The 267,903-nt window shown below is 51.9% G+C and overlaps 9 protein-coding genes, 1 long non-coding RNA gene, 1 other non-coding gene and 1 pseudogene across 17 annotated transcripts; 2 read left to right on the top strand and 10 right to left on the bottom strand.

The window, feature by feature from the left end:
- Nucleotides 1-3,771: 3,771 nt before the first annotated feature.
- PKN3 (protein kinase N3) lies at nt 3,772-14,125 on the bottom strand. 3 transcript variants are annotated; one of them, XM_008152551.3, is made up of 22 exons: nt 13,847-14,125; nt 11,794-12,025; nt 11,474-11,619; nt 10,862-10,973; nt 10,650-10,777; nt 10,268-10,451; nt 8,710-8,856; nt 8,513-8,622; nt 8,281-8,424; nt 7,812-7,887; nt 7,559-7,727; nt 7,290-7,392; nt 7,118-7,185; nt 6,783-6,846; nt 6,585-6,676; nt 6,057-6,233; nt 5,397-5,459; nt 5,216-5,292; nt 4,641-4,783; nt 4,445-4,552; nt 4,252-4,332; nt 3,772-4,166 (listed from the first exon to the last, which is right to left on the bottom strand). In XM_008152551.3, exons 1-22 carry the CDS (start codon nt 13,871-13,873, stop codon nt 3,954-3,956), a joined length of 2,664 nt encoding a protein of 887 aa, XP_008150773.2. In that variant the 5' UTR covers nt 13,874-14,125; the 3' UTR covers nt 3,772-3,953. The 3 variants fall into 3 exon arrangements, with proteins under 3 accessions (XP_008150773.2, XP_027983079.2, XP_054583461.1); XM_028127278.2 differs by lacking the exon at nt 13,847-14,125 and adding an exon at nt 12,812-12,844; XM_054727486.1 differs by having other exon boundaries at nt 3,959-4,093.
- Nucleotides 14,126-18,381: 4,256 nt separating this feature from the next.
- SET (SET nuclear proto-oncogene) lies at nt 18,382-24,542 on the bottom strand. Its single transcript, XM_008152553.3, has 8 exons — nt 24,168-24,542; nt 22,596-22,653; nt 21,812-21,954; nt 21,334-21,437; nt 21,126-21,239; nt 20,095-20,265; nt 19,863-20,009; nt 18,382-19,284 (listed from the first exon to the last, which is right to left on the bottom strand). The coding sequence occupies exons 1-8, from the start codon at nt 24,238-24,240 to the stop codon at nt 19,261-19,263; spliced, it is 834 nt and encodes a 277-aa protein (XP_008150775.1). The 5' UTR covers nt 24,241-24,542; the 3' UTR covers nt 18,382-19,260.
- A 30,633-nt stretch (nt 24,543-55,175) lies between these two features.
- Nucleotides 55,176-68,155, top strand: DYNC2I2 (dynein 2 intermediate chain 2). The gene is made up of 9 exons (XM_008152555.3): nt 55,176-55,376; nt 60,483-60,731; nt 64,726-64,835; nt 65,333-65,490; nt 65,987-66,096; nt 66,534-66,701; nt 66,930-67,162; nt 67,460-67,617; nt 67,813-68,155. Exons 1-9 carry the CDS (start codon nt 55,191-55,193, stop codon nt 68,049-68,051), a joined length of 1,611 nt encoding a protein of 536 aa, XP_008150777.2. The 5' UTR covers nt 55,176-55,190; the 3' UTR covers nt 68,052-68,155.
- SPTAN1 (spectrin alpha, non-erythrocytic 1) lies at nt 68,154-128,795 on the bottom strand. The gene is made up of 55 exons (XM_054727433.1): nt 128,677-128,795; nt 117,927-118,166; nt 116,853-116,978; nt 113,123-113,263; nt 112,634-112,780; nt 111,287-111,420; nt 110,991-111,135; nt 110,758-110,912; nt 109,979-110,114; nt 109,457-109,558; nt 108,429-108,566; nt 107,516-107,626; nt 106,867-106,944; nt 106,576-106,731; nt 106,142-106,346; nt 105,247-105,428; nt 104,661-104,904; nt 104,364-104,486; nt 103,521-103,738; nt 102,647-102,739; nt 102,181-102,315; nt 100,849-100,997; nt 98,515-98,713; nt 97,298-97,402; nt 96,813-96,836; nt 96,044-96,079; nt 93,727-93,774; nt 92,685-92,776; nt 92,252-92,396; nt 91,960-92,141; nt 89,962-90,061; nt 89,597-89,794; nt 89,352-89,498; nt 87,698-87,801; nt 87,431-87,593; nt 85,310-85,441; nt 84,967-85,104; nt 83,931-84,035; nt 80,778-80,986; nt 79,383-79,503; nt 79,098-79,219; nt 78,621-78,753; nt 76,953-77,051; nt 75,317-75,476; nt 74,685-74,761; nt 74,076-74,285; nt 73,430-73,726; nt 72,850-72,962; nt 72,461-72,478; nt 70,102-70,156; nt 69,466-69,662; nt 69,288-69,341; nt 69,063-69,209; nt 68,837-68,984; nt 68,154-68,630 (listed from the first exon to the last, which is right to left on the bottom strand). The coding sequence occupies exons 2-55, from the start codon at nt 118,161-118,163 to the stop codon at nt 68,505-68,507; spliced, it is 7,359 nt and encodes a 2,452-aa protein (XP_054583408.1). The 5' UTR covers nt 118,164-118,166; nt 128,677-128,795; the 3' UTR covers nt 68,154-68,504.
- Nucleotides 128,796-137,300: 8,505 nt separating this feature from the next.
- Nucleotides 137,301-155,565, bottom strand: GLE1 (GLE1 RNA export mediator). The gene is made up of 16 exons (XM_008152560.3): nt 155,405-155,565; nt 153,950-154,171; nt 150,814-150,924; nt 150,082-150,230; nt 149,897-149,957; nt 149,401-149,652; nt 147,341-147,557; nt 146,728-146,840; nt 146,512-146,581; nt 143,410-143,552; nt 143,123-143,313; nt 142,496-142,625; nt 140,956-141,060; nt 139,764-139,846; nt 138,754-138,817; nt 137,301-137,600 (listed from the first exon to the last, which is right to left on the bottom strand). The coding sequence occupies exons 1-16, from the start codon at nt 155,501-155,503 to the stop codon at nt 137,532-137,534; spliced, it is 2,079 nt and encodes a 692-aa protein (XP_008150782.2). The 5' UTR covers nt 155,504-155,565; the 3' UTR covers nt 137,301-137,531.
- LOC114226804 (U1 spliceosomal RNA) lies at nt 148,796-148,975 on the bottom strand (annotated as a pseudogene).
- Nucleotides 155,566-158,352: 2,787 nt separating the features above from the next.
- On the bottom strand, nt 158,353-189,248 carry ODF2 (outer dense fiber of sperm tails 2). 3 transcript variants are annotated; one of them, XM_028127296.2, is made up of 20 exons: nt 189,066-189,248; nt 186,331-186,421; nt 184,701-184,826; nt 179,256-179,426; nt 178,313-178,473; nt 177,527-177,656; nt 176,844-176,975; nt 174,893-174,964; nt 172,367-172,438; nt 172,132-172,248; nt 171,293-171,478; nt 170,686-170,795; nt 168,851-168,986; nt 165,295-165,405; nt 165,029-165,133; nt 164,048-164,206; nt 162,638-162,738; nt 161,052-161,214; nt 160,491-160,616; nt 158,353-159,525 (listed from the first exon to the last, which is right to left on the bottom strand). In XM_028127296.2, the coding sequence occupies exons 1-20, from the start codon at nt 189,227-189,229 to the stop codon at nt 159,337-159,339; spliced, it is 2,622 nt and encodes an 873-aa protein (XP_027983097.1). In that variant the 5' UTR covers nt 189,230-189,248; the 3' UTR covers nt 158,353-159,336. The 3 variants fall into 3 exon arrangements, with proteins under 3 accessions (XP_027983097.1, XP_027983102.1, XP_054582912.1); XM_028127301.2 differs by having other exon boundaries at nt 184,758-184,826; XM_054726937.1 differs by lacking the exons at nt 158,353-159,525; nt 160,491-160,616; nt 161,052-161,214; nt 162,638-162,738; nt 189,066-189,248 and adding an exon at nt 188,717-188,787 and having other exon boundaries at nt 163,881-164,206.
- LOC114226783 (uncharacterized) lies at nt 188,477-197,252 on the top strand. The gene is made up of 2 exons (XR_003612891.2): nt 188,477-188,812; nt 195,710-197,252. It is a non-coding gene; the product is annotated as an uncharacterized LOC114226783 (long non-coding RNA).
- Nucleotides 197,253-198,293: 1,041 nt separating this feature from the next.
- Nucleotides 198,294-207,891, bottom strand: CERCAM (cerebral endothelial cell adhesion molecule). The gene is made up of 13 exons (XM_054727587.1): nt 207,672-207,891; nt 206,212-206,322; nt 205,935-206,052; nt 204,688-204,822; nt 204,326-204,530; nt 203,123-203,242; nt 202,728-202,804; nt 202,505-202,611; nt 201,528-201,660; nt 200,009-200,136; nt 199,642-199,845; nt 199,044-199,296; nt 198,294-198,693 (listed from the first exon to the last, which is right to left on the bottom strand). The coding sequence occupies exons 1-12, from the start codon at nt 207,854-207,856 to the stop codon at nt 199,044-199,046; spliced, it is 1,776 nt and encodes a 591-aa protein (XP_054583562.1). The 5' UTR covers nt 207,857-207,891; the 3' UTR covers nt 198,294-198,693.
- Nucleotides 207,892-217,288: 9,397 nt separating this feature from the next.
- Nucleotides 217,289-217,508, bottom strand: LOC114226805 (small nucleolar RNA U3). The gene has a single exon (XR_003612914.2). It is a non-coding gene; the product is annotated as a small nucleolar RNA U3 (small nucleolar RNA).
- A 12,344-nt stretch (nt 217,509-229,852) lies between these two features.
- Nucleotides 229,853-246,419, bottom strand: URM1 (ubiquitin related modifier 1). Of its 2 annotated transcripts, XR_008558237.1 has the most exons (6): nt 246,310-246,419; nt 241,962-242,032; nt 232,737-232,818; nt 231,296-231,344; nt 231,080-231,178; nt 230,874-230,937 (listed from the first exon to the last, which is right to left on the bottom strand). XR_008558237.1 is itself a non-coding variant. In XM_008152575.3 (5 exons), exons 1-5 carry the CDS (start codon nt 246,342-246,344, stop codon nt 230,869-230,871), a joined length of 306 nt encoding a protein of 101 aa, XP_008150797.1. In that variant the 5' UTR covers nt 246,345-246,416; the 3' UTR covers nt 229,853-230,868. The 2 variants fall into 2 exon arrangements, 1 of the variants encoding a protein (XP_008150797.1); XM_008152575.3 differs by lacking the exon at nt 231,080-231,178 and having other exon boundaries at nt 229,853-230,937; nt 246,310-246,416.
- Nucleotides 246,420-252,752: 6,333 nt separating this feature from the next.
- On the bottom strand, nt 252,753-264,808 carry SLC27A4 (solute carrier family 27 member 4). 2 transcript variants are annotated; one of them, XM_054726936.1, is made up of 13 exons: nt 264,543-264,808; nt 263,057-263,223; nt 260,905-261,299; nt 259,507-259,665; nt 258,160-258,229; nt 257,963-258,054; nt 257,048-257,157; nt 256,595-256,804; nt 256,304-256,430; nt 255,558-255,695; nt 255,201-255,365; nt 254,966-255,112; nt 252,753-253,505 (listed from the first exon to the last, which is right to left on the bottom strand). In XM_054726936.1, the coding sequence occupies exons 2-13, from the start codon at nt 263,215-263,217 to the stop codon at nt 253,348-253,350; spliced, it is 1,932 nt and encodes a 643-aa protein (XP_054582911.1). In that variant the 5' UTR covers nt 263,218-263,223; nt 264,543-264,808; the 3' UTR covers nt 252,753-253,347. The 2 variants fall into 2 exon arrangements, with proteins under 2 accessions (XP_054582911.1, XP_008150798.2); XM_008152576.3 differs by having other exon boundaries at nt 264,558-264,808.
- Nucleotides 264,809-267,903: the final 3,095 nt, after the last annotated feature.

The raw sequence follows: 267,903 nt of genomic DNA, 5'->3' as shown, positions 1-267,903 counted from the left end.
AATACAATCATAGTAGGAGACTTTAATACCCCACTATCACCACTGGACAAATCCTCTAAACAAAAAATCAGCAAAGAAACAGCAATCCTAAATGAATCACTAGACCAGATGGAATTAATTGACATCTTTAGAACATTTCACCCCAAAGCCACAGAATATACATTCTTCTCAAGTGCACATGGGTCATTTTCAAAGATAGACCATATGCTGGGTCACAGGCAAAGTCTCTTCAAATTCAAGAAGATAGAAATTATATCAAGCGTCTTCTCAGATCACAGTGGCATTAAACTGGAAATCAACTACAATAAATACAATCCAAAGAAATCAAACACTTGGAGACTAAACAGCATGCTATTAAACCATGACTGGGTCACCAGAGAGATCAAGGAAGAAATAAAAAACATCATGGCAACAAATGACAATGAAAACACAACAATCCAAAATCTTTGGGACACAGCGAAAGCAGTCTTGAGAGGGAAGTTCATAGCTCTACAAGCCTATTGCAAAAAACAAGAATCAATGGTAATAAATTACTTAACCCTACAACTCAAAGAGCTAGAAAAAGAGCAGCAAGAAAAGCCCACTGTAACCAGAAGGAAGGAAATAACAAAGATCAGAGCGGAGATAAATGACATAGAGACCAAAGAAACAATACGAAAGATCAACAAAACCAAGAGCTGGTTCTTTGAAAGGATAAACAAGATTGATGGACCTCTAGCCAGGCTCACCAAGAAGCAAAGAGAGAGGACCCAAATAAACAAAATCAGAAATGAAAGAGGTGAAATAACAACAGACCCCGCTGAGATACAAAGGATTGTTACAAAATACTACGAACAACTCTATTCCAACAAACTGGACAACCTGGAGGAAATGGACATATTCCTAGAAAAATATAACCTTCCTAAAATCAATCAAGAAGAATCTAAAGAGCTCAATAGGCCAATAACTATGGACGAAATTGAAGCAGTCATCAAGAAGCTTCCGGCAAACAAAAGCCCGGGGCCTGATGGCTTCACAGGAGAGTTTTACCAAACATTCAAGGAAGAACTAAAACCTATCCTCCTCAGACTATTTCAAAAAATTCAAGAGGAAGGAACACTTCCAAGCTCCTTCTATGAAGCCAGCATCACCCTAATACCAAAACCAGATAAAGACAACACAATGAAAGAGAATTACAGGCCAATATCCCTCATGAACATAGATGCCAAAATCCTCAACAAAATTCTAGCAAATCGGCTCCAGCAGTACATCAGAAAGATCATACACCATGACCAAGTAGGATTTATCCCAGGAATGCAAGGATGGTATAATATCCGCAAATCAATAAACGTGATATATCACATAAACAAATTGAGAGATAAAAATCACATAGTCATATCAATTGATGCAGAAAAAGCATTTGACAAAATCCAACACCCTTTCTTGATAAAAACTCTCAACAAGGTGGGAATAGAAGGCTCATACCTCAACATAATAAAAGCTATATATGATAAACCCACAGCAAACATCATACTCAATGGACAAAAACTAAAAACATTTCCCCTAAGAACAGGAACAAGACAGGGATGCCCACTCTCACCACTCCTGTTTGACATAGTACTGGAAGTATTAGCCATTGCAATTAGACAAGAAGAAGAAATAAAAGGCATCCAAATTGGAAAAGAACAAGTAAAACTGTCTTTATTTGCAGACGACATGATATTGTACATAAAAAATCCGAAAGACTCCGTCAAAAAACTAATAGACTTAATAAATGAATTTGGCAATGTAGCAGGATACAAAATTAACGCCAAGAAATCTATGGCCTTTCTATACACCAATAGTGAACTTACAGACAGAGAGACTAAAAAGGCAATTCCATTTACCATCGCACCAAAAAAATTAAGATACCTAGGAATAAACTTAACTAAGGAGGTAAAAGACCTATACACGGAAAACTACAGGACACTGAAAAAAGAGATAGAGGAAGACGTAAACAGATGGAAGAACATACCATGTTCATGGATTGGTAGAATCAACATCATTAAAATGTCCATACTACCCAAAGCAATCTATAGATTCAATGCACTCCCCATTAAAATACCAATGGCATATTTCACCGACCTTGAAAGAACTCTCCAAAAATTCATCTGGAATAAAAAAAGACCCCGAATAGCCACAGCAATCCTGCGAAAGAAGAATAAAGTAGGAGGGATCTCAATACCAGATTTCAAGCTGTATTACAAAGCCACTGTTCTCAAAACAGCCTGGTACTGGCACAAGAACAGACATATAGATCAGTGGAACAGAATAGAGAATCCAGATATTGACCCAAACCACTATGCTCAATTAATATTTGACAAAGGAGGCATGAACATACAATGGAGTCAAGACAGTCTCTTCAATAAATGGTGTTGGGAAAATTGGACAGATACATGCAAAAAAATGAAGCTTGATCACCAACTTACGCCATACACAAAAATAAACTCAAAATGGATACAGGACTTAAACATAAGACGGGAAACCATAAAAATACTAGAGGAATCCACAGGTAGCAAAATCTCAGACATATGCCAAAAGAAATTCTTCACTGACACTGCCCCTAGGGCAATGGAAGCTAAAGAGAAAATTAACAAATGGGACTACATCAAAATAAAAAGCTTTTTCACAGCAAAAGAAACCATTAACAAAACAACAAGAAGGCCTACTGCATGGGAGAACATATTTGCAAATGGCATCACTGATAAAGGTTTGATCTCCAACATCTACATGCAGCTTATACAACTTAATAAAAGGAAGATAAATGATCCAATAAAGAAATGGGCAACAGACCTAAATAGAAGCTTTTCAAAAGAAGACAGAAGGAAGGCCAAGAGACACATGAAAACATGCTCAACGTCACTAATTATCCGAGAGATGCAAATCAAAACAACAATGAGGTACCATCTCACACCTGTCAGAATGGCTATCATCAACAAATCAACAAACGACAAGTGTTGGCGAGGATGCGGAGAAAAAGGAACCCTCGTGCACTGCTGGTGGGAATGCAGACTGGTGCAGCCACTGTGGAGAACAGTATGGAGCTTCCTCAAAAAACTGAAAATGGAACTCCCATTTGACCCAGTGATCCCACTCCTGGGAATATATCCGAAGAAACTAGAAACACCAATCAGAAAGGATATATGCACCCCTATGTTCATAGCAGCACAATTCACCATAGCTAAGATTTGGAAACAGCCTAGGTGCCCGTCAGCAGATGACTGGATCAGAAAACTGTGGTACATCTACACAATGGAATACTATGCTGCCATAAAAAAGAAGGAATTCTCATCATTTGCAGCAACCTGGATGGAATTGGAGAACATTATGCTAAGTGAAATAAGCCAGTCAATGAAAGAAAAATACCACATGATCCCACTCATTTAGGGATAGTAAAGATCAGTATAAAGTGATGAACAAAAAGATAGATACAGAGACAGTAAAGCATCAAACAGACTTTCAAATTACAGGGGGAAAGTTAGGGAGAGGTGGGGGAGTTATGAAGTCAAACGAAGGACTTGTATGCATGCATATAAGCATAAACAATGGACGCAAAACTCTGGGGGGAAGGGCATGTGTGGGTGTGGGGTGGGGGGGTAATGGTAAGATATGTACACATATAATACCTCAATAAAAAATATTAAAAAAAAAAAAAAAAAAAAAAAAAAAAAAAAAAAAAAAACCAAACCAAATGACTCCTCACTGGGCCACCCTTTCTGTCCACGTCTGGCTGAGAGCGGGAGGGGTGGGGGGGGGGGGAGGGGGAGGGGAGCACCAGGCCAGAGACTGAGCCAGCCCCCACCTCGGGTCCGAAGGGCTGATAAATACCAGGCAAGGCCTGGGCCTCCAGGGCAGGGCGCAGAGCTGGGCAGACGGGTGGGCAGTGAGGCTCGAAGAGTCCGGGGGACAGGAGACAGGGACACGGGGAAAGGCCCTCAGGGCTCCAGGAATCGCTCTGCCACAAAGTCGAAGTCCCGGAAGGCGGCCTGCTGGCGGGCAGTGAGGGGGCCGCGGGGGTCCGGCGGGGTCAGGGCAGGCGGCAGTCCCGTGAACTCGCCCTCAAAGTAGCGCAGATCTGTGGGCCCGCAGAGGGTGGGTGCGAAGGGGGGCTGGACAGCGCGGGCCAGCAGAGCCTGCCAGTCAGTGGTCTGGGGACAAGGGCAGAGGTGCCTGAGGTGACGGCCATGGCAGCCCACGCGGTCCCTCCCCTCCCACTGCGCCCTGGCCACTCACCCCGAAGAAAGGCTGGGTCTTGATCTCCTCAGCATCCTGCTCGCCTGCCCCCAGGCGCTTCTCCGGGCATTTCTGGAGGAGCTGGGCAAGAGCAGGTGCTCACCAAGGGCACTGGGCCCCAGGCACTGCCGCCGCCCCAGGCCCCCCGAGGGAGCTGGGCCCCGGGCCCAGGGCCCCGAGGATGGGAGGTTACCTTCTGAATGAGCTCGAGTCCTTGCACCGACAGAAAGCGGGGATACGGGGCTTCCGCGTTGACGATGCAGTCAAACACCTCCTCCTCGGTGTCCCCTGGGAACGGGCACTGCGGGGACGGGGGCTCAGTGGGGTGCACGGGCCACGCCCAGCCCACCCCGACCTAGAGGCCCTGGCAGCCCAGGCTCGGCACTCACCTCACCCACCAGCATCTCATACAGCAGCACGCCCAGCCCCCACCAGTCCACGGCCCGTGTGTAGGCCTCCTGGGTCAGCACCTCGGGGGCCAGGAACTCTGGGGTGCCACAGAAGGTGCTGGTCCGATCCCCAAAGCCAATCCCTGCAAATCAACAGCCACACCAGTGCCGGTTCAGTGTGTCTGGTCCACAGTAACCTCTGTGGTTGGAAGAACCAACAGCCAACCCTTATGCCCCCCTGTACCTAACCCGTGCCAAGCCCTGCGCCCTACTCTGGGAGGTGGGAATGGATTTTACGACATCGGCCGGAGGAAGCGAGGCTCAGCCAAGCTCACATGCCGAGGCCACGAAGGACGCAGAACCCAGTGCCCTCTCCCAGCTCCGGAGCACGGGCTCTCCCTTGGGCCAAGGGAAGCCAGGGCTCTTCAGAGCTTGTAGGGTTGGGAAGGAAGCCCAATGTGTCCACTTGGTCCCTGGGATGAGGGGGGGGGGTAGATTTCCCGGGAGATGCCACTGCTGGCCTGGACTGGGTGAGAAGGCTGGAGGACACAGGATCCTGGACAGGAGACACACACCTTCCTTACATAGTCCAAAGTCTGCGATCTTCAGGAAACCCTGGGCATCCAGCAGAAGATTATCCAACTTGAGGTCCCTGGGGGGGGGGGGGGGGCAGAGCAAAGGGCCCTGGAACGGTGCCCAGGAGAGAGACAGCATCCGCTCCCTCGCCACTCCCCCAGCATCTCAGGGACCAGTTACCTGTAAATGATTTTCTTCTCGTGCAAGAACTGCAGTCCCAGGACCACACAGGCCAGGTAGAACCTGGAGGGGTTTCGGGGAAGCTTAGGCCCAGGACTGTGGGGGGAGGGCAGGGAGGCACAGGATGGCCATGGCCTGGGGACCCTTGGATGAGGGCAAGAGGCTGGGACAAGCCTCACGTGGGGGTGGGGCTCCTCCAGACAGCAGCCCAAGGTTGCTGCCAGCTCACAGCCTACTCTTCCCGGGGTCTTAGATCTCCTCGTCCCGCCTCCTCCCGGCAGCCTGCATGCCTGTTTTTCAAATGAGGATCTGAGCCCCCAGGGGAGAGATGTGCCCAGGGTCACAGCTAGCGGCAGAGCTGATATGAGCCCAGACTTCAGGGCGCACTCTGGTGGACAAGAGACAACTTCAGCTGCCAGTCACTGTTCACCATGCTTAAGCCTCTGACACAGTTCTTTCTAACCCGATTCCGAGCTACACAAACTGAGGCTCAAGGTCCCAAATGCTGTGAGAGCTGATAACCAGGATTTGAACCAAGGCCTCCCTGACTCCCTGCTCCTCTGCTGATGGGTGCCCGGAGGAAGCCGGGTGAGGGAGGCCCGGTATAGGGAACCCGGGTCGGCTTGTTGGAAGAGGCAGACAAGAGGAACGGAAACCCACCGGGCCTGGGGCTCAGGGAAAACGTCCTCGTGGATCTGCATCATGAGGTCACCACCGGGCGCGAACTCGGTCACGAAGCAGGCGTGGCTGGAGGTCTGGAAGCAGGCAAGGAGGGACAGCAGGAAGGGATGTCCCGTGCGGCCCACAGCCTGCAGGATCCGCTTCTCGCAGTACAGGCTGCAGGGGAGGGCGTGGGTTTCAGAGGGAAGGAAACCTCCCTGGCTGTGCCCTGCCACCCACAGGACACCAGACAAAGTGCCGGCAGCTCCGTAGAGCTGGTTTCTATGTACCAGGGGCTCATGTGGGTCAGTTAACCTGCACAACCACCACTGTCCCATTTTACAGATGAGGAAACTGAGGTGCAGAGGTAAGAGAGGACCTGCCCAAGGGCCCATCATTAACTGCAGGTGCTAAAAAAAAAAAGAACCCAGGCCTGGCTGGCCCGAGTCACCACTTCAAAGCCCCAGGAGCGTTCGGCTGCCTTCTGGTGCCCGCTGCAGGGCCAGTGCCCGTGGCATCACCACACACCTTTCTATCTCGTCCCGGCTCAGCACCTCCTGCTTCTTCAGCGCTTTGATGGCGTAGTATTTCCCCGTCCCCTTGAACTGCACCAGGAGAACCTGGGACCAGAGAAAGGCTGGGCTCCAGGTGGGCAGTACCGGGATGAGGGTCACAGCGTCCTCCGAGCTAAGGCGCCGAGGGCTGCCCACCCTCCACTGCACCCACCTTCCCGAAGTGTCCCCGGCCCAGCACAGCCAAGCAGCGGAAGTCCTGAAGCCGTGGGGGTTTCCTGTAAGAGAGAGGGCACAGGCAGCCCCCCGGGCCACGGGCTGGGCCCCCACCCACCCCTCATGCCCGATCCTGGCCTGGCCCCGCCTGTGGGGCTGGCGGGCCGGGGGCTCAGGACCGCAGGTGCCTGAGGCTGGCATACAGCTGGGGCCTCAATGATGTCGGTTCAGAGCGAGAACCTGAGAGCGAGCTGTGAACGCGCCCAGGAGCCGCGGGGTGACGACTGAGTGAGTGGATAATGTCTCAAACAAGAAGGTGACCTGACGGGGTACCTGGTCGGGGAGGCTGGCGGAGATGACCCCAGTCGAGTCCTGGGCTCCATGTGGGGGCGTTTGGTGCGCTGTGAGGGCAGAGGGGCTCAGGGCAGAGCAGGGCTTCCTTCCTCCCTCCCTCCAGCTCCGCCACCCCCAGCCCAGCACCCCCAGGGCTACCAGCCCCCCTCACCGGCGTCTCCTCCAGGGCTGGCTCCCGGGGCAGGTAGAGGCGTGGGGGCTTGGGTGGGGGCCTCATCTCTTCTCCCAACGGGGTCTTCTTGGGTGGGAAACCACTGTGGGGAGGGAGCAGACACATGGTGGGGCAGAGGCAGACAGAACAGCTGGGGGATGGACACACAGCCATGCCGAGAGAGAGAGAGAGAGAGAGAGAGAGAGAGAGAGAGAGAGAGAGAGATAGATAGATAGGCCGGGAGTCTGGGGGGTGAGGTGGCTTCTCACCTGGGCGAGGCAGGGCTGGTGGCCCCCCGAGGTGTGGCCGGGGTCCGGGGGCACCCTTTGGGAGGGCTGATCGTGCTTGGGGAGCTGCAGGGGGGCAGCAGGTTCATGACCAAGCGCCCCCAGGCTGCCATGCTGAGGTTCATCTGGGAAGCCCTCAGGAAGTCCTGACCTGGGGCAAAAGGGAGGTTCAGTCCCGGGGCCCCCTGACGCCCCTGCCCTCCTCCCCACGTGCACAGCCCTGTCCTGTCCATACCCCTGCGTTTAGAGAAAATGCGTTTCTGCCTCTGCAGCCGCGGCCTCCTCTCAATGACGGGGTCACAGAAGGTTACCTGCGGGGTCACAGAAGGTTACCTGCGGGGTCACAGGTTACCTGAAGCCCAGTCCCCTCCCACCCCACCTGCCATGGGCACCTCCCCAGCCTCCAGGATCCCGGCCTGAGCCCCCAGTGGCAACGATGCAAGAGCCAGAAGGGCTCCGAGAGACGGAGTCAACATCCTCATTGGTAGCAGTGGGGAAACTGAGGCCCAGAGAAGAGAGGCACTTGTCTAGAGTCACCACGAAGCAGGGCGGTCAGGACAAGGACACAGGCCTAGGGACTCCGCGTGGGCCTCGGAGACGGCCTGGGAACCCCTTCTCGGAGACCTCCTCCCTCTGGGCCTCAATGTCCACTCCTCCGAGGGGGCCAGGATCCCACGTGATCAGAAGGCAGGGGCAGGGGGCACCTGGGCAAACAGCAGCCCCTGGGGCACCAGGCTGAGCGTGAGCTGGTGACAAGCATTGTCCAGGAAGTCCTCCAGCCGCAGGAAGGCCACGGCGCACAGCTGTCGCCAGTCCCGCCAGCGCACCCCGATCTCCAGCTCTCGGGCCTGTAGCGGAAAGGCCGGGTTGAAGATGGGGCTGGCCTTCCACCCGGTGGCCCAACGTCACCCCTGGCCTCACAAGGGCCGGCCTCACCCGCTCCAGGGGGATGACAAAGGTCTGGTCCCAGGACTGCTGGGCTACCGGTCCCCAGCCCGTCTGGCCCACGATGCGATTGTCCACCTTTAGCACGGCCAGCACCTCACCTGCAGGGCCAGAACCAGGGCTCAGGGAAGGCCAGGAGTGGGGGTCCTTGGCTGCTCCCCCATAGCTCCCTGCAGCCCCTTACTCACTGGCCAGCTCGCCTGTGCCACGCTGCTGCCTGGCTCTGCCCCGAAGCCAGCCCTGGGAGGGGCTCCTGGCCAGCGCGGTCACCGGGGACCGGCCGGGCACAGCTGTCAGCAGCTGCTCACAGCCCAGGAGGTGGACCTGCAGTGTCCCTGTGGGGAGCGGGAGGTGGGGGGTTGGGGGGGTGCGGAAAGCATGGTCAGGTGCCATCCTCCCACTGCCACCCCCAGTGGCCCCTGGACCCCAGGAACACTACCTTCTCATAGAGATGCTGAACCCAGAGCCTGCCCACATCAGGCCTTGGCAGCCGTCTGCCACCCTCCAGGCAGACCAGCTGGCTCTCCCTCCTGAGCGCTGTCCATGTGTTGGGGGCAGCAGGGACCCACAGGCAGAGGAGTGACCCTCAAACCTCAGCCAAGCCACATGGAGCCACAGTGCATGACGACATGCTACCCAGGGCTCAGGGCCTGGCTGCCTGTCCTATCCCCCCTCCTCCCTGGGCCTCAGTTTCCCCATCTGTACAGAGGAAAGGAGTCTCAGCTCTGTCCCACCTCCCACGAGGGCTACAAAGCGTGTTTTGCCAACCAAGTGGATTCGTTTTTAGGGTCACTAAACTTTTGTCCCTCAAAGAGGAAGCAGTAGGGCTCGAGTAGTTTTCGAGGAAATAAACTGGGCCAAAGAGCACCATTTAGGGGAGTCCAGGTCTGGGGGTTACACTCCAAAGGACCTTAAAAGAGGGCAGCGGCCTGGGTAGGAACTAAGGTGTTCAGCCAGGACACAGGATTTAGAGCGGCCCCGAGTAGCCCACTTCTAGGCCTTTTAACAAGTCATTTCCCCTGCCTTCCCCAACTCATCCCCTTGGCCAGATCTCATAAGCCCTCTAAGGCTGAGCTCAGACACACCATCTCCTCCAGGAATCACTCCTGATTCTCTGAGGCCAGGTGAGGGGGCCCATCCAGCCGCTGTACCTCCCCTTCTCAGCTCTGCTCACAGTGGGATGTGGCCTGTGTACGCTCCAACCAGCTCTGAGCAGGAAGGCGCTGGGCTCTCTATTGGTACTCTCTCCCGGTGGGAAGCTCAGGGCTACCAAAGTCTGCATCTGAGATTGCTCACTGATTGCAATTCAGCTGCCACTCTAAGGAGACAGATCCAACTTGGGATAAGAAAGAACTCTGGAATAGCCCAAGCTGCCCAGCACTGGCGGCCAAGGCCTCCGGGGCTGAGAGCTCCCTAACACTGGCCCTTTAAACATTACTATGGTTCCTCATTTAAATAACAGCTTCACTGATAGGGTGCTGACTGTGCCCACAGAGTGCTTAGCACTTCACAGGCAACAACCACGCACTGGTTTTCACAGCAGCCCCATGAAGTAGGTGCTGTTATCGTCCCCATTTTACAGCTGGATAAACTGTGGTTTGGAGAAAGGATGTCAATTGTCCAAGGCCTCACAGCTAGGGGGTGGTGGAGCCAGGATTGGAACCCTTCTCCAAAGTTCTTCCCCACGGTATTGCAGTCCTTTCTGGAAGGGAAAGAGAGTTCGGAAGTGGGAGCGGCTCCTGCTACCTGTCATGGCGATGGGCTTTACAAGCGTCCCTGAAGGCTGAGGGTTCCCAGACACAGCAGTCCGCAGCTCCCGGGCCACTCTGCCACGCAGAGGGTGAGCAGGAGGCAGTCTCTCCAGCAGCTGCTCCAAGGCCAGCCGCAGGAGGTCCAGTTTCTGGGAGGACTCCTGGAGCTGGGCCTGAGCCTGCAGAGGGGACACAGGCCCAGGGGGAAAGGGGTGTGGGGGCACTGGCTCAGGCCACCCGTAGACACCCCCTCTGAGGTCTACACCGAATGAGCCCCCACGTGGCCAGTCCATGGTGCCTCCCATCGCTGCCGAGGGGGGAAGGGAACAAGGAGACCCTCAGAGAGGAGTGGCAACGGGAGGGGGCGGCGGCCTGACCTCGGCCAGCGCCTTGCGGTCTTGCATTCGCCGGCCACCCAGCAGCTTCACCACGTTCTTGGCCCCCTCGGCCACGGCAGCCTCAATGCGCAGCCGGTGCCTCAGCTCCTCCGCCAGCAGTTCAGGACCTGGGAGGAGGGGGTCAGCGCTCAGGCCCGTGCCCTGCTCTGCCCCCCCCCCCCCCCCCCCACCCCCGCTTCTCAAGGCCTCACCTGGCTCGGGGGACCCACTGGCCTCCAGGCTGCTGATCTTCATTCGCAGCAGGGCCACCTTCAGCTGGCTGTCCCGCAGCATCTGCTGAGCAGCTGCCAAGAGCTTCCTCCCCTGTGGGGTCGTGACATGTGCTGGCCCAGAGCCTCCCTGGTCAGACCCGGGACTGGCGCGGAGCCTCCCCCGTTCACCAGGACCGAAGCCAAGCCTCCCACAGCCGGCCGGATAAGGAACCGAGTCTCCCTTGTTAGAGGAGGTCCGGGGCACAGCCTCCCCCATGAGACCAGATAAGGGCTGAGGTCAAGCCTCCTCCAGCATATCAGGACTGAGCTCCCACATCACGCTGGGGGCTGGGGCTGGGGCTGGGCCTTCCCTATTAGACTGGGAACTTCAGCGTTGTGCCTTCTCTGTGTGACCAGGGGTTCGAGCCGTGCCTTCCCCACCAAGCTGGGATCTGGGACCACGCCGTCTCCATCAGACTAAGGGTTAGGGCTGTGTCTCCCTCATTGCATCAATGGCTGGGTAGCATTTCCCTTTCAGAATAGAGGCTGGAACAGCACCGACCCTAATAATCCAAGAGCCAAATCTCTCCCGTCAGAGCCCAGGAGCCTCACCTTGGGTGTGCCGCTGGCGTACGTGTGGGTCATGTTCTCAGCCCCCTGCTTCACCTTCAGCTCCACCTGCAGCTGCCTCTGGAGAGCCTCCAGGTGCCGGGCCCTGGGCTGCTCTGCCGGAGGCCGGGGTCCCGGGGCCGCAGGTTCTGTGTGCACCACACGGGGGGCCCATAAACCCCTCACCCACAGCCCAGCTCTCTCCTCCCTCCCCTCCTGGGCAGGGGCGGGTGGGGCAGCTCTGCGAGTGGTCAGGACGGAGGAGCTGGGTTAGTGAGCTGGCACCTGCTGTCCCCAGGGGGCTGCCCAGACGCTTCGCTCACCAGCTGGGGGGCCCGGCAGCAGGATGCGGGCGTGCAGCTCCTGGAGCTCCCCATGCAGCTGCTCCAGGCGGCGGTTGGAGGTCCGGAGGAGCTGCTGCACGTGGCCCAGGTGGCGGCGGTCCGTGGCCGCCCGCCGCAGGTTCTCCACACCCTCCTTGATTTTCAGCTCCTTCTGGATGGCCCGGCGGATCACCTCTCTCTCGTCCTCTGGGGGCCGCCGGCCAGGCCCGGGCTGTGGGGAGCAGAGGAGCAGGCCACTCAGTGCCCGCTGCCGCCAGCCTCAGCCCGCCACACGGTGGGGAGGGAGGCGGGGCTGGCGCCCAGGACCCGCACAGGGTGTGGGCAGCATCCCTGGCGGCAGAGGAGTAGCCCTCGGCCAGGTGGAAACCCCACGGCTACTGTGCAGCCCACGCTCCTGTCCTCGGCATTTGGGGGGAGAGGGGACTGTTCCCATGTACGTGGTGCTTCGGGGTGCCAGGGTCTGTAAGAGCTTTGCGGACGTTCATTTGTCAGTCCTGACAACAACCCCTGAGGTAGGTGCAGTTATGTGCCCATCGTGTAGGTGAGAAAACTGAGGCTCGGAGAGCGGTTAAGTACCCTGCCCAAGGTCACCCCAGAGGAGACACCACCACCTCTGGGCCCCAGCCCAGCCCTTCCCTGCCAGCCACGCTCCACAGGCGGCTGCTCTAAAGCTGGGGTTCAGGCTAAGATTTGAGCCAGAAAAGAGGCTAGGGATTTACTTAAGGTCAGAGGGCAGCTGGAGGCCGGAGTGGGGGCCAGGACTGTTCCCTTGAGGCCTCAGCTGGCAAAGCAGAGGCACACGGAAGGGCTAGGAAGGTCTCCGGGGACCCCCTTCCGGCCCAGCTCCTGGGAGGAAGCAGGTTTTCTCACAGCTTCACCCCAGGTTGGAGCGAGGAAGAGGCAAACCTTCCCAGAGGCCATTTCAAACCGGCGGTGCCAAAGCCGACCTCAGCCCAGGGTCACCCATGACCCCCTCCTCCCAGGGGCTCCTCCTTACCTCTCCGCTCGCCATCTCGGGAGCCCAGTGGAAGGGTGGCCACCCCCGCCTCAGGGACCCCACCCCCAGGCCAGGCCTCGGGGCCTCGCGGGCCAGGCAGGCAGAGGGCAGGGGTGGGGCTCAGGAAATCCTTTGCCGGCTCTAGGCGAAGGCCAGAGCCAAGGGCTCGAGCAAACAAAGCTCCCATGGAGCTGGGGGCCCGGCCACCGGGGTCCTGAGTCACCCAGCTCCGCTGCTGGGCGGAGGTTCACAGGAAATAGGAAAATGTGTACAAGTCGCTGCTGGAACAGGCGGACGGAGCTCCGCAGGAAGGCGGCGGGCGGGGGAGACGCAGCCCTGAGGTTGCTCAGCATCGGGGTGGAGGCCTCCCCCTCTTGAGCGGGGCCCAGACTCCTGTCTGCTCCGGGCTGGACGCCTGCCCCTGCGCACACCCCTCCCGTTGGCTGTGCCCGGGAACTACCCCATCCTCCCCGAGCAGACGTGCGCCCGGCCCGGGCCCGGTGCCCCTGCACCAGCGCCGGCGAGGGCAGGAACCGGCCCCTCCCCTTAGGGCTGGACCCCTACACGCTCGAAGGTTCCCGCCCAGGCACAGGGCTGGGCCCCCTGCCTGGGACCACACTCCGCACAAGCCCTGCGCTCTGGGAGGGTCCCCCCACCCCAAGTGCGCCGGACCGGCCCCTCCCGGCCCCGGGCCCCGGGCCCCGGGCGCACCAATTCTTCTCCCGCAGGGCCGCTCCCCGTGAGCCCGCACGGACCCCCCTTTCCTTTCCCGGCCGACTCCCAGGGCCTCGGCGTCCCGCCGGGAAGAGCCGGTTTTAGGGCACTTGGGGGCCCACCCTCGTGGCTCTGACCCGCTCACAGGCCGGCCTGGCCGGAGCGTCTGGGTCCATTGGGGGGGACTCGGGGACGGTTCCAGGGGGCATGAACGGTTTACCCCCGGGCGCAGTTATGCCCCGCGCAGGGGAAGGGGTGGGGCGGAGCGGGGGACACCGCCGGCGGCTCCCCCGCCCCCCGGCCTCTCCCGGAGCCGTTCACCTGCCGCCGCGCCTCCTCCTCCTCCATGGCGCGCTCCGGCCACGCGGCCTCTCTGCTCACCGGTCCGGCTCCGGAAGCCCCGGCCCCTCCGCCGAGACTTTCAAAACTTGAAACTTCCCGGGAAGCGGCGCCGGGGCGGCGGGATCGGGCGCCCCCTCCCGAGGTCCGCGGGCCTCCGGGACCTGGACTCAGCGCCGCCCCTCGGCCGCGCCAGGTCGGCTCTCGGGGCTCCACTCCCGAACCCGAGGCCACGGCTCCGGCCCCGGCTCCGAGGCTCCGTGGGCTTCCCCCTCTGAGGCCGCAGCTCCCTCTCGGGGACCCTGAGCCCGGTCCCGGGACAGGAGGGCAGGAGGGGGCATCTCCCGGGCTGGAGCTCCCGGGCCGCTCCGCCGCGTGCCGAGAGGGGCGGGTCCGAGCAGCCAGCGCCGCCTGCTGACCGCGGGCGCTGCGGTGTGGCCGGTCCGCTGCGGGCGGGTCACCTCCTCTTCCCGAGATCCCCGCACGGCCTGGCCCCGCCCCTCAGCGTCTTCCTCTCAGAGGTCGTCGGGGTCACGAGGGCTAACCCCAAACCTGTCGCCCCGAGATCTGGGCGCGTCTGGTTACTTGAAGACTGAACGGAGAGAAGCCTCCCCCGAGCGAAGCCGAAGCCAACCTCAGGGCAATGAACCAAAACGGCCCTCGTGCCCCCACCCTTGGCCCACCTGGAGCTTTCCGGTTCGGCCAGAGCCATGGACGCCCTCCCCGCCTTGTCCTGAGAAGCCCACCTGAAGAGAAGACGCCCTGCGGACTAGCCACCATCGCGGGAAGGTAACTAACCGGCCCGCTCTGGACGCCCTGGCGGGGGCTGGCCTGTGGAGGGAATCCAGGTTCCTCGTTGCCCAGCCTGTGGCTGTGCAGCCACTTCCTGGGATCGTCCTCACCTGCACCTTGTGCCAAAGGAGCCATCTCCCAGAAGCGTCAAATACCGAGAAAGTGAAATTGGCAAGCCACGGACAGCCCTGGGCCATTGCCCTGCAAAGGGACATCAACCGAGAAGCATCACCAACTGCAAAGGCAGCTGGGCTCAGTGGGGGACAAGCCTCCTTGTCATCATCAGAGGCAGGTCGGACACTTCCTGGTACGGAGGGAGACATTCACACACAATGGGCTCTTTTAAGTGGGGGCTGTTATCAGGCTGCCCTGAGGTTAATGTCTTGAACCACAATTTGGAAGTCAGGACTATCAGCCTCAGGCTGCAGCTTGTCGGCTAGCGGGAAAACCATGAATTGAACTAGCAGCTCATTTCAGGAGGGGGGTTTCGCTCCCAGCCTGAGGACCACTCCTTCACTCCTGCAGCCAGAAAGCTGAACTATGTCAAAGAACTGCCATCTACTTTCCAAATTTTCCTTGAACTGTTCCACTGCCTCACTTGTCCCTAAGGGAAAAGAGAATCCATCCATCCGTTTTAATGAACCCCAGGCTGGGCAAACCTGATGGGAGTCTGACCGGACAGCTAGCTGTACTGTATGTCTGACAGTGATGGGAATTCATGAAACATTCATTCTTAGCAAAATTGAAGTTTACATTCAACATCCGTCATATAGTTAACTATGTAACTATCAACCTGAAAGGAACCTAAATTCCTAGCAGGGTACGTAAGGAAGCACATTTCCCTTTCTATCCTCTTCATTCTCAGTGTGACAAACATCAATCCATCTACATCACTTAGACTTGCCTCCCTCGGGTAGTATCGGAGTACACCATGTCACCAACTAATCAAGCCAGCACACACCCTCCTTTGAAAAGTCCTCTCTGTTCTTGTTCTAATCACAAAATTTCAGTCTTTCCTTCAGACCTGTTAAAAAAGTAAACTTGTAAGCCAATAAGCACAGGCAGATATTCAAAAGGAAATGGTCACTGCTGGGGTGGGGGATAGACTTTTCAAAATAAGATGTCCTCTTTGTTTTTAAAGGATGTGCTCATTTTTAAATATATATATATATATATTGATTTCTGAGAGGAAGAGGGAGAAACAAACATCAATGATGAAAGAATCATGGATTGCACACCCACCACCGGGGATCGAACCCAAAACTGGGAATCTAAACATGACCTCCTGGTTCACTGGTCGAGGAGCAACACCGGCGAGATGTCCTCTGTAAACAATTGTAGACAAAACAATTTTGTCTCAATCTTCAGGAAATCCCGAGTCTGTCTTCACCCTTTACAACAAAATTCCATTCTTTTATTTTTAAAAAATATATTTTATTGATTTTTTACAGAGGAAGGGAGAGGGATAGAAAGCTAGAAACATACATTGATGTTTCCCTCTCAAAAAAAAAAAAAAAAAAGAAAGCTAGAAACATAGATCAGCTGCCTCCTGCACACCCCCTACTGGGGATGTGCCCGCAACCAAGGTACATGCCCTTGACTGGAATCGAACCTGGGACCTTTCAGTCCGCAGGCTGACGCTCTATCCACTGAGCCAAACCGGTTTCGGCCCAGAATTCCATTCTTGTAATAGCCAAAAAAAATAAATCATAGAATAATGTAACAAAAGAGGCAGAAAAATCAAATGTTTGTTTCTGGGACCAAGAGAAACCATGAAGCCACTTGTGCCATAGAGCAGAATGACAGACTGCCAGATTAATTCAGAAACCCAATTGTCCAGGAATCCTCTAAATGCCCAAAAGGTCATACCTCTTATAGCCAAACAGCTAACACAAGTAAAGCAAATTTGTCAGCTCAACAGGACATCCAGGTACTCTGTGGACCAATTAAACTCTACGTTTTAGAGCCAGAGTTGAGTGAGATAGCGAGGGCCTGTTTACGAAGGTCAGGCAATAATCTTAGAAACCAGGGCATCATTGGAGAAACCAATGTTAACCTCAACTAGAGGGATGTTCTAAAATAGAATACTCAAGGTTTTCAAATTAATGTAAAGACACATTACAAGCTGTTTTCTATGCCCCAATTCATTAGTTAAGTCCCCCTCCTAAACTGAGCATAGCAATTTGGGGAGAAACTAAACAGCTATTTGCTCTTTTGAAATGTCCTTTTACCAAAGCTTTGAGCCATTCATCTAGCACTTCCCAATATATACTGTGTAAGGGCCAACCCAAGAAGTCCCTTTGCAATTGGGCACAAAGCACGCTAGCTCCTCGGCAGCCATTTCCCAGCACCCTGATGCCACTTTTTCGCACAGCCGAACACGCTACAAGATTTGCAGGCATAGGGGAATCTCAATAGAAGGAAAGTGGCCTTTAGTGACTTTTTTATTTTTTAATTCACAAAATATTATAAAATGCAATTTCATGTGACCTATAACCTATCCATACCACAATCTCACCAGTACATAAAAACCAGTTTGGGTAAGGTGTAACTTTATAAAAAACCACAGGCTTCCTTGATGTGTATTATATTAATTAAAGTGACTTCACCCCCCCCCCCCCGGGAACTTGCTATATTCCAAGTTAACAGTCCTTTGTCCATGTGTCTTATACATACCTTTTTATGTAGCTGTTACCTGTGCTATACTTACTGCTTAACTATTTAATTTTCCCCACTTCCTGTCACTATGAACACAAATAAGGCAAAAACTTGCTTATCATCTAAATCCAAATGCAAGAAACATTTCTCTACAAAACAAGGAGAATGACCCCAGTCAAAAAATCTTTATGTTCCTTTATTGGAGCAAGATTCCTGACCAGTATACAGTGATGTATTCACTAAACAGAGACCTGTGCAGAAATTACATACTATCCATCTAGATAGGTTTATTACACTTTGCCTATTGATGGAATAGTTCCACTTATAAAGTTTTATACATCAAATAGCTTTGAATTTGACCAGGCTGTCCATTAATTCGTCTCTGAAAAAATTAACTGGCATTTAATTTCAGCTACTATATTTTACAGCATTAAAAAGCTTAGGCATTAGGTAGCTTCTCAAAATGTTGTTCTATGCACAATGGCATCTAGCAGAGCAGAGTCCATCATCTCACCCAGATTCACACAGACTGATCTCATTTGATAACGTAAGCTACTAAATAGCTGGTACTTGAGACAAAAGTACTCCTAACCTGAGTTTCTGAGCCACCGATACGGACTTCTTCCTCCGCAAGCCCGTCTTCGGGGCCACCTTTAGTGCCAATGAAGACATGCCAGCAATAGCCCCGTGTGGAACTCGGCACTAGAGCACCAGGTCTGTCTGGTGGTGGTGGCAGGCACTGTTATTATATCCAGGTAAATATAGACCCATTTTTAAAATGCCAATTTGATATACAAAATTAAAGGTACAACATACTCAGAACTAAGTTTGAGCAATCTGGTATTCCAAATGATTTGAAAATTTTCAGACACTGACAGCAAACTGTACTCATGATGTTTCCCAGCTATGGAGACATTAATATACTGATTCAAACCCCTTTACTCAGTCCACATAGCCCTGAGATCATCCTGCAAAGTGCGTATCAAAAAATACGGAGTTTAGTTGACAAAGTTTGACAATATGTTATACAAGTCAAACATGAAATCTGTTGAGAGAAAAGCATCAAATCCTTTGTGTACACATTTAGTTTTATTGTAACAAAGCAACTTGTACACTTTTAACGTTTAAAACTGAGCATCATCTTTTCTTTCCAGTGAAACAAAAAGAAAATTTAAAAATAAACAGGAACAAAATTACAATAGAGAAATGTCAATTCCGAATAAGATCCTACAGGTTCTGCTGATTCTCCCATCGAGTGGCAGGGCTCAAGTCATCATTAGGAGAGAATTTATTTTAAAAGTGTCATCTTAGACTGCACGGATGTCCGTTAAACATCACAATTAAACATGCCGAAGGAGAAGCCATGTTGTCAGAATGCCCACTTAACCCACCCAGACATCTCAAACCCACCCTTTGCTCACCTTCTATAACCCCCCCTTTTTTTAAGTTTTTTTTTCTTTTTTTAAACAAGAGAAAGTAGACAGATACATGTTGGTAAATGCTAACTGTCCATATTCACATAGAGACACAGTGTAATCTCTGAGCCCAATATACAGAGAAAGGAGGAAAAAAGCTAGAATTCTATGCACTACTACACAGGGGCCTAGCAACCTCCAGCTCCCAGCAGAGCTAAGGGAGCAGAAGGTTTTTCTTTTTTCCCACAGAGCACGGTGGTGGTGATTCCATTAAGTTTTTCTTGAGACAGGAAGGGATAAAAATGAATTTGGAACAGAAAGGGGCAAAGATTCTTTTCCCACTGTATTCTGCTCAAGGTACATCCCCCCCCAAATAAGGTGAGAACCATGGTGTAAAGGAGAAAAAGAGACCTCAAAAACAGGGCGACTGAGCACAAGAGGGGGGGATAAAAAGAAAAAGGAAAAAAAAGACTGCAACTTGCTCCCAGGGACTGGAGAAAATTAAAAAAGGTTGGAATCCATCAGTGTTCATTAGTCATCTTCTCCTTCATCTTCCTGTAAGGAAAAAAAGTAGGCAATTAATCTTTAGGGTTGATTCTAAAGTCATTTCCCAACATTCATAGGGACCATGATGAACTCTACAGAACATGACACACTATGAAGAATCTAATTTTATGGACCTATATATCAAAACCTATGCTCAAATCTTAGCTGAATGACCCAGTGATTTTATTCCAGATAAATTAATTTTTCAGCACTAACCAAATCACTAGACATCTTTCAGACCAAATAATCCAAACCAAAATACAGTCTGACTGTAAGAATTTTATAGTGAATCTAAAACATGTAAATTTGTTATTTGGGAGATTTCTCCAAATATGACCAGCTGCACTATCCATACCACTTTTATTAAAGTACTGGTTAGGGAAGGACAGGATTGTGTAGTCATAAAAAACAAAAGCAGAACTAGTTAAAAATCACCAATACCACCGCATCAAAATCCCTTCCCATCTTGTACAACAAAATAGCTTATCTCTTCTACAAATCCTCCCATAATTAGTTGAGTCAGTTCCATTTACAACATATATAACCTCTAAAGTAACGTGGTTTAAAGATTATCTTTCTGGACTTACCTCTCCTTCTTCCCCCTCATCATCATCTTCATCTTCTTCACCTTCATCCTCATCCCCTTCTTCATCAATATCTTCCAACCCTTCCTCTTCTTCATCATCATCATCATCTTCTTCTCCTTCCCCTTCTTCATCGTCCATGTCAGGAACCTTAAAAAACCAGGAGTTATGTTAAGAACTCATTTTCAAACAAGTAAGACAAGTGCAACCTTGAATAATAGACCGCTCAACTCACCAAGTAGTACTGTAAAGGATTTGGCCAAATGTCATCTTTGATGACTTCTCCTAACTCATCTGCACCTGCATCAGAATGGTCAGTAAACCAGGTAAAGAAGCTCTCTGGTTCCTCATGCTGTCTCTTCCTGCTGGCTTTATTCTGTGTTTGACTTGAACGTTTCGTCAAATCCTAAATGAAGATGGAAGAACTTATGATGCAGGCTCTCTACAAAAACTAAGTTCCCCATAATTCAAACAGCAAGATTTTAACCCAAAGGAGAACAAAAAATGTACATCAATATATTATCAAGCTATTATTCTTATTTATGAGAAATTATAAAATATAAAGAGAAAAGGCCCTAGAATTCTAGGTCTATAAAGACGGTTGTCAAATTTGTATGACAAGGTTTTCCTGAAAAGGTACCATCATCTAATTTTTGGCTTTTTCATAAAAGTAGTTCCACTTTAACAAACAGTCCAACATAGTGTTATTTTAAAAATATTTTACTAATTAAATGGATTTTGGGAAGTGGCATGCCATTGGAAGAGCTCGATCATAAATTATGAAACAAAAACTAGTCCTTTTCTATAAAATTTGCACTGTACAAGTTATGAGAGCTCCAAACTATTGTATTTGACTTTAACACACTGTAGTTTTTTAATCCTCATCCTAGGACATGCTGGAAGAGAGAAGAGAAGAGAGAGGGGAGAGGGAAGAGGGAAGAAGGGGAGAGAAGAGAAGGGGAGAGATGGGGAAGAGAAAGAGTGCACCTCTCTCTGTCCGTGTGAGGAAGTGATCGGTTACCTCTCAGACATGCCTGCTGGGGGGGTGTTGAACCTGCAACTCAGGTATACACCCTGATGGAGGATCCAACTGCCAACCTTTCAGTGCACAGGCCAATGTTCAACCAACTGAACCACCCCGGCCAGATTGGAATTTTTCTTGTATTTTAAGGATTTGCATAACACACTACCAAAGCACTAAGTATTGTTAAATGATTCAACTAAACCAAAATACACAGAATATTTGCCAAACAATTTCTCAAATACCTTTCCAGATTTCCATTTGATTTCAGTGGACTTTGAAGATGGATCACCACTCTCATTCAGATGAAACTCTTTGGAGAGAACTTTATTTTCGAAGTAAGGATTTTCATCAAAATACTGTAATAGAGGATTAGAAATCAATACAAACAGCTCTTCTAACCAAAGCCCAAGTTAATATCCATAGTGGCAAACCAGAGTTACTGATACTCACAAAATCTATTCTGTAACCTGATTTAATATCTTCAAATTCTGTCACTTCAACTCTTGTCAAATAATGCAGCGCCTCTTCATCCTCTTCCCCAAGCAGTGCAGACACTAGACCAGCAAATTATAAGCCAAATGAATATTAAACAGACAAGCACTAAGTAACTCAAGTGCTTGTTAAAGCACTTTAAAATTTTTCCTAATTTAGTGAGCATCTTGGTTTCATAAATCCATTAACTGAAAACCAAATGGCTCAGAGTGTCAGAGCTAGCACCATCATTTTATCAAGTAATTAAAGGCAAATCCTGAGTTAGAATACAGACTCGTCTAAATAGACAGAAAACATTAATTATAACCCTCCCCTCTCAGTGTTTCAACTTCTCCGTGTAACCAACATGTTGGACCAAGTCCTCAAACCAAGGTTCCTCTACTCCCTAACAAGTGGGCATCCTACACTCTTCAGTAATGCTCTGCTGATAACATACCTTGTGGATGGTTGACAAATGTTGTTACCCAAAAATTTGGGATTTTGGCGATCAGTTCTGACCTCTTCTGAAAAAATGGTTGGCGGAGTTTGTTATATTTCTGTTCTACTTTCAAAATCTCCTCACTGGCTTGTTCATTAAGTCTGAAGCAAATGAAAGGACATGTTGACAATGTATTTGGTATCTGACAAATACAAAAATTGCTAAGACTACAGAATATATACTCTTGTTAGCTTTAGAAAAGGACAAAGTACACATTTATAATAAACTGAATCATCTAGATTTTTGTACCCATATTAAAATCAAGTCAAAACTAAGTTGGCAATTTGATCTGGGTTAGGCACTCAATAATGGGCAGTTGTTTAACTAGGTGCCCAAACCAATCATTTTGGTGACATTGTACATTTACTTCAATTACTACCAGGCTAACTTCAATTCTGTGTCCCTCAGGCAAATCAAGGGAGAATTGGGGGGGGGGCCGCCGCGGGGAAATACTGCTAATCAAGTAGAGCAACACTGATACCATAATGCTAAACTGTCAGAAGTCCATGCACTGCAATTCAGACAACTTGTAGCCTTTGAAAGGAGATCCAATCTTTACAAAGTCAATGTACTTTCATCAAGTTTTTTGACTACAATATTTCACAGAAAAATAACACTGACTTCATGTTTCCACTATCAACCCTCTCCACTTAGCCAGTGGATAGAGATTTGACCAGTTTCAAAGATCACCATACCATAAGATGTATTTCAGAAAACGTCTAGAAATTAAGAAAAGCCTTACCTGTCTATTTCATTTTGTACTTCATCAATATGTTCAATCGCTTCTTGCTGTTCTTTTTCTGTAAGAAAAAGATGCATAAAACTCAATACTAATTAGAAGAAGCATTTATCTAGCTTTCCTGATGTGAACACTGTCTGTGAGTTACATCAATAAAGCTGTTTGTTAAAAAACAAAACACACACACAAAACTGCCTGCACGGCATGCCCTCCACGTGTTCATGCAGGTAGCTGACAAATTCAAAGACAATTCACAAATCATGTATCTGTTTGTTAGGTATTCAAAATGCTTGTAGCACTTTTTAGGAGTTACATTACAAACAGAGACTAATGGTTAAAGTTTCTATTAAGAAAGACAAGGAATAAACCTTATTCAGGAATTCTTAAGCGTTTATTATTTACCACGTTATATACCTGCAATATACTAACATCAGCTGCTAAGGAAACTGTGGAAAGCTACCCATGACAGTAACAAAAATCAGGACACCCCGTATCCAATGGTAGAATCACTCTTTATAGGAAGCTGAAAATACCGCTCAGTACCTACAACTGAAACACACAACCCTACAGAGACAGGGAAGGGCCCCTAGACATGGACCGTCGTAAACACTCGACTTTTCCCCTTTAGAATAGGAACCCCAAGATTCGTATCTGACCTTTCTCACCCCTCCAACCCAATTTCAGGCGGGCTGATCTCAAGATGGCCCAACACTTATAGGGAGTCAGGCATGAAGTCAGAAAACTATGAGCCACAGAAGGAAGAAGAAACGGAGGTGTGCTATGGAAGAGGTGCCCTTTGTCCGGCAAAGACCGCAAAACCTATAAACTAAGTGGGCGTGAAGGGTCCTGAATGCGCGCGGTTCGTTTCCGGTAACCAGCCGGGGTGTGCAGCCCCCTGCCGAGAAACCCTTCACGGAGAAGCAGGAGACTCTGAGCCATTGTAAAACCCTCCAACACCCGGCCCGCCGCGCCAGGCTGCTCAGCGCGCGGCCGCGCCTGGGAGGCCACCCCACGTGGGGAGTGCCCGGGGCGACAGCAGCATCCTCCGAGGCGGCCGGGGCCCAGTGGGCGGCTGGCCGCGTGCTTCCCCGCGCCCCCAACCCGACCCGGCTCGAGGCAGGGGGTCGCGCGGGGGCTGGCCTCCGGGTGGGGGTACGGGGCCGCCGCCGGCGGGCCGGGCGCAAAGAGGGAGCCGCGCGGAGGCCCGGGCGCGGGGCCGCGTCCGGCCGCACCATGTGGCGGCGGTGGCGGCTGATGGGAGCGAGGCATCATGGCGGAGCACAATAAAGAGAGGCTTCTCGGGAGGGAGGGAGGGGGAGGAGAGCGAGGGAGGGGGGAGAGGAAGGGGGGGTCTCCTCCGCCCGCGCCGAACAGGCCGCAGCGCCCCCGCCTCGCAGCGCCGTCCGCCGCCGCCGCGGCGCCACCCCGGCCCCGGCCCCGCGCGCACAAAAAAGGGCGCCGAGGCGCGCGCCGGCCCGTCCGCCCAGCGCCCCCCGGGCCCCACCGGCGGCCTGCGGGCCGGGCGGGCGGCGAAGATGGCGGCGCGGGCCGGCCCCCGCCTCGCCTGCTCCTCACCTGAGGTCTCGTCGGCCCCGTCGTGGTTGGAGTTGAGCTCCTTTTTACTGACTTTGGCCGCCGGCGCCGACATGGTGCTGCTCCGCGGTTGGGGGGGGAGCGGGGAGGGGGAGAGAAGGGAAGGCGAAGGGGGCGGGCAGCGGCTTCCCCTCACGCCACACGCGCGCGGGCGCTCGCTCGGTCCGGCCGCCTCCTCCCGCGCCGCTCGTTCTCCCTCCCCCTGCCTTGCGCGCGCTCCCCTCGCGGCCTGACGACGAGGGAGAGGCTGGGGCAGCGTGCCGGGCCCCGGCCCGGGCTACTGCTTACGGAGGGGAGGCGGCGGCGGGCGGGCAAGCGGCTGGGCTCCTTCACTCACGCTCCGCGATCCAGCTCGCTGCTCGTTCTCCCCGAGTCGCCTCCTCCTCCACCTCCTCCTCTCCGCGAGGGGCGGGCGGCAAGGCGCAGGCGCGCCAGGCCCGCGCGCAAGCCCCACCCCCGGCCGGAGTGGCTCGCGCCGCCCGGCCATTGGCTGGGGCGCCGGGACGAGGGGGCGGAGCCTCGGCGAGGAGACACAGGGCCTGACGAAGAGGCGGGAGGAAGGAACGCGGCGACGTACGGGGCCGGCCCCCCGCGCCGTGCTCCCCTCCCCCGCTTTCCCCTTCTCCAGCCCGACCCGGGACATTTGCGCGCTACGGCGCGCAGCGGTCAGAGGCGGGGCCTTGCCGCGCCGCGCGCAGGCCCCCGGGATGAGCGCATCACGTGGTGGCGAAGCGGCTTCCCTTCTCTGCAGGGCGGAGGGGAGTTCGCAGCCCCCCAAAAGTGCAGGCCTCGTAGTAGCATTGGGACCCAGAAATACATCCACCCCAGGTTCTGCGCCCTGGGACAATGCTAGGGCATCTCTCCATGGGGGAGAGGAGGCAGCACCCCCATCCTACCTTCCAGATGGGGAAACAGCTATTTTTACTCACTCGGGCTTTGCAAAGCCCTAAGCTGTCCAGTTCACTCACAGGGCCTTTTCCTGGCTTTTAGTGCAAGCTCTGCCCAGCAGGCTGTGTGCCCTTGGGCAAGTCACTTCCCCTCTCAACCTGTTCGTTATAAAATGATAAAATGCAAAGAAGGCTGACAAATGGGACGTGGGTCAGTGGTAACATTTAAACAGGGCCGAACTGAAGTGGAAGTCCTCTGAAGGCAGTGAAGTGGGTCCTTTTTGGCCCAACTCTGTGCCTGATGCTTGAAAGAAACCCTACCTAGGGCCCGTCCTGGCCAAGTGCAGTGTGCACTTCATGAAGGCCACACAATTGACCAATGGGGCAGAAAGGTGTTAAATTCATTTCGTCCTGTCCGAGATGATGGGGCCAACAAAGGCCTGCTTTAGAGGCCGGGTCTTGAACCATTAAGTAGGGCCCAGGCATTCCGGTTAAAATAATGCTTTCTAGGTAATGCAAATGCACCTCACTCTACTCCTTCCTCCAGGGCCCCTAGACATGGACCTTAAAAAGCTTCCCTGGGCATTTGTAATCAGAATTTGAGATTGGATCATTTGCCTTCCAGCAAGCACAGTGTCTTTCTTTAGTCCGTGGTGAGTGATCAATAAATGTTAAGTAATTGGCATCCAGTCCATGGGTACAGAATACAAGTATCTTCTGGGGACTTCCCCCAAAACCCAGAAATTCACCTAATCCTTCCCCTCCAAACCTGAATCTCAATCGAGTCCAGCTCAATCCATTGCTATCCCAATTGCACAGGTGTAAAGGAAGAAGTATTATTAAATGTTTGACAACCAGATCCCAGAGGAGAAGAAAACAACACCACCAAAACCCCTGATTTGCAGCATTTGCTGATTTTGGTGGTGTATACATACTCTCACTATGGCCAATTCCCTGCCACCATTGTGATGTTACCGAGTTGGAAAGAAATACCAGGCTCTAGCACATTGCTGAAGCATGGCCCATGGCCCACGGGCTTGTGATAAGCACATACATTTTCTCATTCAATCGTCATGACACACAAGGTAGGTATCAATATCCTCATTGCACAGATAAACTCAATTTTTTTATGCAAGTGGCAGAGCCAAGATTCTAGTTCAGGCTGGTGGACTGCAACCGCCTGCTCTACGACAGTTTTTCCATTTTGGGGCATGACCTACAGTACAGGTACATTTGACATCAAGAACACGGTGCACAAATGCACACAAAACAATGCTTGACCCTTACTAAGTGTGATGTGACCCTTAATCCTCTATTTTTCTTTTCTTTAGATCAGGGTGCGCTCCACTAAAATGATTTCATGACCTACAAATGGGATGAAACATTCTGAAAAACACTGTGCTGAGGGTTGCAGCTACACGAAGCATGTTCAAAGGTAGGTACCAGTGACCCACAGCATCCCCTCAGTGGCTGATCCACCTGTTTCCCAGGCATCTGCAGAGGCTCCACGGAGCCTTCAACAACCCCAGCCCTCAGGAGCACCCTGCTCCTCCTGCTGACCTTTCTCATCACCGCACTCCAGATGCTTGCAAAGCTGAAACGTATAATTTTGCTAACCAGTGTCACCCAAAATTCAATAAAAAGGGAAAAATAAATTTTTTTAATGAATGCAAGATCACACACTAGGAAGTGGAAGAGAAAGCAAAAGGGCAAAAGTTGCAGTAAATAAGGGAGTGGCATTGGACACACCAAGAGATAATTCACCCACTGCGCCATTATTCACTGCGGTCTCTTCCCGGCTCCAGCACGCTCCTTGGCCGCACTCAGAATTCCTCCCTCTCCTCTCCTCCCCAGTTTCTCTGAAGGAGAGCCCCATGGCTTAAGAATTGGAACAGAGATGCTGGTGTTCCCTACAGTGCAGCAGTGTCCCGGGATGAAGAGGAAATCTTAGCTAGGATGGCCTCCAACACACACACACCCGTTTCTGAGCCTCCTTTTTCTGTTCTCCAAAATGGGGTTGTTACCCACCGCTGCTGCTGTTGTGAGGGCTGATGGGTAGAGAAGTGCTTCCGCGGCACAGTGCCTGGCAGATCGGTGCCCAGTGAATGGCATGAGCCGTCACCTGGGTTTGGATAAACCTCAGGACTAGGGTGCACCCCTCGTGGTCCTGTGAATTCTCCCAGAAGCTAAGCGGAAGGAGACCAGGAACCCTTGCCTACACTTGGCTGCTCACGGGAGTGGGGGAAGGAGTTTACCCATCTCAAGAGCCCAGTTTATGTGCCGATCGGGGTCCTAAGTGGTTTACTTCTATTTAAGCCACCTCACAACAAGCCTAAGAAATGGGCAAATGTTGAGCCCATTTTACACAAGAGAAAAGAAACACACCGGTTCTGTCACTTGCCCAACAAGGTCACAGCCAGATACAGCCAGGTTTCAAACCCTGGCCTTCAGCTTTGCCACGCGGGGCCATCAGCTGGGTAGGAGGTCTCTGCATGCCACGGGACCTTGCCCAGGGAAGTCAAGCTTGTCATGTCCCCCAGCACACCCTGGGGACACTGGGATTCGGACTCTTGCTCCTTCCACCTCAGCCAAGTCTGCAAATCAGGCAGATTCACAGACCCCTAGCCCCTCCCCACGGAGCCTGCGGTCACATTTTCCCAGGACAATGCCATCCTGCCTTCCACCTATCCAAACCCGTCCCCCATGAAGGCCCCACCACATCCCCGCTCCAGCAGGGCGGCCTAATCACCAGGACAATCCACTTTGTGCGGGGCTCCAAGCCGAGTGTCTGCAAAACGCAGCAGCCACACCTCCAAGTTAAGGGTTCATGGAGGGGAGGGGGGAAGACATGAAACCCAAATTACAAAGTACTGATGTCAGGGCCACGCAGGGGTGACCCCAGGAGCTGCCAGGGCAAAGGGGAACTCCCAGCCCAGCAGCCGCAGCTCAGCGGAGAATGTGTGCGTGTAAGCAGTGACTTTTGGGCAGGGAGCTGGGCAAGGAGACCCGCACAGGTAAGGAGGGGTCAGTGATGATGCAGAGAACAAGTGGGTGTCAGGGTCCCAGGTGAGAGAACAGAGCCCCAAGAGGTGAACAGAAGGAGACGGTGCAGGAGGGGCAAGAACCTGGAGAGGTCGCGGGTGGGGGGCTGCGGGGTGGGACCCGAGGGGCAGGGCCCTGGAAATCTCAGTCTATACCTCGGGGCAATGGGAAGGCAGGGAAGAGAAAGGGTTTTAAGCCAGGGGTCACGTGATTGGCTTTGCGCGGCTGGAAGGGAGGAGGAAGCTGGAAGCGAGAGGAGGAGGAGGAGGAGGAGGAGGTGTAACCAGAATTGTGGGCAGGCGGCGGCAGAGCAGGAAAGCGAGGTGGTGGGACAGGCGAGATTTTGGAGGTAGGATCACCGGGACTTAAGGATCCCACGTGTCTCCCCCAGGCTCCGTCGGCAGGCGGTGGTGCAAACCAAGACAGGGGGTCCCAGAAGCCTGGGGGCCGGGAGACGAGCTGGGAGTGGGTGCTAGCGTGGGGGCAGGGACGAGCTCGCACGTGCTCCAGGTCTCCCAGTTTCCCGCTTCGGCTTTTTCTGCACAGAAACCTAACCCACTCCTCCCCATGCTTAAAACCCCTCCCCGGGGAATCTGGGATCACATCTCCAAACTACCGAAAGAGACCAGGCAGGGGGGACAAAATCACTTAGAAGTCAAAACTCACTTCGCAAACCCATTACCTCCCCACGAAGCGCAGCGTAGGGACCTACCTCCCTTCGGCACGTCCGGAGGGGTGGGCTTCCTCTCCGGCTTGGGGGCTGGCGCCACTTTCGGTTTCTTGGTCTGCGGTGGGAGCGAGGGCTGGCGTTTGGGGGCCATGCTGCGAGGCAGGTCCGGGGAGCGGATGGCGGGCGGGGAGGTGGCCGGGCTCGAAGGCGCGCTGAGCACTGGGACCGCCCCAGGTGCGGGAGGTTTAAATCGGCCCCGGAGCCGCCCTGCCTGCGGGAGCTATTTACATGACAGTGGGACACACACCTCATTCCCCTCCCCCCGCCCCATCCCTTTCACCCACCCTCCAATCAAGATCAACTTCCCTGAGTCCTCCCAGCACTTCGCCGGGGGCCTCCGGGGCTCGGAGGGGGCGGGGGGCGCATTTCCTCCGGGAAGCCGTCTGCGCGCTCTGGGACCCTCCGGGTCTGGACTTGAGACACCCGCCGCCCGCCCCCCATCCTTTCTGAAGCCCCCTCGGTCGGCAGTGCTGACAACTTCTCCTCTCCTCTTTCCCTTTGGCCTCCAGAAAACTTAAAGGTGACCTGGCCTCACCTCAGCCTGGAATGTTCTCTGGTCCTTCCCCCCCCTACTCCCACCCGCTCTGGCTAACTCATGCCCAACCTCCAGGTCTCAGCCTGGAGGACTAAGTGAATATTGAACTGAAGGATTCCCCACCAAGAATGACAAAGAGGGAAAAGCAGGTACCCTGGCGAACAGCCATTCATTCTCCACTCTTTTCAGAAAAGGAGAGAAGAGTTAGGAGTTCGAAGAAGCTGTGGAAGGCATTGGAGTCGCAAACCCCAACCCCCATGCCTTTTGGGCCCTGTCGGGGAATAACTCGGGGTAAGGCAGGCGAGTGGAGCTGGAGTGGAATTCCCAGTGGTTAGTGGAGGTACGTGGGCACAGTCACCCTGGGAACCTGCCAGCTCCACCAGGGCGGAACTGGATGCTGACTGACTCTCACCCAGCAGTTCGGCCCCGGGCCAGCCCCCAACAGAAATGCATGCCTCCGAGCACCAACACAGGGCGGGGCAAGAGTCGGTTTACCGTTGTGAGTACGGGAAATAGTTTATTCTTGTGTTATTTTCCATACGTATTATTTTTTCCGTAGGAGCAACGGTAAACCGACTCTTGCCCCACCTTGCGTGTGTGATCAGCGTGTGCTAGAACGTGCGTATACGTGCATCTCGGCGAGATTCATAAAGCCAGAATCTGGAAAAAATGCTAATGTCTATCAGTGGTCGGATGAATATTGATACACTAGGACAATGAAACAAATGAACTACAGCTACTTGCCATGATGTGAATGCAGCCTGCAAACCTAATGTTGAGCAAAAGACACAAGACACAAAATAGGACAGGCGGTGTGATTTCCTTTGTTTAAAGTACAAAACCCGGCAAAACTGGCCTATGCTGGCCCTGGCCAGGTAGCTCAGTTGGTTAGAATGTCATCCCCATACCACAAGGTCGCGGGTTAGGTCCCAGTACAAGAATCAACTAATGAAGGCACACATCAATGGAACAACAAATTGACGTGGCTCTCAAGCTCGCTCTCACACTCTAAAACCAATAAATTTTATGCCCTAACTGGTTTGGCTCAATGGATAGAGCATCAGTCCATGGCAGTGGTCGGCAAACGGCGGCTCGCGAGCCACATGCGGCTCTTTGGCCCCTTGAGTGTGGCTCTTCCACAAAATACCACGTGCGGGCGAACACGTACAGTGGGATTGAAACTTCGTGGCCCATGCGCAGAAGTCGGTTTTCGGCTCTCAAAAGACATTTCAATCGTTGTACTGTTGATATTTGGCTCTGTTGACTAATGAGTTTGCCGACCACTGGCCTATGGAATGAAGGGTCCCAGGTTCGATTCCAGACACATGCCTGGGTTGCTGGCTCGATCCCCAGTAGGGGGTCGAGCAGGAGGCAGCCAATCAATGATTCTCTCTCATCATTGATGTTTGTTTGTTTGTTTTTTAAATATATTTTTATTGATTTCAGGGAGGAAGGGAGAGGAAGAGAGAGAAACATCAATCAATCCCTGGTCAGGGCACATACAAGAATCAACCAGTGAATGCATAAATAAGTGAAACAATAAATCGATGAGTCTTTCTCAAATCAATTAATAAATTTAAAAAAAAACATACTTTGTGAATTAAATGAAATATGTAAAAAGGCTACTTTTTTAAAATATATTTTTATTGATTTCAGAGATGGAGAGGGAGAGATAGAAAAATCAATGATGAGCCGAAGCCGGTTTGGCTCAGTGGATAGAGCGTCGGCCTGCGGACTTAAGGGTCCCGGGTTCGATTCCGGTCAAGGGCATGTACCTTGGTTGCGGGCACGTCCCCAGTGGGGGGTGTGCAGGAGGCAGCTGATCGATGTTTCTCTCTCATAGATATTTCTAGCTCTCTGTCCCTCTCTCTTCCTCTCTGTAGAAAATCAATAAAATATATTTAAAAAGAAAAATCAATGATGAGAGAATCATTGATCGGCTGCCTCCTGCACACCCCACACTGGGAATCGAGCCTGCAACCCTGTGCCCTTGACCGGAGTCGAACCTTCAGTCCACAGGCCAGTGCTCTATCCACTGAGCCAAACTGGCTAGAACCCACTTTCTTTTCCTTTTTTTTTTTTTTTTAAATTTCAGAGAGGAAGGGAGAGGGAGCGAGAAATAGAAACATCAATGATGGAGAGAGAATCATCGATCGTCCTGGGCATGTACCCTGACTGGGAATGGAACCTCCTGGTTCATAGGTCCACGTTCAACCACTGAGCCACGCTGGTCGGGCTGGTCAGGCCACTCTCAGCCTATAGCCCATGAGTTTGCAACATCTGAGATAATACAGTGATTTTCCTTTTTTTTTCTTCCCATTAGCTACGCTCTCAACAACATAAATCTCAGCCAGGGCAATGTAGCTCAGCGGTTGAGCGTCGACCCATGGATCAAGATATCAAGAGGTCCCGGGTTCGATTCCCGGTCAGGGAGGGCACATGCCTGGGTTTCTGGCTTGATCCCCAGCAGGGCATGCAGGAGGCAGCCCCCATCAATGTTGATGCATCGATGTTTCTATCTATCTCTCTCCCTTCTCTCTCTCTCTCTCAAAAAAAAATCAATTAAAATAAATAAATAAATACATCTCAGGCATAAGTCAATGATGTCCATCCCGGTAAAAAGCTGAGGTCTCTGGTGGAAGACCCCCCCATGACCTCTTGCTCCCCTCCATCTCTCCCTTTGCCAGCTTCAGAGGAACTTGGGGCTCCTCCTAAGACATTTTGAAAGTCCCAGTGTCTTGGTTTTTACAGGTGGGCAAGCTGAGCCCTGAGAGAAGTGATTTGCCTCAGGTCATGAGGAAAATAACTGAGTTATAGCTGGAACCAGGTCTAGGGGATCACTTTGTCACAGGGATGACCCGCCTAAGTCTCAGTGTTTACATCTGTAAAATGGGTGATAATACTGCCTGCCTTTTTGTTTTAGAATTTTCAATTTGAGGCCAAAAGGGTCATCTTTTCCCTGTTTTCACCCCAGAAATTACCCAAAAACCGTATGGAAAACAAAAAGGAAAATTCTCTTAATGAAACTGGGCGTTAGCCAAACCACAGAATGAATAGGTGACTGGATGGCCAGTGAGAAGGAACAGGAGCCCTGGCTGCTGTGCTCAGTGGTTAGAGCACAGGCCCTCACACTGAAGGGTCATGGGTTTGATTCCTGGTCAAGGGCACTTATCTTGGTTGCAGGTTTGTTCCCGCGCCCCAATCGGGCATGTGTGGGAAGCAACCAATTGATGTGTTTCTCTTACAACAATCGATGCCTCTCTCTCTCTCTCTCTCTTTCTCTCTTTCTTTCTCCCCCCCCCCGCCTCTCTCTCTCTCCCCCTCTCCTCCACCACCCCATCCCTCCCACTCTCTCAAAAAAAAAAAAAATTTAAATCAATGAAAAATATCCTAAAATATATATATATATAAATATATATATATATCCTCAGGTGAGGGTTAACAAAAAGAGAGAAGGAACAGGATGTGTGCAGGAAGAGCATTCTGGGTGTATCAGCAACCCACACCCTGGAAGCAGAGCAACAAACCCAAACCCCAGGCCAGAGCAGAGTGTTCTGACAAGACTCTGCACCAGGCGGCGTGGTTCCTAGAAACAAAGGAGCAAAATGAGCCCAGAGGAGCTTCAAAAAACAAATACAAATCCGAGGTACCTCGAAATACCCTTCTTCTTTTTTTTTTTTTTTTTACCCATCAGGTCCAGAAATTTGGGAACACTACCTGGGAAAGGGTGTGAGGAGAGGTCCCTACAGCTTAAATGGATACAGCCTCTTGCAGCTTTAAATGAATATAATCTTGTTGGGGGCAATCTATCTTCTCTATCTATAAAAGCCTAATATGCAAAGTGTCCCCTCAGGAGTTTGACCAGGAGAGTTTGATCACTCGCTATGACATGTGCTGACCACCAGGGGGTGGCACGGAACGAAGGAAGACCCAGGCCAGCAGACAGAAGGCCCTGATTGGCCCTGATCACAGGCCAGGCCTAGGGACCCTGCCTGTGTATGAATTTCATGTACCGCGCCTCCAGTTTAGCTATAATAATATATATCAAAAGTAGAGCCAAAACCGGTTTGGCTCAGTAGATAGAGAGTTGGCCTGCGGACTGGGGGGTCCCGGGTTTGATTCCGGTCAAGGGCACGTACCTTGGTTGCGGGCACATCCCCAGTGGGGAGTGTGCAGGAGGCAGCTGATCGATGTTTCTCTCTCATCGATGTTTCTGACTCTCTATCCCTCTCCTTTCCTCTCTGCAAAAAAATCAATAAAATATATTAAAAAAAAAAAAGTAGAAAAACACGTTCCTTTGACCCAGAAATTCCCCTTCTAGGAATTTATCCTGCAGATTCATTGCTCCACCGTGAGATGATACCTGTACAAGGCAATTCACTGCAACATCGTGACAGCAAAAGATCGGGAACAACCTCACTTCTTCAGGCTTCTGGAATGCTCTGCAACAAACAACACAAGTAGGAAACTAGAGCTGTGGTGAAGCGAAAAATAAAGTCCTAAGCCAAGCCGTTAGCATGTTAACCATTTGTATAAGAGGGGGAGAGAAAATAACACACCTTCACTTATCTCCCTGTCTATCTAGAACTCAAGGACTTAACAGAAGGACTTTCCTGAAGGTGATAACTCTGCCATCTCTGTGGAGGGGGCTGGGTGATGAGAAATGAGAGGACAGGGATACAGGGAGATGGTTCAGAGATGTTTCATTCTTTGCCCTGCTATACATTTTGAATTTTGAATCTTATGAATATGTTGCACTTAAAAAAAATTTTTATTGATTGATTGACTGATATGAAGAGAGAGGAAAAGAAAGAGAGAGAGAGAGAGAGAAATGCATTCATTGGTTGATTCATGCATGTGCCCTGACCTGGGGTTAAAGCCACAACTTGGACATATCAGGAAGACTCTAACGAACTGACCTACCCGGCGACCAGGGCTACATTTTAAAAAATTACCTGAGTTCCAGTATTTAGACCTACGGACAGACCCACTTGGCATAAGTCAGCTGAAAATGCAAAATACCAGACCCCACCTTTCCTTTCCTCCAAAGCTTCCAAAATGTTAACTTCCTGGATTCCCAGCGGTGTTACTAGGCAACTGTGCAACTCTGCTCCTTTCCAGAACCAGCGCCGGGGAGGTGGAGGCAAGGCAAATGGCCCCCCTCTGCCCACCCAGAAGGTGACAGGCTCTGGATGTTCTGCAGCCGGAGGCCAGGCTCCCTCGGGGAACCAGAGGTGTCCAAGGCAGTTAAAACACGGTACTGTTTAGTTGTCTGTGTGCCCTGTTGGGTAACGGTAACAGCTCCCATTTACTGAGCGTTAGCCCTAGGAGAGGCATTCACTAAGCATCATCGTTTTGAACCCTCACATCAACCATTTCAGAATAGGGTTATGCCCTTATTTTACAGTTGGGAGAATCAAACCAAATGAAGAATCCATACTCTCAGAATCTTGCCCCCAAATCTAAAGGACAGAAGAGTTGCCCAGCCAGCTGGCCAGCGTTGCTCAGTGGTTGAGCATCGACCTGTGAATCAGGAGGTTCTGGTTCAATTCCTGGTCAGGGCACAGGCCCAGGTTACGGGCTCGATCCCCAGTGTGGGTTGTGCAGGAGGCAGCCAATCAATGATTCTCTCTCATCATGAATGTTTCTATCTCTCCCTCTCCGTCTCCCTTCCTCTCTGAAATCAATAAAAACATACATATTTTTAAAAAGGACAGAAGAGTTCAGGATTTGAAACTGAGTCTTTCTGACCCCCTTGCACCACTTTTGGTCTTGATGTGAAACAGAAGGGCTGCTACCCAGAGCCTGAGGGCCAGGTGCGCTCAGAACACAACCAGCACTTTTCTCTGAGGCTGGAACCCCAGGAGATCCTCTCTGGCCAGCTCCTGGTTGGTTTCCTTCCGAACTTACTCTCAGCACCGAGGAGCCACTGGGAATAAGACAACCGTTGTCTTAATTGGGTGTCAGATCCCGGTTAGGTTACTCAGTCCCTTTTTCATTGCCCCACACTGTGCTCTAGTAGTCATTAAAAAGTTATAATAATAGCATTTTTAATTATAATTTAGAAAATCAAAATAAAGCAAACAAGGTTATACAGGCATCCTACCATCAAGAGATAGTAACTACTAATATAATCCAACTACATGGCCTACGTAATATAGGCTGTAAGTCATATAACATGTATTTGTGTACATTTAGAACCTGGGGATTGGCTCTGGCTGAGTAGCTCAGTTGATTAGAGCATCATCTCCACACAACAAGGTTGTGGATTTAATCCTCATTCAGGGAACACACAAGAATCAACCAATCAATGAATAAAGAGGTGAAACAACAAATCTCTCTCTCTCCACTCAAATTTTTTTACAATATATTTTTATTGATTTCAGAGAGGAAGGGAGAGGGAGAGAGAGAGATAGAAACATCAATGATGGGAGAGAATCATTGATCGGCTGCCTCCTTCACGCCCCTGCACTGGGGATCGAGCCCACAGCCCAGGCATGTGCCCTTGACCGGAATGGAACCTGGGACCCTTGAGTCTGCAGGCTAACGCTTTATCCACTGAGCCAAACCGGTTTTCGGCTCAATTTTTATTTTTTTTTAATGGGGATTATAGCACAAAGCTGGTTTTTTAGTTTAAGTTTTCACATTAACAAATTTCCTTCAACATCTTTTCATGCTATTAGATATTCTCCCATGACATTTTTCATTGCTGCACTGTTCTCTGTTGGGTAGATGCGTTATCATTTATTTATACTAAACCTCGACAATGGCAATTTAAGGTTTTCCTACTCTTTTGACCTAAGCAACATTGTGATGGTCATCCTAGCAGCTAAATCTTGGCACACATAGGTGGTGATTTTCCAAGAATACATTTCTTAGGATACAATCAATGAGCTGCAATTGTTGAGTGAAAAACTATGTAGAGTGATAGGGGTTTTGAAGATGTTGCCCAATAGTTCAGGCCCTCTCCTGCAGTGTTTGTGATATTTCACGGAACCCAGCTTCATTCTGGAAACTTCCTACTTGGTAGATGGAAAATTTAATCTTGGAGTTGGTTACTCGGGAGATAAAACAGATTTTCCTCTGCTTCTCCACGGATGGTATTTATTCTCTTGTAAATTGCCCACTTGTGTCAACTTACCCAATTTGTTATGGAGATGCTGCTCTTTGTCAGTTTATAAGTGTATTTTACATGTTAAGCATATAAGCCTTCTCTCTTCTATATTGCAGAATATTTTCCCCTAGGTTGTTATTTGTTTCTCATTGTCTTTTAAGCGATATTTTAATTTTTGGAGAGACTCACTTAGGTGTGTTTTTTTTTTCTTCTTTAATGTAGTCAAGACCCTTGATCTTTTGTTTTCTTTCTTTCTTTCTTTCTTTCTTTTTTTCTTTCTCTCTCTCTCTCTCTCTCTCTCTCTCTTTTTCTCTTCTTTCTTTCTTATAATTCTTTTTTCTGTTGGTGATTCTTAGAACTCCTTCATCCCAAGATGATGTAAATAATCACCTGTGTTTTCTTCTAATATCAGTATATCTTCCTTGTTTTAACATCACAAGTTGTGACCTATCTGAATTCATCTGGAGTATGATGTGAAGCAGGGATATAATTAGACTTTTTTCCAAAAGTAGGGGGCCTGCAGGAGGCAGCCGATCCATGTTTCTCTCTCATGGATGTCTCTATCTCTCTATCCCTCTCCCTTTCTCTCTCTCTAAAACAAAATCAATAAAAACATTTTTTTTAAAGTGATGACAAATGTCAGTGTGGGTGGAACATGAGCCATCTCTCATTGAATAACTGGGGTTCATAAGGTTTAATTTTACCCAAGTAACTTTGCACATCACATGTTTTCTTCAGTAGAACTGGTGCTACAATCCATAATGTTGACAAAAGAAATACTGGAATGGACATAGTTAGAGGAAAATATGCTATTAGAACAAACCATATTTACTCATCCAATCATTCAGTATTTATTGTCTAATAGATGCCAGACAGCAATGATTATGATAAACTAGAGGCCCAGTGCACGAAATTTGTGCATGGAGGGGGGGTCCCTCGGCTCAGCCTGCACCCTCTCGCAATCTGGGACACCTCAGAGGATGTCCGACTGCCAGTTTAGGCCTGATCCCACAGCGGGATCGGGCCTAAACCGGCAGTCGGACATCCCTCTCGAAATCCGGGACCGCTGGCTCCTAACCGCTCACCTGCCTGCCTGATCACCCCTAACCACTCTGCCTGATTGCCCCTAACTGCTTGCCTGCCTGCCTGATCGCCCCTAACCACCTCTGCCTCGGCCCCCAACACCGCAGCTTCATCGGGGAAGGTCTTCTGTAAGGACGTCCAGAAGGTTGTTCAGCTGTCCGGTCTAATTAGCATGTTACGCTTTTATTATTATAGATTCTTTAAAAAAAATGCAGATAACAAGGAAAGGCCTCTCTAATAAGTTGGCATTTGGGCAGAGACCTTAAGGAAGTGGGGAAAGACATTGTGACCATCAGGGGAAGAACATTCTAGACAGAAAAAGAAGAAAGCCAAAGCCCTAAGGCAGGAACCTGTATCAGGAGAAGTAAGATCAGGCTGTTAGAATGGGATAAATGATGGGAGATGAGCTCAGAGAATGTTGGAGGCTCAGGTCTTGTAGGACTCGTGGGCTGCGATAGTGTCTCTAGATTTTTTTACATCGGGCATAGATACAAAATTCAAAGCTGATTAAGACATGCCTGTGTCCTGAATGACATTACATAGTCCATGTCAAAAACTGTAATGGATATAGAGAAAGTTTGATAGGACTAGAGAAAACAGAACAAATACATCTACTGGCAGAAATCAGAGAAGATGAAGTTTAAGCTGGGTCAGTAAGAATGAATGGGTGCTGAAACCGGTTTGGCTCAGTGGATAGAGCGTCGGCCTGCGGACTGGAAGGTCCCAGGTTCGATTCTTGTCAAGGGCATATACCTTGGTTGCAGGCACATCCCCAGTAGGGGGTGTGCAGGAGGCAGCTGGTCGATGTTTCTCTCTCATCGACATTTCTAGCTCTCTATCCCTCTCCCTCCCTCCCTGTAAAAATCAATTTTAAAAAAAAAAGAATGAATGGGTGATATGGGATTTCTTTTCTTTTTTTAAAAAAGAGTTTGTTTATTTGAGCCAAACTGATGACATATGTTGGAGAGCAAGATCTCAAATGCTCCCTGGGATTTCTTATTTTTGTTAATCCTCACCCAAGGATATTTTTTTCATTTATTTTTTTAGAGAGAGTAAAAGGAAGGGAGGGAAGGAGGAGGAGGAGAGGGAGAGAGAGAGAGAAACATCAATGTGAGAGAGCCAGATCAATTGGTTGCCTCTTGTACCAACCCCAACCCAGCAGGGTAGCCTGGGAAAGAACCTGCAACCCAGGTATGTGCCCTAGACCAGGAATTGAATCCGTGACTCTTCAATTCGAGGGCTGATGCTCTAACCGGCCAGGGTGCTTCCTGGGATTTATTTTGAGGGTGATGAAATGTTCTAAAAATTTATTGTGGTGATCATTGCACAATTCTGTGAATATACTAAAAACCATTGAATTATACACTTTAAACAGCTGATTTGTATTGTATATAAAGTATATCTCAATTAAGTAAATGGTTAAAAGAATCCTGACCAGTTTGGCTCAGTGGATAGAGCGTTGGCCTGCAGACTGAAGGGTCCCAGGTTTGATTCCAGTCAAGGGCATGTACCTTGGTTGCGGGCACTTCCCCAGTAGGGAGGTGTGCAGGAGGCAGCTGATCGATGTTTCTCTCTCATCGATGTTTCTAACTCTCTATCCCTCTCCCTTCCTCTCTGTAAAAAATCAATAAAATATATATTTAAAATATATATATATATTTATATATAAATATATATATATGTTTTCATTGATTTTTTTAGAGAGTGAGGAAGCGAGAGCGAGAGAGAGAGAGAGAGAGAGAGAGACATTGATGAGAGAAACATCAGCTGCCTCCTGCATGACCCCTACTGGGGATCGAGCCCACAACCTGGGCCTGTGCCCTGACTGGGAATCAAACCTGTGAACTGGATTCACCAGCGGAATCTCAACCAACCGAGCCACCAGGGGCAGGGCTGGATATACATTTAGATATAAGGAAGTGTTGGTCTGGGGAGAGGATATGCTAGGAATTCTGTCTCTAAGAGAAGAGAATTCCCTGTTTTAAGGCTTTGAAAGTTGTAAAGAATTGACAGCTCAGCCTTTTATGGAATGGACATTACATGGTGCCAGGTGCTGAGGCAGGCTTTGGAGCTGCAAAAATGAGAATGATGTGCCTCTCATTCAAATCTCAGAGACTAGTGGGAGATGAGGACACCACCATTTATGGAGCAATTTAAGTATTTACTTCCACTCTGAGTTGTCACCTTGGACATACGTTAGAACATACACTTAATCTGTTTCTGGACTTGCTCTGCGGTTGAATGGATATCTATGATTATTCCAGTATGAATTCAACATTCTTTATATTATTCTACTAGGACTACCCCTTCTTTTAAAAAATATGTTTTTATCGATTTTTTTAAGTGTCCACAAATAAAGTTTACTGGAATATAGCCACAGCTATTTGTTTGCAAATTGTCTATGGCTGCTTTCAGACTAACAGGAGAGACATGGCGTTTCAACAGGGACCATCAGCCATTTACTCTCTGGCCGTTCCAGAGAAAACTTGCTGACCTCTGATCTAGGATCTTGGATTCCCTTTATAATCTCTGCATAGCTGTTTCTGAACTTTGGAGAGGTCTGTTTCACTAAAGACAGTCTTTTCCACGCTACTTAGCCATTCATTAGAGAGGTGGGGGGCCTGGCCAGGTGGCTCAGTGGTTGAGCGTCGACCTATGAACCAGGAGGAGGTCATGTTTCAATTCCCGTTCAGGGCACATGCCAGGTTGTGGGCTCAGTCCCTGGTGTGGGGCGTGCAGGAGGCAGCTGATCAATGATTCTCTCTCATCATCAACGTTTCCAGGTGATCTCAGGTGGAAACATCTTCAGTGTTTGTGACCTGGCAGAGAAAATGTACAAGCACAGAGGGTGGAGCTAGCGGAAGGGTATTTGAGGCCTTGTGTGTGTGTGTGTGTGTGTGTGTGTGTGTGTGTGCCCTTTTGTGTGGCACTGCTACCCCCTAGGTGTTGGCAGCTGTAGTCTCCATCCCTGCCTCCCCACATCTGGAGCAAGCAACACAGGTGTGGAATCAGGAAGCCACAAGAAGGGATGAGTGTGGGAATAGCACAGGCCTGCCTGCTGGTCGAACTCCTGGTCGAGGGGACAATTTGCATACTAGCCTTTTATTATATAGGATATACATTGAGTGGCCAGATTTCCAAGCCGCAAAAAGCAAGCCTGGAACCCTAGAATGTTCAGGCAGGAAGGGATGGACAGGTGACCAGTTCCCACCCTGCTTGGAACCACTGGGAGCCTGAGACTCAGGCAGGAGTGAACCTGAGTCACGCAGAGAGCGATGGGGTTTAAATTCAGGGCCTGCAACTCCCAGGTCACATGCTCGCTGGGGGTCAGAACTTGCAAGGCCCACAGTCCAGTAACCAGTAACCATAGGGGTCGTTGGGTGCCACTGTCTTCCAGAAGGAAGCCTGGGCCTCAGAGAAGAGGCCACCCCCAATACATCCGGCAGCGGGGCCCCGGAGAAGGACTACATTTCTGCCGCTGGAGTTCCAACAGCCTTGTCTGCACCAGTGCTCAAGGCTGTGGGGCCGCCTCCAGGAGCCCCGTTTTCTGATCACGCAGGGCAGGATGGCACACCTCAGGGGGCAGCCTCACCTGCAGAGCCCTCCGCCTTCCCTTTGCTGGTGGCCATTGGGTGATGTCAGCCTGCGTCCTGGTTGGGGCCCTTCCCTGTAGGCTCTTCGGTTTCCGTGTGTGATGTTTGTGTTTTATTCTGTATTTGTCTCCCATATCTGGCTCTTCCCCTGAAGAAGCCCATCTTTTGCCATCGAATTGAGAACACAGACAATTTTTGCAGAACTGCCTGGCCGGCGCCCATGAGCAATACCTCTCGTTCCGGCAGGACCAAGGGAGCCAGCCTCATGGGTGAGAGTGACTTGTCAGGAGCCCGTTCAACCTCTGGCTCCGAGGCCAAGTGTGCTCACTCAAGGGTCCTGTCCTGTAAGGCAATCTTGGGGAGACGGGGCATCCCCCACGGCCTGCGTCATTTTGTGTTGAATAGACTCCGGACTCTTTCAAAGGCATCTGATCCTTTTGGATGTTTCACAGCCCTAGATAGACTCACTTTTGATGAAAGGGTCTTTGCTCCTGATTCTAGGGACACTATAGGACAGCTATAACTACCTACACTAATAAAAGAGAAAAATGCAAATTGACCATACCTCTGCAACACCCATCAGCCAATCAGGAGTGAGTATGCAAATTAACCCTACAAAGCTGGTGGGTTAATTTGCATACACGGTGCGGAGCGAAGACTGAAGAGGCTTGGCTTCTCCGCTATGGCCTGGGTCCCAGGTGCCGGAGGAAAACCGGTGCCAGCAGCCAGGGGAAGGAAGGCCTATTGCACGAATCTTTGTGCAACGGGCCTCTAGTGTGTTTATAATTCCGTGGAAAGTTGGTGGACACTGGAATGAAACCAGTCCACGGCAGCCCCTGGTGTCTGTGCACTCCCTGATGGAAGTCACAAGGAATGGGGGAGGGGGTTTAGAACGAGTGTCTGTTCCCTGGTGCTCAGACATTTAGACTCATTATACATTGCATTGCCAATACAAGACCAAGCGTGTGACTTGTCAATGTTCAGCATGACGTCATTAAAGACTGGAGCTAGCCCTAGCCGGTTTGGCTCAGTGGATAGAACCTCAGCCTGTGGAGCGTCAAGGGCACATGCCCGGTTGCGGGCTCCATCCCCAGTAGGGGGGCGTGCAGGAGGAAGCCAATCAATGATTCTCTCTCATTATTGATGTTTCTCTCTCTCCCTCTCCTTTCCTATCTGAACTAGGAGGTCACAATTTGATTCCCAGTCAGGGCACGTGTCCAGGTTTTGGGCTGGATCCCCAGTAGGGGGCGTGCAGGAGGCAGCCAATAAATGATTCTCTCTTATCTCTCTCTCCCTCTCCCTTCCTTTCTCTGAAATCAATACGAACATTTTTTTTTTTAAAGTACAGTATAGTAAATACATAAACCAGTAACATAGCAATTTATTTTCACCACCAAGTCGTATGCACTGCACCTAACTGTATGGGCTTTATTTTTACAAGACTGGCAACACGGTAGCTTTGTTTACACTAGCATCACCACACACACACACACACACACACACACACACACACACACACGTGAGCCGTGCACTGCGGGCTATTGTGGACTGAAACGCTGTGATGTGGTGCGTGACTGTATTTGTCTCTGAATAAATCTTGATTCTAAAAATAAAATCCCCCTTACAAACGACAAGTGCCGGCGAGGAGGTGGAGAAAAGAGAACCCTTGTGCACTGTTGGTGGGAATACAGATTGGTGCAGCCACTGTGGAAAACAGTATGGAGGCTCCTCAAAACATAAAAGGTGGGCCCTTTCCAGTGTATCCCAGTGGTTAGAGTATGCGCCCCACGCACTGAAGGGTCTAGGGTTTGATTCCTGCTCAAGGGTATGTATCTGGGTTACGGTTCAATCCCCATCCCCAGTCAAGGGACCGTGGGGGAGGCAACCAATATGTCTCTCTCACATTGATGTTTCTCTCTCTCTCTTACTCACACACATACCCTCTCTCTCCCTCCTCCTCCCCCCTCCCCTCCCTTCCACTCTCTCTCTGAAAAGCAATTCGGGGGGCGGGGGTGGGGGGAGGGGGAGGAAATCCTCCGGAAAGGATTAACAGAAAATAATAATAAATAAAAAAATACATAAAAAGTGGAACTGCCTTATAACCCAGCGATTCCACTTCTGGGAATATATCTGAAAAATTCCAAAGCACCAATTCGAAAGAGGACATGCACCCCTCTGTTCATTGCAGCATTATTGATAAGAGCCAAGCTATGGAGGCACCCCAAGTACTGATCAGTGGACGAGTAGACAAAGGAGAGGTGGTAAATATGTGCAATGGAATGTTAGTCAGCCACAGAAAGAACAACATTTTACCATTTGCGACAGCATGAATGGACCTAGACAGAGGGTATTGTGCTAAGTGAAGTAAGTCAGTCAGAGAAGGCAAATAATTTCACTTACATGTGGAATCTAAAGAACAATATGCCCTGGCCGGTGTGGCTCAGTTGGTTGAGAGTCGTTCTGTGCACCGAAGGGTCACCAGTTTCATTCCCAGTCAGGGCACATGCCCAGGTTTCGGATTCCATCCCCGGGTGTGTGTGTCGGGGTGCGTGCAAGAGGCGACCAATCGATGGATGTTTCTCCCATCAATGTTTCTCTCTCCCTCTCCCTTGTCTCTCTAAAATCAATAACAAATAAATAAATAACTATATAAATGAACCAACAAAACAGAAACAGTCTCAAGGATACAGAGAACAGACTGATGGTTGCCAGAGGGGAGGGGGCTGGGGGGCTGGGTAACAAAGCTAAAGGGATGGAGAAGCAGAGATTGGTAGTGACAGGATAGTCGTGGGACGTGAAGTACAGCCTGGGGAACAGGATCAATAATGCTGTAATAACCTGCATGGTGTCCATGGGGCACTGGAAATGTCAGGGGACACTTTGTAAAGTATACGATTGTCTAACCACCACCTTATACACCTGAAAGTAATACTGGTTTACAGTAAAGTGTAATTTAAAATAAAAAGAAATACATTTTACGAATTTTAAATATAAAAAAATCTCAATTCAAAGGATAGAGGATTTTTAAAATATATATATATTATTGATTTTTTTTACAGAGAGGAAGGGAGAGGGATAGAGAGTTAGAAACATCGATGAGAGAGAGACATCGATCAGCCGCCTCCTGCACACCCCCTACTGGGGATGTGCCCGCAACCGAGGTACATACCCTTGACCGGAATCGAACCTGGGACCCTTCAGTCTGCAGGCCGATGTTCTATCCACTGAGCCAGACCAGTCAGGGCGGATAGAGGCTATTTTTATTTTTTTAGGGCTATCAGACTAAAATGATAGTTCCAGAAGCTGTTACAACACTGAGTTCAAGTGTAGCCTCAGAATGAAATACATGATAACCTTATAAGGTGACTGATTGAAGTTCTGATTTGCTTCCAAAAAAAAAAAAATAAAAAAATAAATAAATAACCAACAAAGCTATAAACTCAGCCACATGACAATCCATCTTTCTTTCTGAGCCCCGGTTATCTGTGGGATGGGGCCTGGGCCACCTGCATCTTGGAATCATGAATATCCACCCGCTTTGCTCCACGCTCCATCTGTAGGGTCACACCAGCCCCAAACACAAAGGCCTGCTGAGAACAGGGCCTTGCGTGAGGGCTCCGGTTTATAAGCTCCTCCACCAGGTGTCAGATGCACTTGATCTTCACAGTGACCGGGTGTGGCAAGTACTGTTATCACCCTCCGTCTGTGTATTCATTCCCGGTGGGTGCACTGGAGACCAAGGAGGCAATGGTCCCAGCGCCTGGCCGGAGGGAACACGCCTGGCCGGAGGGAACACGCCTGGCCGGAGGGGACACGCCTGGCCGGAGGGGACACGCCTGGCCGGAGGGAACACGCCTGGCCGGAGGGGACACGCCTGGCCGGAGGGAACACGCAGGCTGCGAAGCCGGAAGCACACGGGGAAGGAAGGCTGGTACCGAGTGGAGAAGGCAGCCAACCAGAGGGCCCACCAGGCTTGCCATGGAGAATAACAAGGAAGGACTCTCTCTCTGTCTCTTTTTTTTTCATCTGGGGATCGAACCCGAAACCTAGGCATGTGCCCCAGTGGGGAACCAAACCTGCGACCCTTTGGTCCAAGATGCTCCAACCAACTGTCCAGGGCAAGGAAGGCTCTTTCAACCAGGTCTTCAGAGGTGGGTCTAAGAAGACGCAATCTCAGACTTCAAAAATCAGAAGGAGTCAATGCTTCGCAGAGCTGGAGGCAACTGTTCCAGGCCCAGGAAACGGAGGCACAGAGAGGGTCAGGAACGGCCTGAGGTCACACAGCAACTGCGCAGGAGAGCCAAAATTTGTAACCCTACTGCCAGATGCCCAACTCCCCTCCGGGACGTCCTAATAGAGCGAGTCATTGACTGGCTCAGCGTGGGGCTCATGCATGGCAGATCCTAAGAAAAACCCCCTTGGCTGGGTCCTGCCTGGGCAATGGCAGATCAGGTCTGGGGTGCACGGCCAGGCTGGTGAGCGCTGGAGAAGGGTTTGTCTTCCCCCGTCCCCGCTGGGAAAGGGGCGGGAGTTTCATCCCATTGTCCTTCCCTTCCTTCCTGCTCTCTACTCCAGCTCTGACAAAGCAGTTTGAAAGGGTTTATTAAGGCCCCTTTGTCTTCAGTCCACCTTTGAGCTGGGGCCTTTCCGGGTGGGGGATGGGTTGGGGCGAAGCAGAGGGGCCGAGAGAGGGTGGGGCTGAGAAAAGGTGGTGCCTGCAGGGAATCTTGGGTCCTGGAGGGACTGAAGAATTCACCTCTCAAATGTTACCTTTCCCTAGAGGGTTCCCTTCCCCTGCTTTATGTGTCCTGGGTCCTTGGGTCACAGTAGGCGTTCAATTAATATTTGTTGAATGAAACAGTTATTTGTGCTCTTCCATGTGAGAGGCATGGGGTTGGGCCTTTTAACAGCACTTCCTGTCCACCCCACTCTCCATCTCCCCAGTGGCAGCCATGTCCTCACCATAATGACCAAGAATCTTCAAAGCACTGTCTCACCCTGTAATTATGTGCACAGTGTCAATGCTCAGGGTGTAAATTCCAAGAAAGCAGGAATGCTTGGTGGTGTCAGCTGCTCCCCAGCTCAGTGTCTGACCCATAGGAGGTGCAGGGAATCATCTGCTGGGTGAGTGAATGAGTAAATGAATGAATGAGTGAGTGAATGAATGAGTAAATGAATGAATGAGTGAGTGAATGAATGAATGAGTGAATGCTGGTAAGGGCGTCCCAAGGCTAAGCGGGGAAGCCTGCCTGTGTGACTTGAAGGTAAAAATGCCTACTACCCAGAACTTCGTGGGATTTTCCCTTCTAAGCAGCTCTTATTTCATAGATATTGCCTTGAGTCCTAAAATTCTCCTTAAGTGGATCTTAAAGTTCAGAGCACAGAAAGATGGCCAGGGAAATTCCAGAACCCACCTTAGAGACAGTGAATTAGTGGGGCTGAGCTGGGCTATGGAAACCTCCTTGTTACAGTCCACTCTCCACTCTGCAGCCAGGCTCTGTTTTATATATATTGATTTCAGAGAAGAAGGAAGAGGGAGAGAGAGAAACCTCGATGATGAGAGAGGCCCTAGCCGTTTTGCTCAGTGGTTAGAGCCTTGGCCTGGGGACTGAAGTGTCCTGGGCTGGATTCCGGGTCAAGGGCGTGTACCTGGGTTGCAGGCTTCTTCCAGGCCCAGGCCCTGGTCAGGGTGAGTGCAGGAGGCAACCAATTGATGTGTTTCTCTCACATGGATATTTCTCTCTCTCTTTCTCTCTTCCGCTCTCCCTAAAAAAAAATAAAAAATTTTTAAATGATGAGAGAGAATCATTGATTGGCTGCGTCCTGCACTTCCCACAGAGGATTGAGCCAATGACCCAGGCATGTGCCCTGACCGAGACCGGGAATCAGACTGCCACTTCCTGGTTCATAAGTCAACGCTCAACCACTGAGCCACACGTATTTTAAGCTCTTCTTAAAATACGTAAATCCGCCCTGACTGGTGTGGTTCAGTTGGTTGAGCATCCTCCGATCCCGAATCCAGGCGTGTGCAGGAGGCAACCAATCAATGTTTCTCTCTCACATCGATGTTTCCCTCTCTCCCTTGCTTCTTCTCTCTAAGATCAATAAAAATCAAACAAACAAATAAAAACATACATCCAAATGAAGTCACTCCCTCGCTGAAGAGCCATCCATGTGTTCCAGATGCCACAGTGATCCAGTCCACACGTTGTGTCCCGTTAGTGCCTTCGTGACCTGGCCCTGGCCACCTGCCGCGTCAAGGCACCAGGCTCTTCCTGTGCTTGGCGACTCTGTGGTGCCGCCCCTTCTGCTTTGCAGACCCCCCCCCCCCCCCCCCCCCCCCGCCTCTTCCCACTCCTCTCTTGGCCCTTACGTTATTCTTGCCAGGCGGCCTTCCCTTTCTTCAGACCTCAGCCCAGAAGCCCTCCCCTCCCTCCTCCCGATTCCGCATCCCTGTCCATCACCCGGAGCTGACTCACAGGGCGTCCATTGTAACTGCCTCTCCGGTGCAGCGGTAAGCTCTTTCAGGCAGAAACCACATAGTCCTGAACCCAGCACAAGGGTGGCTCACAACCTTTCCCACCTTTTTTTTTTTTTTTATATATTTTATTGATTTTTTACAGGGAGGAAGGGAGAGGGAGAGAGAACCAGAAACATCGATGAAAGAGAAACATCAATCAGCTGCCTCCTGCACACTCCCCCACCGGGGATGTGTCTGCAACCAAGGCACATGCCCTGACCAGAATCGAACCTGGGACCCTTGAGTCCGCAGGCCAACGCTCCATCCACTGAGCCAAACCGGCCAGGGCCCTTTCCCATCTTCTAAGGCCCAGTCTCCCTTTGTGTGGTCTCCCTGATCCCCTGCGACTTGGTGCTAATAATAATATGAATAATTAAGAAGTTCGTGTGCTTGCTCTCCAAGTGCCACCTCATTCAGTCATAGTTCAACTGCTTGAGATAGGGCCTAGTATCCCCATTTTGCAGACAAGAACATTGAGGCACAGAGTGATTTAAAGAAAGGAGCATGGGCCGAAACCGGTTTGGCTCAGTGGATAGAGCATCGGCCTGTGGACTGAAGGGTCCCAGGTTCGATTCCGGTCAAGGGCGTGTGCCTTGGTTGCAGGCACATCCCCGGTGGGGAGTTGTGCAGGAGGCAGCTGATCAATGTTTCTCTATCATCCATGTTTCTGGCTCTCTCTCCCTCTCTCTTCCTCTCTGTAAAAAATCAATAAAATATATTAAAAAAAAAAAAAAAAAAAAAAAAAAAGAAAGGAGCATGGGCTTTTTTTTTTTTTTTTTTTAATTGATTTCAGAGAGAAAGGGAGAGGGAAATAAGAGAAACATCAGTAATGAGAGAATCATTGATCGGCCGCCTCCTGCACATCGGACAAGCATGGGCTTTTGAATCAGGCAGCTCTGGGTTTTAATCTAACCTCCATCACTCACCAGCTATGCACAAATTTGAGGGAGAAACTCAAGGTCTCTGAGCCTTCATTCTTTCCTCCATCTGTGAAAAGTGGGTTGTGATAATACCTAACCTGTCAGGATGTTGTGGGGATTCATGCAAAGTGCTTACTTAGCACATGGTGAGAACTCCATACCCTAGGAGGTATTATTGTATTGCAATTAGTTGTTTCATCTTTGGGCTAATAAACATTCAAAAGTTGAGTCAGTCCTGGCCCGGGTAGCTCAATTGGCTAGAGCTTTGTCCCAACTCACCAAGGTTACAGGTTCGATCCCCAGTCAGGCACAAACAAGAAGCAACCAGTGAGTGCATGAATAAGTGCCCTGACTGGTCTGGCTCAGTGGATAGAACTTCGGCCTGAACACTGAGGGGTCCCAGGTTCAATTCTGGTCAAGGGCATGTACCTCAGTTGTGGGCACATCCCCAGTGGGGGGGTGTGCAGGAGGCAGCTGATCGATGTTTCTCTCTCATCGATGTTTCTAACTCTCTATCCTTTTCCCTTCCTCTCTGTAAAAAAATCAATAAAATATATATTTTTAAAATGGGATTGCTTTCTTTGACTCTGCAAGCGCCTCCTTGAATGCGGCTGAACCTTCTCTGAATGCACATTGAACTTTTGAGCAGTGAGAAGTTACGGTAGGAAGCAGGAGGCTTCTGGGAAGTCTTTTTTGAGATTACAAGGGGCTCTGCCTGTAAGGCAGGAACTGAACTCACAGAGGGCTAGATGTTCATTCAGTTCGTCCTTAACAAAATATATGTATTTTTTAATTGATTTTGGAGAGAGAGGAAGGGAGAGGGAGAAGAAACATCAATGAGGAGAGAGAATCACTGATCGACTGTCTCCTGCACGCCCCCTACTAGGGATCGAGTCCAAAACCTGGGCTTGTGCCCTGGCTGGGAATGGAACCAGTGACCTCTTGGTGCACGGGTCTGCTCAACCAACTGAGCCACACCGGCCAGGCTCTATTAGTCTTTTTTTTTAAATTTTTTAAAAAAATATATTTTATTGATTTTTTACAGAGAGGAAGAGAGAGGGATAGAGAGTTAGAAACATCGATGAGAGAGAAACATCGATCAGCTGCCTCTTGCACACCCCCCACTGGGGATGTGCCCGCAACCAAGGTACATGCCCTTGACCGGAATTGAACCTGGGATCCCTGAGTCCGCAGGCCGACGCTCTATCCACTGAGCCACACCGGCCAGGCTCTATTAGTCTTAATGTGTGTGCCAGGCACAGTGCTGGGCTCTGGGGACACTGTGGTCCCCATGTTGGTGGAGCTGACCTACTGGGGCAAAAACAGGCATTACTAACATGTTACTTAATTATAATTTTGAAGAACGTTCCAGAGAGGGAGGGGGCATGGAGGCCAGAGGACAGGTGGAGCTGTCAGACTAACCTGGAATGGGCCAGCGGGCCTGTGGCTTCATGGTGAGGGCTGAGAAACAGCACAGGGTTGCTTGCTGCTCTGGTGCTTCCCCCCTCCTCTGTCTTCCCCCTCCCCCATCCTACAGGGAGCCTGCTTCCCTGTCAGCCTCCACCTCCCTAGCACACATGTGGCTCAGACCTTCCTTCCTTCTTTCCTTCCTCCCTCCCTTCCTCCTCCCTCTCTCCCTCCTCCCTCCCTCCCTTCCTCCCTTCCCTTCTCTTTCCTCCCTCCCTTCCTTCCTTCCTTCCTTCCTTCCTTCCTTCCTTCCTTCCTTCCTTCCTTCCTCTCTCTCTCTCTCTCTCTCTTCTCTCTCTCTCTCTCTCTCTCTCTCTCTTTCTTTCTTTCTGTCCTGAGTCAGTCCTGGCCCGGGTAGCTCAATTGGCTAGAACTCACAAATTCCCTGCTTCTTCCAGGACAAAGTAAGACTATTCCTACAAAATGATGGTAGCCATGACTTAGCAGTCAAAGGCCATTCACATATTAGGGATCCCATTCTAACACCTAAAACTACTATAAAATACTATTGAATGTCAACTGTAATTGAAAAATAAAATTAAAAAAAAAAGAAACACATTGTTATAAAAATGAGATATACTGTATGTAAATCGCATTTTATAAAAATCTTTCATATGTTGCAAACGTTTTGCTACATGTAAACATCTACATAACAATAGTGTTAATGCCACCTGAGATTCTAGACCATGTGTCAGAAAAACTCTCAACCAAGGGCCTCTGTCCATTCTTTTTCAAAGACTAAACCCTAGCTGGTTTGGCCCAGTGGATAGAGCCCCGGACTGCTGACTGAAGGGTCCTGGGTTCAATTCTGGTCAAGGGCACATGCCTGGGTTGGGGACACGATTCCCAGTAGGGGGCGTGCAGGAGGCAACCAATCAGTGATTCTCTTCATTGATGTTTCCATTTCTCTTTCCCTCTCCCTTCCTCTCTGAAATCAATTAAAAAAATATATATATAGCCCTGACCGGTTTGGCTCAGTGGATAGAGCATCGACCTGCGGACTGAAGGGTCCAGGTTCGATTCCGGTCAGGGGCATGTAACTTGGTTGCGGGCACATCCCCAGTGGGAGGTGTGCAGGAGGCGGCTGATCGATGTTTCTCTCCCATTGATGTTTCTGACTCTCTGTCTCTCTCCCTTCCTCTCTGTAAAAAAATCAATAAAATATATTAAAAAAAATAAATAAAATATATAAAGAAATTGCTTCTCAAATACTTAGTGAACACGTGTTGTGTGCCACAGCTTGGTTTGGCATTTACACTGACTGCAGAATCAGTCACTACTAACATAGTAACATTATTATAAACTAGAGGCCCAGTGCATGAAATTCCTGCATGGGGGGGGGGCGGAATCCCTCAGCCCAGCCTGTACCCTCTCCAATCTGGGACATCCCTCTTACAATCCTGGACTGCTGGCTCCTAATTGCTCGCCTGCCTGCCTGGCTGCCCCCAACTGCCCCCCTGCTGGCCTGGTCACCCCCAAGTGCTCCCCCTGCCGGCCTGGTTGCCCCTCACAGCCTGCTGTTCAGTCATTTGGTCATCTCTCACTAACCCCCCTGCCAGCCTGGTTGTAGGCAGCCATCTTGTGAGGCTGTGATGGTCAATTTGCATATTACCTCTTTATTATATAGGATATGTTGCTGAATATCCTTGGGGCTCAATGTCTGAGAATCTGTAATTGTTAACTGAGGAAAAATTCCCATAAGTGGGATATCTAGATTAAAGAGGAGGTATACTTTAAGGTAAAATTACCCTCCAATTAGGTTTTACCAATTTGCACTCACACCCACGTCCTGTGATTAGTTTCCCAATAACGCTCATTACTTTCTCTGCTTCCTCCTTTTGTTCCTAAGCCCTCTGCAGGCTGGTTTTTGTCCCCACTACTCCGATGAAATTGCCAAGGCCACCAGATGTAATCTAAACTGCCAATTTCAGTAATCCATCTATTTTCTGCCCTTATCTTTATTGACCTGTTTGGGCATTTAATACTTGGGACCTTACCCACACCCTTCTCTTCCTAAAATGTTTTTTCTTTCTTTTTTTAAAAATATATTGTTATTGACTTCAGAGAGGACAGGAGAGGCTGAGAGAGACAGAAACATCAATGATGAAAGAGAATCATTGATTGGCTGCCTCCTGCATGCCCCCTACTGGGGATCAAGCCCACAACCCTGGCATGTGCCCTGACAGGGAATCGAACTATGCGAACTATGACCTTCTGATTCATAGGTCAACACTCAACCACTGGGTATCAGATGTTTTCCTTCTTTGTTTGGGTAAAGCAGGTATAGCCTGATTTCACAGCTGAGAACCCAAAGCTCAGAGAGGTACTGAGCCTGAGGACACAAGCACTCTTAGACTTCAAATCCAGGCCTCCTGACATCCACAGCCATGAGCTTCTTTTTGAGTGTGATTTCTGGAATTCTTGGTGATGTTAGCAAGTTTTTTCTAGCATTAGGAGGGCCTCACAAGAAGAATTTTGTTTGGTTCTTTCCTTGTAGTGAGAGCAGCCAGGACAAGTGGAATAGGGAAACCGAGACAGATAGGTACACAGCAGCTTGCAGCCATCCAGAAAATCTAGACAACACGAAGTCTGCAGCCACCTGGTAACTCCTATCCTCCCTAAACCAAGGACACTTAGGAGTAAATCATTTGCATGTCTCCTCCCCAACCGGAGGGTAAATAACTTAAATCACCCTACTCAGGGAGACAGCAGAAATCCAATTAGTGCCATTTGCCAACCACACCCAGCAGAGGAAGTTAAAAGAATAAATCTCTTTTTGGTACATCAGCATAAAACTGATAAATACTAAATCCTCCGTTCAGACCTTCCCTAAAAGCCCAGCCTTTTAAATCCCCTCAAAACCAGGTCCCAGCCAAAACCGGTTTGGCTCAGTGGATAGAGCGTCGGCCTTCGGACTCAAGGGTCCCAGGTTCGATTCCGGTCAAAGGGCATGTGCCTTGGTTTCGGGCACATCCCCAGTAGGGGGTGTGCAAGAGGCAGCTGATCAATGTTTCTAACTCTCTATCCCTCTCTCTTCCTCTCTGTAAAAAATCAATAAAATATATTAAAAAAAAAACCAGGTCCCAGTCCTGCTCTCCCTCCCAGGGGCAGGTTAGTTCCTTTCCCTTCCCCCTCCACAGGCGAGCATCACCTAAAGTCATGGTCGGCAAACTGCAGCTCGTGAGCCACATGCGGCTCTTTGGCCCCTTGAGTGTGGCTCTTCCACAAAATACCACGGCCCCGGGCGAGTCTATTTTGAAGAAGTGGCATTAGAAGAAGTTTAAGTTTAAAAAATTTGGCTCTCAAAAGAAATTTCAATCGTTGTACTGTCGATATTTGGCTCTGTTGACTAATGAGTTTGCCGACCACTGGCCTACAGCAATCCCAGGAGGCTCACAACCAGGGCAGCAAAGCACAGCGGCCGTTCCCCCAGCGCCAGTCCCCGGAACCTGTCCTCAAGGCCCCCTTTTCTCTGACTTCTTATCGAGTCAGCGCAGCCCAGCTGAGGCCCATTTTCCCACCTGGCCCCTCTCCTGTCATCCCAGGCCTTTCCTTGTTTCACTGTCCCCAGCTTTAATAAACGTCCCATAACTAAAATGCACCTGGACTCATGCTGTGAAATTTTTCCTGCAGGAAGTCAAGAACCCACACACTACAGTCTGGCCCCAGGCAGACCCGCCAAGGGCCAAGGGCCAAGGGCCAAGGGCCAAGGGCCCCTTTCCTGGAACAGTAGGAAGACATTTCCCTAGTATCTCATTCTCAGCATCCCTGCTTATCTCCATTGGTCCTCACGGCCTTGGCTAAAACAGGGCTGTAATGAGGACTTAGCCAGGGTGTGCACGGGGAGGGTCGAGCCAAGAGGCTCAGGACAGGGCTTTGGGGCCAAGCAGCCCTGTGTGTGGGGGGGTCTTGGGCAGATGTTTATGGGCTTTACTGGGTGACCTGGGGCATGACTCTGACCATCAGCACGCTCATGTGGCATAAGACATTTGCTTCTTCCTAGCCTTGTTTTGAGGCTTTAATAAGAGCAACACACGTAAAGGTTTGGGCTCTTTGCCTGACATATAGTACCCAGTCAATAACGGGGTCTTTTTAAAAAAAATAACTTTTGCCGAAACCGGTTTGGCTCAATGGATAGAGCGTCGGCCTGCGGACTGAAAGGTCCCAGGTTCGATTCCGGTCAAGGGCATGTACATTGGCTGCGGGCACATCCCTGGTAGGGGGTGTGCAGGAGGCAGCTGGTCGATGATTCTCTCTCATCGATGTTTCTAGCTCTCTATCCCTCTCCCTTCCTCTCTGTAAAAAATCAATAAAATATATTAAAAAAAATAAATAAAATAAAAAAATAACTTTTACTTTTCCATTGATTTTTAGAGAGAGTGGAGGGGAGAGACAGAGAGAGAAACATTGATTGGTTGCCTCAAGCCTGCAACCGAGGTACATGCCCTTGACCGGAATCGAACCCCAGACCCTTCAGTCCCTGGGCCAAGGCTCTATCCACTGAGCCAAACCCGCTGGGCCAATAACTGGGTCTTCACTTTCGATTTAACAAGGCTTTTTCTGTAGGCAACCTCATTTGGGCCTTCCACCTATCCACTGGCTCCGCATACGGGTATTTTAAATGATCCTTCTATTGGGGCAGAACCTGGAGGTGATCAGAGGCCGAGCACTTGAGTTGGGGGTGGCCGCCCACTGGAGCAGCGCGGACCTGGCTCTGCTGGGAGGCCCAGGCTGCCCTGCGGCTCCAGGGCCTGCAGGTCTTAGAACTCGCCTGCCTGCCAGGCCGCAGCCTCCCGCGCTCGCCCAGGCGCCCGCCCGCTCAGCGCCATCTTTGAGCCTGGCGCGGGCGGCTCACTTTCGCACTTCCCTCCTCACGGGAGAAGCCGCGCATGCCTCAAGCGTGCCAGTTCGGGGGATGGTGTATCTAAAACTGGTCATTCTCATAGCACCGGCTGAAAAGAATAATTGATCTCTTTTTTCTGGGTCTTGAAGGAAGCGTTCTGACCAATTCAAAGATGGCGCCGATAGCCTCACTGCCCCAGGCTTCCGCTCTGGAGGTGCGGGGGCGAAGGTCGTGCTGGAGTGCGCCGGCGCGAGAGGGCGGAGCCGTCTCCATGGCAACCCGCGCGCAGCCCAGGCAGCTCTGTCTGGCGGGAAGCGGGCGTGCCGTGGCGCTGGCGACAGGCGGGGCTGCGAGCGCGGAGGGGCCCGGGCGGCCGGGGCCGCTGCGGGACGAGACCCTGGGCGTGGTGTCCGTGCCTTCCCAGTGGAGGGGCGCCCAGGGCATCCGCGGGGAGACGGTGAGGGCGCGGGCCCGGCTCGGGGCGACGCGGGCGGCAGGGTGAGGGCCGCGCGAGGCCGCCGGGCCAGGTTCTGGCGTCCCACCGTTTTCTTCCTATATTTTAATATTTTAATATATACAGGAACTGACCTTTGGGATGCTTTCGCCCCAGTTTCCTCAGTCTTTGAACAGCAACCTAAAGGCGTTTTTGTTGTTTTTTAAAGAAACCTCTAACAGCCCTAAGTTGGGAAGGATTTTGTGTGAACTGCAGGTTTTCAGCATTTGACCTTCTGTTTCGTTTAAAAAAATGCGCACACTGCACCTTCAGCGCTAGATAAGCCGGTTCTTGCGGTTTAATCAAAAGCGCACAAAAAGAGGTGCTTTGGGGAGCTGGGGGCAGCGCCCGGGGTGCCGGTCTCCCGAGGGGCCTGCGTGCGCACTGGGCGCCGGCGGTGCGGGCGCTCGGCGCTGGGCTCCTCCCGGAGCCACGTGGGCGGCTGTTTGCGGGGCTGGAAAGTAAACCACGTGTACGTGAACTGAGCAGCGTGTTGGGTGCCACGGACACGATAAAGAAGGGCGAGGGGACAGCAGGATGGTTTGGGTCCTGGCTCGGTGGCTCGGTTGGAGCGTCGTCCCGTGCACCAGAAAGGGGGCGGGTTCGGTCCGGGAGGAACCGGTCGGGCGCGTTTGGGAGGCAGCCGATCGATGTCTGTCTGTCCGTCCGTCCGTCCGTCCCTCCCTTCCTTCCTGCCTCCCTTGCTTTTTCTAAAATAAAATAAAATAAGCCCTGGCCGGTTTGCTCAGTGGATAGAGCATCGGCCTGCGGACTGAAGGGTCCCGGGTTAGATTTCAGTCAAGGGTAGGAACCTTGGTTTCGGGCTCGAGCCCCAGTCCGGGGCGTGCAGGAGGCAGCTGATCAGTGCTTCTCATCATTGATGTTTCTCTCCCTCCCTCTCTGAAATGGATACAAATGTGTTAAAAAAGAATTTTTTAAAACTTTTTTTTTTTAAAGGATGGGTTGGGGAGTGAGACGGTGAGTTGCAGAGTGGGCCTCACTGAGAGCGTGACATTGAAACAGACTGGAGTGAGAGAGTTAGCCACGGGGATGTCTAAGGTAGAAGGGTCCTGGCAGAGCAAACTGCAGATGCAAAGCCTGTGGGGTCAGAGCAAATCTGAGGAGGCAGGCGGGGCTGGAGAGGACTGAGGGGCAGGGAGAATGGCCCCAGGTGAGGTCAGGCAGGGTAAGCAGAGAGGCAGGTCAGCAGGGTGATAGGATTTCCCAGGAGAGAAAATTGAGGTTGAGTTTGCTACACAGGTGGCCGAAGAGCTCAGGTCCTCACCCACACTTCTTGCCTTAGGCCAGGGGCGGGGAAGGGCCGTCTGGATATTTATAACATCATTCATGGGCCACACAGAATTATCAGCTTAAAAATTATCAGCTATATTTGATCAAACGTTTAATTAACTCGCCCCCGTAATGCCTCCGCGGGGGGTGTTCCCCACCTGCCTCAGGGAGATGGTGTGCAGGTCTCAAGCCAGGCTTCAGCGCACTGCCTCTTGCCCATGCTGCGCAGGAACCATTCTGGTTAAAAGTAAAGGCAGTGGATATTTAATTATATCCTTATCACAGGTACACGTGTAACTCACTGGCTTTTAAAGAAGCACTTGGCCTCTTGCTTGCTGAAGATTCCGATTTTAGAAGACTCCAGGTTGGGAACACTGATTCAGGCTTTTGTTGTTTTTTAAAGAATGTGATTGAAGCGTGTTAATTTTGTCGTCGATAGTTTTAACCTGTAGAACTGATTCTAGGCTTTTATTTGTAAGGGTGGTTCACTTGAATCAGCCTCCTATTTTACTGAAGGAGATTTTTAAAAAATAAATATTTTTTATTGATTTCAGAGAGGAAGGGAGAGGGAGAGATCATCGATTGGCTGGATGAGAGAGAATCATCGATTGGCTGCCTCCTGCACATCCCATACTGGGGATTGAGCCCGCAACCCAGGCATGCACCCTGGCCAGCATCAAACCATGACCTCCTGGCTCAGAGGTCCACGGGCAGCCGCTGGGCATTACCACAATTTTGTTGTTGTTTTTGTTGATGCTCCAACCAACTGAGCCAGGATTTGAGACTGGGAGAGAACCCCAAGACTGGGAGACAATTTAGTGTCACAGGTCAGACTGCTCTGGGGTTCAAGGATATGTTCCCATTGATTTTAGATAGAGTGGAAAGGAAGGAGGGAGGGAGGGGGGCACAGGCAGAGAAAGAAGCATCAATGTGAGAGAGACAGTGATTCGTTGCCTTCCCAATGCTCCATGACCAGGTCGGGGATCTAACCTGCAACCCAGGCATATGCCCTTGACTGGGAATGGAACCCATGACCCTTTGGTGCATAGGGTGACGCTCTTAACCACTGAGAACCACTGGCCAGGGCATTACCACAGTTTTTTAAAAAAGAAAGAAAAATGCGCCCTACATTTAGAATTGGGCTTCAGAAAGGTAGTTCTCTTGGGAAGTATGATGGATTAAATCAGTGGTAGTCAAATTTTCCTGGGAGTTTAATATTTAGAATGGCCTGGGAGCTTTAATAAAACCAGAGTCGAAGGTCAAACCACTTGCCAATTAAGCCAGAATCGCTGAAGGGTATGCCCCAGGCATTCATTTTCCAGTCTCCAGGTCATTCCAATGTCAGCCAAGTTTGAGAAACAGCAGAGGGCCCTCCTAGCCGGTTTGGCTCAGTGGCCTGCAGACTGAAGGGTCCAGGATTCAGTTCCTGTCAAGAGCACATGCCCAGGTTGCAGGCTCAACCCCCAGTAGGGGGCGTGCAGGAGGCAGCCAATCAATGATTCTTATTGATGTTTCTTCGTCTCTGAAATCATATTTTTTAAAAAGAGAGAAAGCAGAGGAACAGGGGGATGGTTAGGAGCCCTCTATCTCAGGCAGCTGGACTGGTCCCTGAAGACTCACAACTCCCTCCACCTGAATAGCACTGGGCTTTCAAGCTTGATCAGCAATCTCGTTGCATCCCTCAGAAGTATTCTAACAAGACCCATTTGGCAGAAGAAATCACGTGAGCGCCCAAGCACAATCCCCCAGACTCTGTACACCTGCATCTCAAACCGAAGTCCAGGATCTGGCCCTCTGCAGATTAAGATAGGAATTCCTCAGGTGCACGCTCCCTGGTGGACTCCTCCAGTTCTGTGGCTTCAAGTTCTGTCTGGTCGGCTGCATTCCAGAACCTCGTGCCTGCGACCTCTGGATGTGTGAAAGGCATCTCAGTCTAAAGGCGGTCCCGCAGAACTGCTTCCCTGTTCTAGAATTCGCCCTCACATTCCCCTGGGTCTCAAAGCAGGGACACCTGTCCCTCTGCTGCTCCCCCACTTCTCCCCGCGCAGCCGGAGAGGCCCAGCCCAGTGCCATGTCATGGCCCTGCTCACGCCGCCCGGTGGCTCACACCTAGAGGGAAACCCTAACTCCGACCTGGCTCTCCGATTCCTTCCCACGTGCACCTTCCCCCACTCCCCAGGCCCCGGCACCGGACCTCTTCTGCTGATGGGTTTTGCTCTGACCTCTCGCTCCCCCCTCCACCCCCCTCCCCCGCCCCATCTGAAACTGTTTCCTGCCGCTTGCTCTCCACTTGGCTGGCTCCTTGTCCTTCACACCTCAGCTCAAATGCCATCTTCCCGAGAGGCTCCTTTGCCACCCGCCCCGGGGCCGCCCTCGCTGTTGCCTGCTCTCCCACGCTCCGCTGCGTTAGCGCCGTTGGCGGGTTGTTTACTTGTCTGCACCGAGCCCTGTACGTTACTCAGCTGCACGCCTGTTGCCCTTTTCCTTCCCTGCTGTATCCATGGTACCCACACAGTGCCTGGCAAGTGGATGCTTAGTAAATGTATGTGTGTGCATATATGTGTATGGACATATACACACGTGCATATATAGTATACATGAACTTGTACTATGTGCCAAATACCAGGAAAGTGCTGGACACACCAAGACAGAGCAGACAGTTCTTATGCTGGAGGAACTCAGGTTTAATGATGGACAAGCAGCGAGTTTACTAGAATGTGAGGGGAACATGGGGATGTGCTGAGTGTGCTCCATGTTCTACCAGGGGCTGCCCTGGAAGCTTCCAGCCTCCCAGCTCCCTAACTGGCCTGGTGCCTGGCCCTGCCCTGTGGACGCAGGTGCCTGATGAGTGACTACGCGAGGAGAGTCTCGTAGGTGACAATAATCTCGGGGCTGTAGGACCCCCCATTTGGTAAGGATTGGTCATGATTGTGAGGAAGGTGGGCTGTAGTTCCTGCCTTGATCGGATGTCTGTCGCTGTGCCCAGCTCAACAAGGGACTAGGAACTTGAGACGGATGGCAGGGTGAAGGAGAGGACAGCTGGGGAGTAACCTGCCTTCAACCAGTAACTCATCACAGACATGTGTTTCCTTTGATCACGGGGACGGGGTGGGTACCCCACTAGAGAGGGCTGCCTGCCAAGGGAGGGAGAAGCTGGGGTGTTCTGCTGGTGGCCAGAGGTTCTAATGTGTGTGAAGTGAGCCACTGTTGGCTCTAAGATTCCACCGGTCCTCGATGTTGATGAGATGCTGTAGGAACTTGTTTATGGCAGATAAGTTAGGATAAAGTTGGTTTCCTTTCACATCATTTGTTTAAAGTTGTTACATGACTCACAGCTGTCAGTATCTCAAAAGGGCACTCTGGAAACCTCACCAAAAAGGGTCTGTCCCTTAAAGCCCTAGGGCAGGCGCTTACTGGGTCACGTGGGCCCTCTGAACCAAGCACAGTGGCTGCGGGGACCCAGTGCTCTAAGCGACTAGAGGTCATGACTGTCTTCAAGGTCATGTGTACCTCTCCCCACCTCAGTGAGAGAGAAACATTGGTTGCCTCCCTTACCCAACCAGGGAGGTCGGAGGGGTCATCTCCACCCACACCACACTGGTTGGGTACCCCCTGAGAAAGATGAGCTACTTAAGGAGGAAAAGGACAGAATTAATTGAGGACCATTAGCCTGAGGGTAAGCAGCCACATGGAAGGAGAGTTCAGCAGAGCGGGTGAGTGCCCTGGGCAGGTGATGCTGGGAGTGAGCTGGCTGGTGACTGGGGTTTTGATCTTCTCCAGAAAAGTTGCCAGACGGTCAGCATTGCCACTGCCGAGGCGTCCGCTCAGACCCGGAAGCATGCCGATGCCCAGGTACAGACCGAGCCCCCCGTGCCGGTGGGCGCGCTGCCTGGGCCCCGGCACGACGGCCCCGGGCTCGCAGCCTTTCTTCGGAGAGTGGAGGCCATGGTCATCCGAGAGCTGCACAAGAATCGGCAGAGCCACGCGTTCGATGGCTTCGAGGTGAACTGGACCGAGCCGCAGCAGACGGTAGGAACCTAGAACCGGAGGGCCTGGGATGCCCCCTCCTCTGCCTCAGGTCAGGCCTCAGTCTCATTTTAAGTCCGTCTTTTGTTCCGCCCAAATAATACCAGTCATGGTAACAGCCGTCACCGGGTCTGACTCTGCCCGTGCTGAGCGCTGCTCTGTAAGAAGGCGTCAGTGGTCTCTGCTGCCCTGGAAGTAGGTGCCATCGTTGTCTCCATTCTGCGTTTGGGAAATGGACACTCAGCGTTGCAGTAACTTGTCCAGAATAGCTAGTGGCAGCAGGGGCAGTGTGACTGGGCGGTCCCAGTCCGCATCGTGTTCTCTCCATCGCTCACTCGGCGTCTCCCCGGGCACTGCGGCGAGGGCTTTCTCTGTGCCTCCCGTTGCCTCCTCGGGACCAGTATGAGAGCTGTCAGGATCTTGTGGAAAAGGCTCAGAGAGGCTAGGTGACTTGTCCAAGGTCACATCCCTGTATCCAGCTGAGCTGGGATTTGAGTCTTGGTCTGTCTGGTGTCACCACTGTGCTCTAGTGACTTCAGCATCTCCAGGTCGTTTTGCTCTGCAGGCACAGCTCAGAGCCGTCACTGTAAACTCAGCCAGACAGACGGCCTGGGCTGTGAGGTCAGGGAGCCTCTGAAGGAAGGAAGCGCTCTTGGCTGTTGCTTCCCACTGGGCTGGATCGCACTCTCCCCAGCTGGTTGCCTGTGGACACACTGCTCACTCAGTGCTAAGTACCCCAGTCTGCAGCGCCTTTTGTGTTCTGGTTCACACTTAAACAATGTTCTTATGGATTCGAAGGGGGAGAGAGAGAAACATTGGTTGCCTCCCTTACACACCCCAACCAGGGATCAAACCTGAAACCTGGGTATGTGCCCCGACAGGAACTGAACTGGCAGCCTTTTGGAGCATGGGATGATATTTAATCAACTGAGCCACACCGGCCAGGGCCACACTTTAAAAAAAAAAATAATATAAATATTTAATTTAATATATATATATATATTTTTGATTGATTTCAGAGAGGGAGAGAGAGAGAAACATCAATGATGAGAGAGAATGATCGGTTGCCTCCTGCACGCCCCCTGCTGGGGATCAAGCCTGCAACCTGGGCATGTGCCCTTGACCAGAATCGAACCTGGGACCTCTCAGTCCGTAGGCCGATGCTCTATCCACTGAGCCAAACCAGCGAGGGCCACACTTCTTTTTTCTATATGTTTCCTCCTTTAGAACTGAGATGAGCAGTTACATATTCAGAGGTCTTCAGCCCTTTTCTTGCCCTCTCCTCCGTCTTCCCTCCGTCTGTCTCCAGTGATAGACAGCTGCCGTGTTCCCATCAAATCACTGGTGGGTATGGCATCAGTTTATGTGAGAGAAATCCTGAAAATCGCTCTGAAAAACAGTTGCGAAGGCCAAACCAAAGCGTGGAGTCATTGTATCTTTTTAAGCAGGGCACAGGAGCAGGTAATGAACATTAAAATGTCAGCGTGTCCTCTCTCTCTGCCCCCTCGGCATTGTTTAGGCCCCGTGTTACAGTTGCATTCAGAGAGGTTAAGCTTTGTGTTCTTTATTATTAGGGCTTTTCCACATTTCTATGGATTAGTTTGGTCCATGTGTGTATTATTTTATCCTCTTTTAGAAATACCTATTTTTAAAAATTGATTTGAGAGAAAGAGAGAGAGAGAGAGAGAGATTGAGATTGTTGTTCTATTCATTTATACATTCATTGGTTGATCCTTTTATGTGTCCTGACCAGGGATCAAAGCCACAACCTTAGTGTATTGTGATGATGCTCTAACTAACTGAGCTACCCGGCCAGGACCTCTATGCTTCTTCTTCTTCTTCCTCCTCTTCCTCCTCCTCCCCCTCACCTAAGGATATTTTTTCCTTTGTTTTTCAGAGAGAGTAGAAAGGAGGGAGTAAGGGAGGGAGAGAGAGAGAGAGAGAAACATCGATGTGAGAGAGACACATCAACTGGTTGCCTCCCACACTCACCCCAACCTGGCTGGGCATGGAACCTGCAATCCAGGTACGTGCCCTTGGCTGGGAATCAAACCCTAGACCCTTCAGGCTAATGCTCTGACCAATGAGCCACACCGGCCAGGGCTGGTTGTGACCTTTCTTACTAACCAGAGCTCTCCACGTCAGTTCCTATAGAGGTGCCCCATCTTCCCAGCAGTTACATCGTATCCCGCTGCACAGACACACTATCCTCTAGCTGAGTCCCAGCTGCTGGGCATCCAGGCAGCAGCTTCGCTTCTAGAAATGTATCCTCCTCCCACAGGTAACAGGCGGGAGGCTGGGCCGCACCCTGTGTTTGAGTGGCCATGTGGTGTGCAGCCCCAGATAGCCCCAAAGTTTCTAGCTGACCCCGAATGTCAAGTAGAGGAGTGTTTTCAAATTTTGCTGTTATATAACAGAACTACAGTGAATCCCTTACCTTTTCTTCTTTTGCATCAATTTCTAGTTTATTCCCCATCGAGTGGAATTACTTTTTTTGGCCGATGTGCGGTTTTTCTGTCTGCTGTTGTCAGGGGTTGGCCTTGACACTCACCACTGTCCTTGGCATTGCTGCAGGAGCCCCGGAAAGGCTGAGGTGCCGCTCATAATCTAAAAATTCTATAAACAATGCGACAACATTGCCAACACTTAGAAACCAGAGATACGGAAGCAATCCCCGATGGGCCTCCCATTGATCTCTTTGCTGTGGCATTTCCTACCCCTTGCTTCCCATACGTGTGTTGCTGCCAGCTGAGTCCCTGTGGCCAACCTTAGGGTCTTTTCTGGTCAGAAGCAAAGCCTATTCTGTGTTGGCAAACACATACCCCAAATTGAAGTATAAAACAGCCCTATTATCCCCTAATTTCCTCCCTTCATAGTATCATTTTTTATGTTGTAAACTAGTGGCCTGGTGCACGAAATTCGTGCACAGTGGGGGTGGGGGGTGTCCCTCAGCCCAGCCTACACTCTCTCCAATATGGGACATCTCTCTCACAATTTGGGACTGCTGGCTCCTAACCACTCACCTGCCTGCTGGCCTGATCGCCCCTAACTGCCTCTGCCTTGGCCCCGCCTCCATGGCTTTGTCTGGAAGGACGTCCAGAAGGTCTCCTGGAAGGTCTCCTAGTCTAATTAGCATATTACCCTTTTATTAGTATAGTTTGCACAATCATTGTAATTATCGTGTTATGATAAATAATAATGTATATATAATAGTTCCCCCTTATCCATGGGGGATATGTTCTAAGACCCCCAGTGGATGCATGAAACTGTAGATAGTACCGAACCCTATACAGTAGGTCCTGGAATAGTGTTTTATTCAGGTCATTTCATTATAATGTTGGTAAGATGCTTAGGAACTTACCTCTTGTTTATATCAGTTAGCCTCTGATAAAACTCGGTTCATTATACATGGTTTCACTTAAAGTTGCAGAACCTGTTGGTGACGTTAGGTTAGGTTACTGTATGTACAATGTTTTTTTTCTATATATGCATACTAATGACAAAGTTTAGCATATAAATAGGCACAGTAAGGGGTGAACAACAACAATAATAAACTAGGACAATTATAATATACTGTAATAAAAGTTATGTGAATGGGGCATTATTAAGTAAAAGAAGGATTACTGGAACACAGTGCTGTGATGTAGCGGCAGTTGATCTGATAATGGAGACCGCTACCGAGGGACTAGCCAGCGGGGAGTGTGCACAGAGGGGCATGCTGGACAAAGGGTTGGTTTGAAATTGTGTGAGAACAGGGTCCAGCCATAATCCCGGGCCTGGTGTCTTCCCAAGGCCCTCCCTGCCTCTGGACTCTGGACGCGTTCTTGAGGGGAGATGTCAGGATGAAGGCGCCACATTTTCCGCCAGAGCTGCATGGCGGACGCAGACAGCTCCCAGGGCTTTGGGAGGCCCCGGGCTGTGCTTTTTGTCAGGCGGGATCGCGGCCACTGCTGGGTGGCTTTTGGGCTCAGGGTTGGGGATGGCCTGTCTCTTGCAGGTGACCTGCCTGCACACCCTGGGCTATCCCCCAGCCCAAGGGCAGGGTCTGCATGTGACCAGTGTCTCCTGGAACAGCACGGGCTCTGTGGTGGCCTGTTCCTATGGCCGGTGAGTGGCTGCAGGGGCAGGTGTGGGCAGTGGGAGGCCCTCGGGCCCTCATCTGAATCTGTTGCCCTGTCTGCACAGGGTTGGCCTGTGAAGGGTTGGCCCAGAGCTTGGTCATTCTGGGACTCTTTCTTCTCAAGGCTGCCCGGGCAGTGGGGTGGTAACGGAGGGAGGGGCTTCGAGCCCAGGACTCATAGTGCCCACTGGCCAGTCCTGGGCAGTGAGCCCTGGGCCTGCCTCGCCTTCTCCATGAGCAGTTTCCTGATGTGTGAGGGTTCCCCCACCCACCATTGTGTGGGCCCATTCTTGGTTCCCGGGGACCATTTTCCAGAGAAAGTCATGCCCTCGGGGTGCCATGAAGAAGCCTGTGCCACTTTGTTACTAAGTACAGCAGGTATGATGGGGACACAGGCCCATCTGTGGGTAGTGGGGCTGGAGGGTGGGTCGGGATGAAGCCCCGGGCCGAGGGGCAGAGCCAGCTTGGGCATGTCCCCGTGCAGCCTGGATGACGGGGACTGGAGCACGCTGAAGTCCTTCGTGTGTGCCTGGAACCTGGACCGGCGAGGCCTGAACCCCCGGCAGCCGTCAGCAGTGGTGGAGGTGCCCAGCGCGGTTATGTGCCTGGCCTTCCACCCCACGCAGCCATCTCATATTGCAGGTGAGCTGCTCAGCCTGCCCTGCGTCTGCTTTCCACCTGCAGAGGGTGGCAAAGGGGGGTTCTCCAGGGGGCCCTCGGTCCCTGGGCACAGTCAGGGCAGAGCTCCTGAGAGGCAGAGACCACAGGTGACCCTGTGCTCAGGTGAGAATGCTGAGGGGGCCTGTGCCGGGTGTGGAGCTTGGAGGAAGAGGAGACGTGTCCTTAGTTGAGTCAGAGGTGCAGCTTGGCCAGGACCAGAGCAGGCACCTCGGGGGCTGCCGTCGGTGGTAGGAGCCAGTGGTGATAGGGAGAGGGACTCACTGCTGGGCAGGGGAGCTCAGCCTGGCAGTGGGAGGAGCGTCCTGGGTGAAGCACAGCAGGACAGTGAGGCCTGCTGGGGGGTCGGACTTTTCCTCTGGATGGTTTTCGGGAAGTGGCTCTACATCCTGGCTCAGTGGGCGGGAGGGCAGGTGCTGGGCCTGGGTCAGCTCCTGTCCCGGCCTGCTTGGTCCCACAGGGGGGCTCTACAGTGGCGAGGTGCTGGTGTGGGACATGAGCCGTCCTGAGGACCCACTGCTCTGGCGCACAGGCCTGACGGACGACACACACACAGACCCTGTGTACCAGGTCAGAGCAGCCGGTTTTGGGTGTGCCAGGGGGCACCTCTCCTCTCTGAGCTGGGCCTTGCTGTTGAGGGCCGGCTTGAGGCAGAGCAGGAGAGAGGGTGCCCCCTTGGCACAGGCATGGAGGAAGGTCACCAGGGGTTGGCAGTTGGACAGCTGCCTTCAGCATTCTTGGAGCTCCCAGGACATGAGTCATCCCCACCCCCTCAGGAGCCACCCCCAGGGCCATTCCCAGCCTCCAACTGTCCTGGCTTTCTGGGAACCCTTGGAACCCTCCGTGCCTGCCCCTGCTGGCTGACTCCCAGGCCTAAGCCGTGGGATTCGTTTTTCTTTTCTGGAAGAGAAGGGGAGGGGCACGGGGGATGACATTTGGGAGGTGGGGGGTTAGGCCAGGCAGCAGGCGTCCCTTTCTCAACCTTGTCGCACACCCTGTTGTCCCAGGTGGTTTGGCTTCCTGAGCCCCGCTACAGCCACCGCTTCCGGGTGCTGAGTGTGGCCACTGACGGGAAGGTGCTGCTCTGGCAGGCGGCCGGGCCGGGCCAGCTGCAGCTCACGGAGGGCTTTGCCCTGGTTGTGCAGCAGCTGCCGCGGAACACCAAGCTGAAGAAGGTACGAGGCCGCTAACCCCAGAAATGGCCCCGAAGGCAGCTCCGGCCTGTGGGACCTCCCTGAGGAGTGAGCCTCGGGGGCAGCTGGACCAGGGGGCACTGGCAGTGGTGCCACCAGCTGAGCCAGGACTTGCTGCGGAAGCTCTTTAGGCCACAGCGTCATGACATGCCTGGGCTCCTTGGGGACACTAACCAGCTTCCCTCAGCTCTGCTGTCCCTTTCTCCGCAGCCTCACCGCGGGGAGACCGAGGTAGGAACCACGGCGGTGGCTTTCTCCGGCTTTGACCCCAGCCTTTTTGTTCTGGGCACGGAAGGCGGCTTCCCGCTCAAGTGCTCCCTGGCAGTGGAAGAGGTGGCTCTCACGCGGATGCCCAGCTCTGTGTGCCTGCGGGCCCCGGCGCAGTTCACCTTCTCCCCCCATGGGGGTCCTGTCTACTCTGTGAGCTGTTCCCCCTTCCACAGGTAGGGAAGGCCCGGCCGGGGGGCGTCCTCCACCTGCCACAGGGCCCCTGGCACTGGGAGGGTGAGGGAGCCCCACTAGGCCTCACCATGTACCTGCTCAAAGGACCTGCAGTCTTTCTGGGCCCAGGTTTCTCCGTGTGAGCTCTGGTGTCGGCCCTCTGACTGAGGACCCCAGGTTTGGGGGTCCGGGAGGCTTTCCAGGAGCCCCAGAGCCTAGAAGTCTGGCAGGAAGGCCCAGCCGTACTGGACACCCGCACTCATCCGCTCGCCTGGCTTTCCGCCCCACCTCCCGTCCAGGAACCTCTTCCTGAGCGCGGGGACCGATGGCCACGCCCACCTGTACTCCCTGCTGCAGGCGCAGCCCCTGACCTCCCTGCAGCTGTCCCACAAGTACCTGTTTGCCGTGCGCTGGTCCCCAGTGCGTCCCTTGGTGTTTGCGGCAGCTTCTGGAGAAGGTAGGCAGCGGACCCCGGGTTGGATCCAGGGAAGTGCCCTGGGAGTCTGGGGAGAGGCTGCACCTGGGTGGTGCCTTCCCTCGTGTGGGAAGGAGCTGAACGGGGCAGCCTGAGGCCTCTGGAGTCTCTCTCCCCAAGTGCACAGGGAACCGGGAAGAGGTCAGACCTCTCACCCCACAATCTCTCTCCGCGAAGGCGACGTGCAGCTGTTTGATCTCCAGAAAAGCTCCCAGAAGCCCACCGTCTCAGTCAGGCAAACCCAGGATGGAAGCCCGGTCTACTGTCTTGAATTCAATTGCCAGCAAACGCAGCTCCTGGCGGCCGGCGATGCCACGGGCACCGTGAAGGTATGGCAGCTGAGCACCGAGTTCACTGAACAAGGGCCCTCAGAAACAGAGGACTTAGAGCAGCTGGCAGCGGAGGTGGCCACCTGAGGACAAAGCTGTGGCCCAGTGTCCCTCACTCAGTAGAGGGTGAGGCTGCATCTGTGCTGAGCTTTGTATTTCTGATGGAAGCTAAATGAAGACAGGCAACTGTTTTGGGGAGAGTTGTCATTTATTTGTCTTTTACATGAAAACAAACGTGGGTGGGTGGAGGGAGAACAAGAGGGAAACCAGCCAGCTGCCTAGATTTTTCTGGAGTCGGAATGGGGCAGCTGGCTTCAAAGGAATCTGGGTCCCCCTGCAACCTGGCGACTGTGACTGGACCAGAAGCAGTTCATCGAAGCACCATTTTCTACTACGTTTCATCCCAAGCTAAGCAGGTTAAGGTTACAGTGGGAAGTAACTGTCTAGAATATTCTCCTTAAGAGCACAGAGATGAGTTGACATGCAGCAAGGCGGCGGCAGGGCAAGCAGCACGGGCCAGGCTAACCTAGGAGCGGAGGATCAATTCACGAAGAGCGAGCGGGTGAATTCCACGTAGTCAAAAGCCGTGGGGAGCTCCCGGCCCTTGCCGTCCACATAGGGCTTCATGTGGGAGACGCAGTAGTCGGCTTGTTCCCGAGTCAGGTTCTGGAGGGGAAGAGGGCGCCCGTGAGCCACAGGGAGGCGGGGTTGGAGGGACTTCAAAAACGTTAATGCCCAAAGCCAGTTCTGGGAACCGATACGGAACTCTGGCCTGGACTGAGATTCATGTATGCGGGCATGAATCACCTGCACCCAGCAGGGGGGGCTCTGCCCCTGACCCCCCTCCCCAGGGCAGGAGCAGAGGCCCAGACCTGGTACAGCTCCTCCTTGGTCACGTAAGGCTTTCCCTCGGAGCTCAGGGCCCGGAAGGCGCTCTCGATCTCCTCGCTGGACTTGACGTTCTCCGTCTCACGGCTGATCATGAAAGCCATGTATTCTTGCAGGGAGACATGGCCGTCCCTGGGGGGTGGGGGGCAAGTGCAGTGAGCAGGAGGGAGGAGTGGGCAGAGCCAACCCCACTGCTCCCCTGAGGCTCACCTGTTTGGATCCACGGTGTCCAGAATCGCCTCGAACTCGGGGTCGGGTTCCCCTTCCTCCACCATGGGCAGGTCGTAGCCCAGGGAGCGCAGGCAGGACTTGAACTCCTGGTGGTTCAGGCGGCCAGATTTGTCCTTGTCAAAGTGTCTGCAGCACAAAGCGCAGGGCAGCTCAGCACACGGCCCTGCTGAGCCCCTGCCCACCCCAGGGTACAGGGGTACTCACTTAAACATCATGCTGAACTCCTTGAGGGCCTCCTCAGTCACCCCTGTTGTGTTCCTGGAAGAAAGAATAGAATTCGGGACCGAGTCCCCACACAGCAGTAATGTGACTGCTGACGCTGGGGGACTGGTCAGGCGGCTCAGACTGTTCTTCCCCCGGCCCTCAGGGCCAGCGCACGTACCTGGCCTGGATCTGCTGCTCCAGGTTATGCTGCATGCGCATGCCCAGCTGGTCGAGCTGGTCCCACTGCTGGGCCAGGCCCACCGTGCTGTGCTCCGTGTACTTGTTGTCCAGGATCAGGGCTTCCTCCATGGCCGCCCCCAGGTCCTCGATCTTCTTCAGCTGACTTCTCATGGCTCGAATCTCCTGGTGCTTGCGCTGCGGGGAGGTGAGGGGAGGGGAAGATGTATGGGTCAGGGGCTCTCACCTTGGTCACCAAGCCCAAGAGCTGGCTAATGGCCCTGGCCGCCCAGCCTGAGACCAGCAGGGCTGTGTGCAATGGGAAGGGTGGGTGGGTGGGGATGAGGGGTAGAGTCCAGCAGCCTCAGGAGAGGGAGACTTCAACACGAGAGCCACAAAGCAGTGCGCAGACCTGCTGGGAAACTAGATGCTAAGGACCAGAGCCTGTTCCTTTTCAAGCAGGGCTCCAGGCAGCAATCCTCCAAGACTTTCTTCAAACTGGTGGGGACCCAGGCGACTGGAAGCCACGGGGAAAACAGGTCCCCACCAGCCCACCTTGTGCCTGATGAACCCGGCAGGCCTGTGGGGGGGCTGGGTGAAGGGTCGCAGCCGAGCCAGGAGCCCTTGGGGCACTTACTTTGGTAGCTTCCAGCTGGGACTCAAGGGTCCCGGATTCTTCCACCATGCAGGACCTAAACACGGAAGCACAGTGAGGTGAGAGGGGCCTGAGCAAGCGCTAAGGGAACTATCTTCAGATAAAACAGGGCCTGCAGTCCAGTTCGTTTTATTAGGAAACCACCTATCTGCTATTGGCTATCCTTCCTCGGCGGCCCTGAGAGCAGGCAGGCAGGCAGGCTTTCTCCTGTTTCAGAGGAGGGAAGCTGCCGCTCGATGTGGCAAGCCACCTGCCCAAGGCCAACGGGTGGGCCCCAGCCAGCCTGCTCCCAGGATAGGACCCTTCCTCTCAGGCCCAGCCCCACTGTGATTTGGTGATGGACCCAGGCGAGGACCCAGGAACAGACTTTAAAGGAGCAGAGATGGGCTGCAGGCCTGACTGACAGCGCACTCCCCCTGCAGTCAGAGAGAGACAACCCATAAACCTGCCACTGACAGGCGGGGAGACCTTAGGGAGGAGGGGAGCCACGTTCAAGGGGAGGTGCTGTCAGATGACCCCTCAGACACAGAAACTGGGTGCTAAGAGATCATGACTAGACATGGATTTTACAACATTTCTAATTCTGCCCAAAGGAGGGAGGTGGCTGTGACGAAGCCCCAGACTCAGGACCCAGGACTGGGAACACGGAGGCTCCTTCCAGGGCTGAGCTCTGAAGAGCAGGGGCTGTGGGAGCCTCCATCTTCCCGTAACAGTGCGAGGTCACAGAAGGCTACCAGTGAACGAAGACGACAATCAGGCTGGGGTCACGTGCAGAGACAAGTCACACTGTGTGTCCTTAGTGGGATTTTAGCCCAGCCTCCCCCCTACCCACATTTACCCCAACCTACCCTTCAACACCCAGTGAGCCAGGGTTAGCTCTGACATCTCCCCAAGGTCAAAGTGTCTAGCAAGGCAAGGCACCAGGCTTCCTCCTACCCCAGCAGATCAGACTCACAGTCATGCCATGTCCCCCAGGGCAAAGCACCCCCCAGGACCCGGGGTGGGAGGCTGGGTGCTGGTGCAGGGGGAGGAGGACAGACCCCTCTGTCCCAAGCGGCCGAGGGCAGTGGGTTAGTCAGAAAGCGGAGCCGCCTGGGAAGTCGAGTGCATTGGTAAAACCACAGTGAGGTAAGAAGAGAAATAAGAGGAGAAAAACCTTCCAGACAGATCATCCCCAACTTCATATTGATAGACACGAATGACCCGACGATATGCTATGCTATTTAAAGAAAAGAAACCAAGTGAATACACCAAAGGAAGGGGAGGCGAGAGCAATACCGACAGACACACGCCACAGGCCCAAGCGGGCAGTGCACAGGCAGGGACCTGGTGGCGGGAGAGCTGAGGGCCGGCTGGGGGACAGGCAGCCTCGGGGCAGTGCACATGGGCTGGGCGAGACCGGGCAGGCCGGGAGGAGCCACACAGTAAGGGGAGCACAGCACCTCACGGAGACAAGACCAGGACCAGCAGACACAGCCACGGGGCCCGGGAGGAAAGCAGACACCAGGGTTGCTCACGAGCTCAAGCTTGAAACTGCTCTCTAAGTGCTGACCCTCCTGCCCTCAGCACGTGGGGACAGACCCGTGGGCACGTCTCCCGCTGCTCCCCTCCCCTGTGCAGAGCCTCAGGAGTGCGAGTGTGAAACACGGTGCTACCACCAACCTGGCCTTGACAGTGGGCTGGGAGAGAATGCAAAGGTGACCGGCCCAGCCAGAAGCCAAGGCCTGGGGAAGAGGCTCCTACGGGGACCGGGCGGGTTGGCCCTGCTCCTCCTCGACTCCTCCCAGACCCTGCCTTGATCACTCGGAAACAGAGGGCACTGTTGCCTTCGATCAGGGTAAATGACACCTGTCCCCCATCCCAGGAAAACTGGGATTGCTGGGGAGGGATCAGTACCCAGCTAGGGGCTTCCTGAACCAGCCTGAGCCCCCTAAACACGGGCACCCTGCTTTATGCCCACGGCCTTCCTAAGGACCAAACACAGTCCCAGTGGACACGTGAGGCAGAGGCACGAACCAGCATGGGGACTCCCAGAGGCTCTGGCCTTCTGGCGTGTCTCATTCCTTACCCAAGAGCACCTGCATTGGAACGGGAAGGTGGCAGTGGCTCCCCTCCCCAGACCGCAGGCTGTTAGGGACGGTGGGCTGTGGGGCAGGGCACACACTCCTTGTCAGATGACAGGGACGGGGCAGGGGAAGTACAGCCTGCCCTGGGCAGGAGGGCGCAGGAAGGCCCACCCTGGGGTCCTCCGAAAGCCAGGCCACGGGGGGACAGAGGGTAGAGGGACAAGCACAGGAGACACCACCACACCACGAGCCCGGAGAAATAAGACGATATTAACCCATCGAGGAGGTACGTTCTGTGCAGGCGGGATCCAAGCAGCCGCCAGACAAGGTGGTGTCCCAACAGCAGCATCGGGAGAGGGAGACACGAGAAAGAAAAGAAAACAAAACCAACATCAGTACCCACCCTGCACTCACCCACACCCTCTGGCTCCGAGCTGCTGCTCAGGGCTAACCCAGGGCCATGCACTGCCCCCCTCACCACCCCCCCCCCCCGCCATTGGAAAAAGTAACTTCAAGAATACGTTCTAACGCCACCCTCCGGTTCCCACTCCTAACCCTTTCCTTAATGCCCAGCATGCCTTCTGCTTTCATGCAAAGTTTCCCTCGACCTGGAGGCCCAGGTCTCCAGCCCGGGAGCCCCAGGGCTGAGCAGGTGGGGCCGCACCTGGTCTCCTGGATCCACTGGTGGAAGGCGTTGGCGTGCTGCGCAAACTCCTGCCGCAGCTTGTCATTCTCCTCCTGCCGGCGCTGCTCCTTCTGCAGCTCCAGCTCCCTCTCCTAAGGACCAAAGGGAGGCAGGAGCCCTGTCACCCAGCCCCTCGGGCACAGACAGGCCCGGGCTGGCGACGGCTCTGCCCTGGGGAAGGGACCAGCTGGCCTTCACATTGGAAGGAGTAGGAAGCTGTTTTCGGATGCTGAACACAAGAAACTGGCTCTGGAGTCAGGAAGGACTGTGTCAACCTTAACCCAAAGACACAGGAGGAAGTCTGGGAGACACTCACGAGCTCAGAGACTCAGTAATTCTCTAGCTGCTCGAACCCCTGCCAGAACTCTGGCTCGCTGTGCCGTGGAACTGACAGATGACAGGTAAGGGGTTCTATGCTGACACAGTAACTTCTGATAAACAAAACCCCGCTTTCTCCGCCCGAGTCTCCTCGCCCTCCTGCCGAAGGGGTTTCTCTGACGGGGTCCCAGGCCGAGAGCCCGGACAGGAGTGCAGGGAGCAGGGAGCAGGGGGAGGGCACCTTGATGATCTTCTGCAGGTTCCTCCAGGTCTCCTCCAGGGCCTCCATGGTGAACCAGGTGTAGGGGTTGGAGGCCACGCGGAAGCTTTTGATCTGGCGGTCGAGCTCGGCCAGCTGGTTGAAGTCGGCCTGGGCTGAGCTGAGGGAGGAGCGGAAGGCGTCGTGGGCCTCTCGCAAGGCCCTGATCTCTTCCAGGGAGTTGCAGCGCACGGGGTCCGTCAGGTCCTCCTCCGCGTTCTCAAACCAGCTGTTGAAGGCAGAAGCCTTCTTGGCGAAGGTCAGGAAGAGGTCCTCCACCTGAGAGCAGAGGGCGGAGTCAGGACAGCCCCAGGCGGATATCCCGAGGGCGAGCGAGCGGCGGTGCGGGGCAGGAACGGCAGGGGAGCTCCCTGGGCACCAGGGCTGAGACGGCATGGGCTGGCGTGGCTCCCTTCTCCCGCTCCCATTTCTGTCTTCCCGGCCACCCCGCCGCTGGCCTCGGGGAACTCAGCCTGCCCGCTGTTTCTGAATGGCACTCACAAGGCAGGGAGCTCACTGCCTTGGTTGAAGCCGATGCCACGCCCTTGTGCAGAACCTCTGTGCCAAACGGACGCAGAGCCTGGCAAGTGGAAGACGGGTCCCCACTGCCTGGCCGGCCCACCCTCACCTTGCGGAAGTGACTCTGAGCCTCCAGCAGCTTCTTCTTCCGGGTGGCGGAGTTGGCCAGAAGCTGGCTCCATCGCTTCATGAGGGAGGCGTGCCGGGCCTCGATGGCCTTGGACTGAATGTGCTTTGCGGCCAGCAGCTGATCTTTGAGGGCAGTGATGTTGGCGATGCCCTCCTGCTGGAAGGCCTGCAGGCCGGCGTCAAAGGTTTCCTGGAACAGGAGTCAGGAGTCATCTACAGTGACCACAGTGAGACTCGGACTCCTCTGGCTGGTGCCTTGTGTCAGCCTGGAGGCCCCACCTGGTCCTGCCCTGGTCACACCCGCCTCCTCTCCTGCCTGTCCCTCAGACCACGGAATCTGACAGCAGCCTCTTCCCCGCCCCCTTGCCCCGCAGGCACTGAGGTCAGACACTGCGTGTAAGCCCAGTCAGGCCACCGCACACGCCTAGTGCGGAAGCTCCCGAGGACCCAGGACTGGATCTTGTTACTGCCGAGTCCTTAGGCCCAACGTAGCGGAGTCAAATGTCTCAGTGAAAGATGCCGGCCGCCATTTATCTGCAGGAAATACTACTGGAGTGGCTCTCCATCAGTCATCCAGGGCCCCACTGACCTGTTTGGTGAGGAGAGTTTGGACAGAAGACAGATCCCGGCCATAGTCGTCCGTCTTCAAGCTGTTCTCCTTTTCACCTAGAAAACCAAGCATGGGCAATGCACCTCTCTTCCTTGGTTTAAATGTCAGCTTTACCAACAGCAGTCTCAGCCACAGTACCTGCCTGCTCCTGCCCCCAGCCCCCGTTCTCCATGTGCGACATGAAGAGTAGGTTCAATCGCTACTTAAGTGATAACAACCACTAAGGCCACTTGGTCCCCAAACCAGGCTGCTTCCTGCCCTCGGGGAGGCTGACCACACCCTGGACCCAGCAGCGAGGGGCAGGGCTGATGCCGCCTGGTGTGCATTTGTTGCTGCTGTGACGGCCACTGCTTCTTTCCCAGGCCAAGGGCCTGTGTGTGTGAGAACCTGGTGTGGCCCAGTGCTGGACACTGAGGCCCTGGGACTCCGGGTGAGGACACTGGCTCCTTCTGCTGCCGCCAGGGGTGTGCCCTGGTGGCGGGCTCTCTGCCCACATGTGATCAGCTCCTTCTCTGCAGAAGAAAACCCACTGCAAAGGGAGTGGCGGTGCCGCGGGCCCGGGGCAAGCCTGCTGGCTGGGCTGGGCAACGTGGGGCCTCCGACGCGCTCACCGATCCACGACTCCACCACGTCCGCCTTCCAGTTGAACTGAAGGAAGGCCGAGTTCTCGTCGAGCTTCGCCTTCCTCTGGGCGGCAGCTTTCTCCAAGTCGGACACTTTCCCGTTCAAGCCCTTCATCTTGGAAGAGATGTTCTCCTCGTGGTGATTGTTCTAGGCCAGGAAGAGAAGGCGCGCTCTGGTCAGCCTCACCTCCCCGCAGTGCCCGCCCTGGCCCTCCCTGCCTGGAGGGCCTCCATTTCTGGAGGAGGCGCCACGTGTGCCATCCCCCGCGGGGGAGAGGAGCGGGTAAGGCTTCTGAGAGCAACAGAGAAAGCCTTAAGAAGATGGACCCTGCAGTTCCATTTAAGGAAGTTCTGCAGGAATAATGAGGGACAGACTGAAATGTTAAGTCACAATGATGTATCGACGTTATTTTTGATAGCAAAACACTGGAAAAAGCCCAAATTACCACTTAGAAAAAATACTACACACCCCAAGAATGGCTATCACACAGTCAATAAGAACAATGGCTCAGAAAGTGCTTTGACGCTGTGGAGACTGAAACTTAGTCTCAAACACTTGGAAACATCCTCCCGTCAGCATGAAGCTGAGAGAAAGGCAGGGAGGAAGCAAAGGCGGCTGCTGAGGGCGAGAGGCACGGGCCTCGGCCAGAGGCTGGAGGAGGTCCACAGCCAGGCCGGCACGGCCAAGAGCAGCAGCACCGGGGCGTGCCGGTGGGGAGCTGCAGGTTCACCTGCATCTCCACATCCTCCGTCTCGAGTTCGTTTCACTAGTTAATTCGCCCCCCAGGGCAGGAGAAAACCTCTCCAGTGAAACTGATCTTTACTACGCTGTTACCGCCTACGGACCAATGTCTAGTCTGTCTCAAAGGCCTGATTACTGGCCAAGCCCTGCGATAAGGCAGCTTACTGACGGATGGTTCGAGACAGGAATACTTGTGAAAAGTGGCTTGTCTTGTGGTGCCGTTTGTCCTTGTACTTAAGCGGCCGGTGGAGACTCACTCCCGGCGGCGGGGACACGTTGCCTCGGGCACTGCAGCGGGGAGCGGCTCCCTGCTCCGGAGGGAGCACCAACCCCTCCTCCTCTATCGAGAGGCTATCTCAGCAAACAAACCTGCGATTTGACAGATTCGTGTCTAACACGTCCTGTGTCACAGCCAGGTCGCAGGTATTACAGAGGGTGTAAGCCAATGAGGCATCTACTCCATCCTGGGAGCTGGATGTGTGCAGAGCAATGGAAGGCTGGGCCAAGGCCTGGCCAGTGGTCTCTGGTGGTGGCTCGATGGGGAATATTTACGACTTGCTCCTGGGCATGCCTCCTCTCAATAACGGGCTTTATTACTTGAGGAACAAACAAGAACAGCACACGGGAGGAGTGCCAGCGCCACAGAAGGACCGGCGGGCGCTCCTCTGCTTCGCCCGGCAGTCAGTGCTGTGGAGCAAACTGGGGAGAATGGCCAGCAGTCACGTCCCCTTCCTCTTCCTTGTGAAACAGGGAAGGACTTGCTATTGGCCTCGTGCAAACGTTCGGTGACTATCCCGGGGTGAGTGTGTGGGACAACTGAGGTGTCAGCAGGCGGGAGTCCCGGCGTCGGAGACCGGGGTCCTCCCGGCGGGCAGGACTCACCTTCTTAACGAGGTCTTGTCCGTTAGTGCACACGTCATTCACACGATCCTTGTGCACAGTGAAGTCTGTCTCGAAAGCCTCGTGCTTCTTCAGTAAGCCCTGCAGGGGAGGCAGCGAGGTGCTGTGAGTGCCTGGCATGTGCCAGCGTGCCAGCGCGGGACAGAGGGTAACAGACCTGGAAGGCGCATGCCCTCCCACCATCAGTCTAGCCAGGGACGTAGACGGCCGATGGGTAGATGTAAATGAGTCGTTACGAAGGTAGTAAAACCAGCTGCAGCGCGAGTGACCGGCGGGGGACTGGCCTTGGGAAGTGACGCCAGGGAAGGCCTTTCTGAAGGGGCCGATCGGCAGTCTCTCTTCCCCTCCAGGAGACCTACCCTGAGGCGTAAGGGACCGGCCACGTCTTCTCGAGACACCGAAGCACTGGAGACCATGCTTCAGGCCCCAAGCACATAGGAGGGAAGCCCTCACCGCATGTCAACTCTGCCCCGGGTCCCCGAGGAGCCGCTCAGGATCCCCATCGTGAGGGGTGGCTCAGGGCTACCCCGATTCTCGGGGACATAAACTGCTTCCTCAGTTGGTGGCTCGCCTTCAGGATCATTCTACCAGAATGGGCAGCCCCTCCTATCAAGAGGGGAGTCGATTCCTCCACCCATGACCCCGGGCGGCCTTGTGACTGCTGGGACCACAGAAGGCCGCGGGGACAATGCTGTTCCGCGGAGACGAGGCCGAAGAGCCCTCGCAGACGCTGCCTGTGGAAGCAGGTCCAGCCGCTGAGGCCGAGGCACGTGGAGGGACAGCTGCCAGCCACGTGAGCGACGCCATCCTGGCCGTCAGCCCGCTGCCCTCGATCTCCATGCAGCCGTGAGGGACCGAGTGAAAGCAGCAGAGGGAATGCCCCAATCCACAGAATAAGGGAAACGAGAAGCTGCTGTTTTTAGGGTGCTCACAGAGCGACAGTTAACCAGCATTGTGTGTTGAATTGTGCGTCCCTAAAAGATACCAATTCCTACGCCCTGGCACCTGTGACTGGGGACGTGAGGCCTCTGCAGAGGCGATCAAGGTAAGATGAGGTCATGAGGCTGGGTCCTACTCTGACGACAATGTCCTTTTAAGAAAAGGGAAATCTGGACCCAGAAACACGCAGAGAGAATGCCATGGGAAGACAGGCACAGAGGGAAGACAGCCACTGAGTACAAGAGGAGGTTAGAGTGATGCTGCCACAAGCCAAGGAACGCTGGGGGCGACCAGGAGCTGGAGGCCAGGAGGGTTCCTCCCCCAGGAGTCTCAGAGAGCAAGGTCCTGTCTACCCCTTACCTCAGGCTTCGGCCTCCAGAACTGACAATAAACGTCTGTTGTTTTAAAGCCACCCGTTGGCGCGTGTTACGGTGGCCACAGAAAGCAACAGAGCGCTAGTAATCGTGGTAACGATCCCGATGATACGGCTTAACTGACAACAGGGCCAGGCACGGGGCTCACAAAGTCACGCCCGTTTTGTCTACAGAGGCACATCTCTAGCCTAAGAGCTTGAGGGCAAGTCAACCAATGAGACCTTGGCTGCGGGCCCTGTGGTCCCTGGTGAGAGCACAGCCCTGAGCAAACCCGCAGGCACACGGGGACCAGAGGCAGCGCTAAGGGAGGAAGCAGGCGGCCTCCGGCTTCTCTGACCTGGATAGCAGCAAGTGTGTCTCCATAATCCTCACTGGCCACCAGGGTCATCTTCTCATTGATCCAGGCTTCCTCCTCTTCCACGTTGGCCACAAACTGCTGGTATTCCAAGGACTCCTCCAGCCGCTGGCCCCTGTGTGCAGGAGACAGAGAAATCAGCAGGACTTCTTTCAACTTTGACCCTAATGGCTGACATGCTCAGAAAGACTGACAAGTGTGGGACGTAAGTGGTTCAGTCAAGCTCTGCAACCACCAAGCAGAGACAGTGCTGGGCAAACGGGAAATTCTGGGACATGTGCTGGGTTCTGATTCTCATACTGGAACCAGCTCAGCAGGGGCCTGTCAGAGGTGGCTCTGGAGCCAGCCATCCGTGGCCTCGCACACCAAGGAAAGGGTCCAGGAGGCGGCGGAAGGGCCCGGAAGCTCCGTGCAGGCCTCCGAGCCCCAGCGGGTGCCGTGCCCTCCTCCGCCACTCACCGCGCCGTGGCCAGCTTCTTCAGCTCCTTCCAGTGCTCCACAAACTGCGCCAGGCGCTGCTGAATCTCCTCCTTCCCGATGGTGTTGTCATCCGACAGCTTCCTTCCCGTGTCCAGGACACCCTGCGGCCAGAGAGCACAGTGACAGCCACCTCCTGCTGAGACCAGAACTGCCCCCGTCCAGTTCGGGAGGAGCGGCCTCCGTGAGGTGAGGAGAACCAAGGTTTCTCCGAAGGTCACCTGGGCCCATTCGACCCCGCTGCCCTCGGCCAGGAGCGGCCCTCACCTGGATCGCAGGCTCGTGAGCAGCCAGTTCTGCCTCCAGCCGCTTGTGCTTCTTCCTCAGGTTCTGGACGCCTGTCAGGTCCCGGCCGTAGTCCTCGGAGCTCACCAGCAGCTTCTTCTCTCTGGACAACACAGGCAGGCGGTCAGTCTCCGCACCTCCATGCTTTCAACTGGAGATGTTTGGGCAAAACTGCTGTGGAACTGACGGCCCTCAAGATGTCCTTCACCTACATCTGTCAGTTCCTCCAGGAAAACACTGCCAGTTTTCTGGACAACAAAAGCCTATTTCCCAAATGCACAGTGTCCGTGTACGTATGTGGGAGCATGTGTTGTGACTGACTCCGCAGAGGGCTGGGGTGCACTGGAGAACAGGAGGTGCCTGTGGCATTGCCCTTCAGCCCTACTTTACCAAACACACACATAGCATCCACGGGAATTATAAAGACATGGACATGACTTTTTAAAGTGAGGAACTGAGATATTCCCCCCTCCTTAAAATTGTTCTGTTTATACGCTCCATCAACTAGAAAATGTAGACTAAAATTTTTTGGGGGGGAGAGAGGATTAAAAACAATCTCCTTCCTGCAAGAACTGATGTACCCCAGCGATCTCAGGGCAGGGTCTAACCAAGGTCTAGTGTAACCACCACGTGCCACTACCATTTGGAGGCCATCGCTGACCACCATCACTGCTGGCCTGGACATGGGAAGAAACCGAGGCGTTCCCCAGTGAGCGGTGGAGCTGGGACCCAGCACAGCGTGGCTGGGAGGCCATGCCTTTCTGCCCCTTCCCTGTCTCACCACACAGTCCAGGAGAGACCGAATCTCATGGCCAGATGGCCTGGACCCGACTCACTCAGCCCGTGGCTCCTCTGCCATTCGAGGTCCCAGGGGTGTCCCAGCGCCCGGAGCACCCAGCGCCCAGAACACCCAGTCCCGGAGCACCCAGCACCCAGAGCACCCAGTCCCAGAGCACCCAGCGCCCAGAACACCCAGTCCCGGAGCACCCAGCACCCAGAGCACCCAGTCCCAGAGCACCCAGTCCCGGAGCACCCAGCACCCGGACCACCCAGCGCCCAGAGCACCCAGTCCCCGAGCACCCAGCGCTCAGAACACCCAGTCCCAGAGCACCCAGCGCCCGGAGCACCCAGTCCCGGAGCACCCAGCGCCCAGAACACCCAGTCCCAGAGCACCCAGCACCCAGAGCACCCAGTCCCGGAGCACCCAGCGCCCGGAGCACCCAGTCCCCGAGCACCCAGCGCCCGGAGCACCCAGTCCCAGAGCACCCAGCGCCCGGAGCACCCAGTCCCCGAGCACCCAGTGCCCAGAACACCCAGTCCCAGAGCACCAGCGCCCGGAGCACCCAGTCCCGGAGCACCCAGTCCCGGAGCACCTACTTGATCCAGGACTCCTCGTCATCCATGTCCCGGAAGAACTGGTGCAGGCGATGGGACTCGTTCAGCTTGGCTCGCCGCGAGGCCGCCATGCTCTTGATCTTCTGGAAACGACTGTTGATGGTGTCGCGCTTGTCCTTCACTTGGGAGGTGTCGAAGGCACTGCTGGTCATCAGGCTGTCTGCCTGGCTGTTCAGGTCCTTCAGGCGGTCCTGGGGGAGGGGACGTCACGAAGGGGTCAGAAATCTGGGTCCCCAGGAGTACCGGCTGGAAAGGCACCGCCAGGACGTGCTCCCGGACGAAGCTGGTTTAAGAACATTCGGTGTGGAGTGTGGACGTTCTCCGTGTGGTATGCGGTCCCCTGGGGTTCTACCAGGTCAGAACCATGTTCATGACAACACAACCGTGTCCGTTTGCACCGATGGTGCGACAGCAAGGGCGTGGGGGTGCTGATGCCCTAGCTCAGGCCCGGCACACTGCACACAGAAACGGCCTCTTCACTGCCCTGCACTCCCCGGAAACAGGGCTGCCGCACAGACACCCTTTAAAAAGCAGCAAGAATTTTACCTCCATGGCTCCAGCTTGTGGTTTATTGTTTTCCCACTGAGAATTAAAAACGGGTAGTTTTGGTTTTCTCCTCTCAGGAGAGTTTCAGGAAGAGTAGGTCATTACTTAGGAGTTGTGGTATTGTTTCTTCTTGGTTCAGGAATCTGTGGCATCTCTGCCTTCCCTTCCCCTGTGGAACAGCACACTGGCTTTCTGCCAGCCACTGCTGTGGGGCTTTCCTCCCATCTCGTGAGCACGGCCCGCCTGCTTCTGAGCCCTGTCATAGGCAGCAGGCACAGCGCGGTTCAAGGTGGACATGGGCACTGCTCAGTACCCCTCCGCTTCCTGCTTGCCAGGGACGTGACAAGACAGGAAACTGCCCAGCACGCCAGTGTCTGCCCATGCAAACTATTTAAGAGAAAGTCCAGCCCAGGTCTTGTATCCTGTGACTTAGCAGCTGACTGAATTCAAAATTCATCACAATAATATTACCCATTTTTGCACACTTGGATGTGATACTATGGAGTAATGTTTTGGGATTTCTGGCTGACTTTTATATCTTTTATGATATAGTCAAACTTTTACCATTAGAAAATGTTTTGTATGTCTTATAAGATGCCTCTTTAAAACAAACGTATAATAAAAATATATTTTAAAAAGCAGCAAAAGCCATCAACTGTACTAAGTATCTATCTTTGAGTACCTGCCACTCAAAAGCCTGAGTGACAGGGAGAGCAACAGGCACTTCTGCTGCAGCCTCAAGGTCAACGTCCGTCCTGCGGAAAAGCACGAGGTGCGAGCACAACGAGCCACGTTCCCACAGACCCTTCTGGCCACTGTACCGGAAGGGTGACAGCCAGCGATGGCCCTCAGACTGCGGCGTCTCACAAATACTGCGTTGAGAATAAAAAAAGCGAATCTGTCACTTAAAGGACAACTGAGTTTGTTGCTAATGGTAAAATTAAAGTTTTCATGAGAAAAATCAGAATTTTGGAAAATTTTTGTCTACTTCTATGAATGAGCTTGTCAGCTTTCCAGCAGGTAACGGCTTTCGTGTTGAGCCTGGATGTGATGTTAGCTAATGCGATGATATAATGAAATGTGTCCACATTTAGCAGATCTACATAACTCAGCGAACCAGTGTTTTCCAAATGACTCTGTAACTCATGCACGGGTGAAAGATCCATTCAATGCCCTAACCCAGTGATCGGCAAATCGCGGGTCTTTGGCCCCTTGAGTGTTCTAAAGTCACTTCTTCAAAATAGACTCGCCCAGGCCGAAAACCGACTTCTGCGCATGGGCCACGAAGTTTCAATCGCACTGTACGTGCGCGCCCGCACGTGGTATTCTGTGGAAGAGCCACACTCAAGGGGCCAAAGAGCCGCATGTGGCTCGCGAGCCGCGGTTTGCTGACCACTGCCCTAACCGGTTTGGCTCAGTGGATAGAACGTTGTCCCTCAGACTAAAGGGTCCCGGGTTCAATTCCAGTCAAGGCATGTACCTTGGTTGCAGGCTTGAGCCCCAGTAGGGGGCGTGCAGGAGGCAGATGATCTATGTTTCTCTCTCATTGATGTTTCCAACTCTCTCTCTCTCTCCCCCTTCCTCTCTGTAAAAATTCAATGAAATATATTTTTTAAAAAAAGATCCATTCAAAGTCCAACATAGACCAGTGCATTTTAATAGAAAACAGTATAAAACCCAATAAAGCTTAAGAGTCTATTTTGCAACTAACCTTTAAGAAACGACCACTCACTGAGTCTGGTGTAGTAGCAAATATTCACACTAATTATCTGAATTAAAATATGGCTCCCTTCTCGAACTACCTGTGTGAGGCTGCATTTTCAGACGATACTCCAAAACTAACTGAGATCAGAAGCAGCCATGAGAAGCCAGCCATCCTCTTTGAAGCTGGACATTAAAGAGATTGGCAAAAATATAGCCAATGCCACTCTCGCTGTTTTTAGAAAAATTTAGTTACAATTCATAATGGGTTATTTTAAGTTAACCAATTAATTTAAAGATTCCCCAAGAAGTTGCAAAAACAGCTCCGTTTCCGTATCCTCTCCCCACAGCACAGGAACAAAGCCAGCCCTTCCCCTGCCTTGGTGTCAGCGACCCACCGACTTACATGATCCCACCCTTTCTGACATGCATTCATTTGTGCGTGTCGTTCATGCAATTTTATCTTATGTGCAGATGTGTGTAATCACCACCAAAATCAAGGCACAGGCCTTGTTCTGTTGGCACAAATGAACTTCCTGTACCTTTACAGCTGCACACCTCCCCATTCCTAACGCCTGGCAACCACTGATTTGTTCTCCGCCCCTAACTTGTCATTTCGAGAATGTTATATAAATGAAGTCATATAGTATGTAACCCACTGATATGCATTAGTAAAATTTAACTTTTAAAATTTATTTACTTTTAATAATGATGAATATTGATAGATAAAGCCTACACACTCTTCAGGGCCCCTCAATAACGTTCAGAGTATCAAGTGGTCCCAAGACTACAATGTTTGAGACCCTCGGCTTGGAGTGACGGACACCCCTCCCCTGTCCCAAATGCACAACTGTGTCCAAACACTGGCCTGGCCGCCCCTCGGCTCACCTCGTGGGCAGATATATCCGCCTCCAGCAGCTGATGTTTTTTTAGCAAGTTGTTTACAGAAGCCAGATCTTTGCCGTAGTCCTCAGACGCCAGAAGGGCCTCCACCTGGCAGTGAGACACAAAAGGAAAGGCTAGGGTATGGCGCACACCGAGTTCTGGAAAACCCGGCTGCCCAGCTGTTCTTCGGGTCTTAGTCTGGAGGGCAGCACACCTCTCAATCACAAGCTACTGTTATGCTCAGCCTGTATCAGCCCACACGGCCTAAGGTGCTCTCCCTTTCTGTCAATCAAAACCTCAAGCGCCTGTGAATTTAAATGCTACAGCTTAAGGCAGGGTCACTGAGCCTTAAAGTGGTTTGATGGCAAAATGCAGAGCAATTCCACTTCAAGGAAACTCCGCAAGGGAAAGGCTTAGCAGCGTGGGCAGAGATTACTACACAGGGATGCTCACTGCAGCACAACACATGGCGCCCAAACCCTGGAAGACCTGAGTCCAACCACATGGGGATGATTACCTGGTGGCACAACTCGGACTTGGGTAGCTCTTCAAATGTTTAGGAGGAATTACTAGAGACTTGGGGATATCACTCCCAATACATACTAATAAAAATTACATCGTGAGCCCAACTATATATAAAAATACAGCCCCACAAATATTCAAGTAAATATGTACAGACTAGACATGGATAGAGCAGTGGGCTCTAAACACTTCTCCTGTTACACTTTCTGTATTCTCCAACTCTCCCACAGAGCACACTGCTAACTCTGGCTTCCTGCTCACCGCTATCTTGGTTTCTCTCTGCACTCCCTATGGAGTGGTCTCTAGTCCAAGGCCCATCAAAAATAAGCTTCCTCTACTCTAAGCATCCCTTCCCACTACTTCTAAGTCCTGCACAGCTCACGTCTGATAGCGAAGATTTCTGCTGAGAGGGGGAAGGGGAGAGCCCTGACTTCCCATGGCTTTGTTTCTGCTGACTGAACCGTTATCCCAAATGACCAGACGTCTCCGATGACGGGAAGGGAAAACTCGGCATTACCTCGGAGAGCCAGAAGTCAAAGTCCTTGATTCCGGTGTTAAAGTTCTGCTGCTTGTTGGCTTCTTTCAGTTTCTGGCTCTTTTCAGCTGACTTCTGCACCAGGAACTGCCACTGGTCAGCTAAGGCGGCCAGCCGGGCCTGGGGAAGAGAAGGAGCCGTTAGAGATGGTGAAATCCACAAGGAACCTGCTCTGCTAAAGCCGACGGGACACACTCGAGAGGAGAATGCGAGACCCCCAGAGCAGCCAATCCCACTCGTGTCCCCATCTGTATGCAGCCGAAGCCTTCTCATCCGTTGAAACCAGCCCCTTGTCCCCGAGCCTGCGTGGAGCTGGGGCCCCTACCTTCACAGCGTCCTCGCTGCCGGCACAGGCCCCGCGCTCAATCAGGGAGTTGCCGGTGTCGATGACGCCACGGATCCGGTCGGCATTGGCGTGCAGCTCTGCCTCAAAGGCCTGGTGCTTCTGGTGCTTGCTCTAAAAACACCAAAACCACCTTTCAAAACCTGGTCCTGACTTACATCTTCCCAGGGGGAGGGGTTCTCAGAAGGAAGGGAGTGGCAGCAAACTTAAAGATCTGGGGGCAAGTGCCAACATTTTTAGAGAAGGCAACCGAAGAATCTGGCTGTTTTAGGGGCTGGTCTGTTGGAAGCTCAGCACAAGGGCTGGGGCAGCGAAAGGAACTGCACCAGCTCAGGAACAGGGAGCTGAGTTGATCTGAAATCAGCAGGACTGGCTATTTGGGAGTGAAGTCCTGGAATTATATACTTTCTAACACTTTGCTGAAGATCTCAATGGGCAACTGAAGTACTGAATCTACTTGAACATCAATTTCCATCCACGATGTTCTCCTTAGCGGACAGAACTCTGACAATGACACACATACAGCTCTCTCATCATCTACGGCAGCGGTCACTACGAAGCAATGCATACGGAGGGCCGGCCGACCCTCTGTGGCAGAGGAGTCTACAGCTGCTGCAGACCGTGGCTCCGCTGGCTTCTCATTTGGTAGCTGTCATTACCAAAACTCCTGGCTATTGTAAAATCCAGGCTGGAGTCCAGGTGGGAACTTCTCTTTGCTAAGAAAAGAGAGGGCTGGGAGAGGTGGCTCCTGATGCTGGATGGGCTCCTGATCCTGGGCCTAACGATGTTTTTATCTTAAACCACGAAGGACCGGGAGGCAGGGGAACACGAGAGACAGTGCGAGGACGTAGCTGTGGCACAACTCTGGGTGAGGAATGCAGCGTCCATGGAGAATGTTATTGGGGGGGAAGAACTAAAAGAAAGAAGCAGTCCAGGTGGGGAGAATTCTGCATCCAATGTTTCATTTCAGGGGCAGCAACTGCCAAAGGACGGAGCCCCCGGGCTGGCTGGGCGCAGCACCGACACCACGTGGACCTGACAGCACCCAGGTGCCTGTGCCTCGGAACAAGAGCAAAAAGGGCTCAAGGGCCCAGATTCCCTCTTCTTGTTCTGATCACGCTTTGGTTTCGAATCCCATCTATTCTATTTCTTCATTTCTTCCATCCACGTAAGCAACCTCTGAGCTGCATTGGATGGAAACGTCCCTTTCACATTCCTTGGGCAATGCCCACTTTTTTCTCAGCCCCTCCCGCTGGCTCCTCTTAGGTTTGGGAGCAGATCATCTGCTTGAGGATCCCTCCCTGTCCCTCTCCAGTGACCAGCACGAAACTCTCACCCCCCACTAGACCCACTGCCCTAGGCCCTAGGCCACTAAGGGCCACGAGCCCATGTCTACACAGAAAAGCTGATTATTTCATTTTTTAAAAGAAGCCCCTCTGGAAAGAAAGCAGTCAACTAGTGCCCCCCAAATCAAACATTGCACAGAACTTCCTACCTGATCAACTGGGAGAGGGGACGGGGAATGAAGGGCTGCAGGCTAATGACAACAGAGAAAGCCACATCCCACAGGGACACTTGAATGGAGGGTGATGGATGATTAGAAATGGAAAGATGGGTGAAGGGACACCAGCAGACTGCGTATGACCACGATAACAAGAATCTACACAGAGGAACACAAATACTGGAGCTCATTTAACTAAAACTTTGAGAGACAAAAAAACTTACCAGCAGCTTGGAAAGCTACAAAAACAGATTGAAATAACAAGAGTTCAGTACACTGATGTGAACACACAAATCAGCTATCAAACAGAAACTCATTTTGCCGTCATACTTCCCCTGGGAAGCTGAGCATTTGGGGACGGCAAACAGAAGGGGACTCGACAGACTTTTTAGCAGATACGGACCATTTCAATAGAGACGGAGCAGCGGACAACTGAGTGGAAACTTCGCACCAGCTACCTTATCAGGACAATTGTCAATGGCTTCCCCATGGGCACTGGGAGTTGTTTCACAGGCGCCCCCCTTTCACAGACGCCATACTTAACACAACCTCCTCACGCACCTCGGCTACTGTGGAGACAACAGCCAGCCCGTCCAGCTCACCTGGATGTTCGTGGGGTCCTTATAGGACTCATCGCTTGCGGTCTGTAATTTTTCGCTGATCCAAGCCTCGATCTCATCCACGTCCCGGCTGAACTGCTGGAGGGTCTGCGATTCTCCCAGCTTCGACCTTTTTTCAATCATCTGCGCTTTAAGACGTCGCCACCTGAGCAAGAGAAACAGAGACCCAATGTGAGCACCCCTCAAACAGGACTGGCCAGGGCTCTCCCCCAGGTGTGGTGGGATCCGTCAGCACCATGGAGCACCCACCTGTCCAAAACCTCATTGCGCCGGCTAGAAATGTCGCCTTTGGCATAGTGGCCGGCAGCGATGAGCTGGTCGGCAAAGGACTGCAGAGCGGCAATCTTCTCCTCCTGCGGGCGAGCGGAGGCGGAGGTCAGGGTGGGCAGGCGGCTCTGCCTGCCCTAGACTGCAGGTCCCGCGCAGAGCGCGGTTATTTTGGGTGACCAGAACTAGCTGGTGCAGGATCAGAATACACTGACACTTTAGAAGCAGGAGTGTAAAAAGCCAGACGAAAGCTTGATTTCAATCATTACTAGAGTTTAACTAAAGACTCCAGGTCACACTGGGGTGGGGCAGGGCTGAGGGCACCAGTAAATGTCACATACAAAACGAGGCTTCACTGGAAAAGGTGGTCGGGTTTTCAACAAAGTGATTTATAAATCAGTGTTTTACCTCTGATTTCTGTTACTGTGTTCCCTAACCTACCCATAACCCCCCAATCCTCACCTGGGATATGTTTATTGACTCCTGTGTGTGTGTGTGTGTGTGTGTGTGTGTGTGTGTGTGACACCGATGTGAGAAACACCAGCTAGATGCCCCCGACGTGGGCCCTAACTGGGGAGTGAGTCTGCAACCTAGGCATGTGTCCAGATCGGGAATCAAACCCCGGGACCTTCTGGTGTATGGTCGATGCTCCAACCAACCGAGACACAATGGCCAGGGCCCCACAGCTTTATTTTCCTTCCCTCTCTCAATAACCTTTTCCCTGTGGCTTCCCCATGATCAAAACCGCAGAATGTAGGTGTCAAGTTAAGAAAACCACTGGTGTAACTCATTTCCTGGACTGCACCGGCGATCCTGGGGGATGTAACGGTGGCTACGCTGCTTCCTTCGTGTAGTCAGTGTCGAGCACTGTCATTTGAGGAAGCTGCCAGAGCTCTCCAGCTGAATTAATCAAATCAATAACTACTTTTTATTCTAGCTGTTAACAGAGTAAAGGAGAAAAAGCCATCAAAGATGTCAACTGGGCCCAGCCGGTGTGGCTCAGTTGGTTAAGCGTCCCATGCACCAAGAAGTTGCCAGTTCGGCCCTAACCGGTTTGGCTCAGTGGACTCAAGGGTCCCGGGTTCGATTCCGGTCAAGGGCATGTACCTTGGTTGCAGGCACATCCCCAGTGGGGGGTGTGTAGGAGGCAGCTGATTGACATTTCTCTCTCCCTTCCTCTCTGTAAAAAAATCAATAAAATATATTAAAAAATAAAAAAGAAGTTGCCAGTTCGATTCCTGGTCAGGGCCCAGTACTGGGCGCGCAGGAGGTAGTCGATGGATGTTTCTCGCATCGATATTTCTCTCTCTCCCCCTCTAAGAAGAAGAAAAAAAAAGATGTTAATTGGGCCCTGTTTGGGGTGGCTCAGTTGGTTGGAGTGTCATCCCAGAAGGTCAACGGTTCGATTCCCAATCAGCGCACAATACCTAGGCTTCGGGTTTGATACCTGGTTGGAGCACGTACAGGAAGCAACCCATCAATGTAGCTCTCTCACAATGATGTTTCTCTCTTCCCCCCTCCTTCCTCTCTAAAGTCAATAATGATAAAAAAAATAAAATAAAATAAAAATTAACCAAACAAAAAAGATGTCAATCGGGAGAAATCCAGTTCAGACTCTTGGGTACCAAGTCCTCACCTGGACGTTGATGGCTTTGTCAAAGTCCTCATGCTTTTTGATCAGGGCCTCCACACTGTCCAGCGAGTCCCCTTTGTCTTCTGTATTCAAAAAGGCCTCCCGGGCGGCCATCCAGTTCTCTGCTTGCTCACAGTCCCGATGAAACAGCTAAAGGGCGAGACAGGTGAGAAGACAGAGCCTTTGGCAAGGAAACACCTGGTCTGAAACTCGGCGGCACACAGGAAGCTCCTGTCCAGCGCGCTTACCTGCAGTTCCAGGCACTGGTCCAGCATCATCCTGCGCTGCGCCCAGGCCTTCTCCAGATCCGCGCGCTCCTGATCTAGAATATCTAGTTTCTCCTTGATCTCTGGGCTGGCATAGTGCCCATGGGCCAACAGCTGCTGCCCAAACTGCTCAAATGCCTGGAAAGTGCCAGCCCTGGCATCAATTTCTGTCCGGTGTTCCTGCCAAGAGGAGGGAAGGGATTAGGTAACCGGCAGAAGATGCTCACTCTAATGTCAACGACCAGCTCACAACAAAGGGTGACGAGGGCAGGGGGGACGATGAGGTCTTCCCGACCCAGCGGAGCAACCAAGTTTCTGCTCCTCAGCAGGCAGGTCTGTCTGCCCACCTGGTGTCGTTCCAGCAAAGCTTCAGCTCCGGTGACATCCTTGGCCAGCTCGTCTGAGGACACCAACCCGCGTATCCCATTGATCCAAGACATGAGGTCCCTGGAAACCAGATCCACAGAGGAACAGTCATTACGTTATTGGGCAAGCAGGCTTGCTGCCCAGGAAAAGAGAGAACCAGCAACTCTTGTCTCAGAAGGCTATTTGGGGTGAATCCAGTCAATCTACCAAATGGGGCTAGATCTCTGAGCAAAGTTATTTCAAAGCCTCTTGTTCATCTTTTTGACATATTTTAAAAAATAAAAAATTCCTGAGGAAAAATGAATAGCTTCATTACTAAGAACCTTTCCATCCTACGGAGTAATAGGTTCTAACAGAGACAACAGCTCTGGTTACAGCTTCAAATGACAACGCCTTTCTTTAGGATTGAGCCTTAAAGTCCTAGGTCTATGCATGCATTTAATCCAGCTTCTCACAGATGTCCACATACATGGGCACAAAAATCAATGTGTGAGGCCACAGGTCATATGCTTCCTTTTACATCATACACCCAGAAACATAAAGCAGATTCAATGGGGAGTGATTACTTATGGGGTCTGGGTGTTCTTCTAGGCCAGGGGTGGGGAAGCTTTTCTCTGCCAAGGGCCAACGGGATGTTTATAACATCAGTCTCGAGCCACACAAAATTATCAACTTAAAAATTAGCCCGCTAGCCCTGGCTGGTTTGGCTCAGTGGATAGAGCATTGGCCTGCAGACTGAAGGGTCCTGGGTTCGATTCCAGTCAAGGGCACATGCTTGGGTTGTGGGCTTGATCCCCAGTGTGGGGCGTGCAGGAGGCAGCCAATCAATGATTTTCTCTCATCATTGATGTTTCTCTTTCTCCCTCTCTGAAATCAGTAAATACATTTAAAATAATAAAAATGCTCTCTAAAAAAAACTAGCCTGCTGTATTTGGTCAAACATTTAATTAACTCATCCCCTAATGTCTTGGCAGGGCCAAACCACATGATTTCTCGGGCCTTATGTGGCCCTCGGATGTTCCCCACCCCCGTTCTAGGGTGATGAAAAGTTTCAAAACTGGAGAGTGGGTGGTTGCATGCCACTGTGAATACACTAAAGTGACTGTTTCGTGACTTTTACCTCAGACAAAGAAAACAAAACACAACTGGGACCTCCTACCAGAGGCCCTGAAGGCGAAGAGCACACGGCCTGCTCCCATCCCAGCAGAGGACATGCCCCGGCAAACACACACAAGACAGGAGCGTGTGAGAGCACCGTCAGCACAGACATGCAAAGGAAACGCTGGTCCTAGACGGTACCATTAAACAAGTGCAAGGCTACGCAGCCTTAAAAACACTGTGGTCCCAGATCACGCGACATTCCGCAAGACGGCTGCCCTGGGCTTTCAGAAAGGCCCGTGACCGAGGGCAGAGGGGTACTGCTCAGGATGACGGAGACCAGACTACCAAACAGAAATTCTCAACTGGATCCTGGATACAAAATCAGCCCTGCCGTGAGACAGACACCTGAGACTGGAAGAAACCGAGCACGGGCCTAACCCACTCCTGCGGTCCTGGTGCCGGGTTTCAGAACGCCGGCACGGGGGAGAAGGACGTGCTCCAGAGGCTGCCTCTGAGGGACTGCAGGGAAACACCAGGTACCGGCAACCTACTGTCATGTGGCTCAGAGAACCCGAAGCACAGACTGAGATAAAGCACATGTCACACAAGTTAGGGGCAGGCGAAGGGTATCAGGGGTGTGCAGTTTTATTCTTCCCATTTCTCAGCAGACTTGAAATGTTTCTAAATAAGGAAAATGGAAGAGACTAAGCCATATCCATATTAAGTGAAAACTCTAAGGAAGAAATAGCGTTTGGCAGGGGAGGGGAGCTGTGTGCGCAAGGAGACTTATTTTTGCCTTTTTGGCAGTCAGCAGTTTGAATGAAATGACCACTGAAAGGTCCCCTGCCCCAGAGCTGAGTGAATGCTGCACGTTTTACCGGAAGTCACTCAGGAAGCGCTGCAGGTCGTGGGAGTCACCCAGCTTGGCCTTGCGCTGGTCCGCACGCTTCCCCAGGCTGCTCCACGCCTGGTTGAGCTCGGTGCATTTTTCCTGCAGGTCCTCTGCTGACTCAGGGTGGGACTGGATCAGGCGCTCGGCTGTGTCCCCCAGGGAATTTACCTAGGGGAGGGAAGTGAGAGGAAGCAAGAGCTCAGAGGGCTCTGCTCCACGGAACCGAAGAGCGGGCTCTGCCTCGGGCAAAAATGGAGACGAGGACTGCGTCCTCCCACCTTGTCGCCGAGAGCTGCGAGGTCCCTCTCAAAGCCCTCGTGCTTGCGCTGCAGGGCTTGGACGCTGGCCAGATCGTGGCCATAATTGTCTGTGTTTAGAGCCTGGTTCTTCTCCTCAATCCATTCTTTAGTTTCGTCAGCATCTCTGCAGGCGAGACACACGTGCACGTTAGTCAGTGCTGAGACGGCTGCCTTGACGGCAGGCCAAGCAGGAGCCCACTCTGAGCGGCACGGGCACATCTGTCGGGGGACCACACTGGCTCCAAGCGCAGACCCACACTCCCTCCCTCAGCAGCATTTACCAAGCACCCGCCCTGTCAGACACAGGCCCGGGGCCAGAGCACACGTGCCACCAGCTCCACTGTGACTCTGAAACGCCAGCAGGTGTGGGGACGGTCGCAGTGTCGCCGCCCAGCCCTGCGCTGCCGCTCACCTGTGGAACCTCTGCACCTCGTGGGCGCTGCCCAAGAGCTGGCTGCGCTCCTCGGCCAGTTGCTGCAGGGACCGCCACCGCTCGTTCAGCTCCTGCAGGACAGTGAGCGTCAGCTCTTTGGCAACCCCCCCCGTCAGGCCTCCCCAGGCTGTGGGGAAAGGGCCAAAAAGCTGGTGGTTTCATGTGAAAGGAAAGGCTGGGGCACAGAGAATGTTCTCTCTCCAACCTTCCTCGTTAACATTTGTACAGACCTACAGCGAAATCCAGGCGGCCAGAACCTTGCCAAAGCTAGCCATGTCCGACGGCGTGAACACGCCATCCCTGATCTGGAATCACCTTGGAAACAGCAGGAGATGCTGCTGACTCATCCTCACTGTCAGCTCCTAGGCCAGTACCCACCACATAGCAGGTGCTTCATACATGACTGCCTAGTGCAGGCGTCCTCAAACTACGGCCCGCGGGCCACATGCGGGTGTTTTTGCCGTTTTGTTTTTTTACTTCAAAATAAGAAATGTGCAGTGTGCATAGGAATTTGTTCATAGTTTTTTTTAAACTATAGTCCGGCCCTCCAGTGGACTGAGGGACAGTGAACTGGCCCCTGTTTAAAAAGTTTGAGGACCCCAGGCCTAGTGGACAAACCTCCGAGTCCACGGCCCCTGAACATGAGCCCGCTGCCCCACCACCAGGCCCGAGAAGCGCGCCGCGCTGCGGACTTTGTGTGCCGGAGACAAGCCACCCTCGGGTCCAGGAAGGGAGGCTCAACCTCTCCTGTGAGGAGGCCAGAGGGACAGCCACAGCCGTCCTCGAAGCTCCAGGCCCTACTGGATCCTGCGGGAAGGCTAGCTCTGGTAAGACCTGGTGAGTTTTGGGTGGAAAAGTGAACCTTGGTGCACAAGCAGAGTTAATATTTGCCCGGGACACCCTCAGAGCAAGGAGAGGGACGCGTGCTACAGCTCCCACGCTAATCAGGACAAGAGCTGCGTGACAAGAGAAGGAAGCGGAGAGGAGCGCGGGGAGGCAGGGAGCTGCCATGCTTCCTTACCTTGATGGAATTAAAGGTGGCCACGGTGTGAACCATCAGGCGAGCAGACTATGTAGAGGAGGAAAGCAGAAGAGCAAAACTAATCAAGTGTCTGTCAATTAAGGGACAGAAATCTGAGATTCAAGTACCACTCATTAGTCCCCAATTGTCAACCAAAATGATCTTAAAGGAATCTGTCAAAATTCTGAGCAGAGGCATTAATAAAGGTATCAACCACAAGAAAGCCATGGAAAGACCCAAGTGCACAATTAGACCAACTCAGTGATTAATTTTCCTTGATGAAGAGCGAAAAGAAAATGGTGAAAACTACAATTAAAACCAGTGTTTGGAGAGAAAAACCATTTAAAGGCCAGTGAGTGTCTTTTTCTTGCCCACACTACAGGAGAACAGCCCAGAAAACATATCCAACTTAACAAATGCTGGCAGCCGAGACGGTTTTTACATTCAAGTAGATGAATAATTTAACTTCTAATTATGGTTACTGGGTTGCAGTTCTTTTTAAGTGTCCCTTTGACTTAAGGGCAACAGCCCTCACCAGATGGAAAAGTAAGCCAATGAATTAGCTTTCTTTCGGTCAACGTAACTACTTCTTAAAAACGCTATTTCTCTGGGGACCTCAGAAAGAGATCCCTGGTTTTATCTGAAAGAAACTGCTTGGCATGCACTGTGATGCCCATAATCTTACAGGAGGTATGACGGGGGGAGGGGCCGTGGGGTAAGGACAAGCTTGGATGCAGGGACTCAGGATCTCAAATGCCCCTATGACGGCTCAGGTGACAATTTAAACCAGTGTGGGTGTGCATAGGATTCAGAAGGCAGACACCACTGTCTCCAGCCCTTTCAGAAATAAGAGCTTTGCTATCCATAAAGCCATCTGAAATACATTTGTGAAAGAATACTTGTCAGCAGAAAAACTCTGCCAGGAGGTCAGACTGATAAGGTCGTTGCCCACTCATGTCATCACTGATCAAACTTTGCTCTGTAAGAATTAAGACTGGCCCGGCCAGTGTGATCAGTGGTTGAGCATCGACCCATGCACAAAGAGGTCGCCGGTTTGATGTCTGGTCAGGGCAAATGCCAGGGTTTCGGGCTGGATCCCCAGTAGGGGGCCTGTAGGAGGCAGCCAACCCATGTTTCTCTCTCATCCACGTTTCTATCTCTCCCTTCCTCTCTCTCCAAAATAAAAACATATTTTTAAAAAATTGTATTAAGATTGAAAAAGGGGAGAAAGTGGAATTAAAGGAAAAATGCCTCCCACCCAGTTTGGAACCTATTAATGAGTGGGACAGTCAGAGCCCAGAGGGTGGAAGGCCGAGAAACACACCCTTCACCGAGCCCTCCGGCAAGGCGACGGGGGAGAGGCACCCACCGAGGGCTGGTGGTGGGAAGCCTTGTTTTTTTGTTTTTTTAAAACATATTTTATTGACTTTTTACAGAGAGGAAGGGAGAGGGATAGAGAGCTAGAAACATCGATGAGAGAGAAACATCGACCAGCTGCCTCCTGCACACCCCCTACCGGGGATGTGCCCGCAACCAATGCACATGCCCTTGACCGGAATCGAACCTGGGACCTTTCAGTCCGCAGGCCGACGCTCTATCCACTGAGCCAAACCGGTTTCGGCAAGCCTTTAGTTTTGAGGCTTCCACACCTTCGTCACTGAAAGGCACACTTTCATCACGTGGAAACCCGCTCTACCTAAGCCAGCCTATAAGCCAAGTGCCGAATCGCTGCTGAGCTGGGTCAGCAAAGACGCTCCGGTCTAGGACCTAGGCCACTGGTTCCATAATCACTGCTGCAAACACTCACTTAACCAAGCTCCGCCCTGCACTCCCGGGCAAGCGCCACCGGACCTGTCGGGAATCATGTCCCTTTCCATCTCCCCTCAGGACACGGGAGGAGACGGCGGGCAGGCAGAGGATGAATGCGCTTCCTCTCCTCTTCATCCTCGGTCTTTCTGGTTCCTGTCACGCCCTCTTGGACTGCAATCCTACCCGTGGGAGCATGCCTAAGTACGGGGTACACCTCTGCAAAGTACATTCTGGCAGCGCCACGGGTAATCAATACAATCTAACTGAACTCATCCTGAGCACTTGCATGGGAACATTACAAATGTCTATTAAGTATCACATCGCAAGAGAAAACATATTCAAAGAAAGTAATGCCAGAATCAGAAGGAAACCAGTCCAAAGAGTCCAGAAATAACTAAAAGCTCAAGACAAGCCTGAATACTCAGAAACAGGCACGCCAGAAAAGTACATCAAACATTTTTGTTCCCACAAAACCTTTGGAAACGATTATTTGCCAAGGAGTTCTTACCTTCCAGGGGGAGGCTGTCTTGGAATCAGCATCATCCTGTTTAAAGAAGAAGGAAGAGTTTAGGCAGCCACATAACTGACACAAAACACCCTACTTGCTTTCTCATGGTGGGGAGGCCACAGAAAATGAACCCAAACAGCATTTCCTCGGTGACTTAGAGCTGATCATGAGCTGGTAGCAAACCACAAGCTACTTGAGGAAAAGGAAGCAAACAAATGGAAGAGAAAACTTCTAGTTTTTTACTGCAGCAGAAGAAATGCGGAAATTTAATCTGAAAACTTTTCTTTCATATGATTTTTTTTAAAGGGACAGTAATCCCTGGACAGTGTGGCTCAGCTGGTTGGAATGCTGTCCTTGCACCGAACGACTGCCGGTTCGATTCCTGGTCAGGGCACACACCCGTTTCGTGATTGATCTCCAGTTGGGGCATGTATGAAAGGCAACAGATTGATGTTTCCCTCTCTCCCCCACCTCCTCCCTCTAAAAATATAAATTAATAAAAACATACTTTTTTTTTTTTACGAAAAGGGAGTAATATGCGTAAAATTACTTAACGTTTTTAGAAAGCTAAAGAGATAAAAACATTTTTGGTCTTTTGGAGAATGTCAAGGGGAGACCAATGCCCGCTATTTCTTTTCCAGATTTTCACACACAAAAGGCATTTTGGAGGGTCAGAAGCAGAAATCTTTACGAGGCTTTTGACTTTATATTCTTCCCCAGGTCTATTCCTTCTCATGCCCAACTTGCACACGGAGCACCTGGGACTTACCCTGGGCATCATGCCGTACATCTCCTACAAGGCAAAGGGAAACCAGTGTTATCAGAGGAAACACACAGCTCTCAGCAACACCCACTCCTCTCAAACCTGGAGACGCAGGAGAGAATTAAAAAACCCACAAAACCAGCGCAACTGGCCAGAACTTCTTCAAGTTTACTAGAGGTCAAGTGTTTATATGTCAAGCCCTTTAATTAAGGAATGTAGGAGCTTATTATTAGTTAAGGGTCATAAAACTTTGAACAACTCTCACAACATTTAATGGGCATAAGGAGAGGACGGTGCGTTTCCCCATGGAGTGGAGGTAACAGATACTGGCCACGAAGTGAAACAAAACGGTTCGGGTCACACAGGGCCCTGACCTGCACCCTGGCCACACTCTGTAAGCACTGCTTGTTGGGCTATGGAAACTGGGGGAAGAACTGAGTTGCTTCCTTATGTCCATGGAGCCTCCCTCGGGGCAGGATCCACACACCCACCTGCTGCTGCACGGCCTGCACCTCCTCGGCCATCAGACCTTCAGACTCCAGGTCTTCAGCCACCTTGTTGATGTCCTTCAGTCGTGACTCGTTGGCCTTCAGATCCTTTAAAGCAAAAGCCATAATAACCAAGACCCATGAGAACCATTTATATAAGATGTCCAGAATATGTAAATCCAAAGACAAAAAGCAGATCTGTGGGTTGCCACGGACAGGGAGGTGATGGGGAGTAACTACGTAATGGGTACATGGTTTCCTTCTGAAGTGACACAAATGTTTTGGCACTAGATAGAGGTGATGGTGGTACAACACTGTGAATGTACCAAGTGCTTCTAAATTGTACCCTTTAAAATGGTTGATGGCCTGGGCGGGCTAGAAGAGGTCAATGAGGGGGGAAAAGGGAGACATTTGTAATACTTTCAACGATAAAGATTTTAAAAAATAAAAAAGTAAATAAAAGTAAGTAAGACAGTTTACTTATGTGAAGTTTACCCCAATTAAAAAACAGCCCTAGCTGGTTTGGCTCAGTGGATAGAGTGTCGGCCTGTGGACTGAAGGGTCCCGGGTTCGATTCCAGTCAAGGGCACATACCCGGGCTGTGGGCTCGATCCCTAGTAGAGGGTGTGCAGGAGGCAGCCAATCAATGATTCTCTCTCATCATTAATGTTTCTCTCTCTCCCCCACCCCTTCCTCTCTGAAATCAATAAAAACAAAACAAAAACCCCCACTTCTACACATTTTATTTTATTTTTTATTTTATTATTACTATTTTTTAATATATTTTATTGATTTCTCAGAGAGGAAGAGAGAGGGATAGAGCCAGAAATATCGATGAGAGAGAGACATCGATCAGCCGCCTCCTGCACACCCCCCACTGGGGATGTGCCCGCAACCAAGGCACACGCCCTTGACCGGAATCGAACCTGAGACCCTTGAGTCTGCAGGCCGACGTTCTATCCACTGAGCCAAACCGGTTTCGGCTATATTTTTTATATTTTAGGTTTAGAAAAGCCCTAAACCAACATGTAGAGAAAACTGCATTGTATTTCCTTGGAATTAAACAGATCCAAGAAAAGTTTGGGTTAAAGGCATTTAAAAACAGCTACACAGATGGTAAGACATAATTTATGTTATTTTCATTCTAATAATCTGCAGTAAAAAAACCAAGAGCACCAAGCCTTTAAACAATTTCTGGCCCATCGGCAAGACTCCCATACCTTCTGGAAGTCGTCGAACTTCTTCTGCAGCACCTCAACCTGCTCCAAGTCTGCGGCCACCTCCTCGCTGGTCAGGGCCGCTTCCTTCTCATTGATCCACTGCTGCAGTTCGTTCGCTTCCCGGAACAACATGAACTTCTTGCAACTCTTCTCCAACATGCCTTTGCGCTTCTCACCCAGTTCCAGCAGAGAACGGTATCTGATGTCATTCAAGAGGGTGACAAGAGGGGCAAGGAAGGCAGTTAGCGTCTCACAGAGGCTACGTTCCTAACATCAAGGAAACCACCAGGCGTCTCCGAGATGCGGATCCAAGGCTATGCGTTTGGAATGAGGCTGCCCTGATGATGAAGGGTCAGAACGCAGATGAAGAGCCCAAGAACCCCGACAGCCTCCGGGATGAGCATCCATGTTCTGTTCACCCCCGGTGGCCAGAACAGCCAGGCACACTCATCCCCGGGCCAACTCTGCACTTACAACATTGTAACCACAAATGACGGAAACCCAGCGTTCAGCACAGTGACACAGGGTTCATGCAACTACAGCTGACAGATGAGATGAGTTTGCTGGGTAGAATGTACAGAGTTGTTCTCTCTTACAATCAACTCTCGGAGCAGCCCCCAAGGAGATGGGCTTTTAACAGCCTCAGAGCATGTCAGCACCTCCACAACAGGACGTTTCTAAGACGATGTATTTACTTCTCAGAAAGTTTTGGCAACTTCAGAAGGAAAATCAGGTCGAGTACAGAGTATCTGTACCATCTGATTAGTTGAAAGATTTCTTAAGATGAACCCAAGAATATTCTAGCTCTTGGGAACTAATATACAAAAGGCTAAATTCCTATCATGTCTGATGACAAAAATTAGGCTCACTCTCAGATTTAAGCTTCCCAAAATGAAATAAAAAAGCAGCGAGTTACCAAGAACCAGAGCACTAACAAGAGGCACTACATTTCCTTCTGGCTACCAAGGATCACTACAGGACCGGCCGTCAGGCCTGCTGCTGGCCCCCCACAGAAGCCAACGGGGGGGCCCAACAGCACTCTGAACATACAACTGCACAAGGAAGCCACCAAGGAGCTAAGCGGCTATCAACCGACAGCGTCACCGACACCTCTACCTGTGCAAGCGGAAGCGGAGGCACGGACACGGCCCCGCCCTCCACCTGGTCTTTCTGTGTGAACAAGTGCCCTCACAAGAAGCGGCGGGGATGGGCAGGCATAGCCATGGACACAGGCGCTCAGCAAGGCTCCGCCTACTCACAGTTCTTCCACCTGTTTCATACGCAGGGATACACTGCCGGCCTCCTTAGTTATGCGTGTCCTGCACAGAGGGGCACAGCAAAAGCATGCACAGATTAGTGGGGCTCCCCCGAGGGGTGAGAAGCGGCAGCTCCAAATGGTGCCGGGATGGTGGATGCACCAAGTGGGGAAAATCGGGGAGTCATTGAAAAGCTCTTGGAAACAGGCCAGGCCATGAGCAAAATCACGTAAATTAGAAAAAGCAGGGCAATTCAATCAGAGGGCTAGTTCACCATCCCTTTCCTGGAAAGTCGGCCATGCTACGCGGCCAGGTTTCCTGTGCTGAACCACCAGCGACTTCCGAGCAAGGCCGGGGATCAGGTTTTACTGAGAGCTACATATGCAACTTCAGTCATCTATCTGGTCCACTTTTCTGCTCTCATATTTGATGTAGGCCCACGCTTGTCTTAACAGTAACAGAGCGTCTGTAAGTGTACAAATAACTGATCTTTTCAGGGACCCGCAGGGTCAGAAAAGCTATTATTCTACACTCTAGGGCAAACCTATTTTCTGGGTCACTCCCAAATGTCCAAAGCTGTTAACATCATTAGCGGAGTTAGGTGTGTCCCCAAGGAGGGACACAGGTCACCTGGGGCTCAGCTCTGGGGAAATGGACAGAGCCAACACTAAGTAAACTCCACTCTCAGAACATACGCCACGGCAGAGAGCAGCTCTCTCAGCCTTTCTAAGGGGCCGAGCTGGAGAACATCTGAACATGCGATTTGAGAAAGGAGCTCCTGGACTGGAGGACAAGGTTCAGCTCATAATGCTCAGAAAATGCTGTTTAGTAACAGAAACTCACAATGCGGGGAAGAAACAAACAACGGAACATCAAGGTGTCAGTCAGGGACCTGCGGCTCGCACAGCGTTCTCGGGTGAAAAGTGACGGGGGTAAGCGGGGAGAGCGGGTCCCCGAGTTTGGGGGCACCAGAACACTGGCCCGGAAGCCGCAGCGCTGCCTCACCCTCGGCCCGTGGGTGCTACGATTGGGCCCCGAGTGACACCAGGACCTCTGCGATCGACTGTGTCGTCCTTACTGATTGTCAATCTGCTCCTGCCGCAGCGCGATGCTGCCTTGCTCCTCCAGGAGGTTCTCCCGGGAGGCCGACTGGGCGGGGTCCAATTTCTTCACGTACGCGGCGGGCACAAAACCCTGGCGATCGTTCACTTCCACTTTCCACCAGTCCTAAGGGAAGAGGGAGAGCAGTGACAGCAAATTCCTTCCCTGAGGAAGGGAGAAACCAAGGAGGCCTGTGCGTGTGTGTGCATGTGCGCATGAGTGTGTGTGGGCACGCATGCACGCTCACGCACGCTCACATGCACACACAAAGGAGAACTCTAATCACATTGAGAGGATCCTGTGATAGTGTCAGTCACTTGGCACAAAGACTGAAATGTCGGTCCCCTCGTGACCTGCCGAGCACGGAGATGGTCACGAGTGAAGTAGCAATGACACCAGACATGAAGGCCCTTCTTCCTTCTGCTTAGAGCCCAGAGCTGTGCTGACCCCACTCCACAGCCGGGCGCCACACATGGCTGTGAATTTCAATAAATCAGCACGAAATAAAACACTTCAGCTGCACTGGTCACATTTGAAATGCTCAAGAGTCACATGTGGCTAGTAACTACTGGAGAGCCAGCGCTTAGGAAACTTGGACTACCATAGAAAGTCCTACTGGATGATGCTTCTCTTGAGGAAACCAGGGTAGGACCAAGGTGTTGGTTTAGGTTTAAATTAGCGTCAACAGAAAGATAAGAATCCGGGGTTTTCTCAAATTCGTGACTAGGGTAAACTGGGGGTGTGGGAATAAGGAGATTCTTAGCAACAGCTGGGGACGTTTGTCCAGATTGACCAAGATGAGAGGTGACAGCCTTTGAGAGCGTCAGATAACATGTGGAGTATCATGCACCTCACTTCAAGCCACTGTCAAATAGAATGTCCAGGAAGAAAGGCCTCGGAGCCAGGCAGCATGGAGCTTTGAGAAGACAGAGCCTAAGGGGTGACGGCTGTCTGCAACTATCCACTACAGCCGCACAGCTGAGATTAAGAACCAACAGGTACAAGGTATAGACTTGCAGTTGTACACAGCAGACTATGGCTCCAAAGAGTCTGGAGTGTGCAGCTGTGAGACTCAGCTATCACTGAGCGTGAGTCCCTGTACTACCTGTGGGTATTCAAGACGACAGACTGATTACCTTCCTGATGGTGCACAACACAGGTAAGAGAAACCTATATTAAGCAGAAGACTGACTAGGAAACTCCCAATTCTAAACCAGCCTCATTTTACAAAGACACAATGACCCACAGACACCCAACCTGAGCCAAACCGGTGCTGCTGCTGGAAACCACATGCAGCCCGTCTGCTTGCCTTGTTGGTGCTGTTGAGCAGGGTGAGGATGTCTCCTTTCTTCATGGTGACCTCGCGAGGACTCTTCTCCTGATAGTCATAGAGCGCCAACACCAGCTCCTTCCCAGTCTCATCGTCCATGGGGGCCACTTGTTGCTAAAAAGCAAACACAGTTAGATCAAGGGTGTTTATGACGTGTTATGGAAGCACATGACAGAGTTCAACTAACAGCTGTACCAAATTCACCAAACACACACTTATGAGCATTCTAGGATGCTACCAATAAAATCCGATTCAGGAACTTTAGCTCTCTGGTGTCTTTAAAAATCTCATTTTAAACAGTCTACAAACCTTTGTCTCATAAGCCTTAAGAGTAAGGCCACAAGAATGTTGCCCAGGACCGTAACACCTGCTGGCAGGCGCAGGGTCCTGCCTGGCCCCGGCCTCCCCGGCCACGTGTCACTGCTGAAGGGAAAGCCACACTCACCCGGCATGACTGCGCTTGCTCCCGCAGCGCCTGAATGCTGCTGCCGTAGGCGCTGAGGTCCGACATCAAAGCTTCGTGCTTCTTCAGGAGAGCCTGAAACCAACACACGCCGGCTGTGGAAGGCGCCAGAGACTCCTCCAACACACCCCACAACGAGCCACCCCGCCGAAGTCTCGTTTAGTGATAGATGACTGGGTCGCTTCCTGCTCTACGCTTTCTCTCCCTTTTTAATAAACATTTAATTTGGAGGAAATATTAACTGTGACTTAACAGTATTTTTTCACTCTGCCTTTACATATTTATGCAATATCTGAAATGCATAAGGAGACATAAAGAACAGTATCGACTGAACCCCTCACCATCTTAGGAAATAAACTGCCAATCAGACAGCTGGCTGGGGACACGCCCTCCTGGAGGGCATTCCGCCCCCGGCCACAGCCAGTGCTTTCTTCACCACCATTTTCTAAGCTTTTCCCCAAATACAGTTCATGTCAATATTCGACACATTCTGGTTTTTTGTGATGAGTGGCAAGAAAACAGCTACAGGAACTATACCTAGACTTTTATGAATAAAATGTAAGAGTTCCAGTCAAAAAACAGAGGCCCAGCAAAACACTGTGTTAATGTATGTATGCATATGGTGGGGGACGACAGGACACGAGAACAGCAAAGTGTGAACAATGAAGGAAGGTGACAGGTGGTCCCCCCTTTCTTTTCGGTAGGACCGCATTTCCATCATAAAAAGTAGAGACCCTAAGATGCCTTAGAAACACAATCAATCATGACGCTGCACCTTCCCAACTTGGTCCCTTTCCCCGCTGGCCTCCCAGCCCGAGCCCTGGGGCAGGATCCCCATGTTCCCCGACCCGGTCACCTCAGCGGAGTCCTCGTCCTTCCCGTAGTCGGTGCTGCCCACAATGGGCTCCTTCTCCCGCATCCAGGACTCGGCCTCATTGGCATCGGCAAAGTACTGCTGGGCTTGCAGCGAGTCCTCCAGGTCTTGCCGCCGCTGCGAAGCTTTGGATTTGAGCGACTCCCACTTCTGGTTCAGTTCATGGAGCTTGGCCTTCACGTCCTCCGCAGCAAAATGGCCTGGGAGGCAGGCGGGGGGGCGGGGAGGGGGAGGGTGTGAGGACAGGGAAAAGCACTTGTCCATGCTTGCTGCAGGACAAAAAAAGGCCTGTGTGTTCCCTTCTGTCACTACATATTGGTGAGCCAGGCCTCTTCGTATTTCCAAATTCATGAGCAGCCCAGGTTTCCAACGCTTTAACAGGTTTGCTCATTTTTGCCTCTTCATAAATAATTTAAAATAACAGCACTCCCATAGTTGAGTCACTGAGACTCCAGCTCAGGAAGGTTAAGGTCTAGTCAAGGTCAAATAGTTAGAAAAGGATGGAGACAGTCTTCAGCCCCACAGCCCAGTCTGACTCAAACCCATGCACTGAACCATCAGAGAGGGAGGATAAGAGGAACAAAAGCAGGCCCTGGCTGGTCTGGCTCAGTGGATAGAGCGTTGACCTGTGGACTGAAGGGTCTCAGGTTCGATTCCAGTCAAGGGCACAGGCCTGGATTGTGGGCTTAATCCCCAGTAGGGGGATCTCTCATCGTTGATGTTTCTATCTCTCCCTCTCCCTTCCTCTCTGAAATCAATAATTTTATTTTTTATTTTTTAAAGAGAACAAAAGCAAAGCTGCTTCCCTGTATGACAACCACTCACCTTCCTCCACCATGGCATTCCCCTTCTGTGTAACCGCTTTGATGCGGGGTTCATGTCCAGCAATTTCTGCTTGCAGGGCTTGGTGTTTCTTTAGCAGATTCTGGACTCCAATCAAATCTTTGCCTAAAAGCAGAAGAAATCACCCTCCCGTCATGCAAGCCATCAAAAGAAAAGTCAGCACTAACTGGTTCCACTGTACTTTAACTTGTCCTTGCTCATTTTGACCACCGTCCCCTTTGGGCCATAAGGGGAGAGCCCTTTCTCAGCTTGACTCCTCTCCGATGGAGGCAGACTGACCTCTGTTGGTGGACGCAGCAATGGGCTCTTTCTCTCGAATCCACGTCTCCTCATCCTCCACGTCACGGAAGAGCTGCTGCAAACGCAGGGAGTCTGCCAGCTTCTGCTTCCGGGCGATCATGGGTTCCCTGAGCGCCTCATAGCGGGCCACGAGGGCTTCCTGCTTCTTCTTGATGTTCTCAGCATCAAAATGGCCAGCGTCCTGGAACTGGCGGGCCTGAATGGTGATGCCATCAATCCGATCCTGGGAATGGCAAAAGGAAGTCTGGAAAGCCTGGACCAGAGCTGGGCAACTTTATTCCAGGCTGGCTTTATCACTTCGGTGTGGTTTGGACGATACAAAGAAAAGTGAACGCATTTCCTTTCCCACCCGAGCGCGTTCCTCCTGCCACCTGTTTCCCTCGTATTGGGCTCCCAGAAAGCTGAGGGACATGGCTGAACTGGAGCAGAGCACCTGCAGCATGTGGGGGGCTAGGTAAGAAAACCAATACATTTCATCCCTCCCTAAACCAGCCTGGTCCTGAATTACTGCATCCTTCAGCCTACCGATCCTGTGTCCACTGGCCCAGCAGCGCCCGCACTCTACCTGGTGGGCGGCCACATCAGCCTCCAGCAGGGCGTGCTTCTTCTGCAGGTTCTGCACATTCGTAAGGTCTTTGCCATAATCGTCGGAAGCCAAGTGACCTTCCACTTCATACAGCCACAGTTCAATGTCCTCAACGTTGCGGTTAAACTGCTGCTGCTGGTTGGCCTCGCGGAGCTTTATTCCTAGTCAAAGAGGCAAGTGGACTTTCTAATTACCCTTCCAGCAACACAGGGGTGGGTCAAAGCAGGCTTACAGTTGTGAGTATGGGAAAGTTTATTCTGGTGTTATGAACTATTAATAACTGTATTATTTATTTCTAGTCCTTGTTATCATTATCACTACTGTTATTGTATTTCATATTCTTACTTGTAATGTATCTTTTGGGTAATGATGGCTGGTAATATAACCTACTGTTGCCCACCCCTGTATTGCTCACGACAATGGCACCTTAGTGAGAGACCTGACCGGGACGGCAGTCACAAAGGCAAAGCAAACAAATGCAACTCTGCTCCACCTCTACGTGCTGACTGGGAAGCTGCTTAAAAGCACTGTAATCCTCAGGAGACAGAGCCCTTGAGCATTATTAGGATTGAAAATTATTGTCTTTGGCTCACAGGTGAACTCTGATCTTTAGTGATGAGGCCCAATTCAGTCATGGCCGGTTGGCCAATCATCCCCTTCTCACTCAGGCTCCCCACCAACCAGCATGCTTAACCACACTTACCAAATGAGCCAGGCATCAAGAGTCCAAGGCAGTCACTCCTACCGGGAAAGAGCCCGAACGCCCAGGGCCATCCGCCTCACCTTCCCAGGTGGTTATGTCCCTAAGACTCTTAACTAGGAAGGAATAATCAACTCCCCAGACATTCCGACCACAATCTAGTGAGTCCTGTACCTTTCAGTTCAGTGGCCTCCAGCAGTTTCTTCCACAAACTGATGACCTCATTCATTCGAGCCGCCACTTCCTCCTTGGCATAGTGGTTGACGTCAATCAGTTTCTGCCCTGCTTTCTCCAGGGCATCAATGCGGCTCTGGTTTGCTGAGAGCTCAGCCTCAAAAGCCTGATGCTTCTGGACTTTTCCTTGTAGGTTGGATGGGTCCTGCCAATGAAAGAAAGAAGCAGGTTCTATCTTGAACTTGAGTATATTACCTTGCATTAACTTCTTACTCATCTCTACAAGAGAGGATGTATAAAACAGTCAGCTTACATTAAATAGTGTGGGCTGGTTTTAGAATTCCCTATTTCTTTTAACTACAATTTATTTGTAAATCTCTGTTCAATTCAGCTCACAAACCAAGTGCCACATGGCAATGCTAACAGTACATTACTTTATAAGCTTCATCTGTGGCAGTTTTCATCTTCTCGTTGACCCAGCTCTTGAGCTCATCGGAATCCCGGAAAAACTGCTGCAAGTGGAAGGAATCGGCCAGCTGGGCCCGGCGATACATGGCTCTCTCATGAAGGGCATTGCGGCGGCTCAACAGCTGGAAGACAAGGATCTCATGAGCCTCCAGTTCTTACCGCCCCAGAGACACCCAGCCCGAGAGGCTACACCCATCTGTCTTAAGAGGGACATCCGTGCAGGGAAAGGGTGGCGCATCAAGAACCCAGGAACTTACAGCATCTCGGCGAGTAGCCACGTCCTCCATGGCGTAGTGGTTGTTCTGAATTAGCTTGGTTGCAAATTCATCTAGTGCCTGGGAAGGAAGGAGAAGAGTTCTTCACTGGTAAAGGGACTATTCTGTAGCTTGGCCTCCAGAGAAAAGTTACCACTGAACAGGTCACAGAACACTTCCCACAAGTAAACCTTCCCACAGGCCAAGGTTTTCAGACAACATTCATCCCTGAACTTCTGAGCTGGTGCCTGACGTTACTACTCAGATGTAACAATGCAATGCTGGCTCCCTGCAAGGTTGGAGATTCAGCTGCAGCGTGATCTGACCTGCGTCAGATACAAGTTAACAGCCTTCCAATTCCTACTTCTAAAATCAGCTGCTAATGGTAAAGACAGTCTGACCTGCTTTTCCCCCTTGTATTAATTCTTAACTCTTTTGGTAAAAGGTAAATCTCAACCTGGAGGCTTATGTCAGGAAAATGCTTTCATTCGATCAAGTCGTGCTGGCTCCCTCTGATGGTGTGTCATCATCGCCCTGAGATTTTCAGCACCCACATCCTCATCCACCTGTTCAGAGCCTTTCAGACAAACAGGAGCCTTCAGGCTTATTCCAAGGGCCGGTTGAAGGCACCGAGGACAAGAAGGGGTCTTACTGTGATCTTTTCCTCCTGGGCACTGAGGGATTTCTCAAAGTCCTCATGCTTCTTGAGAAGCGCTTCCACGCTGTCCAAGGAGTCCCCCAAGTCCTCGTTCAGCAGGAAAGCCTGCAACAGCAAAAAGGTGTTCAGAACAGCGCCCGTTCCTTCCGTCTTAAGGCTGGAGAGCAAGGATACTCTGGCCAAAATACACAAGGAAGGAAAGCAATTCCTGGCTAGTAAGCTTCTGGGATCTGTTCCGGAAAGCCCAGAGCCCTTCCAGACTGATCCAACGACAGCATGAAATCCTTGTCCCACATTCTATGAACACTTATTTAAAAAAAAAAAAGCTTTTCTTGCTTCTAATAGATAAAACTAGGGCCTTTCTGAGGGCCCGAGGTGACAGAAGCTGGCTCAGTGCCCCCCTTCAATACTTTCTAACTGAAATGGTAGTGACTTCCTACAGAATCAGGCTAATGGTCTGAGGGGCAGGGATGAGGAAAAAAATAACACAATCAGCCGAAACCGGTTTGGCTCAGTGGATAGAGCGTCAGCCTGCGGACTGAAAGGTCCCAGGTTCGATTCCGGTCAAGGGCATGTGCCTTGGTTGCGGGCACATCCCCAGTGGGGGTTGTGCAGGAGGCAGCTGATCGATGTTTCTCTGTCATCGATGTTTCTAACTCTCTATCCCTCTCTCTTCCTCTCTGTGAAAAATCAATAAAATATATTATTAAAAAAAATAAAATAAAATAACACAATCATCCACAGAAAGCATTTAGCACAGGTCCCGGCCACAGTAATCTGTAATGACAATATACTATTAACACTTTAACCATTAAAAAGAAAAGGCTAACTATCTGAGAAGTAGACAAACAGTAACAAAGACTTCCTGCTCACTGCGGTGGCCAGCTCTCCTCTGCGAACATGTTACCTCTTGCTTGCTCATCCAGTTGTCCACCTGCTCGGTGTCGCGGTAGAAGAGCTGCAGGTCCATGCACTGCTCGTACTGCTGCCTGCGCAGCTCCCACAGCTCCAGCAGGGCCGCTCGCTCCTCAGAGAGAATGGCCAGCTGGAAGGAAGAGCACACGGGGGATGAGGGGAGGTGGGAGGGATGGAGGAGAGAATGGGTGGGGGGGACAGGACAAGGACAGGGATGGGGAGACAAGTCAGTCCTGACGCCCTCCATTCAAACAGAAGAGGAGAATCACATCCACTGTGCCAGGCAAGTCACAATAAATCACATGAACCCCTTGTATGTTATGCTGAACCTAAGAGGGATGGTCCTGTTCTAATTAGTCTACAATTAATTTACTGCCACATTATCACAAACGATTTTCAGTGAAAATGCTATGGAAACTTCCAGGCAGAAGAAAAAGGGCATCTATCTAAAAGGGAGGCAGGAGGAGCATTTGAGATCTTGCTCCCTGGCATATGTTATCAGTTTGACTCAAACGCTTTTAAAAATTCCAAAAAAAAATTAAAGTGAGGCAGTATAAAATGGAGTAGAAACTCTCAGTTGAGAAATGTCTGAGTAGGGACTCCATAAAATATGTTAAATAAATCATGAATGCCCTAGGCATAGTTTTTAGGCTCCAAAGTAAATGACAATAAAGTGTATTTGTTCCTCAGACAACTCTATACTCAGACACTTTGAATTAAATAGACCCATTGATTTGATAAAAGCGTGTTCCCCCTTGGCTCTAGCTACTAATGCAGACTCAAGTTTCTACAAAGTCTCCTTTAAGTAGGAAATATGTCACATTACGTCCCAAATAAATGAAACTCTCTCTGTTCATTCACGCTGCTGTACGTACATCTTTTTCAATAAAGAAGCTGCTCCTTAACTTCCAGGTGAATCCCTGTCAGTTTGCTTACGCCCCACGGTGAATGCCAGGTCTGGATACTTAAGGATGGGTAACAGCTTTCAGAGACTTTCAGGAGCCTTTTCTGCTCTCTTACCTTCTCCCTCACTTCATCAGAGGCGTAATGACCAGCAGCAAGCAGGGCCTGTCCAGATTCATCTGCAGATTTAAAGCTGTCTTCATGAGCATCAATTTCACCCTACAGAGGACAAAAGCACAATTTGTGCCAAGATCTTATAAAAGAAAAACAAGTTGCTGAATTTCAAATAATCCTTACAAATCAGAATATCACATCTAGAGTGAAGAGGATGGGAGATAAGGCCAGGTTTCCTAACACCAGCCTGGGCCGTCAAACCGGAGCGCCCACTTATTAAGAAGTCCTTTTCCCGCTGGCTTTCAGGCCGCCTCTGTCAGTTTCCACACATGCGCAGAGCCTGAGCTCTCTGTCTTCTGATCCACTGGTCTATTTGTCTTCCTATGCCAAACGCATTTTTTAACCATGACTTTGGTACCTGGTGGGGCGCTGCCATGAACAAAGTTCCAACTGCAATGACTCCCAGTGCTACACCAATGCAGTATATGCTCATTTCTTTACTTCGGGAAAACCCTGAGCCGGTACCTTGTGCTCCTGATGCCTGTCCAGAAGGGCTTCGGCCCCGGCCACGTCGTTAGCAAGTTCATCTGCATTAATGAGGGCTTTCATCTCAGTCACCCAGCTGGTGAGGTCCCGGAAGTCAGCCAGGAAGCGCTGCAGCCTAGGGAAAACCAAGGTAAGTCATGAGATGTGCCCAGCGGAGCTCCAGGATGGAAAACACAGTTTCGAGTTCTATGCTCTCAAAAGTCTAACACACCATACAAATCCTCGTCCCGGGAAACATGGATTCTTCCAATCCAAAGGAAAACAAGACAAGGCTAAAGTCAGTCCTCTGAAACTTAGGCTCCGCCCACCACTAGATTCCCCAGTCTTGTCTATTAATTTCAATTTCCTTGTCTTTCCCAAGTTCAACCCCTGTTTGGTAAGTCAGAAGCAGTCCTTCCGTTTCCAACCCTTGATTTACTCATTTTTTTATTATTTTTTTATTTACTCAATTTTAACAGGGTATTTCATGTGGTGCTCACACTGCTAAAGACTACTGGTTATCACCAGTGACACAGGATGGAAAAGATATTTCTGAAGTTAAGTACTACGGTATGTGTACACTCGTACACCCGGATAAAGCGGTCAGTCTCCAAACAAATACGATGCAGGTAGAAAAAGGTGACCTGCACTTTCTTAGTAGAGGAAACACAGGGCATCCAGCTCTCTCAGCGTGAACTGCCCCTTAACCCTGCCTTCCTCTCTTCCTTTCTTCTGAAGTCCCACGGTTCGGGATGCTGAGCACTGAGAGGTATTTCTACCTGTACGAGTCGTTGAGCCGCGCGTGTCTCTCCGCCGCCAGAGTGCGGATCTGCTCCCAGTTTGTGATCAGCTCTTCTCGCTTCACTTGAATCTGAGTGGCGCTCAGCGGGTGGGTCTGCTGCAGGCGGTCAGCCTCGGCACACAGGGCTTTGACCTAGAAACACACTGTGTCAGAACCGCTCTCCTGACCCATGGTGACTCATTAATAGAATCAGCTGCTTTAAAAGCCCACCTTATCCTCCAAAGCAGCCAGATCTCTCTCCAAACCCTCATGCTTCCGAAGCAGAGCCTGAACACTGGCCAGGTCTCGGCCGAAATCATCGGAGGCCATTAACTGTTCCTTTTCCTTAATCCAGCTGATAGTCTCATCCACATCCCTGTGGAACAAAGGGCCCCGTTAATCCTGACGCAGGGCTGTAAGGAACCGGGAACGCGAAACTGGGCCAAGACCCAGTCACTCCGACCTCTCATGGCACATGACCCCTTCGAGTAGAGGCCTGTCCCCTGAAGCCCCCTCTGGCGTGGTACCTGTTAAAGCGCTGAACCTCAGCTGCCCCAAACAGCTTCCCCTGTCTCTGAAGAGCCAGCCCCTTCAGCCGCTGCCAGGCTGCGTTCACCTCGTCTTGCTTAGTCTTGATCAGCTCCTCCTCCGGGTGCTGCTCCTGAACAAGGAAGAGAACAAGGAAGCTCCGTGGCCCACTGCCTCTGGCACCCCAACTAGTCCCCGGGGCGGCTCCCTGAGGGATCTGCTTCAGCCAACCTCCATCCTTCGGAAGACATTCTGGTTTTCTGGGTGGAATGAAGCAAAGCTCATTCCTCGTCTAGGAGGGGAGCAGCTCTCTGCCTTGGAGGGTGCTGTGTCTATGAAGCGGTTAGTCCTCAGCACCAGAGCCTGGATGTGAACCACCACTGCGCTCCAGCTTAGGGGAAACCCTCACCCACACCGTCTCCGCCCACCTGGTCAAATGTGCAAACGTGCAGGAGGCTGATCAGCGTCTGCCCCTCAGCATGGTTTCCGGCTTTGTCCCCGACTTCAGACGAGGTGTTTCTCTGAAAGTATCCTCTCCCACCCACAACCTTTTTGTTTTAATAAACGTAACATGTCAATAATAAGGTGGAGCACTTCAGGGTTCTGGGGTCCATTTGTGAGATTCTGGGGCTTGGCCTGACTGCTCCTCTGAGCACGGCTGTGGGCGGGCCCAGGGTTCGGGGATAGCACATCTGTCCCTGGAAGGGTGAGTATGTCTGAGGAATGCCGGCTCTTCTTTCACTTCATCACTAACTAGAAAGGGATTAGGTGCCAGGCCTGACAGATGCATACATTTAAAATGTGTACCCCCAAAATCAAATCTCCTAAAAGCAGAAATGGCCTAGCTCCTACTACCTGATGTCACTGGAGCCCTCTGACCCCTGCAGTGAAAGATGAGATGCGGACGCTGCTTACAGGACTGCGCACGCAGGCACCGGGGAAGGCCGCCACGCCCCCTAACGGTGCCACAGCTACCAGGGGGACGCCTGTTCGTTACAGGTCCCCAGGCTCCCAGGAGAGCCCAGGGAAAGCAACCACGCGCCGGCGGACGCCTGCCAACCTCAGCAGCTTCACCGCCACACCCCGTCTGAGAAGCTCCGCGCCAGCCCCAGCAGCCCAACGAAAGCTTCCCAAGCCCTACCTGAACGTGGGTGGAGGCAACAGAGCAAATGAACTCTGCCCTCCTTGCCCACCGCCACGAGTTAAAAGCCATTCTCTAATTTAGGAGTGGTAGGTACTGCCGCCTCACTTGGACCTGAACAAAACTTAAGACGTGTACAGAACTTGCTCACTCAGAAATCAGGGACTGGCCATCACAACGTTCTGAAACATTAGACAGTTCTTACCTGGATGAGTTTGGCAGCAAACTGGTTCACTTCATTAACTCTTTCCTCATGGGCAGCCATATCTGTTTGAAACTCCTCAAATTTCTTCTGTAAAACCTCCACGTGCTCCAGGTCCTGGCCCAGCTCCTCAGAAGTCACAATTGCTTCCTATTCAGGGACCACAACAGAGCGGAGTCACCCACCAGCACTGGAAACCGCAGTCCCAGGATTAGGAAACGGGCACACTGGGCCGCGCCTGCTGGCTGCAGCGGACAGTTTTCTGTGAGGTTTCTGAGTTAGTTCCTCTCCTAGTTAAGACACTGAGGGGACAGCATTTCGGTCTCAGCGACTCCAAGTTGCAGTTACAGATGAGAACGCGGGACAGCAGCTGGAGATACAGCCTCCCACTGCCACCCCTCCCGCTAACCCTGGCCCTGGGATGCAGATCCGGGGAGTCCCTTCCCTTTCTTTCCACAAGACTGACTTAGCAAACCTCCTCTGAAAACATACCTTGTCATTGATCCAGTCCATCACGTCCTCACACTCTCGCAAATACTGCACCAGCTTCTGGGCCTGCAGCAGCTTGACTCCTTTCTCCCGCATCTTCTCCAAAAGTAACTCCCACTGGCGGTGCAGCTCCAGCAAACGCGTCTGGAGTGAAAATTCAACCCTACACATTACAACCGTTTCCATGCGAGATGGCTTTCAGAGTTCCACCAAGTCAGAAACCTCATGAAGCTCCGAACAAGTCTCTTAAAAAGATAATCCATAAGCTGAGAGGAAATCATAAGTTTAAGTGAGAAGAGGAAAAAGCATACACTTCATAGTGGTTTGGTGGGTCTTAAAGTACTGACCTTTCATGGGTACATTTATTCTAGTTTACTTCAAGGGAATCATTAATTATTATCAATTATTGATTTTGGTCTAGCCGGTATGGCTCAGTGGTTGAGCATACACTCATAAACCAAGAGGTCACTGGTTCCATTCCCGGTCAGGGCACATGCCCAGGTTGCAGGGTATGCAGGAGGCATCCGATCGATGTTTCTATTTCATTATCCCTCTCCCTTCCCTCTCTCTCTCTAAAAAATCAATAAAACATACTTTTTTAAAAAGTAAAAAAATGATTGATTTTATGTTATTTGTAAGTAATTAATGTTACTAGTTATTATTACTAAGTTACTAAATGGGATCCTAGGTCAGGAGACTATCAGGGAAAGAAAGATGAGGATATAACATGGAGCCTCAGCAGAAATTACTGAAGAACGTATTCGGAATTCACAGAGGTGAAGGGGAAAACAAGAGGTCCAATAGACATCACAAATGCAAAGAAATAATTATGAGGCCCAGGACAACCTTGGTATAAAAGTAGAAAAGATGGGGTTCTGACTCGTAATGAGCTATCAGAAAGGATTCTTGGCAGAAAAAGTTTGGGAGCTCCTGTGAAGAGATATAATTTGTGGTACAATACATTTCAGGTTAGATTTATTTCAAATTTCACCCAAGTGGCAGCACAGGCCCAAACATATTCACTTCCCAGCATCTTTGGGTTCTCACAGCACAGCCCCAGTAAGGACTTGTCAAGAACTGGGGGAAATTGATTATCAGTTCAAGCTTAGGTGATGCATTCTCGTATTCTAATCCAATCTCAATGCGCTGGTTATGCCTACCCAAGATACTGGGAGTTTCAGTGTAACACTGACAGACACAAGTAAACAACACGAAAGGTTTAAATGCTAACAGAAGAGAAGTTTGGGATCCACCCACTGTTGAGATGCCACTCCCAGCCAACTCAAAACTTGAAAGTCATGGGAGAGTCAACATGGGTGGATTCTCTTAGAAACAAGTTCTGTTTCATTTGAAAGGAGAAAGCAGTGGGAATAAAATGATGGTCACACAATTCACCTCCATCACTACTGTCACTTCCACCATGGACGGTTAAAACCGGAACCATCACTGGGAAGGAAGTGAAAGGCATTCCAAGGCAAGGGGAAGGGCAACCCACAGCAACTGCATACTCCACCTACTCGGATGTGGGACCCGATGTGGGTGGCGGTGACTATGGGGCGCCAAGCCGTCCGGTACGGTGTGAAAGTCTAAACCAGTGACAGACAGGTTATCCAGGACACATACAGCCTCCGCCCTCCACCACCTCCTCTGTCACTGCCTGCCAAACTGAGTTCCTGAGCTACGGGACCAGATAAGTCACCCAGTCAGGACCAACATGGGAACGGTGAGCGCGAAAGCAAAGATGAAAGAGATGAAAGGAGAGCCCTTTGCTCAAATTAAAGAGGCCACAGAAAGCGAAAGAAAACCTCATCCTCAAGGGGCAATCATCAGTTTCTCACAAATTTCATTTTCACACCCAGTGAAGAACTAGGGCCAGGCCTGTCCTAGGACGGCAACAACATTCCCATTGCTGGTGTGTCTGGTCTTGTAAATACTGCAGGTCAGAGGGGGTCCAGCTTCACAGGTATACCATGGTTTGAGAGCGTGTGTGGGCAGAGAGGCAGGGGTACTTAAGAGATGCTCAGAAAGCTGACAGCGTGGAGGAGAGATCCTGGGTCTGACTCGGGTAGCGTTCTCAACAGGGGCGTGAGTGAGCAGCCGACGGAGGCTGTTCTCCCAGTGAATGGGCTGCTCTGCAGTAGCACAGCCAGGTGACAGAGGGGAAACTGAGAGACAGATCAAGGGGAAACTAAGGAAAGTACAGAAACGAAATACAGGTTGGAAAAATAAATACTTGTGACGAGAGAAAGAGAATGGACTGTCACCTATTAGCTGTATGAATAAGGACAATTCCAGCTTGTCCGAGCTTCAGTTTCTGGCCCTCTATACTATGGGTATAATGGCTGCCTTGCTAGCTTGTAGTGAAGATGAAAATCACATATGTAAACTTCCCAGCAAGATGTTTGAACATAAATAGCTACTAATAGCAACTCAGCAAATAGTAGCTAATAGCACTTTTACATGTTGCTTTAATAAGATCACTAAACAGGGAAGAGGGCACTTCCTAACAGACCCGAATGAAGTGCGGTTGGGTTGGGCCTCCCCCTTCCCCAGATTATGTCCTCTGCAGCCTGGTTGTACCACTACAGAGTAGCCCTTTGCATTCTGGGCAAACAACTTCTATGAAGGAAACGGGCATGCTGATTTCATTTGCTATAAGCTGTACAAATGGCAGATAAATATTTGTATTTAATTGCAGAGACACATATTACATTAGCCAAATAGGTTAAATGTGATTAAATAATTTGTCACATCGAATTTAAAATTTATTTCCTATTTACAATCATTACCACTAATCGTTATGTATTAATAATAAGCTTAGGGCTAACTTGAGGGCTTCACTATGAGACTGCAGAGTATATCAGAGTAAGAGAGACAAGTATTCATTATTGAAAACCACTAGACCAGAACCTAAGGGAATGAGTCCTCCACGATGGGTATCAGGAACCGAGGAGGGTGAAGCAGTTCTAGCTGGGGCCTAAGCTTTTATCTAAACTTTCGGGATGGCCTTGACAGGTAAAAACTGAAAAGGCTGGTCCCTCAACAGAAAGGGACTTTGGGTGACAAAGGACAAAACATGAAGATAAGAGATGAAGTAAATCAAACTAACTGTGCATACCTCATCCTAAAGAGGCTTGTTAAACAAAGTAGAGAAAGATCAATTATTGCCCCAACTCCAATGCACTGGCACCAAAACCAGCCTGACCATGAGTCTGAGGACTCCTGCTTCAGAGTCGGTGGTATCGCTTGGGCACTGACAGGTGCCAAACGTCATTCTTTACAGCTGGACCTTTCACTGGCGTGCTGACTGGCCCTCAGTAACCCCCAAGACCCCAAGAGCAAGCTTGCCAATAGACAACTTTCTTTATAGTGTCAGGGATTAATCCCATTTATCTTTGTGTCCTAATCCCTAAAGTCACCAATATGCTCTCCCATCTAATTACCAACTGTAAATGTTAATAGTTTAATTTACACAAACTTCTTTGAAGTATAACCACATTCTAATTTGTTTTACAAAAAGAATATTCCTCACTTGTTTGTATCCATACTGAATCACATTACAAAGGCAGGATGCGGGTAACCCCTTTAGAGAACTGCACAAATTCTTTTTTAAAAAGCTAGAAAAGTCTATCTTTTTAGGAACCCAGATGTACACGTAAGCATTAGTCCACATTCCTCTACCGACCAGGCAGCTGAAGGCCATCCGTCCATACCCGGCACTGCTCTTACTCACCCTTATGGTTTCCGATGCAAAATGGCCCTCTGAGATCATCAGGTTTCCAGTTTCGTCCAGCTTAACAATGGCTCCTGAGTTGGCCTGCACTTCAGCTTCAAAGGCTTGATGCTTCTGTAGCTTGCCCTGTTAGCAGACCATGAAGTGAGCCTTAGATGCAACCACTCAGCACTCATCATTCTGTTGTTCCCCCACCAAAATTCCTCCCCTCCAGAGTCCCACTCCCTCTAATTATGGACACCTCACTCAGCACTGCACCCCTCCCCCTACCTGCTCAATTCCTCAAAAACTCTGACTGCATCTATACTGGACCTCCGAAAGCTTGGCCACTGAGGACCACCAACCTTGCAGATAACAAGATGCTACAAATATCCTAATGTTACTGTCCGTCAGGAAAGGAGCCGTTATGTGGATATCCAATCCCTTCTAGAGACACACAACCACACCCACAGGCTTCTCAGAATGTGGTGTTTACCCTTGAATAATCCATCCACATTCACTTAGGGTATATTTATTTTCTTTTTTAAACATGTTTTATATATTGATTTTAGAGAGAGAAGAAAAGAGGGAGAAAGAAAGGAAGGGAAAAAGAAAGAAACATCTATTTGTTGTTCCACTTCATGCATTCATTGGTCGATTCTTGTGTGCCCTGACCAGGGATCGAAGCCACACACTTGGTATATTGGGACGACACTCCAACTGAGCAACTCCGGCCAGGGCCGGTAATATTTTTAGCTTGTCTGATGGATTTGATTTGATACATTCCGTTTCTCAATACCTCTTTTTGATTAAGTCCTGAGCCAGGCACCTAAACCAGCGTCTCTTAGGTGACTTTGACACGGGCAGTACAAGAGCCCACTATGCCCCATTTGCTCAAGTCTTTCACCAAAAATCAATGAGAAGGCTTTTTTAAAAAACAGGTTTACTGTTTTGAGGTACAATTTACACCATAAAATTACCTTGCTTTATGTACAATTCAATGCTTTTTAAAGACTTTTACTTTCTTGGTATGGTTTTTAGGCAAAAACATTTGCTCTTGAATTTTGGAACAAATCTTACGGAGATGACACGCACCTGCAAGTTGGTTGGGTCTTTATAATTCTCATCAGACGCGATCTGAAGTTTCTCTTGAATCCATTTCTCCAGCTCCTCAGCATCTCTTTGGAAAAACTGGAATCGATAGGAATCTTCAAGCTTCTGGCGCCGAAGGGTTGAGAGCTCCTTGAAGCGGTGGTATCTGTCTAGGACCTGCTGCCGCCTCTCCTGGATGTCCTCTGCTGTTTCCAGCACTTTGACCCCACTTGGGTCCATTTTCTGAAAAGACAGAATGCCCTGAGATAAGCACACGACACCAAAATATGTTTAAATATATTTAATGGAATGAGCCTCTCCTCTCCGAAGGAAGGAAAGAAAAAAAAATCAGACACCCTAGCAGACAAATGAATTGAGAAGGCAGCCCCTTCTCAGGACCTAACAACGAAGCCTGATTCTACTCCTTTGTAAACAATGGCTGCCCACACCCTGCAACACCTGCCCACGGAGGTCCCTCAGCGGCTGCCTAACCAACACAGCAACGAACCCAGGCAAACATATGAACAGAACTATGGTTTACACTTTCAATTCTACAAGAGCTTTGAGAATTCAAAGGAAACGCTGACTTTGGTACTCAAAGAATTATTGAGAAATCCATTCAAAAGTCCTTCCCTCTGGTCTGTGTATTTCATTATGTGGAGATTAGATAGAATCTATTCTTAAGTCAGTTTTTCTGTCTTTCTATATCTCAGCCTCTTATTCAATGGAGAAAAGGAAATGATTATGAAGTAACTGAGTCCTTAACATCAATAACCAATAGAATTTTCCTATTCAAAGTAGCAGATTTCTCAGTCCCACGAAAATGTCAATTGTACAGGTCTTCTTCAGGCTGCCAGAGAGTCTGGGCAATGAACAGGCTGAGTTTCATCTGAAAGTGTACAATTAAAAGAAAATCACAGTGTATCCTTTAAAACAGCGGTCGCCAACAGCGGTCCTCGAGGTCCGAAAGGTTGACGACCACTGCTTTAAAAAACAATGTGGTCCTTGCAGGTTTGGCTCAGTAGATAGAGTGTCAGCCCTCGGACTGAAGAATCTTGGGTTCGATTCCCACAAGGGCATGTACCTTGGTTGCAAGCTCAATCCTGACTGATCCAGGCCACTGGTTGGGGCACAGGCAGGAGAGGCAACCAATCGAGTCTCTCTCACACATCGATGTTTCTCTCTGTCTCCTCCCCTCCCTTCCACTCTCTAAAAAAATAAATAAATAAATAAATCCATGGAAAAATATCCTTGGGTGGGGATTAACAAAAAAACAAGTGTGGTTAAATATTTATCCTACTTTACACTTTCCTGTTATTGGGGAAAGCAAGGACATAAACTCAGTATCAATTTCAAATTCATCACAAATGCAGGCTAACTTGGTAGGTGGCACTTCCCATAAACACTCAGTCTGCCCTAACTTTAAACCCTCAGATTTCTGGACAATCTCCAAATTTTAATGTCAAAAAGAAAAACTGCCCTATTTTGGGGAGTAACCCAGAATATGCTACCTGCTCTTATCAGGAAAAAGTCATTTTGTCCTCTAACCAAGGAAGCATCACAGAAGGAAACAGATACAAATTAATGACAAGGAGCGTCTAAATTAGTCTGTTAACACGTGATCTTGCACTGTCCACCTTCCCTCTCTATGCCTCCATTTCCTAGAATGACTAAAAATGGCAGGTGAAAATGAGATGGTCCCAAGACCTTTCCAATTTAAAAATTATACTCTACAGAGAAGATTCTGAGATCTGGTAAAGAAAGCCTTAATGGTCTCTCCAGCTCTCACTGTGTAATTTATTTCTACAAGCTCTAGAACTTGTTACCAGGGAAACACTGGAGAGCTCTTCCTGACGGGCCTGGCCAGCTACTGGGAAAGGAGAAGCAGGCTAAGGATTAGGCATGGAGGTCGGTGAGAGTGCCCCCACGCCCACATCCAGCAGGAGGTAAACAAGACTGGTGAGATCTGGGCAAGGCCCACGTTTCCAGCTCTTCAGGGATTAAAGCAGCTCCAAGAGGCCTGCACCGATCAACTCTGAGGACCACCTCTGAGGACCGCTGTTCTGGGAAGAGACTGCCCGGCTAGGAAAGAGGCCACCAGGTGACGTCAGCCGGTCACCGTTCCTCTAAACGATTCTCCAGGTATTAACCAGTTATTTTTGTTGTATTGTTTTTCTCCCACAAAGTCCGACTTATTTATTTTACTATAAAAAGAAACCTATTCTTTGCCATGGCACACCCAGGCCTTAAAACCTTCATGGCTTCCTTCTGAGACAGGAAGAATCCACCCCTTTGAGGCTTTCGATCTGGCCCAGCATTCCTGACTGTATCTCTCAGCCAGGCCCCCATCCTCTTGGCACGTAGAAATCTTGTTTCTCCTCCCGAACACATGATCCTCTTTAGAGACTCCCAGCCACCTGCACAGGCTCCCTTTGCCTAGCATGTCTCTGCCCCTTCTGTGCCTGGGAAACTCCTACTTAGATCTCATCACCCAGCTGAAGCGACTGGGCTGCGGGATACTGCCCCTTCCCCCCTCCTCAGATGCAATCCCCCTTTTCTGTAGGTTACAAAGGGCCTGTCTATACTTCCCACTGTGTAATTAGACGGCAAGATCTGGTCTTTGTATCCCGATTTCTAGCACACAAAGATCATTAAGAAACGTTTGTTGAGGAATGATCAAGAGCGTGCACAGCCCCCAATTCATTTGTAAAGAGTGAGGAGAGAGCTCAATAGTCTAACCAAGTTTCGTTTTCCATACGGTCAAACTGGAAATGTATCCAGGAAGAAGCTAGATTCCTGACAAGAATTGCAAACGAAGACTGTGCTGACCGGAGCTACACAACCAGGCGGCGCGGAGGAGCAGGTCTGGATCACTAACCCTGGACCGACCACATGCAGTTTATTCTGAGAAGCTAGCTGCTCTCTTCCCTCCGGTAGGTGGGACCCCAGGGAAATAAAGCTCAGGAAGGCAAGTTTTATATCACCAATAGATAGCTGTGCCTGAAAAAACATTTTCTATTCCTTTTAAAAATGTTTTTATTTTTCTTACAGAGAAAAGGGAAAGGGTTATATAGAAACATCCATTCAGGCCCCCTACTGGGGATGGAGCCAGCAACCTGGGCATGTGCCCCAACCAGGAATAGAACCGGCAACCTCCTGGTGCATGGGATACTCAAGGAACTAAGCCACACAGTCCAGGCTTAGTTTTTTGTGTTTGTGGGGGTTTTTTAAAGACTGAGTCTCCCTAAGTCAGTAAATAATTACCAATCAATGTTTCTCTCTCACATTGATGTTTCTCTCTCTGAAACCAATTAAAAGCAAACAAACGAAAAAGAAATAAACAATAATTTCTACACTTTCCTTGTTCTTATCCCTCAGAAGTTAAGATGGGAAAACAACAGGAAATTGTGTGTGATTTGCTTGCTTACAGATTTTCTTGTAAAGCAACTTCCAAGAGAGGCACAGTTACGTCTGAGACAATAACCACAATGCACTTGAGCTCCTTCCTGGGGTCTACGTCTTCAGATTAATGTCTATGGGGCCTCCTCACATCGCATGATTCACTGCATCTCTAAAGTCCTGTAGCTGCTACAGAAATTTCCAAGAAATCACATTGGGGATTTTTTGATGAATAAAAGAATCCCAACATAACCCTGCACAGGTTCCACCTGAGCAGTCCCCCTGCTTGGGTCCAGCTTGCTGATTTGGCCCTACCAATCCAGGGAGACAGTCCAACGAGGCCCTGTTGAAATTAACCAACCTAAAAGGCCCTCTTTGTCACCCCAGTGAAGTAGAACGAGTCAATTCCATAGCAAGTGCTCTGGTCAGGCAATAATGGACTTTTCTTTCCTGCAGCAGATCAGCTGATGGGGGAGGCGGGAGCTCTGCCAAGCCACACTGGCCCTCCCTGGGGAGCTGGGCACCTCAAAGTCATCACTGCTCTCCCACTGCTGCCGGCATTCCAAATGGCATTTGTGTGACCACAGGAGCCTCTGATTACAGGTTAATGGGAATCCCCCCACCCTTGACCTGATAGGGAGCTGTCTCTAGTTTATCTATCCAAGTTCCGTTTCTTTTTACTTCTAAAAGGACATTGCTATAAACTATCTTAAACACAGGAAAATTTTCATATCATCAAGAAATTATTGCCACCCAAAGGGGCTATATAACCTCTCACCCAAGACTATGTGAGAGAGTGGAATTCCTGGGCGCTGCCTGCGTGCACCACATTCCCTTCATGACCGAGTGCAGCTGCAGGCTGCTCAAGAACGCCACCCCTGCCCCGAAATATGCAGCTGACCGATAAGGCCGACTCCACAGAGCATGTTTCAGGCTGTTCCCAGCCTTAACGGGATTAACGCCTCTAAGGAGCCAGAATGGAAGACTTTGGGAAAAGTGCCATTAAAGCACAATCTGCCACCATACCAGCCTATCTACCTAGCCCACTGTGTAAAAACCCGCAGAGGAGGCCACTTCCTCGGACTGCAGTCAACTGACTGCTTATCTCCAAACAGCAGATCAGCTTTGATTCTGCCCATCAAGTCCATGTACACGGAGAACAAGGGAGGGGAAATGAGGTGCTGGATGTAGTCTCTGTATGCTTAAGGACAGCTTCCCATTTAAGGTAACCGAAGAAAAGGTCATGTTTTTGCAAATATTGTTAGGCAAGGCTGAAAATGGAGGCTAGTTATCAATGCTGCAATGCAGCAGTCAAAAAGCTGGCTGCATCATTCAGCAAGTCATGTGAATTGATCTCAGGGGATAAAACAGGAATGACAACCATGTCCTCTATTGTGATCAATAAAAAAAAACCTGTCAGCGTTCTTACAAAACTGCTAGATCTCTGGGAAGAGAGAGGTCTAATGATATGAGTCTGGGCTAGGATGTTCTAGTTTAATCCAAAGATATGACATGCCTAAGAACGGCTCCTCATAGCAAACACATTTATACACACTGCCAACTGAAAATGGAGTTCTACCAAAGAGGCTAGCCATTAATTAATACCTTTGTCTTTTTGACAAATGCCAAGAGACACTACTTGAGACAGTTTTTGGTGCTAAGGGAATTTTTAACCTCTTTAACCTAATGTGCAGAAGCTATATGCCCCACTGTGCCAGGGGATGTATCAGTCTTTGGAGGGTGGGGAGAAGCAGTGGGTGGGACGGACACTGTATTAAGCAACAAAAAAGATTGCAGATACAAAAAATTTCAAACCAAAGGCCAAATGCTCTGGCCTCTGCACACTTGGCACCTGCAGTGAGTGGTGTAGGACACCCTCACCCGATCTGGGAGAGTGGGAGGACTCAGCTGCCAGTTTCTCTATGGACCCGCAGAAGAGCATAAAATTATAGTGATGAGGAAAGGAGTCACTCTTTAAAACAGTGTTGGGACTGCCGACATTTCAACAGGCTCCATGTGCGGGTGTAAGAGGCCTCTGGAACACTACAAAATGAATTCCGACTGCAGGCAGGACACGAGATACATGGTTTTGCAAGGAAAGCGATTTTAGGAATTAACAGGATTAAGAGATCCTTTGGCTCCGTGGAAAAATTCATAAACATTCCCCAAAGCAAAAGGTCACAGAAACCATTCATCAGCTTTGTTTTTGTTGCTTAGAGCTCAAAGGTGCAGAACCAACAATGCCCTTCTCCTATGGCTTACAAAGCCAGCTTATTATCATATTTTACATTTCCAGAGCAAGAGAACTTGATATCCATGGAGGTGGAAGGAAGGACTACCCCAGAACAAACCGCCAAAGAACTGGTTAGCACCCATAACAATTTTATACCAATCGATTCTCAGATCAAATGAATTAGCCAAAAAAACCAGCTCAGCTGCAGATTTTAGTGGCAGATCTGATGGTAAGCAGAGAAAGAGGTAAATGTTACATAAATTAAGAGTTTTAACCATGAAAAAAAAATCTTTGTTTAAACCACATTTCATCGGATTGTGGACCACGATGTCAGCCTTCAAATTGATTAATTCATTTAAACTCATTAGCCAGATTCCGCAGAGGTGAGCAGGGACTTTAGCTTTAAGAAAGCAAGTTCCATACTGCATTGCATCAAAACCCAGAAACGCAGAACAAGGTTTCGAAAACTTACTTTTGCATGCCCCTCAAATACTACCTTGTTGCTACTTACCTGTTAATCTGTACAATTCAGATGAGAGGCACTTAAGAGCAAAATATTGTTACTGAGATTCAAAACAGGAGGAATTTATAACGTGGCCCATTTTTATAAACCTCGTTTAAATAATCAACCAGTCTGATTTATAAAAAGGCTTGCCCATAATCACTAGACACTCACAAAATTTATATTTTTCCTTATGGGACATCAAGACATTAAGCATTTTTCTCTTTGAAAAAGGTCCAATTTAGCAAACACTCAAAAACTATACACAAACACAACAGATATATAGTGAGCTTTTTAAAAAAAAAAAAGAAAAGAAAATGCAAGCTCTATTTCATTACAAGGATTGTGGCAGAAGAAATAAGTCAATGGACCCTAGCCAGTTTTGCTGAGTGGATAGAGCGTCAGACTGGGGACTGAAGGGTCTCAGGTTCAATTCCAGTCAAGGGCACATGCCTGAGTTTCAGGCTCGATCCCCAGTAGGAGGCGTGCAGGAGACAGCCAATCAATGATTCTCTCTCATCACTGATGTTTCCATCTCTCTCTCCCTCTCCCTTCCTTTCTGAAATCAATACAAAAAATTTTTAAAAAAAGAAAAGTCAATGGGAACAGGAAACAAACCCAAGTTTACAATATTTACCAAAAGTAAAAATATTATTTTTACTACATGTTGTCAGATTATTTTTTGCAAATATCTAAGATAATCTGTTTCGCCCCTTGGTTCTTAAGAACCAAGTAACCATCAAAAAAACAAACAAACCAGCAAACACTACATGCAAACTCTAGTATAAGAAATCATATCTTCATGCCTTAAAGAGAGGAAGGTAAAAAAACAGGAGGCTCTGGAAAGTTTACAATAAATTTACTAAGACTTCTGTTTATATAACACCCCCCCAAAAAAAAGCCCCTAACAGAAACCTTAACAGAAAACTCATGCAAGCAGAGTTTCCCCCACTCTCTGGATCATTCCAACTGCTCTGACACAAAAGTGTCTTCACTGCAAATCAGGCAAACGGAAAAGGCAACGCATTTCCTGCATGCTGGTCAAATACCTGGACTCTGCGCTTACGAAACGATGACAACATGATGGAGGAATGTGGAGTCTAAAGAGGGCGGGGGAGAGCAAGATAACAAGCTGCTAAGGGCAAAGGGAACAAAATCATTTCAAACTAAAGAAAACAGGTCCTTAAAAATAGATGAATATAGGTTAAAGGCAAATTTCAGGTATTTTTTCCAGTACCTTCTAAATCCCACCAGGGATTTAATATGTGGAAAGAGAACCAAAGTTATCTGGTCTTAGCAGTTCCTATCTATCTAAATGTGCTGCCGTGCCTACATCACACCCCGTTTCAGGCTTCCGTTTCCCCCTTTTCAAATAAAGTAATAATACTGAATATACTGTTTAACACTAAAAGTTCTGATGAATTGAGACTCCTAGGACTAGATGATTCCTAAATGCCCTTCCATTCAATAACAAAATAGCATAATTTCATGACATCATCAGAAACAAGAAAGAACTCAAGCTGCTAAAATCTGACTTGGGCCTAATTTACTGGTCCACTTCCTCTGCAAAATACTATTTCCTGCTGAAAACAAGTACAAGCCCTAGCCGGTTTGGCTCAGTGGATAGAGTGTTGGCTTGTGGACTCAAGGGTTCCAGGTTCGATTCCAGTCAAGGGCACATGCCTGGATTTCGGGCTCAATCCCCGGTAGGGGGCGTGCAGGAGGCAGCTAATCAATGATTCTCATCATTGATGTTTCTATCTCTCTCTCCCTTCCTCTTTGAAATCAATAAAAACATATATAAAAAAAGAAAATAACTTTTTTTTTTTAAAAAAAAGAGCCCTGACTGGTTTGGCTCAGTGGATAGAGCATCGGCCTGCGGACTCAGGATTCTGGTTGGGGGGCATGTACCTTGGTTGCGGGTGCATCCCCAGGAGGGGGTGTGCAGGAAGCAGCTGATCGATGTTTCTCTCTCATCGATGTTTCAAACTCTCTATCCCTCTCCCTTCCTCTCTGTAGGAAAATCAATAAAATATATTAAATAAATAAATAAATGAAAATAAAAAATAAAAAGAAAACAAGTACAAGAGGAATATGCAAAAAAGGTGGAAGGGAGGTGCAAGAACAGTTGCTCTAGCCCTAGCCGGTTTGGCTCAGTGGATAGAGTGTCAGCCTGCAGACCAAAGGATCCCAGGTTCGATTCCAGTCAAGGGCACATGCCTTGGTTGCAGGCTCATCCCTGGCCTTCCTCGGCCCAGGCTCGTGCAGGGGGGCAACCAATCGATGTGTTTCTCTCACATCGATGTTTCTCTCTCTGTCCTTCCCTCTCTCTTCCACTCTCCCTAAAAAAATCAATGGAAAGCCGAAACCGGTTTGGCTCAGTGGATAGAGCGTCGGTCTTCGGACTGAAAGGTCCCAGGTTCGATTCCGGTCAAGGGCATGTACCTTGGTTGCGGGCACATCCCCAGTAGGGGGGTGTGCAAGAGGCAGTTGATCAATGTTTCTAACTCTATCCCTCTCTCTTCCTCTCTGTAAAAAAATCAATAAAATATATATATTTTAAAATCAATGGAAAACTATCCTCGGGTGAGGATTAACAACAAAAAAGAACAGTTGCTCTAGTCCACTGGCTCCAAGTGATCAGCGATGCGTGTCCCTCCTACATTCCTGGAGTCAGCACTTGCTACCAGGGTGCTGCATTCTTCTACCTACTCCCACCACAGCTGAGAGGCCACAGCTGAGAAGCTGCAGCAGCGCCCACTGCATCACCAGTGGAGTCCTCCATCGGCCCACAGAGGACGGATTACAGGCCGGCCTTAAGTGCAGGTTCAGCAACGACGGACAGCACTGTGGACTATTCCTGATCCGCAGTGGGCCCCTCCCTTTGGGAGGAAGGCAGGTAAGGAAAAGGAGAGAAAACCATCTCAATAAACCTGTTCATCAGATTGCTTGATGAGCTCATATTAGAGCCAGTGACAGTTCAGATTTCTCCAATTATGAGATTACTACAAATCACACTGCCACAGACCTAAATCAGAGAATGCTCCTCAGCTGATGGCTAACCGAAGCACTGCTTCACACCTGTCCAGCACAGAGCAATTAATTCCTCCTTTCCAGCCTCCTGTCTCCATCCAGGTCCCTGGATGACAGCTAACACACTTTGAAGGTCCTTTGAGTAATTATTGGCCCAGTTACTAAAAAGGGCTTATTGTTAATTTCCGGCACAGAGGCTCTCACTGCAGCCCATTTTTTAAACTTTGACTTCAATCTGACCTTTCAAAAATGTAAGACATTAGCTGCAACAAAAGGGAAAATGCATGACTGGTTTGCAGAGCTGGAACCTTGGCTCAGTGGCTGCATGCAGCTGAGTGCTCCCACTGCTATTCTTAAGATTTTGTTTCCTGGCTGCAAGACACCCCCACCCTTCCATCTTTGATATATTCTGTTTTAGCCAAGTACAATCACTATGACGACGCAATTTCTCAACACGTTATGGAAATACTTCTTAAGGTCTCTCTTCTGTTCTTCCCTAACAGCCATGATGGTAAGTTTTCCTAAAATACCACGATGAAGACAGAACAAAGGGCCTACAGATTTCAGGATGTATTATATAAAAGAGATGCAAGAAGGTATTGCAGCGTTTCAAGCATCATCCCCACCCAGCTTTTCTTTTCTATTCAGGCTTTCCATTTAAAACACATTCCACCCTTCACCTGAACAAGCCCTTTATTTAAAATGCATCTGTACCCAGCACATCAGAGAGACTTTTAAAGGCAATTTTCTTTGGGAAACATCTCATCAGATTCAGGGACGGCTTTCAAACAAAAGGCTGCTCCATCATTCAACACCGGCATGGCTGGTAGAATTTTTGACAAATAATATACTGGAAAAACCCGGTCTCGGGGAAAAACAAAACAAAACTCTAAGGCTATAAAATTAGCTGATTTGGTCTCGCACAAAGCAAGAGCCGCAGCTGTTATTTACAGGCAAATCACAAGTGGGTCGAAAAGAAGTGTTTATTGCAAAGGAAGAAAAGGAGATGGCCAGCCTCGAACCCTCCCGCGCCTGGAAGGCCGAGAACTGCCGAACAGGATGAAATGAACGTCCAAGAGCCTCCACCTGAAGCTCTCGGCTCCTCTCCGTCACCGGGCGGCCGGCACTGCTTGTGGGGGTTCGGGAAAAGGAGCCGCCGCGGTCGGTCCCCGCCGCGGGAAGGGGGCGGGGGCGGTGGGGAAGCGCCCGCAGGAAGGGGAACGGTGACCACCCGACCCGGGAGCCCCCGCCCCACCTGCCGCAACCGGATGGGGCAGGGCGGGGCGGCGGCCGGGCTGGGGCGGGGGGCGGGGAGGGACTCGCGGCCTCGCCACCCCCTCCGCCCAGTCAATGACATTCCAACCGCCGGCGCCCAGGCTCGGCCGGGCGGCTCCTCCGCAGCCCACGCGCCACAAGCCGGTCGCGACCGGCTCGTCCGGCTCCCCGCCCGACGGAGGGAGCGGCAAGGCCGGCTCACCTGTCCGCGCGCGGGCCCCGCCCCTCCCCGGGGGCGGCCCGGCTCCCCGTCCAGGGGTCGGCTGCCCTCGGCCCTGCCGCCGCCCGGGCTCCCCCTCTCCCCTTCTCACCGGCTCCTGCGGGTGAGGGCAGCGAGTGCGTGGGGCTGGGGGGTGGGTTGCTGAGAGACCGACGCGCCTCCGGGGCCTCCGCTCCTCGCCGTTCGCTCCGCAGCGGAGAGTGGCGGCGGCGCGCGCGCCCCGCCCCTTTTATAGGCGGCCACGCGCGTTCCGGCCGCGGGCGGGCGCGAGCGCGAGGGGCGGGGGCGAGCGCCGCCGGAGCAGAGGGGGCGGGGCTCCCGCCGGCTCGCCTTCCGATCGCTGGACGGAAAGGGCCGAGTGCTCCCGGAAGGAGCCGAAGCGGCGGTGCAGGGGAAAAGTCGATTGCGGGCGTGCAACGGAATACGGGGGAGGAGGACGCGCGCCAGGGGTGGGGGTCGGTGGTGCAATAGAGCCTCTGCTTCCGCCCCGGCGGCCCGAGAGGCTCCAACCGCCCGCCGTGCCCGCAGCTTGGATCCTCCAATCCCGCCCGTCCCCGCCCTGCAGAGATTCTCTGCACCCCACCCCTCCACCCTCCGCCCCTGGGAGCCCTTCCAGGACTGCAGCGAAGGGCGGGGCAGGGGCGATCGCCGCAGTCTGGCTGGGGATGCTGCGCCCCGGCCGGAAAAACGCCCAGCCCCAGAGGATGAGGTCACCGTGAGCTCCTCTTCCTCTTGCCCACTTTCCGGGGCCACGTCTGGAGCCGCGGACTCGAGTCAACCTATGCTGCTGGGGTCTGGGGTCAGAGATGGAGGATGGTTTAGGGCGGGCTCCGGGTTTGAGGAGGCGGTAAGAAAAGGCCAAATCCGACAATAAAACATAAAGTCGACTCATTTGGAATTAAAGTGTCATTCAGGATTTGGAGAGTTAATAATTTTTTATATTCTCACATAAAAAGCTTTCTCACGGGTCACCAGTAGAATAGGATGCATTTAGTCGTTATTTTCTAAACAAGGCATTCAGGTTCTTCCTGCCACAATTAATTGAACTTTCCTCATGAACCGACACTATGCTAAGCATTGCATGTGTCACCTTACTTTCTTTAAATCTTTGCAGTAATTTTATGAGATCGGTATTGTTTCCACCATTTTGCAAATGAGCACGCTGACATGGAAGCTAGGTGTCTCACCCTGTCCAGTAGGTGGGTCAGGCAGCTAGCAAGAGGAAAAGCTGATTTGAATCAAGAGGCAGAACCTTCTCTTACACAGCCTGCGTTATATACTGCCTTCCCATAGGAAAGGGGGGCATTGTGATGGTGGATGCTGGGGTGTGGAAACAAGACAAATAGGAGGACTTCTGGAATTTCTGTTCTTTACAGTCCTGGCAGTTGGAGGGCCAGGCTCTAACCTCTAGCCAGAGCCCTGGGTTAGGACGCCCTTTCCCCACCCCCACTGGGTGACAGCTGGACCGCAGCCATTGGGAGTAGCCTCTCATTCCTGTGCAGTCAAGCAGACCAGGAGCTCTCTGCAGCTCAGAAAGGCCTCAGCCTCCCAGTTACCAAGCAGCCCTCCTCGTTACATAAATATAAAGGCACTGGGCACAGCACCAGAACTTGGGCTCAGGCCCGGCCCGCGCTCCCTGGTCCTCTGCAGTCTGGCTTCTTGCCCTGTGCCTGGGATCTGCAGTCTGGTTTCTAAGCAGCCCTGGCTGTAGCCGTGAGAGTGAGGAAAAATCCTCTTCCCATACTCCATCAGAGCGGAGGAGAGAAAAGAGGGACCACACCCAAGAAGCAGCTTTACAGAATCTGGAGGAAAAACGTAGGAACCAGGAGGCATTTCCGGCAATCTTCTATGGAGAAAACAGGACCTAGTCACTCCTCCGTGGCTGTGCTTTTCTGGGAGCAGCTGATGGCATTCACAGCCTCTTCTTCAGCGGGTAGCAGCAAAAACATACTCAGCTCCGGTGCAAAATGGCTAATAATCACAGCTCTCCAAAACTTCCAAGACCTGTTCCAGCAAAAGAACAGGTCTCAAGGCCATGGGCAGAAGCTATAAAAGGAAGGGTTTTTCTTTTTCTTTTTTTTCTTTTTGTTAATCCTCACCCGAGGATATTTTTTCCATTGCTTTTTCAGAGAGAGTGGAAGGGAGGGAGAGAAGGAGAGAGGAACATCTGTGTAAGAGACATGTCAATTGGTTGACGTGTATGAGCCCCCGAAACCCAGATACGTGCCGTGCCCTTGATCAGAATCGAACCCAAGACCCTTTGGGGCTAGGGCTGACGCTCTAACTACTTAGCCAATGGGCCAGGGCAGGAGGATTTTTTTTTTTTAAACCATTCTGGCCTCATCGTGAAATGGAGGTTTTCCTGTTTTTGCCAGCTGCAAAACAGACTGGAGGCCTTAGAGAGAGGTATTGTATTGATACAGAAACTAAAATCTGATTAATTGATCCTTTGATCTGAAACGTGGCCCAAAACATTATCTCTCTACCTCCCACTCACCCACCCACCCCATTCAGCATTTGGCACTGACCTAAGCCATTTTAAAGAAACCTTTCTTCAGGTGTTCTATTGTCTGCCTACCCCACCTCCCACCAATTTCACCAGATGCCTAACACTGCTAGGTGTGGGAAGAGGGAGATGACAGAGCAGATAATGGCACTCTTTGTTGTCTGAGAGACACTCATTCAGAAAAAAAACAAACCACAGGACAGTAAACAGCTTAACCAATCAACTCCTTAGGCACAGAGTTCCTGGCCTCCTGAAAAGTAGGAAGTAGGACTGAATTTTAAGCTCCTTTTTCTATTTCAGCTGTTCCCTGAAGAGTTGACATGTGCCCTAAGCTTAGGCATCTCCGTAGTCCCAATACCACCTTTTCAACTTTTTCAAGTTGCTCAAGAGGTCAACCATCAGGAAATACGCTAAACATGATGATTTTTTCACATGTTCTGGCCATGGAAAGTTACTTGCCCACCCTCCCTGGGAAAGTCAAGTCTCAAGTCTCTCTCTCTCTCTCTCTCTCTCTCTCTCTCTCTCTCACACACACACACACACACACACACACACATGCACACAAACATACACACAGATACCCCAAGCACCAGTACTCCCACTATTTTTGGTCCCAACAAGGGAGTCCTACTGGCAAGTGAACTGCACTTCCTCCCAGATGACAATCTGGGCTGGCAAGGAACAGCACAGAGCTTCAAATCAGTGACTGGCCCGGCCCGGCATGGCTCAGTGGTTGAGCATTGACCTATGAACAAGGAGGTCATAGTTCAATTCCTGGTCAGGGCACATGCCTGGGTTGCAGGCTCGATCCCCAGTATGGGGCATGCAGGAGGTGCCAATCAATGATTCTCTCTCCCTCTCCTTTCCTCTCTGAATCAATTACACACACACACACACACACACACACACACACACACACACACACACACATGCCTAGGTACTTATTCACCTGGCCAGTACTTCTAAGTGGTTAGAGCATCAGCCCGTGGACCAAAGGCCTGTTAAGGGCATGTTACCTGGGTGGGAGGCAACCAATCAATGTGTCTCTCTCCTCCCCTTCCCTCCCTCCCTTCCACTCTGAAAAAAATTTTTTTAAATCAATGGAAAAATATCTTTGGGTGAGGATTTACAAAAATATATATATATATGAATGTTAATAATTATAAAAAATTAGAAGCAACTGGTCACCAACTGAAAAATGGTTCATTCTGATTCTTAAGTTCAAGACTATATTGGTGATTACAGTTCATACTGATTGACTTGAAAACTATTTGAGATACCACTGAAAGATAGCAGGTGATAGAACAACATGGGAACTGGGTTGACTTAAAAGCTGTATTCGTATATCTGTGTATTTGTATATGTGCATGGAGATGTTCATAGAGGGTACCTAGAATAAAGGGATTTTTGGACTTTTTTGCTCTTTTAAATTTTTTAAATATATTTAAGTATCTGAATCAAATACTCTCTTCAAGGTGCTTTCTCGCCCACCATAACCTCCAAGTAAAGCAGTTCAAAAAGTGTATTCCCAGAAATACTGGGCCTAAGAGAAGCTATGGGAATAGGAGTTTCATGTTCAGTAACTCTTCCAACTCTTGGTGGTTAGCAATTCAAAGCAACAGTTATGGCACCAAAAAATCTTGCAAGAAAAAAGTACTTTTTCCTTTGATTTAGAAGGAAAACATTTTATTATGGAAGATTTGTAACAATAGTACAATGAACCTCCATATGCCCATCACCACCTTCAACAATTATCAACACTGCCCTTATTTCATCTATTTTTTAAATATATTTTATTGATTTTTTTACAGAAAGGAAGGAAGAGGCAGAGTTAGAAACATAGATGAGAGAGAAACATCGATCAGCTGCCTCCTGCACACCTCCTACTGGGGATGTGCCCGAAACCAAGGTACATGCTCTTGACCGGAATCGAACCTGGGACCCTTCAGTCCACAGGCCAATGCTCTATCCACTGAGCCAAACCGGTTAGGGCTTCTTATTTCCTCTATTACTTCACCTCGATGACCTTGAACACAGAACATAGTTCCCAATCTTCTTTGACCACTGAACTCTTTTTTAGGATCCTGCAGAAAAATCCTCTGGGAAAAGCTGCTCTAAGTGAAACGGATCTGTCTTCTGAGCTCCCATCACTTTTAGCTCAAACCATCGAGCCCTCAAAGTCCATAAATCAGTCTCCACTGAATTAACATTCCATTCTCCAAGTCACTACTTCACTTTCAGTAGGAAGCACCTTGTAAAACCTGTTTGCAGTCAACGCTCACGCACACGGGGTGATAGCTTCCAGGTAACCTTCACTGGATTCTAGAGCTGGACTTTGTCACCTCATCAGACTGTAAGCCTGCTTTTTGTTTGTTTTGGCGGGGTGGGGGAAGATTCTCTTTAAACTTTGAAATAATTTCACATTTACAGAAAAGTTACAGAATAACATGAAATCTCATACCCTACACGCAGATTCCCCAATTTGTTAACATATGACCACGTCCTTTATTCGATGCATTATATACTTACGTGTACACACACACACACACACACACACACACACACACACACACACGTGCCTAGGCACTTATTCACCTCCTGTCCCAAATGATTTGAGAATAAGTTGCAGATATCATGCCCATTTACCTCAAGTATTTCATGTTTATTTCTGAAGAACAAAAACATTCATTTTTATAAGCAGAGTACAATAATAGAAGTCAGGAAATTAATGTTGACATAATATTACCTAACATATATAGACCTTATTCAAGTTTTGCCATTGTCCCAATGTCCTTTATAGGACAAACACACAAGGAGGTATTTTTCTGGTCCAGAATCACAGAGTACATTTAGTGTAATTGTCCTGAAGGCGCTAAGAAAAAAATGCTTCTTGAACACGTCATCTGTATAAAGTAATTACTTTTTTAGAAGGAAAGCCTGGCTGTAACCTAGAGGATAAATTCCTTTAAAACTGGTGTTTTTGTAAATTCATCACACGGCCTGAGACTACAGCTCTCGTCTGCTTTCTGTAGGTCCACAGGAAATCAGTATCAGAAATTCACTAGGTGGAACAGACAAAAGGGGATGAATTTACAGGCCCGATAAGGCACCTGTGTGAAGCTCTGGGGCTCTTTGGGGTGTCCCAGCACTGAGATAGAAGACATCCAAACTTCATTATGTCACTGCTATCTTCAGAGGAAGCTTGAGAAGTGGGGGGAAGCTCTCAGTGCCTGGGTGAAAATCCCCAGAACTCCATTCCTCTATTCAAGGAAATGTGTAGGGTTTTGAATTTTCAGTTCATCATCACATTTGCTTTAAAATGATGTAGGACAGGGGAGAGGAAGGGGGGGGGGGAAATAAAATAAAATAAATAAAATAAAATGATGTAGGACAATGCCATACCAACAATATGGGCACTCTGCCTGAGAAATGAGGTCAAGCCTGCAAGGAAGCAAGCAGGCAAGTGAGTACTTGAATTTAACAACAGAATGCAGTCCTCCAGTATTCTACTCTGAGGAATCTGATGCTACTACCCATCAGGAGTTGCATCTATTGGCAGTCACTATCCCTGAAGGTGACACCATCAGGGAGTATCAAAAACCTGGCCTCCCAAATGCCCTCTTCTTGGTTTTCCATCAAGAACCCATTAGGAATACCAAGCATTGAATGACACGTGCAAGACGTTGTTCAACAGGTCCAGAGGCAGAACACTCACATAGCAGACGTGTTCTCTGTGGAGAAGCGTTCTCTGTGGAGAAGCGTTCTCTGTGGAGAAGTGTTCTCTGTGGAGAAGCGTTCTCTGTGGAGAAGCGTTCTCTGTGGAGAAGCGTTCTCTGTGGAGACATGTTCTCTATGGAGAAGTGTTCTCTGTGGAGAAGTGTTCTCTGTGGAGAAGCGTTCTCTGTGGAGACATGTTCTCTGTGGAGAAGTGTTCTCTGTGGAGAAGTGTTCTTTATGGAGTGGTACAAATTCCAAGTAGCGGAGACCGTGGGAATCAGGTTGTCCGCTGCCTTTTCACGTTTCATTTTTGGGAGAGGAACTTTTCCAACATAGCCTAACAGAGAACCCCAACACACCTAGCACAGAGAGCAAAAAGGCTGTGGCAGCCCTAACCGGTTTGGCTCAGTGGATAGAGCGTCGGCCTGCGGACTCAAGGGCCCCAGGTTCGATTCCAGTCAAGGGCATGTACCTTGGTTGCAGGCACATCCCCAGTGAGGGGGTGTGCAGGAGGCAGCTGATCGATGTTTCTCTCTTATCGATGTTTCTAACTCTCTATCCCTCTCCCTTCCTCTCTGTAAAAAATCAATAAAATATATTTTTAAAAAAACAAAAAACTAAACAAAAAAACAAAAACAAAAACAGGCTGTGGCAGAGAGGAACCGGAGCTCCATCAGGGCCCCACTAAGAGGTGCAAAATGTGAGCTGCATAAAGAACTTCAGCTGTACCATTCGCCTGCTGGTGTCACAGATTTTCAGTTCCGAATAGGACAATTTCCCAGCAGATGGCAGTGGTATCTTAAAGAAAGGGATGCCCTTTGAAACTTTGCATAAAAGCCTCCCTGTGCTGACTAACTACAGGGCCGAGCGCCATCCACGCAACACCCCGCAGTCCCTGCTTCCCAACCTGTTCCCTGCCATGATGCTTAGAAGATGCTGCTAACTGTACCGCACAGGTAAAGAGGGGAAGTGCAAACGGCACCTGGCCCTGGGCCTGCAGGCGGGCTGAGGGCAGTGGCCAAGACACACAGGCTGGGAGCACTGCTAAGCCTCTGCTACGGAACACAATTTGAAACCTACTGATGTACTGACTAGGCCAATTGAGTTTTGCAGGTGGGGAACGTGGGGTTCAGAGAGGGTGAGGGACCTAAACAAGGCCACAAAACTTAAAAGTGAATTGAGCCCAAGTCTCTCATCGTTCATTCCATTGTTTCCACGTTGCAAATCTTTATAATTTTTCCATTTCTGCTAGATAAAACAGGATCAGTTACTGCTACATAATTTTTTTAAAGGGCACTTTTTAAAAATATATATATTTTATTGATTTTTTACAGAGAGGAAGGGAGAGGGATAGAGAGTTAGAAACATTGATGAGAAACATCGATCAGCTGCCTCCTGCATACCTCTTACTGGGGATGTGCCCGCAACCAAGGTACATGCCCTTGACCGGAATCGAACCTGGGACCCTTTCAGTCTGCAGGCTGATGCTCTATCCACTGAGCCAAACCGGTTTCAGCAAAAAGGGCACTTTTCCCAAGGTAAAGGTCAAGAAGGCAAAAAAGGAAAAAATGTATGCTTCTCTATACCTAAACTTGGCACTACCATGCCCCAGTGATTGAACAGCTCAAGGCACAGAAGTTGATCATATTGAACCAACTAGATACCAGCAATGGATTTTTAAAATTCAAGTTTTATTACTTATGTTTTGGCACCATAGTAAATAATTCACAGACAGGTCACTGCAACAGTACCAGGAAATCTCCGCAAAACACCCCATTCCCCACACACGACATTTCAGGAGGAAGAGATCGTGCCGCTGCCTCCGCAGCATAAAAGGCAGTAAATCTCTCCATACTCATATCTCAACTCTTATCTGAAAAGCCAAGCTTTGGATTTTTGTGGTGGGTTTAGTCAGGCAAATTTATCATCACTCATTAGTCAGAACAAGTAAAATAATAATAATAATAAAGCAGTTCTCAATTCCTAACATCTCTGTTTAACCCCAAGTCATTGCTTCTGGATGCTCAGCTCATGCGTAATGTGGCCAGCTCCATCTCAGCCCATCTTCATGCAGACTGAGACACACACACGCACAGAAGACACCTGCCCTGGTTCATGCATCCCTTGTCATCCGGGCACTGAATTCCAATTAAGAGGGCAAACAGTGCTTCTTGGTGCAACACAACACGTGGCAGGTCCTAATCCCAGAAACTAGGCGACCCGCGATGCCATCTAGGACAGAGTCCATCTCTACCTCAGGCATTTCCTCTGAATTGCTAATTACTTCACAAGCTGAGAAAGGCAAAGCAACCACAGCTCAGACTCGTATGGAAGGATTCGGGCCTCAGCTACTACGGGACACTTGGAAGTGGGGGGCTTACTTCAGCTCAGAGTGAAATGCTTCGGTATTACCTACTTTCTGAAAGAGTCGAGACAGAAAGGTAATGAAACAATGGCATCAAGTGCTAAACACCTCAAAATGTTTGCCAAAGTGAGAAGGCCAAATCCATTTATTCTGTCATGTGGATCCCTTGAGGAGTCATCAGACCACCGAGATTTTTGTGACCCATGAAAACCTTTCCTTAGTCACAAGGCATAAATATATAAAAATACATATTGGTAGGTTTCTAAATCTGACATTGCTCTCTCAAATACAGCTATGTTCAGTTGCTTTATTATTGCACCTCTGCAACAAAATGGTGATGGTGGGTGACGGAGTGACATCAGGAACGCCAGAAGGAAGAAGTCAGAAAGCCCTTGGGGACAGGAATCTCCTTGCGCTGCAAACATTTCTGGTCAGGGAAAGAGGAAGAAAACAGAATGACTTTCTGATAACACTGCTTCCAACGCTTACCAATTAGAAGAAACTCTGAGGGACAGCAAGCTTAGGTCCCACAGAACAGAGCTCAAAAAGAGAAAGGCAGCAGGCGTGCGGTTGTGTCTAAGACTCCTGCTTCTGCACGAAGTGCAGCCCAGGACAAATGCTATTATCCTGCCTGCCCCTCTCTTGTCTCCCATTGGCTGGCCCCTTTCAGTATTGCTGGTTTCCCAACTGGGCTCCTGGAAACCGGAAGTCAGTGGGCAGTCAGCAGACCTACCAGAGTTCTAAGTTATTTGTCAATATTAACTGCTTACAAATGTTAACTGCTTAGAAATATGAGGAGTCTGGCTGAAAGTTCAGTCTGTTCTCGTGGAGAAAAGTGAGCAGCACACTCACCATCTCCCCAGACCTGAGACTGGGCCCGACTGGCGTGGCTCAGTGGTTGAGCGTGGACCTATGAACCAGGAGGTCACGGTTCGATTCCCGGTCAGGACACATGCCCAGGTTTCAGCTCGAGTCAGGGGCGTGCAGTAGGCAGCCAATCAAAGATTCTCTCTCTCATCATTGATGTTTCTATCTCTCTCTTCCTCTCCCCTCCTCTCTGAAATCAATTAAAAAAATATTTTTTTTCTTTTTTAAAGAAAAGAACCTTGGCCAACATGCCAAAATGTACCGGTGAGACAAGACTCGTTGGACAGGTTTTATTCCTCTCTTAGGGAGCTTCCCCACGGGCAGCACGGGCAATGACATGTAGGAAGGCAAAATGGCTGTCTTTAAGGTTCTGGGGAAATTATGGACAAACAAGTAGGGTTTGGAAAAATCAAGAGGAAGAGACTGCAATCAGAGAGCCTGGAGTCCAAGACCTGTCAGGCATAGGCTCGTTCGAGGCCAACAACCTGGGATGTGTGGGTCTAGGGCAGGGGTCCTCAAACTTTTTAAACAGGGGGCCAGTTCACTGTCCCTCAGACGGTTGGAGGGCCGGACTATAGTTTAAAAAAAAACTATGAACAAATTCCTATGCACACTGCACATATCTTATTTTGAAGTAAAAAAACAAAACGGCAAAAACACCCGCATGTGGCCCGCGGGCCGTAGTTTGAGGACGCCTGGTCTAGGGCTCTTACCTCCAAGAACTGCTTGAGGCGTATGAAGGAACCCATCTGTCCCGAGCTTGTAATGGCTTCAATCCTGCAGGAACACAAAGAAGACACGTGGTGAGTGACACCTATTTTTTGGAAAGGAGGTAGGGGAAGGGCATGATCAAATGACTCACAAAGATGTCTTCTAGACCAGCGGTCGCCAACCTTTCAGACCTCACGGACCACCAGTTGGCGACCACTGTTCTAGACTAAGGATGCTGTCGCTCTTCCAAATGGTCTCAACCTTCTCTTCAAACAAGGGGGTAGAGGACAGAAAGCACCCCTCCTTCCCAAGGCCTCTGATTGGGTGGGATGGGGCTGTCAGGGCCTGTCCCCCATTTGAAACACCAATGCAGTGAGAGGAATGAGAAGGGAACTTAACATTGAACGCCACACCAGAGTCAAGCAAACTGAATAAGTCAGTTTCTTCCACTGACTTACTGAGGGGGTTTGACTCCGTGGTTTAATTCAAAACTGCATGTAATCACCATCCCAGATTACCTGGGGGTGCGGAAAAGAATAGAATTTTTAAAAATGTCAGGTATCTGAATCCAAGATCTTTCTATTCATTTTTTCATTTAGCCAACAAGAGAGAGACTCTTTATTAGAGGTCAGCCTGGCCGGCATGGCTCAGTGGTTGAGCATCAACCTATGAACCAGGAGGTCATGGTTCGATTCCCAGTCAGGGCACATGCCAGGGTTGCAGGCTTGATCCCCACTGGGGGGTGGGGGGTGTGCAGGAGGCAGCCAATCAGTGATTCTCTCTCATCACTGATGTTTCTATCTCTCTCTCCCTTCCTCTCTGAAATCATTAAAAAGATATTTAAAATAAAAAGTTTATTCAATTATCAAAGAGCAGGATTGGAGTAGGGGATGTCACACTTAATGTAGGTGTTTTAAACCAAGGCAGACCAACATGTAACAGCACCCAAGTGTATCTGATGTCCTGAGTTCTACCTTCTGAATCCCTGGTGTCTGCTCAACAAGGCTAATACCTGGGGAAGTAGTCCTCTTTGATGAGAAGCATCATCTTCCAGAACTGGGCCTGATACTGCTTCATGAGGGCATTCCCGCACACCTAGGGGGAAAGACAGGCAGAGAATGAAAGTTCAACTCATCCGAGAGATCCGGAAACCACAATCAGCCTGGCCTTTCACTCCTGTCCAGAACTTCAGCCACAGAATGGCACGGAGCTAGCAACCAAGGGAATAAATGGAAAAATACAATTTTCTTCTGAAGCATTTCTCTCTATATGGCAATACCTCCATTTAACCACCCTGCCAGGTATTAACATGAACCAAACTCCATTAACTAGTCTCCCTTGATTTACTGTACTGAAAGTAAGCCTGTCTAAAGGGCTGGCATACCCCCAACCTTAGTAAGCAGAGGACACAGAATCCACTGTGTTCTCAACGATTCAGGGTCACTGTTCACAAACTGTGACTTCAGGAGCTTTAAGGTGATTAGAAACTATTGGCATTTTAAGGCCAAATGGCCCCAGATTTATGGCAGGCAGCATGTGCCTTCTTTCTTCAAGCAGTGTCTCCTTTCAACACACACCCTCCCTCTTACATTATAGTGGTGGCCTCTTATAAGCGACTCTAGAGAGCCTTCTGGGTGAGGGAGACACCTGACTCGAGCTGTTTAATTCTATTTCCTGTTGTGAGAATTATGAATCGCAATGGTGGGATACCAGTCCCCCTAGACTGGGTGGCCACACCAAGACTGAGGGATGTAGGCCTCCACTGTGTACAGAGAACTAGAGAAAGTCGGCATGGAGAGCAAGAATGAGGCAACTGGCAGGGAGAGCTCATATAAAGACACAGAGAGAAGACTCTTGGTACCTGGAGACATCCCAGTTCCTGGTTCGAGGCCCTCATGAGACCCAACTGTCTATCCATACCCTTGGTCCTGGGAGTCACTTTTCTATCCCTAAAACCAGTTCCCCTTTTCACTGGTGCTGGGATGTACAGTTTCCCATTCTTTACAATGAGAAGACATCCACACAGAGAAGACAAGTACCGTGGGGAGAAAAAGCGGAAGCTAGGCTTGTCACAGGACTCAAGGAAAAATCTGACACTAGCCCCTACGCTGTTCACCGTCACCCGCTATGTCTATATTGCTTCCCCACTCATGTCACGCAGAGGCCCAAGGCTGTTCAACCACTGTGGTAACTGCATTGTGTACCTCCAAGAAGTCAAAGAGGAGGGTGGCTGTCACATCTGACAGGGGCTCCATGTTTAGTATCTGTGCCAACCAGCGCCAGCCATGGTTTAAGCCATGAGGGTGAACCTGGGAGGAGAGAAGTTTGGTCATGATTTGGTCTCACTTTATTCAGGGCTACACTCCCAATGTTATCATCCAGCCATTACCAAGTGGACATGAGCCCCGTATCTCTAACCCAAGCACATGAGGCAGGACAGGAACAACCAAAGCCAAATGGACTCTTGTTTTTGTTTTAACATATATATGTATATATATATATATTTTTTTTATTGATTTCAGAGAGGAAGGGAGAGATAGAAACATCAATGATGAGAGAAAATCATTGATCAGCTGCCTCTTGCCTGCCCCCTACTGGGGATTGAGCCCGCAACCCAGGCATGTGCCCTTGACCGGAATCAAACCTGCAACCCTTCAGTCTGCAGGTCGATGCTCTATCCACTGAGCCAAGCCGGCTAGGGCTGAACTCTGTTTTTAAATGTTCCAACACTCTGGAGCCCACACATTCTTTACAGGATCCCTTTAATTACACATCTGTCAGCTTCAATTTCTGAATTCCATAGACCAACAGTTATCTAATCGACACTTATTATCTCGCTACTTTGGCAGAGAACCTGGGACATAGCAGGTGCACAATAAAAACTTCCTGGGTTCAATTAACTTAAGACTCTTTTCTCTTTAGGTTTCCAAGTCCATTAACTTCTCCATTTTGCTAATCTGTACCTCTTAATACTGGCTGGGTAGCTCAATTGGCTACCTGATACATCAAGGTTGCAGGTTTAATTCCTGGTCAGGGCACATACAAGCAGCAACCAATGAATGTATAAATGCATGGAGCAACAAACTGATGTCTCTTCCTCTTTCTCCCTTCCTCTCTCTCTAAAATAAAAAAAAAACAAAACACACAAAACTGAGCTGGCAGGTCAAACCTGGGACCCCAGCTGTGGCTCTGTTGTTGTCAAGTGTGTATCACCATAGCTTGCTAAGCCTCCACCTGTCCATTTAAATCTTCTAACCATAAAGCTTAATTTACAGCAGACTCCTGTCTGGTAGACTCTTTTAAAAATATGTTTTTATTGATTTCAGACAGAGAGGAAAGGAAAGGGGGAGGAGGAGAGCGTGAAAGAGAGAGAGAGAGAGAGAGAGAGAGAGAGAGAGAGAAAGAAACATCGATCGGTTGCCTCCCATACACACCCCAACCAGAGATTGAACCTGCAACCTGGGTATGTACCCTGACCGGTAATCAAATCGGTGACTTTCCAGCAAGGAACAATGCTCAATAATGACATGCAACCAACTGAGCCACACCAGCTATGGCTGGTTGACTCCTTTATAAACTGGTTACCTAATAATCAACATCACTTCTCTAAAGAATACACAAGAAGCGGCAGTATACTTGAACTCAGCACGTAACGGGAGGCCCTCTGAAAGGCCAGTATTTCCTGCAGGCAGAACACCGACTAAGGACTGGCCTCTCATTCTCGGCAGTAAGCCTTTCTACTACCTCTTGTCGCGTCCCATACGGCCACCGGAGCTGGATGATGGCAGCATAGAGACGCATCATCCCGGACATGCGTTTCAGAAAGTTGTCCTGCTGCTCCACCTTGGAATCCTTCACTTGGTAGCCAAGCATTCTAAGTGGGATGAAAAAATTCAGTGTGACAAGGTCAAAATGAGAGTGACAGAGCAGAGATTACATTTCATGGCTAAAAGTAACAACATATTATTAATACATTATTACACATTATTGCATTTGTAGAAGACTCACATCCATATCAAATCTGTGCATCATTTAAGTCCTGTGAGGTGAACTCACAGGTCATCATGTCATATACAAATAAGGAAAATGACACCCAAAGAGGTAAAATTATTTACCCATTTTGCAAAGTTATTTAATGACAAGGGATAAAATTCCAAGACTCCTGGACTCTAGATCCATTATTCTTTCCACTAAACTATATTGATTATTGGCACCTAAATCCACAAATTCCCCAAACTGTCCAGTTTGCATGAAAAACACTGCATTTTCTGATATAACATTCAAGACACATAAAAGCTGTGAGGAGGAGGAATATAAATTCTATTTCTACTTCACGAATCGCCCTCGGGCTAGCCAGGAGAACAGCCTCACCTCTGATAGTCTTCCAAAGCCATTCCCTCCCTGAAAGCCGGGTAGAAAGGGACAGAGTACGGACAATTCTTGTGCAGGTGAGCCAGAATGAGGTCCCCCACGCGCGGGTGCAGCTCCCAGATCCCCGACGCCACAACGGCGATGGGGAACGCTGCTTCATGATGAGAGGCCACCTCCTCCTCTCCTTGTTTCTGGCAACAGAGATGGGGACGACGTTAATATCGAGAACGGCTAAGTGCTGCGCACCAGCCCCTTCTTCCCGTTCCTCTGGCAATAAGGTTTCTCACCACGAATTTCTCTGCCAGTTTGTACTGGACAAAGTCCAGGCCCTGTGGGTTCAGTGTGACGGACACAGAGCGCCCACCAGATTGAACAGGTTTTCCAGAGAGTAGGTTGTGGATCTTGTCAAAGATCTCCTTCAGCTTGGAGCCTGGGTATGAAAGAGACAAAGTGACTTAAATCAACCTATTTTTTAGAAGGAATCTACGTAAACCCAGCTCTGGAGCCCTATAGAAGTTCAGAGTCTAAGGACAAAATACTGGTGCAGAAAAGGGCATGACAATCAAATACACATTGGGGGAATGCAAAAAGTACAAAAACATACTATTTCATAGGAATTCCTTATTTGGGAATGAACTAATTCTGAAACTGACACATCAATCAGAGGGATAAAGAGTATGGGAGTGTTGAACTGTTACCGATCCCACAGCCTGTGGTTGCCATGCCTAAAGGAGTCATTGCATCTCGAGGGAAAACCTTCTAGAGCATCTCCCCAGCTCACAACAATTTTCCTCTTCTCTGAGACCTGCCTTCCTCCCCCCTCAGACACACAAGTGGGTTCCTAGTAGCTGCGTTTGTCTAAAAGAGCCTGTGTACCCCAACCCCGACATGGGCTACAGTGAGAGTTGTCCAGCTGAGCCGATCAGCCAACTGGCAGAGTCCATTCCGTGACCTGGCTGGCCCAGCAACACATACACTCGTAGGCAGTGGGACCTTGCAATTGCCACGTGGACCAAAGCACAGCAGTCTGCAAACCACGAAGAGAGATGTACAGAGGAAGACGAGATGAGAAAGAAAAGGGTCCTGAAGTTTCTAACCCAAGAGGTAGCTTTATTCCCACCATTAGGTCCTCCAAGACTTGCAATCAAAGTTTAAATTAGCACAGCATTGCCCTAGCTGGTTTGGCTCAGTGGATAAAGCGCTGGCCTGTGGACCAAAGGGTCCTGGGTTCGATTCCATTTAAGGGCATGTACCTCGGTTGCAGACTCCTCCCCAGCCTGAGCCCTGGTTGGAGCTCGTGCAGGAGGCAACCAATTGATGTTTTCTCTCTCACATCGGTATTTCTGTCTTTTCCTCTCTAAAAATCAATGGAAAAATATCCTCGGGTGAGGATTAAATCAGCACGGCATCACCAGCTTAGAAATGCCCTGCCATGTCCCCAATCACTTTAAGTAATGCTGCCCTTACTAGACGTGGAGAACGAAATAGAGGAGGCAGTCAGGAGACGCCTTCCAGGTGCCAGCCAAGGTGACCGAATAGACAACGGTGCTACTGATCACTCAGCACAAACAGGCGAAAAACAGGCATACGGAAATGACAAGCTCAGACCTAACACACTGCACTTGAGGTATCCGAGAGCCATCCACGCACAGATGCCCCCCAGGTAGCTGGTCCTAGAGCATCTGAAGCTCAGAGGAACTGGATGAGTCGGAGGCAGGTTTGGGAGTCATTCCTCAGCACACAGGTAGCAATGCTGGAAGCCAGGGAGGGATGTAGAAGGAGAAGTGAGGTGAGAGCAGACTCCTCGGAAACACCTGCTACTGAGGTGAGGGTAGGAGGCCAGGAACCAGAGGAGAGAGGCCGGAGAACCTGGAAATGAACGCTCCATGGAAGCCAAAGGAGTGGCGCTTCCTAAAGGGAAAATCCCCAGCGCCAAACGGAACCGCGAGGAGGACCAGAAACTCCTCGAAGGTGTAGAATCAAAGGGAATGTATTTCAGGGTGTGAGCGACTCATGCATGTTTAAAAGAAAAGGAGCCTGTAAAAGGGAGTAATTTCGCATCAAACAGGAGGGAAAAGCCATAAATGCTGCGGCAAAGCCTTGAAGGAGATGGGAGGGGAGGGGAAGAAAGGCAGAGGCGGAAGGGTAAGCGTGGTTCAGGACACCTCATCCTCTGAAACAGGAGACTCAGAGGTAAGTGCAGCTGTGCACAGGTGAAGGCAGGCATCGGAGGCTCTCACACCTGTCGTCTCGATTTCCTGATGAAAGAGGAGGCAAGGCGGTCGGTTGACTTAGGAGTCAAGACTGCGGATAAGCCTGCGGGGGGGGGGGGGGGGGGGGGAGGTGTGGGATGGCTGTCGAGCCACCTCTCCCCGCTGCTTGCTATCAAAGGTCAAGGCACTTTAAATTCCAGAAAGTGATACGTATTTATTCATTTATACCCTGCCCTGTTCCAGAAAGAATTTCAGGCAGCGATGTGGTAGGTAAGTCCTATCATATACCCTCTCAAGGGCAAAAATGGCAACTTTCCTACGCTCTGAAGGCACCCAGTCAATCAGGGGACCGGAGTCCCAGCTGTACATGTGCCCCCGCCACTCGGCAGCAGGTCTGTCATTTGGAGGCTCCCACACCAGAGCGCTCGCTATGAAACATAAACCTGCTTCTAAAGAAGAAAGGAAGAAGGGCTTTCGCTGTCTGCTTCCTACCCTCTCATCTCAGTCCCCAGAGAGAAAAGGAAGGAGGTCTAAGGTGCTAGCAGGGCGGGCTTCACGTCTGGAAGAGCTGGCGCAGGACAAAAGCCAAGAATCTGAGTCACGTCCTAGGTCCCCTTAGCGATATTTTCCGCAGCAGCTTCCCATTTTAGGTCAGAGCCACTCTAAACAATTCACTATTAACATACAGCTTATTATTTATTTACTTATTTTTGGTTAATCCTCACTCAAGGATATTTTTCCATTGCTTTTTAGGGAAGTGGAAGAGAGAGATGGAAGGACAGAGAGAGAAACATCGATGTAAGAGAAACGCATCGATTGGTTGCCTCCTGCACGTGCTCCGACCAGGGCCTGGGCCGGGGAGGAGCCTGCAATCAAGGTACTTACTGTTCACCAGAATTGAACCCGGGACCCTTTGGTCCATAGGCCGTCGCTCTATCCACTGAGCTACAGCTTATTTTTTAAAACGAGCCACCATACACATAATTATTACCTTCTATGTGCTGAAGAGGAAACAAAGGAGAGCAAAATAGGAGGCATACACCTTACATATGCCTGGTCCGACTGTCGACATGGAGTCACGGCACTGTCCGTGGGAACCTTACAGGTAAGTAGCTCTGGAGTCTTAAGGAGTAATAAAACCAGGGGAAGGCCATGTTCTTAACTCCTCTGACCAACCTGCGATCGTGGAGATCTGGCTCACTGGGATAGTGGCAGCCTTCTGGAGGTCCATCTTGATCTTTTTGACCTGCCAGGAGAGAACCGTGAGAAGACAGGTCGCTTTCTGAAGAGCTGGATTAGGGAACGTGACATGCCAGCTATGGACCTTTGGGACACAAGGCTGATCAGAGAACGACGAGGCCCAGGGAATTCCCCGCGGCCACCCCTTCCTACCTGACTGTCTTTGCTGCTGGTCAGTCCCTCAAAGGCCAGCACACACTGACGGGAGGCCTCCTGCAGCTGCTGGTACCACTGCATTGTACTGTCTTGTACCTTCACCTGGAGGTCTGAGGGATAAAAGACAGGCTCTCATAATAACAGCTGGTATTTGCTGAACACTTACTATGAACTAGACACTGTTCTAATCACCTTATGCATGCACTAACTGCTTTTACTGTCTAATCCATGAAGCAGATACTATTATTATCTTCATTTTATAAAGAAACAGACATGGAAAGGTTAACCAATTTGCCAAGGTCACATTGCTCGGAAGCAGTAAACTAGCTTCCCACTGATCTGGCTCCAAAGCCAGCATTCTCAACCATTACACTGCATTGATTCTCTTATGTTTTAACAAGCATGTATTTTGTACATATTTATTTAAAATACTCAGTAGCAGCAATACTTGGAACAATATACCTATTAGAATGATACAGAATTTCAGGTCCTCATGGAAAGTGCTCGAGTCTGAAGTCAGGCTCCACATCAACCGATATTCAAAACACCTTCTTGCTCCTTTGCATGTTCTGGAACTTACAACAAGGATCGTGCCCACTCCGAAACTCACCTTCACTCCGATTCCCTCCGGGGCCCTGGCTGGGAGCGGGGCACTCTTTGCGGACCTCTGGCCCCTGCTGCATCTGGGACTCCTGCCGCTTCACCTGGGCCTCCTCCTCCTCCTGCCTCCTCTTGTCTTCACACGCCCTGGCGTCCGTCAGCAGGTCCCGCATCTCCTGCAGCGCTCTCTCGGCCACAGCTTGGTCCTCTGCCGTGGGAAAGCCGTTCTGTCAGGGTGACAGAGGCAGAGCTTTGTGGTTATGCCCTAGGCAGCCTGGGGGCTGAGTCATACCTTACACAGGTCAATATATTTCTAGAATTACAACTGTTGTATTACTGTTTTACCATTCCTCAACATGGCGATACCTACTGCTACCCTGTTCTCATAAAGGTAACACCGATTTCCCATCAACATCCACTCACCAACACCGGGCGGAAAAACTTTTTAAACAGTTGTGACAACAGTCTACACAAAAATGATATGGTGTTTTCATTTGCATTCCATGTATTAATGGTGATTTTGAATTTGTTTTCAAATCTGTTAGACAATTATATTTGTGCTTTTAACACTGTCCTGTCCTTTGCTCATCTTTCCATTAGTGGGATGGAAGTAGAGTGATTTATGTTTTTGCCCCTAAATTCCTAAGTTCCTAATGATAGTTTAAAAAAGAAAAACCCTCTTAAGTCGCTATAGGAGAATACTAGAAAAGCAATTCATTATGCTGGAAATTGATGAGGGAAAGACTCCAATGTTTATCCTTTCTTTCCTCTGTAGGCTGCACCTCAAGATAGTTTATGGGGAGCATTTCTTCTTTGTAGTTGAATGCCAGAAAGAATGATATCAACTCAGAAAAACGTAAAACCTGCCACCCCCTAGTGAAACAATGGTCAGCAATGGCCCCTGGACCATTAGTCAAGGCACGCAGGGATCTTCACGGTGGAAGATAAGGCTGACAGTATCTGAAGCCACTGGCTGACCTGAGTATCACAAGTGGAAAGGCCATCAGACAGAACATGCCTTTGGCATGGTGCAAAAACAGGTACGTACATACTAACCCCTATGAAGTTCTCGTGTGCCCAAAACAATCCAACACAAATCCGAGCAAGCTCCTAGATCTGTGCTGTCCAATAAGGTAGCCATGCATTGCTATTTAGGTTTAAATAAATTGCAAAAGTGTTTTACATTACAATACAACTCTCAGGCCCTTGCTGGTTTGGCTCAGTGGATAGAGCATTGGCCTGCAGACTGAAGGGTCCCAGGTTTGATTCCAGTAAAGGCCACATGTTGCAGGCTTGATTCCCAGTAGGGGGCATGCAGAAGGCAGCCTATCAATGATTCTCATCATTGATGTTTCTATCTCTCTCCCTCTCCCTTCCCCTCTAAAATCAATAAAAATATATTTTAAAATATAAATAAATAATAATAATAAAAAATGGTGGTGTCACTGCAGTGTTATGCACGATAGTGAAAATATAGAAACTTAAATGTCCACCAATGTTTTCTTTTTTCTTTTTCTTTTTCTTTTTTTTTTTTGGGGGGGGGGGGGGAGAATGCAGGGGTCAGCACATCCGGAATGCAATGGATAAGCCTCACCCTGGGAAAACCACCTTCGTGATCATGATATCTCCCCTGCCAGGTAAGTATAGACATGCTTTTTTCAGTACATTTTGGTATGGTTACATGTTGGAAATATCCAATTTCATCTACCCATCCAATACTTATTGACTACATACTATGTGTTAAGGCAATACTTGCATGTTTTAACAGTGCCTTGAAAACATGGAAATATTTTAGTAATTAGAGTAATTATGTGTTCAAAATACATTAACTGAAAAAAGCAATAAAAATTTCTGTAAGTTTTTAATATTGATCATAAGTATATAGCAGACATTCAATATACATTCCTGAATGAATGAAATAAAGTATTTTACAATCAGCAAACACAAACTTTTTAAACCTAAGATCAGACACTCTATCTATGAGCCCAATTAGGGAAAGGGATAACACACACACACACACACACACACACACACACTCTGCAGACAGAAGAGTCCCCTGCACCCCCTCACCTCTGACGTGGTCCGAATGATCCCCGAGATGAGGCCGCACAGCTGGTTGCCCCGGCTCCGCAAGGCCAGCAGGTCCCCCTTCAGGTCTCTGTGCTGGCCCACCGAGTCCAGCTGCTGGTTGAGGTGCAGCAGCTCCTCCTGCAGGGCATAGAGGCTCCGCAGGCGGACCTGGCCTTCCTCCCTCCGGAGCCGCTCCTGCTCCACCTGCTTCAGGCGCTGCTGCTCTGCCTCCCACAGCTTCAGGTTGAGAATCTATAGAAAGGGCTGCCGAGTTACCTCTCTCTGAGGGGCTCCGGGCCTTCTCTTTCCACATCCTTAAGCCCTATGCGGGCTACATATTTTCACAGACGGACCCAGAGCAGGAAAGGGCTGCCCAGGGTCAGTCACACAGAGGCGAGAAAGAGCCAGGTCCCCCACGACTGTTTGCCAGAACTGACTCTTCGGGCAGGTTACAGCCAGACACCAAAACCCCACACAGACTCTCCCAGGCTCTGACCTTGGCTCTGTGGCGATGCTCAGCTTTTAGCTTCTCTTGCTGCCCCAGGGCTTCTCTGGAGCTGCACGAGAAATGGCAGGGACCATCAGTCAGGGATGCTTCCTAAAACTGGTTTCTCTCTTTCTAAAACTGTCAGTTCCAGCTGACCCTCCCGACAATGCCAGTCCTAATGCAGGGGCACTCACCTCTTCTCCATCATTTCCCTCAAGTCCTGGAATTCTTTATGATGCTTCAGTTCCTTCCGCTCATCAAAGCGCTTCAGCTGTTCCGATGCCATCTCAGAGAGGGCGCGCACCTTCCTCTCCTGCTCCTCCTGCCACAGCCTCAGGCCCTCCTGAAAAGGGTCAGCACCTGCTCGCTGGAGCGGCACCACCACCTTGTCCCCTTACCCCAGTGGAATACCCTCCCACCGGTCCTTAACTCTCTCAGATGCCCGAGGGCGTGCAACCATCTGCGTACTTCTCAGAACCTCTGCTCAGTCACCTCTCTCCTTTGGGTTGATCTTCAAACTCAGCAGCAATCTACCAAAATCCTTATTCTAGTATCATAAACTTGCTGTGTACATTTCGATCTCAATCCTTTCCTCGTGTCCTTATCTCTGCCTCGATTTCCCGCCACAGCCACTTACGCCTAAGGTCCATCTTCTCAGTATAACCTTATCTTACAACCCCAGGTCATCTTCAAATTTTGGAGAAGTAAATGGAATCCAGGAAAGCCTATGCAGTTTTCCTAAAGTCACATGTAACACAGAAGAGGATCTGAAACTGGATTTGACTTGAGAGAGCTTACTCCTGGCTGCTACATTACCCAGCAGCTGCTAGCACTAAGGAGGGCACGATGATCAGCATGAACCCTAAGGAACTGCACCTAAGGTGGCGCCCTGGGGTCAGGCCTGCCGTGCTTCCTGGGTCACTTACGGTTCCTTTCATTCTGTGCACCAGCTCATACATGCGGATGCAGCCTTCCACCTTGATGCCCCTGGCGGACTGAAGTAACATAGGTTCTGTATGCTGGGACTCGCGTTTGCCCTTCACAGACAGAAAATGGAAAAATTAAGCTTTTAAAATGGTATAGTTGCTGTTATCCCTTCATCCCTTTAAGACAAAACCCACATTCCTACTTATAAACAACAATGAAAACAAAACAAAGGAGGTTAGAACTAGTGAGCTTTTCTTTTTCTTTTTAATATATTTTATTGATTTTTTACAGAGAGGAAGGGAGATGGATAGAGTTAGAAACATCGATGAGAGAGAAACATTGATCAGCTGCCTCCTGCACACCTCCCTACTGGGGATGTGCCCACAACCAAGGTACATGCCCTTGACTGGAATCGAACCTGGGACCCTTGAGTCCACAGGCCGACGTTCTATCCACTGAGCCAAACCGGTCAGGGCTAGTGAGCTTTTCTTGATACTGACCTTGTTCTATTTGTTTTCCTTGAGAAAGAGAAATACACAAAGCACAAGGAACAACAACTTCTTTTCTGCTTGCTTGTTTGTTCTGATCTGCCTAGCAAATTTCCCCCCTTTTTTCTGATAGTGTTCATTCGTGCTAGGATGGTTTGGATGGAGCAACCCCAATGCACATCCTCAATTCTTTCACCTTCCTGGCCTTAGGCGTAAGCATGTGACCAGCTAGCAAAGTCCTCGAGCCTCCTGTAGCCAGTATCTACTTCAGCAATCAGGCTCAGAGCCAAGCGAGGCCAGAGTTCATCTTTGAATTTCTCTGATGAAGCTATCTAGGAGGCTTTCTCTAACCTAAGAAGGTGTGAGTCTAGTGCTACCAACAGCCATCTTGCCATATTGAGTCTTCCTAAAAAGTGAAACCAAAAAGCGTTAGGCAGAATCAAGGGATGGAAAGGCAAGGCCCTGTGTGTTTGAGAACTGGATCAAGTCGGAAATAATGTCAAGCAGAGACACAGAAAACAGATCATCATTGCCCTGGCCAGTGTGGCTCCCGCTCCCTCTCCCTTCCTTGCCCAATTAAAAAAAACAGAAACACACACACAAAAAAACAACAACAACAATGGTCAAATGGTAGTCCTGGCTGGGTAGCTCAGTTGCTTGGAGCATCGTCCCGATACACCAAGGTTGCAGGTTCAATCCCCGGTCAAGGCACATACAGGAATCAACCAATGAATGCATAAGTAAGTGGAACAACAAATCAATGTTTCTCTCCTTCTCAAATCAATAAATAAAACTTAAAAGAATAATAAATAGATAAATAAATCATGCTCCTGTATACCTACAGTCGCCCTTATTCGGTCCAAACCTATTCCTAAATTTGTATGACCATCCCTCACACGCAGTAAACAGCCTGGTGTCGCTCATTTTAGGGGATCCCTTGCTTACTATCTGCTGTCTTCTATAGGCTCAATACTTTCTGGCATAAAAACACACTGCATCAATCAAACAAGCTTTCTGGTCATGTTATCCACCCACAAATTATATGCCTTCTCCATACTAACTGAACACTTACCATGCACTGTGGTCATTAACTTTTTTTTTTTTAATATATTTTATTGATTTTTTTACAGAGAGGAAGGGAGAGGGATAGAGAGTTAGAAACATCAATGAGAGCGAAACATAGCTCAGCTGCCTCCTGCACACCCCCTCCTGGGGATGTGTCCGCAACCAAGGTACATGCCCTTGACTGGAATCGAACCTGGGACCTTTCAGTCCGCAGGCCGACGCTCTATCCACTGAGCCAAACCGGTTAGGGCTGTGGTCATTAACTTTTGCAGTTTCAGATGCAACAGCAAAGCTACCACGAATTTCTTTTTCCTTCTTCACAATTTAACGGATGGAAGGTTCATTGTGACCACAGATCTTAGCAATGTCAGCATACAATTTTTTCCCTTTCCTTATTAAGCTGAGAACTTTCACCTTTTGACTTAAAGGAGGCACTTTATGGCTTCTCATTGGTGCATCCAGATTGCCAACATCCCTACTCCTGCACTTTGGGGACAGTATTAAGTTACTCGAACTTTACAATTACGAGAGTGACTTGAACATTAGCACTACAATACTGCAGCAGGAGAGCGGATCCAAGACGGCGACTAAGTGACTACTGGGCGGGTAGCAGACACAGCATGGAGATGCTGGACAAAGGGACGATTCCTGCCCCAGGCAGGACAGATGGGGAGGCACAGCATTTCATCACGTTACTCAGAATGGTGCACAATTTAAAAACGTATGAATTATTATTTCTGGACTTTTCCATTTAATAGTTTTAGACTGTAGTTGACCGCAATAACTGAAACCACGGAAAGCGAAACCTCAGATAAGGGAGAACTACTGTATACAGGCAAACTACTCTGAAAATATGCCGCCAAAACAACAACAACAAAAAAACACAAAAAAGACCACCACCAATAACAATTTACTGGGTTTTCTTATAGAAACAGCAATGATGAGAGAGAATTATTGATGGGCTGCCTTCTGCATGCCCCCTACTGGGGATCGAGCCTGCAACCTGGGCATGTGCCCTTGACCGGAATGGAACCCAGGACCCTTCAGTCTGCAGGCCAACATTCTAGCCACTGAGGCAAACCGGCTAGGACAGTGATCGGCAAACTCATTAGTCAACAGAGCCGCAGTTTGTCGACCACTGGGCTAGGATAACAATTTACTTTCTAAGTGAGAGAAACAAACAAAGGCAGTGACAAAATAGAGCGAAAAATAGGTGAAAACTCAGACAGAACTAACGCTGAGATATGTAAATCTTAAGTGCAGGTTAAATTTTATTCTGTACCCCCAGCAGCCAGCACAAAAAGAACACTCTACCAGTTAAACAGATGCAAGGTTCACGTGAAAAACAATCCAATCGCTCATGACATTAGTCACTGTTCTTGGGACTAAGAACAGAGGGGAATCTCTCTCTCTAGGTCTTCGTAAGGAGAACGCTGGGTTATGTGGTCAACACTGTCCCTACAAACAGCTACCAAGAAACAATCGTGACTCTATGCAGGGCAAAGGCATTGTCACATGATGATGTTCCACATTCAACTTTGCAACCACCCGTCTTCTGCCCTCAGCTGATCAAACACCTTACCTTGGTTCCATCCGGTGCTGCCGCTGTTCCTGGTGAGAAGGCAAGGCTTCTGATGGGAGGCTTGGGAACAAATGAAGGTCGGTCTAGGCCTGACGTGGATCTAGAGGATGTTGAAGTCTCAGAGGGAGATAGGTTCTCTTGCGTGTGGGGCAGGACATGATCTACCACCCATCCAGCGTAAGAAGATAGCTGGGGAGTGGACACACATTCTTCTAAAACATCCTAGAGAGAAGGAGGAGATGTGAGGCTCAACTGGCATGTCAACTGAGATGGCCTGAAGCCCCGTGTGCTTCCTGCTGCGACTTCCTGAGAACACAGCATCATTTCTGCGGATCCTGTTAAGGATGTATAACCTGACTATACACCAGACAGACAATTCTGGGACCCAGCCTCTAGAATGCAAGGTATGTATTCTTTAAAACTGTCAAAGATATAAAAGGCAGGGGAACACTTTAGAATTGTTTTACATAAAAGTCTAAAGAGACAGGGCAGTAGCTAGATTACCAGAAGCTCCGGAACAGGAGGTATGCCTTAACTGTTTCTACATGCCCCCTGCACCCTGGCGGTCTAGTACAGAACTCTGCAAATACAGTGATCACGCCCCCATTAAACTTTACAGGTCCGTCCAATGTCATCTAAAAGTTTGTGTGTGTCCTAGCCGGTTTGGCTGGGTGGATAGAGCGCCCGCCTGCGGACTGAAGGGTTCCAAGTTCCATTCCGACCAAGGGCACATGCCCGCATTGCAGGCTCGATCCCCAGTGGCGGGCATGCAGAAGGCAGATGATCAATGATTCTCTCTCATCATTGATGTTTCTGTTTCTCCCTCTTCCTTCCTCTCTGAAATCAATAAAATTTTTTTTTAATTATTTCAGAGAGGAAGGGAGAGGGATAGAGATAGAAACATCAATGATGAGAATCATTGATCAGCTGCCTCCTGCATGCCCCCTACTGGGGATCAAGCCTAAAACCCGGGCATGTGCCCTTGGCCGGAATCAAACCTGGGACCCTTCAGTCCCCTGGCCGACGCTCTATCCACCAAGCCAAACCGGTTAGGGCAATAAAAATATATTTAAAAGATATAAAAAATGTAAAAGTTTGTGTGTGATTCTTCTCTTGCAGCGATACGTCATATTAATCGTTCACTGCAAAATGTGCACCTCCTAGCTGCCAGGACCTAGCACCTGCCGTAACTTCACTGACCCTGAGGCCAGGGCTGCTTTGACAACATGGACGGAGGCGCCTACTCTGGCTGCGGGTAGCAACGAAGCCTTCAGAAAGAGCACCCCTGAAGGAGCGTCCCCCCAACGGCTAGAGGAGGCTGGGGAGAGCAGGAACCCCAGGGCAGCGTGATGCACATACAGGAGTCAGAAACAAATGCGGGTTGTCAGAAAGGACGCGGGGGCTGCCGGCGCAGCGGCCCGCAGGGGTACGGCCGCCTCAGGACCCATTGCTCACCTCGCCCCGCAGGAGCCAGTCGCGGTGGTAGCAGAGGCGACCTTTGTCGGAACTGCGCAGCGCCTGCAGGGTCTCCCAGCAGCGACTCTCGGAGGGCATGGCCCGTGCTGTAGCCGCTCTTCCAGATGCCGCTGGTGGAAAACACAACCCCTCGAATCAGCCGCCCGGTTACGAGCTCTCGCTTCCGCTTCCGGGGCGTGCACGGTTGTTATGTACACAGCAACCCCGCCTCCGGAAGGCAGGACGCCCCACTTCCGGGGCCGGGCCGCCGGCCGGATCTACAGCGCGCCTGCGCACCCTGCGGGCCAGGCCCTGCGGGGAGCTTCAGACCAGCGCCCTTCTGCAGCCTGGAGCCTCCTTGTGGCAGGAAGTCGAGTACGTAGTCTTGATGAGGAGGTGAGGACATGGTGGCAGCTGCTGTGGAAGTCAGGCATTTCTTCAAAAAGGTTAGACTTACCCTTTGACCCAGCGAGTCTCTGACCTAGGTGTACTATACACCCCAGAGAAATGAAATGTGCGTCCGTACAAAAACTTGTTGAATGTTCATAGCATTACCCAGAATAGCCAGAAAGTCTAACCCAGATGTACATGAACATACGTGCTACCCAACAGGGATGAACTGTGGAAACATTATACCAAGTGAAGGAAGCCAGTCACAAAGTTACATACTGTATCATCCCATTCATGTGAAATGTCCAGAACGACGAAACCACAGAGACAGGCAGACTTTCATTAGCGGTTGCCAGAGGCTGGGGCTGTAGGGGGATGGGGAGGGAACTGGCTAGTAATGAATAAAGCTTTCTTTTGGGGGTGATGAAAATGTAAAATTCCATCATTGTGATGATTGCACAACGTTGTGAATACACTAAAACCCACTAAATTATACACTTTATTACCCAGAGCCAGCTTTAATTCGGACCCTTTAACTTTTTTTTAATTTTTTTTAAATTTCTTTATTAAGGTATCACATATTTGTCCTCGTCCCCCCATTTCCATCCCACCCCCCTCCCCACACATGCCCCCACCCCCCTGTTGTCCTTAACCGCTGGTTGGGCTCATATGTCCCTTTAACTTTTTAAAAAAGGTTTTTATTGATTTCAGAGAGGGAGAGGGAGAGATAGAAACATCAATGATGGGAGAGAATCATAGTCTGCCTCCTGCATGCCCCCCCCTGAGATCACAAGGGGTGGCGGGTATGTGCCCTGACTGGGTTCCGTGTCCTCCTGACACGGATTGGCCTCAACCAGTGAACAACACTGGCCAGGCCGGATCCTTTAACTTTAGACTCTCCTTCTTCCTGTCTTATGGGATTAGTTTGAGATAGAAGGCTTCTCTCTGGAGTTTGAAGCAATGCAAAATAAACATTTTTCATTTTTTTTGCAAACTCTGGACAAAGAAACACAGAACATTATTATTATTTGGTGCGTTGTCCAGGAAGCGAACCCGAACAGAACATTATTGGGAGAGGTGTTTCCCACACCAGCATTATGAATACCAGTGCCCTGCACTGCGGTGTTCATTAGTTTGATGAAAATAAGAATCCTACCTAATAAAATAGTAATATGTAAATTACCATCACTCCGCTATGCCCACGACTGGGCCAGCGGGAGGCGCAAGGGGCAGGACTCGGAGTGGCCGGGGTAGCCGATTGGGCCGGCAGGACGCTGAGCTGGCGGCGCGAGCTCAGCGTCTGCGCCATGGCTGTGCTGCAGAACAGAAGGGGCCTCTGGGGCAGCGAGCTCACATCCCCCGCCGCGGACCATCAAAAGCGGGGGAGCTGGGTGCCTGTCTGCTCCAGCACCGAGCTGGAGGCTTCTGAAAGGCCTGGTGCACCAGCAGACAGGCACCCAGCTCTCCCGCGATCGAAAGCGAAAGCGTGTAGGGGACCCTACACGTGCATGATTCAATCTAGTGAATTATATAAATAGGTATGTACATTGGTGTAAGTTTGCCAACTGTCCTTTCTAGGGAAGGTCTTTCATATATTGTCCATGTAAGTTCAAGTCCATTTGTTGTTGTTTTTTGTTATTTTTGTGTTCAAAACAATTTTTTTTTTTTTTTATTGTCTAAAGTTTTACATGTATTTTTCCCCAATTGACCCCCCCCCACCCCCGCCGTCAAGTCCATTTGTTAAGGGTGTGAAAACAGCTTGGCTTTGTGGCAATGGTGGCTAGTGGTTGTTTTGTCAGAACTTCCTTGGCAAAATTAACAGCTGGAAACGACAGATGTCACCAAAATTTGGGGGTGGGGAAAGGGAGTTTTCTGGTCATGAAATGCAGATGCCTGAGTGTGGCCACTGCCTTTGAGGACATAGGGGAATTCTCTGGAGTTTTGACTTGGGTTACAGTGGCTGAGAGAGAACAAGACTGGATCACCCAGAAGGCTTAATGCCAGCTGGAATGAAAAGGTTAAGGTTCAGCACTGAACCAAATTTGTTCTCTCCAAAGAATTTGTTGCCCTGGCTGGTGTGGCTCAGTCGGTTGGAGCATCGTCCTGTACACCCAAAGGTGACAGGTTCGATTCCCAGTCCGAGAACACAAACCCAGGTTGTGGGTTTGGATCCTGGGTCAGGGTGGTATAGGAGGCAACTGACCAATGTTTGATGTCTGTCTCTCTCAAATCAATTTAAAAACCTTTTTGTTGTTATTATTAATCCTCACCCAAGGATATTTTTCCATTGATGTTTAGAGAGAGTGGAAGGGAGGGGGAGAGACAGAGAAAAACATCGATGTGAGAGAGACACATCAATTGTTTGCCTCCTGCACATGCCCTGACTGGGGTCTGGGATGAGCCTGCAACCAACGTACGTGCCCTTGACTGGAATCGAACCCAAGACCCTTCAGTCCGAGGGCCGATACTCTAACCACAGAACCAAACTGGCTAAGGCTGTTGTTCTTTCTTTTAAATACAGGAAAATTGTGAAGAGAACAAAAATAGGCAATACGTCATTCAGAAACCAATTAACATTTTAAAAACAGTCATATATACACACATTTCATTTTCTTCCTTCTAACAGCTAGTGATCTGCACCCCAACAATGAGCAATGCCTCCAGTCATTTCACAGAAAGCGCCCACAGAAGAAACTATCTGGGCCACAATGAAATGAAAAATCTAAAGTTCCATGTATCAAGTACTTTAAAAATATTTACTGGCTCCCATTAAGCATTATACTCAACCATTTTTAGAAGAGGGATGGGGATGGGGGTGGGTAAAGGAAATCACCCATGGAGTCTTAAATATTGATTATAAAAGCTTTTTGTAAAGCAACACAAATATTTTAAGGATAAATGCATTCCATAGATACAAACCTGGCAAAGAGAAACAAAAATTAATTATCTTTTAAAAGGCCAACTGGACATGAGCCCTTGAGTATCTGTTGTGAAGTGCGTGGGGCAAGTGGCCTTAAGGAAACTCTGATATGAGAGGTTTCCCTTGGGCGTGGGAAAACACCGCACCCATGAAATAAGGAGAAGAAGTGAATGTGCTCACAGCCCAGGAGGGGTGGCGAGGACCTCTACAGCTCCTGCTGGCTCGGGTCCGAGAATTTCCTTTAGAAATCTATTTCTAGAAAGAGGGCTGTAGGGGACTGGAGGAAAAACTCCAGTCCAAACATTCTCTCAGGAAAGGAATGCGCCAAGTCATGGCGAGTTAAAATCTGCATCCCTCACAGTAGTAGATTTAAGGCCTGGCAAGGTATTGAAAAACGTTCTTCAGGCAACTCTAGCAGAGAGGAGAGAACTAAGTGGCTCCTGCTGCTTCATGCCCTGCTGCTTTAGGGACTTTCCTGGAGCCAGTAGCTAAGGACAAGATCCTAAACACACACTTCATCACTGGGAGAGAGAGGAAAACCAACAGGCTTTCCAGGTATGGCTTGGCAACTTGTCAGTTCCCATGGCATCAATCCGGGCTCCTGGCCCAAGACAGGCAGGCCTCAGACAGGAGGCGATCTGGAGCGGATGGGAGAGCTGGTCAGGTAGGTAGTGTAAGGACTATCCCCGAACACGTTGGCATAGGACGACTTGAGGAACTGGACGTAGTTCTGCATGCTGCGGTTGGTGCTCTCCGACTGCTCCAGGCGATCTTTCAGGTCTTGCAGCCGGCTCTGGTAGCGGCGGTCAGCCTGTGCGAGGGGGAGGGCACGGGTCAAGTGTGTGTGAGATGCCCAGCACAGACAAGGCCCCAGCGACACAGGCTTTATTAGGGTTGTCAGGGGCTGATGGGGAGAGGATTGGAGACTGCTAATGGGTATAGAGTCTCTTTTTATTTATTTATTTAAAAAAATATCCTAAACTTGCCCTGACTGGTTTGGCTCAGTGGCTAGAGCGTCGGCCTGCGGACTGAAGGGTCTCAGGTTCGATTCCGGTCAGGGGCATGTACCTTGGTTGCAGGCACATCCCCAGTAGGAGGTGTGCAGGAGGCAGCTGATTGATGTTTCTCTCTCATCGATGTTTCTAATTCTCTATCCCTCTCCCTTCCTCTCTATAAAAAAATCAATAAAATATATTTATAAAAAAATAAAAATATCCTAAACTTGTACAACTCTGAATATACTGCAAACCACTGAATGATGCAGTTTAAATTTGTATAAAAGTGATTATCATCATGGTATATAAAATGATATCTTAAAGCCTTTAATAAAAAAGTAAAAAGGGCCCTGGCTGGTTTGGCTCAGTGGATAGAGCAACGGCCTGCGGACTAAAGGGTCCCAAGTTCAATTCCAGCCAAGGGCACATGCCTAGGTTGCAGGCTCCATCCCCAGTAGGGGGTGTGCAGGAGGCAGCAGATCAATGATTCTCTCTCATCATTGATGTTTCTATCTCTCTCTCCCTCTCTCTTCCTCTCTGAAGTCAATAAATTAAAAAAAAATTAAAATAAAAAATAGAGTTATTAAAATAAATAAAATAAAAAGGATCTGCTTGGGGTATCCTTCGGGGATGAAAAAATGATGAGAGAAAAATTAAACCATGTCCTTTTCATAAAACAACAAAACACCTTGCCCTGCAGGTTCCAGGAAGCCAAAAGTTCAATCCACTCCCATCTCTTCTGCCCTCTGCCCTCTGCCCTCTGCCCTCCAGCCTGACTCACATCGTCACGGCTCCGCCGCAGCTGGGTGAGCTCAGTTTTGGTCCTGCTCAGCTGGGTCTCAAGATCCAGGATTTTGTTCTGGGCTGCTCGTTCCTTGGAGGCTGCGTGCTCCTTGGTTTGTTCCACCTGCCCAGAAGGAACAGAGGTGGAGGTGCCCCTGACGTGAACACCTGGCAAGGAGGAGCCTGGGCCACTCCACTCTCCGGTCTCAAGGGCCACACTTGCACCTCCCCAGAGGGAGTTCTTTGGGGCCGCAGGGTGGGAGCTAACTATGGGGACCACCTCAGCAACCATCTTTACCTGCCCTTTCCCAACACCCCGTGAGTCATCACCACCTAAGATGTGACAAGCCTGTCTGAGTCCCATGCAGGCAACCATTAAATGAGCAATCCTGAGTCAGGTGTCAAGTCCTTCACAATAATTGCTCATTTGGTCCTTCTGGTGAAGTCACAAGGCAGGTACTACTCTAGGCCCATTTTTTTAGAAGGGAAAAGACGCTCAGAGAGATGATATGATTTGGCCAAGGTCACAGAGTCAGTTAGTAATGGAATTGACACTGACCTGCCTCCTAGCATCTTCAATGGCGCTCTCCAACTGCCTTGCCAGGGACCCACATTCCCGTGTTTTCTCCTCCAGCCGCAGCTGGGACTGGTGGATTGCCTCCTCCCTCTTGGCAATCACCTGTAGGAACTCGATATTCTGGGCACTGGTCGCCTCCAGTTTCCTAGGTGAAAGCACTCAATCAGATCCTGTTCATGCCCATACCTGCCCTGTTCCACCCTGCCAGGGGGCTGCAGCCACCCTGGACCAGGGCTCTCATCACGCAGGGAATCTCCAAGGAGCCACAGGAATAAACCAAAGGAACCTGCTGATCAGCCAGGCGGCAAGGAATGCAGCTGGAGCAGCTGGCTGGAGAGCTGGGTGAAGAGCAGGAAAAGGAAGCAGAGTGACCGCGGTTGTGCTAAGTGTGCACATCTTCATGTAATACAGCAACGGGCAGCTCGGGAAGGTGGGTTCCCTTATTCCCCCCCCCCCCTTTCAGATGAAGAAACTCAGCCTCAGATGTGAAGTCATTGGCCCAATGTCAGCACAGCTGATAGGCCTGTCACCAAAACTCATGCCCTCACTTCTGTTCACTGCTGCCTCCTTCAGCAAAGGGACTTCAGCTGGACCACTCAGTATCTCGCGTGACCAGCCTTGGGCAGCAGTGACCATCCCGATGTGCAAGCACAGTCGCCACTGCACTTCTGGAACATGCTCCACTCTAAGGAGCTCTGCGAGTCCTGCTGAGTCCAGCTGCATGTCTGAGGCCAGCAACGCAGAGGAGAGGTGGGGCCCGAGACCAACTGGTTCAGGTTTCTACCTGTAGGCTGCCTGAGCAGGCACAGCCTCCCGGGGCCTCAGGCCTTTCAACTCCGAAACAAAGGCTCAAGCCCTCATTTCCCAGACGCTAGACGCTCTGGAGGAAGGCAGGAGGCTAAGCTGCAGCTTTGCCAGGCACCAGCTGAGTGACCTTGGGCAAGTCACTGAACCTCTCCCGGAGCTCAGTTTCCTCGTTTAAACTGGGATACCAACTGCACCCTACCTATACTGTATGTCTCTGTTGGCCAGGTAATGTGCTGAGCCCTTTGAAGCTTACCTCATTGAAGACTCCCAATAACCCCCTGTGCTACACTATTTTCCCTACCTTGATCCCTTTCTCAAGGTTAGTAATCAGAGGTTCAGAAGGATTAAATAACGGGACCCAAGGCCAGGGCTTCCGATGACTACAGGTGTAGTATTCACCCCTGACTGCCTCCTACGTCCATAAGAGAAGAATCAGAATGCTTCTGGGAAGGGTGATCGGGAACACAGCAGAATGGGGAGGAAATGCCCCACAGCAGCCTGCAGGCCCTGCGGGTTTGCTTGGACCAAGTGTGCCTGACAGGTGGTCCTGTGGGTGGTCTGATGCTGACCACACTGTTCTGGAGCATCACCCGGGCAGGAGACCACCTTCCTCTCTCCCACAATGCTTACCACTGCGCTGAAAGCAGCTTTTCCTCTGAGGTCTGCCTAGTACCTTCCAGCACACTAAGCCCAAAGCAGCTAAGCGGCTGAAAGTCTCAGGTCCTAGGAAGAGGACAGAGTTGGAACCGAGTGCCTCTAACCTCTCCAGTTCATCCACCTTCAGACTCAGCTGTTTATTTTCCTTCTGGGAAGCCTGGTGTTTCTCTCTCGCCATCTCCAGCTTGTCCCCCTGATGCTCGATCTAAAATGACAGGAACAGACTGGTTTACGAGAGAACTTCCGGTGCGGCCCTCCCTTCTCCCTGTGACCTGTAATCCACACCCAGGAGAGGCATGCTGCCCTCAGCAGGCATCCAAGTCTCAACACACAACCTGGAGGAGAGAGGAGAGCAGGGACAGGTTAGGTCCAGCTCCCAAGACTGTGGGCCTGCCCACACCCAGAAGCCAGGTTTGATCCTGCAGAACCACGCCGACGCTTTCTTGACCTGGAGACGCCTCAGTGGGATCCGGGGCAGACAGGAGAAGGCAGAAGCAGATGGCAGGCCCAGGCCCACACGACACACCAGGGAGCGTTTTACCAATGACTTTGCCGGTAGTGCTGATTTCATTCTCCCCTTAATTGGGGACAAGTGCGGGCAAGGCAAGAGGAAAGCTATCAATTCTTTCAGGCTGGCAAGTGCGAGAAGTTATCCAGAGGGAGGCTCTACTGAGAGCTCAGGCATCTGGGCTGCAAGGCCCTGAGATGCTCAGGTTCAAGATGACGAGGTAATTGAAGAGTATTGGGGACAAGGCTTGGGAACCAGACAGAGCTGGCTGGGTCCCAATCCCTGTTGATTAAAGATCAGCTCTGTGACCTCAGGAAATTCCTTCTCCCTCTCTGCCCTGGGCTGCTTTCTGCAAAATGGGCAATAAACCTTACAAAGTTCCTAGAAGAATGAGAGGATGGTGGAGCACAGGGCATGTGCTCTAGCGGTGGTAGCTACTTTTATTATTATTACAATGAAGCAGGTCCAGAGAGGGAAAGGGCCTTGCCCAAGGTCACACCGCAGAGGAGAGGCATGTAATTTCTGAGGCATCGTAGGCATGGTTCCCGGTACCCAGAGGAGCCTGCTTCTGGGCGGAAGGGAGCCCTCTTCAGGACAGACTCTCAGGCAGTGGCTCTGCTGAGAAGGGAAGGCAGCCAAAGCAAGAAAGTGGGGAAAACGAACACCTGCGGCTGGCGCTGTGGGTGCAAGGCTGAGGACAGCAGCAGAGCAGGCAGGGCAGGGGCAGGCGGAGACCTGCAGCACGGGGGTGGGGGGGGGGTGGTAACAGCAGGAGGGCCCAGCAACTCCAGTGAGTGACGGCTCCTATAACTAGAATCATTTGGTGCGAACACGAGGCATTTGGCACACCAGACTTTTATTTCACAGCACTGATGATAGCTCACTCCTTTCAGAAACGGCAGCCAAGAAAAAAGAAGTGGTCCTCCCATGGGGGGCGTGCAGCTCATCTTGGTAAGCGGGCCCCTGCTCGGGCCAGTTCGTGGGACCCTTTCTGCCAGTCCCTTACCCGGCTGCGCAGATCTGATATGATGGCTGAGAGGTCGATGTTCTTCCTCTCGTAGCCCTGCAGCTGGTCTTGGCACTCTGCAAGCTTAGACTCGGTGATCTTGAGGATGTCAGGCAGCTGCTGCAGGTCAGCCAGCTGGGACTGGAATTGCCTACGTGCCTGGGGTGGGGGAGGAAAAGCCCACTGTTGGGAAGGGCCCAGCTGCTGAAGGGTAAAAAAGTGCAGCCTGCCCTCCCACAGGCCACTGAGGGTGTGCAGTCATCATCAGATACCACCACCAGGACCCAGGCATTGTGCTAAGGGCTCTATGAATTACTCGTTTAATTCATACAACCTGTGAAGTAGGTGTTGTTTTCCCCATACATGGACCTTAAGGATGAAAGGCTCATTTGCCAATGGTCACTGAGCTAGAGCCAAGACTAAAGCCTAGTTTAACTCCCAAGCCCCTAGAAGGCAACCACAAAGCAACAGGTAGGGGGAAGGGTAAGAACTCCTGGTCTCAGCCCCCCTGGTATGAATTAACAGGGAGACTGAGGACTAGAGGAGGCAGTGACTTGCCCACGGTTATGCAACAAGTCAGTGGCTGAGCCTGGACTCGGCCCATCTCCGAGGTTACTACTAAAATGATTGTTTGCTTCTAGACAGCCAAGCCAACTCTAGGCAAATAAGGCTCTTTGGGGAACAGGATAGGAGGCACATTTTCTGGATGGCACAAAATAAAGACAACACGCAGAACAAAATAGGCATGCCTAAGACATGGCATATCTCTGGATTTGAAGGAAGTTGGAGAATGAAAAAAACCAGGAGGGAGAAGGAGATAAAGAAGCATAAGCGAGAAGAGATAATGTAGAGAAGGCCAGCCCAGCAATAAGAAACTTGGTTCATCTTTGTTGTCCACACCAGGGAAGATCGAAGGCAGATGAGAGAGACGGATGGACACAGAGTTGGGTGGAGGAAGAAAGCAAGGAAGGGGAGCAGTACCGCTTCAATCTCTTTGTTCATCTCATCTTTAAGGATCTTGTTCTCTTTGTCGCAGCGTTCCAGCTGGGCAGCTACCTCATCGGCCTCTAACCTGGTCTTCAACACCTAGGGACCAACAAAGCATCAGGCGGTCTTGGGCAGAGCCAAGTTTTGATGAAAAAAAAACCTTTCACACCAAACCCCTCCCAGGAAAGGCCTCCTGGTCAATCTCCCAGCAGCTGAGAGGTGCTGCCCTTACAGGGCAGGGGCACTTGAGAGAGACCTACCTGACTCTTATAGTTGTCAATCATCCCCTCATAATTCTTAGCCGATGCCTTCAGCTGCTGGACCTCGAGGTGCGCCTGATTGAGTTTGTCCTCCATTGGAGCGAAGCTAGCCTAGAAGAGGTGGCCCCGTGAGTAACCAACAAGGTTCCAAGCAGGTAATCATCTCACCCTCAGTTCCTCCTCCCAGGGCCCTTCTATTCAAACCCACACCAGTGGTTTTCCTGAGAGGCACCAGGGCAAGATTCCTAAGGTGTTCAACTCAAGTGAATATAGAGACAAATAAGGGACACGTGTTTTCTTGTTCTCATTACAAAAGCAATAATAATCAGTAAAGAAAATGGAGATAAGACCAAGAAAAAATGAATCAGGATGCATGATACCTTGGTTTATGGCTATATATTAACAGTTGGGTAGTAGTTTTAATTTTCAACAAGAATGGGACTATACCAGTGGTCGGCAAACCGCGGCTCGCGAGCCACATGCGGTTCTTTGGCCCCTTGAGTGTGGCTCTTCCACAAAATACCACGGCCTGGGCGAGTCTATTTTGAAGAAGTGGCATTAGAAGAAGTTTAAGTTTAAAAAATTTGGCTCTCAAAAGAAATTTCAATCGTTGTATTGTTGATATTTGGCTCTGTTGACTAATGAGTTTGCCGACCACTGGACTATACCATACTTATTGCTGTGCAACATACTTTTTCAACAGTTATGTTATGAACTACTTCTGAGGTCAATAAATGTCCTCCTGCAACCCAAATACTCACCTTAGCAGATGGGACAAAACAAATCATGTATCTCGATATAATAAAATAATAAGCAGTCATTAGAAGAGATAAAGCTTTAAAAAAAAAAGACCTAAAAAGACATCCATGAGATATTGTTGAATGAGGAAAGCAGGCTGCAGAATAATGCATGAATGGGTTTGAATATGTATGTTAGTATGTGGGGAAGGGGCCCTGGAAAAATACACATCCACAGTTAACAGAGACCTTTACTTCTATATCACATTTCTGTAATGTTGTACATTTTTACTATGAGCAGATTTTACCTTTGTAATTATAATATCTAAGAAAATACACTTCTACAAATATCACTGAATGGCCACACTACATTACCCTACACAGATATATCATCCTGTAAGTAACTCAACTAATGGTTAGACTTGGTGGCTGTCTTTTTTGTTGTTGTTGTTAATTCTCACCCGAGATATTTTTCCATTGATATTTAGGGAGAGTGGAAAAGAGAGGGAAAGACAGAGAGAAACATTGATGAGAGAGAAACACATCAACTGGTTACCTCCTGCATGAGCCCCAACCATGGCCTGGGCCGGGGAGAATGTGGTGATGCGTGTAAAATGCCTAACATGACACTCAGCAGGTCACATGCAGTAGACATGACTTTGAGGTTCATTAACACTGACTCTCCTAGGGGACCCCTCCACATGAATTCATTTTCACTTTAATGTGATTATTATCTCTACTTTATAGAATAAGGAAATTGAGGCTTGGGGAGGAGCCTGCAACCAAGGTACATGCCACTGACCAGAATCGAACCTGGGACCCTTTGGTCCGCAGGCTGACATGACACTCTATTCCACTGAGCCAAACCAGCTAGGGCGAGGCTGTCTTTAATTTGCATTGCAACACCTGCACTACAACAAATACTACTACACTCCCACCACAGTGGCTAAAATGAGGTCTGATGTGTTGTGTTGACGAGGAGACATGGAGCAACTGGTTCTCACATGTCCCTGATGGGAGTGTAAATTTGCACAACTAGTTTCTTGTATAGTAATATGTACCAAAGCCACACTTATGCACACCACCAGATGACCTGGCAATTCTATTTCAAGGTATAAAACCTGTAAAAATACATGAAATATGCACATAAAAAAATGTTCTATAACCCAAATGTCCATCCCCAGTAGGATGAATAAATTATGGTGCAGCCATACTGTATAGCATTGAGAATGAATAAACTGCCACACACAACGTGGATAACTTTCACAAAGCTAGGCACAAAGTTCACAAACAAGCAAGCTAATCTGTGATGACAGCAATCAGGATAATGGTCACCTTCTGAGGGGGAGTTTGTATAGGCCATGTCACGGGTGCTAGAAAGGTTCAATCAGGGTGACTGATGGACATAGCGTGTTCACTTTTGTGTGGTGTACTTACTTAAAATCACTCTTACTTAACAAACAGAAAACATGACTAAAAAAATAAACCTAGCCCAGCTGGTGTGGCTCAGTGGTTGAACATTGACCTATGAACCAGGAGGTCACGGTTCAATTCCCGGTCAGGGCATATGCCCGGGTTGTGGGCTTGATCCCCAGTAGTGGGCATGCAGGAAGCAACTGATCAATGTTATCTCTCATCATTGATGTTTCTATCTCTCTCTCCCTCTCTCTCTGAAATCAAGAAAAATATTTTTAAATAAATAAACCTGGATGCTACTGTCCAGATCAATTGAAACCAAGATCAAACCTGGCTCTGAAATGTCAACCTCTATTCAGGTGCCTCTTGCCCCTGGCATGCGAGGAGGATATATGGCAAGTGGTTATGAGCTAGAGCTCCAGACCCAGACTCAGGTTCAAATCCCAACGCCAACACTTCCAACGGTAAAATCTTGGCAAGAAACTTGACCTTTCTCTAAGCCTCAATTTCCTTATTCTATAAAGTAGAGATGATAATCACATTAGAAGGTTAAAGTGAAAATGAATTCATGTGGAGGGGTCCCCTAGGAGAGTCAGTGTTAATGAACCTCAAAGTCATGTCTACTGCATGTGACCTGCTGAGTGTCATGTTAGGCATTTTACACGCATCACCACATTCTCACAAGGACCTCATTTCCTCCCACTAAGGAACTGCAGCAACCAAGGATGAGATGTCTCACCCAGGTCCCAGAGCTAGTAAGAGGCAGAGGCCGGACTTGCATCTGGGTAGTAGGTCTTAATTTAAATCTCTCGGACATTGCTTTTACTTTTTTTAAAAGTTGATTTCAGAGAGGAAAGGAGAGGGAGAGAGAGTTATAAACATCAATGATGAGAGAGAATCATTGATCGGCTGCCTCCTGCACACTCCCTACTGGGGATCGAGCCCTAACACAGACATGTACCCTTGACCGGAATCAAACAGGGCACCCTTCAGTCTGCAGGCCGATGCTCTATCCACTGAGCCAAACTGGTTAGGGCCGAAAGTTGTTGTTTATATCGAGGTCACCCCAACCTAAATTACTAACTCAGTTAAAAATAATTTATTTCCTGTGGTATTATAATTGTGTTTTATAAGTTAGCTAATTAAAGCTCCATAGGGTCTTCTCGTCTTATTTTTGTATTCCCGCCTCTGCACGGAAGTCAGTTTCACTGATTAAAAGTAATAGACAGTAAAACCCTCGTGTGGCCATTCATACACTCTGACTCCAGGGCGCCTTAATCCCTCTGCTCCCTCCAGGCCCTGTGAAAACCGCCATGGTCATCTCTGGGCACCAACCAGGCATGCCCAGCCATCAGTCTCTCTGCCGTTCCCTATCTGTCCCAGCCCCAGCTCTCAATACAGACCTTCAGCCTCTCATTCTCTAGTTTAAATGCAGAATACTCGGCAGTCTGCCGGTGTAGTCTCTCCACCAGGCTGTCCCGGTCTTCCCGCATCTTCTCCTCCAAGGTTTGCTGTTGGTTCACGAGATCCGTCACTCGGCTGGAAGGTCACAAAGTGAAAGCGGACCGGGAGAGTCAATTACACAGCTTCTGAGGAGCCCAGGCCTTTGTGTGGAGTGGGGTCAAGTGTTCCTACCCAGGCCATGTCCCACCTTCTGGCCCCTGCATGCTCCCCAATATCCACTCTGAGAAGCAGCTGTATGGCCTGCCCTGGCATTGCTGCTTGTGGCATTCCCTTGGATCCCACTTCTGATAACAACCTTCGAGATTTGTCTCCCATACCAACCCCTCGAAAAGCCTTCTCCATCCTGACTTCCCATGAGGCCGAGACACTTCCCGAAGACAAGGACCAGAGACTTGATCCCTTCCCAGCTCCCACAGCATCCCCTGCATCTCCCAGCCAATCAGGCCTTAAAGTCAGGACAGAACTCCTGGCTGGGTGGTCAGGGACATCACACCCTAGGCATGCCTATCCCTCAGGCACACATCACACTGAGGTTCAGTATCTCCCAGGCAAGGACAGGTGTCATGTTGGCTTGTTCACATGTGCGAGCACTCACCTAGCTCAGGCAAGAATGGCAATGAATGGATATGAAACAGAGGGAGAGAAGTCAACTCGGCAGGCAGCTGCCCACCTGTGCTCCAGCCCTTCGCCTTCCCTCAGCCACTGAGCAGAGCAGTCATCCAAGCCTCAGAGCAGCACTGGCGCTCACAGATGCTCCTCGTCCATCTTGACCACAGACCCAATACAGAACCTTTCTATGCTGTATGTTCTCAGTATCGATCAATTATGGTTCAGTCAGCACTGACTAGGCCCAAGCAAACACATCACGTTGTTTTACCTGGCAAACTCCTACTCACCCTTAAAAACCCAGTTCAGACTTCCTTCCTGAGGGCATCTCTCCCCTGTACCATATATCCTTCTATCGTAATGATCTGATCTGTTTTCTCCCATTAGATGGAGACCTTTCTGAGGGCAGCACTTGGCAAAGGGGCTGGCACATAGCAGGTTCTCACGATATGTTCGCTAAATTGAGTTGAAGACAACAGAAGATGCTTCCTCAGGGAAGACTTTCCTGACCTGGAGACCAAGTCAGTCCCCTGGGACCTGTCCTCGGCCCAGATAGTCCAGGTCTCTGCAGCCCCATCGCCCCCATTTGATTACAGGTTTGTAACCTCCATGAGAGCAGAGAAGCATTTGTCATTTTTACTGCTGTGACCCTAAAGGCCAGCACATAGCCTGGGATATAGGAGATGCTCAATCTTTTTAACGGAGTGAACACATGAACACAGCTGACACTGAGAATGAATAGTCACTGGAGAGTACACAGGCCATAACTCTGACGTACTGACTGGTTGGCAAAACAGCAGACACACAGGATTCCCAGCCATCCCATGCCCAAGAACAGGAATGAGGTGCCCCGTGGGCCTGTGCCCATTGCCCGTGGTGTGCAGATTAGGACCCACCCCAGGCCCAGGGGCTGCAGCCAGGCCCAAGCCGCTGTCAGCAGAGAAGCCTGGACCCAGGACTGCTTGGGGGGCAGGACCCGTGGTCCAACCGGAAAGCCCACCTCAGGGCTGCCCACATCTCAGTCCAATGCAGCCCTTGACTGGAGGAGACCAAATGGCAGCCGTGTGTGTGATGTGACTGCCTCGGGTCGCCAGGCTCCTCCCACCTGCATACCCACCTCCCTCAGCCAGCCCGCGCGCCCTCTGCCCTCTCCCAACACAAGACGTACTCATTCAGGACGATAATTTCCAGCTCGAGGTCCCCCTTGTCTTTCACAACTTGGTTGTAGCGGCTCCTCCATGACTCCAGAGTGGATAAAGCTTCAGCAACATAAAGATCCTGGGAACACGGGACAGCAGGGCCCATCAGCCTGGTGTCAGTGCTAAGGCCGAGGGAGCTGGGGGCTGGGTCACCCTGGCCGGCCCCCGACCCTCCCTCCTGCAAGCCCTCTCTAGAGAGCACCGAGAGTGATGGGGAGGCCAGCTGTTGCTTTTAGATTTCCAACAGTCACATGCACCCTGTTTGCAAATCCTTCCTTAATCATCATTCCTACCCACAACATCGAAGTGGCTCAATTGTCCATCTCCAGCCAGCCTTCCTTTATCACCCTTTACCCACTTAATCCCCCGCTACCTCCCTCTCCCCCAGCTCTCCATCCCATCAGCTCATTCACCCACGCCAGTGCCACTTCCCCTCCATTCACCCACCAGCCACCTCTATCCAGCTTTTCCTCCTCCATCCACCCACACCACCTGCGTTCAGCCACCATCCACTGCCCACCTATCTAACCACCCCACCCCCACCTCCAGCAGCCCTCCTCAGGGAACGCCTGCTACCTTGTCAGCAAGTTGCACGTGCAGCTGCTCAGCATACTCCTCGCTCTTCTCAGCTCGTTCCTTCTGGGCTCGGATGGCCTTCTTTAAAGACTCTTTGTCTCGATCTCCCTTTTGCTTCAATTCCTTCAACTGCTCCATGATGGCCTCCACTTCTGCCTTGTGCTGATTCCCACTGCGTTCCAGGTTCTGGGAGGGGAGGGCCAGGGAGCAGATTGAAAGGAAAGCGACGAGGTGAGGGAGAGAGTCAAAGGGAGAGAGGGAGAAAAGGGGACCAGTGAAAAGAGGGAATGGGGGAGAGGGGGTAAGAATGAGTCACAAACTGGGGGGGCGGGGGTTAGGGCTCCCCTAACACAGACCGGAGACGAGGGCCCTTCCCAAGCTCGCCACAGCACCTCCCTGGATCACTGAACCCATCAGGTCTTATGTCAGAACTCTTCTGGAACCTTCCCTTGAACTCCCAGCACAGTAGTCGGAGATCTCCCTGATACTCAGCAGGGCTGTGACTTTAGTGAGTCCCCAGTTCACAGATGCAATCAGCATTTGAGACCATCCTTCCTCCCCATGGGTAGTTAGGAGAACTGAGGGCCTAAGGGATGAAGTGATTGTCTTGGGGCATGAAAATCAATCACTGCTGGGAAGGCACTCAAGACCTCCAGGTCCACTGCTCTGGCCACTGTCCCAGAGTCTCCCTGAAGCACAAGGGCTTTGGTAGCAGCTGCCCCATAATCCTTTGGGGCAAAACCTTCCTGAGTATGATAGGCTTGGCCAGACAACCGCCCTTGAACTGCCAGGCACCTGCCCCCACTTCCCTCCCCACCCCTGCTGGGGCTAGCAGGTACCTTGATCTGCATACACAGGCGACTGTTCTCTGCCTCTTTGCACCGAAGCTGTGCCTGCAAATGCCCACGCATGGACTCCATGGACTTGGAGAGCTCGGATGCTGTCTTTGCTTGAGCCTTTGGACAGATGGAGAAAGACAGAGCCAGAATTTGAACCCAGGCCTCCAATTCTAGAGCACACTGTATCCACTGAGCTCTACTGGCCAGTAAGAGGGAGCAGCTGTTGGGATGGTACCTTCTCACATTGTATTTCCTGGAGGAGCTCTTCCACCTCCTTGTCCTTGTCTTGCAGCAATAACAGCAGCCGCTGCAGAGAACACACAGTCATGAGCTCCCTGGGAAGGGCAAGGAGGCCCAGCCCAGAGAGGAGAGACACTCCATTGTGGGCCTGGCCACCAGGGCCCAAGGTCCCAAATATACTGTATTGGCCCATGTCACAGAGACCCTGGTGGGAAGCACCTAACATCTGTATTAAATATTTAGGACAATACACATGTATTTATTTTGTAATTTTAAAATAAAGTAACATTAATTGTGGTAAACACTGAAAAACACACAAAAATGCTAAAGAACCCCCATACTTCCCAACCCAGAGAACACTGTTAACAGACATTAAAGAAGTTATATGCGCCCTAGCCAGTGTGGTTCAGTGGATAAAGCATCAGCCTGCGGACTAAAGCAGCAGTTGCCAACCGGTGGTCCGTGGACCACTGGTGGTCCGTGAGGTCCGTAAGGTTGGCGACTGCTGGACTAAAGGGTCCCAGGTTCGATTCCGGCCAAGGGTATATGCCCAGGTTGCGGGCTTGATCCCTCCCAGTAGGGGGCATGCAGGAGGCGGCCAACCAATGATTCTCTCTCATCATTGATGTTTCTATCTCTATTTCTCCCTTCCTCTCTGAAATCAATAAAAAAAAAAAAAAGAAGTTATATGCTCCCGGGTTTCGGCACCAAAAAACAAAACAAAATAACAAAAAAGAAGTTACATGCTTTGCCCTGGCTGGTGGAGCTCAGTGGTAGAGCATTACCCCACATACTGAAAGATCCCAGGTTCGATTCCTGGTCCAGGGCACATACCTGGGTTGCAGGTTCAATTCCTTGGCTCCCAGTTGGGGTGCATGCGGGAGGTAACCCATCGATGTGTCTCTCTTACATCAATGTTTCTCTCCCCACCCCCACCTTTCTCCCTTCCACTCTCTCTAAAAATCAGTGGGAAAAAATATCTTCAGATGAGGATTCACAACAACAAAAAAGCCATATGCTTCTTCTGTTCAGTAAATTACACTCCCACATTTGCCATAATGTGATTAAATCTTGCACAGCTTTTGAAACAGCAGCTTAATGTTTCAGGTTACTAATGTATCACAATTTGACCAGGCTTGTCAAGCTGGGAATGCAGGGTTAGGCCTCAGCATCACTGCTGAACTCACAGGGATGTTCAGTGAGGCATTGAGGGCCAAGGCCATACCTTGGGAAGCATGCTGGGCACTAATATATCAAAGGCTCCAAAAGGTCCCAGAGCTAAGAAACCTGTTGCACTTTTTGTTCCGGCCACTTGGCAGTTTCTCAAATTTGGTTATGAGTCACTCCCCACTTTTGTTTTGTAAATAAAACAGTTGTTTCAATTTAAAGAGAATAATTTCACGATAACTAGTAAAATTCACCCCTTTAACATCTTGAGGAACTTAGGGTTCCATGGAGTAAATTCTGGAACATGCTGCCTTGGGAGGCAGTCCTAGAATTGGAATTGTTGAGTCAAAAAGTCTATACCTGCCCAGCCGGAGTGGCTCAGCGGTTGAGCGTCTACCTATGAACCAGGAGGTCAAGGTTCAATTCCCGGTCAGGGCACATGCCCAGTTTGCAGGCTCAATCCCTAGTAGTGGGCATGCAGGAGGCAGCTGATCAATGTTTTTCTGTCACCCATGTTTCTATTTCTCCCTTTTCCCTCTCCCTTCCTCTCTCTCTAAAAATCAATAAAGACATGTTTAAAAAAAAAAAGTCTGTACCTTTTGATGGCTCCCCACCCCCCCGCCCCCTGTGAAACGAAGGAAGAGCTTAGGGTAGAAGGAGCAAAAGCCTGGGCAGTGGTGTACTTTGGCTCCCTAGGAATGTTCTAGGAAAGAAGGGCGCCAAGGTGGGGGTGCTATTAGCTCACGGAAAGTCTAAGAGAGAAGAAGCAAGATGAGAGACTACGAGGTGCTGCTTTGGCCCTCTAGGGAAGAAGTGGAATCACTGGAAGTAAAGTCACAGTGAAAGAAGGGAGCTGTGGGGGGGCTGCTGTTAGCGCAGTGAAAGTCAGAGAAAAGGGGTCTTGGAGACAGGTTCAGGTGGGAAGCGCAGGATGAGCTGCTGCTGCTCGTTGCTCCCTTGGTTACAAGTTTGGTGGGACCCTTAGAGTTTAGGAGAGCAAAGTAAGACGCACACCTGAGAGGGAAGAAAGGCGTGGGTGTGATCCAGACAGAGCCCATCCCTTTTGATAGCTTTTAATCCATAACACAAAATTCAGGTGCCAGACGGTCATGATTTGTAATTCCATCCTCACCACCAGCTCTCAGGTTGGTGTCCGGCTTGGTGGCTCAAACTCTCAACTGATCAACTAGATAAGCCCAATGGAGCAGGTAGGACAGGGGACTCAGCCCATTACACAGATCATGAAACTAAGACCCAGAGGAAGGTCAGAGCAGGCTGCAGCTTTCCTGCCTCCTTTCAGCACCGGCAGCTTTGGCGAGGCGACCACTAGAGCAGGCAGGGGCGCTTGACGTACCGCTTTCTCGGAGTCTGCCTCCGCCAGCCGTTTCAGAAGTGTTCCTTGTTGCTCCATCAGCCTTCCGGAATCCTTCCAGGGAAGGCAAGGGAAAGCCAAGTCATTAAGCAATAAACCTAGGCGGCTACATTCTATTGATTCTTTCTCTTTTCCAAAATTACACTTCTAGTTATTAAGGTAATGAATTACTTTCTCATTATGAAATATTAGTGAGCAGATAAAGCTCGTCCTCCTCACCCCCGTTCTCCTGTTATTAGTTTGATGAGCGTCTCACCCATCCTTCCTCTATGCATTTATTTAAGGACACGTAGAGATACATTATCTTTTGGGGAGTAGAGATTCATGTGTAATTTTATCAAAACGTTATTATACTGTTTTTTTGTGCTACAACTTGATTTTTTAAAGTAGTTTTATTAAGATATAAAGTCACCCAATTTAAAATGTACAATTCAATGGTTTTTGGTACATTTCATCATTAATTTTTTTAATGCGGTAAAATACTTATAACATAAACTGTGCCATATTAAGTCTAAAATTCTGTGGCATACAGAACATTCTGAGGCAATCCTCACTACTATCTAGTTCCGGAACATGCGCATCACGCCAAAAGGAGAGCCTGGACCTGTTACGCAGTCAGCCTCCATTCTCCTCCCCCGGCCACCTCTCATCGGCTTTCTGTCTCTAACGTGCCACTGCATTATTTTTAAACTCCCCTCATAACCTCTGGGTGATAAGGTTGCTCCCAGGTTTTGCAACTAAAATAGACACCACTGGGCATGTACCAAGAGGAGGCTTTCTGCAGGGCATTTTAGCTGTCACAAATCAGAGAGGTAAAAACCACCCACCGAGAACACTGAGCTGGAAATAAAAGTTATTACACTTTTAAGAAAATAATTTTGCTAGAACTAGTACTATTCATAGAAATATAGTCTAGATACTCTCAAGCCCACGAGGATAGTGTACACTGAGTCCTCAAATAACACTACCTGTGACAGAAACGATCTGAAAGTAGGTCTCCATCAACAGAAGAATGGACACACAAAGTGTGGTATTGTCATAAGATAGGACATAGCAGTGAAAAGTAATTACCTTAAGCCACAAGGATAAAAACAGATTTCATAAAAATATTGAGTGAAAAAAGCAAGCTCAATAGAATATGTGTGGAATAATACCATTTACGTAAAGTTTGAAAACATGCTCAACAATACCAGATGTTGCTTGAAGATACATACGTAAATGATAAAACTATCAGATTTGAGGTAAAGGTCCCCTGAAGGAAGGGAGAAGGGGTTACTGCCAAAGGAGACACAGGAGGGATTTAATGATGTGGACGAGGTTTTGTTTGGAATGCTGAACACCACATATTATTACTCATTTTAAACATTAATTTTAAAAAGTAAAAACAAGTTGACAATATCGGGACAAAAAGACACTCAACTAAGAAAAGTGTCATCATTTCAACAGCCAGGGGTTTTGAGATCTTTGGTAACCCTTTGGTTTTGAACCAAACAGGAAGATGGGAGTTTATAGTTGTCAGTCTTTTCAGAATAATTTGCTAACATAAAACATATTTCACTGACCATCTTTTAAGAAGATGAAGTGATACCACACAATGTGTGTCCGCCGGCCGTTAGTCTTCCTTCTACTTCCCCAAAGCTCAGGTCTAGTCCTCTCCCCGTGTTGCTGCACGAGCTCTGGAACAGGCTCAACTCCTCCCCGACTCCCCACTGCCCTTCTCCTGACTCCACGGTCCTTCCTGTGCAGCCCAGTCCAGCTTCCACGTCTACCAGGGGCGGACACTCAATGTGAATGATTTGGTCCGATCTTTCTACAGCCCTCTCAGGGCAGTCACCAACAGTATTATTTGTTCACAGAAGATGAGACTGAGGCTCAGAGAGGATGGGCATGGATCGGAGTCAGGCGCCCACGGTGGGCCCGGGCCGGAGCTCACCTCTTTGCAGTGCTGATCCTTCAGTAGGTCTCGGAGGGTGCGGTTGGTCTCCTCAAATGTGCTCAGCTTCTGCAGGAGAAGTTCCTTCTGCCTCGTCAGGGTGTTGATGTCCGTGCAGGTCATTTGTTTTTCCTGGAAGACAGCAAGAAGTCTTACATGGTTCAGGGAGAGAAGGGAGGAGCTGGCAGAGGCAGGCCACACCAGGACTTAAGAGGTGCTGGTGCCAGGAAGCCCAGGAAAGAGCTGGGCTGTGTACAGGGCCAGGGTGGGGAGGACAGCTTCCTGGAGGTCTCGGACCGGGAAGGATGGGCAGGATCTGGGCCCGCTGACGGCCATAGTGGGGAAAGTCAGTGTGGGTGAGTGCAGTCAGGGCAAGCTTCCGAGAGGAAGCTCAGGACACCACCTGGTGGCTGATACTGTACTGCAGGAATCGGATGGTGGAGTGATCCCAAGAGACCCATGATGAGGTCTCCTCAGAGGCCCTGGCCACCAGAGGTCATCCTTGAGGGTCCGGCCCTGGACCTCAGAGTGGGGGATGGGAGCCGAGGAGTTCAATGTGCCCTTCCCCCGCCTGGAGATGTCATAAAGTCAGCCTGATGACTGCGTAGAGCCCCCACCCTAGCTTGTGGCTGCCCCCTCTCTGGGCCCAGTCGCAGGGCTAGGTTGCTCTGCCTGCCACTCACCGTCTTCAGCTTTCCGATGGTATCCTTCAGGGCCATGACTTGCTTGGCAGCGGCAGCCCCATCCATTTCCGCCTCCACCAGCTTGGACATGAGGCACTCCTTCTCCTGCTGGAGGTGTTTCTTCTGAAGCCTGGGGCCAGAAGGGAGGGCTCTGAGCCTCTCAGGCCCCAGCCGCCCGGAGCTCTGAGGCTCGCCTCACAATGCCCTGTGAGCCTCATCTCCCAGTCAAGGAACGGTGGGGGAGGGGGGACAGGCAGCCCTCTGGTCCGAGTGGCCTAGAAAGACACCTGGGCACCAAAGCAGGGCGTCCACACCAGGTCACATGGTGCCACCTACAGCCCTACTTGTCCTGCCCCTGGCCACTGCCCTGGCCTCGTAACCATCTTCAGATCAGCTTTGGAGCCCTCCCATCCACTCTCCACACTGGAGCCAAATCTGGTCACACCACTTCCTGCTTTGAAAACCCTTCCATGGCTCCCAATTGCCCTCAATGCAAACTCCTCAAAGGGGCTGCTAAGAGCCAGCCCCTGACAAACTCCATGGCACCCCTTGCCTCTGCCCACCCACCCTCCTCACTCAGGCCTGCTTTCCATTTCTCAGTCACAGAAGCCTCCCCTCTTGGGGCCCTCACACAGGATGTTCCCCAGCATCCACCTGCCTAACTCCTAACCATCTACAGGACTCCCTTTAATGTCCCTTTTCCCAGAAAGGCTCCCCTCACCCACCCCCACTCTGGGGGGGTCCTCTTCCTAAGGAGGGCTGGCCTCCAGGGCAGGGCCGCCTTACATGGTAAAGTCCTTCTCCTCCTTGATGCGCTCGATGTTGTGCCTCAGCACCGTGTTCTCATGCTCGGTCTCGGCCAGCTCGTGGGCCACCTCCTCCAGCTCCTCCTTCCGCTCCTCCAGGAACCTCTTAGCCATCTGACGCTCACCCTTCTGCATCTTGACCTGTCCATGGGCATGCAGGTGGGGCCACTGAGGGGCGGGCCCTCCTCCCTGCCACATGTGAGGCCCACCTCCGAGTGAGAGCTACATAGGTACTTGGTGCATCGGGGTGAAATCTTAGTTCACTGTCACAAAGACTCAGGGAAGGAACTATTCTGCTCATTTCCTCATTACTGAGGAAACCGAGTACAGTCAGCCTGAGTGGCTTGCTGGTTGGGGAAAGAGCCAGGCTATAAACCGTGGGTCAACTGGACGAGAGGTGTGACCAAAAGGCCCCTGTGCTGTGGGCTACGGCGGGAGGAGGGACTGCTGCCAGGCCGCCCGCCCCAGGTTCTCCGGGAGGGCCCAGGGCCCCGAGTACAGGGGCGGATTAGAGGCACAGGCCACATTAGCAGGGAAGGCCTGGGTTTCACGCCGGCAACGCCAACTTCCTAGTTGGAGGCCGTGGTCTTCCAGGTTGTTTCCGTTCCCATTGCCACATTCCACCCAAAGACACCGTCCAGCAACTGAGGACAAACTTCATTTCCAAAATAGGGACTCTACCACGACAGGTTCATCGGTGTATTAAAATAGGCCGCCCACACAGAGCACCAGGCAAGGTCAGGGTGGGCCGGGCCAGTGTCCAATGGAGAGGGATCCCAGGCTGCCCTGGCTACCCTCCAGGGGCATCCCACGTTCTGGGCAGAGATGCGTGGGTGGCCTGCAGAGAGGTGCCCACCAGGAACACACCTGGGAAGTCCCACACAACCTCAGGTTCTAGCTGCCCAGCCTCCCACATCCCTCACCTCAGATTTGAGACAACCAACTGCGTTCATTAGACTGTCAATCTTCTTATCATAATGGTTCATTTTACAGTGACCCGAGTCGTCATCCTCTGTAGAGAGGTCACTTAACCGCATTACTGAGACCAGCTTTTCTGAAGACGGTGGCGTAATCTCCAGGCAGTGAGGTGGATTCTGATGTAGAGGAGGGAGAACACAGGAACTCATAAGGCAAATCCACAGCCATCAGCTCCACCACACCTGGCTGTCCACCGGAGGCAGGAAGAACCAGAACTGCTAACGGGCCAGCCACAGGGGCCCCGGGAGCAAGCATATGCCATACCTACTTGATGGAATGCCACCTATCCTTGTTTAAATGTTTTTAAATATTTTCTAACACAGAGATAGTATTTAAAATAAAGAACATAAAGTGGCAAAAACAGTAATTTCTAAAGTTGGCAAAAGTTTGGGGCAAGAAATGTTTTCATATACCTAGAGTGGAAGTGAAATGTGTCAAAAGTTTTTAAAATGAATATGAATGCCTAATAGTAGATAGTTGTGAAGGTAACAAATCTTTCATAAAAGACATTTTAAGGACAAGTGAGGGAATTTGAATATTCACCAGATATTATGATATTAAGAAATAAAGTTTTTAGGAGTAATAATTGTCATTTTGGTTATATAGAAAAAATGTTATTAGAAATACATACTGAATAATATGGTATGATGTTCAGAAAATATTTAAATACATCAGCATAAAACAATTTTAAATGCATATGCCCCTCAGAAGAGTTTATGCAAAGCTGTATAATGCTTTGCTATTAAGACTTCAGAAAGAATATTATAATGTGAGGGTCCAGGATTTGCATGGGTTTTTGGTAAATTGAACTTGACTCATTCTACAAATTTATTGATGCATTAAGTAGCTGCTGTTTCTCATTATTTATGTAGTTCTTTGCTCCTCTTTTTAAAAAAATATATTTTTATTGACTTCAGAGAGGAAGGGAGTGGGAGAGAGAGATAGAAACATCAATGATGAGAGAGAATCATGGATCGGCTGCCTCCTGCACGCTCCCAACTGGGGATCAAGCCCGCAACCTGGGCATGTGCCTTTGACCGGAATCGAACCTGGGACTCTCAGTCCACAGGCCGATGCTCTATCCACTGAGCCAAACCGGCTAGGGCTCTTTGCTCCTCTTAAGCCACTGTTGGCTGACCTTCTGTGCCAATTTCCAGGAAAAGAGGATGGCTATCAGGAGTAAAAGGTAGTATACAATAAGAGTGTAACTGTTATGTTAAACAAGTAGGACTCATTGGGCACAATTTAAAAAATGTATGTGCCTTTGGTTCCAGCAATTCTATTTCTAGGGATTTATCAAGAAAATGAATCAGTATTTAAATTCAAGGCAAGGATACAGATAAATATATGACAATATAGTATTGTTTAAATACGTAACAGTACAAACACACATATAATAGAATACTGTCTTAAAAAATTAACATGCGCCCTGGCCGGCGTGGCTCAGTTGGTTGAGAGCTGCCCCATGTACCAAAAGGTCACTGATTCGATTCCTGGTCAGGGCACATACCCAGGTTGCAGGTTTGGTCCCCAATTGCCAGAGGCAACCAATCAATGTTTCTTTCTCCTCTCTCTCTCAAATCAAAACATAAAAATTAAAAATAAAACCACTAAAAAATAATAACATGCAACGGAAACATAGTTAAAGTATGTTTTTAAAAAAGGATGTTGTGCCCGGCAGGTGTGGCTCAAGGGATTGAGCATCGCCCTATACACCAAGAGGTTGCTGGTTTGAGTCCTGGTCAGGGCAGAGGCCTGGGTTTCGGGCTCCATCCCCAGGACGGGGCGTGCAGAGGGCAGCCGATGGATGTTTCTCTCTCATTGATGTTTCTATGTCTCTCTCTCTCCACCCCTCCCCCGTCCCTTCTTCTCTCTCTCTAAAATAAATATAAACATTTTTTTTAAAAAGGATGTTGTACAATAATTAAAATATAATCCCATTGTTACAAAAATTAAAAATGAGTCTGTTCATAAGACAAGATCAGGAAGTTGCAAGTGACATAGGTCATTTCAGGGTGGTGGGATCATAGGTGTTTTTCAGTTTCTTCCGTAACTTGGATTTTCTAATTTATCAACAATGACTATACATTGCTTTTATAAGAAAAATAATTTTTAATATTTAAAAGGAAATAGGAAAACATACAGAAAGCATCATCACAATCGAAGTGAAAAAACAACTCTGCAGCCCTGACTGGGTAGGTCGGTTAGTTGGAGCATCGTCCCATAGACCAAGGGGTTTCAGGTTCAATTTCAGGTCAGGGCACATACCCCGATGGTGGGTTCGATCCCCAGTTGGGATGCTTACGGGAGGCAACAAATCAATGCTTCTCTTTCACATCCATGTTTCTCCCTCTCTCCCTTCCTCTCTAAAATCAATTTAAAAACACACACTTGCATGGATATGGTAAAAGTACTAAAATATTAGTTTTGGGACAGTGATTACCTTTGGGGAGGACGTGAAAAGAAAGGGTCAGAGGGGAGATTCTGGGGAAGCTGGCTGATCTGTGCATGGCAGTATAACTACTACCTCAATCTCGGCAATGGTTACATGGCATTCCACTGTATGGATGTAGCATAATTTAAGCAATACCCTCCTGACTGACATTTAGATTGCTTCTGATTTTTCTCTATTACAACTAAATATTTTAAAACTTAATAGGAGCCAGATTAGAGAAGAATTACAGGCAATTTCCTATTTTTCTGTATTTTCAGTTTTCCGTAATAGAAATAGAGCCCTTCATTTAATAATAGAGAACAAAGCCAGACCTTCTTTTTCTCAAAGCTAACCTTATGTATCCGAAAGGGTTTTTAGAAAACTAGAATCCCTACATGCACACTGCAGCTTCTGGGACCACGTCCCGCTCCACCACAAACCTCCACCTTGTCCCGAACAGAAAGGCCAGGCGGGGGCCTCCCAGGCACACCAAGGGCCCCTGGGAAGTGGGGAAGGGCTGGCCCAAGTAGCATGAAGGACAGCTCCTGTTTGAGAGATGACAAGTCACCCCTCTGGGCCCATCCACTGCTGGATTCTGTGGCCCAGGTCTGAAACAGACACTGAGCTTTCCAGAGACCATAGTTCCTAGCAACTCAGGTCAAAAGGACGCCAGTTTCCATAGCGGCATATCTTTGTTGTAGACTCTGAAAACTACCAAGTCTTTTCATTGTTTTGCAAAGCATCTTAAATGTTAAAATATAGTATGCTTATAAAGAAATTCAAGCATGCCATTAAAAATAAACCATTAAAGCCTCCCATACTCCAAGGGTAAGCACTGCGTAACACTTCTGTATACCCTCCCAGAAAATGTTATGTGCATACAAACATATCCACACAGGGACACACAGACTCCCCTTTCTGGACAAACTGAGCCGAACTCTCCATGCTATGTGGCTCTACTACCTCAATCTCGGCAATGGTTACATGGTATTCCATTGTATGGATGTAACATAATTTAAGCAATATCCTCCTGACTGACATTTAGGTTGCTTCTGATTTTTCTCTATTACAAACAATGCTGTAGCAAACACAGTCCCTGTATTCTTCTGTGACTTTTTAAAAAATATATTTTATTGATTTGTTACAGAGAGGAAGGGAGAGTGATAGAGAGCCAGAAACATCAGATGAGAGAGAAACAGCGATCAGCTGCCTCCTGCACACCCCCCACTATGGATGTGCCCGCAACCAAGGTACATGCCCTTGACCATAGGCTCTATCAACTGAGCCAAACTGGTCAGGGTTTTTTTTTTTTTTTTTTTTTTAATGTGGTTGGCATGGATAAGTGCATGTCTTATTCTTTTTTTTAATTGTTAATCCTCACCTGAGGATATTTTTCCATAGATTTTTAGGGAGAGTGGAAGAAAGAGGAAAAGACATGAGAGAAACATCGATGTGAGAGAAACACATCAATTGGCTGCCTCCTGCATGAGCCCTGACCAGGTCCTGGGCGGGGAGGAGCCTGCAACCAAGGTACATGCCCTTGACCGGAATTAAACCCGGGACCCTTTAGTCCTCAGGCCGATGCTCTATCCACTGAGCCAAACCGGCTAGGGCTCTTCTGTGACTTTTTAAAGATAAATTCCTATGCCCTACCTCATTTTGTTCAGTGGATAGAGCGTCGGCCTGTGGACTGAAGGGTCCCGGGTTTGATTCTGGTCAAGGGCACATGCCAGGGTTGTGGGCTCCATCCCCAGTGGGGGGCATGCAGGAGGCAGCCGATCAATGATTCTCTCTCATCATTGATGTTTCTATACCTCTCTCCCTTTCCCTTTCTCTCTGAAATCAATAAAAATATATTAAATAAAGATAAATTCCTAAATGTAAAACTAGAAGCAATGTTTAAATAGATGCTGCCAAGCTATCTCCAGAACAGTCGAATCGGTTTCACGATCCTCTCAAAACTGTCAGAACACTGTTCACTTATTCCCTAGAATCCCCACACTCCAGTAATCTCCTAGGGACAAACAGGTAAATCAGGGAGTCAAAACCATAAGTATGATTAGAAACTTTAGGATAATTACTTTTATTTCTTGTTAATTATAGAAGTAATAAGCTTTCAGAAAACTGAATCTTCCAAAATAGATCAGGTATCATCATCGTAAAGTAGCCTCAAGCGTTTTATTTGTCCCCATAACGAGACCTCTGTCTAAAACATGACCAAAAGGCCTTGTCTTATCATTTGAGTTTTTTCACTGCCAGTGACTAGAATGGGCACATCTGTTCGCTGCAGGTGTAACCCAGCGCCCCGCAGAGTCTGGCATAAGTCTCAATAAACATACGCAGCATGAACTACTGCAGAGATGGATGGACAGGCATGCTGAGGTGTGGCTAAAAAAGACAACAGCTCTCTTGTTATCTTGACAACTAAGTCTGAAGGCAACTATGCATCAGTTTATTCCAAAAGTGGCTTTGATGACACTGTGGAATCTGTGCATGGTCTTAACGGTGACTACCTCCAAAGAGGCGACGCTGTGCGGGGTATGTACGTTCTGGTGTATATGCATACAAATGTAGATCTAGTTATGCTCCAATACTATCACAGTAACATGGAAAAAGGCACATGGCTCCTCACATATAAATTACAGAGGTCAAGCGTACAGCCCCTAGAATGAGACCCTTGAGTACTCACTCCAGCTCTGCCACTTTCCCTGTGAGCCCTCACTGTCCGGGCCTTCATTTCCTCATCTGTACATGAGGAGAGCAGGCCCTCCCACATCTCACTGTTGTGAGGACTCAAGAAGACTCACGTACTTTCAGGGTTCAGCAAGGCTCTCAGTAAACGGGACCTACTGGATGTCTAACAGCTACAGCCGACCCTGAATCGCACCGAGTGTGAGGCCTGCTAGATAGACCCTGACTAGTCCGAGGGGAAAAGCCTGAACAAGAGTGAGCCTACCTCCCACTTGCATCCCACATGCCGGGCAGATGATTTTCCGGGGGGCATCCAAGGTACCTTGGTTTTCACCCGGACACTCCGCCGCACATTCACGGTGTCCCCTTTCATTCCGCGCTTATGAGATTTCTGTGGAAAAGGACAAACCAGGGTCACTCTCCCACACAGCCGGCTGTGGTGTCACTCTGATCGACGGCATCCATCTCCAACTCTGCAAGGGAGCCTCTTTCTGACTACGCTGCTGCCGCCACTCCTAGATGCCAGTCCTGCCTACCTTCTAACCAGGCCACTGACCTCGGAGAGCAAGTGCGTTCGTCTGTCCAACCTTTGGAGTTAGGAGCGCAAGGAGGCCGAGCGGAGAGTGTCACCCTGCTCCGCAGCCTTCACCTTGCCCCACGGGCATGCTCCTACCTGGCTGCTGGTCGCTGCTGGTTTCGGGAGTTTTTTTATGTGGACGTGGACAGGGGTGTTCTCATCCACATGAACATGTAAGGGGGGAGTTGAAGAGCGGTCCTTCATAGTTCGCTTCTGGCAGGCCGAGGGAGACAACACAAAAAAGGGTGATCTGTGGATGAGTAAACTGGGCATAAAACACAGAACGCGCAGCCTCTGGGGGCCACTAAGGGCCTCGCCACCAAGCGAGCAGGACAGCTACTGACTACGGGCATGCAGGCAGGGACAAGGCGGCAGTGCATTCAGCAGGCTCCTGCAGAGATTCCAGCTGCAGACCATCAGAGGCACCCAGTCCAACTGAGAGAAGGGTCTGCAAGACCCGCAGGTTCTACAAGAGCCCAAACCCCGGCCCCAGGTGCTCAGAGCTGGATCTCCGTCCCAGCCTGCTGGAATGCAGAGCTCCTCCTTCGACTTAGTGCAGCACAGCTGGGAAGCGGACAAATCCTTCTACGCCATGATCTGTACTGGGCATGCGGGTTAGCACAGCAAACACACAAAATGATTACGGGGCACAATGAATCAGGCCGCAGGCAGGTAAGAGACGATGAAAAGAGAGAGCTGGAGGAAATGCCAAGGTGAGAAGGTTGTATAGATTCTAAAAAAGTATAAACAGCCAAAACCGGTTTGGCTCAGTGGATGGAGCGTCGGCCTGCGGACTGAAAGGTCCCAGGTTCGATTCCGGTCAAGGGCATGTACCTTGGTTGCGGGCACATCCCCAGTAGGGGGTGTGCAGGAGGCAGCTGATCGATGATTCTCTCTCATCGATGTTTCTAACTCTCTATCCCTCTCTCTTCCTCTCTGTAAAAATCAATAAAATATATTTAAAAAAAAAAAAAAAGTATAAACAAGGCAAAATCCCAGCCACGTACCCCTCACTCACCATCAGCTCCTACCCCCTCCCCATCTTACTTTCTTCTTCTTCTTCTTTATTATTATTATTATTATTATTATTATTAAAATCTGTTCCAAAGACTTTTGGAATTTGCCCAGGTGTAAGACAACCTGCTCAACCCGGCAGCCTTACCACAAGCAAAACCACCCCCAATCGCTCAGCAGAAGGCCCCTAGCAAAGTGCCACGCTACAGCGGTGCCAGCCGGTAAGGCAGCTCCTGGAAAAGACGTGCAGAAGCGCTGGGGCAGGCCTGCAGACCGAGGGCTGCGCCGGGCGCCCGTCACCTACCGTCACAGTCACACTGGGTGCGCCACAAGCTGTCCTCAAGACCTTTTTCTGCGTGAGACTTGTTACTCCGTTCTTCCCACACGATGGAAACCTGCACCCAGGTATAAGAACCAGGTTACTACCAGAAAATTAGGGTCCTTCTATTGCTTAGATCTCCCAAAAGTATACACTACATATGGTGGGTAACAAGTTGGCGGCTAGGAGAGCTGGTCTGGAATCACTTGGCTCCCTTTGCATGAGCGCCAAACATGCATGGTGTGCCCGGCAGTGGGATGGAAACAGCGGCGGTGGCATTCACAGGCTGGCCTTTTAACCTGCCATCGCATCACATGTATTGTGACCTTTTGCTGAAAAGCCCAGCTGTCATCCTGTCAGGTGACAAGAAACAGGCAGCACATGAGCAACAGCTGGGGTAGGTAAGGTGAACGGGCCCAGGACGGTGCCTGGAGCAGAGGTGGCGCGGGGAATGGCTGGCATAAAAAGACAGCAATAAGCTCGGGAACAAAGTCCCTGTGACTCAAGTTCATAAAATTAACAGTCATATAGCCAAGAGAATGAAAAATTACCAGTTCCCCAAATGCCCCACTTGATCCTTTCTAAGCTCCTAAGAAGCCGGGTTGTTTTTGTTTTGGGTTGTTGTTTTTAAACACCACGTGTAATTCATCTTGCTTATACGCAAACAGCCCTCCCACCAGATTTGCAAAGGCAGCAAACATTGAATCCCCAAAATCTGGCAGTATTACATCCAAGAATCCCAAGATGGGAAGGGACCTGGAAAGTTCATTTGGTCCATTCCACGGACAGCCTCCGACAGCCCCAAAATATGACTTTGCCCTCCCCACAAATACCTGGGAAAATAATGCAACATAAAATACGATATAAAAAATCTTGAGCCTTTTAACATGCATTTTGCTGTATTATATTATACCTTGATAAAAAAAAAAATTTATTGAGCCCTACTAATCATTTAACCAAGAAATACCAAAATCTAACAGACAGGTTTTTTTTCCTTCCCCACTTAGAACATTTCTATTTACGTGAAGCCAGTAGGTTTGGGTCACCTCGTCCCCTGAGCGGACTTCCCATCAAACCACTTGGATCCCATGAACACCTTGCTAACTGCCACATCCACCTCCTACATCAGTCATTTATTGACACCTGGTCTTCTTTCAAAAAGGATGAGCCTTGTGCTCCACTGAGACAACAACAGTGGCCCTATTTTGCTACCAGGAACTGGGACACCTGGGAAGAAAGGGAGGGAGGGAGAGAGGGAGGGAGTCGGGCAGAGCTGAGAATGTGTGCATGCACTTTTTTTTTCCCTCCTTCCCTTTAAAAATGATTTCCAAATATTTTGGTCCAGACTTTCAATACACCGAACAGAGAAGCTGAAAAGAGAAGCCTCCTGCAAGCCTGGCCTGGGGGCCCCTGACCACCTTTCCCTGCCCTTGGGCGGAGGCGCCCCCCGCGTTGGCAGTACCTGGGGGAGCCGCCCGAGGATGAGGCAGACATGACTAGGCATCAAAGCCGCAAAGGTGGGCAATTGGGTCAGCAGGCTCTGCTCAAGGGGACTCAGAGGGGCTTGTCAATGAGAATCTCAGGGGCCGGGCATCAAACGTCCTCTCTGAGGGGAGGAGGGTGGAAGCTTTGGGGGTGGCAGTTGGATGAAAACTTGGGAGGCGCTCCTCTCTACTGTCCAAGTCGCACAGCAACTGTCCTGCCAAAGTGGGGGGAGAGAGGAGAGGCTGAGCGACCTGCAGGGCGGCGGGTGGGCGCTGGTGAGTGCGGGGGGCGGAGCTCCCCGCCCCGAGGAGGAACGGGAGGCGGAGCCTTGGGGGAAAGGACCACCACGCCCGGGCCCCACCCAGGAGGGAGGGTGGGGGGCCATCAGGAAGAAAACCTGAGGTGCTGGTGGGAGAGAACCGCTAGGCCCCAAGTGGGCCCGAAAGGGCCGCAACCAGCGCCGGGAGCTGGGGGTGTGTGGGGATATTCGTGGGGGGCCAGGGCAACAGTCTCCTAGGAGAAGGGGCGTTCCCGCTGAATCGCTACCGGAGGGACCAATAGTATTTGAAGGAGGGAAGAACGGAGCGACGGGGACGGGGCGCTCAGCCGCGAGTGGGTACCGCCGACGGAGGGGGGGAAAGCCTCTCGGTCGCAGCAGCGGCCGCTGGGACCTAGGGTCCGAGTCAGAGCGGGTCAGGCGCCTGGCTGTGCAGGGAAGCGGAGCGGGACCGCGAGCGGGTGGACCCGGGGGGACAGCGCTGCGTCCGGAGATCGGGCAATAACTGCCGTGCGAGGCCCCCGGGAGGGAAGGGCGAACCCCGCGACGCCCATAGGCAGGCAAGAGGGCGGGGGGCCAGTCTCCGTCAGCGGAGGGGTGACCACCCACCAGCGGGCAGAAGGGGACCAGTTTCTGCCCATAGAGAGAAGGCGACGCCCTGCCGGAGGGCAGCAGAGGAGCGAGCCGAGCCCCGCCGGTCGCCAGGTGAGGAGGGGGCGGCCGGCCGGCCAGTTAGCGGGAGGAGAAGGCCCGCGCCGGTGGGCGGGGCGGGGGGTCAGGTTCTGACGGGAGCGGGGCCAGCGCGCCGGCGGGCTGCGGGCTGGGGGCGACGCGGGGGCGCGGGGCGGCGGGACGCGGCGAGCCCGGCCGGGACCATCGGGTCCGCGGGGACCGGCCCCGGCGGTGGCCGCGGGACGCCCCTGAGCGCCCTGGGTCCCGCCTGCCGGCGGCCTCTCACCAGGAGCGACACGGCTGCGCCCAGAAACGCCTCCTTATGAAGTCGTTGAAGTCGGAGGCCAGGGTCGTGCCATGGAGACGCCGCGGCGGATGTAGTCCTGCTGCAACGGCGGCTCCTCCCCGCTTCCGCCTCCTTTTCCGACACCCGGTCGGGAGCTCGCCCATTGGCCAGTTCAAACCCCCCGGTGAGCCTCTCGGGTTTCGCCATTTAGGCCCGGACCCTGGCGTCACAGAGATGCCCCGCCCGTCTTAAGCACCGCCTACTTCCGGGCCACGCTGCCCGTCGCCATGGAGACGCGCGACGCCACCGGCGGGCCCGGCCGGCCGGCCCCAGGATTCTGGCCCCGCTGTCCCCTTCCGCCTTTTTGACCCTGCCTGCGGGCCTCCTCGAGTCCCAGAACTCAGAGAGGCGACAGAACTCTGACCTGCTCCATTTGATACGTTTTAGGAAACGGCACCGAACAAGTTAGTGGCCTGAGCGGCGCCCTGCTCCTGGGAATCCAGTCCTGTCTCTCCTCTGCTGTCGGTATCGAGATGGGGCCGGCCTCTGCACACCACCCCCTCTCCCCTTCCCACATCGCCTCTGTCTTGGTCCAGACATGAGGAAGGGTCCGAGTCCCCCTTGCTCCTCACGGAGTCCTGTACACTGAATGCCACTGAGTGTACAGACCTTCTGTGATGAGGTTTTCGCTGAGCCGCCATCTTCTCAACTATGTTTCACTGTCAGCCAATCATGAGGGGCTGTCACGTGGCTCAGGGTTCCGCCCTGGATTCTGAGAGACTTTAACATCCTCAGGGCCACCCTGGCTTCCAGTTCCTGGACGTGCTCATCTCCGAGGCCTTCCCCGCCCCTCAGCCAGGCACCGTCAGGGCCACACAACTTATCCGCCCGAAATTTTAAATTCCACCTCCATCCTGCTTTTCTGCCTCGCTCTCACAGTCATTTTTCAGCGTTAGGGAACATTCCGGTCCCTTTGACCGGTTCATTTTCTCCCTGGTGAATAAATGGTGGGTCCCCAATCCCTGTAACCCAACCATCTGAGGCTCTGCCAAGACCAAACCCACAAACCACTGTCCAGCAATTGTTCTATTTGTCCCCAAACCCTTCCCCTTCCCCACAGTGGCTTTTCCAAACCTTTGCCTCTTCCCCATCCCATACTCCGACTCTTCTTTTTCATAGAGAAAAATAAAGCCATCAAGTGGGATACCCTCCACCTTCTCCCTCGCTCCCCCATCTCTGTCTTCCCCACTCACTCTTAAGTCCCCCCTCTTCCGAGGAAGAGATGTCCTTCTTGCTGCCCAAGATAAACTTCCTGCTTCCAGGCCTAGGTCAAACACCTTTGTAAAATGTCTCTTGCTATCCCCAAGATAGACTTGTTTGTCAATGCTCCCACCTTCATTGAAGCAATAAGTCCCTACTATGTGCTAAACCCAGTGCGAGGGGCACTAGGCCAACACATCCCACCAGTCTGCAAGGGGCCCACAGCTGACCGCTGTAACGGGACCAGGTAACATGATTAAAGCTTTTCCCTGCCCACCCACAGGAGGATTCTGCCCTCTGTGGTTTTTCCCCTCCCCACCATCTGAGAAGGCTCCTTCCATGCCAATGCAGTTCTTTGGGGCTTAGAGCTGGGCAGGAAGGAGGAGGAGAAGGGAAAGGCCAGGAACAAGGACGTGTGGGGATAGGGGTGCCGAAGAGAGGGCGCAGGGACACCTGTAGTGTGTAAAGGATGTGGGATGGGAAAGAAAAGAGGAATTTTGAAAGTACAGATGTCGTCTGGGCACCTGCCCCTTTTGTGGTGTTGGGGAGTTGTAAGTACTTGAGTTATTCTGCTATTACTCTGGATCGCTAGACCGTGTGTTCTGAATGCAAACCACTCTAAGCCTGGCCAGCACAGACTCCTTCCTTTCTTTCCTTTAATATATGTGTATTGCTTTCAGAGAGAGGAAGGGTGAGGGAGAGAGAGATAGAAACATCAATGATGATGCAATTGCACGTCCCCTCCTGGGGTTTGAGCCCACAACCCAGGCAGGTGCCTGACCGGGAATCGAACTGTTACCTCCTGATTCATGGGTCGATGCTCAACCACTGAGCCATGCCGGCCGGGCAATAATCATGACATATTGGTTGGAAAACAGGTTGCAGAATGGGGTGTGTAGTAAGCCTACGTAGGAGCTTGGAGGCAGGGGGACGTGCAAATATAAATTCATGGAGAAAAAGACTGCAAATTTTGACAGAGGAAATATGTGTATTTCTTATGTTATATATGACATTTTGGTACTTAAAAATGTTTTTACTGTAAACCATATATTCAAAAGAGGTTATGTCATGTATTGTAGTTTGCTAGGGCTGCCATAACAAAGGGCTGTACCACCAACTGAGTGACTAAACAACAGAAATGTGCTGTCTTCCGGATCTGGAAGCTAAAAGTCTGAGGTCAATCAGGGTGCCAGCAGGCCGTTGCTCCCTCTGTAGGCGCTGGGGGGTATCTGTTCTGGCCTCTCTCCTGGCTTCTAGCAGCTTCATGGTAGCAGAACTTTCGGTTTACACCTTGTATTGTCCCTGTGTGCATGTCTGAGTGTAAATCTCCTTTTTCTTTTTTATTTATTGATTTTGTGTGAGAGAGAGAAACATCGATTTATTGTTCCACTTATTTTTTTTAATATATTTTATTGATTTTTTACAGAGAGGAAGAGAGAGGGATAGAGAGCTAGAAACATCGATGATAGAAACATCGATCAGCTGCCTCTTGCACAACCCCTACTGGGGATGTGCCCGCAACCAAGTTACATGCCCTTGACCGGAATCGAACCTGGGACCTTTCAGTCCGCAGGCCGACGCTCTATCCATTGAGCCAAACCGGTTTCGGCTATTGTTCCACTTATTTATACAATCATTAGTTGATTCTTGTTTGTGCCCTGACCGGAGATGGCACCCACGACATTAGTGTATCTGGACAATGCTCTAACCAACTGAGCTACCCGGCCAGGGCCAGATTTCCCCTTTTTACAAGGACAGCAGTTATACTGGATTAGGGACCCACGATATCCCAATGTGACCTCATCTTATCTACGTTCATGTACAATGACCCTGTTTCCAAATAAGGTCACGTTCTGAGGTTCTGGGAGTTAGGACACAATTCAGCCCAGAGCACCGTGCAGATACTCAGTTGAATGATGTATAATAAAACAGCCTGGCCAGTGTTGTTCCGTAGTTGAGCATTGACCCATGCACCAGGAGGTGGCTGGTTCGATTCCCAATCAGGGCACATGCTGGGGGTTTCTGGCTCCATCCCCAGGAGGAGGAATAAAAGAGATTGATGTTTTTAAAACCAAAAGCCACTATCTCAAAATGCTAACACTGGCAATTTTCTTTTTCTCATTCTGTTTATTTTTATTTATTCTTAAAATAAATAAAAATAAATATTTTCTATTGCTTTCAGAGAGGAAGAGAGAGAGAGAGAGAAGAGAGAGAGAGAGAGAAACATCAATGATGAGAGAGAATCACTGATCAGCTGCCTCCTGCACGCCCCCCACTGGGGAACGAGTCCGCAGCCTGGGCATGTGCCCTGACCTCCAGGTTCATAGGTCAGTGCTCAGCCACTGAGCCACACCAGCTGGGCCTCATTCTGTTTTTTAAATGTCAACAATGAATGAGAAGTAAAGGGGGAGCTGCACCTCCAGCTCTGAGCCCAGCCCCTGTGCTGCTCGCAGCCCCTGAGCCCTCCGGCTCCCACTCCAGCCTTTCCATTTGCCCAAGGGCCTGATTACCAGTTCTTTCCACCCAGGAGCCCCTCCTCCAGGGACCTGATGCAACTCCCCCGCCCCGCCCCCGAGAAGGGATCCACCCCCGGGGGGTCTGGCTTTTTCTCCCAGTGACGGGAGATCTCCGGTCCCAGGTGCAGCTGGAAGGGGACATTCCCGGGGGCCCCAGGAGGCTGGCTCCTCTTGGACTCTGACTCCCACTCCCTGGCCCTGCCTCTGAGGTTGGGAGGATGCTGGGCTCAGGGGAGAGTCTGGTTCTCCAATTATCCAAACCAGGGCTTTCTCAGCTGTGGTCCTTGCACCACCAGCAGCAGCAAACCAAGGAACTTGTTAGAAATGCAAATTCTTGGACTCCCCGCTCCCAGACCTACTGAACCAAACTCTGGGGGTGGGGCCCAGCAATTGGGGGTGGGGCCCAGCAATCTGTGTTTTAATAAGTTCTCCAGTTTGAGAACCACTTCCTGGACCATCCGGAGGCATCTTAGAGGGCAAATCTTGTTGTGCCCCTTCATTTTACAGCGAGGACAGGGCCTGGCTCGAGTGGCACAGACAGTTAAGTGGCATTATGGTGGCACTGCAAGTTAGGCCATTGGTTTCCAGAACCCCCACTCTTTGCTCTGACTCAGGCAGACCTCCCAGTCCATCCTGATTCACTCTGTCACCGTCGGGAAGGTCACTGTGAGCCACCAATGCAGCCCTCCCTCTGTCAGGCACCGTGCCACTTGCATTAGCTCATGAATCCTCATGCTGCACAGTAAGACTGCCGTGAGGGCCAACCCCCTTTTACAGAGCAGAAAACGGAGGCTAGAGAAAGGCCAGGACACTTGCCCAAGGTCACAGAGATAGAGAGTGCTGAGACAGAACACCAGGCAGCTCTCTCTGTCCCCAGGGCCCAGGTTGTGGCTAAACAAGACCACATCAAGGCCCGGCCGATGTGGCTCAGTGGTTGAGCTTGAGCCAGGACCAAGAGGTTCCCAGTTCAATTCCTGGTCAGGCCACATGCCTGGGTTGTGGGCTTGATACACTGTGGGGGTGTGCAGAAGCCAGCAGATCAATGATTCTCTCTCATTGTTGATGTTTCTCTCTCTCTCTCTCTCTATCTCTCTCTCTCTCTCTGTCTGAAATCAATAAAAAATGTATGTATATTTAAAAAAAAGCATGCCCCCTGAACAGGCAAAACAGTTGGCAAACAGCCGATGTGCAAAAGCCACTGCCATTTACTCCTAAGAGAGCCCCTTGTCCCTTGGTTTGCACACAACTGGGGTGGGGGGCAGAGCGGAGTAGCAACCGTCCACCAGGAGGAGATGGTAAACATGGTCCCTGCCCACTGACCCCATCCCCCCCCTCCCGGGGCCGCCTCCCAGCAGCCGTGAGCCCCAGGCAGCAGGGCACATAGAAACCCAAATATTTGCACAGCCTCTGAGTGGTTTGGGTGGCTCAGTGGTTGAGCTAGAGTTAGTCTTGATAAAAATTTCATAACACATTCTTCATAATACATATTCAGATTAGAAGCTATAGTATAAGTATTAGGGAAGATATTAAAGCTCAGTTTTGTATAAAACTTCCACATAAGCTCTAGCTGGTTTGGCTCAGAGGATAGAGCGTCGGCCTGTGGACCGAAAGGTCCTGGGTTCGATTCCGGTCAAGGGCATATGCCTAGTACCTCGGTAGCAGGCTCCTCCCCAGCCCAGGCCCTAGTCAGGGCACGTGCAGGAGGCAACCAATCGATGTGTTTCTCTAACATTGATATTTCTCTGTCTTTCCCTCTCTCTTCCACTCTCTCTGAAAACCAATGGGAAAATATCCTCAGGTGAGGATTAAATAAGTAATAAAACGTGATGCTGGATAAAAAGGAAGACAGCACCAAAAGCCACCTGCTGTATGATTCCATCCGTACGACGGTTTGGAGAAGGCAAAACCATAGGGACGGGAAGCCGATGAGCGGTCTCCAGGGGCTGGAGTGGAGGCGAGAGCTGACTGCAGAAGGGCACAGGGGAGCGGGGGAAGCTGCAGCTTGTAATTGCATAGATTCCGTGTCTGCATTGTAGTGGCGGCAACATGACTGTTTATATTGTCAAATATCATCAAAGACATTATTATACAAAACTGAGCGTAGGTAGATTGAGCAGGGTTCCCAAATCTGTCAGCTCCTCCGAATGACCTGGAGTGGTCTGTTCAAAACCAGTCAGGTGCCCTGGCCAGTGTGGGCCAGTGGTTAGAGCATCGGCCCGTGGGTTTCGGATTCCATTCCCAGTCAAGGGCACGTATGTGGGTTGCAGGTTCGATCCCTGGCCCTGGTTGGGGCTCGTGTGGGAGGCAACCAATCGATGTGTCTCTCTCACATCTAAGTTTCTCTGTCTCTCTCTCCCCCCTTCTTCCCTCCCTCCCACTCTCACATAAATGGGGTGGGGAAGTGATCTTTAAAAACAAAAAAATAACTAGTTAGACTCCACCCAGAAGCTACTGAATCAGACCCTGCAGGGGGGCCGGAGGGGCAGGTACCTGCAGTTTAACAAGCTCCCAGGTCAGCGGTGCTGGAATGTGTTTCAGGGCCAGGACTTCTGGGTCAGGACAGGATTTCAATGAAGCTTCTAGCTCTAGCCCAGACTTGAACCCTGACCTCCAGGCTCAGGTATCCAACCCCTACCCGGCATCTGTACCTGGATCTCAAATTTAGCACGTCTAACCGTGACCTCCTGACCTGCCCCCACACCAGCCCACCGTCGTCTTCTCCATTTCAGTCCATGGCACTTCCATTCTTCCAGTAATTCTGCCAACAACGTTGGCATCATCCTCACCTCCTCCTCTTTCTCCCTCTCTTTTGTTGATGAGGATGTTTAGTTTTAATTTCATAATTATCAACAACTCTTCATCCAGCAGGACTCGGAAGGGGACAAGGACAACATGGAACCCCAGCAACAGCAGCGAGAGCACAGAGATGGCAGGGTGTCGCGAGCAGTGGGCGTGGGGTGCGCTCCTGTGCTGTGGAAGGGATGGCCCAGTGGTTAAGGTAAAACACGAGGCAACGTTGGCACCGTCTACAGCCAGCCGTGGGGACCTGCTTGCTACTGGTCTTGTCATTCCCGGAGCCAGGGTGTCAGCTGGACTTGTCATTCCCGGAGCCAGGGTGTCAGCTGGACTTGTCATTCCCGGAGCCAGGGTGTCAGCTGGACTTGTCATTCCCGGACCCAGGGTGTCAGCTGGTCTTGTCATTCCCGGACCCAGGGTGTCAGCTGGTCTTGTCATTCCCGGACCCAGGGTGTCAGCTGGTCTTGTCATTCCCAGACCCAGGGTGCTCCACGGCTCCACAGTCCTCGTGCCCTTTCTCACCTTGCCGAAGGCCACGTGCTTGCCAAGCACGCCTCAGGCTCGGCAGCGCCGATGAAAAGCTGGAACCGTTTGTGTTGGCCCAACTTTCGCCATGGAGAAGATGCCAGGACGCATGTACTCGAGGGCGACTCTCATTCCTCCCTGGATGGACTCGCCGCCTGTGCCATTATGTTGTGTGAAGTCACCAGCCTGGCGCACAGATCCCAGAATAATTCTGTGAAGGCAGGACCCTTCATGGCCAAATCACTCCTCCCCAGTGCTCAGAGCAGGGCCGTTTTCTGCTGTCTTTGGAACTTGGTCTGCAAAGAGCTGGAAGGAGATGAGGCCCAAGGGCTCGCCGGCAATGTTGAAGAACGCCGTGGGGTTGGCCTGGGCTAGGGCGGCTCCTGGGGCAGTGTCTGCAGTGTCTTCTCTGGAAATTCTGTGGGCTTTACCTTTTCATCACCTCCCCACCCCCACCCTGGCAGCAGTGTGGTGTGAGGCACCATTGTGTCTCGCCTAGATTTCTTTACTGGGTTCCTAACCGGTGTCCCTATTTCTGCCCTACAGTTCATTCTCAGTACAGTAGCCAGGGTGATGGTGTTACACTCTAAGTCATTTCTCTGCCTGAAACCCTCCGGGGCTCCTTATCTCAGAGTAAAAGCTAAAGTGGCCTCCAAGGTCCTCTCTGCTCTGGCCCTGACCTTGGCTCCATCATCTCCAGACCTTGGCTCCTCCTTGCTCCCTCTGCTCCAGCCACACTGGCCTCCTTGCTGTCTTTTGAACTTGCCAGCCCTGCCCCTCCTGCCTCAGGACCTTTGCACATGCTGCTCCCTTGGCCTGGAATGGTCTTCCTTCAGATTTCCCCATCATGGGCCCCCTCACCTCCTTCAAGTCTTTGTTCAGATGTTAACTTCTCAGATCATACTTGACATCTCCTCCCTCCTTTTTTTCTATAGACCTTACCCTCTAATATTTACTTGTCTGCCTCCCTCACTAGAATGTCAGTTCCCAACCTCATGGAGCTGACATTTGTCTGTTTTATTTACTGCTGTATCTCTGCTGCCTAAACCTGGCCCATAGGAGGTGCTCAATAAATGTTTATTTTAAAGAATGAAGGGGAGCCTGGCTGCTGTGGCCCAGGAGGTCATGGTTCAATTCCCAGTTGGGGCACATGTCTGAGTTGTGGGCTTGATCCCCAGTGTGGGCTATGCAGGAGGCAGCCAATCAGTGGTTCTCTCTCATCATTGATGTTTCTATCTCTCTCTCCCTCTCCTTTCCTCTCTGAAATCAATAAAAATATACTTTTTTAAAAAAAGAAGGGGACACCTGAAGCCTGGAGAGAAGTGATAGTTCAAGGTCATAGCCATCCAGAATCGATGGCTTTCACTCTTAGAACAAACAAACTTTAAACGCCACAGCTCTGGCCCAAAGTCCTTCTCACAGCCATGCCAGGTCCTGGATCCGAAGCCGGACCAGCTGGGCCTCATCGCCAGGGCCGCTGAAGAAAGAAACTTAGAGCTGCCTGGCCACAGTCCTGTGCGGGCCTCCGAGGCAGCCTCCTCCCCACCCCCTCCAGCTGCCTGAGTGCAGGCACCAGAGACAGTTGCTAGGCCCAGACGCCTGACTCTGAGGGTGAGGGGTGGGGCGGGTGGAAGAGGGCCTGCAGTTCCCAAGCCGAAGAGCACAACACAGCTGCTGCCGCTAACCCACAGCACAGGGGCAGATTTCAAATGCTCCAGGCTCCCTTCCCCTACCAGCAGAGGGCGCCCTGGCCCACGAGGTCCAGGCTCGGCCACCTAGCGCCCTCTGGCGGCCACACTGGTTCAGGCCAGAGGGGAGCCTGATCTCCCCAGCCACTTCCCCCAGAGGGTCCTGGCTACACAAGTGAAGATCCAAAGGCAGGAGGCCTCAACAGCCCTGGGTCTGGCCTAGGCCCACCCTGGCCTGCAAGGTGAGGCCTGTGATGCCCTTGACAGTCCCAATGGGTGAGCACTCACCGTGGGCTGGGCTGCTTCTCTTCCCACCCCCGTTACCAGCCTGGCTCCGCCTCCAGGCTGCACTCCCCTCTGTCCCTCCAACTGCTCCCCCATAGATTTCAGACCTCCTGACAGGCAAAGAGGCTCAGCCACGAGTTAAAAAATGTAAAGTGCAAACACCAGCTGACTTTTATTGAGGGCCTACTGGTTGCTGGGTCCTCCTCCCACCACCTTGCACTTCCCACTGGCTAGGGACCCAGGCTTTGAGCTGGGGGGCGGGGGCAGCTGAGGTGGAGGGCCCCCAGCAGCCGGGTCCTCAGGGAGGGCAGGGCCCCTACGTCCCTCCATCCCAGGCCGTGAGGCAGGCAGGCAGGCAGGAAGGCCTGCGAATGCTGCCCTTCCATGCTGTGACCTCGGGCAAGGAGACGCATCTCTGGTTTCCCTGATGTACGATGGGGCCAGAGGGCAGAGTGGCCATGCCCAAGGTGGCTGCTGGTTCCCACTGGGTCTGTGGTTCCTGGTGGCGGCTCCCGCCAGCAATCTCCAACTCTGCTCCCTGGACAGCACTGGCCTCTCCTGGGAGAAACAGAGCTGGCGTCAGACAGTGAGAGGCAGACAGAAACAGACACAGATTCAGTCAGAGACAGACAATCAGAGGTGAGCAGCGAGAGGCAGACAGAATCAGAGACAGCGAGAGGCACCAGATACAGAGAAACAAAGAGCCAGAGACAGACACAGAGCGAGAGCTAGAGGTGGACGGAGCAAGGCAGACAAACCAAGACACAAACACAGAGAGGAAGAGCAAGAGAGAGAGAGAGCGAGAGCGAGAGAGAGAGAGAGAGAGAGGGGAGACAGGCTGAGAAGGGGGAGCATGACCGCAGAGTTGGACATGGAAGGGGAGAGAACACTCCAGGCCCGGCCCGCACCTAGAGCTCGTCCCTGGGGTGGGGATGGAGGCTGTGCCCACTGCTGCCAGCCAGGTCCAGGCGGGGGCCGCGAAGGGTCTTGTGAGAGCCGCTCCAGCTGATGAGGCGGCCACTGTCGTCGTCCCAGAGGGAGGATGTCTCCGTGTCACTGAGCCACTCGGCGTCCCCCGCGTAGTGAGTGGGCTCCGCAAGCAGGGGTCGGGCGGAGAAGGCCTGCAGGTCCCGAGGCCAGAAGTGTGCCTTGTACTGCTCACTGGGGGTGAAGACGGCGGAGGGGGCCGAGGTGAGCCCCGGCATGCAGGCCTCATGCACCTCCCCACCCTCCCCATCTAGACCTCACCGCAAACAAGAGAGGCATGGTTTCCCTTAGCACCCTTTTCCGGATGGGGAAACTGAGGCCCAGAACTGGGAAGTCGCCTCTCTAAAAGCCACACGGCCAGCAGAGCCCACCCCTCGGGGAGTCTGCCTCCAGGGTGAGGCGGGGCTCCTCGACCACTCCTTGGCGCCTCAGCCTTGCCAGCCTCAGTCTCCCCACCTGCCCGGCCAGGGGGTGTACAACTTGCTGAGGTGGGCCTGCCCTGCCCCACCCGAGACTCACTTGGGGTGCTGATCAAACATGATGGGCAAGAACTCGTCCACGGGCAGCATCCGGCGCAGCGGCTGGGAGGCCAGCAGCTTGCGGGCGCCTGCCAAGCTCAGGACGTATGCCAGTGTCCAGTAGGAGTACCCGGCCACCACCAGGCGTGGCAGCCCCTCCACGGCCACCTCCTCCTCAGGGTTCACCTGCTTCCGGCCGAGGTAGCTGCAGGCAACATTAGGGTCCCAGGAGTCATTGTAGGACCTGGTGTGTCACAGGACCAACCCCGTCCTCCAGGACCAGGCTGGGGGAAGGAAGGCTCCAGGCAGGAGGCAGACCCCCCCCAGGCCCGCCCCTCTCCCTTGCCCTGGGGGTGCCGACTGCCTACATCAGGTCCCACGGGAGTTTCTCTGCCTCCACCTCCTCCATCAGCCTCTCCAAACGCCCCTTGAAGTTGCTCTCAAAGCGCACGTCATCCTCGAACACCACGACCCGGGCCAGGCCCCTGGCAACCACCTGTGGTGAGAGGTGGGGGGGGGGTTTAGGTTCGGGCTGTCCCCTTCCCCCTGGCTAACACTGACCTCTCCCTGGCCTCATTTACACTCCAGCTGCTCAGTCCTGGCCACGCCACTCCGCTGAGATCCCACGCCTTGCAAGGCCCCCCACACCCCTTCTAGCGCTCCAAGCAGGCTCGTGACGGCGACGGAACCCGTGCTGCATTCACGGAGTGCTGCCATATCCCCGGGGCCACAGGGCCACCGCCCATCTCCAGGGACCCTCAGCGGCAGCGCACACATGGCCCTGGACTGCAGCGAGGAGACAGAGACAGGGAGGTGAAGCCACGCGTCCAAGGACACGCAGGCCGCAAGTGGCAGAGCCAGGATCTGAACCGGCACCTGCTGGGCTGCAGGGCCCAGGTGCTCACTTGGGCCTCCTGAGCTTTCTTCCCTAAAGGAGGCCGGGCTGGGCGGGGGTGGGGGAGACCCTAGCCCCCAACATCGCTAAGAAAAAGCACTTTCCGGAACTTTTGGAAATGTGAAAAGAACATGAAATCAGCTCAGCAAATGGTGAAATGTACATCATGTGTCCATCTGTTCAGAGACCGTGGAAAACAATGAAATAGAAGCTCACACACAAACATTTTGGCTACAGCAAAGAATAAAAACAAGGAGGGAGTCTGCACCGTCTCCGGGAGGGGGCGCCCCTCGGGCCAGTGTCCCCGCAGTGGCCTCTCAGAGTCACTCACACCCCTGGCCCTGGATTGAGGCCCTTCTTCCCACCCCTGAACACATCAACTCCTTCCTGCCTCTAGGCCTTTGCTCCTACTGTGTGTGTTTTTTGCTCCTACTGTGTGTGTTTTTGCTCCTACTGTGTGTGTTTTTTTGCTCCTACTGTGTGTGTTTCTTTGCTCCTACTGTGTGTTTCTTTGCTCCTACTGTGTGTTTTTTTTGCTCCTACTGTGTGTGTTTTTTGCTCCTACTGTGTGTGTTTTTGCTCCTACTGTGTGTGTTTTTGCTAAGGAGGCTCTTCTCTTCCCCTGTCAATGGCGAGGTGCATGAGGGCCCCATCCTGAGCCAGAAGCCCAGGCCAGTGCGCACACTAGGGCAGCCTGTGTACCTCCTTCAGAGGCTGGTGGATTTTTCCTTGATTTCAGTGCCCCCTCTGGTCGCTGAGCCCCAGGAGGGCCAGGGCTGCATATTCTCTGTGTTCTCAGAGAGGACAGCTCCTAGCACAGTAAGTGCTCAACAGAGACTGCAGAATGACCACGGTGTAGGGTTGGACACAGGTTTAAAGCTGCGGGGCGCCTTTGCTGATGTATTCAGTCACCCACCATTCCCTCCAGGGCTGGGCAGAGCGCAGGGAGTGGGAGGCCCCTGCTCCCTGAGGCGGGCCGGGGCGGTCCTCACCTCCTCCCAGATGGCGTAGTGGCTCAGGAAGCAGCCCACCTCACCCTTGGTCAGCGTGCGGCCGGAGTAGGGGTCCTCGTAGCCAGGGAGCAGGTCCACACCGAGGCTCCGCAGGACACTGCTGTTGAGTGTCCTGAGGAAGACAGGTGTAAAGGGATGAGGGGTGCCGCCAGGGACTCGTCCGGGCGCCTGGTGCGTGCTGGTCAGTCACCCGGGAGTCTGGCGTCAAGGAGGTTTCAGCCTGTTCCTGCTTCGTGTGGCCTGAAGCCGTCAGTGAGTGGATGGGGAAACTGGAGCCACCTCGGGCCGAGTGACCCACAGGGGAGGGGGTGGCAGCACGGGGTGGTGGGTGCATGAGGGGGCGCACCCCAGGGTGAATGTGGGGGAACATGCAGAGGCCCAAGCACAGGATGGCCATGCTGTGACCAGAGGCTGGGGCGCATGCACAAACAGCAGCGGGCACGTGGGGCTGAGTAACCCGGGTTCCCCGGGGAGTGGGACCCGCCTGCTCGCACCCCACATGTCCAAGTCCAGGATGGAGAAGAGGAGCGCTGGGCATAGCCATGAAGACACCTGAGCTGTGGAATACTGACTGTGTCGGGCCCCCAACCCTCGCAAGCCCCTGAGAGAAAGGCACCGCGCTCCCCATTTACACCCCAGGGCTGAGAGATGGGGTGACTGGGCCAAGTCACACAGCTGCCAAGTGGCAGAGCCGGAACCCAAGCCAGGAGCTCCTGGGCCTTAACCACTGAACTCGCCCCCTCCTGGTTCTGTCTGCCCGGGGACCCCTGAGACAGAGTTCCTCAGGCCCTGTCTGAGCACCTGGAAAAGGAAACTCACTCAACTCATTCATCTGCTTTCCCCCCCCAGGGGGCGCCAGTGGCCCACACTGCCCCCCACTGCCCAGGGCCCTCCCAGGGAGCTCCAGGGGCCCACACTGCCCCCCTGCTGCCCAGGGCCCCCCCAGGGAGCCTCACCGGCCATCCACAGCATCCACCACCCGCCCAGAGATCTCCATTTCCCAGAGCGAGCTCAGCATGCGCTCACGCCTGTCAGGCCTGCGGGCCAGGCTGATGACAAAGACCTGGAGGAGGCAGAGGAAGGGGGAGCGGGGAGTGGGTGCAGGGCAGGGGAAGGGCCCACCCAGGGGAGGGGCCCACCCACCTCCTGACCCCAGTCCTGCAGGCTGAGGGAACTCACCTCATCAAATCCCATCTTGGTGGGATGCTTAGGGGGCCGGGACACATGAGCCGAGGCCCACATAGGGGGCCCGTCCACTGCAGAGGAAAGCACCCCAATCATGAGCGCCTTTGGCAGTGACCCTGGAGTCCTAACCCCCCCGCCCCATTCCTGCCCCTTCGGCAGAACGCCCAGCAGGAAGGGCCCTCAGAGATCACAGAATCCACCTGCCTCCATTGTACAGATGGGAAGACTGAGGCCCAGTGGAGAATGGACTTGCCCAGAGTCAGGGAATAAGTTAGGGGTGAGGCTGGGACCCTGAGCCCGATGCCAGTCAGGCCTGGGGCCTAGGAGAAGGGGCACAGGGGAGGCGGGGCGTGGTGGCAGCAGGCGGGCGCCCGGCTCCCAGCCCTCACCGAGCGCCTCCAGGATGAGGTGGACGAAGTTGACCCTCTCGTCCTCCAGCTCCTGGTGGGACTTCACAGGCACATTCATGTACCCATAGCGGTGCTCGTTGCACACGTGGACCGAGACTCCTGCAGAGAGAGGCCGGGTGAGTGCCGGGGCAGGGCTCTCAGGAGCCAGTCCTGCCAGGGTCCCAGTGCGAGTCCTCCCTGGGACTCAGTGTCCCCACCTGTGGGATTGGAAAGGGCTTGGCTCAAAAAAAAATAAAAATCTGAGGGAGCTTTCTGCTGAGGTGGTTTACTCATTTAAATGGTGTTCTGGAACACCTGCTGGTTGCCAGGGCAATGGCGGTGAGCAAGACAGACAGAGTCTGAGCCTCAGGGGCCAGGGACAGGCCAACTCCGTGCCTACAGCAGCGGTACAGCCACGGGAGACCACCTAGGGGGGCCACGGCTTCCTGTCCTCACTCTGCCTCTGCCCAGATCCAGCCCCGATCCAGCACCATCCGCAGCTTTGACCCAGATCCCTGACTTAGACCCACACCCTCTCTTGCTCCCTTCAAGCTGTCCTCCACTGGCCGCCTTTTCATTTCTTCAAGACTTGCCGCCTTTATTAAAATCACTGTTTACTCTTTGTCCTCTATGGACTGTGAACGCCTCAGGGGCAGGGCCACGGTATCCTGTGGCTCAGTGGTTGAGCATCAACCCATGAACCAGGAGGTCACGGTTCGATTCCCGGTCAGAGCACGTGCCTGGGTTGCGGGCTGGATCCCCAGTGTGGGGCGGGCAGAAGACACCTGATCAATGGTTCTCTCTCATTATTGATGTTTCTAACTCTTTCTCCCTCTCCCTCCCTCTCTGAAGTCAATAAAAATGTGTTAAACAAATAAACAAACAAAACCACTGTTCACTAAACCTCTTCAAACTGCTGGCCAGTGAACCTTGGCTCATAATCAAAGTAGTGGTGGCAATGAGAAAAGACATCTGCTTCTCACTTTTCTCCATACATTTCTCTCTCACTTTTAACATGTGACTTTTTTCCTTCCTGCATGTCTGCACCACAGACGTGGGCAACACCCCCTGCACACAAAAACCCATGACAACGCTCCCCTCTCTGAACTGTGTGTAGAGTGGGAAGGGCATGCAAAGCAGAGGGAACAGCATGTGCGAAGGCCTAGAGGCTTCCAAGGAAGGATCAGGGAGAGCTGTCCTCACCAGCAGCCTGGCAGGAGTAGGCGAAGACGATGATGTCGTCAAAGGGCCAGGTGTAGTTGGGGTGAGGGGGGTAGAAGGCGAGCTGGGCTGCCCCCTCCGCCCGCAGGGACACCAGGAAGGTGGAGTGGACCATGGGGACCCGGAAGCAGCCCCGGCGCTGGCGGTTCTTTGTGGGGAAGTACTCGGCTGTGCGGCGGTAGTAGCCCTGGGGAAGGGGGTGCTCTGGGCAGTGAGAGGGACCCTCCATCCCAAGAACACTGCTCCCTGCCAAGGCGCACAGACCCCAGGGCCTCCGGGCCCTCTAGTCTCGGGGTCCCTCCTCCCAGGACCTCCAGGTGCCGGAGGTCCCGCCCCAGCCTCACCTGCGGAGTAATCCCGCACCAGAAGTTGGAGTAGTAGGTCTGCGAGTCCAGCATGGGGGCCGCCACGGGCAGCCCCTGCTCAACCAGAAGCCGCAGTGTCTGGTTGTTGGTCAGAATGTTGTCGGTGTCTGCAAACTGTGAGGAGGGGGTGTCACCGACCCCAGCCTTGCCTGGCTGCAGCCCCCAGAGATTCGCTGGGTGGGAGCCCTCCAGATGGCCAGACTCCCAGAAGTGGCTCTCAGAACCCAGTGGGGTTCCCTACCAGAGGCCTAACCTACAAACTAGTAGATCTCTTTCTGGACCAAGGATCTAGTCTGGGGCGCTGGCTCAGAGTTTGGGTCCAGAGATAAGAACTGAGTTGCTCGCCCAGCCAGTGTGGCTCAGTGGCTGAGTGTCCACCCATGAACCAAGAGGTCGTGGTTTGAGTCCAGGTCAGGCACACGGCTGGGTTGCCCGCTAGATCCCCAGTAGGGGGCGTGCAGGAGGCAGCCGATTGGTGATTCTCTCATTGATGTTTCTATCCCTCCCTCCCCTCTCTCTCTGAAAATAATCCTACCTAATAATAGACAAATATGCAAATTGACCGTACCTTCGCTATGCCCACGATTGGCCAGGAGGCGTGGGGGGGGCGGGACTTGGGGTGGCCGGGGTGGCCGATTGGGCCGGCGGGACGCTGAGCTCATGTCACCAGTGGCGGCTCGAGCTCAGCATCTGCGCCATGGCTGTGCTGCAGCACAGAAGGGGCCTCTGGGGCAGTGAGCGCACGTCCCACCACGGACCATCAAAAGCGGGGGAGCTGGGTGCCTGTCCGCTGGTGCACCAGGCCTTTCAGAAGCCGTGCCGGAGGCTTCTGAAAGGCCTGGTGCACCAGCGGACAGCACCCAGCTCCCCCGCGATAGAAAGCGAAAGTGTGTAGGGGACCCTACACGTGCATGATTCAATCATGCACTGGGCCTCTAGTACAAACATAAAATTTAAAAAAAAGAAAGAAAGAAAGAACTGAGTTGCTGATCTAAGAACTTTCTCAGAGATCTGACTTGGGGCGTAGATCCAAAGGCCTATTCTGAACCCTCGTTCAGGGAACTGGAATCTGTCTCAGGAACCCAGGCTTAATATCTAGTCTGAGTTCAAGCACAGGGATCCAAGCTCCGTATCTGATTTCTGACCCAGGTTGCTAGCCTTCAGGAGGTGGTCACACCAGAACTTCTGTCAGAAACAGATCCCAGTCGTAGGCCAGGCTTGCTCACCAGGATATAGTCTGCCCTCGCGTCCCTGGCAAAGGTCAGGGCCTCCTGCTTCAGCTCCATCAGAAACTGGTGCCTTTCTTTGGTCCAGTGCTTGGGACCCTCTTCGTCTGGGTAGGGCCTGAGGGGTAAAGACATGAGATGTCCCGGGGGTAGGCGGCGCCTCCTGCAGGGCAGTGGACGGAGCCTGGCTGGGAGCCCGTGGCTTGGGCTGTCCCTTTTCTCTCTGGGCTGCAGCTATTGCCTATCTCCCTCCGCCCCCCGCCCCCCAGTTCACCACCTGGACTCGCCCTCAGGCCTCCAGACCACGGCTGCATAGTCATTGCCCACAGCGGCCAGCCACTCCTGCAGCATCTCTGTGGTGTTGTCCGCGTTGTGGTCCGTGGCACACCTGGGGACACAGGAGGAAGAAGGGTGAAGGGGGTGCAGCCACAGAAGAACCAAACCCCGAGGCAGCCTTGACCCCCGCAGCAGCAACACCTGCGAGGCGGGCTTCTCCTAGGGGCGTGGCGGTAGGTGTGCCACAGAGGAGGGGCTGAGAGCAGGCAGCCAGGTGCCGTCACGGGTCTGTGACCCATGGTGTGACCTGTGACCAAAGGCAAGTCCGCCCCTCTCTGGGCTTCACCTTCTTCCTCTCTGACTACGCGATGGCCCAGCAGGCCGAGGTAACAGCTGGAGTGCATTTCGAAGGATGGAAAGTACCTCGGCTTTGAAGAACACACCGCCACACCTGGCTACCGTCCTTCCTTGCTGTGTGACCAGTCAGCCCCTCCCCAGTCGGGACTGGACGGAGAGCTGATGCTTCTCTGCTGGGGAGCTATAAGGAGGCTCACACCACACTGAGTGTCCTGGGCGGAGCTGACGGACACGGAACACGCTTCTCCTCTCCTGTGGAAGAGGCTCCCATGGCCGAGTCGGGGTAGGGGGCTCAGTGAAAAGCCAGGTTTTAGGTGACACTGTCCCTTTAAGCCAATTCCCCAGAAATGAAGACTAACTACGTGTCAAGTCCCGTAGGGGTGGGAACTAGGAGCTCCCAAACTGTGGTAATTGTGGGCGGCCTCCCCAGGCCACGGCTCCACCCCCAGCCCAAGTTTGGTGTGCTGTGAGGGGTAGTTTGTCATTTCCCTCCTTTTATCCCCAACCTCAGCTTGGGGCTCCTCCCTGTTCTGCTGCCACAGACTGTGGCCTCTGAATCCAGCGCCTTGTGGGGACACCTGGGGGTGGGACAGCAGAGGGGGCACTGCCATCAGCTGGCAGGACCAGCCCTCTACAGTCTGGAACCAGCCCAGCGGGAGGGGGAGCAGGTCTGACTCCCCTGCAGAGCAGTCTGGAGCCCAGGGCTGACTGCACCCCCACTGCTACCCAGGAACCCCCAGTCCTGCTGATGCCTGCCCCCTCGGGCCCCAGGGGATGTCTGCTATTCCTGTCTGCTCCCTCCAAGTCAAGCAACCCCAGGCCCCCGGGGCTGAGTGTGGGCACTGACAGCAAGAGGGGCCCAGCCCAACTCACACCCAGAGGAGGTGGCAAGAGGAGGCGCAGGGGCCAGGGTGGGTGTCCTAGGTCAGCCTCCGGCCTCGGAGGTCAGTCTGCAGGGCCAGGGGGACGGGTCCCGCCCGGGGCTAGGGGCTGAAGAGGGCCCGTCTGCCCGGGGAGGAGCCTGCCTGGGTGGTGTCTGGACTGGGCCTCATCTGGAGCTGGGGGGGCAGGTGCCCAGTGGGTGCCAACGCCCGGGTCTCTCACCAGAGGGTCAGCCGGGCCCGGGGGTAGTCCAGCCGCTCCAGCGCGCCCAGGTAGTGGGGTAGCGAGTGCTCGGCATTGCGGGCCAGGATGGCCAGGACCACGGCGGGCGGCGGCTCCGCGAGGCCCGTGACCTGGAGCCGCGGCCCCAGCAGGAGCAGCAGCGAGAGCAGCGGGGCGGCGCGCATGGCGAGCGCTCCGGCGGCGGCGGCGGCCCCCAGGGCTCCGGGCCCCGCCGAGGGGAGTGGGCGGCGCGGCTGGGTCGGGGCGGGGCGGGGGGCCCGGGCCCGGGGTGGGGCCGTGGCGGCCCAGAAGGGAATGGGGGTAGCGTACCCCCCCAACACAAAGTGGGGTCCCACTCCCCACCCCTATACGGGGATTTTCAAGTGTCCTCTCCTCGGCCAGGGGGCCACAGGACCAGGGCCCGGAGAGCCGCCCCAGACGCGCCCCGGGAGCAGCCCCCTCCCGGCTGGACGCCCGAGGGGGGGGCCGGGGGAGAGGGGCGGGTCAGGGGTGACGGCATCCGAGCCTTCCCGGCGTCGGCGAACGCTCCTCTCCAAATCCCTGAGATGCAACCCCCGAAATCCGGCTTCGCCGAGTTCCCGACGCCCCTAACTCGGATTCCTTGGCCCAACGTCCGACCCACGGACCTCAGCCACCCACCCACGGGACAGGACCAACTCCTCGCGGCCCGCCCCGGGCTCCCGGCCCCGCCCCCGCTGCGCGCCCCGGGCGCCCTCTGGCGGGCGCGGACGGAACTCCGCGGAGCCCGAGGCAGCGCGTCCCGCCCCAGCGGCGCGAAGGGGCCTCCTGACCTGGGCGCGCCGTCCCGCGGCGGTCGGAGCCTGGCGTCTCCCGCGTCATCGCCCTCGCCTCTGTCGCCGGCACGGGCGCTGCTTCGGTCCTTTAAGAGAGCAAAGTTCACTCTGAGACTGAGTGCAGAGCTAGGAGGCAGCACACAGCCCCTGGGAATACAGCCTCCCCTGGGGCCGAGTTGGGTTCTTAGGCCCCGCTGAGATGGAAAGGGGTCTCCAGGCTCTCTCTCTCTCTCTTTAAACATATTTTATTGGTTTTTTTACAGAGAGGAAGGGAGAGGGATAGAGAGTTAGAAACATCGATCAGCTGCCTCCTGCACACACCCTACTGGGGATGTGCCCGCAACCAAGGAACATGCTCTTGACCGGAATCGAACCCTGGACCTTTCAGTCTGCAGGCCGATGCTCTATCCACTGAGCCAAACCGGTTAGGGCTCTCTCTCTTTTTAAAAAATATTTTTATTGATTTCAGAGAGGAAGGGAGAAGGAGAGAGAGATAGATGAGAGAGGGTCATTGACCGGCCGCATCCTGCACGCCCCCTATTGGGGATTGAGCCTGAAACCGGGCATATGCCCTTGACCGGAATTGAACCTGGGGTCCTTCGGTCCACATGCGGAGGCTCTATCCACCGGGCTAGGGCTCCAGGCTCTCTTGAGATGAGCTGGAAGATAGGACCGGAGAGGAAGCCAGGTTTCCCTTCCATTCACCACCCCGCCCCCCACCAGGAAAGCCTGCTTTCCTGTGACCCTTTGGGTCTCCCTTCAGCCTCTTCCCAGGGTCAGGGGGGAGGGCTAAGCCTGTGCACACTGTCCACCGAGAGGCGAAGGGGTGGGGGCCCAGCAAGGAACGGGCTTGCCTAGTGATGGGGCAGGATGTGGGGGCACTGACCCCTGGAGCCAGGTCTCAGCCTGGCTGCAAAGCCTCCCCCAGGCTGGTGGAAGCTTCCTTCCAGTGGGGCCACTCCCAGCCAGTGGCCCTGCGATGGAAGGCATATGGCCTCTCCCTCCTCCTCCTTTCTGGAGAAAAGAGAGGCCGTCACCTGGGAACTCTCATTTCCAGCCTCCAAACCTGGCGCCTCCCCCCCTAAGCCAGCCTCAGCTCTCACCGCCTGGGACAATGAAACAGGCACTCTTTCCTCGTGACAGAACCACCCCTGGGCTCCAAATGCCATCCCCTTGCCTTGCCCTTCCTGGATCGCAAACCTCCCTCTCTTCTGGATCCTTCCTTCGACTTTCCAAAGGACTTCAATCTTCCCCAACTTAAAATGCAAAACACCAAGCTGCCTGCTGGCCCCCAGCTGCAGCCCCGCCTCTCCTTCCAAACCTCTCGGAGGGAATCTCTGCCTTGCTCCCGGTCTTGCTTCCTCATCCCCATTCAGAACTTACAGAGGCCAAGGCTGCTCGGGCCAAACTGCTCCTGCCAAGACCAGCCTCCTCCTGGCCACGCCCCCCAATGCGCACCTCTTCCCCACCCAACAGGGCTCTCCTCAGCAGCTGATCTCCTGGAGCAGCTACTCACTCCCTGTTTCTGGAAAACTGCCCACCGAGACCCAAATTCCATCTGTCCAAAACAGAACCTCAGCCGTTTCCCCAAACCTGCTCCCCCTCTGGCGGCCTCCCAGCTCTAGCGAATGGCACCTCCATCCACCCAGTCCCGCAAGCTGCAGCCCTGGTGTCACTGATAACAAGCCCCCCTCTCTCGGCCTGATCCATCACCCCGTCCTGGTAAGACCACCTCCCCAACGTCTCCTGCACATGGCCACTCCCCTGGCTCAGGGCATCAGCACCACTCACCTGGCCCCTCCACCGCCCAGCTCCCCCCACTCTGCACCCAATGGCCCATTCTAAAATGCCTGACACTAACATGCTTGATGGGGAAGGGGGGGTGCCCACTGCCCTCAGCAAAGAGCTCAACCCCCTCAAGGAGCAACAAGGCCCTGCATGGCCTCCTGACTTCTCCAACTCCTCTGACCTCCCCTCCCACCCAATTTTCTGCTCCAGCCAAACTGGACTATGTACAGTTTCCAGAACACTCCATGATTTAGGACCGTCTCACATGCTTTTCAGTTGTTCCTCTGCATGAACTGGTCTTTCTGGCCAACTCCTACAGGCCCTCCAATCTCAGCTTAAACTTCCCTCCTCTGGAACACCTTCCCCAATGTCATGTCTAAGGGACAGAGTCCTACACGACGTCCTATGTAGCCCCATTCATTCAGCAAGTATTTATGGAACCCATGCTAGGTTCAAGCAGAGGTACTGGGGCACACAAGACATTCTGCGGAGAGGAGGTAGACAGGAGACACAGATGATAAATTAATAGATCGTTTCAAAGAGCAGTAATGCTATGAACAAAACAAAACAGGTTCATAAGAACAGAGAGCCGCTGGGGGTGGGAGGTGATGCTGAGTCGAGGTGTCAGTGAAAACATCGCAGAGCATAAGGGGAGCCAGGGGCTCTGGGGGAACAGTGTTCCATGGAGAGGGAGCAGGTGGGGTCACTGTCCTGTGGGGAGAACAAGCTAGGGAAGTGAGCCAGGGCAGTGTGGTGAGAGGAGAGGACCCCCTAAGGCCTTTTTAAAAAACTGCAATGAGCCCTAACCGGTTTGGCTCAGTGGATAGAGCGTCAGCCTGCGGACTGAAGAGTCCCAGGTTCGATTCCGGTCAAGGGCATGTACTTTGGTTGAGGGCACATCCCCAGTAGGGAGTGTGCAGGAGGCAGCTGATCATTGTTTCTCTCATCGATGTTTCTAACTCCCTAGCCCTCTCACTTTCTCTCTGTAAAAAATTAATAAAATATATTTTTTAAAAAAGAAAGAAAGAAAAGACATTGGAGGGGATAGCCAAAGGAGTAAGATGATTTGTCTTTTAAAAGCTTGCTCTCACCCTGGCCGGTTTGCCCAGTGGTCAGAGCGTCAACTCCCTGTCAAGAGCATGTACCTCAGTTGCAGGCTTGATCCCCATCCTCCTTGGGGTGAATGTGGGAGGCAACCAATCGATGTGTCTCTCTCACAACAATGTTTCTCTTTCTCTCTTTCTCCCTCCTCCCTCCCCTTCACTCTCTCTAAAAAAAATCAATGGAAAAGAATATCCTCGGGTGAGGATTAAGGAAGGAAAAAAAAGATCACTCTGGCTGCAGCTCAGAGGGTGGCCAAGGGGGGCAGGGATGGAAGCCAGGAGACCCTGGCACAGGGAGAGAAGTCCGGGGGGGTGGAGGGGGGCTGAGGTGTGTAACCAGATTAGATGTGGAGATGGAGCAAGGAATCAGGATGAGCCACAGGGTTTGCAACTGGGCTGGATGGCGGACTAGTTCCTGAATGGGGAAGACCCGAGCAGGTGGAATATATAAGGTGTACCGGTTAATAAGGCGGATTTTTTTTTCAATAGATGGAGTTACACATATGTTGATATATATGCAATTTGATATGTATGCTATTTTGTTGTATTGACAGCAGGCTTCAAAACTTCATATGTCAAATTTGCTGAAGGTGTTAACATCATAGATATTTTTACGCTTAAAAATGTCGAATTTCGTGTCAAAAAAAGAGCATTTGCGGGAAGTTTTAATTCATTACTTTATTTTGAAGAAGAGTGCTGCTGAATACTTCGGGAAGCTTATGGTGAACATGCTCTACTCAAGATACTTGTGAACGCTGGTTTAAATGCTTTAAAAGTGATGATTTTTATGTGAAAGACAAAGAACGTCCAGGTCAATCGAAAAAGTTTGAAGACCAACAATTACAAGCATTATTGGATGAAGATACGTGTCAAACTCAAAAACAACTTGCAGAAAGATTACATGTTGCTCAGCAAACAATTTCCAATCATTTACAAGGAATGGGAAAGATTTTGAAGAAAGGGAAATGGGTGCCACATCAACTGAATGAAAGACAAATGGAAAACCGAAAAGTCATCAGTAAAATGCTGCTTCAACGGCATGAAAGAAAGTCTTTTTTGCATTGAATTGTGACTGGCAATGAAAAGTGGATTTATTTTGAGAATCCCAAATGCACAAAATCATGGGTTGATCCAGGTCAACCATCAACATCGACTGCAAGGCCAAATCGCTTCAGAAAGAAGACAATGCTCTGCGTTTGGTGGGATCAGGAAGGTGTGGTGTATTATGAGCTTCTAAAACCAGGTGAAATATGCCGAAACCGGTTTGGCTCAGTGAATAGAGCATCGGCCTGCGGACTCAAGGGTCCCAGGTTCGATTCCTGGTCAAGGGCATGTACCTTGGTTGCGGGCACATCCCCAGTAGGAGGTGTGCAAGAGGCAGCTGATCGATGTTTCTCTCTCATCGATGTTTCTAACTCTCTATCCCTTTCTCTTCCTCTCTGTAAAAAATCAATAAAATATATTTTAATAAATAAATAAATAAATAAAACCAGGTGAAACCATTAATACTGATTCCTACCGAAAACAAATAATCACGTTTTGATCCTAAAACAACCAGAAGACACAGCAAAGTAATTTTGCTTCATGATAACGCACCATCACACACTTCAATACCAGTTAAAGACACGTTAAAAGATCTTGCCTGGGAAGTATTAACCCACCCGCCGTATTCACCAGACCTTGCTCCTTCAGATTACCACTTGTTCTGATCGATGGCACACGCACTTTCTGAGCAGCACTTCAAAACGTAGGAAGAAGTGGAAAATTGGGTCTCTGAATGGTTTGCCTCAAAACAAGAAAAGTTCTATTGGGAGGGTATCCACAAATTACCTGAAAGATGGGGAAATGTGTAGCGAGCCATGGACATTACTTTGAATAAAGCACTTTTGATGTTTCTCTTGAAATTATCGTGTTTTCTTTGGTTATAAAATCCGCATTATTGACTGGTACAGCTGTATATAGGTTCTGTTTGAGGCCTTGTTTTGAACTGACGCTTAGACTTCCGGGTGGAAAGATCGAACACCAGACCTGCCTGGCTGTGAGTTCTGAGGCAGGACCTGCTCGCCTCCAGCACCCTTTTATCCCCAGCCCCAGAGCGAGGCCCGCCGGGCAATGGAAAGATGATGGGGACACTGTGTAGGTAGCTGATCAAGCACCTGTAATCCCACGTCCAATCTTTTCCCCGCCGCCCTCCAAAACAGAATAATAAGACACACTCTATGAAGGTAGCCTTGGGCCAAATTCACAGCATGACTAAAGCAGTGGTTCTCAAACTATGGTCCCTGATCAGCCAGCAGCAGCCTCACCTGGCAACTGTTAGGAATGCAAATTCCTAAGTCCCTCCCCATCCCTATGGGGTCACAAACTCTGGGAGTGGAGGTTTAACCAACGCACTTCCTGGTGATTTTGAAGGCGGCTAGTGTTTGAAGCTGCTGTTCTGTGGGGCCTCGGGCCTCGTTCTCCAGGTCAGGTAGGAGTAGGAGACACACCTGGAAAAATACTGGGCCCGTCTGTCTGAATAGGACAGAGGCCATCCTGGACCAACATCTGGCTGAGCTCTGGGTGTCTCCCCACCACAGCATCTTCACGCCCATCCCTCAGCCACTGCAGTGCTGCCCAAGGCCAGCTGGTGGCGCCAGAGCCTTAGGCTTCACTCTGGCATCAGGAACTAGAGACCCCAGAGCTGCCCCCCTCCCCCGGGCCTTCTTCCCGCTGGGAGCCTCAGCTCCCAGGCCTGCCCACTGGCCCAGGCTCTGCAGGCTGGCCTTCGCGGCAAGAGGAGCGCTGAGGTTGGCACATGCAAGTGGGGACCAGCCCCCTCCTCCTGGAGGTTAGGAAGGTGGGCTAGAGGACACCCCTTGGTCGGAGAGAAATGACGGGTGTCTAGTCTGTGGGACTCGGGGGTCAAGAGCCCAGGCAGGCGACTCCGGTCCAGTGGACTCTGGCCACACTCCCATTAACCCTCTGCCTACCCTGCCCAACCTCATGTGAGGTCTCAGGTGCCGCTTCCCTGCCCGTGGGTGGGGGCAGCCTGCAGGTACTCCATCCAGTGCCCAGACAGAGCTCAAGGGTTGGGGGTCCCACGCAGGCTGGGAACAGGGCCCACCGCTGAGGGATGCTTGGATGGAGCTCTCTCTTACCAGCTGCCAGCTTCATGCCGCCTGGGTTGGGGGCTCTCTGGGCCCCTGTCCTGCTTTGTGGCCAGAGGAGCTCACACCCCAATCCTGGTTCTGGTGCAGCTCAGCAGAGAGGAGTCTAGGAGCCCCGCCTGGGCTCCCTCCCGCTCAGGTTCCGAGCTTGGTTCCCAGAGGACCCAGGGCTGAGCACAGGCTTGTCCCCATCTGCTCCCCTGCCCGTCATCTTCTCTATTTGAGGGGAGACCAGAGCCCCCAATCCTGCGGGAGTCACCCCGTCCACTCCGGCTTAGACCTAGCATACCTTGGCCTCTGCTCCAGAATCTGCCTCCGCGCCCTCATCTCCTAGTCCCACCCAACACCCACACCCACTGCAAAGGACTCCGTCTTGGCCAGGCCTTCCTCTCCCAGGCCCGGAGATGGGAGCTGTCCTCGGAGGCTCTGCCTCCGTCCTCAGGAGGCTGGGGCCAGGCCAGCTGTTTCCCCGGGCAGCCAGCTGTTTTGCCCATCAGGAAGCGCCCTGGCTCCGGCTAAAACCGTTGCTGTGGCTGGGCTGCAGCGTGGCAGCCTGGCTGGGCCCGGGCCCGGAGCTGTTAACTCCTCTGGGCCCAGGCCGCCCCTTCCCCTCCCGGCCCATCCCTTGGCCGCCCCCCGCCCCCCGCCCTGCAGGAGTATCCAGTCACATGACTTCTAGAGACCCCAAGAAAACCAAGCATTGCTATCCCCACCCCCATCAGCAACTGCTAACTCCCCCCAGCCCCTCAACAGAGCCTTGTCCTCAGGCGACCCCAGGTGAGAGGAAGGTTCCAAAGGATAAATGTTACCCCGTTTGGAACAATAGTAATAACAGCTACCATTAAATGACTGCTGTGTGCCAGGCACAATGCTAAGTATTTAAATGTATAATCTGATTTAAATTTCACAACAACCCTGTGGAGCAGGGAATATCTCCATTTCACGGATGAGGAAGTGGAAGTGTGGGGCTCTAAGTCAGTTAGCCAAGCCCACACGGAGTTGGGGTTTGAAACTGGGCAGCCTGCCTCCCTCTGGCTGACCCTGGTGGCTGCAGAATCACTGTTGGTGTTGCTATTTAGGTGCCCCCAAGCTCCTCACCCCAGACTGTTTTTCCCTGGCCTGGGCCTCAGTAGCACCATCTGTGAAATGGGAACACTGAGGGATGGAATGGGCACCATCAGCAGCTCCCGCAGGCTGAGTCTGCAACTTTGCCAGGCTCTGCCTTCAACACCTTCCAAGTATTTATTAGCAGATCATTCCTCTCGGTGGCGGCCGTCAGCCTGGGCCAGGATCCCGGCTCTGCTGCTTCCTGGCAGCCTGACTTTGGGCGAGAGGCTCTACCTCTCAGAGCCTCGGTGTCCAAAGCTGGAAAACAGATATAAGAACCAAGAACCGGACCTACTGCGTCCTCAGTTTTGTTGTGAAAAGAATGCGATAACGCGGAGAAGGCGGGTGGGAATGTTAACCCCTTACTATGACGTCCATTAACCGCACTCGGCAAGGACCAGAGGGGCCCACCCACCACGGAGCCCAGCACGGAGCTGGCACAGAGGAGGGCGCTGTGGTTGCCTGGTGAATGAATGAATCCGGGTACAATGGTGCCTACATGGGACAGACATGCCCAAGAGCATAGCTACCAGGTGGACGTATGGGGATCCCGAGGCGCCCTGCTCTTAACTCCTGCACCCCCATGGCCTTCCTTCCTGAGGCTGGACCCTGGCCTGGGGGGAAGGGAGGAGGGAACTGGGACAATCCCGGGACGCAGACAGCCCAGAAGGGGACTGGCCGTGGCTGGGTGGGATCTCAGGGTCTGGGAATGACCCCTCAGGATGCAGTGACCCGTGCTCCCCTCCTTTGTCCCCTCCCCCTGCCCACCATGGGTCAGCTCCCTGGTCCCAGCCTAGACATCTGGAACTGGGGCAGACAAAGGGCTGCAGGGAGGGACAATAACCTTCTGTCCATTTTCAGATGCCGGGGCCGGGTCTGGCCAGGGCTGGGGGCCGGAGCCCCGGCGAGGCGGTGCCAGGCCCCCCGTGGGCAGCGGACAATGTTGGCAGTGATGGAGAGGAGGCATTTCAAAGCGTTTTGTTCCCGCTGACCCCCTCCTCGCCACATCTCGACCTAGCTCAGGGTGAGGCCCCAGCCCCACCCCCAGCCACCCAGGCCCCTGCTCCAGGCGGCTTGGGGACTGGCCACATTCTTGACCTCAGGGGAAAAGTTTAGACTCTTTGCGCCCTGGGCAACAATAACAGTGTCACAGACCTGATTTAGGAGCAGCACTTACCATCACAAAGCCACAGACAAAGAGCCAGCGCTGAGAAGGCAGCCGGGGCTCCGGGCCCACTGCTCCCAGCTCCGCTCGCTCTCTCCCTGCTCTCCCGGGCAGGGCTCTGCCTGGTGGGTGGGTGCCAAGGCCTGACCCTGGGCACACCAGAGGAGGACCAGAGGTGGGAAAGGAGCGGAGGAGAAGAGATGGGGATCCAAGTGGGAATTGGGGGAGCGGGGGAGAGCGGCTTCCTGCTCCGCCACCAATTTGCAAGCTCCCCATTCCGGGCCTCAGTTTCCCCATCTGTAATAAGGAGGCTAAACCATAGGCCAAAAGCTGCGGCTCTGACCTTGCAGGCAGAAGTGGGTCGATGATGGTGGTGGACATGGGTGATGGAGATGAGCATTCACTGCTTCATTCTGAGCATGTCACAGGCACCAGGCACTGTGCTCACCGACCCTTGGCTGGCCTTCATCCTTTTTAAACTACGATGGAGACCGCTCAGATGGCATCTTCCCCTCTCACTCTCCCACAGGAAGAGGAGAACGGTGAACTGTCCATGGCCAATGAGGGGCAGAAGCAACGCCAAGAGCCAGCCTCACACTCAGGCGAGAAAGAGACCTGTGCCTCCTCCTGGTGGTTCCCGCGCTCTATACGTTCAGAGAAACTTCTCCAGGAACAAGCTCTATAGAAATGACTCCTGTCAGTGTAGCCTTCTCTTTCTTTTTTCTTTTTTGTTAATCCTCACCCGAGGATTTTGATTTTCCCCATTGATTTTTAGAGAGCGAAAGGGAGGGGGAGAGACACAGAGAGAGAAACATGGACTGGTTGCCTCCTGCACGTGCCCCAACCGGGGCCAGGGGTAAACATATAAAAAGGAAAGCCTTCCACCATATTGGGCCCCAGAATTTGAGAAGCAAGATTTCCTTTGGGCCCGCCTAGTGCTAGCGAAATGAAAAGGACTCCAAATAAATTTGGCGTATTGACTAAGGCGTCTTCTGATTTACAGTATAACGCACGTGCCCCAACCAGGGCCAGGGGGCAAGCCTGCAACCAAGGTACGTGCCCTTGACCAGAACCGAACCTGGGACCCTTAACAGTCCTCAGGCTGACTCCCTATCCACTGAGCCAAACCAGCTAGGGCAGTAGAGTCTTTTCATCCCCCTTGAACCATCAATCCTCATCAACCTCACAGAGCTGGTGTATCATGAACCCCAGTTCCCAGCTGATCACTGAGGCTCAGAGAAGTGGAGTCACTTCCCAGGCGCACACAGCTGGAGGGTGTGGACCCGAGCACAGGCGAGGCTGGTTCGCTTCTGACGACACTGCCGTGGGGAGGAGCGAGAGGTGAGGAGGCAGCTGGACGCGGCTGAGTTCCGGGTGGGAGGGCCTCTTCCCCCAGCCAGAAGGCTATGAATACATAAATGTCTGATTACCCCCAGGGGGGACCCACCCTTGGAGCAGGTGCCTTTAAAGACGAGATTGATTCTTTGTGAGCAGAGGTGGGCCTGCGCAGACACCCAGATGCAGGGGACAGGGCACCATGACCTCTAGTGGAGACCTCTCCGGCATCAGAGCCAGGGTAGACAGCATTTAAGGACTCAGGGGGCTGGAGCCAGGCTCTGGGCTCGAAAGCCAACTCGATTTTTCTGGGGAGTGTGTCCTGGACAAGTTACCTCAACATTCTGTGCCTCAGTTTTCCAATCTGTACGACTGAACCCACCTTGGAGGGGGTGGTGACCATCAGTGAGGCACCGGGAAGGCCTTAGAACAGCACCTGCCTCAGTGAGGGGGCCCAGTTTATTCGGCGAGGCCCTCCCAGCCGGTCCCAGGGCCAGGACACCTCACGGTGGGCATAGGGGACGCTGTGCGGACAGTCAGCTGTTGACCTGCTTTCCAGGAAGGATTGGGCTCTGATTACAGCAGGAGGGACTGTGGTTAGACACTGAGGGCAAAGGGGGCCCTGTTCTTTGGGGTCCGTAGGCAGAGGCCACCCGTGGCTTCTCGTGGCTTCCCTGGGGCCTGAGCAGGAATGCTGGGCCCTGCACATGGGGCCTGGAGGGAGGTCAGACAGAGAAGGAGGCCCTGGGAGGTGCTGTCCAGAGCCTGCCCGTCCCTTAAAGCCAGAGGGACCAAGCTGTACGCGCAGAGGGGAGCAGAGGGGGCCAGCACGGCATCCATTGCACACACTGTGCTGCCCTCGGGGTCTGAAGGGGGCCTGGTGGGTTCAAGTCCCAGCTCTGCCAACTGGCTGGGTCACCCAGGATGAGATGCGAACCCTCTTGAGCTCACTCCGAAAGTCTTTCGGAATCTAAAGTGCTCAAAGGAGACCGTCCCGGGACTCTCTGGGGTTCCACACGTCTAGTCTAAAGATTGGCTTGGAATCCAGAGTCCTGCTCCCCAGACTCCAGTCCCTCCTGCCTCCCCTCACCCCGACTTTACCTCCAGTTTCTCGAACCATCTCTTTGGCTCCCTCATCAAACTGCAAGTATCACATGTACCCCAGACAGACTGCAAGACAGTGCAGTGGAAAATGTCCCAGATTCTCTGGGACTCAAAGAGGGTGCGGGGGTCCCTGGGAGCCCCAACAAGGACAGTCTCCCCTCCCTCACTGCCTGCCTGTGGGGCCAGTGTAGCACTCACCTGGGCAGATCACCTTGGGGTCCCCCTTGTCCCGGGAGGCGGATGGCACTAGTTCCTGCTGCTAAGAAGGGCTGGTCAGGCAGGCCCTCAGGTGCCAGACAGCCCTTCCTGGGCACAGACTTTCCTGGCATCTGGTGGGCAAGGAGGCTGGGGGTGGAGCAGTGGGGCAGGGAGCGGGCGAAGGTGTCTCTTATGGAGGTGTCCCCAGCCCTGAAACCCACTCCCTTTCTGGACACTGTGGGCAGAAGTCCAGGAAACCATGGGCCCTCAGGGCCCAGGAGAGGGGTGATCCAGGAAGGCTGGGATGAGCCAGGCCTCTGCCCAAGCCTGTCCCCCCCACCCCCCCACCCCCCCACCCCCACCCCGCCCCAACCGGCCAGCGTGGCCGGCTGCGGTGTTTGCTTTTCCTGTCTCCACACTGACTCCATTCAGAGCAGCCTTTCTCCGCCCCCAGCCGGTGGCCGGAGAGCCAGGGCACCAGGGAGAGAGATCACCACCCCCACCCTCCCTCCCTCCCAACCCCTCCTATTAGCTCCAAGGGCTTCCTAGTTTTTTTGTGGGGTTTTTTTTTTGGGGGGGGGTACACAGAAGTAGGAGGACTGGGGCAGAGGGGGCCCACCCCAGAGGAGAAGAGGGACACCAAATGGAGAGGAGGGTGGTGGGGAAGGAGGGGCATGAGGGGCGGGGGAAGGAGACATGGGACACAGAAGGGGCTGGTGGACAGGCCTCCTCATGGAGAAGGCTCCGGGCAGAGGTGGGCAGGGCAGCCGGGGCACAGAATGGGGAGCCACGGGGCAGAGGCTGGCACAGGAGGCAGGGCGCGCCTTTCCAGGCTGACCTGGGCCCCGGCCTGGCTCTGTGCCATCAAAGCAGGCAGGGCCTGAGGGGGACCCTGAGGCGGGGGCTACTGACTCCCCTCTGAAAGCCAGCCTCCTCCTGTCCCTCACAGGGTCCAGGCAGGGCTGTGACCTGGTCTGGGGCCAGGGGGGAGGCGGGTGAAAAGTTTCCCCGAGTCAGAAGGCCACGGGGGAGGCATCGCAAGGGGTCCTGCTCTTTGCTCTCTCTGACTGTCAGGTTGGTACATAAAGGGGGTAGAAAGGTCAGATGCGGCCTTTCAGGCCCGTGGGAAAAACTCTGCCCATTTCCCTAATCCATATTTATTGGTGTGAGACACTGGGGTGGGAGGAAGCCCCCGCCCCCACCCTCCAGCCCGGCCGGGCCAGGTTAGCACTAAGAACAGGCTCCATGTCACCCCAATCCTACTCTTTGTCTCCAGATTGGCTCCAGAGTCCTCCCCCTTCCCTCCTCCCCTTTGCTCCCCCCACCCTCCTTTGGGGTTGCCAAGCAACTGTGGAAGGGTAGCTGAAATATTTTCTTTATTACAGGCAAAAGCAAGACAGCATCATGGCCCCAGGAGGAGAGCGGGGTGGGGGCTGGGGAGAGGGCATCTTGTGCTCCGGGGAACCTGATACCTCAGTGTGCCCGGGCGGGCACGGTAGTGGGAAGGCAGAGCCTCAGAGGCCCAGGGAAGGCAGAGGATGGGGCAGAGTGGTGATGGTGACGGGAGGGGGGCGCACAGACACTGACCGTCTGCCTCATGCTAAAGGGAGAAGCAGTGCCAAGAGACCAGGCCCAGGCCCTCACCTGCCACCCACCTGCTGTGCATTCTGGGCCAAGTCCCTCGCCTCCTCTGGGCCCAAGTTTCCTCCTTGATCAAATGGGGAGCATGGCATGTATTATCTCATTTAATGTTCACACGAACCCCAGGAGGCATTTCTTTTTCCCATTTCACTGGTTAGAAAGCTGAGTCTGGGAGATGTGAAGTAATGTGCCCAGCAGGTAAGTGGCAGAGGTGAGAGCCTTGAACCTGAACTCTTTTGTTTTTTTAAATGTATTTTTATTGATTTCAGAGAGGAAGGGAGAGGGAGAGAGATAGAAACATCAACGATGAGAGAGAACCATTGATTGGCTGCCTCCTGCACGTCCCCCACTAGGGATTGAGCCCGCACCCCGGGCATGTGCCCTGACTGGAATCGAACCCAGGACCCTCTAGTCCACAGGCTGATGCTCTGTCCACTGAGTCAAACCAGCCAGGGCAAGAACTCTTTTTTAATATCGGCTTTACTGAAATGTAATTCACATACCATACAATTTGCCCATTTAAAATGGACAATTTAAGCCCTAGCTGGTTTGGCTCAGTGGATAGAGCATCAGCCCATGGACTGAAGGGTCCCGGGTTCGATTCAGTCAAGGGCATGTACATTTGTTGCAGGCTCGATCCCCATCCCGGAGCTGGGAATTGATGTGTCCCTCTCACATCACTGTTTCTCTCTCTCTCCCTCCCTCCCTTACACTATCTCTAAAAATCAATGAAAACATATCCTCAGGTGAGGATTAACAAAAAAAAAAAAAGGGGGGGGGGAGCTAAAATAAAGACATTTAAAAATGAAATGGACAATCTAATGGTTTTTAGTGTACTAGTAGTATTCACAGAGTTGTGCGACCATCGCCACAAACAATCAGTTTTAGGACATTTTCATCACCCCCCGAAGAAAGCCTGTGCTCATTAGCCTTCACTCATTTCTCCCACTTGCCCTCCCTCCAGCCCCTGGCAACCGATAATCTGCTTTCTGTCTCTATAGATTTTCCTCTTCTGGTTATTTCTACAAACGGAACCAGACAATATGTCTCAGTCCCAACTCCTAACTTCCCATGGTTCCAACCTCACTGGGTGCTGGGATAACCTAGTGAGGTGTCAGCTGGTGGCCTGGTTAAGGACGAGGGCTTTGCTGTCTAAACCCTGGCTGGCACTCAGCAGCTCTGTTCCTCTCTGAGCCTCAGGTCCCTGCTCTGCAGAATCAGGAGGGTGCAGGCATTTCTCACCAAGCTGTAGTGACCCACGGAAGTGCTAGCCGGTGCCCAGGGCCTAGACGGCATTGTTAACTGGGTTACAGGGCTCCACGTAGCTGCCTGTCTGCTTGTCTCTTCGCCCAGGCACTTCATAAAAGTTAGCCCCTCCTAAGGGTCAGGCATTGTTCTCGGTGCTGGGGATACAGCAATGGACGGGACGAGATCCCTGTCCACGCTGGGCTGACATTCTAGTGGAGAGACGAGTATGACAGCCGGTCAGTCAGAGGCTTTCGAGGAGTGATGCGTGCAGTGGAGACAATAGCACAGCGTCAAGGGATGAGGCTGCCCAGGTGGGTGGAGGTGGCTGCTTCAGTTTGGAAGCTGCCTGCCCCTGCATCACCTGTCTCATGGAGAGGACCATCTTTAGAAGCTGAAACACGTTATGCAGGGCAGAGGGTTCGTAGGATCCCCTCTGCGTGAAGACAATGGCCTGGCTTTGTCATCTTCTGAGACCGGGGACGTGTCAGATTGTCCAGTCACCTCTGAAGGCAGGCCACGCAGCTGGCCTCCATGAAGCACTGGCTGCTCTTAGAGAACTAGTACAATTGGGCGATTGGAGCCGGGGCAGGCAGGGCCTGGCCTGAGTGGTGGCAGAGTCTTCCTGCCCCCACAGCTGTGTGTGTGCAGATAATGACACAGCTTCAGCGCAGGCTTCAGCGGACCCGGATTGATGGGGACATTTGGGACAGGACTCCGAGGTTGGAAACATCTGGCACAGCCTGACCGACCTGTGGCCACAGCTGCTCCCTGGGCACCTGCCTGCCACGCTTTGGGCGTTGGGCCTGCCTTTGGAGCACAGAATTGAAGCCACAGCAAGAAGGAAGTTCCCGTTTCACCCCTTCAACGAGCCCTACCCACAGCAACGCCTCTAGTTCCACACCTAGAACCTCAGCTGATCGGCGGCATTCATGCACCCGGCAATTCTTTATTCATTCATCTTTCACTCAAGTTTCTCTACGTCTGTTTTTTTCATCCATCCGTCTGTCCATCCACCCATTCACTTAGTTATTACTCCATAAGGCATTCATTCATTCATTCATTCATTCAACAGACGTTTACTGAACATGTCCTTTGTGCTGGGCACCGTGTTTGGTTAAATACCAGCTCTAGGGGGCTGGGTGGAGGGAGGCACAGAGGGGGAAATGGGGGACATCTGTAATACCTTCAACAATAATAATTAACAAATAAGCCAGTTCTGGGAGGAAGAACATGCTTAACGGGCAGAGTGGACAACGTTGCTACCTTCTTCCTGAGCCTTGGTGTTAAGAAGGGATAATGGAGACAGCAGAGGCAGGAGCGTTGCGCGCATGCATGAGTCTGAACATGTATCTGCGTGTGTGTGCGTGGGCGTGTAGATAATGACACAACTTTACCGCAAGCCAACGCAAGGTGTGTGTGGATCCTCCCAACACCACAACCATCTAGGGAGGCAGGACCGGCATAATGGCCCCATTTCACAGAGGCCGTAACTAAGGCCCAGTCTATTGGAGCTCACCTGCCCTGGAAGCCCAAGGCAATGCTGCCTCTTCCAGAAGTTTCCCGCAGTGCGCCTGTTGGAACGGATCCCCGACCTTCTAATCCCAGAGGACTACGCTCACACTCAGTCACAGTGTTTTCCTGTGGCTCTGCTTCTTTCATGGGCGCTGGCTGTGTATTTGTGTGTCTGCGTGCCCACTGGATGGATACTTCTGCAGAGGCAATATCAGACTCTTCATCTTTCCTTCCCCCTCTCTCTCCCCTCAGCCTCCAACATACACACAATGCACCTCAGGTGCTCACTAAATGTTACTCATTGCCAAGTGGCCTGCCTCACGCCACCAGGACTGTTAAGAGCAGTTTTGGCCCTAGCCCAGTGGTCGGCAAACTCATTAGTCAACAGAACCAAATATCAACAGGACAACGATTGAAATTTCTTTTGAGAGCCAAAATTTTTAAACTTAAACTTCTTCTAATGCCACTTCTTCAAAATAGACTCGCCCAGGCCAAGGTATTTTGTGGAAGAGCCACACTCAAGGGGCCAAAGAGCCGCATGTGGCTCGAGAGCCGCAGTTTGCCGACCACGGCCCTAGCCGGTTTGGCTCAATGGATAAGAGTGTTGGCCTGTGGACTGAAGAGTCCCGGGTTTGATTCCAGTCAAGGGCATGTACCGTGGTTGCAGGCTTGATCCCTGGCCTGGGTCAGGACACGTGCGGGAGGCAACCAATCGATGTGCCTCTCTCACACTGATGTTTCTCTCTCTGTCTCTCCCCCTCCCATCCATTCTCTCTAAAAACCAATGGGAAGATATCCTCAGGTGAAGATTAACAAAAGAACAGCTTTGAACCCTGCTCTGCCATCACCTAAACCCAGGCCATCAGCTCTCACCTGCAAACCAGTCGTCCCCATTTTTAGGACTCCTATAGTCCAGCTTGCCCAACCCCCCTCGCCACTTCTTTATACATTATCCCTAGCAAACCTTTAAAAATGTAAATCTGGTCCCACTCTGGCTGAGTGTCAACTTATGAACCAGGAGATCACGGTTCGATCCCTGGTCAGGGCACATGCCTGGGTTGTGGGCTCGATCCCTAGGAGGGGGCTTGCAGGAGGCAGCTGATCGATGTTTCTCTCTCTCTCTCCCTCTCCCTTCCTCTCTCTGAAATCAATAAAAACGTATTTTTTAAAGATGTAAATCTGAACTTGGCAGACCTTTTAGGATCCCCACTGGGTTAGGATAAAATCACAAAGTGTCCTGTAAGGTCAGGCAGGGTCACTCTAGCATTATCTGAAACTTCCGCTTCCCCTCTGTGCCCTTCCGCCAGATTTTTCTTTCCCAGAACTCAGCAAGTTCTTTTTTGCTCATTAGCTTTCCCCGGCTGCTCCCTAGGCCTAGAGCAGTGCCAGAGTCAGCGCCCCGCCCACCGTCACCCAACTCCCCACTGCTCAGGGTGGCTCCCCCGCCACGTGTCCTGCCTCCCCTGTGCATCTCCTTTGGGGACCTCTGCTGAGTCCCCCACTACTAGCACACAGTAGGTATTCTATACATATTTGTTCAATGACGAGCAATAGGACCCCTCTTGTTTCCGAGGGTGAGAGTGAGTGAATGAGCCCTTTTCTGCCGGGACTGATGGCTTTAAAGAGCCCTGACATTCCCCGGAGGCGGAGGAGTCCTCCTTCTGGGAGGCAGCTGACCAACCGGGCCTGGGGGTTCCCGGTCATGCAGAGACCACCCTGGCCACTCCGACAAGGTGTGCTGCTGCCAGGCCAGGGCAAGGCTCATTTATAAGGAGACACTGGGTGTTCTCCTGGGTCTGGAGCTCCCCCGCCCCCCCGTTTTTCTTTTCTTTTTGGGGTGGGAGGGGTAGGATGGGTTCTGGAGTTTTGAGTATGAATTTACATCAGTCCCCTCCGTATCTGTGGAGTAAAGGCTGGCAAACTGTAGTGTGCAGTGGGTTCCAGAGCCCCGGGTTCCAACTCTGGCTCCATCATCACCTGCCAGTTGCGTGGACTAGGAACTTAACTGCCACCAATCTCCGTTTCTTCATCTGCAAAATGGGACTGATGATAGTTCCCACTTCCCAGAGCTGTGGGACGCAGCAGGCTACCACCACCTTCCAAGCACACTGCATAAAGCACGGAGGGCCCTGTTACCATCAGCCCACGGAGAGAGCCCCAGGTGAGGACCCGGTTCGCGGGGCGCCCTCTAAAAGCCCTCACTTCCAGTGTCACTCCCCAGAAGCCATAGTTCTTCCACTTTTGTAATAAACTTCCAGAGGTTTACGTGGTTCGTGTTTAAGTCACCCATGGATATCCAATGACTGATTGAAGGGGGGGCACCATGCTAGGCTCTGGGGGCACAAAGATCAGTAGGACCCACTTCCTGTCTGAGTGAGAATGGACACACCGATAATGACAATTCAGCGGGGCACGTGTTGAGGCGGCCCACAGATTGTGGGGTGCTTTGGGGTGTTGGGGAACCCTGGGGTGGATGGAGGGCAGGAGGTATGGAAAGGATGGCCACACACTCCCCTCCAGGGCGTGAATTCCTGGGAAAGCGAGGCTGAGCTCTGCGGGAGACAAACTGGGCATGTATCCTCAGTAGACTGAGAACCGTCTCCTGGCAGAGATGGGGTGGAGAGCGCCTCTGAGCCAGACACAGCCCCTGCCCCCTGGACGGACGGTGGGCTGTCCAGTGGAAGACAGGACGGCAATGCTAGCTAGATTCCACACCCCTCTTCCTCCCCTGCTCCATCCCCCACCCCCTCTTCCAGAGCTGAGGTGCCTAGGAGCCTGCAGGAGGTGTCTTGGGAACCAAGCCTGGGTCCCTGCAGTCAGCAATTCCTAGTGGGGGTGTGGTCACTGGAGATGGCATCTTCAGCCTGGGGGTAGGGGCTGCATCCCCTCCCTTATGCTTCAGCAGAGCCTTTTAAGGGGGTGACCCTCTGACCTCCAGACTGTTCCCCCTCACCTCACCCTCCAGCTAGAAGCCCTCGGGGCAGGAGCTTCAGGAAGGAGGGCTCCAGAGGCCTCAGTTTAGATGCAGACAGGAGGCCAGGGCTGGCTGGGCACTGAGACTCCAGGGTCCCCAGGGCAGGCGAGGAAAGCTCAGTCAAGGCCAGGAGCCTGAGTCAGGTCCATGGGAGTGCAGGGCAGAGATGCGGGTGCCTAGCCCAGGAGGAGGGAGGGGGGCGGTGGGCAAAGGGTTCAGCGGAGGGAGCAGGCGGGGCACTGAGAGTCTAGGACACAGGGTGGGGGTGGGAGGGCGAGGGGTCCGGCCAGCGCAGGGGGGGCGCCCCGGGGAGGGGCACGCTATGTCTTTAAGAGCTGCCTGAGCGCAGGTTGCAGCTGCCTGGCCAGCCCGAGAGACAGCGGAGATTCATTACCCGCCGACACAATGACCATTGATGGCCCCGTGGCGTTATTCAAATCCAGTACCAATTGCAGCCGAGCCCCTTTCTCCGCGCCAGGCCCGTATTGTTGGAGCGGCCCACTAAAAGCCCGCCCCGGCCCCGAGCCGCCAGAGGCGCCCGCTCGGGTTCAGCCCTGCGCCTCGCCAGCCCGCCGGCTCCCAGCCCGGCTCACCGGGCAAGACAGGTGACCCGGCGGTGCATTCCAGCGCTCCCTGCCGCCACCGGCGCCCCGGCCGCGACTCAGCCACAGGGAAGCGGAGAGCACCCAAGCCGGTGCGTGCGCGGGGATGGCGGGGCGGGGGACCCACGAGTCCAGCAGTCCGACCCCGGCTCGGAAACGCCACCCGGCCTCGGCCCCCGCTGCCGCTCCCCGGATTCCTGGCGATCCCGGGAAGCCCAGGCTGGGGGCGGGGAGAGGGGAGTCGGGGTTCCCCGGGCCTGACGGAGGAGATTCCCCTAACCTGGGGCAGCGCAGAGACCCAACACGGGCCACTCTAGGGACCCCGGGCCGCGATCGAAGGAGACACGCGCCTGGGGCGACGGGGATGCCCCACGCAGGGTCGGGATCCGCGTTTGCCGTCCACCTTACCGCGGCACGGGCCGAGACCGCCGAGCGTCTGCGAGGTAGTTGGACGCGCAGCGCCGGAGACCTCCCGGTCTGTTCCTCGTTAAGGAGCGAAGCGGAGCCCCGCCGGAGACCGGGGCCCTGAACTCAGGGGCTTCGCCACTGATTGTCCAAACGCAATTCTTGTACGAGTCTGCGGCCAACCGAGAATTGTGGCTGGACATCTGTGGCTGAGCTCCGGGCGCAACGGGGGCGGGAGCCGCAGGGACCGAGCTCGTGAGGGCGAGACTCTCGCTCGAGCGGCGGCTGGCCGGCCCCAGCGCCGGGATCGCGGCCGCCCGGCCGCCAAGGAGGGATGCCGGTTCCTGCTGCCAGCGCCGCCATCCTCATCCTTGTCGCCCTCCTTCTCCTCTGCGGGTGACCAGTCCTGGCTGAGGGGGTCCTCCAGTCGATCGCGTCGTTTCCCCTTTTTCAAATTCCGGCCGGAATGAAGCCGGCACGCGGCAGTGGGACGAACGTGGTCCCGGGAGCCGGCTGCTGGCGGGCCAGCCGCAGGAAGTCGGAGCGAAAGAAGATGCTGATGCGGGCAGAACGCACTGACTCGTTTTGAATTGGTTCTCATCGATCCCCCGCCAATATCCCAATACAAAAAAAGTCTCAACCGACCCCTAAATTCCCAATAAACCGACCCCTCCCGCCAGGCCCTCCAGAGGGACCGATGGGCTGCGCCTCCTCCAGCCGCTGCCAGAGTCGAAGTGTGGGGAGTGATGCGCCCCAGCCGGGCAATTGCCTGGGCTTTGGAAACCGAACTTGGGTAAACGAATCCTTTTCATTAAAGACAAATCTTCGGAGATAGTGGGGCTTATTCGTTTATTTCCTCACAGGTGGGAGCCAGGAGATGCCTGGGGAAAGAGGCAGTTGGGCACGGCTGGGGCTGAGGTCAGGTAACCTGACCCCTCTGAAGCAGGACTGAAAATGACCCAAAATTCTGTGGACCCTGGCTCCGAGCTGGCCTCCCTCGCTGTCTCCCTCCGGGACGTGGTTTTCCCACCGGGTCCTTCTGCCTTACTCCTCCGCACCATTCATGGGGTGCAGTGGAGGAAGGGATATCCCATATCTACCCCCCTCAGCCAGTCAAGGTGCGAAAGGAAGCCTCACCCAGATTCCAGGACTTGGAATCCTGGGTGGGACAACGGGCCAGTCCAGCGGGGCTGGAGGCAGGGAAGGAAGGACCTCAGGTTACAGGGATGGGGGCAGGCTGATCCTCTAAAGTTGAGGCTGTGGGGGGCCATTTCAAGTCCCTGGCTCTGTTCCCTACCATGGAGACCCTGACATCAGCACCTAGTGTGGGCTGTCCAACAGCCTCTCTAGACAGCACTTTGGACCCCAACACTGGTCTTCATGAGCACCAAGACCAGCTCCTACCAATAACCCCAATATGGCTGCCTCCACCCACACAGGTCCAGAGGCCCTCCACCTGCAGAGTGGAGGGGGTGTGGGTCCCTTATGCCTTGAGAGTGATGCAAGCACGTCCCCCCAACTCCAGCACCCTGCTGGGACAACCAACCGGCATTTCATCCCACAGAGTGAGAGAAGTTTCACCATAAATTACTGCATTTAGTGTTTGGGGCAGGATGATGTTACTGCCCTCATATTTATTTATTTAAAATCTCTCCCTCCAGCAACCAAAGCTTTTCTCCAGGTCTTGGGAAGGAGGGGCTCAGCAGTCTTATCTATGCCACCCCCCATTCTGGGTTCTGGGGCTGCTGGCTGCAGCTGGTGGGACAAAGCCCGGCCTCAGGCAGACATGTGAGGAAGTGTGCTTCCCGGGACCCAGACTGGTCAGCACCACCGGCTCTGCCACCCCTTCTCCCGATGGCCTGTCAGGTCACCCCTGCAAGACAGGCTGGGTAGTCTGGGTGTCAACCCCTGCCCCCTTTTCGGGTGAAGGGCAGCTCTGAAAGCCCTGGGTGGGGGCAGAGAGGTTGGACCAGAGACCATGGCCGAGGGGTTGTGGGGTGCCATTGGTTTCTATGGATAAAGCTCCAGGCAAGGCTAGTAAACAACTTAGTCTTTTATTTGCCCAAGGCCAGCTGTTGCAGGCACTGAGGCCCCAAGACTTCCAGAGGGGATGGAGGGAGGAGGGGTGAGCACCCTGCCTACCAGGTGCTGCCTGCCCCCCTCCTGCTTCTTGCAGGCGGTGGGAAGGGAGATAAAGTCTACATTTGTGACATCAGTATCAGCTCTGTTTTCTGATACTCTAATTTATTCAGTTGTTGTTGAGGAGGAAACTGAGGCACGCTGACCCTTTCAGGCCTCTATTTGCTAGTCCAAGGTTAACCCTCCTCCCTCCTCCCCAGAATGAGCTGCAGGCAGCCTTTTGCTGGGGGAGGGTCTCAGGAGCCCATCTGGTGGCCTGTGGGGGGAGGAAGGCCAGCCAGGGTCAAGGGCTGTGGATGGGGGGGGGAGCAGAAGGAGGGGTGTGGTTGGAAGAGCAGCTGCTGGGGGGGAGGGAGGTTAGCTCTGAATAGGGGACCCCAGCTGGGGTTCCATAATGATATCGGTGGGGGACAGGCAGAGCCCTCTGCTGTCCAGATGGGGAAACTGAGGCGGGGACTCCTCCAATGTTGAGAAGGGAGGGGCCTCCCATCAGCTATTAAGGCCATCCATCTTCCCCACGAAGACACTGTGACCGGGCGCTGAGCGCCTTGTCAGCGGTCACTCAGTGCTCGGACTAAGACACAGGAGTGGAAGGCAGCTGGGTCACCTGGCCCCAGAGCCCCTCTCTCCTCTTGACAAACCAGAGGGCACCCTCCCCCACCTCAGCTGCTGGGAGAGGGAGTGCTGGGCCCAGGCACCTGCCTGCCTGCCTGCCCCTGCTCACGTGCCTGCCTGCGAAAGGCTCCTTTTAGCACCTGGCCTCTTTTCCCTGCACAGAGGGAACCCAGGGGACAGACAGATCAGGGAAGAAAGCAACGAAGGGGGATAGGGAGAGCTGGAAGCAGGGTCCAAGGGCATGTCTGATTGTTCTCTTCTCCCCACTCCAAGGGGCCGAGGCACAGAGAGGGGTCCTTAGCCACCGTGCAGAGTGGATATGAAGAGGACGCTGTCCTGGTCCTGAAGCTGGTAGTCCAGCTCACCCTGGTCCAGGAGAGAAATGAGGAGACCATCAGGGCCACTTTCCCAGTTTCTCCCCAGGTGTCGGGAGGGCCAGGGGGAGGGCGCGCGCACTTAGTTGTTTTGGGATAGAATGTACCAGAAAACCAGGTACCCTGTACTTCACCTTGCAAATATCCAGGATGGAGGACAGCTCACCACATCCCCCAGCTACCCTTTTCTTCCCTTCTTGGGGTGGGAGACTGGAGTAGCCTCAGTTTGGAGGCTACAGTGGGACAGAGGATTCTTCAATCACCCTATGTGGGCCTCATGAAAGGCCCCCGGCTTGCCCACTAAAGCAGTGAGGGGAAGGGGTGGGGGAGGGATGTCCCGAGGTACTGACCAGCAGTTCCCAGTCTGCATCGTTAATCAGCACCAGAATTCCCGGCCTCCTGTGGGAAAGACGTGGTGAATAGCAGGGGAGGAAGGGCAGGGGGCGGTCAGCAGCAAGGACAGAGGCTCAGACATTTGGGCTGCAGGGGAGTGTGGGGAGCCTTTCCTCCTGCTGTTCCTGTTAAAGATCTCCCAGGAAGGAGAGGTGAGTCTGAATCTAATGGAAACGGGTCAGTCAGTCACAGCCTCGGGGCCACAGGGCAATCCCAGCACCACCTCCCAGGTCTCAGGCAGGTCATGTTGTTTCTCTGAGTGTCAGTTTCCTCTGCTGAACATGGACAAATGACAGAGCCTTCCCCACGAGGCTGAACTGGGATGATGTGTGAGGGGCTTCTCGCCTGAGCCTGTGGGGGTGCCCACTGGCAGCAGCATGCTTCCAAGGGTCTGTCTCAGTCTTCCAAGCCAGGGAAGGCCAACAGTGGCTCCGAGCACCTGAAGGCCTCCGGGCAGCCCTGCCTGGTGTAAGGCAGGGGAGGTTGATGCTGGAACAGGTACCTTGCCTGGCTCCTGCTGGCAGTGGCCCAAGGAGCATTGCTGGCCTTGAGGGTGGCCTCCATGACTCCCGGACCATGATCTGAGCCAGGGGCTGCATGCCCCAGGACCTGCTGGTGACCTCTGCTTCAGCGCAGATGAACGAGTCCCACAAGCACCCGCCCACCGCTTCTACACCTGAGGCTGGCCTGTTGCAGAAGTGACTTCTGTGCACTTGGAGCCTGGCTCCTTGCCTAGGAGGCTGAGCTGGGCCTGGCGCAGATATAGGAGCTATGGGCTGAGGGCAGGGGTGTCTTCAGTGGGCACAAATGTGTGTGTGTTTGTGTGTGCACATGCACTGAGTGACCCCCTAGAATCCTTGACCTCTGCCATTCAATATGGCATCTATTAGCCATGTTTAAATTTAAATTACCATGAAATAAGTGAATATTTAGTTCCTCAGTCACACTAGCCACATTTCCAGGGCTCAATAGGCTCACGTGCCCAGCAGCTACCATCTTGGACAGCACAGATATAGAACACTTCCATCATCACAGAAAGTTCTAGACTGTCAAGGAATGAAAGGGACCCCGGGCAGCTTCTTTTCCTCAGGACTTCTGAACCGAGCACGTAGCAGAGGCCTAGAGAAGTGAAGTAACTTGCCTAAGGTTCCACAGCAAGTGTGTGGCAACCGGAAGGAGGTTTGTGACCGGGAGAAATTTATCAGTGTCCTGACCGGGGTGTTTAAAAAGTCCCCAACCATCGTGTGGTAACAAGAAAGTGAAAGCTTTCCTCAGAGGGTCAGGGGGTGACAAAGGAGACAACAGGAACGGAGAAGGCGGTGGCTGAACACACAGCGAGGGGCTCAGACCTCCTTCCCTCTGCCCACCCCCCTCAGGGGAGGGAAGAAAGGGACTCACACACTGTCTCCCTGGATGAACAGCTCTGGCCGCTCTTTCAGCAAATTCTTCTTGATCCAGACAAGGAGGTTCCGGATGTCCCCTGGAGGAAGGCACAGAACAAACTACTGTCAAAGCCAAATTGTTCCCGCTGACCGGTGCCTGGCCGCACCAGAAGGCAGCGAACATGGCTCTTCAGAGCAGGCTGTCATGCCCCTGAACTCGTGGATTCCCAAGGTGAGGGAGTGGGTTAGCAGAGGCCAGTGGCCTGCCAGGAAGGTCTCCAGAGGAAGTGTCACCTAGCTTACTGAAGGCCTCAAGAGGCAATGGGGACTCAAGGCAGGCAGCAGGAGGAACATCTGAAGGGTTGGGAGACAGCCCCACCCATGAGTCCTGAAAACTGGTCTGGAGCTGCCACAGACCGGCTTCTGAGAGGGCCCTGAAGAGCCCCCTCCACCTTCCTCTGCCCAGCCAGTCCCGGGGGGAGGATTCCGCTTTGCTCCTGGAGGGGTCTGCATATATTTCCCTTTGTGAGGGGAGAGAAACAATTGCTGAGCTGATACCATCAGTTAATTTCCTCCAGCAGAGGGAGAGAAGGATCCTTCACCAGCAGAGAGCTGACAAATCACTGCCCCCCAACTCCCCTTCACAGAGCCCTCCCCTCCCTGGGCTGTGGGCAGCACCCTGAAGAGGCAAGAGATTCAGGGCCGAATGGGCCTCTCCTGCTCCTCCGGACACCGACATCTGCCGCTTTGTTGTGGGACGGCCACCTAGCTCTTTGCACATTATGCGGAGGCTCCGGGCCACTGTCCCAGGGTCACCTCTCCTTTCCTAGGCACACTGAAACCTGGCGCTATAAGCTCCTCGGATGCCATGGCTCTCAACTACTGCTCCTCAACGGACTGTCTCCTGAGGCGGCAGGAGCTCCTTCTCTGCCAGAGACAACTCCAGGACTGAAGGCCAAGGAGACCCCTAGTGTTGGGGAAGCCAGTGGAGGGCTTGGGCTAGCTAGTCACCCCCACCCTGAGGCAATGTCTCAGGCCAAGCTGGAGAAGGGCCCAGGCAATGAGCGTAGAGTCAGTCCTGGCACGCTGGTGAGGGAAAGGCTGCTGGGGCAAGGTAGGCCCAGCAGCATGTCACACACAGGACCAGCGTTGCTGGGGGTTGTAAGACACTCTCAATGGCCTGCATACCACCCTCCCTGGAGCAACTGCACACTGGTCCGACTGGCTCACTCTGCTCCATGCCAACTTCCCTGGATCATATGCCAGAAGAGCCCGGGACCATGGGCAGTGTCCATGGACTGAGACCGCCACCTTAAAAATTCCTTTCAGACAAAGCAGACTGGAGTCATGGTCCTCGGAGTGGGCAGGGACGGGGAGCGTTGCCTCCAACTAGCTGCAGTCCATTGGGCTGTCTGGCTGTGCTCCCCCGAGGCCTGCGCTTCAGAGGTTTCCCCTTGGCCTCCATCTTGGCACTGTCTGGTGGGCCGCCAGCCCATACATCTTGTGGCCGCTCGATAGAGCCGCCGGAGTCTGACACATCCATCAGCCAGCCCTGGCGGCAGGGTTCTGCCGGTGTGTGCAGAGGCACTGAGAGGGACTGGGCAGTGCCTGGCCTGAGGGCCACCAGCTGCACCTCCACAACCTGGCCGTCCTGTACAGAACCAGCCCCAGTTGTGTAAAAGGAAAGGGGCTTCTATTTCACTCTGGAGATGCTGGGGTGTGTGTGTGGGGAGTGGGTGGGGGGTGGCTAGTAGTCATGTCGGGGTCATCAGAGTGATGGCACCATCCTGGAGTCCCAGAGGGGTGGGCTCGGGGTGAGTCTGCTGCCGGTGCTGGCTCATTTATCATGATGCTCCTCTTTGCTGAGGTCATTCCCTCCCTCCACTGCACCCCTCAGGCCTGCCCACATTCTTGATAACCTGTTACCATGGTGAGGCCACCGCATCACCATTCTTATTGTTCCCCCATGCCTGGATTTGGGGGTGGGGAGAGATGGGACTCAGAGCAGGCTGCAAGGGCCACTAGGCCTGGCCTCAAACCCCCCCCCCCCCCCCCCCAGGGACATCTTGCTAGGCTTGCTGAGGCCCAGACAATATGCAAATGGCCTCCAAGCCAGATGGTCGGCTTCCAAAGGCACCCAGGGGAGGAGGAAGGGTTAAGCAGAGTCAGGGGCTGGTGGCTTGAGGATGGCTCTGGGGAATCTCACTTTTACCTTCCCGCTGTGTCCTCCTGCCTTCCCACTGCCACAGAGGGTGTTTTTCCTGCTGGGATCCCATGCAATCATTCTCAAGATAAATATTTACTGAGCAACTAGTAGTGCCAGGTGCTAGGGAGATGGCGGTGAGCAAGACAGACATGGCCTACCCTCATGGAGCTGACAGGCCAGCAGGGAAGCCAGACATTACTTATTTAATGAGTGATGATAAATGCTCCTTTGTGTAGGATTGGGGAAAGCTTTTCTGAGGATGTTGACATTGAAGCTGAGGCCTGAAGAATGAGTAGGGTAGGATGGGGGAGCAGAAGGAAGAACATATGGGAAGACCTGAGGCAGGAGGGAATTGGCAGGTTCAAGGTAACAGAACAGAGAAGGCAGGAAGGTTGGCATGAGCAGTGTCAGGGGCCAGATCTGGCAGAGACTTCACTCTCCCCATGTACCCCAGGGGTATTCACCAAATCTATGCTCCGAGGGCACAGAACCCCGCTGCCTGGAACTGTGTTCCGTGTTTCTCTGCCTCGACACACGTAGCGAGATTCAGCTCAGATGGACAGTCACCAGTACTAGGGTGCTCTGAGGACGCAGCACTGGCCATAGCACACAGCACAGAACCTTACGAACAGCCCTGGACTCCATCACTTCCTAGTTATGTGACTTTGGGTAAAGATCTCATGAGCCTCAGCTTCCTTCTTTGCAAAATGGGACTGGTAAGAGTCTCTTAGGGCTGTTGTGAGGATCGAATGAGATGATTCATATAAAGCCCTTGGCACTGTGCCTGGCATATCAATGCTGTAATTCTTCTATGATTCACAAGAACCTGTACCTTTTGCCCTTCTTGATGCCCTGAGCTTCCACACTCTGCCCGGGGGCCTAGCACCCTGGGGATATGTTCAGACCACTTTGAAGAGTGGGGTACAGTCAGCCAACCATTAATCAGACAGTGCTGGGACTAGCTGGGATTTTTGTGTGCGATTCACTACCTTTCTTTTTTTAAATCCTCACCCAAGGATATGCTTTTATTGATTTTAGAGAGAGAACAAGGGAGAGAGAAACATCAATTGGTTGCCTACCATACATGCCTGAACTGGGGATTGAATTGCAACCTAGGTATGTGCCCTGACCAGGAATCGAACCCACAACCTTTTGGTGTACGGGACGATACTCCAACCAACTGAAACCCCCTCACCCCCTAGGGAGGATTCACTAACTTGGAGAGTGGTGACGGAGCCCACGACACTGGCCTTCTCTATTTTAGATGTTCAGACCCCTATGATGCTGCCAGGACAACCCGGCTAGAAGGAACCACATCCCGAGGCCCTGCGTGCTAGAGGCCAGACTGCCCCTAGGCACGCAGCCCCAGAAGGAGAGGAACACCCTGATACAAGGCTGCCAGCGCAGGGGGCCTGGACCCGGCCTGCCCATTGGGGAAAAGCAGTGATGAGTGACGGGGGCTGCTTGCTGCTCTGTGGCGGAGTGGTTAAGGATTTGGTTTCTGGAGCCGGGAAGTGTGTGCTAGGTGGCCTTATGTAGGAAGTCACTTTACCCCTCTAAGTCTCATGTCATCCTCTGGCAATTTGGGATAATAATCCAACCACCAAGGAGTTGCTGTGAGGACGCAGGCATAAGGCTAGCAGCAGGCCAACACAGCCTCACACACACAGGACACATGTACATTTGCCCAGTGAGTTAGGAGTCCTTATCCTCTGGGCGACCAGAACCTCCTAACAGCTGCTGGCAATAGAGCACCTAAAAAGGCTCCCACCCTAACCCTCACCCTGGGGGACTTGTCCTTGTCTGGGAACACTGGCCACCCACTGTGACAGCCCCCCCACTCCCCACCCCCCCATAGTGTCAAGCCTAGATTCTCAGGCTGAAAGAGAACAATCTCAAGGTCTTATCAGATATTGAATCCTGGCTGCAACAGACCCTCATCCAGCCTCTCTCTGAACGCTTCAGGGAGAGTTTCCCCCCAACCAGAAATCTATCTTCCTGTCACTCCCACCGAGCCTGGCTGGTCCCCGGGGACCATGCCAACACATGTGTCCCCTCATCCCCATGCCTGCCTTGCAGATTTGGGAGAGATGGATCCTGGCTCCCCTGAGTTTTCTCTTCCATAGGTTAAACCACTCAAGTCCCCACCAAGTCTACTGGGCTCCAAGACAAGGCTCTTCTGGGAGCCCACCCCAGGCCTTAGTTGAAAAGGGCAAAGAATGAGCTGGGGTGGGGGGAATAAAAGAGAAGAGAGGGTAGAGGGAACATCAGAGGGTCCATTTACAAGTGAAAGGGGGTAAGAAAGGAGCAGTTTGTGGGCTAAACTGGCCTCAGAAGGAGGTTTACAGATGTGCAAAGGGACGCTCCTCATTGTTTAATTAAGCAGAAAGTGGATCTTTTCAAAAGCAATTTTGCACAGGGACTGGGGGGGGGAGGGATTGGGGGAGAGGATGGCAGTGGGGAGGGGATCTGCAAACAGGCTGAGAGCAAAGAAAGGAACAGCTGGCCCAGAGAGGCTGTGAAATGCATAATAAGCAGTTTAAAGCACAGGGAGCTCTCTCCAGCTCCTACCCTCCCTAGAGAGCCGGCCTTTAATACAATGGCAGGAGAGAGGAAGAGGGGCAGGGAAAGGTGAGGCCCACACGTCTCCTCCCGGGGTCAGGGCAGGTAATGCCCCTGGTGTTTTGGGTTTGCTCCAGGCACTGACCACCATGCATAGGCTGGAAGCCTTGAGTTGAAGGGATCCTTGAAGCATAAAAGCCAGCCCCAGCGGCCACAAAGCCCAAAGCTGGTGGGTGCCCAGATGACCTGTCCCATGGAAATGGCTATTAAGATGTCGCCCTACAACAGGGGTGGGGAACCTTTCTTCTGCCGAAGGCCATGTGTATATTTACAACATCATTTGTGGGCCATACAAATTTATCAACTTAAAAATTACCTCTTATATTTGGTCAAACATTTAATGAACTCACTCCTAATGCCTCGGCAGGGCCAGACTAAATGATTTCCTGGGCCCTCTATGGCCCACAGGCCAGATGATCCCCACCCCTGCTCCCCAGAATTGCATACTTGCTTTGAAAGTAATGTTTCCAAAATGTAGATGTCAAATAGATAACCAATCAATGAAGATGAAATCTAGGCCAACCTCCCATTTTACAGCCGGGACACCAGGCTCGCAGAAAGAAGTGACGTGCTATTGTGCAGTGCCAGGGCTCCTCTCTTGCCGTTTCACCCACTTTGGCTTTGCCCATCCTCTTCTCCCAAACTGGCCGGGTTGGAAGCTGTCCCCTGGCCCAAGACCCAGGGCCCTGGAGTTTCCTTGTTTGTGAGACTTGTCACAACCCATAAACTTATGGCTGCTATTTTCTCTGCTGGAGTCTCCAGGACCTACTTGGCCAAGTGGCAGCCCCTGGGCTGGGAAGGCTGCCAGACAACAGATCTGGGCACGGGCCTGGGAGAAGAGTAAGACTCTCCCAGTGGCAACTGCTGGGCTCCCGTGTGCCAGGGTAAGGCCTGGCCGCTGCCAACCAGCTCTGTGGCTGCGATGTGACCCAAGCCTCTGGGCACAGCAGGGCAACAACGGGAACCAGAAGTAGAGTAACAGCCAAGGGCCCAAAGACTGAGCCAAGGGCCCGTTCCCGCTCCCTCCCGTCTCCTTTCCTTTCATTCCGGAGTGGGGAGGCTAGGCCCCACCTGCCCTGTAAGCAGCTAATGGAGGGTGAGGGATCAAAAACCTGGTTAGCCCACCCTCCCTACTTGAGTAACTCTGGACAGGTCTCCTTTCTCTTGGTTTGGTTTCCTTGATGACGGATAATATTTACTGGGGTCATTATGAGAATCAAAATAAGTAGCTGTTGAAAGCATGAATATAAAAGAATGAAAGTGTAAAAACTGGAAAGTACACTGCAGGTGTGAGATGTTACCTTAGTCAGGGAGCCTCTTAGGGTAAATGATGATGAGTTAGAGGCACTATGCAAGGACTCTGGAGACCCTGAAATCTGGTTCTGAATCCCAGCTCTGCCATTTAAATAACTGTATGACCCTAACTGGTTTGGCTCAGTGGATAGAGCATCAGCCTGCGAACTCAAGGGTCCCAGATTCGATTCCGGTCAAGGGCGTGTGCCTTGGTTGTGGGCACGTCCCCAGTGGGGAGTGTGCAGGAGGTAGCTGGTCGATGTTTCTCTCTCATCGATGTTTCTAACTCGCTATCCCTCTCCCTTCCTCTCTGTAAAAAATCAATAAAATACATTTAAAAAAATAAATAATTGTATAGACTTGGAGTAAGACACGTGACACCTGAGTTTGGGTGGTCACTTTTAAAAATGGAATGATAGCTACCGCCTAGGAATCTGTGACAATTATTTGCACAACCAATTGGGGCTTTGCCAACCAAGCCAAACTCAGCATGTGCCCCTCATGACACTGGACTTCTTTCAGTTCCTTGACCATTCTGAGGCCTTTCACCAGGGGGCCTTCCCAAGTGCTATCTGCTTTGCCTGAAGCAGGCCCCCGATCCTCTGCTGTCCCTCCCATTTATTAAGGCTAAGTCATCCTTCAGGACTTAGCCTCCAGGTCACCTCTTTAAAGAGACCTTCCCTGACCACCTGTTGTCTAATTCACAGCACCCTTTTGCTCTTATGCCCGTGACAACCACTTGTACAGCTATACATGTATGTATTTACTTATTTATTGCCTGGTACCACTTCCGTAAGCTCCATTATTAGGGCAAGAACCATATCTGTTTCACTAGCACCGAATGCCCAGTAACTAGTACTATGCCTGGCACAAAGGAGGCACTCAAAATAATACAGGCCAACTACAGGAAAGAATAAAGTACTACCATTCGGTGAGCATTTGGCCAATGAAGGAATAAAAAGGGCTGGAATTATTAAACTTGGGGACATTCGTGCCATGCAAATGCAGGGGTAAATAAATAATAATTTGTGGTATTTTAATCACTGCCCAGCCAGGTCTTTAAGGCTTCTTCTGAGAGCCTCTTGTTCCCTCCCAAAGTTGCATGGCCATCTGTCAAAGAAAGAAACAGTCACCTTCCTCACCCTGGCTCTTTCCCTACCAAGGACACACACAATCCCACAACCCTGACATTTAACCCCAGCCTCATACCCACCACCAGCTGAAAGGGGGCAGTGCCCTGTTCCTTGGTGAGTGTCCCCCAACCTCTGAGTGTGGCACATAGACCTACCTTGTGCCACTGCTCTCAGACCCGAAGGAGGATCAGAGATAGCCTTGGCAGCCAGGGAATTTGGGGAATAATTGTTTGATTCCTGGCAGATGAACATCCAGTTCCAGAAGAATCCTGTCAAACCTCACTGACTTTTCCTCTGCCTGCCTCCAGGAACCTCATTCCCCTGCCTCCTAATGACTGATTTCCTCTTCTCCCCTGAAGCGCCTAGGCCCTAGGTAAAATGGGCTCTCAGTCCTGAGTATTCTTCTCTGGCGAGGACCCACTGCTAGGAATGTGGTGTATCTCCACGGTGATACCACCCTGCCTCTAGGCTACACTGGTATTTACCCAGCTGGACCTCTTCAACCCCCCGACCCCCTGAGTTTGAAGGCAGGGACTGGCTCTCATTCATGGCTGTCTCCCCAGTGCCTGGTACATGGTCTGCCGCACAGGAAGTGCTCAGTGTATGTTTGTTAAAGAAAGATGAACAAGTATTTAAATGGACAAATGAAAAAAGCCCATTGTCTCCCTCAGTGATCCTCCCTCCTCCAGCTTCCTTTTTGGCTGGGTATCTTCTTCTCATCTAAATCCTCTTACCATAATGAGAGCCCACGTGCATTTTCCCATTCTCGGTGAAGACTACCCACCTTCATGAGAACATTTCTCTGCTGCCATATCTATACTAATAAAAGGGTAATATGCTAATTAGACCGGGTCAACCAGACATCTTCCTGACGTCCAACTTCCTTCCGGACAGTTATGGGGCGACCAGGCCGGCAGGGGGGCAGTTATGGGGCAACCAGGCTGACAGGGGGCAGTTAGGGAGTGACCAAGCCGGCAGGGGACCAGTTAGGGGGCGACCAGGCCAGCAGGGGGGCAGTTAGGGGGCGATCAGGCCGGCAAGCAGAGGCAGTTAGGGGTGATAAGGCAGGCAGGTGAGTGGTTAGGGGTGCAGGCAGGCAGGCAGGCGAGCGATTAGGAGCCAGCGGTCCCAGATTGCAAGAGGGATCCCGGATTGGAGAGGGTGAAGGCCGTGCTGAGGGATCCCTCCCCCCACACGAATTTCGTGCACTGGGCCTCTAGTAATAATAACAAAGATGCTCCTTTAGCCCTGGCCAAGTAGCTTGGCTGGTTAAAGCATTATTCTGATACACCAAGATTGCGGGTTTAATTCCTGGTCAGGCCACATACAAGAGCAACAAATGAATGCATAAATAAGTGGAACAACAAATTGATGTTTCTCTCTTCCTTCCTCTCTCTCTAAAATCAATAAAGGAAATATTTTTAAAATTAAATTAATAAAGATGCTCCCTTTAGCAACTGTGAGAGCTAGAGATTACCATGCCCACTTCACAGATAAGAACACTAAATCTAAGAGAGGTGAGGGCACTGGCCTAAGGTCCTAAGGCCGTGGTCGGCAAACTGTGGCTCGCGAGCCACATGCGGCTCTTTGGCCCCTTGAGTGTGGCTCTTCCACAAAAGACCACGGCCTGGGCAAGTCTATTTTGAAGAAGTGACGTTAGAAGAAGTTTAAGTTTAAAAAATTTGGCTCTCAAAAGAAATGTCAATCTTTGTACTGTTGATATTTGGCTCTGCTGACTAATGAGTTTGCCGACCACTGTCCTAAGGGGATACACACTTAACCCACATTCATAAAGACTTAGGTACACCACCACCCTCCTGCAAAGCTGGCTGGTCTGAGAGAGGATGGCGAAGGGTACTCTGGTGATCTCTCTTCCTCCTTCCCTCTGGCCAGGAATTCTGACCTATTCCCACTTGAACGGGGTTGAATGACCCTGTAGACGCCTGCCCAGTGTACCCCAGAGAGGGGCTCAGATACGCATACTCACAGGGCTCCTCCTGTCCAGGCAAGGTGACCTGATGTTTTTTTACACCGTCAAACAGGAGCTCCGCGCCACCTCTGCAAAGGAGGGCCAGAGAAAGACAGCCAGGTCAGTTCCACAAACACCCAGCTGAGAATGAAAACTGAGGCGGGGGCTGGCACCGAAGCCCACGAGATGCCGAGATCCAAGGTTTAGGAACACCCTGGGTACCGGTGACTGATTCTCAAATGTGACTTCCTGATGTGGAAAAGTAGGATATAAGTCATTTTTACCAATAACCAAGTATCCAATTTGCAGACTCCTGTTTTTACTCCTCTGCTTTCTCAAGAGGCAGCTTAGCATACAGGTTCAGGTTGGTGCTTTCCGCCTCGAGATGGAGACCAGCCTCCACCCCTGCCTGACACCCAGACCCCGGGCATGTGACTCCATGTTATCAAGCCTCAGCCTTTCCATCTACAAAAACGTGGAGAAGCCACCACGAGTCACACTGCAGACCCTGTATGTGTTGAGGGGTTTCCTCTGGCCAGGTGAGGGTGTGAAATGTCCCTGCTGTGCCAACCACTGCTGGCCTAGCGGCACACCACAGTGCCGGAGGGTAAGAGATTTCACCAGGTTTAGCAATTTACAAGACCATTCTTCATCTCATTTCATCCTCAGGGCATCCCAGGGAAGGAAGAAGGGAGGTAGACATTATTAACGCCATCCAATGGAGAAGCCGAAGCCTGAAGCAGTGACTTGTCTAAAGACACAGAGGCAGTGGCTGAACTAGGCTTTGAAGTCTAACTGGTTTCTGCTTAGCCCTGGCAGCCTTAGCAGAAAAAACACACAAGACCCCCAAAGGTCAGAAAGCCCCTTGAGGCAGAATTTGGTTCACTTGTGTGTGCCAGCACCAGACAAGGGAAGGCTGGTTCGGCAGAGATGCTCAGAGACAACTCCAGAAGCCTGGGCTGATGATGTGGACACCAGGACTCTTTCGGTGCCCCACCTTGCTCTCCCCCTGGGTCTCCAGATTCCATCGCAGACTCCATGTGGAACTTAACTGAGAAGGCGTTAACAGGCCTTTGACAAGATGCGAGGCCTCCCACCCTACCACTCTTTCCCAATTTCAGAGAACAGAGATGTCCTGAGACATTCCGCTGGGAGGCAAAGGCAAGGCAAGCATTGTCATGGGGGAAACATGGGGCGACTGTCATCCAAACAAGGTTATGCTTTGTTGATGCAGAAATGTGGAGGGGGAGAGGAGGCCCATCTGTGGCGGCGCGCAGGGCCATTTCAGCTGCAAGCCTGCACAGAGCCTCCATTTATCCCCTTCCAAGAGCCTCGTTCTCTCCTGGGTGGGGGCTGGCACATGCAGCAGCTGGGGTGGGGGAGGGCCACAGGCAAGGGGCTCGGAAATTGGGGGGTCAGAGAAAAGGGGTGGGAGCTGGAGACATTGGGACCCAGGCAAACAACCAAGAATGGCCAAACCTGGTGGTGCCAGGCTCAGAGGCTGAGTCTGTTTTTCCCTTTACAAGCAGATGAAGAGAGAACCAGAGAGTGACCTGTCACCGCTGGGTTCACTAGCTCACCCAGAGGGGTTTCTGCTGTCAGCACACCTGGAGGGGAATAAGGTGTGCCCAGCCCCTGGAGCGATACAGAGAGGCAGGCAAGGGACCTGTTTTGGCCCCATTAGAGAACCAAAGCCAGACTCTTTTATGTCTGACAGGGTTTGCTCTTCAGAGTCAATTAAGGAATTGTATCTTAAGATACCTCATCTTTCGTCCACTCCCCAATTCTTGGTGGGAGTGTTTCTTGGTACCAGTGACTGGTATAGACATTCCCAAAATTGCCTTCACTTTTTCTAGCTTATCATCTTCTTATCATACACACATATACATACACACACACAAACACACACACACACAAACAAACATAAATACATATATGAACATATTTTTATTGGTTTCAGAAAGGGAGAGAGATGGAGATAGAAACATCAATGAGAGAGAATCCTTGATCGGCTGCCTCCTGCACCCTCCTACTGGGGATAGAGCCTGCAACCCGGGCATGTGCCCTGACCAGGAATCGAACCGTGACCTCCTGGTTCACAGGTTGATGCTCAACTACTGAGCCACACCGGCTGGGCTTATCTTACATTCTTTACATTTTTTTAAAATTTATTTCCCCTCTACCAGTTGGAATGCAAGCTCTGCCTAAAACAAGGCCTGACACACAACAGGCACTCAGTTTGTCATGAGTGAAAATGCCCATTTCTCCCACTTCTTCTCTAACTTCGTTCCCTCCCTTTGTCAATACCTCCAGGCTCAGGAAGGAGGAAAAGAGAAAAGGAGGAGGGAATCTCACATCTGCACCAGAGGAACAAAACACATCTATACTACAGACTTAGAATCCTGTGTGACCGAAGAAAATGGTCTGCTCAGGACAGTTCAGGAGGGAAGACAAAGGATGGCAGAACTGATAAGAGTGAGAAAGGTATGAGTGGTCTGGATCAGAGCTGGTGGGACTGGGAGGACATCTGCCCAAGGGGGAGAGGCCAAGTCCTCACCTAGACTCTTCAAGGATCACAGTGGCAGCTTCTATGCAAATCTGCTAAGGTTCAGAGTGAAGGGTGAGGGGAGTCTGCTAAGAAACGTAGGAAATTAAAGAAAGGCCAGAGACAAAACCAGGCACTGAGAAAAGAGAAGGTATCTGGGTTTGGTATGCATCTTGGGCATTCCTGCTTTCCTGAGAGGCTGTGATTCTCATGGGACACTGTGGTGGTGGATGGAGGTGTTAGGAGGTGGGTAAAAGGGTGCAGGAATGTTGTCATGCCTTGTTGGGGCTCACTGTTGCTCTTGGGGATAAGGGAGGCTGAGGCTAGACATAGTCCGGCCAGAAACGGGGTAATTAAGCTAGTCTATAAGTTCTGGAGGGCAAGGACCATATCTTCTTCACAGGAATTCCCTACTGCTGACAGACAGAAGACATTTTTGTTCAACAAATACCATGTCTGACTCAGTGAGACTGAAAGGTTAGGTTGGCTGTAGATAAACCTTAAATTAACATTGGCAGTCGGCAGCTTTCCCATTTTCAGCTCGGCTAAGGCCTGTCAAAGCAGTAGGGATCTCCTAGAACCTCTATGCTATGGGGGCCATGGCTGGGTCAGTGAAGCAAAATAGTCAGGAGTCCAAACCAGTATGGTTCTAACTGGATCCAAGGGACTAGACAACATCATCAATTAAAATGCATTTAACATTCATGAGACTGCCTCCTCCTAAGGGACAGAAATGCTGAACACTGGAGAACATGGACAGAGTTCTATTTATCTTTGTATCCTCAGTGTCTGGCTCACTGCCTGGCACATGGTAGGCACTCAATAAATGACTAGTGAATAAACTACCCAATGAAGGGAAAGCATGAAAGAAACTGGGGACATCCAATATAAGAAAAGGCATTTAGGGACAGAGGTTTTAGATTCCCATTTCAGACTTTTCCTTTCACATAAGCCTTGGCTTGTTTACAGTACCCCCCCCCCCCCACACCCACACACACACTCTCTCTCTCACACACACACAGCTTCCATATGACTGGAAATTACACCACCCATCTCTTAGGGTCTCAGTTTCTTTGCCTTCTAAGCTCTGCAGTTTCTCTGAGCTCTGAAATCAGATATAGAGGACAGAAAATAGTGGTTTGAGGAGACATCCTCCCTGATCAGTGTTTCTTCAGCTATTGGTATGCAGCCTCCAATTCCTGTACTTTTCATCTGTGCATACTGTACTGTCAGGGTTAGTCTTCTCCACTGCACTACCTTATCCCTATATCTCCACCTGACTGCAAACAGACTCAGTAAATTTACTCAACGTCCTAAAAGGGGCTCAGGTATGTTTAACACCCCAAATCTTGCGAAAGAGAAGGAGTCTCGTCTTGGCCACACATCCCACGAGAATCAAGGCTTCAAGAACCGTTAAGTGGACTTGCTGCCAGAAAAACAGAATGCAGGAGTGTAGGGTGGTCCTTCTCGGCTCTAGATCAGGTGCCAGACACACGGGCCTGGTCCAAAACGGGATTGGCAAAGAAGGTGGGGAGCCCGCCTGTTAACCATCACGCCTTTTGAGTCCGGCAGGGTAGAGGGCACTGAAGAGTGTCCGGAGCGCACCTCCACGCCCGGACGTGCGCCTCTATTCCCGGACTTACGGCCTCGTCGCCAAAGGAGACCGAGCCTTTCAGACCCTCCGAGGCGGATGGCGTAGCTCAAAGAACGCGCCAGAAACCTCAGAGATTCGGTCATGACAGGCCCCAAAGCAGAGGGAGAGGAGCTCTGGGCCTGAAGACTTCAATCCATCCCCACGGCGCCCCCAACTCTGTGACTCACCCGAACTCCACCTCCACTGATAAGGGCGCTGCCATGTTGAGGAAGCCGAGGTCGCAGGAAACTCCCTTCAACTTCCGGCGCTCCCGCCACACTTCCGGTTCCGCGGACGGAAGAGGCGGTGCCCAGGGAGCCGTTGTCCTCAGCTATTGGAGAAAGGCCCGGAGTGGGCGGGGAAGGTCACGGGGGCCGGGGCAGGGGGTGGTCCTTTGAGTTGGTCCCTCTCCGTCTTTTACGGAAGGGGCTCAGACCCCCGAGGTGGACAGCGCCCTGTAAGCCACAGCCAGGCGGAGGAGAGCCCGCCGCATCTTTGCGCAGCGACTGTGAGCCACGTTACTGTTTATCTTGGGATTAGTTACAAATCTCTTGTCCGCACACCGCTTGGGCGACCCCTCCAATCTTTATTTACAGCCCAGAAATCTCTCTCCTGGGCTATGGACTCGCCATCCAACCACCCCCTTCGCTGTCGAGTTGGATTTAACTCAGTCTACAGATATTTATTGCACGTCCTCTGTGGACCAGGCATCTTGGTGGGTGCTGTGGGTGCAGTGGTGAACCGGATGGACAAGATTCCTGCAATGGGGGCACTCACAGTTTAGTGGGGGAAACTGACGCTGATCATGTAAACATATCAGCCTTCCTAGTAAATGTAAAATCTCAAAGAAGTGACTCAGTTTGAGCTGAGCTTTTAAAGCCCGAGGAGAATTATCGAGGTGGATGTCAGGGGAGAGAAACCTCCGGGAGCGTTCCAGTGTGGAGAACAGAAGGTGCGAAGGCTGTGGGTGGGAGAGCTTGCTGGATCAACAAGACAGGAAGGCGCAAATTGGGGAACAGAGGACCTGATAAGAGATGAGGCTAGAAAAGTGGGCAGGGACCAAATCATGCCTTGTGAGCCAGGTAAGAATTTCAGTCTCTATTCTAAGAACAATGGGTGGCCTTTGAAGAGTTTTAAGAGGGGGCGACATTGGAACTGTTGTAAAATATCCTTTCTGGCTGCAGTGTGGAGAATGGTTTGGAGAGGAACAAGGAAGAAGATAGGGAGACCACTGGAGCCTGTTACAAAAGCTCCGGGCACAAATGGAGTGAAGTGGATGTCTCAGGGTATGTAAACCACAACACTTCCAAAATCAAACTCGGCATTGGTAGAGTAGGGTGGTGTGGTCTGCTGAGTAAGGGCAGAATGATGTAATGGTTAAAGGTTGAGTTCAACTGCCAGCTTAATATCTAGGTCCCACCACTTCCTAGCTGTGTCTTTGGGCAAGTCCCTAAACATCTTTGTGCCTCAGTTTCCTAATCTGTAAAATGGGGATAATAACAGCTCCTACTTCATAGGGGTTTGGTGAGGACTAAATGAGTTTTTGGCTCAGTGCCTCTTTCCCTAAAAAGGCTCTCGCTCGTGTTCCCCTTCTCAAATATACCACTGCCACCCACTGCAACACTCAAACAAGAAACCTTGGACATTGTTCTTAATCCTCTCCTACATCCAGTCACCAAATTTGGACAAATGAGACACAGCCCTGGTTCTCAAACAGTGCAAAGGAATCCTATGGTAAATGGAGAGGCCCCACATTCACCATGCTGGGTAGGTCACTTCTCCTCTCTGGGACTCAGTTTCCCCAAAATGTAAAAAAGGTTTAGGACCAAAGGATCTTAAAGTCCTTTCAACAAAAATATTATTCTAAGGTTATTTCACTGGATCCAGCTCCCCCAGTCCTTTCAACAAAAATATTATTCTAAGATTATTTCACTGGATCCAGCTCCCCCAGGGTACCAATCTTGCCTGATTCATCTTTGATCCTTAGCTCATGGTATTTATACTGCACGTTGTTGGGGTCTGGTAAGTGCTTGCTGAATGAATGAATGAATGAATGAACCCTGCTCAAAATCATTTAATGGGCTTCTCTTTGCTAACAAGACAAGGGCCTTCCCAGAAGTCATTCAAGAGCCCTTTGAGCCTCTGATCCCAGCCTACCTCTGAGTTGAATATCCTCTGACCCAGGGAACTCCCACCTCTTGAACTGGAGAGTTGAGGAGCATTTGAAGAGCTTCATCCAATTCACAAACATTCACTGAGCACCCATTAAGTGCCAGGCCCAGTGCTGGGCTGGGAATACAATGGTGAACAAAACCAATGGGGTCCCTGCCCTCAAGGGCTGACGTTCTAGGACAGCGGTCGCCAACCGGTGGTCCGTGAGGTCCGAAAGGTTGGCAACCACTGTTCTAGGAGACACAGATGGAAAAATGTATAAAACGGCCCTGGCTGGTTGCTCAGTGGTTAGAGCACTGGCCCAGGGACCAAAGGGTCAAGGGCACGTACCTCAGTTACAGGTTTCCCAGCCCCTGTATGGACATGTGCAGGAGGCAACCAATTGATTTGTCACTCTCACTTTGATGTTTCTCTCTCTTTCTCCCCCTCCTTCCTCCCTTTCACTCTAGAAATCAATGGAAAAAATATCCTCAAGTGAGGATTAAAAACAAAAAAAAAACAACAAACCCCAGACTCAGTTGTTGAGCATCAACCTATGAACCAGGAGGTCACGGTTCGATTCCGGTCATTGGGGAGTTGTGGGCTTGATTCCCAGTGGGGGACATACAGGAGGCAGTTGAGCAATGATTCTCTCTCATCATTGATGTTTCTTCCTCTCTGAAGTCAATAAAAATATATTTTAAAAAACCAGAAACGGACCACAAAGTGCAATCAGTGTCATGAAGGGGGAACGTGAGGTAGTGGGGGACACTGTAGGAGCAGGAGGAGGCCCCTAATCCAGCCCTGGAGGTCACTTCTAAACCCAAATCCAAAGGAATTGTGGGAGGTGGGGGTGGGGAGGGAGAGGTGCTGGGAAAGCCAGAGGCATTCCCTCCCTCCTGGAGGAGTGGGATCCTTCCCCATCTCCAGTTTCTCCTGGCATAGCCCCAGAGACTGGGAGCTGCCTTCCGGGTAAATCAGCCATTCTGAGTGCCTGGGACTCATTCTGCTCCTGAGCCTACACCCCTCCATGCCCACGTTGCACCTGCCAGGTGCTTTCCATGAATTATCAGGTTGCTTCCTCACAGGGACTATTATCCTTATTTTTGAAAAAAATATTGATTTTAGAAAGAGGAAGGAGGAAACAAACATTGATTTGTTGTCCCACTTATTTATGCGTTCAGTAGTTGATTCCTGCTTGTGCCTTGATGGGAGATCAAACCCCAAACCTAGGCGTGTAGGCACGATGCTCTAACTGAGCTTTCTGGCCAGGGCAATCCCCCTTTTTCAAATGAGAAAAGCTGAGGCTCAGAGCCGTGGCTTGCCCCTGGGACCTAAATGTGGGCCTCATCCCAGGCTGCTGGGCTTCAGGATTCCTGCCCCTCCTCCCCGAACCTCTCTGGTGGGCCCAGCTCACCCAAGGGCCTTCCCCGGGATCCCGCAGAAGAAAGCTTCCACTGGACCAGCTCCCCCAGGGCCCCATCCCCAGTCCCCCCAGCAAGCCGGCCAGCCCGGGCGTCGGCCTCCATCCCTTCAGAAGCTGCTGGGGAGACAATGGCGGGGTCTGCGGGGGAGGCGAGGGCGCGGGTGCCCCCTGCCCGCTGCCCTTTGTCTTCCCGCCTGCTCCCCTCGTGCGACCGGGGAGGCTGGGAGGCGCCTCTCGCAGGCTTCCTCCTCCCATTCTTGTGCTAATTGGGTGTCAAGCTGAGATCAGTGAGAAAGAAATCCACCCCGGCTCGGGTTAAACTGCCGCCAAAGACCGGGGCTGAGCCCAGAATACCATTAGGCGGGGAGGAAGCGGGGCCCCTCCTCGGGGGGAGGGGCCAGCCGCTCATTCAGATCCCTTTGAAAGTCACTCGGTTGCCCCCTCCTTTGCCGCCGCTTCAATGGGCCCCTCGGAGGTATTTAACCTTCTTCCCAGGAGTTGAAAGCGATAGGCCATGCACTGGCTTGGGCGGCCACTTGCCTGTCCCGAGGGCGGTAGGACCTCCGGGATCGCTCGAGGCAGGCCTCCCGGGCGCAGGCTGCAGATGGGAACACTGAGGCTCCCAGAACGTGGCCTGGCCTCCCGGCGCCACCCTTCACAGGCTCTGTAGCTAATGGAGAGACTTTGACTCTCTGAGCATCAAAATAGCAGCTGCTTTGTTACGGATTTAATGAAGTAACGCCCAGGGAGCGCTCTGCACAATTCTGGGCACATAGGAAGGGTTCCCACGTGGTGGCTGTTAGCAAGTCTGAGGAAGCCTCTGACTGCACACTAGCACCTCCTAGCGGGCTCTGGAGGTGTGCAACTACAAGTGCCCACAAGGCACTCATTTTCACATCTTGCCTCAACTCTACCCCCCCACCCCCCACCCCGTAGCCAAACTGCACGTCTTTAATCTGCTCTGCCCTCCAGGCCTTTACATTTTGCTGCTCCTTCTGTTCAGAACACTCTTCCCCTCTGATTCTTGGAGCTCTTCTTTGAAAAGTCTCTCTGACCTGGAAACACGACCACCCCCCCCCCCCCCGCCCCCGTCTCTTGTGCAGTCAGGAAGCCAGGTTAGGTCAGCTAAGCACATACCCTTTGCTGCTTTACTGCCGGCCTCCTCTGCCTCCCCCAGATAAATCTAGGGCCTGGGTCTCTATCTTGCTCACCCTGGGCTCCCTCACCCCTACTCTACCCCCTGCACAAACTCCTTTAGAATCTGCTCCATAGACGAAATTACTTGGTGCTCTGTAAACTGTGAAGCACTATAGACACTACCATTAACTTCACAAGCACCTACTGTGTGCATGGCGACATCTCACTCAGCCATGTGTGCATGAGGCTGCAAGGCCCAGAGGCCCACCAGTCCCACCCCTTCATGAGGGGCTGATATGGAAGTGGGAAACTTAGGCCTAGCCTGGGGTCTTAACACCTGAACATATATCCCTTTTTAACTACCATATACTGAGCAGATATCAGCACCAGACCCCATGCCAAGAGATTTCCATGCATGATCTTATTGCATGTTCACAAAGACAGCAATGTAGATTCCTACAGGAGAGGAAACAGGCTGAACCTGACTAACCAACTGGACTTGAACGTAGGCCTGTCTGACTCCTGAGCTGGAGCTGCCACCACTCCATACTGCCTTTGGTGGCTGTGTTCAATCTGGAGAAAGGCTTAAGCTCCTTCCCATTGCAGAGCACGCATTGCTGAGGGTTAAAGATACAAGGCCACATAGTCCTGTACACGGAAAGGTTTCGGGTTTGATTCCCTGTCAGGACATATACCAGGTTGTGGATTTGACCCCTGATTGGGGTGCGTAGGAGAGGCAACCAATAGATGTTTCTCTCAAATCAATAAAAAAATACACATATATATGAAAAGAAAAAAAGATACACGGCCGTGCTCTCAGGCAAGCCCAGCCCCTTGGAAGCCTCGAAAGCCCACCGCAGGGTCTTCTGGGATGGGTACCTGCTGGGGGATGAGGAGAGGACTCAATCCCTGCTTCCTACTTGCCTGGGTGAGGGCCCGGAGGGATTCTGCAGTCTCTGCACGCCCTCTGCTGGTCACATTAGGGCACTGCAGCCATGCCTGCCACAGCCCGCACGCCCCCTCCCGCCGCCCAACACTTAGCTTCGCTTTCCACCAGGCCAACTGCCACCCAGCCCCCACCCCATTTGCCCCCAAGAGAAGCACCAGACTCCTCTCCAAAGGTCACTTCCCCAGAAGGCAACCCATATTCTCCTGGCCACCCTCCCCCTGAACTGTCAGCTGCTGGCCTAGGGTGTGGCCCTAGCCGGCTCGCTCCGCAGGCATGTGTGGAATGGGAGTGCTTCTGGCTTCCCTGTTGTCTTCTGCACCCAGAGGTGGGTGGAGCAGTGGGAAGGGCCCCCTGGCCCGGGGTTTACATTCCAGCCCCCACTACTTGCTATGTGACCTCAGCCAAGTGACACAGTGAAGACAAAAACCAGGGATGCAATGCCTAATGCCCTGGGCTGGGCCCGACTCCTTTCCCATCAGGCCTTGCGTTCCTAGCCTGGGTGTAACTCCAGTGATGGGGCCAAGGGCATTGCTGACCCTGAAGCCCCAGTAAGACGGCTCCAGGGAGCTTTCCTGAACTCTGCTAGAGCTGGCTAGGCAGCCCTGCTCTGCCTCTGCAGGGCCTGCAAACCCCTAGGGAAACGCACCCCAGGAAACGGGAACAGCATGAGCAAAGGTCTGGAGGTGGGAGCCTGCTCTGGGTTTTCTCTTTCCACGGCTCTGAGCAGCCCTTTCCTCATAATGGCTACCTTCAGTTCTCTGAATCCTCCTTATTCCCATTTCACTGATAAGACTGAGTCACTTGCCCAAGACTCAGGTGGGAGTGCAACGTGGGGCTGTAGCATCTCACCTGCCCCAAGTCCAAATGAGTGAATAGATGGGTGCTTGAGTGAAGGGGCCAGAGGGCAGCAGGTGGGGCCTGAGTAGGCTGGGGTGAACTCAGGTGGCATGCACACAGGCTGGGGGGAGTCAAGGCAGAGTTTATTGGCCCTTGAGTGCCCCCACCCCTCCTCTCAAAGCCAGGTCAGGACTGAGATGGAGGTGACATGGACAGACCCAGACAGAAAGGCCCTGCCTGAGGGACAGCCAGGCAGCCACCCACCAGGGAGAGGGTAGGAGGGAGGATGCGCAGTCGGGCGGCCTGCTGCAGGTCAGGGTCCTCTCCCATCCTCCTTCTGCCTCTGCCCACTCTACTGGCTTCCTGGGTCTGGGGGCTTATGCCCTGGTCCCATTTACAAACTCCCTGGCTCTCTGAGGAGCGCTTGGCGACCCTCCCCTCCCCCCGACCTGACCCAAGACATCATCCTGAGGGGCCCAGTCAGTCTCAGCCTGAGCCCTGCCTGGCCTCGAAGACACAGGGACATGAGGCTTTCACAGAAAGCCACTGGGGGAGGGGGAGGCGGCAGTGAGTCACTTGGCAGTTTGAAGGGGGAGGGGGTCAGCACCTCACAGTTGAGGTGCTGGGCCCTGCTTGCTTTGGTCTGGCATTACCCAGGACCCCTTTGGGGTGTGAGCTGGGGCTCTGGATCCAGTATCTGCTGGCCCTGAGGGGGATCAGGGCAAATCACAGCTTCTCCTCGCCAGCCTGGATTCGGGTGTAGGCCTCTTGGTCCAGCGGTAGGTAGCGGCCCTTCCGGGCATCCAGGTAGAAGAGCGGGTCTTTCACGACTGCAGGGTCAAAGCCCTCCTTCCGCAGCTCTGTCTTCTGTAACTTAAACGTCCCTGAGGGAGCAGATGACGGGGAAGGAGAATCAGAGGGTGCGGGCAGGGGCTGAGCTCCCGGGAACCCACCCACTGACAGAGGAAGACCAGAGAGACATAGGAAAGGGCACACGTGGGGCGGCAGATCCCTTTATAGTTTGCAAAGAAGCCTCCATCCACTTCAATATGTACCGTTTCTCAGAGCAGCCCTGCATTACCCACCCCCTTTTTACAAAAGGGGAAACTGAGACCCAAATAGGGGAGCTATTTGTCCACAGCCACATACTGAGTGACGGCAGAGGGAGCAGAACTTGGGTCTCTGTGATGGCTCCTTTGATCTGAGCACCTCCCAGGTACAGGTTCAATGGCATTTAATCTGCTCATCAACCCGAGTGTCCATCCCTATTCTATGGATTCTAAGATGCACGTGTTTTCAGATTTTAACATCTCTGAAACAGTGTAAGTGGCAGCAGCTTTTTTAATAGTATTGAGCAGGGCTGACATGATAACCACGTGGGAGGTGACCAGGCAAGTGAGACCGGAGGCTGAGCAGCCAGGGAAGGGCAGGGCACGGGACCGAGCAGAGCAGCGTGGGGGTCTGGCCGTGGACTTCCTGCCCACCAGATAACTCTGAGTCGTCAGTGCACCGACGACAGAAGAATGGCACCACCTGTCATGCCACGGTAGACCCACAACTCATCTCTTCCCGGGATGACGACCACGCACTCATTTCCCCACGCCCCGCCCTGGCTGCCTGCTACTCCCCACCGCCCCCCGCCATGCACCAGCAAGAGGGCTTTGCAGAACATGAGTCTGACCAGCTACTACCCTGCTCAACCAATTCTGTGGCTCCCTACTGCCCCCACCCCAGCCCACAGGCTCTGGGCTTCCAGCCCTGCTAGCCTCTCTTCCCCGCTCATGCCACTGCCCACCCCTCTCACTGACTCCAACTTTGGGGGCCTCCTTTTCCTCCTCTAGTGTCCAAGGTCTTCCTGCCTCAGGCTTCACACTGCTGTTCCCAGAGCCCAGATTGCCTCTCACCTTCTCACTCAGGTCTCAGCTTAAACGTCGCCTCCTCAGAGAAGCTTTCTAGTCCTCCGAAACCCCTTCATTCACTTTTCTGTCAGTTTGATCTGAATTCCCTTCTTCATCTTGGAATTCCCTGTCCTAAGGCTGTCTCCGCTATCGCTCCAGAAGCTCCAAGAAAGCACAGGTCCTATCAGAAACCGTTACCTAGGTCCCCAAGGCCTAGCACAGTGCCTGGCACATAGTTGGGACTCAACATTCCTTCCATCAATGAATGGATGAACCTTCTCTCTCTGAAGACTCCACCTGCTCACTTGTATACAGGGAGGTCAGTTTATCAACCACCTGGCTAAGCTATGGGTGAAGTTCAAGTGACAGCCACCCAGGTCTCTCAAGAAGGAACCGGGAAGGAGCCTTGGCCTGCAACTGCACGTTGGAGCAGGGAGGGGACAGACCTGTTTTGTGAAGCTCAGGCATGAGGCGCAGGAAGATGGGACGGGCATAGAGGGGCAGCTCTTTCTCCAGCAGCTGTGCAAAGTGCTCCAGGTTGCAACTGCCAGTGGGGTTGGCCACAGCAGCCATTCCGGCTCGGCCCTCGGTTCCTGAGGGTAGTGGAGTGAACAGTGAGCGGTTGGCAGTGGCACCTCCCCACACATACCTGGTACCTCCCATCTGCCCATACAAAGATACCTGGCACCTCCACACCATACACTGCCACGTCGGCCATGTCCAGTAGGCGGCTAAGGGTGCCCTCCACCTCCGTGGTGGACACATTCTCGCCTTTCCAGCGGAACGTGTCCCCCGTGCGGTCTCGGAAATACAGGTAGCCCAGCTCATCCATCACCAGTACATCACCTGGGAAGGGGGTGAGAGGCAGGGCTTAGGCCAGTGGTCCTCGCTGGATCCCAAGAATTTGCTTGGCTGAAGGGGATGGGATTGGGGGAGTCCCGGGGAGGTGTCCTCTGAAGGTGGGAAAGACCCCTTCCTATCTCTCCATCCCTACCCTCTGATGGGGCTGTGAAGGGCTAGGGAGAGGTGCGCACGCACCGGTGAGGTAGGCCTGGTCCCCCTTTTTGAAGACATCCTTGGCGATCTTCTTATTGTTGGCACCCTGGTTGAGGTAGCCATCGAAGCGCCGCAGGGGGTCCTGCTGGATGATGCGGCCCACCAGCTGGCCCGGCTCACCTGGGGGCGGGAAGGCGGGGCCAGATTTGCCACGGTGGCCTCTTCTACCGGCACCTCTGCCCCCAAATGCACCCTACATGCTGATCTGACCTCTGGTCACACTATTTCCCACAGAAATTCCATCCTGCCCCCCGCAGTCCAGCCCCCCAAGGCAGGGAGCTTCTCTTGGCAGGTCTGACACACGTAGGCACTCCGTGATATCTGGTCAACTGAGCCGAAGGAAAGACGGACAAACAGAGGAAAGGGGGGCTGAACCCTACACGGACAGTCTGGCCACAGCAGCGTTCCCTGGGCTCCTGGCTCAGCTCAAAGAGCTTCATGTTCTGCACCACATGATCCTCCGGGCCACCCATGAGGCCGTGCTGCCATCAGCCCCGTTGCAAGGTGGGGGACTCGGGCCCAGAGCTAGAGGGCTGAGCTAGGATCATCCCAGGCGGCCTGGACCCAGGGTCCTCAACACAAAAGAGAATAGATGAACTGAGGGAATGAACGACTAAGAACTGACTGACGGCCACTGGTCAGACAGGGTCACCTCCCACCCACCTGTCCTGTTTTCCTCCTGGGCCAATCCCTCCCCCCTGACCCCCAATTCCAACCCCAGGACAGACCTGGCTGGCAGGGAAGGCAGACACCATTGGGCCCCCGGATCAGCTCCATGGTGTCCTCGTTGACACGCACTAGCCGGATTGGGTACACGAAGGACAGGATGCGGCTGTTGAAGCCACAGGCTCCCACCTGCAAAGGCCAAGACTTGGGCCTGGGCTCTCCCCATGCGCTCAAAACCGGGCAATGTGTGCGGGAGGCCACTCCAGCACCCACTCTCCCTTGCTGGAACTCTGCCCTCCCTTCTGCTGCCAGTGCCTTCCGTGATCCATCCATGTCCCCAACCTGAGTGGTACCTGGCTGTCAAAGTTGCCCAGGCTGCAGTTGCACTCAGTGGCCCCGTAGAACTCAGCCACCTGGGGGATGTTGAAGCGACCAGAAAATTCGGTCCATATGGACTGTCGGAGGCCGTTGCCCAGCGCCATGCGCACCCGGTGCCGGTTTTCCACCTCCCGGGGCGGCTGGTTCAGGAGGTAGCGGCACAGCTCGCCGATATACTGCACAATCTGGAGGTGGACTTGGGGTGAGTTTGGGTCCCTGAGGTTGCTCTCACTTCCCTCCTCCCAGCCTCTCAGGCCCCTACCCCTACGAGCTCTGTCCCTCCCCACCGGGCAATGCTCTTCCTCTCTGGGCCTCAATCTGAACAATGAACAACTGGCTGCTCAGCTGTAAGACAGAAGTCCCCGAGTGGGGCTGGTGGGAGGGTCACGAGGGGACAGGGATGGCTCATCTCCTTCCCTCTCACTCACTGTGCAGTTGTACTTGATACAATCATCCCAGAACCGAGAGGCTGAGAATTTCTTCCGGATAACCACTGTCATGCCATGGAGCAGGCACTGCCCGATTCCCACGATGTTTCCTGAAGGCAGAGTGAGCCCTGGAGGTCAGTGAGACGGGACACCCTTCCCTCCAGAGCCTCGTCTTACCCAGCCCAGAGGTCCTGTCCCTTGGTCTCTTTCCTGTCCTCTCCCTCCAACACCAATGATAATCACTCCACTAGTCAGACATCGTCCATGGCTTCCCTGTGCCTACTGGATCAATTACACATCCCCCCAGAGCCTGCAGAGCTGACCAAGTTCCTGTTCCGATAACCGTAATGATGCCCTTCAACTGGGGGGACCAGGTTAGCCCGCCTGGCTTCTGCACCTCACATCTGCCTGCACTGAATACACCTCTTCCAAGAAGCCTTCCAGGCCAGACCAAGCTCTTCCCTTGAGCTGAGCTCCTGTCCCCTGGCCCTCCCATACTCACCATGCTATTTCTTGTATCATGTAAGGTAGGCTTCCATCATTCATCCTGCCCCAACACACACCCAACTCTAAGCACCTTGAGGACAGGAACTATACTTATTCCATCTCTGTCTTCCCTTAAGACCAAGCAGCAAGGCCATGTATATCCACGGGAACAAACTGACCAGTCAGACCAGCCCAGGTGGCCTGCGGGACATGGCCATACAAGCAATCAGACTGGAGTGGCTATCTTGTTTTTGTTGCTGTTTATTTTATTTTTTAGCCATCCATCCTTGTTCCGAGCTCCAGTCAATGGCCACATCTGGATTTGAACCCTAACTTCACTCGAAAGCTCATGTGTTTCTACTGCAACCAAGAGGGACAGGGTTCCTGAGGCCCTTGGGGTTCTGGAGACGGAGGAGCGGCCCACGTTACCGGCGGAGTGGTAGAGTGGGAGGCAGTCGTAGACAATGTCATCGGGACGCATGCGGAATCCGTAGTACACCAGGGCAGCCATGCGGTAATACCTGGGAAGGCAGAGGGCGGAGAGCTCAGTGGGCCCCTGGGAAGGCCGAAGGGGAGGCTCCTGGGCCCTGTCGCCCCGGCTCTCCCCCCAGGCACCTGTCCCTTACCTGCTGTGCACCACGATGGCAGCTTTGGGCAGCCCCGTGGTGCCCGATGTGTAGATGTAGAAGAGCTTATCTGAAGAAAACAGACACATGAGCATCTGAGTACGGAGTCAGACAGACAGCTGTGTGTGTGTACCATTCAGTGCCCATTCCCATCACACCTCCTCCAGGCCTACTCTGATGACCCCAGACACCACTCTCTGCTCTAATGCCTGCGTCTGTTCCATCAACAACCGTTTCCTGGGCCCTCACTCTGTGCCAGACCCAGAGAGACATCGGTGACCAAGCGGAGTACGGGCTCTGCCCTGGTGCAGGCTGCAGCCATGCGAGACAGGCAGATGCAGCCTGGCGTCCCAACGTGAGCACAAAGGGAGGCCAGGGCCTGTCCAAGCCCAGTGGCAGCACCTGACCCAGGCTTCAGGGAGGGGAGGGGGCAACAGGGAGGGCTCCCCAAGCCTTAGAGCGTGAGGAGGCACTGAGCTGCAGGAAGCAGGGTGCGGAGGTCGCTCCTGCAGCACTGGCCATTTCTTTTTCCCACCCTGCAGCCCAGTCCAGGGACTGTCACATTATGGTTTCTGTTATGAGGCTCAGCCCCCCGAGGCTGGAGGCTCCAGGAAGTCCGGAACACCACGGGGTGACTGCATGTTCCTTGTCGACCATCTCCTGCTCTTGTGTGCCTGCCGTATGCCAGCCTAGGCTGCACACCACGAGGGCAACAGGCTGAACCAGCCTGAGTCCCCGCACCAGGAGATAAGATCTGTATATGACAGATTAAATGACTAGAATGAGGACAATGACCTGTTACTGAGCCCTTCCTGCCACACCCTAGCTTCCCAGTGCATCTCTTTCAATCCTTAGTCACTACACAAAATAGGTTCTGTAGAGTGGCGAAAGGGTCTGGGGGGCTGCCTGGAGGAGGGGAGGTGGAGACAGGCAGCCCAGTACAGGGGAGGATCACAGCCCAACAGGGGCCTGTACTGAACAGGTGCTGGATGAATATTTAAAGGGCCCCTGGCCCAACTCCAAACAAAACTCAGAAAGAGCAGGTTCCTGGGCTCCGCCTGACCCTGCACATGTTAGGCATCCACGAAGGCTTGTTCGACAAATCAGAATCAGATTCTGTGAGCTCCTGTGTACTCCACACCATGCCTAGCACTTTCCTACACACCAGCTCATTTAACCTGCACAGTAACCCCAGTTACTGTACCCATTTTCCCAGATGGAAAAGGGAGGTGACATGACTTACTCCAGGTCACACAGCAAGTATGCAGAACACAGGCCTCTGGCCATAAGGCCAGTGATCTGTCCTTGGCCACCTTAGGGTTCCTCTGTGGGGGGTGGGGGACTCACCTGTGAAGCCCTTGTCAGGGCAACTGGGCAGGTGCTTGGGGGCATCTTCCAGCAAGGGGTCCAGGTGCTCTGTGCTGGCAGGCACTAGGCTGGGCTCCCACGGACCAGAGCAGAAGAGGCTGATTGAAGGGTCCAAGCTGGCATGGATCTCAAAGACAGCTGCGGGGGAGACAGGGCAGATCAGCAGGCAGATCCCAGGAACTCTCCTCATGTCAGGGCTGGGCATGCTGTCAGGGGAGGCTGGCTGGGTAGGTGGAGAGAGAAGCACCCAGGACCTCCTAATAAGAAAGATGCTGATAGGAGCAACAGCTCCTATTAGCTTCTGGCTAACTACACAGTGGGCTCTTTATATGCATTCTCCTGATCACACACCCTAGGACGTAGGTACCAATATCAGCCCATTTTACAGATGAGGAAATTGAGCCTCTGAGAACGAGAGGGACTTGCTCACAGCCAGAACATGCTAAAGCTGGGAATCGAAGCCAGCTCTATCTCACATGAAGGTTTACTCTCTTACCCACTGTACTAGGCTCGTCTGTGGGGGTCTGGTTAGAAGGAGGAGTGGGGCTCAGAGGCTAGCAGCCCTCCAGCCTCTTCAGACAGTGGGAACCTTCTCTCAGGCTCCCCCATGCATTACAGATGTCCACCCGCCCTAGGCATGGGCCAGTCCTGGCCCACTTGGCCCCATTTCCTCTGGCTTCCTCTTTTTTGTCCAAACATCTCCACTCTCCCTGCTGAATCTGCCCTCTTCCCCTTTCAACTTCTCAATAACCTTCCCTGTCCATTACTCCACAAACCACAGCAGCGTGGGGAGAGAGAACAGGAACACTGTGGCCAAGCCCAGATCAAATCTGGGTTCCACCGCTTACCAGTTGCATGAGTTCCTCACACCACTATGAACCTCAGGCTCCTCATCTACAAAGCTGATGACAGTCCCTTCCTCAGCAGGCTCTGTGAAGGTGAGAGCTGCGCTTGTCAAGTACCATGCTCAGCGCCCAGTTAGTGCCCAAAGTGGCAGCCAAAAAACGTAAGCTCTGCAGGACAGCAGAGAATGGACTCTTGTTCCCACTTTATAGATGAAGAAATGAGGCCTAATTAGTCACAAGAATGGTTACCAATTCAATCTGAGAACTCGCCTAGCATCAACCACTTTGCTAGTGCTTCAGGTGAAGCATTACCTTGAAAACAATATGAGCAGGTACTATAGTGAGGAAACTGAGGCACAGGGAATTCTGGTCTCTTAGGATCGCCAGCTTACTAGTGGCAGAGCCCAGGCCGCCTGACTCCAAGGCTCATCATGCTCTTAACCTCTGAGCTACTCAGCTTCCCCAGGGCTGAAGGAGGTCTGTGCAGGGTCCCATGGGACTTCCTGCCTGTGCCTGCCTCTTGGGGGCTCACCTGGGGCCATCTCACTGCCGAAGATGAGGGCCCGGGCCCGGGAGGTGGTCAGGCAGTGGCGCAGGGCATCCCGCCGGAGGTTGGTGTTGATCAGGGCCGCCTCCACACCCAGCTTGGCCATGCCCAGCCACAGGCCCACGAACTCATTGCGGTTCTCCATGAAGAGGGCAGCCACGTCGCCGGAGGCCAGGCCCCGCGCTTGCAGGAAGTTGGCCACGCTGCTTGAGTAGTCATCCAGCTGGCGGAAGGTCCAGTGTGTGTCTGTGCCCTCAAAGATCAGGGCCGTCTTGTTAGGGTGGCGCTGCACCGTAGAGGCAAACAAGATGGGCACTGTCCGCCGCTCCCGCAGGTACCGCCGGACCTTCGCCTTCACCTTCAGGAGCACCATGCCGCCACTGCGTGGGAGCCAGCGAGGGAGCTGTGACTGCTGGGCTGGGAGTGGGGGTCCCTGCACCCTGGCCCAGGGTGCTGCCCCATGGGCCTAAGGCTCCTAAGCCCCATCACCTGCAACACTCCCCTTGCCCAGCACCCGTGCGCTGGGCACCGTGACACACACCAGCTTGCTGATGGCGTACAGGGACCAGGGCCATTACTCCCTCCCCTGTACACAGGCGGAAACTAAGGCTCTGCCAGCAGATGGCTTGCCCTGGCTTCGGAGGTAGAGATTTGAAGCCCAGTCCTCTCTGGCTCCAGAGTGCAACCCCTACTACCACCCCTGTCTACTCTGAGTCTGCTGCTCCGTCAGAGCATTCTGGGACTCCAGGGCCCAAGTCAAGATCTCTTTCGGGGCCTCCCACAATGCCACCTCATACCTCCCCCCACAACGCCCCAATAAAGGATGAGTTTGCGATTTGTCCAGTCTTCCTCTCTGTGAGCCCAGCAAGGAGAGGGCTCCATCCTAGTCACCCCCTTGTCCTCTGGGCCCTGCTCAGTGCCAGGCAGAGATGTTCAGCAGGTGTGTGTGGAATCGCTGGCCACACCCCCCTCTCCTGCCCTGCCCCTGCCACCTCTGACCCCTGAACTGTCTCAGCTTCCCAGCCTCTATGCCTTTGGTGATGCTGTACCCTCTGGCTGGAATCCCTTGATCCCACCACCTTGATGTATCTCTCAAGAACAACTACTTTGGCCCTAGCCTGTTTGGCTCAGTGGATAGAGCATTAGCCTGCGGATTGAAGGGTCCTGGGTTTGATTCCGGTCAAGGGTACATGACTGGATCCCCAGTGGGGGGCATGCTGGAAGCAGTCAATCAATGATTCTCTTTCATCATTGATGTTTCTATCTCCCTCTCCCTTCCTCTCTGAAATCAATAATTTTTTTTTTTTTTTTTTAAAGAAAGAACTACTTTGCCTCCAGAAGGCCTTCTCTGATTCCCTGAGGCCCTGGCCTAAGCCGTCTCTCCCTGCCCCACTCCCACGGCTCCCCGCTGCTACCACCCTTCTCGCAGTGGCCACTCTATACTTCCTTTTGGAATCAACTCAGACTGACAAATGCTGAGCTGCCTGTTCTGGGTGTGAGTCACTGTGCTGGGCACTGGGACACTACTGTGAGCAAGACTGCCAGGGTCTCTGCCCACGTGGCACTGCCAGCTTAGGGATTTGCTGTATCCCCTAAATATCTCCCAGACCAGTCCAAGCTTGGCCCGGGACTGGGTCTGCCTTGCTCCTCTCTGGGCTCCAGAGCCTCGCACCTGGCTCAGAGAAGGTAACGGCAGGTGGTTCTGGTCCAGGACATCCCTGTGGCGCACACCTGACATTCTCTGGGGAGGTTTTCCCAGACATCTGACTCGGGGCCTCTCAGACTCAGGCCAACCCAAGGACAGGACCTTTCCCACAGGGTTCTTACTACCAACTACAGACCCCTTTCCGATGTCTCCTCAACGCCTCTCCCTGACTGAGCGTTCCACGCTAGGTCCCAGGCCCCCAAGTTGGCCCCAGGCTAAGGAGCACCAAGTCAGGGAGATTCCCCAGGAGGAGACTGTGACCTTGGAGGTGGAGGTACCAGTGCCAGGGAAAGAGCGCGGAGAAGAGGCTGCTGCTTTGGGGCCCAGCTACCCTGTGCTGGCAGAGGCCCCGGGTCTGGTCTGGGGAATTTTGTGGACTAGGAGCCCAGGGAGGAGTGGGAGACTGCAGGAAGGGCTAACCCAGGTACTCACAAAACATCGCGCCTGATGGTCTTGATGAAGATCCGGACAAAGCGCCAGCCACCAGACCCCAGATAGAGGAACAGCAGGGAAAACACCACCTGGGTCCAGGGCAGTTTCAGCACCAGCTTGGAGAACAGCAACGCTCCCACGAGAGATGCCCCGAGCAGCATTGTGGCCTGTGAGCACAGGGTCGTCAGTGGATTCCAATGTCCAAGTTCTCCACTCCCTGGCCCAGTCAGCCAGGCCACTATGATCCCATGGGGTCAACCTGCAGTGCGTCTTGGCAATACCGAGTGAGGTGGCCATTGCCGGGTTCCCTTTCCAGGGCTGTCTGGAAGGGGCAGGCTAGGGGCATTGGAGGCGAGGTGAGGAGTTCCAGAGGTGACAGGCAGGAGGCTAGGTTCTAGCGCCCTTGTCCCATCTCTGCCCATAATTCTCCGAGGGACCTTGGGCAAGTCCCTTTCCTACTTTAGGACTTAGTTTCCTCCTCTGTGCAATGGGTGTAGTGAGACTTGCTCTCAGAAACCTTTCCAGCCAAAATAGGACAGTCCACTCTCCTGACATCTAGGGTCCCTAACCAAAATGGCTCGGAGAGGGGTACTAACGTAAGCACCTCTGGCTCCACCCCATACCCAACGACCTGGGCAGGTTGTGTGGATGACCAGGCCAAGCCACAACACCCAGAGGGGCAGCTTCCAGGGAAGGGGCCCTAGCCCCGGCCCGGCCCAGAGGCTCCGGCAGCGCCATGGCTCTGCTGGCCCATAGGGGGCGACAGAGCAAACAGGGTAGAGTCCGGAGGTGCCTGAGAGGTGATCGCCCGAAAGGAAAAGATGATTGAGAGGAAGAGGGCCTTGAAAGCACCGCCACAAACACACTCAGCGAGCCACTCGGACGAATATTTGGGGACTGGGCTCAGGAGGAGGGGAAAAACTGGCTGGGCTGAGATTAGAGCACTTGGGTCCTATTCCTGGCTCTTCACGGATTTGCTCAAGAGGGCGGCGGCAGGTAGGGCTGAGCTTTTCTTCAGGTCCTATTCCTGGGGAGGGGGTGAAGGTCACGGCTGTAATGTAGCCGGAGAGCCTCCACGCCAGAATGAGGACATGGTCTGGACCACAGGGAGCCCTTACAGACCATCTCCCGCTCCTTCACGCGGAAAGGAAAAGCCGGTAGCACTGAACTAGCGACCCCAACTCCAAAGCCAGGATCTATCTCCAAGGTCCTCAGACCTCTGGCCTTCCAGAGCCGCCAGAGCAAAGGGTAGGAGCCCGTCCCGGAAGGCTGGGAGATGGAATGTGGCGAGAAGAGGATGCCTAGTTCCTTCGGGACCCCATCTCAGGTCGGTCACTGCATACAGCCCCGGCCCCTAAAGAGCCAGGGTAGCAGCAGAGCGGCCGGCAAGGAGACAGCAGCAGGGCGCGCCTCTCACCCGAGGCCGGCACCGTCACACCTGCCTCCGATGGGCCGGGCACATTCCCCCGCCCAGGGACCCACTCGCCTGGTCTATGCTCACCCAGCGTCGGCCCCGCCGCGCGGCGCCCCGTCCAGATACGGCCCGGCAGCGGCAGCGGAGTGGAGAGCGCGGGGGGCGGCAGCCGCCCCTGGGCGCGCAGAGCCGGGTCTCAGGAACCCCTCGCCAGCTCTGCGCCCTGCATGGCCCGGACAGTCCCTCCCGCCGCTCAGCACCGCCCGCCCGTGGCGCTCCTCCCCCCGCCTGCCTCCAGCAGCCCAAACCGGCTGCGCCGGCCGGCAACAAGGCGAGCCGCAGAGCAGGAGGCGCAGGGCAGTCCCAGCGCGCTCGACGCCACCTGGCCCAGCCCGCTCTGCGCGCGCGACGGCCTGAGGCGACGCCTCCCGTGGCATTCTGGGAATTGTAGTCCGTGCCGCAGAGACCCGTGCTTTCTTCTCTCTCCCCTCGCCCCGCTCCCCCCCCCCCCCCCATCCTGACCCCGCCTCCCCCTTCCCCTCCGCACCAGTACGGGTAAGAGACTGGCGGGCTTTGCCTGGACCCCGAACTCTCAATCCTCCGGCATTCGGATCTGTGGGAGAGCACCCCCAACCTGCCACAATGGCGGAGAATTGGAGTCCGCGTTTAGACCCGGCAGAATTCGGCAAAGGCCGAGCACCACACCTATAAGGGAGATAGAAGTGTGGTTTCAGACAAAGAAGGATTAAGTCTAGTAATGGTTCTGTGGCAAAATGGCTAGCGCTTGGACTTCTATTTTAATTTGGAATGGTTATTCTAAAGTTTTGGATTCGAGGTCCTCCCTCAATTCCATTTGGGGTTATTTTTTTTTTTAATGTTCTATTTTTTTTTCTTTAATGATTGAGGTATTACATATGCGTCCTTATCCTCCCATTACCCGCCCCCCCCCCCGCTCGTGCCCTCACCCCCCTAGAGTCTGTGTCCATTGGTTATGCTTATATGCATGAACACAAGTCCTTTGGTTGATCTCTCCCTGGGTATTTTATTTTATGGACACAGTACCTTTAGAAGGTTCAGAAGACCTGCAGATTTGAGCACCTCTCACCTCCGCTTCTGGGACAATAAACTTGGTGCCTCGATGGCTGAGTAGGAATCCTTTCTCATCCATGGTAGTATCTTGTAAGCAATCTGGCACACCTGATGGTACAAAGGGCACGGATCTGGAGACCTAACTTAGGCTTCTAATCACTGATCCCTGCAGGAAATTAACCTCCAAGTCAGTGACCATATTTGTCATGCCACCTGCTAAGCCCGGGGCCATTGGCCAGCTTCCCAGCCCCGTGCAGCTCTGGGCCTCTGAAAACTTGGTTCCTTGATAATCAAAACATGTTGGTCATCCACAGTTGCCATCTGTCTTTGAATAGATCCCTTAATCTCTTAATCTAGTAGAAGTCCTTAAAAAGGGGGGTAGGGGCAGTTTTCAGGGTCTATTCATAGGGATTAAAAATGAAAATTTGGTCTGTTAAGTATTTGGACCTATTTCTTCCAGAGTATAGGGTGCATCCTTTTGGGGGAGCTAGGTAAATTGAAGCACCTCCTTCCCCATGGGTGTTACAATCAGGAGGCAGTGTTGCACTGGGTGCTTATGGGTGTGGACATCCAAGAGACTTGGGTTAACTCAATTGAAAGTCAAAGTCTCCATTTCTTCTTATATGTAAAAATGAGAACATACTACATACTTGCTATTGTAGTTTACAGGCTCATTGACCACAAAGCTCCCACAAAATCTAGGCATCAAGATTATCTCCGGTTGTATCCACAGGGTTTAGTAAATAACAGAAGCTTGATAAATGTTTGAGAGGGAGAGTGATTTGGAAGCACTGATCTATCCACACCAGGATCCAGGGAAATAATTGATTATTTCCACATCAACTGCTGAGGTCATATGCAAATAAGGCAAGTGAGAATGTGAAGGAGGGTGGTGGTGACCAGCCCCCCTGTTCTCCTCCACCCAGGCAGGTCACGTTGGTGAAGCCAAAGCAGTAAGCCCACAGCCACGGGGCCAGGCCTCAGGGGTAGGTGCAAGGGGACACAGAGGCAACAAGACAATCTGCCTTCAAGTTGCTTATAGTCTAGTTGGACACACAGAGAGGTCAGGTGGAGATTAGACTAGGCTGCTCACTGCACTTCTGTAATACCCACCACACGTTATTGTGATGTCTTCTTTGCTTTGTAGTCAGATGCATCGGCGTTGCACTTGCATCCCCAACTGCGAGACACTGGACAAATCACCTCTCCCCATGGAGCCTCAGTGTCCTCATCTGTAGAATGGGAATCCAGCCATCATGGTCACTGCTTCGTGGGGCTGGGTATGGATTCAATGAGATATACATGTCAAGCTGTCAGCCCAGGGCTGGCACATGGAAGGCCTCAGCTGCCATAAAGTTGCTCATCCAAGAGAGTGGGGATGCAGCTGTCTTGAGCACTGAGAACCCCCAGCAATCAGCAAACACTTAGAAGACACTGGTGGGCTTGTGCATCAGGGTCCATGGGCAGGGAAGGCCACGTGGTGGGAAGGGATTGTTGGAAAGGCCTTGGTGCGCCAGGTTGAGTTTTGTCCTGGTGCGGTGAAGAGGCATTGCAGGTTCTTAGGAAGGGCAGGAGCTAGATGCTGTCATTTGTGGGACAGGCTCAGCCTAGGCTGACCTCACAGTGGGCTCCTTTCCACGGACATGACCCCCATCTATCCTGCGGGAGGGAACATCAGCACTTAAATCTCCAGATTTACCAGAGCCTCACATTTGGACTCACTTGAATTAAACCTCTCCAGAGTGGAGTGGTTTGACCCCTGGCACCCAGTAGGCACTTACCCCATAGATATCCAGTTGTGTGGCGTTAGTGACCTCTGAGTTGTGTAAGTCCACCCACTCTGGGTGTGTGCAAAATAAACAGCGCTGGTTTATTTGTACATGATGACCTCAGAGGCCTCCAAGGGCCTTCCTGGCAGATGACAGCTTCCATTCCCGAAGTGTTTACTATGTGCTCAACTACACGAGCACTTGGCCCTGTTGTGGGACAGGCATATTACTCTCCCTATTTTACAGAGAAGAACACAGAGGCTCCACGGGGTGCCCTGACGAGGGCAAGGGGCCAGAGCTGGTCAGTGGCGGGCCAGGTCTGCCTTTAGCGCCTGTGGCCCCAAACGCTGCTCTGGGGTCAGCTGCATGTGGCTTTTGTGGGGCAGAGGGAAAGGGAGCGCCCCCTTGGCTACTGGGAGAGGACTCAGACCTGTGCGCCCTGAGACAGGCTCCACCCCCCCCCCACCCCCCGCTGTGGGACCCAGGACACTCTCTGAACCTGAGACCCAGGGTCTTAGCCATGAAGTGAGGCTGTGGTGGGGGCTGAATAAGGTCTTGCATGTGGGGTGCTCAGC

This window comes from Eptesicus fuscus, chromosome 15 (assembly GCF_027574615.1).
Source record: "Eptesicus fuscus isolate TK198812 chromosome 15, DD_ASM_mEF_20220401, whole genome shotgun sequence".
Lineage (NCBI taxonomy): Eukaryota > Metazoa > Chordata > Mammalia > Chiroptera > Vespertilionidae > Eptesicus > Eptesicus fuscus.
Note: the sequence above shows the minus strand (reverse complement) of the source record. Positions and strands in the feature narration are given on the sequence as shown.

Coding starts and splice junctions, on each gene's coding strand:
- PKN3 (XM_008152551.3), bottom strand. CDS start 13,873: ATGGAGGAGGAGGAGGCGCGGCGGCAG. Junction 11,620..11,793: donor GCTGCCGGGCCCCCCAGCTG/GTGAGCGAAGCG, acceptor TGGTGCACACAG/AACCTGCGGCCCCGGGACCC. Junction 7,728..7,811: donor CATTTTCTCTAAACGCAGGG/GTATGGACAGGA, acceptor CTTTTGCCCCAG/GTCAGGACTTCCTGAGGGCT.
- SET (XM_008152553.3), bottom strand. CDS start 24,240: ATGTCGGCGCCGGCGGCCAAAGTCAGTAAAAAGGAGCTCAACTCCAAC. Junction 21,240..21,333: donor CAGGTTACAGAATAGATTTT/GTGAGTATCAGT, acceptor CCTCTATTACAG/TATTTTGATGAAAATCCTTA. Junction 20,266..21,125: donor TCAAATGGAAATCTGGAAAG/GTATTTGAGAAA, acceptor ATCTTCATTTAG/GATTTGACGAAACGTTCAAG.
- DYNC2I2 (XM_008152555.3), top strand. CDS start 55,191: ATGGCAACCCGCGCGCAGCCCAGGCAGCTCTGTCTGGCGGGAAGCGGG. Junction 65,491..65,986: donor GCAGCCATCTCATATTGCAG/GTGAGCTGCTCA, acceptor TTGGTCCCACAG/GGGGGCTCTACAGTGGCGAG. Junction 66,702..66,929: donor GGAACACCAAGCTGAAGAAG/GTACGAGGCCGC, acceptor CTTTCTCCGCAG/CCTCACCGCGGGGAGACCGA.
- SPTAN1 (XM_054727433.1), bottom strand. CDS start 118,163: ATGGACCCAAGTGGGGTCAAAGTGCTGGAAACAGCAGAGGACATCCAG. Junction 80,987..83,930: donor CGGATATATCTGCCCACGAG/GTGAGCCGAGGG, acceptor CCCCTCCCCCAG/GACCGCCTGAAGGACCTGAA. Junction 75,477..76,952: donor GACAAGACCTCGTTAAGAAG/GTGAGTCCTGCC, acceptor TTCCTGGCCTAG/AACAATCACCACGAGGAGAA.
- GLE1 (XM_008152560.3), bottom strand. CDS start 155,503: ATGCCCTCCGAGAGTCGCTGCTGGGAGACCCTGCAGGCGCTGCGCAGT. Junction 149,653..149,896: donor AGCATCGCCACAGAGCCAAG/GTCAGAGCCTGG, acceptor CCCTTTCTATAG/ATTCTCAACCTGAAGCTGTG. Junction 142,626..143,122: donor GCTTTGGAAGACTATCAGAG/GTGAGGCTGTTC, acceptor CATCCCACTTAG/AATGCTTGGCTACCAAGTGA.
- ODF2 (XM_028127296.2), bottom strand. CDS start 189,229: ATGGGCGAGCTCCCGACCGGGTGTCGGAAAAGGAGGCGGAAGCGGGGA. Junction 179,427..184,700: donor ATGTGGGATGCAAGTGGGAG/GTAGGCTCACTC, acceptor CCTCTACATCAG/AATCCACCTCACTGCCTGGA. Junction 168,987..170,685: donor GAAATTATCGTCCTGAATGA/GTACGTCTTGTG, acceptor GTGACCTTCCAG/CCGAGTGACGGATCTCGTGA.
- CERCAM (XM_054727587.1), bottom strand. CDS start 207,856: ATGCGCGCCGCCCCGCTGCTCTCGCTGCTGCTCCTGCTGGGGCCGCGG. Junction 206,323..207,671: donor CGGGCCCGGCTGACCCTCTG/GTGAGAGACCCG, acceptor CTGTGTCCCCAG/GTGTGCCACGGACCACAACG. Junction 202,612..202,727: donor CCAAGATGGGATTTGATGAG/GTGAGTTCCCTC, acceptor TGCCTCCTCCAG/GTCTTTGTCATCAGCCTGGC.
- URM1 (XM_008152575.3), bottom strand. CDS start 246,344: ATGGCAGCGCCCTTATCAGTGGAGGTGGAGTTCGG. Junction 242,033..246,309: donor TCAGTGGAGGTGGAGTTCGG/GTGAGTCACAGA, acceptor CCTCCTTTGCAG/AGGTGGCGCGGAGCTCCTGT. Junction 230,938..231,295: donor ATGCAGACTGGGAACTGCTG/GTCAGTACCTCG, acceptor CTCCTGGACCAG/GGTGAGCTGGACTACCAGCT.
- SLC27A4 (XM_054726936.1), bottom strand. CDS start 263,217: ATGCTGCTCGGGGCATCTCTCGTGGGAGCGTTGCTGTTCTCCAAGCTG. Junction 259,666..260,904: donor CGGCAGTGAGATGGCCCCAG/GTGAGCCCCCAA, acceptor TCTCCCCCGCAG/CTGTCTTTGAGATCCATGCC. Junction 257,158..257,962: donor CCCACTCTACCACTCCGCCG/GTAACGTGGGCC, acceptor CTCTGCCTTCAG/GAAACATCGTGGGAATCGGG.